Raw genomic sequence first — 288,358 nt, forward strand, 5'->3', positions numbered from 1 at the left:
AGTATGGTTCTCAAATCAGGGACAACGATAAACAGCTGCCTCTGATTGAGAACCATACCAGGCCAAACACAGAAATACCAAATCATAGAAAAAAGAACAGACTGCCCACCCAACTCACGCCCTGACCACACTAAAACAAAAACATCACAAAGGAACTAAGGTCAGAACGTGACAACAATGTATAAAAAACTGTGACAAAATTCTTATTTTTCAAATGGAAGTAAATCCAAACAGTCCATAGCTCAAGACAAAGGTATAGATTCCCTGTACAAACAGTGGGCAGAGGATGATAGCCCATCTAGATTATCAGGGCAGTGGGGTGCAGTGTGTGTGTGCCTATGTGTGTGTCTGTCTGTCGGGAGGGAGGGAGGGATTGTACTGTGTGTGTGCAAGTGTCTGTTCACACAGCCAGTATAGAGGAGCACAGAAGGGGGGAGAAATTAGATGAGCCGGGGGAAGATCATACCTTATAGTTAATCTGACGCTATTAGGTCTTAGACACTTCTCGCGTTTGAATGCACACTTGTACACACACTTGCGTAAACATATTCACACACACACACACACCCCTCTACCCCCTTCCAAATCCCACCAATCTGTTAACACTTTGAGAGCAGACTGAGTGAGATTACCAATCTTCTTAATCATAGATGGAGATGGGATGAGGAGATTATGATGGTGTGTGCCAGTCAGTATCAGTGTGTGAGGGGTGTTTAAACTGTATTGATTTTTTGAATACCGCACATCCTTATAGAGGCATCGTTTTGATATGGTACAACACGATAGCGTGTCAATAAAGCCTGCTAAAGTTTATATTCCTGGCTGTGTTGTCAAAATTGCACTCTTGCCAGCTTTGCAAGGAAAGTTTACAAGCTGAACCAAACACAATATTGTTTAACACATGACCACTGAAGAGTGGTCATCAACCTTGTAGCAACATTTCCATCTATTTGTCCTGATCATTTTTTTGTTACCAGAGTTATATAGTTACATACTTTTGTGTTCTAATTAATTCTGTGACCATATGCACATATCGAGCCCTCATTCCCCTCTTCCCCTCCCCTCCCTGCACCTCTTCCCCTTTCTGGACAAAACAAGGTCTGCATCCCAAATGGCTCTCTATTCCCTACAGTGCCTATGGGCCCGGGTCAAAAGTAGTGCACCATAGGAAATATTGGGTTCCATTTGGGACGCAGGCCAGGACATGATGGTGGAGGTGGAACCCCACTTGGCATAATTAATTCGACTTAAACAAGAAGTCGCCTGCTTAAAAATGAGCTGTTGATTTTGCCAACACGCAAGGCAGGGGGTGGGGTCTGGGGCCCTGTGGGGCGGGTTATTACCCATCCAACCATGCTGTATAAATCCACAACTCAACGCAATTAACAAGCAACTGGGAGGAGAACTAATTAGTGTTATCGTTATCACCGGCCCCAACCCCTATTCCTCCTAAAGAAAGGAGGTCAAACACACACGCAACGAGCTCAGGAAAACACACCGAAACAAATGAATTAAGCACACATGCACTCGCATAACACACACTGACACACACACACACTAATTCCATCCCAGCAAGTGAAGTAGGGGCTAATTACAAACTTGTTTGCAACTCAATACCAGTATCCTCTCAGACAGGTCGAGTGTCCCCCACCCCCTCCCCACATAGGAGGGTCTCCCAGGCAGCACCATATGCCCAGGGGTCATTCACCAAACAAACAATATATTCACTTCCCCTTCCGCTGTTGTGAGGTGCTATAGGAGGAGAAAGAGCAAAGTCTCTAGCCTCAATTGGCCCAGGGTGAGCACAGAGGATTGAGATAGCAGTCACTGTGGAGGCAAATATTTGTGGTGGATTGAAAGACGAGGAGTGAATCCCCGTCTAAATTTTAGCACAGTCAGAAAGACCCCCACAAAGCTCTTATTTTAACCAGCATCTACCACGTATTATTAACAACATAACTGTTTTTGTTGTTTGAATTATACTCAATCTCGGTTTACTGTTTTTAAGCGAGGTACAGTATATGGCAGGATTATACATTGCCTTTACGATCCCTTTGACTTTTCCCACATTTTATTAAGTTACAGCCTTATTCTAAAACTTGTATTTGGGGAGTTTCTCCCATTCTTCTCTGCAGATCCTCTCCACCTCTGTCAGGTTGGATGGGGAGTGTTGTGCACAGCTATTTTCAGGTCTCTTCAGAGATGTTCAGGCTCTGGCTGGGCTACTCAATGACATTCAATGACATTGTTTGTAGACTGATGAGAAAAAACAAACAATTTAATCGATTTTAGAATAAGGCTGTAACGTAACAAAATGTGGAAAAAGTCAAGGGGTCTGAACACTTTCCGAATGCACTATAGATGGGATATCATCACCCAGAATAACATGCTGTACCCCCTCATTCTCTAGATGGCACATCATCAGCCTATCAATTGATTCTGAATTATTCATGATTTGTAGAAGGTTGTTCTCTAGGTTCAAGTCTCCATTCTCATGACCTTTGTATAGAGAGAGTCTGGCACTCCAATACGATGGGGAGACTTGTGTTAGTAAAAATTCTAAATTCAATTGTGTTATCTGTGTGTGTGTGTCCAACCTGTGTGTGTGTGTGTGTGTGTGTGTGTGTACTCTGAGTCTCTTGTCTCTCGACGTGTATGTCTCTCTGCCTGTGTCCAACCCCAGGGCTATCTGATAGCGAACCACCTCCCCAAGGAGGACCTGTTTGACGTCTCTCTCTACTGCCAGCACTACTGTCTCCTCCCCCTGGATGGGTTTTTTTCAGGTTCAGTTAACAAACCTCCTAACATAGTCCCAGACGGCACTCCACCACAGAATGTGGTCTTGGATGGGGATGCCTGCTCTAGTATTTCTATAGCTCCACCTAAGGAAGGGATCACCGTTGCTGTGTGTGAAGATGAGCTTACACAAGGAGATCTCCTTTTGATGACTTATCAACCAACCAACAATGCTGTCTAATTTATGCTCTATGCACTAGAAAATAGACTTGAGGATGGATGGGTGGATCACTCTCAGGGTTTGTTTGCTGGGCTGGTCGTTGGCCCTTGTGCTTATGATTACTGTGATTTGTGACTAGCAGCAATGGCTGCTAGTGGTCATGGTGGTGATGTAAGGGGTTAGAACAATAGGAGGGCCAATGTCCTGTCTGTCTGTCTGTCTGTCTGTCTGTCTGTCTGGCTGGCTGGCTTCACTGCCATGACATTATAGCCTAGAGAACTCAGAGACGAGACGCTTAGAGAAGAGAACAGAGAATCTTAGAAGCTCTCTGTGTCAAAGAAAGAACACTGTCCACTTCTGGATTCTGTCTGTAACTCAATAGGCACCTCTGTCAAATGTTGGTTTGTGGTCAAAATGTTATGACTCAAATTGCTATTGAGTTATATTTTATTTCTACCAATTGTAGTCAAATTGAATATCATACTCACAGAAATTGTGCTTAACTTTTTAATTGACATTGTCTTTCAAGTCTCTTTACTTCCATGCCTGTGAACTCACAGAGAACTATCTGCTTACCAGTTTGGCCATCATGTCTTAGGTGACTTAATAGGAGAAAAATAATTGAATTCTCACACCACGCAGCCTCGCTGCGATTCCTTGATATAACAGGTGTTATTGGAGTTGTTTAGGAATGCTAAAGGGCTTAAAAGGTAGGACTTATTCTCACCTAATACTTTAATACTCATTAATTCCTGATTCAGTGACTTACCTCTATTGAGCCCCCCCTTCCCCCCTCCCTGTCCCACCCTGCCCCACCTGCCTGCCCCAGCCCAGCCACTCTGCAGCTGCGCCAAATTACCCCCCGGGAGGGACAGGTGGATAAAGTGAGGGCTGGGGGAGGGATGAAGGGATGGAGGGTAGAGGATGGTTATTTAAGAGTGCTTAAAGGCTCAGTAAAGTTTGTTTGTTGTGTGCTAATTTTGTCTGCCTTCATGTCACCTAGATGTACTGATAGGAGTGCACTACATACACACTGACCTGAGCTTGTACATACTCTTTAGAGCACTGAATAGACTTTAATGATTGACTGATTGATAGTTGCCCATAGAGAGACACACATTCTGAGACATTGTTTGCAGCATGGTTATTATTAATGTATTGCAAGAAATGGAGAATAAGTGGAAATAAGCCACGGCAAAAATCAAAAACAACTTCTAAAACTATCTCCTCTGCTTTTTCTTATGAGAAAATACATGTTGTATATCGCTGTATGTACTGTGTACTGTACCAGAACTATGGATAAGCTCCTCTCCTCTGAGATTTAATGCCGATCCTGGGAGCCAAACTGTGAGGGCCCAGGGAATGTGCAGCCAGTCTACAAACACAGTACAATAGGCCAATTGCATCATGCCATCCTTCATCTGTTACTAAATTATTGTGATAGAGGAGCTTGCATTAGCTCATTGATCGAGGAGACAGATTTAACTTATCTCTATGTGGCTAGTGTCAGTGTCTGGTCAGTGGGTTCCCGACTCCAAGGTTCTGGTTCCTTGTTGTGTGTGTGTGTGTGTGTGTGTGTGTGTGTGTGTGTGTGTGTGTGTGTGTGTGTGTGTGTGTGTGTGTGTGTGCAACTCTGTGTGTTTGTGTATGTGTGTGACAGTGTGTGCGCGACTGTGTCAGAGGGGGATGCCCTGTCCAGCCTGCCCCCGTCTGTTTGTTCTCTCCTGGTGAATTCCGGCAACAGTGGGTAGGAGGAGTATACAAGCAAGGCACTGGGGAGGATAAAAGAGGACGGTGGGAGAAGGAGGAGGAGGCTATAAGCAAGGCGCTGGTGAGGCTCAGTGAGAGGGATTACCTAGATCCATTAGGCCTGATTTTTCTTCTCCCCCCCGGGCGGTGTCACGTCCTATTAGAACTGCAACCGCTAGCTGAGTACCACGGTGGTGGAGGCGTATTTAGCGGGATACGTTTAAAGCGCAGGTAGCCAGGGCGTCCAAGAACACTCGACTTAACTGGCCATGAGTGATCTGGATGCGTGCATCGGTGGGAGCTTGTTCCGTAAGCAGACAGGTCGCCTGCTCCTAAAGCTGGCATTGGTGACTGATAAGCTCACACTCGTTTAAGTGAAACGGATGTTTCAGCTCACTTCTGTCCAGGCTGCTCTGCCTGGTGTTAAGTGTTACCAGAGGTGACCTGTTCCTGTTCCTCTCGCCCCTGAGACACAAACAAGTCTCATCTTTTCACTTGAAATGGATTTTGGTTTCTACTTTTCACATTGCTTTGCATCTTTTTTTATTGAAGAGTTGCTTGTAGAGTTCACATAAATGTTTTATTTTATAAGTATTTCATTTCATAAGTAGTTAAGTTGTAACATGTTGATCGTCATGACCTGACCTCATAGTGGAATCCAGGTGAACTCATCAGACATGTAACACTCAACAACTAGTTCTTGTTGGACAGTATAGGGCAGTCATACTCAATAGGCAGACTCCAAATCAAGAACGGGGTCAATACGGACCGCGGGTCCTGACTTTAAACAGGATTTCTTTTTTTGGGGGGGGGGGGGGGCGACTCAGTCTGGCTGTGAACTTTCTGCTGTTGGGAGTTGTAATAGTGCATTGGCAGTTTTCCTATTTTTATCACATTCACTTACAGCCATTTATAACTGGTCAAATAATATAAATCAAATAATATAATTCAAAAATGTCCAGTTGATCAACTTGCCCATGTTAGCTAAGTAGGTAAGCTAGGCTAACCCCATGGCAAAATGTGTAGATTTTGCAGGAAATTTGCTTTCCAGCTGCGAACTGTTATCTCCGCCAACAAGAGGCGTGTGAACAGTTTGGGGTCGCATGGGTAGCGAAGTGGGGTTTCTTACTACGCGGATAAATTCAAATATCTACCCGGACCTTTGCCACCTAGGAAATTTGTGTGACCGGACCTTCTCAAATATTATTTGAATATTGTGTACCGACATTTTTGGGGGAAATGTTCAATGTGTTTCCATCACATTTTCAACTCTACTGATAGTTTTGTCACAGAAACTGTTGCGTTAAATAGCAAAAATGTTCCTACTCTGGTCTTGGCATGTACTCTCTAGCCAACAGCTGGCAGATACAGTGCGGGTAGATGAAAAAAATGATGTTGAACTTCACAGGGTGGTGAAAGTGCACGGTATGAGCTTGAGGCTCCTTTCCAATAAATTCCGCCGGTCTGATTCTTTTTCTTCGAGTACATGAAGTAACAGAAGTTGTCATCAAGCACTGATTTCTATCTGCAACATATCCTTTTGGTGGAGACCCATCACTGGTGGAAAAATTCACAAACGTTTACGTATGCATACAAATCTGATGTAAACCTAACTTGTCCTGACTCGTTTGTTACAGAGTACTATAGTTCAAGTAAACCCAACATACAGAGACGCGTTTGAAGTCAATTCGATACAACTTTCTCTCCTCAGGGGCAATCAATTAAGAAAGGCATTGATTTCCAGTCAAGTGCTTTCCAATGGTCAATCAACAGGGGAAGCCGTCATTAGCGCACAGTAAGGTCCTAATGCTGAACATTTTCAATGACTGTCTGTTTAACATGCTGTGGCAATAGACAAAAGGTAATTCAGCTCTTTATACTTTGTCTGTGGGTGCACCCCAAATGGCATCCTATTTAGTGCACCATACAAAAGGGAATTGGTGACATTTGGGACGCAGCCGGTCTCTCCAGTCCTCCGAAGTTTTGGGGTCACTGCTACCTCACTGCAATTCTCATCCATGAAGTGACCCGCAAAAAAAGCCCCCCTCAAAAGCCCCACTAGGCCGAAGGCTCCAGCATGTCTGGTCTTCCCTCGGTACACATACACCCCTCCTCTGCCTCCTCTTCTCCTTGTACACAGCCAATCTAGTGGTAGGCCTCCTGCTATCTCCACACAGAGGCCAGCCCTAATTGCTCTTGTCGTAAAGCTCCCTGACCCTAATAAGCTGCAGCTCCCCAAAGCTGTCGAGATAAACCCCACTTTACCTCACCAAACCTGCTTAATGCCACTCCTTATCCGTACAACCCCCCCCTCCCTCCCTTCCCCCCTCTGCCTTCTGCCACTCAAACACCATGGACGGGACGGTGACGTACTGAGGAAGAGTGAAAAATAGGAGCAGAGGGAAAGCGCAAGAGAAAAATAAACAACGTAGTCCGAGTTATTGGTCTGGTGAGATGAAGAGAGGCACAAAAACAAGAACGCCCTACGATGAGAATGTTGACAAAGAAAATCTGCTAATATGGTTGAAGGTAGAGTTGTTGGAGTGAGAGAGCAGGGACGAGATGTGTATCTGCTTAGATAGATCACTGGTGTGATAAGTTAAAGTGTTCGGATGATGAACCAAGTGCCCAGCAGCAGTGATTACGTGTTATTCCCTTCCGTGTCTCACCACCAAGTTCAATAAATGAGATCACAGGGCTTTGTGGAGTTCACTTCAAAACAGGTTGTGTTAATTACTAAAAAAGATAGGATGTTAGGTCGAATCACCTTTTAACCCAGGCGTCAGCTTCTATTGGTTTAGTTAGTGACATCTTTTAAACACTGAGACATGTTGTGTCCTCACAAGTTGTGAGCAACATCACATTACATACAGTGGGGAGAACAAGTATTTGATTCACTGCCGATTTTGCAGGTTTTCCTACTTACAAAGCCTGTAATTTTTTTTATCATAGGTACACTTCAACTGTGAGAGACGGAATCTAAAACAAAAATGCAGAAAATCACATTGTATGATTTTTAAGTAATTAATTTGCATTTTATTGCATGACATAAGTATTTGATCACCTACCAACCAGTAAGAATTCCGGCTCTCACGGACCTGTTTGTTTTTCTTTAAGAAGCCCTCCTGTTCTCCACTCATTACCTGTATTAACTGCACCTGTTTGAACTTGTTACCTGTATAAAAGACACCTGTCCTGTTCTCCCCACTGTATATGGTTTCCTCTAAAAGAAAGATAAAAGTTAATTTGTCAATTCAAAAATGTAAAATTGCCCATTGTTTTATTTGTGGATTTTTCACTTTTTCACATTGAAAACTGAGGGAAATTGAAATCATGAATAAAAAAAACTGCCCTATTTAATTAGTTTTTTTCAACTTGTTAATTACATTTCTTAAATTGACAACTAAATTCACCCCGAACCTGATATGCAACCCCTATCTGAGGGAAATTGAGATCTTGAATAAAAAAACTGCCCTATTTAATTAGTTTTTTTTCAACTTGTTAATTACATTTCTTAAATTGACAACTAAATTCACCCCGAACCTGATATGCAACCCCGATCACCAAAATATTAGTGAAATGTAGAGAGAAATCTGTTGATTTCCTTCCCAATCATCATAGAAGTAAATTGGTTAGCATGAAAATCTACTAGATTGACGTACTCAGGAACTTGATTTAGACTCAACAGAATAAGAACTGCGATCCAACACGACAAGTCTTATTACCATAGGTAACCTTACTCCATTGCCTCCTACTTGGTTGAGTCGCTACTACACACAATTATACAGTGCCTTGCGAAAGTATTCGGCCCCCTTGAACTTTGCGACCTTTTGCCATATTTCAGGCTTCAAACATAAAGATATAAAACTGTATTTTTTGGTGAAGAATCAACAACAAGTGGGACACAATCATGAAGTGGAACGACATTTATTGGATATTTCAAACTTTTTTAACAAATCAAAAACTGAAAAATTGGGCGTGCAAAATTATTCAGCCCCTTTACTTTCAGTGCAGCAAACTCTCTCCAGAAGTTCAGTGAGGATCTCTGAATGATCCAATGTTGACCTAAATGACTAATGATGATAAATACAATCCACCTGTGTGTAATCAAGTCTCCGTATAAATGCACCTGCACTGTGATAGTCTCAGAGGTCCGTTAAAAGCGCAGAGAGCATCATGAAGAACAAGGAACACACCAGGCAGGTCCGAGATACTGTTGTGAAGAAGTTTAAAGCCGGATTTGGATACAAAAATATTTCCCAAGCTTTAAACATCCCAAGGAGCACTGTGCAAGCAATAATATTGAAATGGAAGGAGTATCAGACCACTGCAAATCTACCAAGACCTGGCCGTCCCTCTAAACTTTCAGCTCATACAAGGAGAAGACTGATCAGAGATGCAGCCAAGAGGCCCATGATCACTCTGGATGAACTGCAGAGATCTACAGCTGAGGTGGGAGAATCTGTCCATAGGACAACAATCAGTCGTATATTGCACAAATCTGGCCTTTATGGAAGAGTGGCAAGAAGAAAGCAATTTCTTAAAGATATCCATAAAAAGTGTCGTTTAAAGTTTGCCACAAGCCACCTGGGAGACACACCAAACATGTGGAAGAAGGTGCTCTGGTCAGATAAAACCAAAATTGAACTTTTTGGCAACAATGCAAAACGTTATGTTTGGCGTAAAAGCAACACAGCTGAACACACCATCCCCACTGTCAAACATGGTGGTGGCAGCATCATGGTTTGGGCCTGCTTTTCTTCAGCAGGGACAGGGAAGATGGTTAAAATTGATGGGAAGATGGATGGAGCCAAATACAGGACCATTCTGGAAGAAAACCTGATGGAGTCTGCAAAAGACCTGAGACTGGGACGGAGATTTGTCTTCCAACAAGACAATGATCCAAAACATAAAGCAAAATCTACAATGGAATGGTTCAAAAATAAACATATCCAGGTGTTAGAATGGCCAAGTCAAAGTCCAGACCTGAATCCAATCGAGAATCTGTGGAAAGAACTGAAAACTGCTGTTCACAAATGCTCTCCATCCAACCTCACTGAGCTCGAGCTGCTTTGCAAGGAGGAATGGGAAAAAATGTCAGTCTCTCGATGTGCAAAACTGATAGAGACATACCCCTAGCGACTTACAGCTGTAATCGCAGCAAAAGGTGGCGCTACAAAGTATTAACTTAAGGGGGCTGAATAATTTTGCACGCCCAATTTTTCAGTTTTTGATTTGTTAAAAAAGTTTGAAATATCCAATAAATGTCGTTCCACTTCATGATTGTGTCCCACTTGTTGTTGATTCTTCACAAAAAAATACAGTTTTATATCTTTATGTTTGAAGCCTGAAATGTGGCAAAAGGTCGCAAAGTTCAAGGGGGCCGAATACTTTCGCAAGGCACTGATTCTGCCAAAAGCATTTCATAGTAACGCCAACTGAAATTATCAAAACATTTTACTTTAAAAAAAATTGGTAATAACATAGGACAGTCAATTAATTTTCCCCAAAAATACAACATGTAATGAAAAGTAATTTCAGAAACATGTTGTAGTTTTTGTTGTATTTTAATATTTGAAAAATATCACAATGAATATGTAAACTTCCAACAACAAATCTTTTTTTTCACTCCCAAATAACTAAAGAATATTATTTATTAGTGGTTGGAGAACAGAGTTCTGGCTATTCTGTGCTACATTTAGTCCTTCACAGGGCTAACAAGTCAGTGACCACCGCTATGCAAAATAGTAATACTGTACCATATATTCACAATGCAAAATAACCAGGATGAATACTATGGATACATCCTAAATGGCACCCCATTGTTCCGCAAGTAGTCTATAGGGAATAGGGTGCCATTTGGACGTGCCTAGGGGATCATACGGGACCTCTGTCGACATCCCTACTAAAGAGAACAACATACAGTTGAAGTCAGAAGTTTACATACACTTAGGTTGGAGTCATTAAAACTCGTTTTTCAACCACTCCACAAATTTCTTGTTAACAAACTATAGTTTTGGCAAGTTGGTTAGGGCATCTACTTTGTGCATGACACAAGTAATTTGCCAACAATTGTTTACAGACAGATTATTTCACTTATAATTCACTGTATCACAATTCCAGTGTGTCAGAAGTTTACGTACACTAAGTTAACTGTGCCTTTAAACAGCTTGTAAATTTTCAGAAAATGATATCATGGCTTTAGAGGCTTCTGATAGGCTAATTGACATAATTTGAGTCAATTGGAGGTGTACCTGTGGATGTATTTCAAGGCCTACCTTCAAACTCAGTGTCTCTTTGCTTGACATCATTGGAAAATCAAAAGAAATCAGCCATGACCTCAGAAAAAAAAGGTTCATCCTTGGGAGCAATTTCCAAATGCCTGAAGGTACCACAATCATCTGTACAAACAATAGTACGCAAGTATAAACACCATGGGACGACGCAGCCGTCATACCACTCAGGAAGGAGACGCGTTCTGTCTCCTAGAGATGAACGTACTTTGGTGCAAAAAGTGCAAATCAATCCCAGAACAACAGCAAAGGACCCTGTGAAGATGCTGGAGGAAACAGGTACAAAAGTATCTATATCCACAGTAAAACGAGTCCTATATCAACATAACCTGAAAGGCCGCTCAGCAAGGAAGAAGCCACTGCTCCAAAACCGCCATAAAAAAGCCAGACGACGGTTTGCAACTGCACATGGGGATAGAGATCGTACTTTCTGGAGAAATGTCCTCTGGACTGATGAAACAAAATAGAACTGTTTGGCCATAATGACCATCGTTATGTTTGGAGGAAAAAGGGGGAGGCTTGCAAGCCGAAGAACACCATCCTAACCGTGAAGCATCATGGTGTGGGTGTGCTTTGCTGCAGGAGGGACTGGTGCACCTCACAAAATAGATGGCTTCATGAGGAAGGAAAATTATGTGAATATTTTGAAGCAACCTCTCAAGATTAGTCAGGAAGTTAAAGCTTGGTCGCAAATGGGTGTTCCAAATGGAAAATGACACCAAGCATACTTCCAAAGTTGTGGCAAAAAGGCTTAAGGACAACAAAGTTAAGGTATGGAGTGGCCATCACAAAGCCTTGACCTCAATCCCATAGAACATTTGTGGGCAGAACTGAAAAAGCGTGTGTGAGCAAGGAGCCCTACAAACCTGACTCAGTTACAGCAGCACGGTCAGGAGGAATGGGCCAAAATTCACCCAACTTATTGTGGGAAGCTTGTGGAAGGCTACCCGAAACGTTTGAACGAAGTTAAACAATTTAAAGGCAATGCTACCAAATACTAATTGAGTGTATGCAAACTTCTGACCCACAGGGAATGTGATGAATGAAATACAAGCTGAAATAAATCATTCACTCTACTATTAATCTGACATTTCACATTATCAAAATAAAGTGGTGATCCTAACTGACCTAAAACAGAATTTTTACTAGGATTAAATGTCAAGAATTGTGAAAAACTGAGATTACATGTATTTGGCTAAGGTGTATGTAAACTTCCGACTTCAACTGTATGTGTTCATAATATTAACTATTTGTACTTCAAACAAATGCAAACCATACAACTCCAATCCTTGAATAAATAAGTAACCATTTACATTAAATAGACATTTAATTTCTCTAAACATTCAACAGTGTTTTGTTATACCTGCAGGTAAACGCAACTAACTCTTTCCAGTTAACACACTGGTATCACAGCAGTGTTAGACTCAAAACACCTGTCACTCTTTCCCACTACATCTCTCTATGGGAGTGTCAACCAAACCCAGCTTCTATAGAACAATGAGTCTATTTACAAAAACAATTGTGGTCTTCAGTAGGCACTAGAAATGACAGGCCCACCCTCACTGTCAATGCATAGGTAATGCTGATTATGATGATGATGTGAAAACCTTACAGTCAAGTGTCTACTATTGCCATCTAGTGGTTGACCGACTTGGACAAATGAGCAGAAATTCAGGGACCAGTGATCATTTCATGTTTATGTTGTAGTGCAGTTGGTAATTTGTTGATTTCTTGATGGACAGAAGTCTTGTGAACTCATAGGAATGCTGAACTCCAAATCAACACCTAGCCCGTACTTAGGGAGAAGTGATCCAACGCTGATTCACACTATAGGGCCAAACCGTACTGTTCTGGCTTGGATATCTTCCTCTCACATGGTCCTACCCAGCAACAAAGATGGATGCGTAACCAGGCCAACCCCTAGTTTAACCCTATAGTGTCAATCAGGCACCAGTGTTCTCAACTTGTCTCCTCAGCAGCGTTGAGGGGAGGAGGGGTACTTGGTCTTCAGGCCCTCCTTGAAGCTGCGGAACAGGAGGCGGCTCCTTCGGTTCTCCTCATCCTTCCTGCTGTGGAACTCGCCATGAACTTTGAACCCTTTGTGCACCACGAAGGCAGAGTTGAGGACAGAGAATCCGTAGCCCGTCACGTGGAGCTTACAGGCCTGGGGAGGGAAGAGGAGGAGGTAAGGGGGACAACATGAAATGGTGAAAACTTTTAATTGAATGAAGTGTCAGGACAAAGTATTTATTTATATTCTATTTGTATAATGTATGTTTTACTGCTGTGCAAGAATCTCTGCAGTGTCCTTTGTCTGTTGATAATGTAATGTAGTCCTAACTGTTTTCAACCATACACACACACACACACACAGTTTTTCTCAGAGTTTCCATTTTTCTTGCCAGAGCTCCGGAAAAGCTCAGAGTATCCGTAGCGCTGCTGCTTACCGTGCAGTTTCGATAGAAAGGAGAGGAAAAATCAGTTGCAAGACTGCTACCATTACCAGAGCAACACTTTAAACACGGAACATTCCTTATAGTAATGTATTCCCGGGCACTGCATGTACACCACACACAGCAAAAATCATTTAGCAACATGCCCCAGGTAGGTATAAAATTGACCACTGCTAGGTGGCTAAGTAGTTACACGGAGCTCATTTCGGAATTTATTTATGGGGGCTCTCCTCGACTGTCTCGTGCAGTTGACATCTCGCAGTGCTGCCGTAGGATTCGATAAGATTTTCAGTAGTGAAATCATTGCACGGGCCTCCTTCATATTTGATGATATGTATTTTTGTCAATCTCATAGCATTAAAAAACACATTTGGAGAATGGTGAGAATTTATACATTGTATAAATAGACGGGGTTTATGACTTTGTGGCTGTGGTAACTAGTGACGACCTTGTGGAGCACGACTACGCTTTTCTACCACAAACCCTAGTATAGAAGGGCACGTCGCTAGCTACTGCCCTTGTGGACCATTTATTGTGTTCGTAGCAAACAACTGCATGTTCAAATATGCTATTTGGTTTGCTTGCACTTTTATGAAAATGCTCTCTCGAATAACATAACCCAAATAAATTCATGACAGTAGTTATGGGGTGTGATAAGTTAAGCTAATGATGTGACTCAGAGGACGAGGTGGCCGAGTGGTTAAGGCGATGGACTGCTAATCCATTGTGCTCTGCACGCGTGGGTTCGAATCCCATCCTCGTCGACAAATCTTTGTTTATGTATATTAAACCGCTGTGGAAGAATCTCTGCAGTGTCTGTTGATAATGTAATGTAGTCCTAACTGTTTTCAACCATACACACACACACACCTGTCGCGTACTGTGAGTAACTGGCTACTTTTATCCATACAATACATACCTGGCTGATGCGGTTAAAGCCATACTGCCTGAAGCCGTAGTACAGGGGCACGGTGCGGGGCCCAATGTAGAAGGGCTCCCAGGGGTCCACCCAGGATAATGTATAGATCACGTCCAGGGGCCCCAAGCCTTGGCTATCTATGTCTGTTCACCCACTAGGAGTAGTTGGTGGGGGCCTGGCACTGTGGGTATGGCACCTCATAGAAGGGCTGCACCTCTCCCACCTGGTACAGCTGTGCCAGCTCCGACTTGTTGGCAGGCATCTTGTGTACATGGCAGATCTCAAAGGCATGCAGGACGATGACCTCGTCTGTGGCAGGTTCACGTCTCATGACCAGCGACAGGAACTGCTGGTGGAGGTCGGCACTGGAGCCACACTGGTGCCATGTCGTTGGCTGATGTAGTTGGCTTCCATGACGCAGCTGGCAAAGTTCTAAAGAAGATTGTTTGGATAGGAGGCATTACCCCCGATGGCATAGTTCTGGTATTTTGTCTCGGTGCGTCTCCAGCCTGGCGATCACCGCGGCACAATCCTCCAGACCTGTACCCGTTCCTGCTCAGGGAAACTCGCCATCTTCCCGGAGTGGCATACCATGTGGAAGTACACTGAGGGCAGAAGATGCTGAGGGCTGTGGCAAATGTGGCATCTTGCGAAAATGGCCACAGAGAGGGTTCTGCCAACATTCCACCAAAGAGTCCTGGGGATGCAAGTTGTTGATGGATGTGTGCGTTGCTAAGGCCAATTGGTGCGAGCATCCGTTCCATTCTTCTGATTGGTGGAGAAATGGCTGTTGACCAAGTTATTGTACACACGGTATTTCCCGCTGGCATCAAACATATCCCCGTGGACAGCGAGTACCTGAGACACTCTAACCGTGAGTTTTTCTCCGAGTGGCCATTTTTCTTGCCAGAGCTCCGGAAAAGCTCCGAGTATCGGTAGCGCTGCTGCTTCAGTTGCAAGACTGCTACCATTACCAGAGCAACACCTTAAATACAGAACATTCCTTAGAGAGTAATGTATTCCCGGGCACTGCATGTACACCACACACAGCAAAATCCTTTAGCAACATGCCCCAGGTAATTGACCACTGCTAGGTGGCTAAGTAGTTTCACGGAGCTCATTTCGGAATTTATGTATGGGGGGCTCTCCTCGACTGTCTCGTGCAGTTGACATCACGCAGTGCTGCCGTAGGATTCGATAAGATTTTCAGTCGTGAAATCATTGCACGGGCCTCCTTCATATTTGATGATATGCGGTTTTGTCAATCTCATAGCATTAAAAAACACACTTGGAGAATTGTGGGGTTTCCACTAGATAGCACATCCACAAAGTTGTCTATATCGTAAAAATTAATGAAAACAAGAACTTGCTTTTTGGTCATAAGTTATTTTGATGTTAAAGTTAGTCATAAGGTACGCAGTGTGGTTGTGGTTCAGTTTAAAATCAGATTTTAAGCAGATACATTGTATAAATAGACGGCGTTTATGACTTTGTGTCTGTGGTAACTAGTGACAACCTTGTGGCGCACGTCTCCGCTTTCCTACCACAAACCCTAGTATAGAAGGGCACGTAGCTAGCTAGTTCGACGTAAAATTGACCATTTATTGTGTTCGTAGCAAACAACTGCATGTTCAAATATGCTATTTGGTTTGCTAGCACATTGAAATAACATAACCCAAATACCCCCCTAAATTTAAGATAAATAGGGGTTTTGGCTTATGGTGTGACTCAGAGGACGAGGTGGCCGAGTGGTTAAGGCGATGGACTGCTAATCCATTGTGCTCTGCACGCGTGGGTTCGAATCCCATCCTCGTCGACAAATCTTTTCCTATCTCAGGAATAGAAGTTAGTGTGTGTAGAAAATGATATTGGTCAAAACTCAAACCCCGCCCAATAACCACATCAAATTGACACCTTCTTGCTCGAATACAAGGAAGAAACAAAAACGTTCAAACCATATTTATTGTCCAGTCGTGCCCCACACGATACACTATCGCGTGCTGTTTTTTGGGTACTCTATAGCTTACTGCTCCAGAGGATGGCATGCCATAGCACTGTCATTTATGACAGATGGTAGGAAGGTCCTTTGTTGAGACCAGTGCATCGGAAGACGTCATCCAGGTAGGTTTCATGTTGTCTTCACCCATTAAATGGTCCCCACAGTATAAGACTGCTGACAGGCCAGCTCATAAATGCCTAAAACAGTGACTAGCAAACCATATGGACTGAATAATATATTACTTATGTATTATTTAAATTATTATTTGTATTCCTAACATGAAAATATATATATATTCACAAAACTACACGGTGAAAGTTAATTTAGGCTAGGACAGTGTACTTCAGATCCTTTGGGGGCACTTAAGACTAGTACTGTATCAGACTGGAAGTCTGTCCCAAATGGCACCGTATCCTCTCAAAATTAGTGCACTATGTAGGAAATAGGGTGCCATTTGGGACTTGCATTTATGTTATCCATCTAAAACCGATGCTCAGAACAAGGTTTCTTTCCAAAACAGATCAAAATGATGCGGTGAACAGTGCTTTCCCAATCATATTGGCATTCCTTTTGCGTGTGTTGTTCTATGGCATGCCAGAGACAAACCTCTCAAAGACAAAACACCAACAATACAATCAATACCAACAGTACATTGAAATATGACAGTATTAATAAACATCAAATAAATGTGACAGACAATATACGGTCATCAAGAAGGCATGTTGTTTAATACAACTATCATCCCGTAAGATTTTGATGAAACACTGCCTCGAGTAAAAGGCGAAAGGCTTGTTCATGTCTGAAGAGAAAATAAACCAGAGTAAGTAAATTGTTGGCTTAAGTTTTGTTTAACTATAGGTGAAAAGGATTCAATAACACACGGCTTCATTTATCTCAATTGAATGGTCTTGAGAATCTGGCCCTTGTAACATTGGTTTATAACCGTCATGCAAGACATACGTAAAACTCGGGCCCTTGAAATGCCTTTCAGGGTCTGTGCTGACTCGATGCTTGATGGCATTCTGCACAATTTCCTATTTTACTAAAGCCTTTTCACAAAGCTACGAAACTAGAACGCCGGCACCGCCTTTAGACGCGCTCCCTTCGCCCCCATTGGAGGACGCTGCAGATTTGCCCTGGCCTTCCTCCCCTTCTCCCACCAATCGGATGTTGTATTTTTCCCGGTACTCTGTGAGCTCCCGGCCTTTCGACTGCATCTGTGTGTTGAGGGATTCTACAATCTTTGAGATCTGTAAGGAAATGAGAGAGGGGAAAGCAGATCGTTAATCATAATGTCTGACCAGTAGTGATTTAGTTGTATAGGATAGTACTGCAACAACCTACAGTCTTGGTACCATAGCCTCGCACCATAACGAACATCAGTATTTTGCAGTAGATTACCTGCTGGGTGTCGACGAACGGTAACGATTCAACATGTAGAAGAATCATTAAGAAATGAAAAGAAAATGACTCCCGATATTCTGGTCAGAGGCGATAGGACGTTCACTTGCTGTAGAAGTACACTCGGCCGTTAGTTGCTCAAGTCTGTTTCCTCTATTAAAAAACTTCCAAGCGAGTTTACCTCACCAGTCGGACTACATACAGCCAATGGCCACCACATCGCATACATATTGACATATTCATGGCATCTTACCATTAATCACAATTATTTTGGAATTCCGATTTTACACCAGCACTTTTCACAAAGTGTTTTACAGTAACCTGAATTATACCCAAAAGAGCAAGCCAGAATAAAAATGTTACCTGTTCTTTATTGCTTTCCAGAGCTGGTAAGACTTCCTTAACTGTCCTCTCCACAAGCACCCCACCCACCAGCCGGAAGCACTTCCTTGTTGGGTCTACGTCTTTTAGGGTCTCAATGACTAGGCTGAGAAAAGAGGGAATTTGTAAAAGGAAAGTAACAAGGGTGAATCTTATCCTCTTTCTCAATACACATGGGAAGAGAAGATAAGGTTCCTCCCCTCATACCTTCTCCTCCAATGTATGTTGCGAGGGAGATGAGAAGAGAGGACTCCAGGGAAGACTTGAGATTCACCCCAAGTCTCAGAATCTCATCTCTAACACCTTAGACTGAACAATGATTATTCCTCTTTTTGGTTAAGTCCACTAAGGTGAACAGTGAGTGAATTGGTAGTGGTAATAGTAAAATGTCTGAAGCAAGCATAGCCGCGGGAAGTAGGGATATGCTGCAGCAACCCCGGAAAAATCTGAATAAAGTATATTTTATTTTTGAAATAAGATTTTTGCACTGAAGTAGCGCACTGGGCCTTAAGTAAACTCAGCAAAAAAAGAAACCCTGAGGACCCTGTCTTTCAAAGATAATTCATAAAAATCCAAATAACTTCACAGATCTTCATTGTAAATGGTTTAAACACTGTTTCCCATGCTTGTTCAATGAACCATAAACAATTAATGAACATACACCTGTGGAACGGTCGTTAAGACACTAACAGCTTACAGACGGTAGGCAATTAAGGTCACAGTTATGAAAACTCAGGACACTAATGAGACCTTTCTACTGACTCTGGGGAGGAAAAAAAAGATGCCCAAGGTCCCTGTTCATCTGCGTGAACGTGTCTTAGGCATGCTGCAAGGAGGTATGAGGACTGCAGATGTGGCCAGGGCAATAAATTGTAATGTCTATACTGTGAGACTCCTAAGACAGTGCTACAGGGAGACAGGACGGACAGCTGATCGTTCTCACAGTGGCAGACCACGTGTAACAACACCTGCACAGGATTGGTACAGCACACCTGCGGGACAAGTACAGGATGGCAACAACAACTGCCCGAGTTACACCAGGAATGCACAATCCCTCCATCAGTGCTCAAACTGTCCACAATAGGCTGAGAGACTGGACTGAGGGCTTGTAGGCCTGTTGTAAGGCAGGTTCTCACCAGACATCACCGGCAACAACGTCGCCTATTGGCACAAACACACCGTCGCTGGACCAGACAGGACTGGCAAAAAGTGCTCTTCACTGACGAGTTGCGTTTTTGTCTCACCAGAGGTGATGGTCGGATTCGCGTTTATCGTTGAAGGAATGAGCGTTACACCGAGGCCTGTAGCGGGATCGATTTGGAGGTGGAGGGTCCATCATGGTCTGTGGCGGTGTGTCACAGCATCATCAGACTGAGCTTGTTGTCATTGCAGGCAATCTCAACGCTGTGCGTTACAGGGAAGACATCCTCCCTCATGTGGTACCCTTCCTGCAGGCTCATCGTGACATGACCTTCCAGCATGACAATGCCACCAGCCAAAGTGCTATTTCTGTGAGAGATTTCCTGCAAGACAGGAATGTCAATGTTCTGCCATGGCTAGCGAAGAGCCCGGATCTCAATCCCATTGAGCACGTCTGGGACCTGTTGGATCAGAGGGTGAGGGCTAGGGCCATTCCCCCAAGAAATGTCCGGGAACTTGGTGGAAGAGTGGGGTAACATCTCACAGCAAGAACTGGCAAATCTGGTGCAGTCCACGAGGAGGAGATGCACTGCAGTACTTAATGCAGCTGGTGGCCACACCAGATACTGACTGTTACTTTTATAGACCTCTGTAGCAGGAACCACTGTACACCTGGCGACAGTGTCAGCATGCATGCGCCCAGCCCGCCACAGGAGTCACTAGAGTGCGATGGGACAAGGACATCCCTGCCGGCCAAACCCTCCCCTAACCCGGACGACGTTGGGTCAATTATGCGCTGCCCAATGGGCCTCCCGTTCACGGTCAGCTGCCAAAGCCTGGACTCGAACCAGAGTCCAGAATTAACAAAAATAATTAACAAAACCCTGTCCACAAACATTTACATCAAAATATGCAAAGTTATGGGCAAAGACAAAACATCCACATCAAATAACAAGGAAAACAACCACTTTTTGTGCAGTATGACATTTACCATCCTTACAAACCACTTAAGTGTAAATGTACATTACTGTATTGTACATAGGTTGGTCATCTAGGAAGAAAAACAATGCACAATACAGTAATTGAGCACATTGCTACAGAGGTCTACAGTGGTTTGTGATGCTGTGGCTCAGTTGGTAGAGCATGGCGTTTACAATGCTAGGGTTGTGGGTTGGATTCCCATGGGGGCACAAGTATGAAAACATATGCAAGGTGCTCTGGATAAGAGCATCTACTAAAATGGAAATTGAATGAATACACCATTTCAGTTCACATAGAAATAAGTTGTATTTGCAAAGTATTTCACAAATCTAGAAAACATATCAAGAAAGTATTTTTATATTCCACAAGTATTATCAGATTAACTGTTTTGTAAATAAGTTATATATTTTTTTCTTTTTTAAACACTAAAGTAGTGCACTGGGCCTTTACTAGTCCTGTATTAGGACCAATATAGATGTCTTAAGCGCAGGAATTTTTGTTTGTTCGTAGCCCCCCCACTACTACTTCCCGTGCCTATGGAAGTAAGAGAAAGAATTCAAATTGAGTATCTACTGAAGCAGGTCACACTAACTAGAGCTAGTTACCTATGCTCATTGATCTCCATCTCCAACTCTGCAGCCTTGGAGGCCATGCTGCGCTGCTCTGAGCGCATCCTCTGGAATGCAGCCACGACCTGTCAGACACATCGAATACATAAAATCAAACATTCACTCATAATAATAATAAGAAGAATAAAATGCCATTAAGCAGACAATTTAGTCAAATGACTTCAATTTTATTTGGTGACCTACGGTTAAGAGCATTGGGGCTAGTAACCGAAAGGTCGCTGGTTTGAATCTGAGCCGACTAGGTGAAAAATCTGTCCATCTGCCCTTCAGCAAGGCACTTAACATTAATTGCTCTGGATAACAGCGTTTGCTAAATGACAAAATAAACAAATGGAAGGCAACAAGTTTAGTCAGTGTAAAAACCCTCTTACAGTAGTGCACGCATACATTTTTGTAGGGGGGTCCCTAGTTGGAATCGAACCCACAACCCTAGCCTTGCAAGCACCATGCTCTACCAGCCACAATACACAGATTTCTCAACTTACATTAGATTGAACAAATTTGCAAAGAGCCTCGTTATATAGGCCTACGTGGACTATGAAATATCATTAGACCATGTGTTGATTTGTTATGAGTAAATGCAATAGCTAGTAGTTTTTGTAATTGAAAAAAAAACTGACTGCATTAGTTACTAATGCTGTTTTGTGTCTGACACGGCAGGACTCCAGACTGCAACCATTTAGTCGCATTAAGTGACCCTTGTACTTAGCTGTGCGAATAAAACATTTAACTGGTCACATCGGTGCGAGCTGCACATTTTACATGGTCACCTCACTCAAAACCACCCATTTTTTAGGAGGCTAAAACCATGACTTGGGTCAAACTGTAAAAGTACATTATACTCATGACTCCTGTAATGAAAGTGTCTGCCTACCCAGGTGCCTGTATCACTGGGGCCCTGCTGCGGTGTAGAGCGAGCCACTTAAAGTGTTCTGATTGTATGACATTTTAAAATGTGTGGGGAAAAACACACTTGTTGTCACACTTAAAAGAGAGAAGGTTCTCAGCTTTCTGTAGGTCTTATTTCTAAACTCTAAATGTAATCTTAAAAATTACTCTCTCCAGAAATAAGTCTCACTGTTGCCGCCTGCTGCCGACCCCCCTCAGCTCCCAGCTGTGCCCTGGACACCATTTGTGAATTGATCGCCCCCCATCTAGCTTCAGAGTTCGTTCTGTTAGGTGACCTAAACTGGGATATGCTTAACACCCCGGCAGTCCTACAATCTAAGTTAGATGCCCTCAATCTCACACAAATCATCAAGGAACCCACCAGGTACAACCCTAAATCTGTAAACAAGGGCACCCTCATAGACGTCATCCTGACCAACTGGCCCTCCAAATACACCTCCACTGTCTTCAACCAGGATCTCAGCGATCACTGCCTCATTGCCTGTACCCGCTACGGAGCCGCAGTCAAACGACCACCCCTCATCACTGTCAAACGCTCCCTAAAACACTTCTGTGAGCAGGCCTTTCTAATCGACCTGGCCCGGGTATCCTGGAAGGACATTGACCTCATCCCGTCAGTTGAGGATGCCTGGTCATTCTTTAAAAGTAACTTTCTCACCGTTGTAGATAAGCATGCTCCGTTCAAAAAATGCAGAACTAAGAACAGATATAGCCCTTGGTTCACTCCAGACCTGACTGCCCTCGACCAGCACAAAAACATCCTGTGGCGGACTGCAATAGCATCGAATAGTCCCCGCGATATGCAACTGTTCAGGGAAGTCAGGAACCAATACACGCAGTCAGTCAGGAAAGCTAAGGCCAGCTTCTTCAGGCAGAAATTTGCATCCTGTAGCTCCAACTCCAAAAAGTTCTGGGACACTGTAAAGTCCATGGAGAACAAGAGCACCTCCTCCCAGCTGCCCACTGCACTGAGGCGAGGTAACACGGTCACCACCGATAAATTCATGATTATCGAAAACTTCAACAAGCATTTCTCAACGGCTGGCCATGCCTTCCGCCTGGCTACTCCAACCTCGGCCAACAGCTCCGCCCCCGCCCCCCCCCCCCCCCCCCCCCAGCAGCTACTCGCCCAAGCCTCTCCAGGTTCTCCTTTACCCAAATCCAGATAGCAGATGTTCTGAAAGAGCTGCAAAATCTGGACCCGTACAAATCAGCTGGGCTTGACAATCTGGACCCTCTATTTCTGAAACTATCGGCCGCCATTGTCGCAACCCCCATTACCAGCCTGTTCAACCTCTCTTTCATATTGTCTGAGATCCCCAAGGATTGGAAAGCTGCCGCAGTCATCCCCCTCTTCAAAGGGGGAGACACCCTGGACCCAAACTGTTACAGACCTATATCCATCCTGCCCTGCCCTGCCCATCCTGCCCTGCCTATCTAAGGTCTTTGAAAGCCAAGTCAAACAGGTGTATATATATATATATATATATATTTTTTTTTTAAATCGGCCGATTAATCGGTATCGTCTTTTTTGGTCCTCCAATAATCGGCATCGGCGTTGAAAAATCATAATCCGTCGACCTCTATTTTGGACATCACAATTTACAGTTAGATTAATACATGGCTACTAGCAGTGTGTTTTATATTGAGAGTTAGTGCTCTACACTGCCTTCAGAAAGTATTCATACCCCTTGACTTAACCCACATTGTTGTTAGCCTGAATTCAAAATGGATTACATATTTAAAAAAAATAATAATAATTATCACCCTGGCCACACACAATACCCCATAATGACAAAGTAAAAACGTGTTTTTATAAATGTTAACTCATTTATTGAAAATGAAATGCAGTAATTTCCTTTACATGACAGTATTCATACATGTTAGCATCACCTTTGGCAGTGATTACAGCTGTGAGTCTTGCTGGGTCTCTAAGAGCCTTGCACATCTGGATTGTACAATATTGGCAATATACACTGCTCAAAAAAATAAAGGGAACACTTAAACAACACAATGTAACTCAGAGTCAATCACACTTCTGTAAAATCAAACTGTCCACTTAGGAAGAAACACTGATTGACAATACATTTCACATGCTGTTGTGCAAATGGAATAGACAACAGGTGGAAATTATAGGCAATTAGCAAGACACCCCCAATAAAGGAGTGGTTCTGCAGGTGGTGACCACAGACCACTTCTCAGTTCCTATGCTTCCTGGCTGATGTTTTGGTCACTTTTGAATGCTGGCGGTACTTTCACTCTAGTGGTAGCATGAGACGGAGTCTACAACCCACACAAGTGGCTCAGGTAGTGCAGCTCATCCAGGATGGGACATCAATGCGAGCTGTGGCAATAAGGTTTGCTGTGTCTTTCAGCGTAGTGTCCAGAGCATGGAGGCGCTACCAGGAGACAGGCCAGTACATCAGGAGACGTGGAGGAGGCCGTAGGAGGGCAACAACCCAGCAGCAGGACCGCTACCTCCGCCTTTGTGCAAGGAGGAGCAGGAGGAGCACTGCCAGAGCCCTGCAAAATGACCTCCAGCAGGCTACAAATGTGCATGTGTCTGCTCAAACAGTCAGAAACAGACTCCATGAGGGTGGTATGAGGGCCCGACGTGCACAGGTGGGGGTTGTGCTTACAGCCCAACACCGTGCAGGACGTTTGGCATTTGCCAGAGAACACCAAGAGTGGCAAATTCGCCACTGGCGCACCCTGTGCTCTTCACAGATGAAAGCAGGTTCACACGATGTGACAGACGTGACAGAGTGGCGACGCCGTGGAGAACGTTCTGCTGCCTGCAACATCCTCCGGCATGACCGGTTTGCCGGTGGGTCAGTCATGGTGTGGGGTGGCATTTCTTTGGGTGGCCGCACAGCCCTCCATGTGCTCGCCAGAGGTAGCCTGACTGCCATTAGGTACCGAGATGAGATCCTCAGACCCCTTGTGAGACCATATGCTGGTGCGGTTGGCCCTGGGTTCCTCCTAATGCAAGACAATGCTAGACCTCATGTGGCTGGAGTGTCAGCAGTTCCTGCAAGAAGAAGGCATTGATGCTATGGACTGGCCCGCCTGTTCCCCAGACCTGAATCCAATTGAGCACATCTGGGACATCACGTCTCGCTCCATCCACCAACACCATGTTGCACCACAGACTGTCCAGGAGTTGGCGGATGCTTTAGTCCAGGTCTGGGAGGAGATCCCTCAGGAGACCATCCGCCACCTCATCAGGAGCATGCCCAGGCGTTGTAGGGAGGTCATACAGGCACGTGGAGGCTACACACACTACTGAGCCTCATTTTGACTTGTTTTAAGGACATTACATCAAAGTTGGATCAGCCTGTAGTGTGGTTTTCCACTTTAATTTTGAGTGTGACTCCAAATCCAGACCTCCATGGGTTGATACATTTGATTTCCATTGATCATTTTTGTGTGATTTTGTTGTCAGCACATTCAACTATGTAAAGAAAAAAGTATTTAATTAGAATATTTCATTAATTCAGATCTAGGATGTCTTATTTTAGTGTTCCCTTTATTCTTTTGAGCAGTGTATATTTTTATTTAATTCTTCAAGCTCTGTCAAGTTGGTTGTTGATCACTGCTAGACAGCCATTTTCAATTCTTGCCAAAGATTTTCAAGTAGATTTAAGTCAAAACTGTAATGGTTCTCGAAGTTTTAGTAAGCAACTCCAGTGTAGATTTGGCCATATGTTTTAGGTTATTGTCCTGCTGAAAGGTGAATTTGTCTCCAAGTGTCTGGTGGAAAGCAGACTGAACCAGGTTTTCCTCTGATTTTACATGTGCTTTCCTTAGCGAAAACCTCCCTGGTATTTGTGGTTGAATCTGTGTTTGAAATTCACTGACCTTACAGATCATTTTATGTGTGGGGTACAGAGATTAGGTAGTCACACTATTATTGCACAGGAAGTCCATGCAATTTAAGCACATTTTTACTCCTGAATTATTTAGGCTTGCAAAAACAAAGGGATTGAACATTTAGACTCAAGACATTTCAGATTCATTTTTTGTTAATTCATAAAAATTTAGAGAAACTTAATTCTAAAGGAGGCCTCCTGAGGTCAATTTAATTTATGTTTATTTATAATTAGATTTGCATACATTCCTACAAACCTGTTTTTGCTTTGTCATTATGGGGTATTGTGTGTAGATTTTTTAAATCCATTTTAGAATAAAGCTGTAACGTAAAAAAGGTAATGGAATTCATTATGCTACTTGCTATGGGCATCACAACGAGCATTTGGACCAGCAATGTCAGCCCCATGAGTATGCCGAGTCTGACAGCACAGTGGGTCGAAGAGGATTTCGTACTGAGGAAAGCCAGATTACATGCTCAAGAATGTGCTGGTTCTCATACCGCTGCTGCCAACTCAATGACAATTGGGAACATGTTTGAAACCTGGAAACATGAACACACTCCTAGCTCCATTCGAAAACTGACTCGAGAAATGAGCTCAAGAAATGAGCTCAACTGCGTCTGCAGAAGACGTGATACCCTCTGTCATGGCTTTGGAATGCCTGCCACGGACAGACCGAGCTGAAACTTCACTGCTTGACATGTACGATGAAATCCTGGTTGAGAATGAAACGACTGAGCAAACGAAACAGCACAGCAAGTAAGTCAAAGAAATAGGTTTTGATGATGTTTTACTGGTAATTGGGACATATGTAAATGCCAACAAAATACATTTTTGGTCGGTGGTGTGTGTGTAACCTTTATTTAACTAGGCAAGTCAGTTAATAAATTATTATTTACAATGACGGCCTACCCCGGCAACACTGGGCCAATTGTGCGCCGCCCAATGGGACTCCCAATCATGGCCGGATTTGATGCAGCCTGGATTCGAACCAGGGACTGTAGTAATGCCTCTTGCACTGAGATGCAGTGCCTTACACCGCTGCGTCCGTGTGTGTGTTTGTGTTAGCTATTTAACTGTACTAGAATGCTTAAATGGCAGCTAAAATGTAAAAATATCGCTATTGTTTTTTTTTTTGCAAGGAAAATAATTGGATATTGTATCGGCCAAATCTATAGTATTGGTGCACCCGTATACACTATTTACACACAAAAGTATGTGGACACCCCTTCAAATGAGTATATTCGGTTATTTCAGTAACACCCGTTGCTGACAGGTGTATAAAAATCGAGCACACAGCCATGAAATCTCCATAGACAAACAATGGCAGTAGAATGGCCTTACTGAGGAGCTCAGTGACTTTGAACGTAGCACCGTCATAGGAAGCCACCTTTCCAACAAGTCAGTGAGTCAAATATCTGCCCTGCTAGAGCTGCCCCGGTCAACTGTAAGTGCTGTTACTGTGAAGTGGAAACTAGGAGCAACAACAGAGGTCCATACAGAAAGCAAGGTCCATACAGATATAGTTTGTTGAGATCAGCGTGGAAGAACTTGACTAGCCTACACAGAGACCTGACCTCAACCTTTGGGATGAATTGGAACGTCGACTGCGAGCCAGGCCTGATCAGTGCCAGACCTCTGATGATTTAAATAAATAAATAAATAATAATTCCCGTCTGTCAAAATTAGCAAAATATAGTCCTCTATCCATCGTTGTTGGAATTTTCCATTCTCCCCGACTGTCTAGTGATTATTAGTGAGGTGGACAGTAAAGAAACTCTGAAAATAGGTCCATTATAATTTCAGGCCTTGCAGGCTGGAACCCTCCCACGGGCTGTATGTTTGAAGTTTACCCCATTGTATTTGGTACGTGACAAATATAAATGTGTTTGATGTGGTGGGCGCAACATTTAGTAATCGCAATCCTCAGACAATATTGAAATCATTGGCTGGTGCCACCAACTAAAAAAATGTGGCACCTGGGGAAAATGTTAGTCTGGAGCCATACACTGGTAGACAAGGTAGAGGGACGCACTAACAGTGACAGGCAGAAATAGCATCTTATCTGCTCGAAGAGCACAACCATTCCCTTTTTCAGACGTTTCCCCTGAAGTTCGTATGGCTAAGCTAAATCCAGAGAAACATAGTCAGACTGACAGATTGCAGTTAGCTAACATTATTATTAACCCAATGTCAAGAGATATTGTTGTGAATCAATACGACCTATAACGTCACCATATTTTCTTCTAAATTATGAAACCTCAGTTGAGGAACACGCGAGTAGGAAGCAGACCATGGTGAGGGAGCGAGGTAACGTTCGCTAACGTTACTGTTAGCGTTAACTAGTTGGATGCGTGACTGACAAATCCGGGTTTGTATCTCAGTCCACAACGATTAAAAAGCATTTGCTAACAAATCATGAATATTCTGATACGGAGTGACGATACCTGCTCGGCCGACGGCCCTGATGGTTTCCCCCCGGTACTGTTGCTGGGTTTGCTAACCGTGCTGCTACTGTTGGCTGCCATCTTGGAAAGGTGCCGCTGCTAGTGGCTGAGGGCCCAAACTCGTCACTAGTTACCACAGCCACAAATGGATAAACCCCGCCTATTTCTAAAATGACTCTTCTTAAATCAGATTTTAAATCTAACCCTAACCTTCACCACACTGTTAACCTTATACCAAATCCTAACCTTAAATGAAGTGAAATGAAATAAATGAAAAAATATAATTTTGTTTTCATACATTTTTACGATATATCCTATTTCAACTTTGTGGCTGTAATAGCTAGTGACATCCAAGTTGACCAAATTGAGCTGTCTAATGTGATTGCCTGTTAGGAATGAGGAAAAGGTAGCGGAAGCAGACGCTTCTTCTTCAATGGGGTTTAACGGTGGTTGGCATCCAATAAATGTTGCATTACTGCCACATACTTGACTGGAGTATAACTCCCTTATACATCGCTTTAAAAAAAAAGTTTTACAAAAAAAGAAAATTCAACAAATACCCTACCATCTTACACTACACTCACAAAAAAAGATAATAAATACCATACTCCACTATTTAAATGAATTTAGTTATACTTCAGGCCAACAGCCTGAATGAATGGGACACCGCCACTTAACACACCCTGTAACTCTTCTGATGTCAAGTCTCGCACACCCAAATACCTCTCTGAAGCTGCCACCACAACCTCGATTTTCTGCGACTTGCGTTCTATCCCTGCTGTACAGTTGATAACCATTACTATAAATGCTAAAATCCAATCTTACTGAAACATATATCACTTGTTGGTTTATCCCTCTGTATTGGTACAGATCTACTACTCACACCACTCCTCTCAGGATCCCTCCCCCTTGATCCATTTCCTCTACTTTCTTCACTGCCTCAGCATATGACAACTTCTGCACTACTCTAACCCTGGAAACCTCAACCTGCCTCTCTCGCACGGGACATTTCTGATCCCCAGCCCCATGGTCATCCCTACAATTAACACATATCCCTACTTTCCCCAATGCTACACATTCCTTTGTCTCATGCCTTTTGTTGGTCAATTCCGTCAACAGATGATCAATTCTATATAATTATCAAACGTATATATATATATATATTGGTAGTAGAAAGGAAACAGACTCTTTGTTTAAGTATTACAATTCTCCTTTAGTAATACAAGTGTAGGCAGAAGTTGGTACAGAGTACAGTATACGATAGCTCTCCCAAGGTTCAGCGAAGTGTCTAAGACATCCTGTAACTTACATAGCCTCCCCAGTTCCCCTTGCGTGACTTTCCCTGGCAACTACATTATAATAAATCTAACCTCCCCTGACAGCAGCATCTTATCAGCAATTAAAATCTCAGAAGTGGGTTTGACCGAAACTTGACCTTTCATCACAAGTATAGGGTCATAACAAGGTGAACTGTTTTCATCAGGCCTGCAGCAGCCTTGTGTTCTCAGAAAGCCAGTCGTATTTTCAGAATCTCAGACAGCCACGGTGGGGCCCAGATAGGAGGAGTATGAGCGTAGGCGGTTTCAGCCTTCTGATAGTGTCTGAAGGGCACAACACTCAAAACAGGTGTAAACACACACACAGATGTCTCCTAAGAGGAGACCTTAAGGTTTATCATAACACAATTTATTAACCTTTTAGAAGGTATGAGGCCTTTGTTTAACCCCTTCACCTTCTGCACACTTCTCACACTTAGGAACCTCCCTCCTACACACTGCTGCCACATGCCCATAAGCTTGGTACCTGTAACAACGTAATGTAGTCGGCATAAAAGATCATACAGGATAACTTATATATCCTAACATCACTTTGTTGGGCAAAGACAACATCAAAACAAAAAAGAATAAACAAGGACTCTTCTGTTCCTCCACTCACACCAACCTGTCTGCGTCGCACCAAACAACGTGCATCACAAACAGCAGAAATCTTCCCCTTCATTTTGTCAGCTTTCACATTTACCGCTACCTATGTAATCACCCCTTTCAATGGTGCCCTTTTCTTGAGAGCAAAACAATATTTTGCCCCCATCCGTTTAACACGGAGAGCCTGCTCCCTCTGACCAGCAGAAACACATACAATTATCACAAGACCACTTTAGGTTCCCCTCACCAATTCCACAGCACCCAACTCTATTTTCACCCACCCATTTGAGGTTTCAGGATCAGCCAAAAGGCAAGGGTCCACTTTTTCAAAAACCTTCACTCCTACTGTCACAGACTCATCTTTATCCTGACCACACCTACCACCTCCGATACTTTGCCCTCATTCACTTCTATTCCTCCTCCTGTCTTCAATTCTCTCTGCTTACACTTTCTACCATTCTTCTTTAACAAACCATCTCCTTTTTCCACCATTTATAACTGACTCAAACTCACTCTCTTCCTCCCGCTCTCTCTTAGACCTCCTCTGCCTCTCTTTTTCCCTCCATTCCTCCTCCGTATTCCAAGTATAACTCTCCTTATGATAATGCTGCACTTCTCCTGACATGCATCTTGTTCTTGTCTTGTCAAGGGACGCCATTTAACTGACTGTCACAATCTCCGTACCATCAGCGCAAACTATTGTAAAAAATCCGGCAGCGGACGCTAATGTGGAGCGTGAATATAAAGGCGGGGTAAAGTAGCATACATTGATGAGAATGTCCTTTCCTTTATTTGAATTTCCCTTCTTATCCAATGCAGTGTGATCATTGTAACGCTTTTGGACATGTTTCAAGTACTTGCAGAAGGGAGAATCTGAGATGTTCAAGTTGTGGAAAAGATCATATCATGTGTTTTAATAGTGGTGAAAATGTGTCATGTTGCAATTGTGGTGGGAATCATAAAGCCCCATCTTTGGAATGCCCAACAAGGGTGAAAGACAATGAGGTGGCCAAAGTCAGGGCTGTCCAGAGCATTTCATGTGCAGCGGCTGTAAGGCTTGAGGGTTCGAATGGTGGTCCTGAAGAGTCCATGGATGTGGATAGGCCTGCAGGGGTTGCCGTTCAACAGCAGGACCCAGATACAGTGAATTCGGAAAGTATTTAGACCCCTCGCCCTTTTCCACATGTTGTTACCTTACAGCCTAATTCTAAAATGGATCAAATAAAGACATTTTTCTCATCCATTTACACACAATACAAAGCAAAACCCCGTTTTTTAGAATTTTCTGGGATAATTTATATTTAAAAAAAAGAAAAAAGAAGAATATTATTATTTAAGTAATCCCTTTGATATGAGACTCGAAATTGAGCCTTTTTCCATTGATCATCCTTCAGATGTTTCTACATCTTGATTGAAGTCCACCTGTTGTAAATTCAATTGACTGGACATGATTTGGAATGGCACACACCTGTCTGTATACAATGGCTTGCAAAAGTATTCACCCCCCTTGGAATTTCTTATTTTGTTGCCTTACAACCTGGAATTAAAATAGATTTTGGGGGGGGGTTGTCATTTGATTTACACAACATGCCTACCACTTTGAAGATGCAAAATAATTTTCATTTTGAACCAGACAAGAAATAAAACAAAAAAAATGAAAACTTGAGCATGCATAACTAAGGTCCCACATTCTATACTCTTGCAAAGCACTGTAAGGTCCCACAGTTGACAGTGCATGTCAGAGCAAAAACCAAGCCATGAGGACGAAGGAATTGTCTGCAGAGCTCCGAGACAGGATTGTGTCGATGCACAGATCTGGGGAAGGGTACCAAAAAATGTCTGCAGCATTGAAGGTCCCCAAGGACACAGTGGCCTCCATCATTCTTAAATGGAAAAAGTTTGGAACCACCAGGACTCCACCAAACTGAGCAAATGGGGGAGAAAGGTCTTGGTCAAGGAGGTGACCAAGAACCCGATGGTCACTCTGACAGAGCTCCAGAGTTCCTCTGTGGAGATGGGAGAATCTTCCAGAAGGACAACCATCTCTGCACTACTCCACCAATCAGGCCTTTATGGTAGAGTGGCCAGACGGAAGCCACTCCTCATTAAAAGGCAAATTACATCCCACTTGGAGTTTTCCAAAAGGTATCTAAATGACTCTCAGACCATGAGAAACAAGATTCTCTGGTCTGATGAAACCAAGATTGAACTATTTGGACTGAATGCCAAGCATCACATCTGGAGGAAACCAGGCACTTCTCATCACCTGCCAATACCATCCTTATGGTGAACAAGATTCTGGTGGGAGCATCATGCTGTGGGGATGTTTTTCAAAGGCAGGGACTGGGAGACTAGTCAGGATCGAGGGAAAAACTAACAGAGCAAAATACATAGAAATCCTTGCTGAAAATCTGTTCCAAAGTGCTCATGACCTCAGACTGGGGCAAAGATTCACCTTCCAACAGAACAATGACCCTAAGAACACAGCCAAGACAACACAGGAGTGGCTTTGGGACAAGTCTCTGAATGTCCTTCAGTGGCCCAGCCAGAGCCCAGACTTTAACTCGATCAAACTTCTCTGTAGAGGCTTGAAAATAGCTGTGCAGGTGACGCTGCCAATCCAACCTGACAGAGCTTGAGAAGATCTGCAGAGAAGAACTCCCCAAATACAAGTGTGCCAAGCTTGTAGCCTCATACCTAAGAAGACTAGAGGCTCTACTTGCTGCCAAAGGTGCTTCAAAAAAGTACTGAGTAAAGGATCTGAATAGTTATGTAAATGTGGTATTTCAGTTTTTATTTGTAATACATTTGCAAAAAAAATTACAAACCTGCTTTTGCTTTGTCATTATGTGATATTGTGTGTTGATTTATGAGGAAAACAAACAGTTTTATCAATTTTAGATAAGGCTGTAATGTAACAAAATGTGGAAAAAGTCAAGGGGTCTGAATACTTTCCAAATGCAATGTAACCAAATTCATGTAGCCACCCAGATGAAAGGCACACGGACACCCACACTTCAGGTTGACTTGTTTTTTTTTATCTGCAATAAAAGTTATCAAACAGTGACGGCAGGCATTGACAGGACCGTCACAGCCACACATTCACTTCCCTCAGAATATCTCTCTCAAATAGGGGAGAAGCGCTCAAAAACCCCACTAGCTGTTCTTTCAAGGAAAAGAATACAAAAAAGGTAAGTCTGAAGACTTTTCGTATTGTCAGCCTTACTACAATGGCAGTCAATTGTTTTATGAATTCAATAACACATAATGATAGGTGACTTTATTGATATCACACCCTATTCTGAAGTGAATGGTTTCTCTACTCTGCCTTCGAATAGCGGTATTCTTCGATGTTGCATTGCTCACAGCTTGAGTGAGGTTGATGGAAGCTACATTTTCCCTTTGCACAGAAACACACCACTAACTGGGTTTCCATACAATTGGATTTTCATGCTGAATATTCAACAATCCGCATTAAAAACAAAATTCACATTTTTCCCAACAGACATGTTTCCATCAAATGTAATTATTGCGGATAAAAGTCGGTGCAAAATTAAGGCTGTTTTTTTTTTCTACAATTTTAAAAACATTACAATACATTCACAGATTTCCCAACACACTGTGTGCCCTCAGGCCCCGACTCCACGCCTCCCACATATCTATAGTACAAAATCCATGTGTACGTGTGTGTAGTGCATATATTATAGTGTGTATATGCATGTGTTTGTGGCTGTTTGTGTTGCTTCAAAGTGCCCGCTGTTCCATAAGGTGTATTTTTATCTGCTTGCATCAGTTACTTGATGTGGAATAGAGTTCCATGTTGTCATGGCTCTAGTACTGTGCACCTCCCATAGTTGGTTCTGGATTTGGAGACTGTGAAGAGACCTCATGTTGCATGTCTTGTGGGGTATGCATGGACTGCATTCAACATGTCAATACTTCTCATAAATACAAGTAGTGATGAAGTCAATCTCTCCACTTTGAGCCAGGAGAGATTGACATGTATATTATTAATATTAGCTCTCTGTGTACATCCAAGAGCCAGCCGTGCTGCCTTTTTCTGAGCCAATTGCAATTTGCCTAAGTAACCTGTTAGACAGGTTACTCTTTATCCACAATATAGCAGGGGGTGTAAAGACATAACACATACGTTTTTCCAGCAGAAGACTATGATTGATAATGTCAAAAGCCGCTCTGAAGTCTAACAAAACAGCTCCCACAATATTTTTATGGACAATTTCTCTCAGGCAATCAGTCATTTGTGTAAGCGCTGTGCTTGTTGAATGTCCTTCCCTGAATGTTTGTTGTCAATTTGTTTACTGTAAAATAGCATTGTATCTGGTCAAACACCATTTTTTCCAAAAGATTAACTAAGGGTTGGTAACATGCTGACTGGTCTGCTATTTGAGCCAGTAAAGGGGGCTTTACTATTCTTAGGTAGCGAATGACATTTGCTTCACTCCAAGCGTGGGGGCACACACTTTCTAGTAGGCTTAAATTGAAAATATGGCAAATAGGAGTGGCAATATCTTCCGCTATTATCCTCAGTAATTTTCCCTCCAAGTTGTCAGACCACAGTGGCTCTTCCACAATCAGTTTATGGAAATCAAAATTACAATGCTTGTCTTTCATAATTTGGTCAGATATACTTGGATGTGTAGTGTTAGCGTTTGTTGCTGGCATGTCATGCCTAAATTTGCTAATCTTGCCGTTGAAAAAAAGCAATAAGTAGTTGGCAATATCAGTTGGTTGTGTGATGAATGATCAATCTTATTTCAATGAATGATGGTGTCAGGTTGTGCGCTACTGGTAAGAAGTCAGGTGCAGGAGAGCGGAGTTGTGATCAAGCGCATACTTTAATTAGCAGAAGTAACAGACGGATGCAACTGTGTCAAAAACCTCCAGCCAAATGGCAAAAGTGCAAAGCGCGACAACAGTCACAATAATTAAAACAATTAAACACACTCTGGTACACAGTACCTGGGGAAACCCAGCCTGGCGCATAACACGAAACATGTAACAAAAACAATTCCACACAAAGACATGGGGGGGGAACAGAGGGAATATATATGTAGTGTGATTAGGGAATGTAAACCAGGTGTGCGGGGAAACAAGACAAAACAAATGGAACAATGAACAGTGGAGCGGCGTTTGCCTTTTTTCCTAGAATTTCATTAAAGTTGCTCCAAAGCTTTTTACTGTAACGGGATTCTGTTGAAGGAGAGGCAGACCAAAATGCAGCGTGGTTATTTTTGTACATCTTTAATGAAGATGATAAATTAACAACATACAAAACAAGAAATGTGAAAAACAACCCTATTTTAGAAAAAAATATTTTTTATACCATTCATTCTTTACAACTCATAATTCTCATTCATACTTCAATAATGGTATTTTAATTTACCTAAACAAAAACCCCAAACAAAACCTCAGGGGAGCATCTTCCCTCCCCGTCATCCTACAAACTACCTTTCCCTATCTCCCCGTCCCTAATCTATCCCCTTACAAATCTAAATGACACCCAGCCCTAAACCCCCCTTCCACCTCTCCCGGGCAGCATGCTGCCCCCACTTCCTCTCCTCCCTCTTCATCCTCCCCCTCAAATCTCCTTCCACCCTCCTCACTATCCCTTCCACCCCCCCAATCTCTCCCTGTCTTCACCATGTTCTGCCTGGCTTCCCACAGCCCCCGTTTAAAGAGACTCATGAGAAGCCAGAGCAGAAACCTGTCCCTATCCGTCCCTCTCCCTACACCTCTCTCTAACCTGGCCCACGTCAATACGAAATCCCCCCTTACCAAACCTAACAACACCCGTGCCCTAGCCCATACTACTCTGGCAAAGGCACAGTCCCAAAATACATGGTGCACAGTCTGCCACAAGAGGATCTTGGACAGGTGGGGGATTGCACCAAACTATACCGGTACATGATGGAACGTACCGGCAAGCACTTATGGAGGCTCAACCAATTCAGGTCCTTGAGCCTGTTGTCCAGACCCCGCGCCTGCACTCCCTTCTAGACCACTTCCGAGATGCCCACTACAGGCGCCGGACTCCCTGCCTTTCTGACCTTGTACAGGTGCCTGTGATCTAAACCTACTCGGGCAACTTCAACCTCAGGGTGCACATGCAGCCACTTGGCGTCATGCCACGGCAGCTTATGCCGCCCGAGGACCCATGTTAGACCACATCATTACGCTTCTCGCCTGATATGAGAAGAACACCCGCAGGAGGTAACCGGACAGGTGTATCACTGGATGAGCAAGCTCCGTTAACAAGAAAGAAACAAAAATTGCGTCGGGCTTGAGGGGGAAATGTGGTACCCCCCTACCTCCCTCCCCGATGGGACAGAGCATGCGTGCCCTGGCGACCCACTCGCACCTGCCACTCCACATGAACTGAAACACAAGCCTCACTAGAGGCCTCCTCAGACAAGCCGGCAATGGGTAGATGTACACCAAATACAAAAGAGACGGCAACACATCCACCTTTAGGACCAGGACTTTGCCCATAAAATACAAATACCTAGCCTTCCACATTGCTAGCTTCCTCTGTACCACTGCGATACGCATGTTCCAGTTTAGCGTCGCTGAGCCGGAGGTCTCAAAATGGACCCCGAGAATCCTCAGGGCCCCCTCACAGAGAGATAACCCCCCGGGCACATCCGTTCTACCGCGCCATCTTCCGAAAAACTTGATGGAAGACTTTGCATGGTTCAGAACTGCTCCCGACGCTCGGGTGAAATCCCCAAAGATAGCAAGGGACCTTGTCAGGCACGAGTCCTTGCACAGCAGCAAGGAAGTGTCGTCGGCGTACTGCGTCATCTTAACACGCAGCCCACCACTTCCAGGGATCAACAAGCCTTCCACCCCTGTGTCTGCCCTAATGGCAGCCCCCAGAGGCTCCATGTACAGAACGAAGAGGAGAGCCGAGAGTGGGCACCCCTGCCTGACCCCAGACGAGAGGTAAAAAACGTCACCCAAGTGACTATTTACACTAACTCGGCACCCCGCTCCGACATATAATGTACGAATCCAGCCTATGAACTTCTCCCCAAATCCTAATCGACCTAACACTCTGAATAAAAAGGATCTATTCACGCGATCAAAGGCTTTCGCCTGATCTCGCGCTGCTACCATTAAAGGCAGTCCTCTATCTTCAACCCAAGCGATGGAGTCCCTGATTAACTGTAGGTTCCATCTAATAGAGCGACCATCTACCCCACACGTCTGGTCCTCATGGACGACGTAGGGAAGGGCTGTGCGCAACCGGTCTGCTAAAACCTTTGCAAGTAGCTTGTAATCTACACACAGCATGGTCAACGGCCGCCAGTTGCCACGGTCTGTTACTTCCCCCTTCTTATATAAAAGTGACAGCACACCAACAGCCATTGATCCCCCCAGGACACCCCGTCTCAAGGATGGCCTTCAAGACTTCGAGGACCACTGGTCCAAGCATACCCCGAAACTTGAGATAAAGCTCAGCCGGCAGCCCATCCATCCCAGGCACCTTCCCTTTTCCCATCCTCCTAAGAGCGCTCTCAACCTCTTCTAGTGAAATCTGGGCCTCCATCACTTCTCTAATGTCCTCCGGCAACCGCCTGGACAAGTGTTCTAAAAACACATTTCCCTGCTCTACATCTATTTCCCAGTTGTCAGTTGTCAGTTGTCACCCTGACCATATCCTCTGGTTCTCTAACTATACTACCATTTTCTTCCCTAACTCCATGCATTACCTTCCTACTCTGTCTGGCCCTAACCGACTTAAAGAACATACCAGAACAAGTCTCATTGTGTTCTAGAAAGCCACTATGCGCACGCTCCAGGAAAGCTCGAGCCTTCCGCTCCTGCAACTCCCTGAGCTACGCCTTTAGGGTTGCGGATCTCTCCCAGTCAAACGACCCGCCGAGGTTGCCTGCCTCGTACTCGAGTTCAATTAACCGTTGGATACGATCCACCTCCCTCCTCTCCTCCCTTTTTTCCCTCTTGCAATACCCTATTATAAAAGCCCTAATCCTCACCTTAACTAATTCCCACCACTCTAACACCCCCTCGCACATGGACCAGAGGCCTTCAAGCCTCCAAAAGAAACCAAAAAACCCATCAACAAAAGCCTGCTCCTCCAGCACATCCCGATCTAACTTCCAGTACCCCCTACCAAATAGGCAGACTGGCGACCCCACCTGCAGGAGCACCCCGTCGTGATCCGAAAAGAAAACAGGCAACAGCCGCCCAGACAACTTACCCAAAGACCTGGGTACAAAAATATAGTCGAGCCTCCGCACAACCCCCCTGGAATTGCACCATGTAGGACCAGCCATTTTCAGAGTAGTGTGCAGGCCACCAGCAACCAGACCATGGCAAGCCATTAGCCCGGTGATGGCGCCTGCACTGCTATCCCCCCCTATTCCTAAATCTGTATTAAAATCCCCCCCTATCACTAATTTCCTATTTGTGACACACAGGGGCGCCAGACAGTCCACCATCTCCCTCCTGTCTGCCACCACCTGTGGCCCATACACCACCACTAATCTAAATTTACAATCCCTTATCGTGACATCCACCCCTATAACCCTCCCCTGCATCACCACAAAAGAACCCTCCACTTTTACCTCCCTGTGCCCACACAAAATCCCTACCCCCGATGAGTGCACACCCCCAATACAAACTCCCCTTTGTCCCACTCCTTCTTAAACCTACTAACATCCCCTCCATCCCTCAGGTGAACCTCCTGTAAAAAAAAAAAAAAAAAAATCAAACCCCACATCCTCCAAATAACTTAAAACCGCCCTCCTCTTAACATAATCCCTTAAACTCCTTACATTTAAACTAACAAAAGTAAAATTAGACCCCATGAAAGAATAAAATAAAAACATGTAATACACTCAAATACTAAACACAGACAGAAAAAAACAAAAACAGGAGACTCACCCGATGCTCCCCTGCTCCATATCTACCGGTGATAACACCATCCGTACTCCCTACGTCCCCCCCTCTTCCTCCATCTCACCAACCCAGGATGCAGGAATAGTGTTTGGCTCCAGGGTGTCCTGCACCCATACAGCGCCTGCAAAATGGGGGCTGACGTGCATAAAACAACGTCCCCCTGTCAGCCCCCAGGGAGAACATAGCAGGAGGATGGAGGTAACCACCATGTCCCTTTGGGTCCTCCCTGATGGGGGCCTGGAAGCCTCTCCTCCCATTCCAAAACCCAAGGGAGTCTTTGAGGTGCCTTGCTGAGGAGACCATTATCCATGTATCTCCCCAGAAAGGCCCTCACCTCTTCGTCCTTAACGTATGGGTTGTAAATGTTGACAGTTAACACCCTAAAGTTGTTCCTCGCCAGGCTTGTTATTTCATAGTGGCACATCGGCCTCTCACCTCCCACTGCTCTTGCTCTTCTCAGGATATCATCGTGTTTCTCCTCTGTATGTAGTGCCACGTCGTATGCTCCCTCCAACGAGTTGCCTTGGAAGCAAAACTGTCAGCTTTAGAATCCCCATCAAAATTGTCCTTCCAAAAGTTTCCCGTCCTAAAGGCTCCAACTCCTTTTCCTTCCAAGCAAACCAAATCGTGTTGGCCAGCCCAATCCCAGGGACCGACCGTGTTGATGTATTTTGCACCATCTCCGCAAGGAGAATGGCGCACCCGGCTCACGTTCTCTTCTCTTCTCTTCTCTTCTCTTCTCTTCTCTTCTCTTCTCTTCTCTTCTCTTCTCTTCTCTTCTCTTCTCTTCTCTTCCAAAACAAGGAAAATAGAAAAACCAAAGTGACTGAGCCTTATCTGGTGCAAACAAACACAGAGACAGGAACAATCACCCACAAACCCCAACACCAAACAGGCTACCTAAATATGGTTCCCAATCAGAGGCAATGACTAACACCTGCCTCTGATTGAGAACCATATCAGGCCAAACACAGAAACAGACAAACTAGACACACAACATAGAATGCCCACTCAGATCACACCCTGACCAAACAAAACATAGAAACATACAAAACAAACTATGGTCAGGGTGTGACATTTACTATCATTCTCTATGTCATTTATCTTCGTTTCATAGTGTAGTTTCTTATTTTTATTCAGTTTAGTCAAACAATTTCTCAATTTGCAATACGTTTGTCAATTGGTTGTGCAGCCAGACTTATTTGCCATTGCTTTTGCCTCATCCCTCTCAACCATACAATTTTTCAATTCCTCATCTATCCACAGGGATTTAATTGTTTTTACAGTAATTTTCTTAATGGGTGCATGCTTAGTAACTGGAATAAGCCATTTCATAAATGTGTCAAATGCAGCGTTTGCTCCTAATTACACACCACGGACCAACAAATATTCTTTACATCAACAACATAGGAATCACTAGAAAACGTATTGTATGACCTCTTATACACTATATAAGGCCCAGCTTTGGTTTGGTTATATGGCTAATATATTGTGATCACTACATCCGATGAATCTGGATACTGCTTTCAAGCAAATTTCTGCAGCATTAGTAAAGATGTGATCAATACATGTTGATGATTTCATTTCTGTGCTGTTTGTAACTACCCTGGTAGGTAGACTGACCAGGTTGCAGGCACTGCTTACAGTTTGAAGCTTTTTCTTGAGTGGGCAGCTTGATCAAAGCCAGTCAATATTTAAATCACCCAGAAAATATACCTCTCTGTTGATATCACATACATTATCAAGCATTTCACATAAACGCATTTCGCATTTCACATAAACGTCCTCTCACTGTCAACTGCGTTTATTTTCAGCAAACTTAACATGTGTAAATATTTGTATGAACATAACAAGATTCAACAATTGTGACAAACTGAACAAGTTCCACAGACATGTGACTAACATAAATGGAATAATGTGTCCCTGAACAAAGGGGGGTCAAAATCAAAAGTAAGTCAGTATCTGGTGTGGCCACCAGCTGCATTAAGTACTACAGTGCATCTCCTCCTCATGGACTGCACCAGATTTGCCAGTTCTTGCTGTGAGATGTTACCCCACTCTTCCACCAAGGTGCAAGTTCCCGGACATTTCTGGGGGGGGAATGGCCCTAGCCCTCACCCTCCGGTCCAACAGGTCCCAGATGTGCTCAATGGGATTGAGATCCGGGCTCTTCGCTGACCATGGCGGAACACTGACATTCTTGCCTTGTAGAACGAGCAGTATGGCTGGCATTGTCATGCTGGAGGGTCATGTCACGATGAGCCTGCAGGAAGGGTACCACATGAGGGAGGATGTCTTCCCTGTAACGCACAGCGTTGAGATTACCTGCAATGACAACAAGCTCAGTCTGATGATGCTGTGACACACCGCCACAGACCCTCCACCTCCAAATCGATCCCGCTCCAAAGTACAGGCCTCAGTGTAACGCTCATTCCTTCAACGATAAATGCAAATCCGACCATCACCCCTGGTGAGACAAAACCGCGACTCATCAGTGAAGAGCACTTTTTGCCAGTCCTGTCTGGTCCAGCGATGGTGGGTTTGTAAGCAACGTTGTTGCCGGTGATGTCTGGTGAGGACCTGCCTTACAACAGGCCTACAAGCCCCCAGTCCAGCCTCTCTCAGCCTATTGGGGACAATCTGAGCACTGATGGAGGGATTGTGCGTTCCTGGTGTAACTCGGGCAGTTGTTGTTACCATCCTGTACCTTCCCCGCAGGTGTGCTGTTCGGATGTACCGATCCTGTGCAGGTGTTGTTACACGTGGTCTGCCACTGCGAGGGCGATCAGCTGTCCGTCCTGTCTCCCTGTAGCGCTGTCTTAGGCATCTCACTGCACGATCATTGCAATTTATTGCCCTGGCCCACATCTGCAGTCCTCATGCCTCCTTGCAGCATGCCTAACACTGAACCCAAACCGGCTGCGCGCGTGCGCCATCGTGCGCTATCGTACATACATTTATTTTGCCCCCCCACACCAAATGCGATCACGACATGCAGTTTAAAATATCGAAACAATTACATTAATTTGGGGATAGGTCGAAAAGCATTAAACATGTATGGCAATTTAGCTAGTTAGCTTGCACCTGCTAGCTAAAGTTAATTTGTCCTATTTAGCTAGCTTGCTGTTGCTAGCTAATTTGTCCTGGGATATAAGTATTGAGTTGAGAGGCAGGACTTGCAGCGCGATCTGCGTCAGAAATAGGAATGAGTTCCATTTTAGCCCTTGGCTTCACAGACGCTCCCTGGCGCGCGCGAGCAGTGTGGGTGCAATAATTGAATAACATGGATTTCTAAATTTATTTTGCAACGCTCTGTCCGGTCTGGTCAGCTTGTGAGACACGTTCATGCAGATGAGCAGGGACCTTGGGTGTCTTTCTTTTGGTGTTTTTCAGAGTCAGTAAAAAGGCCTCTTTAGTGTCCTAAGTTTTCATAACTGTGACCTTAATTGCCTACCGCATGGGAAACAGTGTTTAAACCCTTTACACTGAAGATCTATGAAGTTATTTGGATTTTTATGAATTATCTTTGAAAGACAGGGCCCTGAAAAAGGGATGTTTATTTTTTTGCTGAGTTCATGTTGTACAGATATTGACTGTTAGCACTTGATGGTTGATAGCAGCTTCCCACTAGAATGGGTTTTAGGTGAGACAGATGAACCTTTTCCCATATTACTTCAACAGTATTTAACATGAGATGCTTTATAATGACATAGGGCACATAAACATAAAAAATATGAGTTAAATGGGTTTCCATCGCGTTTTCAACTCTACTAATGGTTCTCTTACAAAAAAAAAATGTTGCATTCTTTATGAGCCCACTCTGGTATTGGCACGTGCGCTCTAGCCAAGAGTTTGCAGATACAGTGTGGGTATAGCCAACATGATGAGATTATTATGGAAAAATTAGCGGCAGCCAAGCATCGATGATCATGATACCAGAATAAGACTCGATATATATTGGAAAGGAGCATCAGCTCATCACCTTGCACTTTCACCCCCCTGTGAAGTTTATCATAATTTATTCCATCCGTAGCCAAATAAACTGCATGGTTTTGACGACTCATAGTGGGAGGAACACACAACACGCGCAGCATGTCATCGCGTATCTCCAAGTTTACTTTGACCTGATATTATATCAATACTTGCGCACAAAGGGTTTCCACCTACATTTCTGCAATAATTAATTTTACCGACACAAAACGATCCCACCTTGTATAGCGTTTTGTCGACATTTCGAATGTTAACCTACACATGTTCTGTTCCCATCTGGCCTGTCACGACATGTTTTATCCAACACGTAGGCAATTTAATGCGTATTATAAGGTTGGATGTAAACCTGGTGGTAGCTTGGTTTCCATCCGATTGGCACATATTTTCATGCGAATATTCTAGAGAAAATATGCGCATTTTCCCACCATTAGTATGTTTCCACCAAATGTATTTATTGCAGATGAAATGCAGTGCCTGATGACATAGTGCACACAAAATGTTTTCTACTTTTTCGTTTAGATTCTCATGTAGTCTACCGAATGAAAATCTAAAGTTCAATGTGTTTCCATCGCATGTTCAACTCTATGGATAGTTTTGTCAAAAAAAATGTTGCATTAAATAGCAAATGTGCCTACTCTGGTTTTGTCTCCAGCGCTCTAACCAACAGTTTGCACATACAATGCGTGCAGGCTGTGCGCCTTGTCCAGTCTACATAATGAGATTATTATGGATAAGAGCGTGAATATTTTTATTTGTCCAACGGCAGTCAAGCATCGATCATCATGTCACCAGTATAAAACGCTCTATATTGGAAAGCTGCATCAAACTCATCACCATGCACTTTCACCACCATGTGAAGTTCATAATTTATTTAATCTGTAGGCTAGCCTAATAAACTATATGGTTTCCCGAGTTGTAGTGGGAGGACGACACACCATATCGCGTGACTCCAAATTTACTTCGATACGATGGTTATTATATCAATTTTTGCGCATAAAGGCGTTTCCATCACCATTTCCCGCATAATACATTTAACCGACACAAAAGATCCCACCATGTCGAACAAAATAATTATTTATAAAATTACACCGAAACTTCCTGTTTCCATTACAGCGGTGTGATTATTAAAAAATATGTATTATATGACTTTACTCGCATAAAAACTGTATGGAAACTTGGTTACTGGTAAGGAAAATATATTTTCTTTATTCAGATTTTAGAATATTCGCATGAAAATCTGTAGCCAATTGGATGGAAAGCTAGCTACTGATCCACGTTGAATGTGTTTCAGATTTCCTTCTCACTCTTCAAATAAAATAAAATGTATTTTCTAACCATACTCCAGTGTTAGCCATGATGATGATCCAGGAAGGACAAGAACATTCATGGATAACAACAGTGCCAAAACCTAATGCATTAGTTTTTTTCTAGAGTCAACAAGTAGTCCATGGAAAAAATATACTTTATTAATCCCCGAGGGAGTGTTTAATTTGTACTTGTATGTTCAGCAAACGCGTCGTATTATGGATGAGGACATGAATAAAAGATAATCGTTTAATAATTTTATATAATAGTATTATATATGGCAAAAAAAATGCACTCTTATTATTGCCAATCCAATTTCAAGGAGGCTAATTTTGGCTACTTCTAATTTATAATGTTTTATTGCACGTTATTAAAATAAAAAATATTTTCTATCCAGGCTCCTTGCCCCCATTTCGCGCTCCTTACGGCTGCGATGGGGTGGGAGATCAAGAAACCGGAAGTAAACGTCATTGACACAGGAATGGGACAGAAAAAAACCCATCATGGGGAGAATGTCAAATATATTTTTGTAAAAACGCAACGTTTCTACTCAAGAAAATGATGATTCGTTTTGTCCGGGGTGGAATAGCGGCATCGAAAAGGTATGTGATGTTGCTGGTGCACAACGTTTGATGGTAAAGTTAATATTTTACCCACCAAGGCCTCCATCGTATCTATGTACATTTTTTTTTATCTGAACACAGGTGCTCATCTCGTCATGCTTGCTGGACGGTAGGTGATCATTTTCACCAGTATGTTGCACATATTCAGCGCGTGGTGCATTTGTAGTGGTCAGTTATGCGTACAACAACAACATCGCTTTGTGAAATTCATCATGTCAAATGGTGTAGTAGTTGCATCAAAATCGAATCAGGCCAACTAACGTTAACTGACATTTTAAAAAGGAGCACTCGAGCCCCTGTCAGTCGTAGTTGGCTAACTAGCTACTAGCTTATTAGCTAAATTCTAGTCGCCATATTACACTACAAGACACGCATCCTTTATCCACCGTACTTATTTGTGGTTGTAACTAGCTGGCTGCATTTTGTATGTGTTAAATGTAGGATGGTGTCAGCTGTAACGTTCGTTGTATCATCCAGAAACCCCTAGCTACTGCCCTAGCTAGCTAGCAACAATGTCATGGCACCATGATACATCAGAAAGGCGCGTGACAGGCAGTGGAAATGTTCCTTTTCATGTTTGTTTAGTGGTCTTTCACCTTACACAGTAAAAGGGGAGATGCATATAGTTTGTATTGCATGCAGATTTTATGGCATAGATGTATATGAACATATTGCATAGTGTGATATGTATTTTCTCTTCAATACATGTACCCATTACATAGTCCTATGTATCACGTGACTATTACCGTATCATAACCATCTGAGTGGCTTGTGTGAGCTGTGATTTATACATCAAATATGTTGTTGGGGTGAATGGGGCGTACATTGGGGTTTTATATGAGCAACAGGAAAGGACCACAGGTCTTACAATTGCTTTTGGTTGAAAATTAGCTTTTTTTTAGGGTAACTCAGTGAGTGGTCTAGTTTATGCTCAAATTAATTTTCTCCGTGCAGCTACATATCAAGGCAAAGAGAGAGAGAGAGGCAAAGAGAGAGAGAGAAAGGCAAAGAGAGAGAGAGAAAGGCAAAGAGAGAGAGAGAAAGGCAAAGAGAGAGAGAGAAAGGCAAAGAGAGAGAGAGAAAGGCAAAGAGAGAGAGAGAAAGGCAAAGAGAGAGAGAGAGAAAGGCAAAGAGAGAGAGAGAAAGGCAAAGAGAGAGAGAGAGAAAGGCAAAGAGAGAGAGAGAGAAAGGCAAAGAGAGAGAGAGAGAAAGGCAAAGAGAGAGAGAGAGAAAGGCAAAGAGAGAGAGAGAAAGGCAAAGAGAGAGAGAGAAAGGCAAAGAGAGAGAGAGAAAGGCAAAGAGAGAGAGAGAAAGGCAAAGAGAGAGAGAGAGAAAGGCAAAGAGAGAGAGAGAGGGGCAAAGAGAGAGAGAGAGGGGCAAAGAGAGAGAGAGAGGGGCAAAGAGAGAGAGAGAGGGGCAAAGAGAGAGAGAGAGGGGCAAAGAGAGAGAGAGAAAGGCAAAGAGAGAGAGAGGCAAAGAGAGAGAGAGAGGCAAAGAGAGAGAGAGAGGCAAAGAGAGAGAGAGAGAGGCAAAGAGAGAGAGAGAGAGGCAAAGAGAGAGGCAAAGAGAGAGAGAGAGAGGCAAAGAGAGAGGGAGAGAGGCAAAGAGAGAGGGAGAAAGGCAAAGAGAGAGAGAGAAAGGCAAAGAGAGAGGCAGAGAGAGAGAGAAAGGCAAAGAGAGAGAGGCAAAGAGAGAGAGAGAGGTAAAGAGAGAGAGGCGGAGAGAGAGGCAAAGAGAGAGAGAGAGAGAGAGGCAAAGGGAGAGAGAGAGAGAGGCAAAGAGAGAGAGAGGCAAAGAGAGAGAGAGAGAGGCAAAGAGAGAGAGAGAGAGGCAAAGAGAGAGAGAGAGAGAGAGGCAAAGAGAGAGAGAGAGAGAGGCAAAGAGAGAGAGAGAGAGGCAAAGAGAGAGAGAGAGAGGCAAAGAGAGAGAGAGAGAGGCAAAGAGAGAGAGAGAGAGGCAAAGAGAGAGAGAGAGAGGCAAAGAGAGAGAGAGAGAGGCAAAGAGAGAGAGAGAGAGAGGCAAAGAGAGAGAGAGGCAAAGAGAGAGAGAGAGAGAGGCAAAGAGAGAGAGAGAGAGAGAGGCAAAGAGAGAGAGAGAGAGAGGCAAAGAGAGAGAGAGAGAGGCAAAGAGAGAGAGAGAGAGGCAAAGAGAGAGAGAGAGAGGCAAAGAGAGAGAGAGAGAGGCAAAGAGAGAGAGAGAGAGGCAAAGAGAGAGAGAGAGAGGCAAAGAGAGAGAGAGAGAGGCAAAGAGAGAGAGAGAGAGAGGCAAAGAGAGAGAGAGGCAAAGAGAGAGAGAGAGAGAGAGGCAAAGAGAGAGAGAGGCAAAGAGAGAGAGAGAGGCAAAGAGAGAGAGAGGCAAAGAGAGGGAGAGAGGCAAAGAGAGAGAGAGAGGCAAAGAGAGAGAGAGAGGCAAAGAGAGAGAGAGAGGCAAAGAGAGAGAGAGAGGCAAAGAGAGAGAGAGAGAGAGGCAAAGAGAGAGAGAGAGAGGCAAAGAGTGGCAAAGAGAGAGAGTGGCAAAGAGAGAGAGAGGCAAAGAGAGAGAGAGAGGCAAAGAGAGAGAGAGAGGCAAAGAGAGAGAGAGAGAGGCAGAGAGAGAGAGAGGCAAAGAGAGAGAGAGAGAGAGGCAAAGAGAGAGAGGCGGAGAGAGAGGCAAAGAGAGAGAGAGGGAGAGAGAGAGGCAAAGAGAGAGAGGCGGAGAGAGAGGCAAAGAGAGAGAGAGGGAGAGAGAGAGGCAAAGAGAGAGAGAGAGAGAGGCAGAGAGAGGCAAAGAGCGAGAGAGAGAGAGAGAGGCAAAGAGAGAGAGAGAGAGGCAAAGAGAGAGAGGCAAAGAGCGAGAGAGAGAGAGAGAGGCAAAGAGAGAGAGAGAGAGAAGCAAAGAGAGAGGGAGAAAGGCAAAGAGAGAGAGGCAAAGAGAGAGAGAGGCTGAGAGAGAGAGAGAGAGAGGCAAAGAGAGAGAGAGAGAGAGAGAGGCAAAGAAAGAGAGAGAGAGAGGCAAAGAAGGGGAGAGAGGGGGAGGCAGGAGGAGGAGGAGAAGGAGGCAGGGAGAGGGATGGAGGCAGAAAGAGTGATGGAGGCAGAGAGAGAGAGAGAGGGAGGAAAAGAGAGAGATGGAGGGGGAGGCAGAGAGCGAGAGGCAGGCAGAGAGCAAGAGAGAGGGAGGCAGAGAGAGAGGGAGGCAGAGAGGGGGAGGCAGAGGGAGGAGGAGAGGGAAGGAGGCAGATGGAGGGAGAGAGAGAGAGAGAGAGAGAGAGAGAGAGAGAGAGGCAGAGAGAGAGAGAGGCAGAGAGCGAGAGAGAGAGGCAGAGAGCGAGCGAGGCAGGCAGAGAGCGAGCGAGAGAGGCAGGCATAGAGCGAGCGAGCGAGGCAGGCAGAGAGCGAGCGAGAGAGGCAGGCATAGAGCGAGCGGGAGAGGCAGGCAGAGAGCGAGCGAGCGGGAGAGGCAGGCAGAGAGCGGGAGAGGCAGGCAGAGAGTGAGCGGGAGAGGCAGGCAGAGAGCGAGCGAAGAGAGAAAAGAGAGAGAGAGGCAAAGAGAGAGGCAAAGAGAGAGGCAAAGAGAGAGGCAAAGAGAGAGAGAGGCAAAGAGAGAGAGAGGCAAAGAGAGAGAGAGGCAAAGAGAGAGAGAGAGAGGCAAAGAGAGAGAGAGGCAAAGAGAGAGAGAGGCAAAGAGAGAGGGAGAAAGGCAAAGAGAGAGGCAAAGAGAGAGAGAGGCAAAGAGAGAGAGAGGCAAAGAGAGAGAGAGAGAGAGGCAAAGAGAGAGAGAGAGAGGCAAAGAGAGAGAGAGAGGGAGGCAAAGAGAGAGAGAGGCAAAGAGAGAGAGAGAGGCAAAGAGAGAGGCGGAGAGAGAGGCAAAGAGAGAGAGAGGCAAAGAGAGAGAGAGGCAAAGAGAGAGAGAGGCAAAGAGAGAGAGAGAGAGAGAGAGAGAGGCAAAGAGAGAGAGAGAGGCAAAGAGAGAGAAAGGCAAAGAGAGAGAGAGAAAGGCAAAGAGAGAGAGAGAGAGAGGCAAAGATAGAGAGAGAGAGAGGGGCAAAGAGAGAGAGAGAGAGAGAGAGAGAGAGAGGCAAAGAGAGAGAGAGAGGCAAAGAGAGAGAGAGAGGCAAAGAGAGAGAGAGGCAAAGAGAGAGGCAAAGAGCGAGAGAGAGAGAGAGAGAGAGGCAAAGAGAGCGAGAGAGAGAGAGAGAGGCAAAGAGAGAGAGAGAGAGAGAGAGAGAAGCAAAGAGAGAGGGAGAAAGGCAAAGAGAGAGAGGCAAAGAGAGAGAGAGAGAGGCTGAGAGAGAGAGAGAGAGAGAGAGAAGCAAAGAGAGAGGGAGAAAGGCAAAGAGAGAGAGGCAAAGAGAGAGAGAGAGAGGCAAAGAAAGAGAGAGAGAGAGAGGCAAAGAGAGAGAGAGAGAGAGGCAAAGAAGGGGAGAGAGGGGGAGGCAGGAGGAGGAGGAGAAGGAGGCAGTGAGAGGGATGGAGGCAGAAAGAGTGATGGAGGCAGAGAGAGAGAGAGAGGGAGGAAAAGAGAGAGATGGAGGGGGAGGCAGAGAGCGAGAGGCAGGCAGAGAGCAAGAGAGAGGGAGGCAGAGAGAGAGGGAGGCAGAGAGGGGGAGGCAGAGGGAGGAGGAGAGGGAAGGAGGCAGATGGAGGAGGAGAGAGAGAGAGAGGGAGGCAGAGAGCGAGCGAGGCAGGCAGAGAGCGAGCGAGAGAGGCAGGCATAGAGCGAGCGGGAGAGGCAGGCAGAGAGCGAGCGAGCGGGAGAGGCAGGCAGAGAGCAGGAGAGGCAGGCAGAGAGTGAGCGGGAGAGGCAGGCAGAGAGCGAGCGAGCGGGAGAGGCAGGCAGAGAGCGAGCGAGCGGGAGAGGCACGCAGAGAGCGAGCGAGCGGGAGAGGCACGCAGAGAGCGAGCGAGCGGGAGAGGCACGCAGAGAGCGAGCGAGCGGGAGAGGCACGCAGAGAGCGAGCGAGCGGGAGAGGCACGCAGAGAGCGAGCGAGCGGGAGAGGCACGCAGAGAGCGAGCGAGCGGGAGAGGCACGCAGAGAGCGAGCGAGCGGGAGAGGCAGGCAGAGAGCGAGCGGGAGAGGCAGGCATAGAGCGAGCGAGCGGGAGAGGCAGGCAGAGAGCGAGCGAGCGGGAGAGGCAGGCAGAGAGCGGGAGAGGCAGGCAGAGAGTGAGCGGGAGAGGCAGGCAGAGAGCGAGCGAGCGGGAGAGGCACGCAGAGAGCGAGCGAGCGGGAGAGGCACGCAGAGAGCGAGCGAGCGGGAGAGGCACGCAGAGAGCGAGCGAGCGGGAGAGGCACGCAGAGAGCGAGCGAGCGGGAGAGGCACGCAGAGAGCGAGCGAGCGGGAGAGGCAGGCAGAGAGCGAGCGGGAGAGGCAGGCAGAGAGCGAGCGAGCGAGCGGGAGAGGCAGGCAGAGAGCGAGCGAGCGGGAGAGGCAGGCAGAGAGCGAGCGAGCGGGAGAGGCAGGCAGAGAGCGAGCGGGAGAGGCAGGCAGAGAGCGAGCGAGCGAGCGGGAGATGCAGGCAGAGAGCGAGCGAGCGAGAGAGGCAGGCAGGGAGAGAGCGAGCGAGGCAGGCAGAGAGAGAGGTGGAGTGAGGCAGGCAGAGTAGGGAGGCAGAAAGGAGGAGGCAGATGGAGATGCAGAGAGAGAGGCAGAAGGAGGAGGAGAAGGAGGCAGAAAGAAAGAGGGATGGAGGCAGAGAGCGAGAGAGGCAGGCAGAGAGCGAGAAGAGGGATCGAGAGAGAGAGAGAGAGAGGAGGAGAGAGAGGGAGGGAGGGAGGCAGAGAGAGAGAGGGAGGGAGGGAGGGAGGCAGAGAGAGAGAGGGAGGGAGGGAGGCAGAGAGAGAGAGAGGGAGGGAGGCAGAGAGAGAGAGAGAGGGAGGCGGAGGGAGGGAGGCAGAGAGAGGGAGGGAGGCAGAGAGAGGGAGGGAGGCAGAGAGAGAGGGAGGCAGAGAGAGAGAGGGAGTGCGGCAGAGAGAGAGAGGGAGTGCAGCAGAGAGGAGAGGGAGGGGGGGAGGGAGGGAGGACGAGAGAGAGGCAGGCAGAGAGCGAGAAGAGGGATCGAGAGAGAGAGAGGAGGAGGAGGGAGGCAGAGAGGGAGGAGTGGGAGGGAGGGAGGCAGAGAGAGGGAGGGAGGCAGAGAGAGAGAGTGAGTGAGTGAGGCAGAGAGAGAGAGAGTGAGTGAGGCAGAGAGAGAGAGAGGGAGGGAGGCAGAGAGCGAGAGAGAGGCAGGGAGAGAGGCAGAGAGGGAGAGAGGCAGAGAGAGAGAGGGGGAGAGGCAGAGGGAGTGCGGCAGAGAGAGAGAGGGAGTGCGGCAGAGAGAGAGAGGGAGTGCGGCAGAGAGAGGGGGAGGCAGAGAGAGAGAGAGAGAGGGAGGCAGGAGGAGGAGGAGAAGGAGGCAGGGAGAGGGATGGAGGCAGAAAGAGGGATGGAGGCAGAGAGAGGGAGGAAAAGAGAGAGATGGAGGGGGAGGCAGAGAGCGAGACTCAAGCAGAGAGCAAGAGAGAGGTAGGCAGAGAGAGAGGGGGCGGGAGGCAGGCAGAGAGAGGGGGAGGCAGAGAGAAGGGGAGAGAGGGGGAGGCAGAGGGAGGGAGGCAGATGGAGGAGGAGGGAGGCAGAGAGAGAGAGAGTGAGGCAGAGAGAGAGAGAGAGTGAGGCAGAGAGAGAGAGAGAGGGAGTGAGAGGCAGAAGGAGGGAGGGAGGGAGAGAGAGAGGGTGAGAGAGGGGAGGGGCGAGAGGGAGAGGGGCAGAGGAAGAGAGCAAGGCAGAGGGAGAGAGGTAGAGCGAGATAGGCACAGGCAGAGAGAGAGAGAGAGAGGTAGAGCGGCAGAGGCAGGCAGAGAGAGAGGTAGGGGGAGAGGGGCAGAGAGGGAAAGGGAGAGAGAAAGAGGGAGGGAGAGAGAAAGAGGGGCAGAGAGAGAGAGGTTGTCCTGTTTTCATACTTTCGCTTTGGCCACCATGTGATCTGAATATAACACGCCAGTAGAAGGTGACCCAACTTTGTGACTCAATTGCAGTAATTCCTTTTGGTGAAAGAATTACAAGTTTTAATCACTTAATAATTCATAAACAAAAATCTTTATCAGTAAATACACTAACTAATTGGTAGGTCTACCTTTACCTGATACTTCTGTGAATGTTCATTTTCCTCCCTCATGAGGGAGAGAATATCAGGCCTCAGGCTAAGACCCAGAGGCAGACACAGGAGGCAGATAGTACGAGTCAGAGTTTATTATAGTTCAAGGGGCAGGCAAAATGTAAGTCAAGGCAGTCCAAGGGTCGCAATCCAAATCAGTCAGACAGGTACAGGACGGCGGGCAGGATCAGGACAGGCAGAATGGTCAGAACTGGTTAGACTTAAGAAAAACTAGAGCACAGGGAACACGCTGGTAGGACAAGACAAACTGCCAACAGACAAATAGAAAACGCAGGTATAAATACATATGAGATAATGCAGACAAATGGTAGACACCTGGTGGGGGGTGGAGACAAGCACAAGACCCGGTGAATCAGATCAGAGTGTGACCGAGAAATTAGGAAATGACAAGGCACATGGCAATGTTTCTTAAACTTACAGAAGGCAAATAATTCCTCAAACTAAATATAAGTGTTGATATACCTTTTAAGACTTTTTTTCTGGTAGAGGTTCTCTAAGACTCCGTTCCCATCTGTTTGACCAGAAATCAAAGCCATTACCTATGCCTCATTTTTAAGATGAGAAAATGGTTGGAAAATATATATATATATATATATATATGCGTTAATTTCCCTAAAATATATACTCTTAGCTTTCTCACCCGAGACTCTTTTTATTATTTAGGTGCAAGGCATTTATTCATAGTATTTTAGGGACAATATTAATATCCATATTCTGTGTTCCATCTGTGACAGTGCTGACCTCTTATTCAATAATCTTATTTTTTTCCCCCTCTTACTTCTACAATGTCACAACACAAGTTCCTGCCATTTTTCTTATCAATGGCACTGGTCTGGTATATTTCTCAAGACTTGTCTGACATTTTTTTTTTTTTGCTTGGTCAGCTCTCAAAGTAAGCTCTTCCTCTGGTCTGACTCCTAAAATGTGCAGCATTAATGCAAGCTTAGAGAGCTTGAAAACAGTTTTTGTTTGAGGTTTTTCACAACTTTCAGTTGAACGTTATTGCATTACTACACCCTAGGAAATTGCTTATGACAGTAGGTAGGATTGGGGGTCGATGTAGTTGAGGTGTATAAGTGGCGGAGGTAATGTAAAAAGCAACTGTAATTGGAAAAAAAGAGTTTTGGAGGTGTGTCGACCTGTATTGTTGGCAGTGGTGAGGCTGCCTTACAGGAGGTGTGATCATATCACTGAGGGGCGGGCAAAACGCTGAGTCATATCCCAGCAACAGTTTCCCCTGGCAACATCTAGGTCCTTGACTACTGAAAGAAGAGGCCCACTCTCTCGCCTGCTTTATAAGTTGTGGGTCCAGGACGATACCAGTATTGTGATACTCGTAAGTACCGTGGCAAGGAAACAAAACACGAAGCCGATTGAACTTCTTTAGGAAAACAGCCCTAATGTTGGAAACAAACATCATTATGTTGTCATCCAGAGTCACATTTGTTTATTTCCCAAGTGAAAGCACACAATATTTTTGACATACAGCAGGTTTTAAAGGACCGCAGAGTTTGACCTGCTTCGTGTTTTCATTTTTGTCATGGGAAAAATATTGCGATACTGATATCGTCCCGGCTCTAATAAGTTGTGTAACTGTCACTGCCAGGCCCGGCTCGTTTTGGCACCTCAGATAGCGCTTTCCCATCATTCAAACACATCTATTCTCATCCATATTCTCAAATGTCAGGGTGAAAAATGATAGGGATCATGTATCCTTCATAGGAGCTGTTTTCTAAAGTAATATTCCTCTCAAATTCAGCCTGTTTGTATCGTTCCTCATCGAAACCGTAGCCTTGCTTTGCAGTAAGCAACTTCATGTATCGGATATCTGTTGCATGTGAGTCTATGACAATGCTTAGCTTATTTAAGATGGATCATTTCACACCCTTTCGGTCGGTCACGTCAGGCTGGTTCTGAGACTAAATGAACCCACTTTCTCCTCGTCTGTGCTGAAGCCTGATGGTCGTGTAGTTTTACCAAAATGTTCACGGCTTCACCTCAACCTTGTGGAGAAGAAGTGAGAAGAACAGAGGAACAGAGTAGACACTTCTCCAGACTGGGTAGGAACAGACAGTTCAGACTCCTGCAGTGTTATTCTGTAAATGTCAAAGATCTTTCCTTCAAATAGCCTACCATTTCTTTGTTCCACAATTCAGGGAATACAACATTCTAATTGCGATTTTTGTTAAATTTTCACTCGGAATGACCTAGGTCATCTTAAGTTTTTGTCTTCTTGAGAGTTGAAACTCCTGCTGAGCGTGTTCACAGCTTGGTGGGCACTGGGCCTAGCAAGCTCATGACCACAGTAACTGGTGCCAAGATGGAGGTTGAAAAAGGCTCACACTTGTTAACCAAGAACAAGAGCGCTCTTGGACTTGTTGGCATTCCTCCTAAAAACAAACAGAATAGAATTTCCTGCTTTAATTGAATGCAGCACAAAGGGATTTCCTGATTCAAGGTGAGAGGGGAAGTTGTTAGGCTAGTGGTCCAGTCTGTTGGTCTATGTCATGAAGAGTTAGTTACTGTATGTAAAGCTATGAGACCAGGCTTGTGAAATGTAAGCGCTCTAGTCTCTGGTGTGTTGTCTCCTCCATAGACACCTAGGGATGTGCTGTTTAGGATTGGGGGGGAAATATGAGAACATTATGAGTGTCTGTCTCACATTGTAGTCATCACAGAGTTTATATATTTGTATTTAACCTTTATTTAACTAGGGAAGCTAGTTAAGAACAAATTCTTATTTACAATGACTGCCTACCCCGGCAAAACCCTAAACCGGACGGCGTTGGGTCAATTGTGCTACAGCCTGGAATCGAACCCGGGGTCTGTAGTGACGCCTCTGAGAGGCAGTGCCTTAGACCGCTGTGCCATTCGGGAGCCCTGCAAGATTCCTATACTTGAATGGAACATAAGCTGTAGTGACATCAGTGACACTATCATCTCCTTTTGCTTTTGAACGTTGATGAGTGTAAATGAAACGGGAGGAAGCCTAGAAGGATTTTGACTCTTTATTTCTTCCTGTCATAATGAGCTCATGACTTGTGGGACTTCCATTTCTCTGTCGAGAGAGGATACTTATACTACACTATCCATGGACTCTGGGAGAATTCATAATCTCCCCATAAGAGTCAGTGATACCACTGCCAGTTTTCAGAGCAGTAAATTCAATCGAGGATACGGCCTACAGTCAGTTACTCTAAAGTAAAGGAGTATATCAAACAATATCCCTGTATAATGGGTTTAAGCTCTCTGGCTGTAAGTTGGCGACTCATATATAGATGAAATCATTTGCTGCCTGCCATTTGATTTAGTACTGTTCACTTTAGGATTCATTTAGTTCTCGTCGCTCTGGGTCTGGATAGTATGATGATGACGATACACGGTTATATTAAGTTACTCTACGTGATTCAGACATATCATTAGCTCAACCTGCTTCCATTTCATCTCATAGGCCTACCTTTTTTTTATCACGTAGAAAAAGATCACCTCTTGCTAGGTAAGGCCAGAAACCATTCGTAGAAGAATCCTTAACCCACTTATTCACAGTCACATTGGCTAGCTAGTAGCTAGCAGGGAGTTTTCTGCCATTGAAATCCTCGGATGGGCCACCTAAGCGTTTGCCTACAGTTGAAGTCGGAAGTTTACATACACTTAGGTTGGAGTCATTAAAAGGAGGGACTGGTGCACTTCACAAAATAGATGGCTTCATGAGGGAGGAAAATTATGTGGATATATAGAAGCAACATCTCAAGACATCAGTCAGGAAGTTAAAGCTTGGTCGCAAATGGGTCTTCCAAATGGACAATGACCCCAAGCATACTTCCAAAGGTGTGGCAAAATGGCTTAAGGACAACAAAGTCAAGATAATCCTATAGAAAGTTTGTGGGCAGAACTGAAAAAGCGTGTGTGAGCAAGGAGGCCTACAAACCTGACTCGGTTACACCAGCTCTGTCAGGAGGAATGGGCCAAAATTCACCCAACTTATTGTGGGAAGCTTGTGGAAGGCTACCTGAAACGTTTGACCCAAGTTAAACAATTTAATGGCAATGCTACCAAATACTAATTCAGTGAATGTAAACTTCTGACCCACTGGGAATGTGATGAAAGAAATACAAGCTGAAATAAATCTTTCTCTCTACTATTAATCTGACATTTCACATTCTTAAAATAAAGTGGTGACGTTAACTGACCTAAAACAGGGCATTTTTACTAGGATTAAATGTCAGGAATTGTGAAAAACTGAGTGTAAATATATTGGCTAAGGTGTATGTAAACTTCGAAATACATTTTCTGGATGTAGAAATGCTTTTAGTTTATATTTGGTTTTAATAGTTTAAGTTAACACTATGTAGAAAAGATCATGGACCTATATATTTTCAAATAATATAATCTTTGAGAATTCTCAATCACCAAAATTAAAGCTGTCAAGGAGAATTGAAAATTCCAAAAGCAATGAATTTAGCAGTATATATTTTGTTACTATGTTTGAGCAAAATAACACAGCATCAGCAATGGCAAAATGCATAGAATTGCAAGAGATTGGCATTAAAACAGCTAAATGTTTACTCCGCTGCATGGCAAAATGTGTAGAATTGCAGGAATTTTACTTTAAAATTGCAAGAAAATATCTCTGGTCCATGGAGAAATTTGTAGAATTGCAGGAAATTGGCTTAAAAAGGCAAAAATGTGTCTACACCACCAAAATGGGGGCCTCTAAATTTCAGCTGCTCCCCCCCCGCCACGCCCGCCACGCCCACCACCTAAGCCCCCTTTTGATCCAGAGGAAACCCTGAGCTAGCCTATCTTTCATGATCTAGCAAAGGTTTTGGTGTATCCTCCTTCCTCTATGGTTCTGGACTAGGTTTTGTTTGCCCCTGCTTCCACTAGGGGGGAAATAGTGAGGTTAGTGTGCTCTACTATTTCGTTCTAAATCAGCATCACTCTGTTCATCCTAATCCCCAAACTAAAAATAGACATAAACACTACTGGCTGGTTCTTCCCACACATAAATGGTTTGTATTTATGTAATTCCTCAAAACGGATGCAGTAAAAATGTCCCATATTCCTGATGGACTGGAGAGGTAAACAAAATGATTTCCAATAGGAATCAAAATCTCCTCCTGAGTGGGCACCAAACAGTCCAATTCCAAATTCAGACAGAGGTGTTGTGCAGGGTACAGGTTTATGATTCCAATCTAGCACACACTCTCAGACAACCAGACAGACAGAGGTAATGATATACATTTTTCACAGTATTGTTCGCCACCAGGGTCCTCCATCATCACAGTCCTCCATGCTGACAGAAGCAACACAGCTGATGAGTTTACTGCTACTTCTCTGTCACCTCCGTCTTCCTCTTTAGTGAAGTCTCTGGGTCTGACATCTCACACTCATCATGTGTCCTAATGACCCTCCTTCCTTTCCTATCCCTTCTTCCGCCCTTCTTTCCATCCTCTATCACCAACCAGAAACGACACTGCCGCAAGGCTGGTAACGAGGTTCGGGAATCAGAACGAATCTGAAACGGAAACCTTACCCACACTTAATTCCGCCTTCTGGTTACAGCCAGGCTGAGCTGTGGACTTTCCTGTCTGCCTGAGTGTATGTGCCTGTGTCTGTTTTCCAGCAGCTCAAGTTCAACAGGGGATACCACAGAAACAGCTACAACAGCATCTCCAGTGCCCAGCCCTGTGATCTGAGAGTGTGTTTGTGTTCCCACGCAGGGCACTGCCTGCGTAGCACGTAGCTAAATGGAGTCGGAGCAGCTCTTCAACAGGAAGGGCTACTACAGGAACAGCTACAACAGCATTACCAGTGCCAGCAGCGACGAGGAGCTACTGGATGGCGCCGGAGTCGTCATGGACTTCCACACCTCTGAGGACGACAACCTTCTGGACGGAGATGCCACCTCCCCAGGTAGGCCCACTGCTAATTGCTGCCGACTACGCCACCAGACACCCACTATCACCCCCCATAGTGCCGGGCTGTTGACCCCAGGGGAGAGAGGCTCTGGCTGGGCTATTTTGGTCAGATGAAAAGGGTCTGGTCCAGGCCGGAAGCTGTGGGTCTATCCATGGATGGATATTGTGAGCTGTGTTATTGTGAGCTTCCTATCCTGGCCGCCTTGCCAAATTTGCTGCATTGCTGATCAACCCACTCAATGCTGCCTCACCCACTTGGCCCCCTTGCTACCCTGTGATTTGCAGTTTTACCCTTGCTTTTGTGAGCCCTACTGTTGATGCTCTCTGCTGCTTCTGCCCCTGACACGTACCCATCAACCCTCCATCTATCCATGACACCCCATCCCAAACCACACCCTCCATCAGATGTCACCTGCCTGCCACCTCTTGACTTTAGTTCCGCTACCATTCATACCCTTTCACTTCCATCCATAACCGTGATTGGTTGGGTTCCCCTCCCGGCTGGCTGCCGCCATCTTGTTTTTGTGTTTGTTTTGTGCTTGCAGCCTCATTCATACTAGCCCGGTCCCAGATCAACCAGCATGTTTTTGTATGACAACAGCCATAGGAGCTGGCAAATACAGCACAAAGAAACAGATATGGGACCAGACTATGTCCATTCCTGTAACCTTGTTTTATTTTCTTATTTTCCCTGCCATCACCATCCATGTACCTTATTCACTTCTCCATTCATGGTGCTTCAGTTCCTGTTTAGTTTGTGGTCGTGACTTGTGGCTTTACTTCTTGCAGGTTTTGTGGTTGTGCTACTTTTGGCCTTTGCTGCTTTTCTAGGTGTGGCTTGTACCATGCGGCTTTGTGATTGGACACTTGAACTGCACACATTGTGCTTTGTGGGTGTCGATTTGACTATTTACTGCTTTTTTTAGTTGTGTATTGTAATATGCAGCTTTGTGATTGAACCCGTGCTTTGTAGGTGTGTTGCTGATGATATTCCACTCATCACTATAATGTAGACATAAAGGCATCCTTTCACATTGTTCCTGTGCCAACCGATGCTCCCTGTCTTTCAGTCCTGTACCAATCACCTGTTCCTGTCGCACCCCCTCCTGCTTCCCTGGCCCAGTGTACTCTGCTCTGTAATAGCAGGTGTCCCATGTCTACTACTGCCACATCCTGCTTGTTTCCTGTTGCTGCCTGCTGGCCTGATGCTTGTGCTGCTGATTCATGTCTTGTAACCATAGTTACGCTGGCTTCTGCAGGCTCCTCTAGCTTGGCCTTCTTGTAGCTGTTCAAAAGAGAACCAGCTCCCTCATAGCTGATATGTTGTTTAATATGGCTAGTCATTGTTGGCTGCAGCGACTGTGAATAGTAAATAGGGAAGCTTGCCGTATCTGAAGGTCTTTTTGAAATGCTACTTAATCGAAACCTACTTAATACATGTATTTGTGTGTGTGGCAGAAACTCGCTCATGCTGAGGAAGAACTTTGTGCTTAACTCTTTGACACTTTTAAGTGAGTTTGAACTTATGTAATGCGTGTTTGTACGTGCGTTGGTTTGAGAGAACATTTACAAACGGATTGCCAGTACTAAAGTACATTTGTCAAACCATGGATGTAAGCAGAGCCCAAGGAAAGCCAAATAAAGAGAGTCTTTTGTCTGATTGAGTCTGATGGGACATAATAACATTCTAAAGTAGAGTTGTTCTTTTTCATTACCAGAGCTTACTTTAAGTTGTGCTTAAGGGTGCCAAGGGAGTTCTTGACATTTTTACTCTCTGCTGCACAATCCTCTCCTTATCATCCTCGTCTCTGGAGTGTTGTAAACAAGCACAGAGCTCCTCGTGTGTGTGCACCCCTGTGAATGCAGTACTATGAGTTTCTGAGTACAGGGCAAATTGTCTTCTGTTAGGCTCATCTACTTTAAGGATTTTTTTCATTGGCAAGATTAGCAAATTTAGGCATGACATGCCAGCAACAAACGCTGACACTACACAGCCAAGTATAACTGATCAAATTATGAAAGACAAGCGTTGTAATTTTGGTTTCCATAAAGTGAGTGTGGAAGAGGTGAACAAATTATTGTTGTCTATTAACAATGACAAGCCACTGTGGTCTGACAACTTGGATGGAAAATTACTGACGATAATAGCTGACGATATTGCCACTCCTATTTGCCATATCTTTAGTCTAAGCCTACTAGAACGTGTGTGCCCCCAGGCTTGGAGGGAAGCAAAAGTAATTCCGCTACCCAAGAATAGTAAAGCCCCCTTTTACTGGCTCAAATAGCCGACCAATTAGCTTGTTACCAACCCTTTGTAAACTTCTGGAAAAAATTGTGTTTGACCAGATACAATGCTATTTTACTGTAAACAAATGAACAGATTTTCAGCACGCTTATGGAAGGACATTTAACCTCTTTGGGATAGGCGGGATGCAAATGTCTCAACTGGCCAATTGCCAGGGAAAATGCAGAGCGCCAGATTCAAATAAAATACTATAAAATTCAAACTTTCATTAAATCACACATGTAAGATACCAAATTAAAACTACACTTATTGTGAATCCAGCCAGCGTGTCAGATTTTAAAAATACTTTTAATGAGTTTTAATGACTCCAACAATAGTGTACGTAAACTTCCGACTGTGGCTGTTGAATGCGGAAATGGCTGGTAAACCAGGAGAGTGAATCTAAATATTGTGTCATGTAGGCCTAGTGTAAAAGGCTCATAATGTTCTCATGCTGCATTGATTCAGCCTTAGGGCAGTTTTAGAGTACATTAGTTCTTGGCAGGATTCCTCACACCAAGCAATATGTATCTAGGAATGTTAAGGTTGAAATTCTCCACCATGCTCTGTGCTCTTACCTATCATAACTTTACTTTGGAATATGCTGTGTCGTGTAAGTGCTGTGTGTCCTACACTTAAGGAGACCAGACAGAGGCAGAGCAGACCCGACATATTAATAATTAATGACCCAGTGAAGGCTGGCTGTATAGTAGCGCTCCAGTGAGGGTGACCAGGCTTTGTTCAGTAGGACACAGAGAAGCGGGCCATTGTGTGGTGTGTGTGTGTGTGTGTGCGTTTTGGCCGGTATTGGGTTACACACAAGGTTACTCTCAGTAATCTCTGTTCAATCAGTGGCCTCTAAGGTTGGGAGGTAACCAAATTTTCATATCGTCATACTGTCCTTCTCTCATCCCGGGATTTACGGTATTACTGGTATTACTGTTTTTTTGCAAAAAAAAGCACATTAGGTGTCTATTACCAAAATGCTAACAAAATAAGCACAAGTACTAGTGGATTTTTATAGAAGCTTCTAGCTAAATATGCTAACGAGCACAAACGAAAATAAACGAATTGCAAAGACATGAAAACCCGTCACAAGTTATACATAGAGTGCCCTCAAAGTTTTCACACACCTTGACTTTTTCCACTTTTTGTTGTGTTACAGCCTTAATTTAAAATGTATTAAGTTTAGATTATTTGTCACAGGCCTACACACAATACCCCATAATGTCAAAGTGTAATTATGTTTTTAGAAATGTTTACTAATGAATTAAAATGAAAAGCTGAAATGTCTTGAGTCAAGTATTCAATCCCTTTGCCTAAATAAGTTCAGGAGTAAAAATGTGCTTAACAAGTCACATAATTATCAGGTATCAAGGTAAGACCCAGATGCAGACCGTGTCGAAGTAACAATGTTTATTACAGCAATGGGACAGGACGGCAGGCAGGCTCAGGCAAAAGTTGGTAATCCAGAGGAGGGGGGGGCAAAGGTACAGGACGGCAGGCAGGCAGAGTGGTCAGGCGGATGGGTACAGGGTCAGGACAGGCAAGGGTCAAAAACCAGGAGGATGAGATAAGAGAGACTGGTGAAAAGCAGGAGCTGACACAAAATGCTGGTTGGCATGACAAGACGAACTGGCAACAGACAAACAGAGAACACAGGTATAAATACACATGGGATAATGGGGAAAATGGGCGACACCTGGAGGGGGGTGGAGACAATCGCAAAGACAGTTGAAACAGATCAGGGTGTGACAATAATAAGTTGCATGGACTCACTGTGTGCAATAATAGTGTTTTAACATGATTTTTGAACAACTACCTCATCTCTGTACCCCACACATACAACTGTCTGTAAGGTCCCTCAGTCGAGCAGTAAATTTCAAACACAGATTCAACCACAAAGACCAAGGAGGTTTTCAAATGCCTCGCAAAGAAGTGCACCTATTGGTAGATGGGTAAAAAAAACAGACATGAAATATCCTTTTGAGCATTGCTAAGTTATTAATTACACTTGGGATGGTATATCAATACATCCAGTCACTACAAAGATACAGGCGTCCTTCCTAAATCAGTTGCCGGAAAGGAAGTAAACCGCTTAGGGATTTCACCATAAGGCCAATAGTGACTTTAAAACAGTTGCAGAGTTTAATGGCTGTGATAGGAGAAAATGAGGATGGATCAACAACATTATAGTTACTCCACAACACTAACCTAATTGACATATAGAAAAGAAGGAAGGCTGTACAGAATAAAATATTCTAAAACATGCATCCTGTTTACAATTAGGCACTAAAGCAAAACTGCAAAAATGTGGCAAAGAAATTAACTTTGTCCTGAATACAAACAATTATGTTTGGGGCAAATCCAACACGTCACTGCATCATGTTATGGGCATGGTTATCATCAAGAACTGTGGAGTTTGTTTATGATAAAAATACATTGAAAGGAGCAAATCACCTGGTTCAGTCTCCTTTCCAACGAACACTGGGAGACAAATTCACCTTTCAGCAAGACAATAACCTCAAACACAAGGCCAAATATACTCAGGAGTTGCTTATCAAGACGACATTGAATGCTCCTGAGTGGCCTAGTTACAGTTTTTATTTAAATAGGCTTGAAAATCTATGGCAAGTCTTGAAAATGGCTGTCAAAAAATGATGAATCACCAACTTCACAGCTTAAAGAATTAAAAACATTATAATGTGCAAATATATGACAACCCAGGTGTGCAAAGCTATTATAGCAGGGGTGTCAAACTCATTCCATGGAGAGCCTAGTGTCTTCAGGTTTTTGTTTTTTCCTTTCAATTAAGCCTTAGACAACAAGGTGTGGGGAGTTCTTTACCACACTGAACAAAATATAAAAGCAACATGCAACAATTTCAAAGTTTTTAGTGATTTACAGTTCATTTAAGGAAATCAGTCAATTGAAATAAATAAATTGGGCCCTAATCTATGGATTTCACATGACTGGGAATAAAGATATGCATCTGTTGGTCACAGATACCTATAAAACAAAGGGTAGGGGCGTGGATCAGAAAACCAGTCAGCATATGGTTTGACCATCATTTGCCTCATGTAGCGGGACACAGTTCCTTCGCATAGAGTTGTTCAGGCTGTTGATTGTGGCCTGTGGAATGTTGTCCCACTCCTCTTCAATGGCTGTTTCGAAGTTGCTGGATATTTGCGGGAACTGGAACGCACTGTCGACACGTCAATCCAGAGCATCCCAAATAAACTCAATTGGTGACATGTCTGGTGAGTATGCAGGCCATGGAAGAACTAGGACATTTTGATCTTCCAGGAATTGTGTAAAGATTCTTGTGACATGGGGACTTGCATTATCATGCTGAAACATGAGGTGATGGCGGTGGATGAATGGCACGACAATGGGCCTCAGGATCTCGTCACGGTATCTCTGTGCATTGAAATTGCCATGGATAAAATACAATTGTGTTCAATTGTGGCTTATGCCTGCCCATACCCTAACCCCACCGCCACCTTGGGGCACTCTGTTCACAATGTTGATATCAGCAAACCTTTTGCCCACACATTGCCATACACGCTGTCTGCCATATGCCAGGTACAGTTGAAACCATGATTCATCCGTGAAGGGCACACTTCTTCAGCATGCCAGTGGCCATCAAAGGTTCACATTTGCCTACTGAAAACTGTTACGACTCCAAACTGCAGTCAGGTCAAGACCCTGGTGAGGATGACGAGCACGCAGATAAGCTTCCCTAAGACGGTTTCTGACAGTTTGTGCAGAAATTATTTGGTTGTTCAAACCCACAGTTTAATCAGCTGACTGGGTGACTGGTCTCAGACGATCCAGCAGGTGAAGAAGCCAGATATTGAGGTCCTGTGCTGGTGTGGTTACACATGGTCTGCGGTTGTACGGCCAGATGGACGTACTGCTAAATTCTCAAAGAAAAACGTTGGAGGTGGCTTATGATAGCAAAATGAACATTCAAATTATCTGATAACAGCTCTGGTGAACATTCCTGCAGTCAGCATGCCAATGGCTCGCTCCCTCAAAACTTGAGACGCCTGTGACATTGTGTTGTGTGACAAAACTGTACACTTTAGAGTGGCCTCAGCACAAGGTGCACCTGTGTAAGGACAATGCTGTTTAATCAACTTCTTGATATGCCACACCTGTCAGGTAGATGGATTGTCTTGGCAAAAGAGAAAGGCTCACTAACAGAGATGTAAACATTTGTGCACAACATTTTCGATAAATAAGCTTTTTGCGAGTATGGAACATTTCTGGGATCTTTTATTTCAGCTCATGATACATGGGACCAACACTTTACATGTTGCGTTTATATTTTATGTTCAGTATAATTAGTGACCTTAATTCATCAATCAAGTATAAAGGGAGGAGTGAAAACCCACTGTATTTCATTTTCAATAAATTAGAAAACAATTCTAAAAACATGTTTTCACTTTGTCATTGTGGGGTATTTTGTGTAGATGGGTGAAAGAAAAACATAATCTATTGAATTCATTTTGGAATTCAGGCTGTAACACAACACAATGTGGAATAAATGAAGGGGTAACAGGGCTGCTCCTTGCATTTCTGCTGCTTTAGGCAAGCCCAAAAAGCGGCAGCCACAGTGAAACTAGAATAGTCCCAGTAAGCAAAAGGATGTTTAAAAGATGTCTAAAATACGTATTTTTCAGACGTTGATGTTAGGTTAAATTTAGGTTCTGATTGAATGGTGAAAATATCTATTTTCCGGAAGTTTAAAATACATTTTTCAGGACGTTGAAATCAGATTCATTTTCGGTAATGAATGACAGTTGAAAATGCTTATTTACCAGACGTTGAAATTATGTATTTTCCGAACGTCGAAATCAGGTTTAATTTTTGGTTCTGAATGAATGTTGAAAATACGTAATTTATAGATGACTATGTTTGGCTGGTCTAGATCTGACCAATTCTGAACCAAACATAGACGCACGTCTATGATAGGTTCAGATTTAGACCATGTCCGTGGGCCAGATTTGGTTCGTCCAAACGGCGTCAGCGTTGGTCCTACTTCCTGAGGTATATCCTATAGTGTTGCCTGAAATTGTATTTTATGAATGCCCAACTGTGGTAAGCCTACCATTTGTAAAACACCAAATAAAGACGTCGGCTCATGCTTACTTGGGTGTAGCCTACCATGTCAACCAGCAATGGAATTGTATGAATGCCCATCCGTATGGTAGGCCCATCATTTTTAAAACAAGATGTTGCATTGGCTTTGTGACGAATCAGTTTAGCTATTTAAGCCCTGAATTTCAGCTACCCAACTTTTTAGGAGTTATTATGAGTTTATTTGCATTGTGTTTACTTTACACAGCAGGAAATGCAGAACTATTAGTTTGTTTGTTGCTATGATCAGATTGATATCACTGATCATTAAAATGGGGTGAAACTCCTGGACAACAGTTGTGATAGTCCATTCCACATTGTCCATTTTACTTTGACGTGACCTGTTTTTAGGATATGTTGTTTGCTAACGTGACAGTGCATTTTTTGTTGTTGATTGGGCACCATTTAGTTAGGCTATTTGATCGGAGAAACCTGCATGATGTAAAAAGTGTCTGCCAATACATTGTCATACATTTAATCTCCAGCCTGTAGGCTACAGTAAAGGCAACATGCTATTTTTACTATATCCTGTATCTGCTACATGATTTATGTTAGATATTTTTTGGGACGGAATGTTGATGGATCGCTGCAGCACCCTGGAGAGGATCGCTGCAGCACCCTGGAGAGGAGCGCTGGGAATGGACAAGAAATATATTTTGCGCCCCTGCCTTTGACAAAGTGGTCACAGGGCGGCATCAGCGCTCACCCTAAAAAACCCATATGCCACTTTTTGAGTGTCACAGTTTTGGGGCAGAATTATGTTAGGTTTTATATGTTGTTGGAGGTATGTCTTGGTCAGTTTAGTGTAGAAAATGCCGCCCTTGTCAATTTCCCGTCATAGGCGGCCGCCTAACAGCCTGTGTACACTAGCAGGCTGTACATTTAATCGTGCATCTTCGGGCGCCCAGAGTGGCTCCCTTGTGGTGCTGGCAGCATATAGCAGCAGTTCGGTTGTGCATCAAGGATTCAGTATAGTCCATCAAGAATTCAGCATTTTGTATAAGGTCTGGTTATTAAATGGGTAAATGGTTTAATCCATTCTACATTTCATTTATTTATTCACAGATAAATAGTAATATGCTCTAAACCGCTCTGGTGACAAACTTTGCTGCCCTGTTTCCAATCGTCAACATGGCTGGGAGAACCTATTGAAGTAAGTAAATACATTTTGAAAATGTAAAAATAATGATGTATTCTTAGCTAACAAGCTACAGTGGAGGCTAACTCAGATGAGCTGCTAACGTAGCTAGCTAGCTAGCAACTTTACATACGGTACAGCTAGTTAGCTAAGTTAATTAAATATCACCAGCTACCTAACTTCATATTAGCTAGCTAATGTGATGTATTTATCATGGTAAAAAAAAAAAATAATCAAATGCATTTGTAGGAAGCTAGCTAAGGATAGCAGCTCCAACTGAATAGGGCAGGTACTTTGGTGTAGTTCCAGTCTCTAGAAAGGAGTGAGGACAGAGATGATAGTAGCACCATAATATTCAGTGCTGTCTAATTGGAGTATAAGGAAGTCTGGTTTTTGTGATGTTTTCTGTCCTCAGCTACAGAGAGCTGTGAACGCCTGTTGTATGCAGATGAAGAGCGGTGGTTCTCAGTCTAGGTCCTGGGGACTCAAAAGGGGTGCACATTTTTGTTTTTTCTTTAGCACTACACAGCTGATTCAAATGATCAACTCATCATCAAGCTTCAAACAGTATTTATGTATTCATTTTTGATGCCATCCTTGATATGAACCTTCTGTTGTCACATTCTACACATGCATCTATCTATATTCTATGTTATCATTATTTGTTATAAGATATATTATACTTTCAGTAATTCACAATGACCTGATGATGTAAAAGTCTAATAATGACATTATCTTCCATATTCCTACAGATACCTTGCAACTGGAGATTCCTCCTAAACAATTCCCTACAGTTACCGTGTAGGGCACGTCACGATTGGGTGCCAGGGCCACCTGGGAATGCCTCGTGGGGAAATTCAGGCATGTGTGAAGGCTACCTGTGTCCTGCATAACTTCATGAGGATGGACACGAGGACCAGGAGGGGACCTGCAGCTTGCCGCCGTGTGCCAGAGGAGAGGTCTGCTGCTCTGCAGGATGTTGCAAGGATGGGGGCCAACAATGCAGCACTGGAGGCAATCCGTGTGGGAAGGCCTTTACCTCCTACTTCCCTGGCAACACCATATACCACACTATGCATAACCAAAGGCTCTTTTAAGAGCCACCCACCTTGCAATAAGAGTATTCTTCCATTTACTTAGGTATGTCAACTGTAGTTATTCAATTTCCAGTTTCTCTCCCTTTGATTTATACTTCTTAAGTGAGGGTGCCGTTTAGGTAAAATTATATATATAAAAAAAATGTTTACCTTATTTAACGGTGCTGTTCAGGTAAGGGTGATGTCTGTACATAAACAAAGAGTCACCCATATTGAAAAAAATGTGAACAATAAGACACCCAACAACCCACACCTACATTGTTGTGTATCAAGTGTATAGGCTCAGGTGTATAACTGGCTCCTTCCACCTTCAAAGAATAGGCAAGAGGACCAACCATGGAGAATAGTAAGGCACGCCACTATTTATATTTAAGTAAGTACTTTATATAGTTTGTCCTCGTGTGTCTGTGCATGTTTTTCAGTATAAAGTACTCTGCAGCCACACACACAGATTCCTGTTGAACACTGTCTCTTTAACTACCTTGTTTTCTCAATAACAACCCCTTCTCCCTAAATCCTCTAGGTTAGATCACCTGTGTCGGTGAACCCCTCCCGCTTCCGAACTGCCTGACACATAGAGGGCACAGCATGATCAGAGGTGAGAGGTCACTTGGTCGGGTCAACAGGCAGTGTTATTAAAGAGACGCTTTGCATTGAAATACAGATGGAGATGTAGTAGTCCCAGAGTTAATGATCCAAGGTCAGTTTTGCATTTCACCTGATTATTAGGATGACTGACAGTGTTAGAATTGGAAAAAAACACAAGGCTTAATCATGCTATCTCTCTCCATCTGTCTCTCTTCTGCAGGTATGTTTTGGTGTGGGAGAGGATGCCAACCCCCAGCCCTGTCATCGCCACCTCACCGACTCTAAAATAACCCTCTGGCCAACTGGGCCCAAGAATGGTTAGGAGACATTGTTAGAGACACTTATGTAATTGTGATGACCTGAGAGAATGTGTAGTTTAGTAGCACTGGAATTCATTAATCCTATGCTGTCTTCCCTGCTCCTCTGGTCTTATCTCTTTCCCTTTGTCTATTACACTTTCTCTCACGCCTTTCTCCCCACCTCATCTTTCTTCCTCTGTTTTTAGAATGCCCACCAGATGTGCATTGAAGTACAGATTGAACTTATATTTATAATATTACGTATTTATAACTTGGATAATGAACTTCTTCAATAAAGCTTTTCACATTCTCTACTGGTTGAAATTAAATCTCTCATTTGATGAAATACTACACCTATCCTGTGTCCTCATATCAGTGCAGATGAAGGAAATTAGATATTGATATGAACCTCAGAGTATTTGCATGATGCATAGGAAGTGTAGTGTACTGTACTGTTTTTTAAATTCTGGTTCTGTATATATGACTGTGCTGGCCACTCCATTATAGACAGAATACCAGCTGACTGCTTCTTCCCTAAATATTTCTTGCATAGTTTTGAGCTGTGCTTTGGATCATTGTCCTGTTGTAAGAGGAAATTGGCTCCAATTAAGCACCTTCCATAGGGTATGGCATGGCGTTGCAAAATAGAGTGATTGCCATCCTTCTTCAAGATCCCTTTTACCCTGTACAAATCTCCCACTTTACCACCACCAAAGCACCCCCAAACTATCACATTGCCTCCACCATGCTTGACAGATGGCATCAAGCACTCTTCCAGCATCTTTTCATTTATTCTGCGCCTCCCGAATGTTCTTCTTTGTGATCCGAACACCTCAAACTTAGATTTGTCTGTCCATAACACTTTTTCCAATCTTCCTCTGTCCAGTGTCTGTGTTCTTTTGCCCATCTTAATAAAAAAAAATGTATTGCCCAGTCCGAGATCTACCGTTTTCTTTGCAACTCTGCCTAGAATGCCAGCATCTCGGAGTCGCCTCTTCACTGTTGATGTTGAGACTGGCATTTTGAAGGTACTCTTTAAAGGAAGCTGCCAGTTGAGGACTTGTGAGGCGTCTGTTTCTCAAACTAGACACTCTAATGTACTTATCCTCTTGCTCAGTTGTACACCGGGGCCTCCCACTCTATTTTGGTTAGAGACAGTTTGCGGTGTTCTGTGAAGGGAGTAGTACACAGCGTTGTACGAGATCTTCAGTTTCTTGGCAATTTCTTGCATGGAATAGCCTTCATTTCTCAGAACAAGAATAGACTGACAAGTTTCAGAAGAAAGTTATTTGTTTCTGGCCATTTTGAGCCTGTAATCGAACCCACAAATGCTGACACTCCGGTTACTCAACTAGTCTAAAGGCCAGTTTTAGTGCTTCTTTAATCAGGACACCAATTTTCAGCTGTGCTAACATAATTGCAAAATGGTTTTCCAATGATCAATTAGCCTTTTAAACTGATAAACTTGGACGAGCTAACGCAACGTGCCATTGGAACACAGGAGTGATGGTTACTGATAATGGGCCTCTGTACGCCTATGTAGATATTCCATTAAAAATCTGCCGTTTCCAGCTACAATAGTCATTTACAACATTAACAATGTCTACACTGTATTTCTGATCAATTTGATGTTATTTTAATGGACTATTTTGTTTTTGCTTTTCTTTCAAAAACAAGGACATTTCTAAGTGACCCCAAACTTTTGAACAGTAGTGTATGGACTGGCATCCTTGGCATAATTAGGTTATATTAAATTCTACTCAACCCAAAGGCTTTATTGTTGCCATTCAGACTGTCTTGAAGTCGATATAACCGGCTATGATAACTGAGGTTCATAGCTAGGTTCATACACTACGGCCCCACTCTGTGAGCTTGTGTGGCCTACCACTTTGTTGCTGAGCCGTAGTTTCTCCTAGACATTTCCACTTCACAATAACAGCACTTACATTGACCGGGGCAGCTCTAGCAGGGCAGAAATTTGACTAAATAACTTGTTGGAAAGGTGGCATCCTACGACGGTGCCACATTGAAAGTCACTGAGCTCTTCAGTAAGGTCATTCTACTACCAGTATTTGTCTATGGAGATTGTATGGCTCTGTGCTCAATTTTATACACCTGTCAGCAATAGGTGTGGCTGAAATAGCCGAATCCACTAATTTGAAGGGGTGTCCACGTACTTTTGTATAAAAAGTGTATTTACAAACAAATACGTGACTAGCTCAACTGTTCTGGGGAACTACTGTAAGCTTCATAATATAAAATAATATGATAGGTGAACGTATTCCACGAGGTCATTGCATGCATTTATTTAAAAGGTAGCTACAAATATACTTAAATGTTTTGAAAAACTTTAAAATAAATAGTTTCAACGGTATTGGCGGTTTTGAAAAACCATCCCGTTGTCAGGGATCAAGGTAAGGCTTAAGTGCAGACTGTGTGAAGTAACAATGTTTATTGTAACAACAGGGGCAAGCAAACGACAAGTCTAGGCAGGCAGGGGTTGATAGTCCACAGGTGGAGCATGCAGGGTCAGGGGTGCCGGTGATGAGGGCCGGGTCCAAGATGTCTTTAGCGGGAACTCGGCACCTCTCCTCTGGGCCATAACCCTCCCAGTCAACCAGGTACTGGAAACCCCTGCCCCGTGGTCGAACCCTCAGGAGGCGTCTCACCGTGTGCGCTGGCTGGCCATGGATGGCACGGGCGGAGGGATGGGCCTAGACACAGAAGACAAGGGGCAGTCAGACATGGTTTTGACTCTAGACACAGAATAAGTAGGAAAAATACGAAGGGTACGGGGCAACAGAGGGCGAACGGCAAAGGAGCTAATGATCTTGGAACGGGGGTGAAGGTCTCTGCTTCCGGGTGTGTAGCCACGGCACAATAGCAGCGTGCCAGAGCCTCAGGCTTGACCTTCTTGGATACCGGTCGGTACTGCGGAAGCGAAGTGGCACGGGCCTTACTGAACCCCTCCCAGTGGTCCTGGTACTCTGCGGAGCTGGCGGAGGGGTCCGGGGCAATTTCCAAGCCCCCAGGAAGACGCCCCGGTGCAGGCAGAGCTGACTTCAGGCAAAGAGTGTTGCAGTACGGGCTCCAGCCCACGATGACACCAGTAGCCCAGTCAATGGAGGGATTGTGTCGCTGGAGCCAAGAGAATACCAATACCACAGGAAGCTGCAGAGATTCATCCAGCAGGAATTGGATCGTCTCACTGTGGTTCCCCGACACTCGTAGGTTGACGATGGTGGTCTGGTGGGTGACCCAGCCTATATAGAGCGCCCGTCCAGCGCTCTAACACCCATGGGAATGGAGAGGGGTTGAGTGGGGATGCCCAGCTCGGACACCAGGTTAACGTCCATGAGACTCACTTCGGCCCCCGAGTCGATAAGTACCTGGAAAGACTTGGACTGGTCACCCCACAGCAGGGTGGCATGGAGAGGGGAGCGAGTAGGGGGAGAAGAACAATTATCTTTAAGACCCACCAGTGTACTCACTCCAACAAATGAGCTAGGTCTCTTGAAGATACTGTAGACACAAAATTACTGGCAGTACCGCAATACAGACAATTCTGAGTCTCAAGTCTGCGTACGTGAATCGGCAGTCTCCTGAGGCTCTTGGAGAGACTCGGGTAAGCTTGAATCGTCTCGGGGACGTAGACACCGGGGATTTACGGAGTTCATCAGCTGCAAGGTGGGATCCCTGAGTGAGCGATTGGGACCGCAATCGGACCTCTTCTCCCTCCCACGTTCCCGTAGACGACCATCGATCCGGATGGTTAAAGCTTTGAGAGAGTCAAGATCTATTGGTAGTTCTCGGGCTGCCAGTTCATCCTTTACCTCTTACAATAATCCATGCAGGAATGTGTCAAACAGTGCTTCCGGGTTCCAGGTATCCCCCGCTGGTAGCGTGCGGAACTCCACCGCATAGTCTGCCACACTGAAGGTGTCCTGCCGAAGCTGGAGTAACTTCCGGGCAGCCTCTTCTGGACATCGGAGCCTCAAACTTCCCAGCTCCACCACGAAAACCTCCAGACTGAGGCAGACGGCGGATTGTTGCTCCCACACTGCAGTGGCCCAGGCGAGTGCCCTCCCAGACATCAGCTTAATAATGTACGCTATCTTCAAGCGGTCCGAGGGGAATGAAGAAGGCTGCAGCTCGAAAACAAGGGAGCTGGGAGAGAAAGGCCCGGCAGGTTCTGGAATCTCCATCGTAGTGCTCCGGGGGAGGTAAAGGGGGTTCCCAGGAAACCAGGGTGATGGTGCTGCTACCAGCTGGGTTACAGAGGGGCCGGGAGGTTACCGTCGTGGTAGGCTGCCTAGTAGGCAACCCCCGGAATTGCTCTCGCAATGCCTTCCATCAGACCGCGAAGCAAATCCTTGTGCCTACCAATGGTGGCTCCTTGGGAGGAGATGGCATTATGGAGCTGGTCCAAGTCTGCTGGGTCAGTCATGGCCAGTTCGTGCTATCAGGTATCAAGGCAAGACCCAAGTGTAGACTGTGTGAAGTAACAATGTTTATTGTAACAACAGGGGCAGGCAACCTACAGGTCAAGGCAGGCAGGGGTCGATAATCCAGAATAGGAGTAAAGGTACAGGACGGCAGGCAGGCTCTGGGTCAGGGAAGGCAGAGTGGTCAGGTGGGCGGGTACAGGGTTAGGACAGGCAAGAAAAGAGAGGCTGGGAAAAAACAGGAGCTGACAGGACAAACGCTGGTAAACTTGACAAACAAGACGAACTGGTACAGACAGACAGAAAACACTTGCAATAGCCCATTCCGCTGTGATTCATATACATACGGCTGCCTACATGTTAATTAGGAACTGGGCGAAGACATGCCCAGTTGAGTGAAGGGACAAATTCCCATGAACCAGTTTGGCAGCTTGGTGTCCAATAAATACCTGTATCTGTCAGTATCCCTCCCGTAGAATTGTCTTTACACTACAGTACACAGTGTTTGCATGTTAGCCTGACTGTCTGTCTGCCTGTCCGTTACTCTGCTTGGTGCTATTTATATGCACTGTGCTTTGGGGCTGGTGGTGGCGTACTATGTCAGGCAGCTGTGGGAATGTTCTGTAGTGGCACAGAATGGAACTGCCTGAACCAGGCTTAGAATAGAGGATTGGGACATATTGGAAATTGGAATTAAAAACTGTGGAATTAAAGCATCACTGGTTCTAGTTCTAGATTTCTAGAACCCTGGTGCTATGTTAATTGGGTACTCTGTTGAACAGTCTGCTGGATTTACTTCCAAGCTCCAGATGGGTGACATCATCACCTGTGCCATCGTCGCCTAGCAACAGGAGCAGTGCTGAAAGCCAGGTAGGGGCTTCGTTGGTTGGTTTGATGGTGCCAACACCAAAGGATACTTCGGGATTTTGGCAATGAGGCCCTTTATCATCTTCCCCAGAGTCAGATGAACTCATTGATACCATTTGTATGTATGCAGTATGAAGGAAGTTGGAGGTAGTTTTGTGAACCAATGCTAGTTAGCATTAGCACAATGACTGGAAGTATGGGTATCTGCTAGCATGCTACCACAATGGCTTGAAGACTATGGGTATCTGATACCCATATAATTCCAGTCATTGCAGCAGATACCCATAGTCTTCCAGTCATTGCAGCAGATACCCATAGAATTCCAGTCATTGCAGCGGATACTCATAATTTTCCAGTCATTGTGCTAATGCTAGTTAGCATCTTCCTTCAAACTGCACGCAGAGACAAAAATGCTATCCATGAGTTCATCTGACTCTAGTGAAGTAGATGAAGGGCCTCATTGCCAAGATCCCGAAGTATCCCTTTAATAATAACAAGTGATAGTGTGAATACACATTTCATGTGCAGAGCTCTAGTGACCAAATTGATACAGTTGTTGCATTATTGAAGTGTGACAGTTTCACACACGTGTATGCCAGTGGCGGTCAGTGTCGTTTATGATGAGGGAGGACGATTTTTTTTCATGAGCATGGCCTTATTTCTATTACAGCATTCACCCAGTTCAATGTAACATTTATGGTTTAGGCTACTACATGATAGTTGAATTTTCCCTATACCCATCATGAGGTTGCTTCAAATCAAATCAAATTTGATTTGTCACATGCGCCGAATACAAAAGGTGAAATGTCCTCACCTTACAGTGAAATGCTTACTTACAAGCCCTTAACCAACAATGCACTTCACAAGAAATAGAGTTAAGAAAATATTTACTAAATACATTTGTGAAAATGAATAAATAAAATCATGAAGTATCAAGAAAATTAGATAACAATAACGAAGTCGGAAGTTTACATACACTTAGGGTGGAGTCATTAAAACTCGTTTTTCAACCACTCCACAAATTTCTTGTTAACAAACTATAGTTTTGGCAAGTCGGTTAGGACATCTACTTTGTGCATGACACAAGTCATTTTTCCAACAATTGTTTACAGACAGATTATTTCACTTGTAATTCACTGTATCACAATTCCAGTGGGTCAGAAATGTACATACACTAAGTTGACTGTTTCTTTAAACAGCTTGGAAATTTTCAGAAAATGATGTCATGGCTTTAGAAGCTTCTGATGGGCTAATTGGCATAATTTTAGTCAATTAGAGGTGTACCTGTGGATGTATTTCAAGGCCTTCCTTCAAACTCAGTGCCTCTTTGCTTGACATCATGGGAAAATCAAAAGAAATCAGCCACGACCTCAGAAAAAAATGGTTCACCCTTGGGAGCAATTTCCAAACGCCTGAAGGTACCACAATCATCTGTACAAACAATAGTATGCAAGTATAAACACCATGGGACAACGTAGCCGTCATACCGCTCAGGAAGGAGACGCGTTCTGTCTCCTAGAGATGAACGTACTTTGGTGTGAAAAGTGCAAATCAATCCCAGAACAACTGCAAAGGACCTTGTGAATATGCTGGAGGAAACAGGTACAAAAGTATCTATATCCACAGTAAAAACGAGTCCTATATCGACATAACCTGAAAGGCCGCTCAGCAAGGAGAAGCCAGTGCTCCAAAACCGCCATGAAAAAGCCAGACGACGGTTTGCAACTGCACATGGGGACAGAGATCGTACTTTTTGGAGAAATCGTTATGTTTGGAAGAAAAAGGGGGAGTCTTGCAAGCCGAAGAACACCATCCTATCCGTGAAGCACGGGGTGGCAGCATCATGTTGTGGGGGTGCTTTGCTGCAGGAGGGACTGGTGCACTTCACAAAATAGATGGCTTCATGAGGAAGGAAAATTATGTGGACATATTGAAGCAACGTCTCAAGACATCAGTCTGGAAGTTAAAGCTTGGTCGCAAATGGGTCTTCCAAATGGACAATGACCCCAAGCATTCTTCCAATGTTGTGGCAAAATGGCTTAAGGACAGCAAAGTCTAGGTATTGGAGTGGCCATCACAAAGCCTTGACCTCAATCCCATGGAACATTTGTGGGCAGAAATTAAAAAGCGTGTGCGAGCAAGGAGGCCTACAAACCTGACTCAGTTACACCAGCTCTGTCAGGAGGAATGGGCCAAAATTCACCCAACTTATTGTGGGAAGCTTGTGGAAGGCTACCCAAAATGTTTGGCCCAAGTTAAATAATTTAAAGGCAATGCTACCAAATACTAATTTAGTGTATGTAAACTTCTGACCCAAAGGGATTGTGATGAATGAAATACATGCTGAAATAAATCATTCAACTATTAATCTGACATTTCACATTTTTAAAATAACGTGGTGATCATAGCTGACCTAAGACAGGGAATTTTTACTAGGATTAAATGTCGGGAATTGTGAAAAACTGAGTTTAAATGTATTTGGCTAAGGTGTATGTAAACCTCTGACTTCAACTGTAGGTATTCCTTTTGTCCAGGTGGGTAAGGTCAGTGTGGATTGCGTTTGAGATTGCGTCATCTGTGGATCCTTTGGAGCGGTATGTGAATTGTTGTGGTTCTAGCGTTTCTGGCATGATGGTGTTGATGTTAGCCATGCCCAGCCTTTCAAAGCGCTTCATGGCTACCGGCGTGAGGGTGGTAATCATTTAGGCAGGTTACCTTTGCTTTCTTGGGCACAGGGACTATGGTGGTCTGAAACATGTAGGTATTACAGACTCGGTCAGGGAGAGGTTGAAAATGTCAGTGAAGACACTTGCCAGTTGGTCCGTGCATGCTTTGAGCATACGTTCTGGTAATCCGTCTTGCCCTGTGGCTTTGTGAATATTGACCTGTCTGGTAGGCTTGCGTCACTGGGCAGCTCGCAGCTGGGTTTCCCTTTGTAGTCCGTAATATTTGTCAAGCCTTGCCACATCCGACGGGCATCAGAGCTGGTGTAGTAGGATTCTGCATTGGTTTGTGGTGTAAAATTGACGGCTATGAATAATATAGATGAGAACTCTCTTGGGAGATAGTGTGGTCTACAGCTTATCATGAGGTATTCTACCTCAGGCGAGCAATACCTCGAGACTTCTTTGATATTAGACATCGCGCATCAGCAGTTATTGACAAATAGACACACACCCCTGCCCCTCGTCTTACCAGACTTAGCTGCCCTTTCCTGCCGATGCACCGAGAAGCCAGCCAGATCTATATTATCCGTGTCGTCATTCAGCCACGTCTCGGTGAAACATAAGATATTGCAGTTTTTAATGTCCCATTGGTAGGATAGGCTAGGTTTATTAAGACTATGAATTAAAGTTTAGGTCGAAAGAAACATTTGAGATGACAGACAGTGACACATGGACAAACAGTGACACATTCAATACTGCCTTGCACATTCTTGCCTGCATCTAACTTATCTAGAGAATAATCATTAGTCAAACAGTTGCAAATGAGAGTTTCTATTGGACAAATTCAGGTATTTTTAACCCCGTTTCGTTTGGTTCTGTTTAAGAAAAGTTTTTCAACAGAGTCGGCGGATTGAATACACCCCTGATCAACATAAACACAGTTCACTTTCATAGCAGCCACGCTGTATTCCTTCTTTCATCTATGCACTATTCTCTTCTCACCTTTTCCCTTTGTTTGTGGATTTCAATGAACAACACATCAGCTGTTGTTAGCTAAAGTAACTTCCTAGTCAACATAGCTTATAGAACTAATGTGTTAGTTAATCATGCAGTAACATTACAGTGTATAGTCAGTTACACCGGCAGTTACACCAGTGGGATCCGGGGCAGTAAATTAATAAAAACCTAAATCTTACCTAGACTTGGAAGAGTTACAGTGTTGTGTTGGATAGTCATAGCCAGCTAGCTAACATAGCATCACTCTGTTTGAGTAACTAAACTAGCCAGCTGCATTTTGCTAGTTATGTAAGTAAGTGAAAGTGAGAAAAAAATGACAATCTCTCTCTCTTGCTTCTCCTTCATTTTTGAAAAACTGTGTTTAACAATTGTCCTTCTCTTTTTGAGTCAACTACTCATCACATTTTATGCACTGCAGTGCTAGCTAGCTGTAGCTTATGCATCCAGTATTAGATTCATTCTCTGATCCTTTGATTGGGTGGACAACATGTTGCAAGAGCTCTGATAGTTTGGAGGACATCCTCTGGAAGTTGCCATAATTAATTGGCATAATTACTGTGCAAGTCTATGGAACGGGGTGAGAACCAAGAGCCTCCTAGGTTTTGTATGTAAATCAATGTACCAAGAGGAGGACGGAAGCTAGCTGTCCTCCGGCTACACCATGGTGCTACCCTCCAGAGTGCTGTTGAGACTACTGTAGACCTTCATTGCAAAACAGTGTGTTTTAATCAATTATTTGGTGACATGAATATATTTAGTATAGTTTTATCTAAAAAGGACAATTTTTTAAATGTTTTACCATTTGTATTTTTATGAGGAGCTTCCACTCGTGTACTGCTACATGATACATAGCTATGAACCCTCAGATGAAATCTCACAAATGGTTTCATATCCTGTCTGGGAGAGAGAAAGAGGGAGAAAGTGTTTGTGGAAAGAGAAAGAAGAGAGAGTCAGTCTCAGTACTGGTTTCACTGACATGTTTATGGTGGTTGCTAATGCCATGTTCTGGCTTTTTCTCTCTCCCCTGCTGTGGCTTTTGCTTTCACAACATTTGATTTTAGTAGTACTTCAGTGTGGTGTATGTCTGTACAAACGCTGTTCTTTTTCTATGCTAGATTGGGTTTTCCTCAACTCATTTGTTGATGATTGTGCACTAACACCTATATTAATTAGTTATGCATGGTAAGCAGCAAATTAATAGAATCATTTACTGTATAGCGTTCAATACAGATCAATATTGGCGTAGCACTACAGTACTGATATGCTACTGTATACCACAGCCTTTTATTCTTCGTTCATGAATACATATTAGGCCGAGTACTAATATTATGCATCAGACCGACCGGCACACCTTTCAACAGGCTCTGCCAGCCTGGCCTGATCACTCTGCATTCTTACGCATTATCGCTCCTCCCTCTGCCCCCCCAATCGTCTCCCCTAGCAACCAACCAACCAGGCTTGCTATTCGTCATGCGATGACATCACCGGCTCCTTAGCAGTCAGCTGCTGCAGTGGAGAGGGAGGGGTAGAGAGCGAGAAAGAGAGGGAATTAGGGAGGGAGGAGAAAAGACAGAGGGAGCTCAGCTTGTCTCACACACAGCAAGTCTCTCCGAGGCTGTTCGAAACACGGAGGCTGCTCCCGGATAAGCAGTTAGGCTAGCGACGAGGAGCTAACACTTGGTGAGACAGCTAAATTAGTTTAGCGACCGACTGTCAGTCAACCATGGATGATATCTCAACCGATGCCGACCCCTATCTACCCTACGACGGGGGAGGGGATACCATCGCACTGCAGGAGCTGCCTAAAAGAGGTACGCCATGATCCCCCTCCCCTTCCTTTGAATGGAGTTTGTAGGTTCGGTCTGTTTGTCCATCTGGCTACAGTTACAGTCATGGCGCTGGATAATCTAATGCTGTAGCGCCCTACTGTTGTTATAATAGATTAAAATGGTGTGGAGTTGATGACTTAGTCAGACGGGAGGACTGTCATGGTGAACGTGTTATCTAGCTAGCTGCCATTCTGCGACCATTCACCTGCTCGTCGATGATTAACCTTGACACCCACAATCAATGTGTCTGTCTCTCTCTCTGTGTGTGTGTGTGTGTGTGTCATATCTGCGTGGTGAATTAGCAGGGTGTGTATTCTCCGGGTTTAGCTGAGCTCGTAGAATCAATAAATGGCCGAGGAGGAGCAATGTGTACTGCCTCCATCTTTATTCTCTTAGAATAAGCTGTTTGATGTGTGTGTGTGCGCGTGTGCGTAGGAACACCTCTACAACAGCTTCCAGATGTTACTCAGCGTGGTGCTGATCCATTTAACATGCAACAGTGTTTCAGTGACAGGGAGGAGGACCTGTTGGGTTGATCTGTGTTGTTCTCTGCCAGATCTCACCAGTCAGTACACCTCCTTCTGCACTGTCACGCACGCACACACACTTAACATCTATAAAAGCATCTGCTATCCTTCTCATTGCCTCTACAAAACCTATACATTTTCAACAGGATTCAATTATTTATTCAGTGTTATGTGGCTACATCCTGGGTCCTTCTTTCACAGTTAGCTAATATGTTGTGTAATCGTCCCTAAGGCCTAAGGTATTCATGGCCCCGCACTGAATAATATGCTTTCCTTTAACATAACCTACCACGTCACATGGTTGACTGATTTGATTCGGCTCTAAAGAGAAGAAAACGAGCAAACATCAGTCCTATTCCATCCACTTTCAGTTTGCGGTTGAGCTCCTTCGTGTGTGTACATTTCCCTCTCTTTCTTATCTTTATTTTTTTTCTTCCGAATGGATTTGGAAGTTTGGTTATGTCTGTCCTTCTGGCTACAGTTACAGTCATGGCACTGGATAACCCGAATGCTGTAGCTCCCTGCTGTTGTTATAATAGACTAAAATGGTGTGGAGCTTATGACTTAGGTCAGACGGGAGGGCTGTCATGGTGAACGTGTGTTCGTGGACGACAATGTTATCTAGCTGGCTGCCATTCTGCGACCATTCACCTGCTCGTCGATGATTAACCTTGGCACCCACTATCAGTGTGTGTGTGTGTCTTATCTGCATGGTGAATTAGCAGGGTGTGTATTCTCTGGGTTTAGCTGAGCTCGTAGAATCAATAAATGGCAGAGGAGGAGCAGTGTGTACTGCCTCCATCTTTATTCTCTTAGAATAAGCTGTTAAGTGTGTGTGTGTATGTGTGTGTGTGTAGGAACACCACTATAACAGCTTCCAGATGTTACTCAGCGTGGGGTGCTGATCCATTTAACATGCAACAGTGTTTCGGTGACAGGGAGGAGGACCTGTTGGACAGATCGATAGTGATGTCTCACTAGTCCATACATCTCATTCTGCACAGTCACACATGCATATGAACACACAAACTATAACATCTATAAAGCATCTGCTATCCTCATTACCTGTACAAAACCTATACATTTTCAACAGGATTCAGTGTAATGTGGATATATCCTGGGTCCTTCTTTCACATTTAGCTAATATGTTGTGTAATCGTCCCTAAGGCCTAAGCTATTCATGGCCCCAGCACTGAATAATATGCTTTCCTTTAGCATAACCTAGCACGTCACATGGTTGACTGATTTGATTCAGCTAAAAAGACAAGAAAACGTTCTAACATCAGTCCTATTCCATCCACTTTCAGTTTACGTTTGAGTTTCTTAGTGTGTGTGTGTGTATGTTAGTTAGGGTACATCCCTGTCTGTAAATCTGAGATAATGGTGTGTGCGCGCGCGTATTCCTCTTGTTAGATTCCCATGTTAAATGACCAGACACAAAAGACACTGCCAAAGGATCCCCTCTCTCTCTCCTCTCGTGCTTGCTCGCTCTCTCTGCTCTCTTCTTGCTCTCCTCTCGCTCTCTCTGCTCTCCTCTCGCTCGCTCTCTCTGCTCTCCTCTCGCTCGCTCTCTCTGCTCTCCTCTCGCTCGCTCTCTTTGCTCTCCTCTCGTTCTCTCCTCTCGTTCTCTGCTCTCTCCCTCTCCTCTTGCTCTCCCTCTCCTCTTGCTCTCCCTCTCCTCTTGCTCGCCCTCTCCGCTTGCTCGCCCTCTCTTCTCGCTCTCTCTCTCGCCCTCTCCTCTCTTGCTCTCTCTCCTCTCGCTCGCTCTCTTCTGTTGTATTGTGTAATCTGTGGTCAATACATTTAATCAAATAAAAATATGGTTATAAAAAAGAATGGCTAATAAATATAAATACACTATGTATTACAGTCAGTTATATACAATGTAAATACTTCAGGAATTAATGGTCATGGGATGGCAATCATATACATATCTGGCAGAAATATTTACGGTTTCTCCCTCACCCAGAATAATTCTCAGCTTTATGTTATTTTTAAATGCACAGAATTTGGGAATTGATTGAGATATTGTCTTGAAAAAAATATTCTGTTATTTGGGAGTATTTCTCACAGTAGAGGAAAATTGCATCTCTGTCTCCACTTCCTCTGTTGTGCAGTGACCACACAGATGCTCCTCTTTGAGTAGCCATCTCTTTTTGTCTCTCCCTGTTTCTATAGCCAATTGGTGGTCGCTGTATTTGTTCAGGATCTGTCTCTGTTTTGTATCCCTGACAGAATAGAGAGATTCTGCCAATTTGTATTCTCTGTTGAGGGCCAAATAGCAATTTAGTTTGTTCAGAGTTTTAATTTTTATATGAGGATTTAATTTCTGTAACAATGTAATTGATGTCCCTGTGTATTTTGGATAATAAGGTTGTTTAGTGTTTTTAACAGCTGACGGGAATCTTTTCAGGGTTCAGCTCTTGGATTTCCAGTGCTTTGAATTCTAAGAATGTTTTGGGGCATAATTTCAAATGATCTCAAAAAGTTTGTTCTTTTCTTTATATTTACAATTAAAGGGAATCGTCCGAGTTCCGCTCTGCATGCATTATTTGGTACTTTCTTTTGGATATTTAGGATAATTCTACGGAATTCTGTATATAGATTTTCTCCCAATGCTTATAATCGTAATTATAGGTTGAAACCCAAACCTCGCTTCCATCTTGTGGTAAAATTACACTTGAATATTTTGCACGATATTTGGATGGGAATATTTACTTTTTATGGAGTAGTGCATTCACTGCCAGACCAAATCCACCAGAGACACAATTATTTTTTTTGTCCCAGGTAGTTGTACCATGTTCAGCCATGGTATTTCCTAATTTGAAGGAGTGTCGACTGCTCTGACTCTTGGCATTTTTTCCCCCTTTATCTCTCTTCTCTCGCTCTCTCTCTACTCTCCTGCTATTCTCTCTCTGCACTCTCTCTCTGCTCTCTCACTTTTCTCTCTCCCTCTCAACCTGCCTTTCGGCCACATGATATTCCCTTAGCAGCACAGGTGCAGGCCAGGGTTAGTGTTGGCTTACTGGTCTCCAGCCCCAGTCAGTCCTGTTGCTAAGCTCAAGCGCCTTGATCTGATTTACAGGACTGTAGTGCTGGAGTAGCCTGATACTGCATTAATGCACAGGAAGCTCCTGTGTGTACTAAGCCCTCGCACTGAATGGTCACACTTTATCGGCATGTGGTACCTGAACACACAAGGTGTGTGCGCATGTGTGTGTCATGAACTCGTTGATCCATGTTGTGGTTGAATCAGTCCCTGCAGGCTTCTGTTTCCACAGTGTCATCATTCAGCTGGATGCTGTGTGTCAGCCTACTGTGTGACAATCTACAGTAAAACCATCCACTCCTCCACATAATGAAGCAATTGATATACATTATGTGTCTGTCTGTGTCTATAATTTTACCATCAAGAGGAGCAACCTGTTATTACGGTCCCAAAAAACAATTCACTGTCCGCCTCTATCTAATTCAGACCTCACCCTCACCCACACTACGCACCTACCTGGCTACCCCAGTACCAGCTCTACGCACTGTGGCTAGAAACCCCACCTCCACATAGAGTCCAGTCATCATTTCTGACTCATCATCAAATCAAATTGTATTAGTCACATGTGCCGAATACAACCTTAGAGTGAAATGCTTACTTACGAGCCCCTAACCGACAGTGCAGTTTCAACAAATACGGAGAAGAATAAGAGAAAAGTAACAAGTAATTAAAGAGGAGCAATAAAACATAACAATAAATACAGGGGGGGTGCCGGTACAGAGTCAATGTGTGGGGGCACTGGTTAGTTGAGGTAGCATGTACATGTAGGTAGAGTGAATGAAAGTGACTATGCATAGATGATAATAGAGAGTGGCAGTGGTGTGGAGGGGAGTGAATAGTCTGCATTTGACTAGATGTTCAAGAGTTTTATGGCTTGGGGGTAGAAGCTGTTTAGAAGCCTCTTGGACATAGACTTGGTGCTCCAGTACCGCTTGACGTGTGGTAGCAGAGAGAAGTCTCTGACTAGGGTGGCTGGAGTCTTTGACAATTTTCAGGGCCTTCTTCTGACACCGCCTGGTATAGAGGTCCTGGATGGCAGGAAGCTTGGCCCCAGTGATGTACTTACTGGGCCATTCGCAATAGAGGTCGACCGATTAATCGGAATGACCGATTTAATTAGGGCAGATTTAAAGTTTTCATAACAATCGGAAATCTGTATTTTTTTTAGACCTTTATTTAACCTTTTATTTAACTAGGCAAGTCAGTTAAGAACACATTCTTATTTTCAATGACGGGCTAGGAACGGTGGGTTAACTGCCTTGTTCAGGTGCAAAACGACAGATTTTTACCTTGTCGGGGGATTCAATCTTGCAACCTTACAGTTAACTAGTCCAACGATCTAACCACCTGCTTTACATTGCACTCCACGAGGAACCTGCCTGTTACACGAATGCAGTAAGAAGCCAAGGTAAGTTGATAGCTAGCATTAAACTTATCTTATAAAAAACAATCAATCAATCAATCATAGTCACTAGTTAACTACACATGGTTGATGATATTACTAGTTTATCTAGCGTGTCCTGCGTTGCATATAATCGATTCGGTGCGTATTTGCGAAAAAGGACTGTCATTGCTCCAATGTGTACCTAACCATAAACATCAATGCCTTTCTTAAAATCAATACACAAGTATTTATTTTTAAACCTGCATATTTAGTTAATATTGCCCGCTAAAATGACTCGTTGCGAACTGTGTGACCTGGCTCGTTGCGAACTGTGTGAAGACTATTTCTTCCTAACAAAGACAGCCAACTTCGCCAAACGGGGGATGATTTAACATTTGCGAAAAAAGCACAATCGTTGCACGACTGTACCTAACCATAAACATCAATGCCTTTCTTAAAATCAATACACAGAAGTATATATTTTTTAAACCTGCATATTTAGCTAAAATAAATCCAGGTTAGCAGGTGAAATTGTCACTTATCTTGCGTTCATTGCACGCAGTCAGTGTATATGCAACAGTTTGGGCCGCCTAATTTGCCAGAATTTTACTTAATTATGACATAACATTGAAGGTTATACAACGTAACAGGAATATTTAGACATATGGATGCCACCCGTTAGATCAAATACGGAACGGTTCCGTATTTCACTGAAAGAATAAACGTTTTGTTTTTGAGATGATAGTTTCCGGATTCGACTATATTAATGACCTAAGGCTCGTATTTCTGTGTGTTATTCTGTTGTAACTAAGTCTATGATTTGATAGAGCAGTCTGACTGAGCGATGGTAGGCACCAGCAGGCTCGCAAACAGTCATTCAAACAGCACTTTCGTGCGTTTGACAGCAGCTCTTCGCAACGCTTCAAGCATTGAGCTGTTTATGACTTCAAGCCTATCAACTCCCGAGATTAGGCTGGTGTAACCGATGTAAAGTGGCTAGCTAGTTAGCGGGGTGCGCGCTAATAGCGTTTCAAACGTCACTCGCTCTGAGACTTGAAGTGGTTTTTTCCCCTTGCTCCGCATGGGTAACGCTGCTTCGAGGGTGGCTGTTGTCGATGTGTTGCTGGTTTGAGCCCAGGTAGGGGCGAGGAGAGGGACGGAAGCTATACTGTTACACTGGCAATACTAAAGTGCCTATAAGAACATCCAATAGTCAAAGATATATGAAATACAAATCGTATAGAGAAATAGTCCTATAATTCCTATATAACCTAAAACTTCTTACTTGGGAATATTGAAGACTCGTGAAAAGGAACCACCAGATTTCATATGTTCTCATGTTCTGAGCAAGGAACTTCATCGTAAAAAAGCTAACATGGCACATATTGCATATTTTACTTTCTTCTCCAACACTTTTTTTTTTTTTGCATTATTTAAACCAAATTGAACATGTTTCATTATTTATTTGAGGCTAAATTGAATTTATTAATGTATTATATTAAGTTAAAATAAGTGTTCATTCAGTATTGTTGTAATTGTCATTATTACAAATAAATGTAAAAAATAAAATAAAATCGTCTGGTTAAACGGTATCGGCTTTTTATGGTCCTCCAATAATCGTATCGGTATCGGCGTTGAAAAATCATAATTGGTCAACCACTAGTTCGCACTACCCCTTGAAGTACCTTGCGGTCAGAGACCGAGCAGTTGCCATACCAGGCAGTGATGCAACCATGCTCTCGATGGTGCAGTTGTAGAACCTTTTTGAGGATCTGAGGACCCATGCCAAATCTTTTCAGTCTCCTGAGGGGGAATAGGTTTTGTCGTGCCCGCTTCATGACTGTCATGGTGTGCTTGGACCATTTTAGTTTGCTGGTGATGTGGACACCAAGGAACTTGAAGTTCTCAACCTGCTCCACTGCAGCCCTGTCGATAAGAATGTGGGCGTGCTCGGTCCTCTCCTCCTCCTTCCCCGGATTCCCCCTCCTCCGCCTCCGCTGCCTCCTCCTCTCCCCCTGCCAGCACAGACTGGGTCACTCACAAATCAGGTTGGTTGGACGGTTACAATATCGAACTGGCTGACTGCTTCTTGCTGGGTGAGACTGTGGTTGTGTCCCAAATGGCACCCTATTCCCTACAACAGTGCACTACTTTTGACAAGAGCCCTGTCAAAAATAGTGCAGTATATAGGGAAGTACGGTGCCATTTGGGATACAACCACAGTCTCACCCAACCAGAAGCGAAAAAAGCACAACTGGCAGTCAGCCAGTTCGATGTTGTCACCTTCCAACCAACCTGATTTGTGAGTTGCGTTTGGGGCTGCGTTTTTAGCTGACTCTACAAGAACAAATGATTTCCCATTGGTCTTCCTCAGGAAGGGAAACTCTGCCAGATGAAAGCCATTCACCTACTGTAGCTCTCCCTGCTCAATGGGAGCCTGCCTAGACCTACTTCTCCCCTACACGTATAGGTCCACATCAAAGGACTTTATATAGCCCAATGCTTTCATATTTCAAAGGCTTGGCTCGGGCCTTTTGAAACAAGGCTTTAAAGCATGGAACACCGAGAATCTCATCGCTGATAGTCTGCCGATATGTACTTATCACAGTGGGGAGGCCGTTCCTTCTCTTGCTAGAACAAAAGCGGTACCTGCTGCGTGCCAACCCGGTAGTGACGAACCTACCGATTTGTACTTGTGGAATTGCAATGCCTATCAGTGGCCAACATCTTGACTATGAGCCAATCAGCGAGCAGGAACCAACACATTTTTGTTGTTGAAAAGAGGGCATTTTCTCTGTACAAGTCAGTCACACTTCATATGCACTGTAAGCTATGCGACGTTAGCTAGATACTTGCACAGACGCAACGCACACAACAGTAAATACTTCCTCCAAGCTAGCTAACAACTAATTAAATCACAATGAATTAGCTAGTGTCCATGAAACCGCTGCCGAGCTACTGGCAGCTACTGAGTTAGTGCAGTGACCAAGATAGCCATGTTGTGCTAGCTAGGTAATGTGCTAACATTAGCTAAATTGCTAAACATTTGGCTATGGGCTGGCACAGGCAGTATGGGATTATGAATTATTAATTAAATAGTTTCTTCTAGACTTGAGCGGTATCCTGGTTTTCATATTGTCATACCGTACGGTATAGCACACAAGTTGGCTTTAAATATGAAGAGAAAAGCCCATTGGGCCTCTATTACCAGAATGCTAACAAACTAATAGTGAAATCACATAGACGCTGTTAACTAAATGCTAACGAGCAAAAACTAAACTCATTTCAAGACAGGCAAATCCAGCTCATAAAGTTAAACAAGCATAGCTAGCAGTTACCGAATGTCATTTTCTGTGAGTGTGAACATTTACAAGCGAAAGTGAACAAGATAAATTGTGCAAATGAACAAAGTTGTGAAGCATGTTTTTCTGAAGGAAGAGCACGAATCAATTTTGGGAACTCATCCAGAGTTCTTTGACTTCTGGCAGAAAGCCATTATAAGATACACTACATGACCAAAAGTATGTGGACACCTGCTCGTCGAACATCTCATTCCAAAATCATGAGCATTAATAGGGAGTTGATCCCCCTTTGCTTATATAACAGCCTCCACTCTTCTGGGATGATGTTGGAACATTGCTGTGGAGACTTGCTTCCATTCAGCCACGAGAGCATTAGTGAGGTCGGTCACTGATGTTGGGCGATTAGGCCCGGCTCGCAGTCGCTGTTCCGATTCATCCCAATGGTGTTTGATGGGGTTGAGGTCAGGGCTCTGTGCAGGCCAGTCAAGTTATTTCACACCAATCTCGACAAACCATTTCTGTATGGACCTCGCTTTGTGCACGGGCGCATTGTCATGCTGAAACAGGAAAGGGCCTTCCCCAAACTGTTGCCACAAAGTTGGAAGCACAGAATCGTCTAGAATGTCATTGTATGCTGTAGCGTTAAGATTTCCCTTCACTGGAACTAAGGGGCCAAGCCCAAACTATGAATCTCAGCCCCAGACCATTATTCCTCCTCCACCAAACTTTACAGTTGGCGCTATGCATTCGGGCAGGTAGTGTTTTCCTGGCATCTGCCAACCCCAGATTCGTCCATCGGCCTGCCAGATGGTGAAGCATGATTAATCACTCCAGAGAACGCGTTTCCACTGTTACAGAGTCCAATGGCGGCAAGCTTTACACCACTCCAGCCAACGCTTGGCATTGCGCGTGGTGATCTTAGGCTTGTGTGGGGTTGCTCGGCCATGGAAACCTGTTTTAATGAAGCTCCCGACTAACAGTTCTTGTGCTGACGTTGCTTCCAGAGGCAGTTTGGAACTCGGTAGTGAGTGATGCAAAGGTGGCATCCTATGACGGTGCCACGTTGAAAGTGAGTATGGCAATTCTACTGCCAATGTCTATGGAGATCGCGTGGCTCTGTGCTTGATTTTATACACCTGTCAGCAACGGGTGTGGCTGAAATGGTCAAATCCACTAATTTGAAGGCGTGTCCACATACTTTTGCCTATATATAGTGTGTCTGATGGTAACCATTTAGTAATGAATTTCATGAAGTGTAACTTCACCTCATGTGCGTGTTGCACAACAGAGACTTGTCGATTAGATATAGATCGCTATGGACTCATCAGCTCGCTTTGTCCCTTTGCAAACAAACACTTGACTGGCTATTTGCAAACAAACACTTGACTGGCTCAAATGTTCTGGGGAACTACGGTAAGCTTAATATTTGAAAATAATGTGACAGGTGAAATGAAGAACGCAATCTGCTTTATCTCCTAAGGTATTGCACAAGTTGACTGCAGGTAATAACTCAAAGTAGCTACAAATATTCAAATGTATTGAAAAACTTCAAAGAAATAGCTTTGACAGTATTGAAAACCCATCCTGTGGCTTTTTTCAAATACCCCGGTATACGGTATTCCGCTTAAGCCTACTTTCTTCATCTTGCTAGATAGTTATCTAGCTGTGGCCATCTGGTTAGTATCGACAAGGGCTTTCACAAAATAACAACATTAGCACAGATCGCTTGGAATCTAGACCATAAGAAATATGCATTGCCAAACAACGCTACTGCCACCGTCTGGTTTGGAGTATTTTAACAAGGCTGAGTGGCTGATGACTTCCAAGGTCTTTTCTGTGTGAACACGAGAGACTGCCGACACTATTCAGAGGTACTAAGTACTGTCGGCAGGCAAACATTTGACAATCCTACCGGTGTCTGAGTTTTAACCGGTACGGAGGTGTCTAAGATTCCTCACAAATTTTTCTACCCCTGTGTAGGGAAAATAAAAATGGGTTGAAGTCAGAAGTTTACATACACATTAGCCAAATATATTTAAACTCAGTTTTTCACAATTCCTGACATTTAATCATAGTAAAATTCCCTGTCTTAGGTCAGTTAGGATCACCACTTTATTTTAAGAATGTGAAATGTCAGAATAATAGTAGAGTGATTTATTTCAGCTTTTATTTCTTTCATCACATTCCCAGTGGGTCAGAAGTTTATTATACACTCAATTAGTATTTGGTAGCATTGCCTTTAAATTATTTAACTTGGGTCAAACGTTTCAGGTAGCCTTCCACAAGCTTCCCACAATAAGTTGGGGGAATTTTGGCCCATTCCTCCTGACAGAGCTGGTGTAACTGAGTCAGGTTTGTAGGCCTCCTTGCTCGCACACGCTTTTTCAGTTCTGCCCACAAATGTTCTATAGAATTGAGGTCAGGGCTTTGTGATGGCCACTCCAATACCTTGACTTTGTTGTCCTCAAGCCATTTTGCAACAACTTTGGAAGTATGCTTGGGGTCATTGTCCATTTGGAAGATCCATTTGCGACCAAGCTTAAACTTCCTGACTGTCTTGAGACGTTGCTTCAATATGTCCACATAATTTTCCTTCCTCATGAAGCCATCTATTTTGTGAAGTGCACCAGTCCCTCCTGCAGCAAAGCACCCCCCACAACATGGTGCTGCCACCCCCGTGCTTCACGGTTGGGATAGTGTTCTTCGGCTTGCAAGCCGCCCCCTTTTTCCTCCAAACATAACAATGGTCATTATGGCCAAACAGTTCTATTTTTGTCTCATTTTACTGTGGATATAGATACTTTTGTACCTGTTTGCTCCAGCATCTTCACAAAGTCCTTTGCTGTTGTTCTGGGATTGATTTGCACTTTTCGCACCAAAGTACTTTTATCTCTAGGAGACAGAACTTCCTGAGCGGTATGACGGCTGTATGGTCCCATGGTGTTTATACTTGCGTACTATTGTTTGTACAGAAGAACATGGTACCTTCAGGCGTTTGGAAATTGCTCCCAAGTATGAACCAGATTTGTGGAGGTCTAACCATTTTTTTCTGAGGTCTTGGCTGATTTCTTTTGATTTTCCCATGATGTCAAGCAAAGAGGCACTGAGTTTGAAGGTAGGCCTTGAAATACATCCACAGGTACACCTCCAATTGACTCAAATGATGTCAATTAGTCTATCAGAAACTTCTAAAGCCATGACATCATTTTCTGGAATTTCCAAGCTGTTTAAAGGCACAGTCAACTTAGTGTATGTAAACTTCTAACCCACTGGAATTGTTTACAGACAGATTATTTCACTGTATCACATTTGTTTGAAAAATTACTTGTCATGCACAAAGTAGATGTCCTAACCGACTTGCCAAAACTATAGTTTGTTAACAAGAAATTTGTGGAGTAAACTTTCGACTTAAACGGTATGTTACCGGCTAGCCTATTAGTTCACTCACTTGTTTGCTCATCCCTGTGTCCACCCTTCCTCTAGAGCCACATCAGATGTGACTAATCATACCCCAGTGTTTGAGCTTTGATCACGTTCCCACTTCCCACAGATCACACCAGGTAAAATCAGTCCCAGGTTCCTGGTATTTCATGTTAGCTTAGCAGTTAGCACCTTGTCTCCTAGCACTTGTAATGATATCCTTAGTTGACATAGCAGTTAGCACCAACTGGCTCTCCTAGGTACTGTTATAGGCTAACCCTAGGCTTCATTAAAAACAGCTTTATTGCATCCTGTCATTCTGCCAACTGTGCCAAGCCACACACTGTTAGCCCCTGGATAACATGGTCATAACATGGTTGTGTGAAACAGTCCTTGTGAGTAGATGCCATCCTCACTAACAGACCCCAGCACGATATCACACATTGCTGGCAAGTTCAGCAAATACACACAAGCGGTGTGTCCCTGACCGCATGCCAAATAGAGAACGGTTATGATGGTCACCAAACCATGGATCATCATCATAACTGAACTAGCTTAGCCTCTACCTTCTGCTGATTTTTCTTCTTCTTTTCTCTTCAGTTAATAATGGTTATGTATTTACCTGCCGTGGGGCGGCATGTAGCCTAGTGGTTAGAGCGTTGGACCAGTAACCGAAAGGTTGTTAGTTCGAATCCCCGAGTCGTTCTGCCCCTGAACAAGGCAGTTAACCCACCGTTCCTAGGCCGTCATTGTAAATAAGAATGTGTTCTGAACTGACTTGCCTAGCTAAATAAAACATTTAATATGTTAGTTTAGTCATCTATGTACTAGTACGTTCTATTGGACAATGGACTTTCTACTACACTATAAGCCAGTGATGGGTAACTTTGATGGTGGTGGGGGCCACAAAAAATCTGAACTCATCATGATTGGCTGCTGTGGCTGTCTGGTCACATCCATTACAGCGCTTGCCGTCAGAGCCGTCCCTAGGTTTTTTAGTGTCCCTAAGTGAAATTTTGTTGCCCTCCCCCCCACATTGCGATCATAACATTTTAGCGGCCTACCTCTTGACAGCGGAGAGGAAACATTGACAGTTTAGATTTCATTTCCTGCAATTTTAAACATTTTGACATGGGGCATAGATAAAATGTTGCCGTTTTTAAAGCGGAGAGAAGATTATTCAATTTTATAACTAATTTCATGCAATTCTAACTCATTTTGCCATGGGGTGGAGAGAGACATTTCCAGTTTTCCAGCTAATTTCCTGTAATTCTACACATTTTGCCATAGGGTGGAGAGAGACATTTCCAGTTTTCCAGCTAATTTCCTGTAATTCTACACATTTTGCCATAGGGTGGAGAGAGACATTTCCAGTTTTCCAGCTAATTTCCTGTAATTCTACACATTTTTCCATAGGGTGGAGAGAGACATTTCCAGTTTTCCAGCTAATTTCCTGTAATTCTACACATTTTGCCATAGGGTGGAGAGAAATGTTTGCATTTCTCTTTCTCAGGCAAAATATCGCCCTGGAAAAATACACAATACACTGTACTGTGTGTCAGTGAGCAGAATTTTAGAATTTGCACAACAAAGAATGGCTCTAATTTCATGCATGCCCCCCAATTATTTACCACATACTTGAGACAAAAGCATTCTTTTTTACTTTGTTTTTGGACACAATAGTGACTTTGTTTTTTCTTGGATGAATTCCCACACCCTTGTACAGTTGTCAGAGTTTCATGACATGAGATTTCCCTCTTTCCCCCCCCCCCTTTTTTGGCAGAGTTGTGTGGAAAGATTACATGAATGTAGACCTGTCTCTGTGTAATTCCTGTCACTCTGAGAATACTGTGAAGCAATGTTCGATAAAGCACGTACTTTTTAAAGACCCATCTTCTTGACGACTGTGTGCTGTTTTTCAGTGCTACGTCGCCGACCACGTATTTTAACGGTGTCATTGTTTATTTCCCTCACATCACATCCACAGCAGAGATGACCTTTTTCAAAATGGCAGTTGGCTGCCCATTTGAGTTAGTGCTGTAGCGGATGAATGGAGATGGAGCAGGGGTGGCCTAAGGGCTCTTCTCAATCTCTGCTTCTGTCTGTCTGTGACGTGTGCGCGAGTCAGCCAGCTAGTAGAAGCTATTTAACTGTCTCTTTTAGATGCTGTGTGGCGCTGCTTCTAACCAGCACAGCCTGACCTGACTGGATTTCGGACATCGGGCATTGATCGTTCTTGATTATCGTTACGATCTGAATGAATTAATGTAATCATGAAATGTGTTTTTTTTATAATAAAAAAATAAAAAAACATTTGTTTTTATACATACAACCGTTTTTTTCCCCTATCAGTCATCTTTGGCAGTTGAAACATAGTTTGCCAATTTTTGTATTCGAATGCAATATTGCTACTTGTTCTGTGCTTTTGTAAAGATCAACTGATCACGCTTAAAGGGTGACCAAAGTTGTGTGGTTCAATCCCTTATTTTGGTGAACTGGAAATCTGTTAAACATTTACTGAAAGAGCACAGTTGGCGGCAGGCTATACTGTGTTATACTCTAGGTGTGGCGTAGTCTACTTTATGCACAGTGTCTGACGTCTATCCGTGTAGGACCTACATCCTGTAATGCCTACATCCAAGACACACAAAAAATGGCAGACTGGTGCACTGCAGTCAGTGTTTGTAATCCTTGACCAGCGTTCACTTCACAGTCACACCACTACTGTGCCTCTGTTACCCCTGTCACAGTCTTACTACGACACAACCTGTAGTGTACACAGAACCATGTGACCGTAGGAAGACCCGCGTGTCCTTGCGCCTATTTTTATGGGGAACCGTTATCAGAGATTGTGAAACGAGTTTCGAGGAAGAGAACCTCACAGACTTGGAAGTAAACATTCTCCTTCACAGTTTAAACCAGAACGGCCCTTTTTGGAAGGACATCTTTTAGAACCTGAATGAACTACTGTTTTGAGTCTAACCTCCATGACCAGTGAGTGATTAGTTGAAAGGAACTCAAGAGACCTGGATAAGCCTCGGTTTCTACCTTGTGTGTTCAATCTGCCATCAAGTCTGAAACCACCTCCATTTGGCTCCAGAGTGCCTGGGGGTGAGGGAGTAACTGATTAGGATATCTGATTATAACAGGTGGTGTGTGTGTGTGTGTGTGTGTGTGTATGTACAGCAGTTAGTCTCTCTCCACCATGTCTGGCTCTAGTTTTGAGATGCAGCAGCCAACAGATGGATGGACGGAGTTTCCACCCAATGTTCATTCTCATTAGTTTTCGTAAGCCAGCGGCGTGTGCCGTGCTTCGCAGTGTCTTCCTAATGGGTCCGATAATGGAGCAGATATTTAGTGCTTCCGGGCTGACGCACACAGTGTTAAAAAAAAAGATGGAGCTGGGGTTTGGCGTAATTTGATTTAAGGGATGACTATCATGTGAGGAGAAAAGACAACACCACACTGTTCAGTCCTCTGCTGGTCGGTTTTGATGTACGGTAGCAGCGTTTTGACTGCGGTTGGTCTTCGTTCAGGGGGCGGGGGGAATCATCTCTCTTGTCTGATGTGACTGCATTAGTCAAAGATTGGGAGGTTTTCTCTGACGCTGTTACTGTTCCCTTTTTTTTTTTTCACCTGGGTTTCTCAGTGCAAATTGACCGGGAAGATTGTTACATCGCTGTCTGACCCAGATGGCTTCTTCGTAGCAGGACTTGTCCCATCCAGACTCCTAGAAATTTGTCAGTGAGCTTGTACTCCACCGTTTGCCAGTCTTTCACAATAACTTTCTCACTGACTTGCGCTCGCTCTCTCTCCTGTAGGATCTAACTACGTCATGTCTAACGGGGGCGGGGTGATGAGTAGCACCACCCACCTGCTGGACTTCCTGGAGGAGCCCATCCCGGGGGTCGGCACCTATGATGACTTCCACACCATCGACTGGGTCCGGGAGAAGTGCAAGGACCGGGAACGCCACCGCAAGGTGAGGACAACATTTACATTTAAGAAACTAGGCTGCTTTAAGAAAAGAAAGGCTGCAGAACCTGTGGCTCTGATGCAATGCATTTTATAGATGGATAATATTTTAGTCATTTAGCATAACGGTGTATTCAACTAAGGTAGGTTAAACAATCACAAGGGTGTCCCCCAGGGCTCTGTGCTGGGCCCCTTAAATGGTGCCCTAGCCTAGACAGAAGTGTTCCCTACTTTCTCTGTGGTGGCTCTGTGTGCATGGCTTGTAAACACCACAAGGAAACCATTTCGTCTTTTGCTATATCTGAGTGGTTCCTAGAAATGTCATAACCTCACTCATTTGAATTTTGTCTGGATGTTTTTACATTTTTAATTGTTCGATTTTTTTTTTTTTATACCTGCCAAACGGGAACAGTAATAGTTGCTGTCAATATGACACACTGCAGTAGCAGCACAAGTTTATGGGTAGTTAGGCCACTCATTATGAGTGGTAATAAATTATCAATATTTTGTTAATAGTTACTCTAAAAAGGGGGAGAACTGTGTGTGTGTTTCTAACCCTGCTCTGTGTGTGTGTGTGTGTGTGTGTGTGTGTGTGCGCGTGTGTGTGCGTGCTCGCAGATCAATGCTAAGAAGAAGGAATCAGCTTGGGAGTTTACCAAGAGCCTGTATGATGCCTGGTCTGGGTGGCTGGTGGTGACACTGACAGGGCTGGCCTCAGGTAACACACACACGCAGTCACCTGAGCTCACCTGTACTTATAGCCAGTTACGGGTAATTACAGTAAATGTAGGCTCATCATCGACAACATGTATGTTTTTCGTCTTGCTTTTGATGAAAGTCAACGTGGCACAGGCTTAAACTATCGTTTCCTTCTTCTCTTCCCTGTCCTCTTCTTCATCCTCTCTTCATCCCCTTCATCCTCTCTTCCTCCCCTTCCTCCTTGTCTAATCAGGTGCTCTGGCTGGTCTAATCGACATCGCTGCTGATTGGCTGAACGACATCAAGGAGGGGGTGTGTCTGAATGCCATGTGGTTCAACCATGAGCAATGCTGCTGGGGCTCCAACGAGACCACGTTCGCTGAGCGGGACAAGTGTCCTCAGTGGAAGAGCTGGGCGGGGCTCATCCTGGGCCAGGAAGAGGTAAGAAGGATTTCATTGACGTAGGTGTTACAGGTTTGAAATAGCTGTTATAAGCACCTTATGTGCTGTAATATAGCAACTTATCGGTGTTATAAGCTAGCGGTTACCAGAGTAGAGAGGGACAAGTCAGGCAGAGGTGAGAGAGGTATAAAGTGTCTTCACCACCGTTTAGACTGACTCCATGTTGTTATAGATGACACCAGGAGTTGATTTGGTCGTTCTATATGTGTTCTCCTGATGCAGACACATTTATGAATCTAACCTCAGAACAAATGTCCTTATACCCTGTGTCAGTGTATTAACAGTTAATAATATGCTCTTCCTCCTCCTCCTCCTCTGTCCCAGGGCCCTGGTTCCTACATCATGAACTACTTCATGTACATCTACTGGGCTTTGTCCTTCGCCTTCCTGGCTGTGTTACTGGTCAAGGTGTTCGCCCCTTACGCCTGTGGCTCCGGTATACCTGAGGTGAAGTCGTACACACGCACACGTACACATGGATGCACGCACACTATATATACAGTATATATTGTGATTCAGAAAGAGCGCGAGATGAGGATTAGCCACGGGGAGCAGTTGGAAATGTTTTGTTCGTCTTGTAAATTCTTAGTCTGAAGCCGTTTGGGATATGTTTGGACATTTACCTTTTTAGTTTATTTTGTTGAATTTAAAGGGATAGTTTCTTCAACTTAGATATTTCCCTTACTTAGACATTTAATAAAAAAGGGAACTCCAGCACACCAGTGAGCTTAATGCGTCCTTAACGTTTTCAATAGACTCTACGAACACCTCCCTTCTCTCTCCCAGAGAACAAAGGACATTTACATTGGCCATGTCGCAAGTACCTCTCCTTCCTCCCAAAGTGTGCACTTGTTCACTTCCCTTCACTGAGTTGTAAGGAAATTACCAGTGGAAGAAGTATGGTGGAAACTCCCACTAGCACATGCCTCCACCAATCCAATGCTTTTAGGTTTGTGGGAAGTAGTGAACGAGGGCACACTTCAGGAGGAGGGAGATATTAATGGGAAACGCATATCTTACTACTTTCCTCCCCCCACGTCTCTGTCTCCCCAGATAAAGACCATTCTGAGTGGGTTCATCATCCGGGGTTACCTGGGGAAGTGGACCCTGCTGATCAAAACCGTGACCCTGGTGCTGGCTGTAGCGTCTGGGCTGAGCCTGGGGAAGGAGGGACCCTTGGTCCACGTGGCCTGCTGCTGCGGAAACATTTTCTCATACCTCTTCCCCAAGTACAGCAAGAACGAGGCCAAGAAGCGAGAGGTGCGTGCGATTATGTGATCTACGGTTCTGTTAGGCGCGGTCAAATACAGTACCCTGCAACTTTTATTGTCCAAGTACGTCAAAGAACGAGCCTAAGGAGAGAGCGGATATGGTTTGTGTCTGTATCTGTTGTATTACATGACCGTGTGGAGTTTTGTCTTCAGCCCTTTTCTGTGTCACCACATAGTAGGATATACGACTGTGTTTTAGGTCAATTCCTGTCGGTGTTTCCGCTGACTCGGCCTGTGTTTCTTTTGTTTTTGTCTTCTCTGCGCAGGTCCTATCTGCAGCGTCAGCGGCCGGGGTGTCCGTGGCTTTCGGTGCTCCCATAGGAGGAGTACTCTTCAGCTTGGAGGAGGTACGTTTTATACTGAGTGTGCGTGCATGTGCCTGACTGTGTGTCTGTTCATTGAATCACACTCTATAATTTCCTTGCTCCCCTGCACCTGTCTGCCCCCCCCCCCCCCCCCCCCCCAGGTGAGCTACTACTTCCCTCTGAAGACCCTGTGGCGCTCCTTCTTCGCTGCATTGGTGGCAGCCTTCATCCTCCGCTCCATCAACCCGTTTGGCAACAGCCGTCTGGTCCTATTCTATGTGGAGTACCACACCCCCTGGTACCTGTTTGAGCTTATCCCCTTCATCCTGCTGGGGGTGTTTGGAGGCCTCTGGGGGGCCTTCTTCATCAAGGCCAACATCGCCTGGTGCCGAAGGAGGAAGTCTACCCGCTTCGGGAAGTACCCCATCCTGGAGGTGATCTTCGTGGCGGCCATTACCGCGGTCGTGGCGTTCCCCAACCCGTACACGCGGCAGAACACCAGCGAGCTGATTAAAGAGTTGTTTACCGACTGCGGACCCTTGGAGTCGTCCCAGCTGTGCCAGTACAGGAGTCAGATGAACGGGAGCAAGGCGTTTGTGGACGCGTCTCCCAACAAGCCGGCTGGACCCGGGGTGTACGCAGCCATTTGGCAGCTGTGCCTGGCGCTCATCTTCAAGATCATCATGACCATCTTCACCTTCGGACTTAAGGTGAGGAACGGCAGGTGGGGGGCAGGTGGAGTGCTGTCTAGTTAATGTGGTTGTATTGGGGAAATTATCAGATCGTGGCCTAATGCAGATCTTCGATTGTAGTCAACACTCCCAAGTAATGCTGATCAGGTTTGGGGTTGAAAGGCATTGAGCAGAATTGGGATTTTAGTTCAGGATATTTTTCAACGGGAAATGTTCAGAAATAGCTGGAGTGGTTCTTTGAGCTGTGGTTCCTATCCCCAGGTTCCTGCTGGCCTGTTCATCCCCAGTATGGCCATCGGGGCGATCGCCGGGCGTATCGTTGGCATCGCCGTGGAGCAGCTGGCGTACTACCACCACGACTGGTTAGTGTTCAGGGAGTGGTGCGAGGTAGGCACCGACTGCATCACCCCGGGACTCTATGCCATGGTGGGGGCCGCCGCATGTCTGGGTGAGTTAAAAAATCCACGTTTATCGGTCGCATACAAAGATCTGCAGATTTTATTGCAGGTGCAGCGAAATCCTTATGTTTATATCTCCAACAGTGCAGTAATATCTAGCAACACAATAAAAATACACACATAATCCAAAAAGTATAAAACAAGTGAAGAATGCGCAATATCTTGGGCTGTGATGATCATGGAATTTTGCATGATGGTTATTGGCCAGCCAAATGACTACCGTCTCCGTAATACCATTCGAATAGCATTTTTTATTTTTTGTGTGTTGTTTATAGGGCCCTATGAAATCCCCCCCCTTTTTAAAAAAAAATTTTAAATCGCCCAAATTAAGTTTTGTTATCTTGGTTTCTTTGTTTTTATTCAGGTTTTCACTCAAATTTTTTACAATTACAACACAACACAATTGTATGTTCTAAGTCCACAACACTGCTATGTTAAGTCCCCCATATCAGGAAATTTAAGCGTTTTTTTTGACCGGTTCCGACTGCCATTTTGGTGTACAAAGCGCTCTGTGAACGCCTTAGGGTCCCGTGCCTTATAATGCCAGAAATCTGTCTGCTCTCCGCTACCATTTTCTCAGCGGAGCTGACTTGGAAGTGTCAGGTTTCACACCTACATTTGCGTAGGGATTGACGTGTCACATTTTCTGGCCTATCCAGACAAAGAATTGATTTACTCTTCCCCTGAGCGAGTCAGCCCAGCCTGTGAGACGGCATATGAACGAACGGTGACAGTCTTATCGGATCCAGCCTGTGTAGTTTAATCCTGCTGTGATATTCTCAAACGGATTTAGAGCTCTCAACGTGAATAAATATTGCATTTCATAGAATTGAAACTATACCGCTTTCTCTTGGTCATAGACGGACAAAATCATTTCGTCCTTAAAGCTGATGAGTATGAACACATTTGAATGGTGTTTCTGCGCCACTCAGGGGACGTTTAGAAGGAAATTCTCTGTCGGCAGTTATATGACATAGTGCCAATATTGTACTGTCATTAAGTATGATCATATTTATTTTGCAGTTATAAGAAATGTTAAATCTTATAGCAAGTCGTTTATAGTTGGATTGTTATTATATTTCGAAAGCATTTCAATCATTTCAAGATCTCTTTCCCCACCTCTGTTGAATAGTGAAAAAAATCATAGGATTTTTAACAATATTTGTACTATGTATTTGAGCTTCTGTCTTCAAAAGTGAGTACACTTCAGCAATTTCTAACTATTTTTACCAGAAAGGGGAGTTCAAGATCTTTCGAGAACTATCCAACTTTACCAGTTTATGGCCATTTCCATGAAAAAGATTTACGTTTGGGTATGTCTATTTAGGGTAAACTTTTGATTCCCACCTATCATTCAACTGTTCAGGAGAACCCCTTTGAGGTCTGGGAATTTTTTTTTTGGAGGGTGTAGTTCCCCTTTAATTCAACTGCATAGCAAGAGAGCGTTGGGGCAAGCTGTGTTTCTGTCAGCTTTCTGTACTGCACGTGTGATTGCAGAGTTTGGAAAATAAATGTGCACCTGATTGGTACAAATCATCATGTCAGGTAGGCCTACTTTGCAGTCAACATTTAATTGTTGTTTTTCTGAAAAGAACTTTCGAAATGACTGTTTCAGCATGCTTCCCCATTGCAGATTTTATAGGGCGCACTATACTGTATCTTCCCTTAAGTGTTTACTTCAGGCTGACTACTAGCATCAAACCAACTTAAAGTATCTACAAAATGAGTTTTGCAACGACACAATTCAAAAGGAAGGATACAGCAAAAAAAATTCCTTTAACTGTTCGAGATTCACAAATTAATATTTTGATTCCTGCGATTCCATTTACCGCGATTGAACCGAACCCCAACTGCTACAATGGCGAAGCGAATCATTCAATTTGTGAAAAATAATCATTCAAAAGAATCGATTCATATTAATTAAAGGAAGATCATATTAATTAAAGGAATCAGTATTTTTCTTATATTGGGGCATTCGTTATACAGTAAATGAATTGTATTTTATTTCCATGATGGCCTTCATCCATAAACGTTGGTTACATGGTTATATGGTAATTGTGCCAGTCTAGCGTTATCAGAAAGAGCAATGTCAGAGTCCGGAATATAAATATAAATGGTGTGTATAGACAGTATATGAAAAGGTGTGTACAGCAGTAGTTATATAGGATGAGCCATGCTTAGAATACAGTAATAATGTATATAGTGGGTCAAACGGTATGTAAACATTATTAAAGTGACCTGTTTTCAATGCCTTAATATACATGGGAGCACCAGTCTCTAAGGTGCCTGGCAGAGTACCGGCGGTGGCCGGTTAGTGATGGCTGTTCAGCAGTCTGATGGCCTGGAGATAGAAGCTGTTTATCAGTTTCTCGGTCCCGGCTTTGATGCACCTGTGCTGTTTCCGTCTGCGAGATGGTAGCAGGGTGAACAGACCATGGTTTGGATGGCTGAGGTCCTTGATTACACTGAAGGACTTCACTGGCTGTGGGTCTGTCTGTGTTTTTATGGTTCTGTCTGTTCTTACTCAGTGTCAGTTTCCCCTTGTGGTACATTGCTATATGGACTGTGTTGGTCGATTTTTTTCAAATGTAATCTATGTTGCTGTAATAAGGCTTTGGTCCTCTCCGATGCAACTCTTCCCTTGTCTCCGGGTTGTAAAAGATGATGCTCTCACTTCTCAGTCAACTTACCTGGTAAAATGAACGGGGAATAATACGTGAATCATTGTGTTGCGTTCCAGGTGGTGTAACGCGGATGACCGTGTCTCTCGTGGTCATCGTGTTTGAGCTGACGGGCGGCCTGGAGTACATCGTGCCCCTCATGGCTGCCGTCATGACCAGCAAGTGGGTGGGCGACGCCTTCGGGCGCGAGGGCATCTACGAGTCACACATCCGCCTGAACGGGTACCCCTTCCTCGACGCCAAGGAGGAGTTCACACACACCACGCTGGCGCGGGAGGTGATTATATCCACACACATATACATACACATCCACACACATATATCAAAACAAACTTCACAAAAATGATTCACAAGTAGATACATGATGTTCTTCCATTCCTGTGTGACTTCAGGTGATGCGGCCACGGCGTAGTGATCCGCCGTTAGCGGTGCTGACGCAGGACGACCTGACAGTGGAGGAACTACAGGGGATCATCAACGAGACCAGCTACAATGGCTTCCCTGTCATCGTCTCCAAGGAGTCCCAGAGACTGGTTGGCTTCGCTCTGCGCAGAGACATCACCATCGCTATAGGTGAGGAGAGATGGCAGGGTGTGTGGGGGGGTGCAATTAATTTATTGAGCTAACCTAGCGCCAATGAAAGCAATGGAATTGTGCCAAAAGTGTAAACCCTCCCTATCTGGCACTAGAGCTCTGCTACCCGACCCAAGCCCGGCGGGCCCCTACATTATGCATCGGGTTAGGCTCGGGGAGGGCCTGTTTTTTGTTTTGTTTTTCAACAATAACAAGGGTACGGGCAGGGCTCGGTAGCACTAACATTTTGAACCTGAGCCGTTTGCTCAAAGACATATCTGACTAAGATCATAACATGGTGTCAGAAGTGCTTCAACCTCGTCAAATGTAAGACAGGAGACATTATTTCACAAAAAATAATAATGTTCCTTGTGTTTGTCGGGAGTTTAGAGTGACTCAAGTAGCAGCTAACTGCTCTCTCATGCCTCGTCATTGAGCAGAGCAGCCCAAGCAGAGTCGTTGCTATGGATACTCCCAGAGCACATGCAGAGCGAGCAGCGGGCAGGAAGTGAGTGACAGACTGAGAGGAGCAGCTAATGGATATACTAACAGAGAAAGTTATTTTGGGTTTCAGGCAGGGCCGGGCCTTACATTTTACATTTGGCACAAAAATTGGTCCTGGGGAGGGTATGACCTAAACATCGCATGGGTATGGCTCGGGTACCCCCCGACTTAGAAACAAACCAAATCTCATTTCTCGTTCTCCACCCACCCACTCCCTCTCTCCCTCCCAACTGTCAACAGAGAACGCACGGCGGAAGCAGGAGGGTATCCTGCTGACTTCGCGGGTCTATTTCACGCAGCACGCCCCTACGCTGCCCGCCGACAGCCCGCGGCCCCTCAAGCTGCGCTCCATCCTGGACATGAGCCCCTTCACCGTGACCGACCACACGCCCATGGAGATCGTGGTGGACATCTTCCGCAAGCTGGGCCTCCGCCAGTGTCTGGTGACACACAACGGGTGAGATGAGATGAGGGGTAGGGTGGCATGGGAAGGGGTGATGCCTGGGGGGGATCGGAGGGTTGGGAGTTTGTCCAAGCTGGGCCTCCGACAATGTCTGGTGATGCATAAAGAGTGAAACGAGAGGGTGGGGGGGTGTGTGTGTGTGCTGGTGGTGGGGGAGGGGTAATCGCTAGGGTGGCATGGGAAATAGGGGAGGGGGGAGAAGAAATTGGGGGGAATGGAAAAGGGATGAGGGAATCACAGCTTCAAAATGGGGGGGGGGTGTGAAAGACAAGGAGGGAACACTGGGGGAAAGAGTCTTCCTAAGTCCTCCTTACCTCAGCCTCTGTGTTGGCAACCTGAACTAACACCTCAACAGGCAACACCGAGTTCCCTCAACACAAACCAGACAACACACTCTCAAGGTCTGTTCCAATATACACACACTACTGGAATTGTACATCATGCATTTGAAGTGATATGCTAGTCTGGATAATGGGATGTACTAGCCATGCATCGCCACACTGTAGAGCGATGCATGGACACTGGGAGCCGTGGTGTTATAACCTGTTATAACCTGTAGGCTGTAACCTGCATGGCCTTTCAGCTAAATGCTAGCTGCGCTACTCTTACCAATATAACTACTGAAATACCACTTAACAAATACCAGACTCACCAATATGCTACCACCATTACTGTAGAACAGGTATCATACAGAGAGGAAACCTATCTAGCTTTATTCAGTAGCATGACTAAGAAGCTCTTAAGGATTGCAGTGTGTTCATTGAAAAATAGTGAGTGTAAATCATAGATTTGAAAAATTCCCGTCATGCAAGCTCGAGACAGAAAATTGTTGTTATCCAGTTTCCTTTGGAGGGACTCGTGTGTCTTGTTTTAGAAGTTGGTGGCCTTCAATTGTACTGTACAAGCTCACTCGTTGAATATGACTCTGAAGGGACACCTGGTGGTTAAAATAGGAATTGCAGGACAGACAGTTTGCATCCAATGATGTATGAACAAAAATATAAACGCAACATGTAAGGTGTTGGTCCCATGTTTCATGAACTGAAATAAAAATCCCTGAAATTTGTCGCACAAAAAGCTTATTTCTCTCATATTTTGTGCACAGATTTGTTTATATCCCTGTTAGTGAGCATTTCACCTTTGCCAAAATAATCCATTCCACCTGACAGGTGTGGCATATCAAGAAGCTGATTAAGCAGCATGATCATTACACAGGTGCACCTTGTGCTGGGGGCAATAAAAGGCCACTTTTTAAAATGTGCCGTTTTGCACAACACAATGCTACAGATGTGAGGGAGTGTGCCATTGGCACGCTGACTGCAGGAATGTCCACCAGAGCTGTTTCCAGAGAAGTGTAGAAACCCTCATTCTGTGCGTCATTACCCGGCAGTCATATACTTAGACTATGTTTAAAGATGGATGTTTAGACACAGTCAGGAGAGGCAGAGTGACTGAGATCACAGATGACGGCAGTCCTTTTGTTTTATACACTTCTTTTTGTCATAATTGTTTCATTTTCTATTGTTTGATGCCACCTTTGGTCTCAATGAATGTGTCATTCAGTAGCTATACATTTAGGCTAAAACGTAGAAACATCAGACATACTATATCCTAGGTTATTTATCTACAATACTTGATTCCGTTACTACTCACAAGGTTAGAATCCATTACAAGTGAACAAGGAAGTTATTGAAACCGACACAAAGATGAATCATATGCACGAATAACACTAGTTAGCATCCAGTTGACGCATGCTGATATAAAATCACCATCTGTAGGAGTAGTATATTTATTGACCATTCTTTTAAAGCAACACTATTAGGATTTGTTTGGTACTTTATGTTATGATTTGACACTGTTATGTCATTTATGTTATGTTTATTTATGTTTCTATAAGTTATTTTGTGTTTTGTATGCTTTGTGCTGCTGTCTCTCTATCTCTCTCTCTCTCTCTCTGTCTTTCTCTGTGTTTGCGCGACGGGCAGTCTCCTGAGTAACAGGTGTGTGTTTGTACAGGATTGTATTGGGCATCATCACTAAGAAGAATATATTAGCGCATCTGGAGGAGCTCAAGGAACACACGGAGCCCCTGGTGACTAGCCCCGCCCCCTGTCCCCTCCCATTCCACTGACCTCTCCCCCTTCCCCATTTCTGCCCACCTACCTAGGCGCGACGCATGAAAGTGTAACTGACAGTTCCCGTTTCCAATAGCAACCCACTCGTCTTACTGTGTCATATTTTCAACTCACTCACAAATGCACTCTTTTTTTGTGGGGGGGGGGGGGGGGGGGGGGGTGCATCCACTTTCTCCTCACTGGATACCCTATCATTCACAAACACAAGTGCCACTCTGTCACTCTCTGGTCTCCCTATTCATTCACTACTAGTCATTAACAACAGTTAGAAAGATGTATATATATTTTTAAAGATCTACTCTAAATGAGTGGTGTTGTTATGGGTCCTTTTAATGTTGGACTTTGATGGGAACTGTCATTTGAAGCTTGATTAGTTAGATCCTCGTCACGTACTATTGCTCCACCGCCATTTCCATCAACGACATGCCACTAAGCTATTAGTCCCTTCATCAGTAGTAGGGGCTGCTTCATCTGCTATAAGAAGTTATTATAGAATATAGATAGAAGCATGAATATACTGATTGTATATTGATCTCGTCCCCCCCGTCCCTGTCCCAATAACTTGCGTACAGCCATGTAGCCATGCCTATTTTTTGTGTGTGTATCACTCGGCCCATCAAAAACCTTCACACGCAAACATTACATAATTTAAAGGCATCCCAAATGGCACCCTATATCCTGTGTAATGCACTTCTCGTTCAAAAGCAGTGCACTGTGAAGGGAGTAGGGTGCCATTTTGGATGCAGTACAGTTTGACTCCAATTAATTACTGCTTCTTCCTGTTTTGTTTTCTTTTTTTTGTCTTTCTTTTTACCTCTCCCTCTCGCTCCCCCCTCCCCCCCCCCCCCAACTGGGTCACCGTCCGTCCGTCTGTCTGGCGGACCAACAGATCGACGACATCTGACCCGACAGCTCGTAGCTCCGCCGGCGTCCCCTTAACCGATTGGCGAGTAACCGGCCGCTACGTGGGAGCGGACCGTTGGTTTTTCTGGGAGGGGGAGATTTAGCATCTAGTGTCCCTGCCGTAGGCCTAGTAGAACCCTCCTCCTGAGAGAGTGAACTCTATGGTGGTGAAGTGATGGTGGTGTGATGGTGGTAGTAGCCGTGTTGTGGTAGCTAATACCTATAGTATAGGTAGCCAGCTAAGACAAGCAACACACATCCAACACCCACCCTGATCCTAAACAGTACCCACCTCATTCAACCCCCTCTCACCTGAACTCAACCCCCGTGCCTCACCCGCTGCCTCCCACCTCAACCTCCCTCACTTCAGATCTGGTCCCCTCCACTTCCTACATGTGCCCCGCCTTCAACAGGCCTGTTCTGTAGATCAGGGACCATATTCATGAAGCGTCAAAGAGTAGGAGTGCTGATCTAGGATCAGTCCTTATAATCATATTCGTTAGGATCTTAAAGGCTAAACTGATCCTAGATTAGCACTCCTACTCTATGACGCTTTGAAAGACAGCCTCTCATCACTCTCTCAGCTCAACGTCTGTCTCTCTCGCTCTCCAGTGTCTGCAGATGTTTCTCACGAAATCTCAGTTCAAGAGCACAAGTGTTTGTAGTTATAACAACAACAACAAAAAAGGCAATTCTAGGAATCAGGATGTCCTAATGGACATCTAATTATTATCCGTTTGCACAATGGTTGCAAACGGTAATTGACCCTCTGTGTTTTATATGACATTTCAACCAATTGCGACCTGGCTCTCAGAAAGGAGTAACCTTTTTAAAGGGAGCCGGTAGTAATGAGCCTGAAGACGCTTGACTGGGTGTTCCAGAATGTTTATCCCTGAGGACTGTGAAGGTTTGGTAAGGCAAGGTGTTCAGTCTTGCTCTTCCTAGTGTGTTCAGTTCATTTCCTCCCTCCAGGCTTCTAACGAGAATCACTCACCCACCATTCTCCCTTGGTTACTCACCTCCTCCTCTCCACCTCGTATCCTTCCTTGGCACCAGTGGGACTCGTGTTTTTGTTGGCATGGTTGCAGTGACACTGACTGTCACGGTTGACTGAGTGGTTACTGTATTCCCTGTTACTGTATTCCCTTGGCCTAAAATGCAGATACAGTTTGGAAGAAATGGAGCATTTGCTTCTCTAGACTGTAGAATTCATCATTATTATTTAGTCATTTTTTTTATTTTTTATATAAATCAACTTAAGTGTCAGGCCCCAAAATAATATAAATCCCCAAACGAAGGCCCCAAACGAATTGCCACAATTTTGTCAGTTAACAGAGCCCATTATTTTGGTTAGATAACAACATGATCTAACCAAATAAATAATATTATCATTCTCTCTCGATTGATTCCACCTTTGTATCCCCGGCCAAAACGACCACCACCACCGACCGTCCAACCAACCGCACTAGCCAACAAAAACACGATACAATTCTCTCCCACGCCAACCAGACTGTGCTCCCTGCCAGCTCATCACTGACTAACTCTCTTTTTTTCTCTCTCTCTCTCTATCCCTCTCAATCTTTGTTTCACTCCCCCCGATCTCTCTCACTCGTTCTGTCTCTCACACACACACTCTCTCTCCCCCTGCAGGCGTCTCCTTGGTATTATCACAAAAAAAGATATCCTTCGTCATATGGCCCAGATGGCCAACCAAGACCCCGACAACATAATGTTCAACTAGTCACCGCCTTCCCGGGTCGTCAAGCTGACGAGGAGGAAAGCGAGGAGGAGGTGGTAAACCTACTGGACGGCCACGGCTCCACCCTATGACGCACAGCCCAACCCCCCCCACCCCTGGGACACACCACCCCAAATCCACCTCAATACTAAACCAGAGCCCTCTAGAGGCCACAGGAAGGAAGAGAAGAACAGACTCTAAAAGGACTTTAAAAATGGCTGCTGTGAGGGACGTTTTGGCCCCTAGGTAGCAGCTACTACAGGCTGGGGCATATATACACAAGGAATGCAATTTAAACACACACCTCCATTTACATACAGAAACATACATACATGAGATCAGACTCACTCATACACAGATGCCACACAAGCATGCCACTAGCCGAATTGCACCTCTTTCAAACACACTCTTCATGCTCCTTCGTCCTTGTCCTGTTTCTATTGGTTCACGCTGGCGGACATTGCTGTGAGCCTGAAGCCTGGCTACTGAGGTAAGAGGTCAGAATGATCCGCTAGGACGCGAGGAGCGACCTTCAGACACCTCGACTGCTGATTGGCTGTCAGCCCTGCCAGGCTCCACCCCCACTGTGTCCCTCCCTCCCCACACCCCGTCCGTCCTCGAAAGCATTGTTTACCTGTGAACTCTCTTTGAGCGAGAGAATGCATGTGTGCGTTTCACCTCCACGTTCCAATCAGGTTGTCATAGTAACCCGAAACTACAAACTCCCACCCTCCCCGCTAAAGGCATCCTCCTGATATTAGACTGGGCGTTGCTCCAAGGTGTAAGTGTGGGTGAGAGAGTGTGTGTGTGTGTGAGAGAGAGAGGAAGGAAGATCAAGGGTACAAGCAGGATGTACTGGAGTAGTTAGTTCATGTCTGAGTGTTGTAGTTCAAGAACAAAATGTCTATTTCTGATGTATGTGAAAACATTCTGTACAGAAGAGTCCGATACTCATCGGTTACATACCCCCTGTTGAAGTAAAGGGTGGAAAACTGTGTGTGGTGGGTGGGTGTGCGCGTGTGCAATTACCTTTTGATCTGAGCCAGGTAGGCAATATGCCATAGAGGTGTGTGTGTGTGTGTGTGTGCACGCGCATAAGTATCAGATGAGAAAAGACTTGTCCGTTTCTCCGACAGTGAAGGTGAGCAGTGTGTATATCAAAATAAATAGGAACACTAACTCAAGGTGAAGTTCTGTTACTGGAGGAGAAAAAAAAAGATCATTTTTTTCTTTTCAAACTATTACTAATGCAACTACTTTTAGAGTATTGATATATACATAATCAAGTAACTTTTTACGGCTTGTAATGAAACAAAGTCAAGACTGGAAAACCACTTCTTTTTTTTTTTTCAAGTGAACAAAATAAATGGATGATTGAGGATGTTGACGGTAATACTGCACAGTAACCATGTCTTAGATCTTTTACTTTGCTTTAATTAAGCTGCCTCATGGTGTGAGAAATGTGTCTTGTATTTTCCACTGGAGCTTAATCTTTTCTTGCATCTCTCCTCCTCTGCCTCGTCGTCAAGTACAACAATTCAACAGGAAATCTTCTTCGCATTTGTAGATTTAAAATCATGAATTGAAAGGACTGAAATAGGAGGTGCATTTCACACAACACTCAATTGACCATACCATGTTTTTTGGGGGAGGTGTGCCAGTAACTCCTTTTAAACTTCAATAAAGTCTCTTTTTGACTTGGGGATATGTAGAAGCACACAGTACACAAAAGGAAATAGTTTTGAACCCTCCATGTGTCAACCTAGACTCATGAAAAAAATAATATAGGATCGTATATCTGATTCACCCTTTAATGTGTGGTTCACCACAGGAAGCAGTGACCTCGATGCGTGCGCCAGTCAGGAGTCCTCTCTCTCTCTCTGGCTTTGTTTCAATGACAAGGTGCATAGAGTAGCACCTTAGCTGCTGAGTGAAGGCTATGGGTTGTGTCCCAAATGGCACCCTTTCTCTATATAGTGCACTTTTTAGGGAAAAGGGTGCCATTTGAGGCACACGTTAAAGCGTGTGGAGGCAGGTGGTGACTTCATGTTTCTCTCTATTACATTGATAGTCTTAGGTCATATTCATTAGGCACCAAACATAATAAAACAAACAGGGAGGGACTTGTCCAATAAGAAACGGATATTTTCCGTTGCCAAATGTTTTTAAAACGTTTTCCGTTGCGTGCCCTAATGCAGGGTTTCCTGGGTCCTCGGTGCACATTGTTTTTTTGCCCTAGCACTACACAGCTGTTTCAAATAACCAACTCATCAAGCTTTGATTATTTTGAATCACCTGTGTAGAGCGAGGGCAAAAACTAAATGTGCACCCAGGGTGGGCCTCTGGACTGAGTTTGGGAAACACCTCTCTGATGGATTCAACCCTGCTGTTGGTTGACGAGCGCATCGTCCTTGTTAACCCATGTGGTGTCACCAAACACTGTTCTTTTCATAACTTCATACTGACTTTTATTTATGGTAGATAGTTGTACATTAATTGTATGATTACATTGATGGTTTGATTGTACATTTAAAACAATGTGTAAAAGTTAATTGTTTTAAATTAAAATTAGAAAATTGCAAAAATGTGTCTGAGTGGGTTCTTAATTCTATTTTAGACATTAACAGGATTCTAATAGTATTGAGTATGTGACGCTTTTCTCAGTGAACAAGATGAATTTGGTGGTACAGTACAATAACACTGATAGAATCCCCTCAGATCAGAAGCTGCTCTGTGGCCACGGAGGAGGAGCACTGGTGTAGAGAAGCGGGAGGGGGAACACTAGTGTAGAGGAATGAGGAGGAGGAACACTGGGTCAAAGAACAGAAGGGAAAGAAATTCTGTGCCACCCAGACTTCCAAAACAAACCAGTCTTTGTAAGCCTCTTTTCCTGTTAAGAGTTGGGAGCGGAAGGAAGACAGCTTCTAATGCCAGTCAGGTTCTCTCACACCGAAGTCTCCTGATACAGTACAGGGATCTGGCCTAGGCCTGGCTTCCCATTCACATGCAGCTCTGCATGCCTTTGTACCTGTTAGGCTCCTTTTAAAATCCACTAGGCTATTTCTATGGGAGAGCTGTGTGCAGACTTCATAGAAGCGGGCTTCTAGTGTGTGTGTACACAATCACCGCCTGTATGCGTCACATTACGCATACTTAGGTTAATGCTTTGCTTCCACTGAACGCTCCTTCCGGTGAAGACTAGTGAGCTTAAACAAGTGTTCACTTGCGCGCTACTCATCTAGAATGACCGCTGTAACTATGGTTACAAAAACAAGATGGCTGCCTTTTCTCATGTACATTGGGAGTGAGTGAGGCTGATCGGAGGAATGCATCAGGTGATGAAGTGTCATGGTCCTTTGAGAGGGAGAGAGACCTACAGTAGAATGGCACAAAGCTTTGTTAATGCACGATTAAAACAAACTGGAGGAAACCATGGTAACACAGCAGATAGATTTTATTTTCACTACAAAAAAAAACAAAAAGCCATCAAGAGCATCATTTTAAAGCAGAGCAACATCGAACCCCCCTCCCTCCCCCAACTATTAAGCAGAAGGAAAGCATTTTTAGTCCGGATAAAGACTAACCCAAATACATCGCTTTCATTTCACATGTAGCCTCTTATTAAAGCATGTACGGAAGAGGGTTGGGGTTTGAGACCCATTCAAAACTTAAACATTCAAAAAATAAAATGGGAAGGAGGGGGGGGGTATTGCATACTAGGAAACATAATGGGGACCATAAAGGCAAAATGGTCAAACATCTAGCATGTAGGAAGTTGTGCATGATCCAATCACCACGGTGGGTCATAATAACAATAATTATAACAATGTCTAATGCAATGTTTCAGAAATGTTTCAATGAACCACTTACTAGAAAGGCTATAGTGGTCATGTGATTAATTAATTAAAAGGATCGCAGACCAGAAGGCCTGAAACAACTAGTCTTCAATCATCCACAAAATGTTAGTCATGATCCAATTATTGTCGTTAATATATGAGTTTAATGCATTTGAACTTAACATGATACTGAAGTTGCAGGTCCAGGTTGGTTGTAACAGTGGTAGGATAATGTGCAATATTTTGAAGTTGAATTATTTTGTCTTTTTTTAAAAAAGCCTTTGTGGTCTGCTTAGTAACAGTGATTGCACGACGTCAGCTTGGAGCTAATTTATGAATTGATCATGAAACAGAATACTGCAACAAAATTAAAGCATAATCGTCAAGTCACTTTCCTGAAAAATCGATTTTCGAGAATGCTTGAATCGAATAACAAACAGCTCTTTTTTCCCCCTCTGCTCACTAATACGAAACAAATTAAATGGCCCTATACATTGCTTTATACTTACATATATCAAATATTGATTATCCTCTCCTCTCCCACAATACATTCAACATGTAGATCCATAAGCATGAGGGATGATACGCAATGTCTTATCAAGTAGATTTATTGTAATCCAGACTAGGTTATTATAATACAATCCAGAGACAGACCTACATACGTAGCTAGGTTCAAGTTTTAAGCTAGTTCCGTTGAAAAGTGAAATAAAATGACCTTTTCTTGACATATTCTATGTTTTTGAGGGTGGGGTTGGGAAATGCATAGGACAGGATCACTCATCCCTCCTCGGGAGCGTTTGTTGTTTTTTCTCTCCTGTTTACACATGGCTTTCATAGATCACCTGACCAGGCTGTAGCTTAGTAGTAACCTCTGGCTCCACCTCTGCCTCCAACCCCACCTCCTCTACTGGCTCCTGCTCGGAACCCTGCTCCTCTTGCTGCTGCTCCTCCTCCTCCTCCTCCTCCTCCTCCAGGTGAAGGGGAGCCAACGGCGGAGGAGACAAGGGAGTGGGCGTGGCCTCAGCCAGAGCCGGGGCCTCCATGGGCAGCGGGGGGTGGATGGACACCTGGATGGCGATGTGCTGAGGCTGCTCGTGCAACGACGCGTCGTCGGAATCCGCTGCAGGGGATCCGGAACGCTCCCTCTCTCTCTCCCGGAGGACGGTGAAGACATCGCCGGGCCCCACCCCGACCAGGGCCCCCTGCACCAGGGCCGCCCGGCATCCCGATGCCCCATCCAGGTGGTGCCCCTCTGGAGCCTGTCGGAGGAACGTGTGCCTCATCTCCTCAACCCCCACCACCTCCAGGATATCCTCCATGAAAGTGCGGCAGTTCATGATGAGGGGGGGCAGCGGGATGCTGCGGGCCAGCTCCTCGATGTAACGGGCAAACTCCATGGTTTTGAACTGGGTCACCTTGGCCAGCTCCAGGGTCTTGGCTGACGTGATGATGGGGATGCGCTTGGCGATCTCAAACGCCTTCTGGAGCTTTAGAGTGGAAGAGAATATGGAATATAACCTCATTGGACATTTAAATATAGGATAGAAAATATTTCACCATTCAAGAATGATTAAAAACATCACATACCCCAGTTACAAACACACACCCCAAAGGCACTCTATCTGCGTAAGGTCCTCACAAGTATAGTAAGACAGGACACAAACCTTCTCGGCGCCTTCTGTGCGGAAGAAGTCGTTAATGGCCTTCTCGGTCTTCTTCAGGTGGCTGCTCATCATGCAGAGGCGAGTGATGTTGAGGATCATGATGATGGTGAAGGTGACGAGGCACACGACCACGTAGTAGGCCCCCAGGTCCCCGTTGTGCAGGACCACCCGCATGGTCACCGTGCAGTTGGCGCTGCCGTGCACGTTGGACGCCATGCACGTGTACTTGCCACGGTCGGCGAACCTGATGTCGGTAATGTTGAGGATGCCATCGTCCGTCAGCAGCCACTTGCCACCTGAGAACGAGAGAGAGCGCGTCGCTGAAACCAACTTTTCCATATCATGCCAGCCTCATATTTCCTACTCAGGGCCAGTAGTCCAGTCAGGTAGTAAATGGACAACTCCTGACCAGAGTTATCGTAATAATCTACAGGTCATGAACAATGGTAAAGGATAGACCTAACCAGAAAATATTATGGAACATAGCTATAAAAAAAAACATTGCACCATAGAAACGGGGGCCATTTCCCTTTTAAGAACTGTTTGTGGTTCCTTCACATGCATTTCCAGGTTGCAGAGACAGCAGTAGCCAGGCTAAGGGGATCTGCTACAGTTTGTCATGACGGTCACGGGTAAGAGCTTTTTATAGCTAGAAGCCCAGGCCATCCTTTCTGCGAAGGCCTTGCATTTTACACTGCATATACAGTGGGGCAAAAAAGTATTTAGTCAGCCACCAATTGTGCAAGTTCTCCCACGTAAAAAGATGAGAGAGGCCTGTAATTTTCATCATAGCTACACTTCCACTATGACAGACAAAATGAGAGAAAAAAATCCAGAAAATCACATTGTAGGATTTTTTATGAATTTATTTGCAAATTATGGTGGAAATAAGTATTTGGTCACCTACAAACAAGCAAGATTTCTGGCTCTCACAGACCTTTAAGAGGCTCCTCTGTCCTCTACTCTTTACCTGTATCAATGGCACCTGTTTCAACTTGTTATCAGTATAAAAACACTTGTGATCATTTTGACCCCATGGGGTGAGATCTTGCGTGGAGCCCCAGATCGAGGGAGATTATCAGTGGTCTTGTATGTCTTCCATTTCCTAATAATTGCTCCCACAGTTGATTTCTTCAAACCAAGCTGCTTACCTATTGCAGATTCAGTCTTTCCAGCCTGGTGCAGGTCTACAATTTTGTTTCTGGTGTCCTTTGACAGCTCTTTGTTCTTGGCCATAGTGGAGTTTGGAGTGTGACTGTTTGAGGTTGTGGACAGGTGTCTTTTACACTGATAACAAGTTCAAACAGGTGCCATTAATACAGGTAAAGAGTGGAGGACAGAGGAGCCTCTTAAAGAAGAAGTTACAGGTCTGTGAGAGACAGAAATCTTGCATGTTTGTAGGTGACCAAATACTTATTTTCCACCATAATTTGCAAATAAATTCATTAAAAATCCTACAATGTGATTTTCTTCTCTCATTTTGTCTGTCATAGTTGAAGTGTACCTATGATGAAAATTACAGGCCTCATCTTTTTAAGTGGGAGAACTTGCACAATTGGTGGCTGACTAAATACTTTTTTTGCCCCACTGTATAGACTGGATTGGTAATTCCCATTTATGTCAACCTATTCCCCCCCCCCCCTGTTCTGATCATTCCATTTATATTATTCTACTGTAGGCCTAGTTCTGATCATTCCGTTTATATTATTCCACTGTAGGCCTAGTTCTGATCATTCTATTTCTATTCTTCCACTGTAGGCCTAGTTCTGATCATTCTATTTCTATTCTTCCACTGTAGGCCTAGTTCTGATCATTCTATTTCTATTCTTCCACTGTAGGCCTAGTTCTGATCATTCTATTTATATTATTCCACTGTAGGCCTAGTTCTGATCATTCTATTTCTATTCTTCCACTGTAGGCCTAGTTCTGGGGCCAGAAACCACTTTATAGCTCCCTCACCTTACCTCTGGAATCAGGCTAGACCTTGGCGGATTTAGGTATGGGCGACATGGGGTGCCCGCACAATGTTGTTGTAATGGTGACATTTGCGCGATCGATTTTCTATCACTCTTTTGCACGTCACATCAATGATATCATGTCACCTTGTGGGTCAGTTAAACTTGTCGGAGTGGGCGCCCTGATTCTAGTTTGTGAGCTAGGCAGGCTACTGCCTGGGAAGGTCTCCCTCTCAGAAGTATGCGATGGGGCGGGGGTAGGTTGACCTAAGGTCTCCCCACTGGAAACCCGAGGTAGGGGGAGCGGGGGAATCAAATTAGTGCACCTCGAACGTTGTACAGTACTAATGCAATTAGTAAAATCAGTCGCACTACGAAATGCTACCAAATAAACCACAATTCATTCATAACACTGTAGCTATATAGTTTCACAGACATATTGTTGCATTCTTTTTCTGGTTTGTGCAAAATGGTTAAGAATGATATAAAACCAGTCTGCACACCACCAAGGTGAATTGGTTTAGTCCTGACTCTTGGTTGACAGTGTTGGGGGATGGGTAATGTATTGATGCTCAAGTGCCAAATCAACACAAATGGATAAGAAAAGGTCTAAACCATCAGGTGCCCAGTTTAGGAAAAAGAGGAAAGAGAAACACGCAAAATATAAAAAAGGTATGCAGCTATGTCATCTCTTTATGAGTATAATATTAAGCATGTAATGAAATAGGCTAGTAGAACACCTGTTAGCCTGTTGCTTGCTATGCTATTACACCTAGGGCGACAATATTCAGTTTTCTGCCCAACTAGCTTACATAACATTGGATATCATTTCACAGTTTCATCATGATAATGTGTGTAGCCTGCTGCGAAATGACTACAACTTAACTAGCACATTATTGATTTGGTTAACTTTCATTGAGGTGACAAAGGTTTTCTGTGATTGTATTGACTAGGTCCTGAGCTCAGTTAGGGACATTTCCAATGCTGTGGGGGAACTTAAAATCATATCTAATTGTATTTGTCACATGGAGGGCAGTTTGTCCGGTGAGCAGATGTTAATGCGAGTGTAGCGAAATGCTTGTGCTTCTAGTTCCGACAATGCAGTAATAACCAACGAGTAATCTAACAATTCCACAACTACTACCTTATACACACAAGTGTAAAGGGATAAAGAATATGTACATAAAGATATATGAATGAGTGATGGTACAGAACGGCATAGGCAAGATGCAGTAGAAGGTTGAGTACAGTATATACATATGAGATGAGTAATGTAAGGTATGTAAACATTATATTAAGTGGCATTGTTTAAAGTGGCTAGTGATACACTTTTTACATAAATGTCCATTATTAAAGTGGCTAGAGTTGAGTCAGTATGTTGGCAGCAGCCACTCAATATTAGTGATGTCTGTTTAACAGTCTGATGACCTTGAGATAGAAGCTGTTTTTCAGTCTCTCGGTCCCTGCTTTGATGCACCTGTACTGACCTCGCCTTCTGGATGATAGCGGGGTGAACAGGCAGTGGCTCGGGTGGTTGTTGTCCTTGATGATCTTTATGGCCTTCCTGTGACATCGGGTGGTGTAGGTGTCCTGGAGGGCAGGTAGTTTGCCCCTGGTGATGCGTTGTGCAGACCTCACTACCTTCTGGAGAGCCTTACGGTTGTGGGCGGACCAGTTGCCGTTCCAGGCGGTGATACAGCCCGACAGGATGCTCTCGATTGTGCATCTGTAGAAGTTTGAGTGCTTTTGGTGACAAGCCAAATTTCTTCACCCCCCTGAGCCTTCTTCACAACGCTGTCTGTGTCGGTGGACCAATTCAGTTTGTCTGTGATGTGTACGCCGAGGAACTTAAAACTTACTACCCTCTCCACTGCGGTCCCGTTGATGTGGATAGGGGGGTGCTCCCTCTGCTGTCTCCTGAAGCCCACAATCATCTCCTTTGTTTTGTTGACATGAGTGGGAGGTTATTTTCCTGACACCACACTCCGAGGGCCCTCACCTCCTCCCTGTAGGCCGTCTCGTTGTTGTTGGTAATCAAGCCTACCACTGTAGTGTCGTCCGCAAACTTGATGATTGAGTTGGAGGCGTGCATGGCCATGCAGTCGTGGGTGAACAGGGAGTACAGGAGAGGGCTCAGAACGCACCCTTGTGGGGCGTTTCTTGGGAACAGGAACAATGGCCCTCTTGAAGCATGTGGGAACAGCAGACTGGGATAAGGATTGATTGAATATGTCCGTAAACACACCAGTCAGCTGGTCTGCGCATGCTCTGAGGACGCGGCTGGGGATGCTGTCTGGGCCTGCAGCCTTGCGAGGGTTAACACGTTTAAATGTCCACAGGTGGGGGTCCACAGGTGGGGGTTGTGCTTACAGCCCAACACCGTGCAGGAAGTTTGGCATTTGCCAGAGAACAAGACTGGCAAATTCGCCACTGGCGCCCTGTGCTCTTCACAGATGAAAGCAGGTTCACACTGAGCACATGTGACAGACGTGACAGAGTCTGGAGACGCCGTGGAGAACGTTCTGCTGCCTGCAACATCCTCCAGCATGACCGGTTTGGCGATGGGTCAGTCATGGTGTGGGGTGGCATTTCTTTGGGGGGCCGCACAGCCCTCCATGTGCTCGCCAGAGGTAGCCTGACTGCCATTAGGTACCGAGATGAGATCCTCAGACCCCTTGTGAGACCATATGCTGGTGCGGTTGGCCCTGGGTTCCTCCTAATGCAAGACAATGCTAGACCTCATGTGGCTGGAGTGTGTCAGTAGTTCCTGCAAGAGGAAGGCATTGATGCTATGGACTGGCCCGCCCGTTCCCCAGACCTGAATCCAATTGAGCACATCTGATACATCATGTCTTGCTCCATCCACCAACGCCACGTTACACCACAGACTGTCCAGGAGTTGGCGGATGCTTTAGTCCAGGTCTAGGAGGAGATCCCTCAGGAGACCATCCGCCAGCTCATCAGGAGCATGCCCAGGCATTGTAGGGAAGTCATACAGGCACATGGAGGCCACACACACTACTGAGCCTCATTTTGACTTGTTTTAAGGACATTACATCAAAGTTGGATCAGCCTGTAGTGTGGTTTTCCAATTTAATTGTGAGTGTGACTCCAAATCCAGACCTCCATGGGTTGATAAATTTGATTACAATTGATAATTTGTGTGTGATTTTGTTGTCAGCACATTCAACTATGTAAAGAAAAAAGTATTTAATAAGAATATTTCATTCATTCAGATCTAGGATGTGTTATTTTAGTGTTCCCTTTATTTTTTTGAGCAGTGTATTTAGTCTTTTGGGGTGTCTTATGCCTAGAATTAGCCATGGCGATTGTATTGTTCATTTGGTTCCGATTCTGAAAGTTTGATAAATTGTGCATATTGACAAGCCATACAAGCTACAACCGCCACTGAGGCTACTAATGGACTAACTGCATGCCTTGTTGTTTTTGGCACAGAGCTCAATTCATTCAATATTTCAAGCAATCTAGGCCTATAAAATACTTGCTCAATCAATTAACTGTAACAAACTGCAATTCATTAATCCATTGTGGTTTTCATTTTGAGTCATAATATGATTCCTATTGAATCAATATTATTTCTTCCTGCAGGACTGTCCTTGAGGCCGCAATCCAGGAACCAGCTATTTGGCACTTGAAATCCATGTTTTATCCTGGAACCCTCTGCAGTGGACCAGTGTTTATGACCTTCCTCTAATTACTGATATTATTTTCTTGATGAGTTCGAGCTGAACGAATAGGCGGGCAGAGAGGTGCCACTAACTTGTTTATTCCATGGCTGGGTCCCAAATGGCAGTGCACTCAGTCAGGGCCCAAAGGGGCTCTGGTCAAAAGTAGTGGGTCGTGATCAAAAGTAGTGCACTAAATAGGGAGCCATTTGGGACACAGCCCATTTGTTCAATATTTAAATAGAGGGTGGGGCTGAGGGACAATGGAATCCGTCTGGAAAAATACCACGTGGTGCTTGTTGGTTAACAACAGGGAGACAAACAAGTCGTGGAACCACAAGCAAGTAGCCAGCCAAACATTAAATCATGTTACAACATCTGTTGACTATTAGAATTGGTTCTTCTTTGTCTACTACTACATTGATGTGTGAACTTCTCACTAAACTAATCTTGGTATATCCAATGTATTAAGAAGCTCTGTTATATCGGGGCAAAATAAATGTCATCCAGGCTATATTTCACCATGGGTCTACATTGACCACTATTCTCCTATCATTGGATGAAGTGTTATCTACCATTACAACAACTACGTAGGCATGTTATTAGACTGTGGCTGGATGGATGATTTCATGTTCCTACATATTTTGAAAGCTCATCCTGAGTGGGTTGCTGACACTCACACAGAGAGAGACAGAAACCGATTCTAGAGCCCGAATAGTGTTGGGCTTGAGACGGAGAATGAATAGCGCAGTGCACACACACACACACACACACACACTTAATCCATCAATCCTCCAGCCGGTCTGTTGTGTCTCTAGAAAACCTGAATGGGTACAGGAAATGTATTCAGACACCGGACATACATTTCAATGAGAAGGACTTCTAAATTTATACCCCCATGTAAAGTGTTCCCAGGCTCACTTCGAACGCGTGTGTGGAATCAAGAGCTAACAAACAGCGGCAAAAGCCGTGAAAGCAAAGGAAAGTCATGTTCAACAGGGAAGAAGCGACTCCTATTCATGGGTTGCACATTGCGTCACAATATTGTTTCGAACAAAGTATCAAGTATCTACAGACAGCCTAAGTAGTGGCAATGACCACCAATCTGCATCCATATAGGCTAGAGTAGATAGACTACAACTGAATGAGAGAACCACGACAACATCATATTAAAAGCCATTACCATGTAATGTATCAAGTATCTACAGTTAAGCAGTGGCCGTGACTTTTGAACTCCAACTTTTTGGAAAAAGAGCCAACTGGCCAGCTTGTTTGATTTGTTGTCCCTCCCTCTCTCTGTTGTCCACAGTTGGACTTAAAATAACCTTTAGCCTGACAGTTCAAGTTGGTTTGAGAAAAATGTATGTAGAACAGCTGCTGATTGTGAGGCCAGAGCAACATCAGGACATTCTTTATGATTCAACGAACTTGACTTACTTGTCTCGGTGTCTAGCAGGTCTCCGTGCGAGTTGAACCACTGTACACTCGGGTCAGGGTCTCCAGTGACGTTGCAATCAATCAGCGCGCAGTTGCCCTCACGGGCGATAATCTGGTTTACTTTCGAGAACACGAGGGGGACAAATCCACCATCTGCCACCGTACCGTTTTCCGTGCTGTTCCCATCTGAAACCGCCGATAAGGCCGCGGTGGCGTGGAGGCTAATAACGGTCAGTAGAAAGAAGCCTAAAGCGTAGCTGCTTGCCCGATGCATTTTTTTGTCTTCCTGACGGTCGCCTTCACCAGATAAGAGTTTGTCATGCCACTCGCATCTTTATGCTCAATATACTGACAAACTCCTGATGGTGGTAATGAATGGCAATTTGGTATTCTGCTACGAATCTTGAACCATTCCACTGAAAAGAGAAAAGACAAAGCAACCATGAACATTGTGAACAGTCGGTTTGTTTATTAAACATCATTTTGGTTCAGCAGAGAGATCACCTATTAAGACCAGTGCCCAACGTCTTTGACATTTCTGGTTTATAATTAACACCCTCGACCAAATAGTCTATGACTCTGACAACAACAAAAAAACAGGGTTTGACTACCAAGCTAACAATGTGACATTGACATTGTTGTTGCAGCAGACTATACTAGTGCTGCTGGAACAGTGCATTTTGTTACAACATAACTAGAGCTGCAATGTAACTTAACAGACATGACATGCCTGTATTTGTATTAGGCCCTAGCTACGTTAGTAGTATTGTTGTCTAAAATCAGTTACGAGTTTGATAACAATATTACTTAGTATACATCAATAGAAGTATTGACAAGCACCACTGCTAGTCAGTTGACAATTTACATGCAACATAGTAGCTAACCTAGTTAGCTAACAAGTCTAGCTATTTGGGATGTTTTTGCACACTAGCAGCTAACGTAACTGGAGGCAAAATTGCGGGGTTTAGCTATAAAACTAACGCTAACGGGTTGTAAAACTAGCTAGCTTATCTGATATCATTTATAGACGGCACTATATAAACGGTGAAGTAGCTCACATAAGATAGTTAGCTCCATGTAAGGTTGGCTAACAGAGAGAAAAAAAAACTAAGATTAGTCCACTAATGTAAGCAATCATAGCTCGCTCGCTAGTTCACTCGCAATAACCTTATCTTGCCGAATAACGTTTTCCAATAACATCTGATAGCATACTTACAATTTCATTTAGCTTACAGGCGTTTAATCGTAAAGAAGGAGAGATCACCGTGTGTCTTTCGGCCTTTGCTGCATTCCGCTATGTCTTCGACGTCCTCATCGCTCTTCGGTTCTCTCTTGCTCAGCTGGCCGCGTGACACAACATTCGGGTCGCTGCAGCATTCGGCCTGCCTAGAATCCCTACCCGAGTCAAATTACCAACAGGCAGCAAGAAAAAACTAGGTCAGTCATTGGCCACGCAACAACTTTATGTGATCGTATTAAAAGGGATCCACATGCCCAAAGAAACATGATTGGATTAACTAGAATAGTACAGTACAGTCTCCTACGTGAATGGTAATCATGACTGTGTCATCAGTGGAATTAGATGTAGATAGAAATGTAGGCCATATTTCATCCACCCCCCCAAAATATATATATATATTTGCAATTAATGAAAACATCACTTATTGTTCCAAAAAACTGTTCCAAAATTGTTCCAAAAAACTATTTTACATGAATGAAGTCCATTCATGCACTGGGCTGTATAGACTACTTTTAGGACGTTCTGCTTTGTCTGCCCTTTCTATTGAGTCTTCGACTACAGTTCTTCAAGCCCTTAACAGAGGCCAGTGTCTCACTCTGTCTCAGATCCAGGCCGTTTGCCATCATCAACCACTGCATTGTTCGATCTGACAGACAGAACTACAGCACTTAAGACTCATGAAGAGCCCCAAATGCCAGGGCACTTAATTTTGTGGTTCTATTGAATCCTTTGACTTCACTTTGTATATAAAAATGACTGATGAGATGAGTATTAATCAGAAAATAACTAGTTTACAAACATTAAATCAAGACAATTAGTAACTACTCCACTCCCTCCCCACACCAACAAACAGACAGACAAACAGCCATACTGTTGTGGTCAAAATAATGCATAAAGCTCAGGAGAAGAGAAAAAAAACTGTTTTGCTTAACCCAAGTTTGTCATTTTTGCCTTCCGGAGTGGATTATTGACCGACATTGTCACTGCTTTAAAAGCACAAATCAAACTCTGAAATGGACACAGGCTATTAAAAGACTCAATCCATTGATCCCATTCATCAATAATACTAGCTATCTCACATTGGCAAGTGTTGATATTGAGGAAAGTGTGTCATTGACCCAATAGATATCCAGAACACAACACAGCAGAGTTTCAAGGAACTGGAAGTTCAGTTCGAAGCAGGAGTGAGACAGGGGGTTTAAAACTGTACACAAACACTCCGTGTGTCTGGCCTCCACAGCTCTTAAAGCCGCTACATGCTGGAGCAGTGAAAACGTTCTAAGTCACGTGAAGTCACAATTTTAAAAGGAATCCTAACGCCCTGGTGGTAGAAAATGGTAACACGCGAGCACACACACACACTGTAAGAAAATCTTTTAATTTACTTTCCCTCACCAAAATCATGACAATATAACAGTGCATGGATCAATCAACTGTTACATTTTCTCTAATCTTTACAAATGTATACTGAACAAAAATATAAACGTAACATGTAAAGTGTTGGTACCATGTTTCATGAGCTGAAATAAAAGATCCCAGAAATGTTCCATTCGTACAAAAAGCTTATTTTTCTCAAATTTTGTGCACAAATGTGTTTATATCCCCGTTAGGGAGCATTTGTCTTTTATCAAGATAATCCATCTACCTGACAGGTGTTGCATATCAAGAAGCTGATTAAACAGCATGATCATTACACAGGTGCACCTTAAAATGTGCAGTTTTGTGACCCAACACAATTCTACAGATGTTTCAAGTTTTGAGGGAGCGTGCAATTGGCATGCTGACTGCGGAAATGTCAACCAGAGCTGTTGCTAGAGAATTGAATGTTAATTTATCTGCCATAAGCCGCCTTCAACGTCTTTTTAGAGAATTTGGCAGTGCGTTCAACCGGCCTCACAACCGCAGACCACGTGTATGGCGTTGTGTGGGTGAGCGGTTTGCTGATGTCAACGTTGTGAACAGAATGCCCCATGGTGGCGGTGGGGTTATGGTATGGGCAGGCATAAGCTACAGACAATGAACACAATTGCATTTTATCGATGGCAATTTGAATGCACAGATATATCGTAACAAGATCCTGAGGCCCATTGTCATGCCGTTCATCCGCCGCCATCACCTCATGTTTTATGATAATTCACAGCCCCATGACGCAAGGATCTGTACACAATTCCTAGAAGCTGAAAATGTCCCAGTTCTTCCATGGACTGCATACTAACCAGACATGTCACCCACCCATTGAGCATGTTTGGGATGCTCTGGATCGATATGTACGACAGTGTGTTTCAGTTCCCGCCAGTATGCAGAAACTTTGCACTGCCATTGAAGAGGAGTGGGACAATTCCCAGTCATGTGAAATCCATAGATTAGGGCCTAATGAATTTAATTAAATCGACTGATTTCCTTATATGAATTGTAACTCACTCAAATCTTTGAATTTGTTGCATGTTGCATTTATATTTTTGTTCAGCGTACATACTGTCTAACATTTCAGTTAAAAACTATGAACGTTTTGGTGTTCAGAAATGCTCGGCTCACGTAATGCCGATTTAGTTGTAGAGTTGTAAATAGTGTGGACACAGTGTTAGCTACCAAGCTAGACCAAGGACTGCAAAACGGTGATTACATTCACAGTCATCTCCAAGGCAACATGCGTATCTTGTCTGACGTAAATTTGTATCTTTGTGATTGCAGGTGATTCAAGTGTGTGGCATTGATTGCTGACTTCAGGAAGCAGAGGGAACATGCCCCGATCCACATCAACGGGACTGCAGTAGAGTCAGCTGGTTTTAAGTTCCTCAGCGTCCACATCACTGTGGACTTGACGTGGACCAACACCACCACCACTCTTGTCAAGAGGAAGCAACAGAGTCGCTACTTCCTAAGGCGGCTGAAGAAATTCTGCATGAGACCTGGGTCCTCTCCAAATACTATCGCTGCACCATTGAGAGCGCCCTGACTGGTTGCATCACGGCCTGGTACGGGAATTGCTCTGTCCACAACCTTAAGGCCCTCCAGCAGGTGGTGAAGACGGCCCAGTACATCACTGGCACTGTGCTCCCACCCATCCAGGGCATCTACTCAAAGCGGTGCCGGAGGAAGGCGGTATCAGAGCGCACACACACACACACACATATACATACCAAAGTCTTATTATGATTGGTAAATACTATAGACTATAAATTGTGCCTTCCTGTATTAAACTTATGCTAAAATGTTTCTTCTATTCTACTGAGCCATTAATGTTCGTATTCTTTATATTTTATTATTTCTTATTGTTGTTGCATTGAAGCGAAGGACCCTGCAAGTAAGCATTTCGCCGGGCGGTGTATCCCGTACATGCGACTAATAAAAGCTAGTGAATTTGTAAAAATAAAAATAAAAATCTCTGCCAATGAAAATAGTTTGTCGTCCAGTTCGTATCTGATGTGCTCCTCACAAAGATTCCTTGATGAGTGCAGAGAGCCTCTTGAAAGCCTGTGGAGAAAGAAAGAGAAGGTACATTTATTACTCATTTATTGCCTTCAAGTGTGTGTGTGTGTGTGTGTGTGTGTGTGTGTGTGTGTGTGTGTGTGGCTGCATTTACATGTGTGTGTGTTTCTTTACCTCGTCGATCTGTTCTGGTGTGGAGAGGGAGAAGGCCGCTCTGACATAAGGACACGGGTCTGAGCTGTTGATCATGAATACTCCTCCAGGGACAAGCAGCACCTACAGCAGGACAACAGAAAATGTTTAACCAACCAGCACCTACAACCAAATATGGACACTAAGACAAAAGGGGACAAAACTGTACTGCTGCGGTTGGTGGCTGTAGACCCTATGAGCTTCTGTCATAGTTAATTTGCTCACTCCCTCTCTCTCTCACACACACACACACACACACACACACACACATCTTGAAGCTCTGAATTATGTATCATAAAACTGCTGCTTGTACAGTAGATTCTGTGTGCTGATATTAAATTAGCTATTACTTTTACCATTTCCCAGACCCACTATGTACATAACCAGCCTTCTATAATCTACTGCAATTGGCTTCAATTGTTTGGGGCAGTGTGAAGAAAATACCCAAATGTTAGATTTTAAAAAGCACCGATTGTGTTTCCTGTTCTTTCCACATAGAAGCAGACCAATCAGCGTGGATTTGGAGTGTTCTTATGTGGGCGGGGGAAACCGTGGGATTTTAAATCCATTTGCCTTCTTGGATAATGGCAGCTTCACATACTATCCAACATCCTATTTCTGACAAGCACTAGCCCGGGCCCTGAGTAAAAATCTCCTGCTGCTCATCCTGCATACATGAGTAGGACATTAACGCCAGACAACAAAACAGTAGGGTTACCTGTAGCCGAATTGTTGTTAAAGGAGAAGTTCACTTAATTTGAACCAAATCTCTATTTTCATTGTAAATGGCATGGTATAAAAGTGCCAATAAACACTTTTTTGGTGGATCTCACTTGCTTTCGAGAAACTTACCACACCAGTAATATACTTCCTTATGCTTGTTCTGCAGTTGTAGGGGCACAGAAAAACCTGAGCAAAAGCTCCAAAACCACACCGACGCTCTCAGTATGCAGATCCTTCGCTGTTGTACACACGAAACTGTGTCGCGCCGAACTTCATCCGCAACGTTGTATTCCACATTGTGCGACTCGAGTGATACTTCTCGATGTTGCCCACAATCCTTTCCCGTGTGCTCTACATGGAGATGCAGCACGGCTGGATAGAGGAAACGCCTCAAATGGAATATAACGTCGCGAATAAAGTTCGGAATGATACAATTTCACGTGTACAACATCTAAAAGACCTGCATCACTATACTGAGAGCATCGCGGTTTCGAAAAGGAGGTATTTGAGTGATTTTGGAGCCTTTGTTCATGTTTTTCCTGTGCCCCTACAACTGCAGATAAAACGTAAGAAAGTATATTGCTGGTGTGGTAAGTTTCTCTAAAACAAGTGAGATCACAAAAAAAGTGTCTGGGCCCTTCTATAACATACCTAGCATCGAAAATAGAGGTTTGGTTCAAATAAAGTAAACTTCTTCTTTGAAGTATCGAAAATATAGAGATATTATAAAATGACAGGAACCTCCCAGAGATACAGGACTTCAATGTAAGTGGACTATTTTAAAAACACCAAACATAATCTCATTCAGTCAAACAGGTTGTATTAGTTTAGTCAGTGTATGTGTGAGCTGTGGTGGAGCCCAGAGAACAGGTGGGCCTGTAGGGTAGAGTATAGACTGTGTGTGTGTACCTACCTCCTTCTCCATAGCCTTCTCCATGATCAGCTTCTGGGTGTCTGCGACGCCCTTCACCTTGATCCACAGGAACATGCCTGCAGCTGGGGTGTGCCACTCTGCCACATCTACACACACACACACACACATAAGAGGGAAACAGAAGGGTTAGGTCTAGGTATTGTTTGGTGCAGGAGCAGGGATTTTCTTTCTTATTACCCCTTTGGCAAAGCACTACTTCCTCTGATGCTTTGTGATTTTAACAAGGCACTAGCACTGTGTGAGGTGCTGGCTTCATGAGTGTTTTTTTTATGTTAGGCTTCAACGGACACAACCATGCGAATGTGAGTGAAACACAAACCTTTGAGCCACTTGTCTGCAGAGGTGAGCATGGCATCTCTCTGTGTTCTGTAAAACTCAATCACTCTGAAAGAGATATACTGTAGAGTGCTGACCTGCTCATATTGTAATCAATACACCCCCCCCCCCCCCCCCCCCACCCCAAAATAATAATTGCACAACACATAACACAAACAACTCATATCTCTAGCTATATTGACACCATATATGCGTGTTGTTTATACAGCTGCCAGTGGTACGACCTTTGACCTACCCATCTACGTGGTTGAGGAAGCCTTCTTGACCCCAGCCATGCAGCAGCTGGGACACCATGAGCTGGAGAGGGAGAGATTGAGAGAAGGAGAGAAGGAGAAATGGAGAGAAGGTGGAGTAGTCAACACTGCATCTGTTGCATGTTCCAGTGCATTGTGTTGCAAATGGAAGTTAACTCTTTCTGAATTCCATATTGTCTAGAACATTCCATAGGTTATATATACCTAATCCTAACTTCCTTCCGTATGCGTGGAAATAACCCACAGATGTTACGATAACATGATATTCGTCAACAAAGAGCAGGCAGCGAGTGGGCGTGACTGTCTCGTTCTGCCACCTCAAGAAAAGTGAATTAGTGTTGCATTAAAAGGAAAAATCCAGCATCATGTTGATGTGGCCGGTGACACTTTGCTTCTTGAAAGTCCAATTATCTTGAAAACTTGCCTGCTGACATGCAAAAAAACTATGTTGGGACTGCATCAACCATGGACTAATGAAAAAAAATACCTAAATATTGTTTTTGAGTGGATTTTTTCATTAACCTCTGTGATGACACGGATTAAACCACTAACACTCTCTGTCTACTCTCATCTCTATGGGAGAACACATACAATTATGCCACTAATCTATACTGAGAATGGTACAGTACATTCACAGAATTAAATAGAACACAATATAGTAATCTCTCTCTCGATGGCTGCATTTGTCTTGTTGTTGCTATGGTAACTACTCACATTAAAAATGCTGCCAACTGTCTCTTCCGGCAAATTAACTTTAAAAAAAAATACAAATAATAATCAAGGTCGTATTCACAAGCAACCAAATGGAAAGAAGGCAGGCCAAAACGTGGAGGGACTACCTGAAATGTTAACCACCTTGTTTTACCTTGGAATCTTTTTTTGTTTTCTGTTGGGAGAACGTGTTGCTACTTCGTGCACTACTGAAAACGCAGTTTCATGTTTTGCTGTGATTACAGTCACAGGAAAGAAGCCTCATATGGGATTTAAACAATGACTATAGAGACTAGGAAGCAAAGTAGAAAATGCAACCAAACATCACATGAAAGTAAATATGCCTGAACATATTTATTACTACGTACCATTCATTTTAAAGAGGATGGTACGGCAGTTTAATAAGACATGCATTCTATATTACTTATTTACATGTGTTTCAAAGTGAATGGTGGGGTAGTTTACTACTAGGTCTACTTTTAAAGGGGAAGGTGATGCAATTTTGAAGGGTGTGATGGGGTTAGAAGTAGAGGTTAATTAACCTGTGGGAAGGTGCTGGTATGCATTGTAGAAGCCTGGATATGTAGTACCACTCTGTCCACCAGCGGCTTGGGCCCAGTCACAAAGCCTATCCTCAGCCTGCAAAGATAGACACAGAGGGTCATACAGTGCCTTGCGAAAGTATTCGGCTCTCTTGAACTTTGCGACCTTTTGCCACATTTCAGGCTTCAAACATAAAGATATAAAACTGTATTTTTTTGTGAAGAATCAACAACAAGTGGGACACAATCATGAAGTGGAATGACATTTATTGCATATTTCAAACTTTTTTAACAAATCAAAAACTGAAAAATTGGGCGTGCAAAATTATTCAGCCCCTTTACTTTCAGTGCAGCAAACTCTCTCCAGAAGTTCAGTGAGGATCTCTGAATGATCCAATGTTGACCTAAATGACTAATGATGATAAATACAATCCACCTGTGTGTAATCAAGTCTCCGTATAAATGCACCTGCACTGTGATAGTCTCAGAGGTCCGTTAAAAGCGCAGAGGGCATCATGAAGAACAAGGAACAGACCAGGCAGGTCCGAGATACTGTTGTGAAGAAGTTTAAAGCCGGATTTGGATACAAAAAGATTTCCCAAGCTTTAAACATCCCAAGGAGCACTGTGCAAGCGATAATATTGAAATGGAAGGAGTATCAGACCACTGCAAATCTACCAAGACCTGGCCGTCCCTCTAAACTTTCAGCTCATACAAGGAGAAGACTGATCAGAGATGCAGCCAAGAGGCCCATGATCACTCTGGATGAACTGCAGAGATCTACAGCTGAGGTGGGAGACTCTGTCCATAGGACAACAATCAGTCGTATATTGCACAAATCTGGCCTTTATGGAAGAGTGGCAAGAAAGCCATTTCTTAAAGATATCCATAAAAAGTGTCGTTTAAAGTTTGCCACAAGCCACCTGGGAGACACACCAAACATGTGGAAGAAGGTGCTCTGGTCAGATGAAACCAAAATTGAACTTTTTGGCAACAATGCAAAACGTTATGTTTGGCATAAAAGCAACACACCATCCCCACTGTCAAACATGGTGGTGGCAGCATCATGGTTTGGGCCTGCTTTTCTTCAGCAGGGACAGGGAAGATGGTTAAAATTGATGGGAAGATGGATGGAGTCAAATACAGGACCATTCTGGAAGAAAACCTGATGGAGTCTGCAAAAGACCTGAGACTGGGACGGAGATTTGTCTTCCAACAAGACAATGATCCAAAACATAAAGCAAAATCTACAATGGAATGGTTCAAAAATAAACATATCCAGGTGTTAGAATGGCCAAGTCAAAGTCCAGACCTGAATCCAATCGAGAATCTGTGGAAAGAACTGAAAACTGCTGTTCACAAATGCTCTCCATCCAACCTCACTGAGCTCGAGCTGTTTTGCAAGGAGGAATGGGAAAACATTTCAGTCTCTCGATGTGCAAAACTGATAGAGACATACCCCAAGCGACTTACAGCTGTAATCGCAGCAAAAGGTGGCGCTACAAAGTATTAACTTAAGGGGGCTGAATAATTTTGCACGCCCAATTTTTCAGTTTTTGATTTGTTAAAAAAGTTTGAAATATCCAAAAAATGTCGTTCCACTTCATGATTGTGTCCCACTTGTTGATTCTTCACAAAAAAATACAGTTTTATATCTTTATGTTTGAAGCCTGAAATGTGGCAAAAGGTCGCAAAGTTCAAGGGGGCCGAATACTTTCGCAAGGCACTGTACCTGCAGAGACACACACACACACACGGGAAAGGCAGACAGGGGCCGTTTCACTGGTGAAGGAACATCACAACAACAACGAGCAGTGTGTCCTCTGTCTTTGTAGGCACAGCAGTGCTGCATCCTGTGTGTGTATGTGTGTGTGTGTGTGTGTGTGTGTGTGTGTGGACCAGAGGTCCCCACAAGAATAGTAAACAAACATTTGACTAACTGGGGACTTTTTGTTACTCCCCACAAGGTCAAATGCTATTTCTAGGGGGTTTAGAGTTAAGGTTAGAATTACATTAGGGTTTAGAGTTAGGAGCTAGAATTAGTTTCAGGGTTAAGGTTAGGTTTTTGGGTTAAGGTGAGGGTAAGAGTATGCGTTAGGGTTAGGGGTTTGGGAAAATAGGATTTTGAAAGGGACTGAATTGTGTGTCCCCACAAGGTTGGCTGTACAACACTGTGTGTGTGTGTAATACCTACTGGGAATAGCACAAGGTAATTAAATTGTCCACATGAACTGGAAAAACAAGGACTCAATAACCCACTGAGTACACAGCTTCTGACAGTCTCTTGGTAAACAAGTTCTGACAACCACATAGTGAGACAGACTACAAAATCACACTAAATTAGCTGGTAATAGTGTAACAACAAACTGAACAGGTCTTTTTTTTAAACTATATTTTTTAAAGTCTTTGTATGTTTATTGGATATAGAGATAGAGAGGTGAAAGGTAGGTCAGAGACTGCTGAAAGAGTAGTGGGCCGGATTCGAACCCATGCTGGCAGTGGTACATCGTACATGTGCCCCAGAGACAGCGGCTTAGACTGCTAGACCACCCTAGGATACTGAACAGGTCTCTCTTGGCAAAGAGAAGGTTCTCAATTAGACAAACCTGCATAAATGAAAAGGTAAATTAATACAGTGACTGTACTTCCTTCTTCCTCCCTGACCTCTGACCTTAAAACCCACATAGTTGCCTTGGTGATCTGACAGTCTGCCTCACCCTGACGACAGGATCTTTGAGAAGGAGTCTGTCCTGATGATTCTCCCGTCAACGTCCATGGAGAGAAACGTGGGAGCCCAAGGCTGCAGAGAGTTAGAGAAAGAAGCTTGAGCAGCCTGTTCTATTATATACAGTAGGGGTGATGCCAGTGCAATGTGTCCCAATAAAACATACAAAGTCATAATACATTAAACAATTAAACTAGTTTTACCTTGTCAAACTGTAGGAAGTAATAGGGGTCGTCCTCAATAATAAGGAGGTCATACTGCCTGGCAAGCTGTCAAAACAACAACAAAATCTTGATTCATTCTGTGAAGTAGACCTTTAGGGAAATCAATATTTTACAGAGGCCTGAATTGAACTAGCACAATAATTTCAGAAAGAAACCCTCCCTTTCCCTTCGCTCCCATATCCATGAGTCAGTGACCTGACCAGGACCATGTCAAACTCTGGCCCTATTTGAAAAAGAATGTTAAGGAAATCATTAATAAGAACTAGAACAATGGATTCAGATTGGGTCCCTCCCAATTTCCTTCCCGAATGTCAGTTGGCCTGGTCCAGATCTGTTTGTGCTGTCTTGCTAACTCAGAGACAGCACAGCACAAACAAATCTGGGACAAGGCTATAGACACTATGGTTCAGGCTATAGACACTATGTGTCATTGTGGCTGCAATATACACTATGGCTTTGTACTCTGCAGTCTGTATTCTATTCAAATTGGTTGCCTCCCTTCCCTTTCCCTTCCCCTTCCTATCCAATAGAACTCAAGAGAATATTTTTCAATAGAAGCATCTCTAACATCAGATATGTACAGTGTGGTATCCCTCAGGGCAGTTGCCTTGGGCCGTTACTCTTCTCTATTTTTACATATGATTTGCCACTTGTCTTACAAGAAGCTAAAATTACTATTTAAGCTGATGATTGCACATTAAACACATCAGCACCTACAGCCAGTGAGCTCACTCAGTCTCTCAGCAAGGAGTAACAGTCAGTGTCAGAATAGGTAAAAAAACAATCAACTGTTCTTAAATACATCTAAAACCAAAAGCATTGTATTTGGTTCAAAGCATTCTCTTAGACCTTAACCTCAACTGGAGTTGTGCATAAAGGGTGTGACCATTGAACAAGTTGAAGAAGCTGAACTCCTAGGAGCAACATTGGATGGTCAGTTATCATGGTCAAGTCACATTGACAAAGTTGTTGTGAAGATGGGGAGAGGCATGTCTGTTATATAAATATGTTATGCGTTTTTGACAAAAAGATCAACTATACTAGTTGTTCAGGCTCTGATCTTGTCCCATCTTGATGCCTGTCCAGTAATGTGTTCAGGTGCAGAAAAGACACACCTAGCTAAGATGGAACTGGCTCAAAACCAAGCAGCACGCCTTGCCCTTAACTGCACACACAGAACTGGCATCAACAACATGCATCATAGTCTTTCCTGGCTGAGGAGAAATGGACTACTTCTCATCTAGTCTTTTTAAGAAACATTTGTCTGTTGAAAATGCCTAACCACTTGTCTAATCTATTTTCATACACTTCAAACAGACATACATACCCCACCAGCCATACCACTGTGTGTTTCTTCACGGTAACCAATAAAAAAAACTGATTTAATATGCCGCTCAGTTATGTGTAGAACCATGTCATCATGGAATGCTCTGCCACCAGGCAACAAAAAAAAAAGCTGTATCAGAATGCCTCTCCTCTTTCTAAAGATCTAATTGAACTGTACATAGGAATATGAAGATGTACTGTAGATATGAATAATGTGTACATAGTATTGTTGTTGTCATCTCTTGGTGTCTTTCCAATATATAACTCCTATGTTTATTTTGAATGTAATATAATTTTGAATGTAATATAATATCTTATGTTGTTATTGTCTATATCTGTTCTGTACTTTGTCATGTATTTGTACGTTTTATGCGGACCCCAGGAAGAGTAGCTGCTGCATGTGCCGTAGCTAATGGGGATCTGTTTGAATACTTCCTTGAGGTTTCCATGAGGTAAGCACTGATCTAAAATAATTTGGAGAGGTGAGAGCAAGGTTAACAACCTGTTACTTTACCGATTCAACTAATTCAGATCTGAGACTACTTCAAGGAAAGTAGGAAGGAAGGATGCATTTCTGAACAATTTGAATAGGGCCTATGGGTCTGCAGACTCTACCGTACCTCGTAGATATCCCTCTTCCTCTGGGTGATCATGGAGGCCCCGGTGGGGTTTCCTCCATTGGGGATTGTGTAGAGGACCCTGGGTACGGTGCTGTGTGGCTTGTGGACATCTGCCGGGTCCCAGCGGGACAGCACCTCCTTCAGCCCATCGGGGATCATACCGTGCTGATCACTGGGCACATTGATCAGGTTACATCCCAATGGCTGGAGCTTGGGACAGAAAACACAGTGCGTGTGTGTGAGAGTAAATGTGAGAGTGAGTTTTTATAACTATTATTATTAACATTATGTTGTTGTTGTTGATATCATTATCCGTCACATTTTGATTTATCAACAGTGGCCTTGCCATTCGTGCTAATAACGCTTGTCTGAGTGAGTGAGTGCGCGACAGAGAGAGAAAGTGATTATGTGTGTGTGTGTGTGTGTGTGTGTGTGTGTGTGTGTATCTGTGGTTGTGAGTAGAGGTTCTTACTGCAGCGAGAGTTCCAGAATATGTGGGCGCGTCCAGGAGAACGTTATCTCCGGGATTTACAAGCATTTCAAACACCTGCCAAAAAAACACAGAGAAAAGTAGTAGAGGGGAGGGCAAGAATAGGACAGGCTCGCCGGATCATTAGTGGCCGTCACACCTAACTTACCTTCCTTGCACTTTTATTTTCTGCTTTATTAAGGTACCTTTAACTTACTGCGACTGTGATATGCGCTTGTCGGAGCGAGCCATTTTAAAATGAATACACCAACAGTAAGTCGTTCTTGATAAGCGTCTGCTATATGACTAAAATGGAAATGTAATACCTTGCAGAGACCCTCTTGGCTGCCTGTAGTAACACACATGTCCATCTGGCCCTTCTCAGCGCTGTTGGCTGTAGGAGGGTTGTGAAGGTACTTCTGAAGGGCCTTCATCCAAGTCAACAGCTCCGGGATTCTATATGTGGTAGACAGAGGCCTACATTTAAAAAACGTACCATTCATAGAGGTCGAATCCTAACTTTAGTTGAACTTTCAAACTGATGTCCATGTGAGACTAAGTGAACATATTGACTTCGGTGGAAATTCAGATTCGCCTCATCATGAATAACCTGCAGTGACAAGTCACCTTATCTTAACCCTACGTTATCTCACCTTAACCTCATCGTATTTCCTTGGAAAATTGTATTTTTTAAGCAAGAAATAGAGCTAATCATTAATAATAAAACTCGAATAGCAGCCAGGGTATGTCGTAATAAAATGTTCGGTTTTGACATCCCGGGAAACGTTAATTCTAGTGTGCATGATAGGGTGCTTTTTAGGATAGCAGCCTTGGCTTTATCGTCCTGTTCACTCTTATCAGAAGTGATTAAACCAACGCTGTGGAAAGCAAAGCAAAGCAGCGGTTGAGAGCACACGCACGCACACAGGTTGAGAGCTCTACCGACCAATATGAGTCACTATTTACTATTTAGACTGTTGTAAAGGTAGATAAGAAGCTGTTAAGAGATAACCTTCTGCCACCGCCATTAACTAGCATAGGCGTGATGCTGTCCTAACCGTTTCAAGGAACAGCGTTGACCAGTTCGAACGCGTAATAAAACTTGTTTCAAACCATTCATGTCCGCAGGATTCTACAGGCTAAACTCCTGACCGTGCGTAGAGCTAGTCATGTACATTACTCCGTTGGTGTTGAAGCGCTTTCAAAGGCTATGTCCTTGTTGACTCTTTCCTATTGCGCTCTGAAGAAGCTTCCGCAGACTTTTGAAAGATTTCTGTGGGCTAAGAGATGCTACTTAACAATACACAACGAGTGTGTCCAAGATAGCACCGATTCCCTATAAAAGTAGCGCACTACACGGAGTGTACAAAACATCTTTCCATGACATAGCTTTCACCTGGTCTGTCTATGATCCCTTACTGATGTCACTTGTTAAATCGACTTCAAATCAGTGCAGATGAAGGGGAGGAGACAGGTTAAAGAAGGATTTGTAAGCCTTGAGCCACGGGTTGTGTATGTACGCCATTCAGAGGATAAATGGGCAAGACAAAATAGTTAAGTGCCTTTGAACAGTGTATGGTAGTAGCTGCCAGGCGCACTGGTTTGAGTGTGCAATGCTGCTGTGTTTTTCACGCGCAACAGTTTCCCGTGTGTATCAAGAATGGTCCATCATCCAAAGGACACCCAGCCAACTTGACACAACTGTGGGAAGCATTGGAGTCAATATGGGCCAGCATCGCTGTGGAACACTTTCAACACCTTGTAGAGTCCATGCCCTGAAGAATTAAAGCTATTCCGAGGGCAAAAGGGGGATCAACTCAATATTAGGAAGGTGTTCCTAAGGTTTTGTACACTCAGTGCATGTACAGTGCATTCGGAAAGTATTCAGACCCCTTGACCTTTTCCACATTTTGTTATGTTACAGCATTATTTTTAAATTAATTTGTAAAAAAAATGGTTTCTTCATTAATCAATAAAACAGGGTTTTAGACATTTTTTTCTAATTTAAAAAAAAATAAATTAAAAAGCTACCTTATTTACATAAGCATTCAGACCCTCAGATGCATCCTGTTTCCATTGATCATCATTGAGCTGTTTCTACAACTTGAGTGGAGTCCACCTGTGGTACATTCAATTGATTGGACATGATTTGGAAAGGTGCACACCAGTCTATATAAGGTCCCACAGTCAGAGAAAAAACCAAGCCATGGGGTCAAAAGAATTATCCATAGTGCTCCAAAACAGGATTGTGTCGAGGCAGAGATCTTGGCCTCCATCATTCTTAAATGGAAGAAGTTTGGCACCACCAAGACTCTTCCTAGAGCTGGCCGGCCGGCCGACCAAACGGGGAAGAAGGGCCTTAGTCAGGGAGGTGACCAAAAACCCGATGGTCACTTTGACAGAGCTCCAGAGTTCCTCTGTGGAGATGGGAGAACCTTCCAGAAAGACAACCATCTCTGCAGCACTCTACCAATCACGCGTTTATAGTAGAGTGGCCAGACAGAAGCCACTCCTCAGTAAAAGGCACATGACAGCCGGTTTGGAGTTTGCCATAAGGCACCTAAAGACTCTCAAACCATGAGAAACAAGATTCTCTGGTCTGATGAAACAAAGATTGAACTCTTTGGCTTGAATGGCAAGCGTCACGTCTGAAGGAAACCTGGCACCATCCCTACGGTGAAGAATGGTGGTGGCAGCATCATGCTGTGGGGATGTTTTTCAGCTGCAGGGACTGGGAGACTAGTAAAGATCGAGGGAGATGAACGGAGCAAAGTACAGAGAAATCCTTGATGAAATCTTGCTCCAGAGCGCTCAGGACCTCAGCCTGGGGCGAAGGTTCACCTTCCAACAGAACAAAGACTAAGCACACAGCTAAGACAAGGAAGGAGTGGCTTCGGGACAAGTCTCTGAACGTCCTTGAGTGGCCCAGCCAGAGCCCGGAATTGAACCTGATCGAACATCTCTGGAGACCTGAAAATAGCTGTGCAGCAATGCTCCTCATTCAACCTGACAGAGAGGATCTGCAGAGATGAATGGGAGAAACTCCCCAAATACAGGTGTGTCAAGCTAGTAATGTCATACCCAAGAAGACTCGAGGCTGTAATCACTGCCAAAGGTGCTTCAACAAAGTACTGAGTAAAGGGTTTGAATACTTATGTAAATGTGATATTTCCGTTTTTATTTTTAGTACATTTGCAAAAATGTCAAAACTGTTTTTGCTTTATCGTTATGGGGTATTGTTTGTAGATTGATGAAGGGGAAAAACGATTTAATCCATTTTAGAATAAGGCTGTAATGTAACAAAATGTGGAAAAGGTCAAGGGGTCTTGAACTTTCCAGAATGCACTGTATATACAAAATAGGGTGCCATTTTGGGCAGACCCAATATCTTCTCAGTCACTGACTCACCCGCTGGAGGCAGAGTACTGCAGAGCCCTCTTCATCATGGTCTCGTCGAAGGTGATCATATCCCCGTTCTTCACCTGGAAGGAGCAGGAATGGAAGGGGAAGGTGTTGGGGTTGGGAGCCCCTGCGGCCAAGGAGATCATGGATGGGGGTGACCTTTGCTGGATGTCAGCTTTGGGATGGAGGGGGGTGAGACAGATAGGATACAAAGGTACCAATGAAATAAAAAATATCTGAAAACTGACAAAGAAAAAAAATACAAAAGAGAAATTCTACATGGCAAAATACAGAATATAGAAATACGGAAAAGAGCTCTACAACCATGACGACTTACTTAATATTCGGATAGGTGAGGGCTTCCGAGCTGCACTAACAGCTGTCAAAAACCGAGCGTAGTTCATGGCTCCTGTAAAATCACCTTCTAACAATCAGCACTGACAGAGCAAGCTTGCCTGTGGTGTGTCAACCGCACCTCCTGGGGAGGAGGTGTGCATGATGATGACACATGGATTCACTTGTGTTCACTTGACTACTAAATACTAATGCAATGTTGATTGTTGGGTCAAGTTACAAAACATGAGTGTGATATCGTTGGCACTTACTATGCAGCCCCAAGGTCCACCAGAGGACGCTATTATTCCATACGTCGTTTGATTTAAAGACGTCAGGAATAATGGCGCCCTCTGCAAAACCTTTGGGCTAGCTACTATGTTGTTTTGCTTTTGCCGTATGGCAGCACTGAAGTGGATTATCGTGCACTAAAGGCGGAACAAATATAGGAACAAGTAGCAACATATGCACGGAGTTAGACTGAAATTCATTGCACCAAAATCTTAACACAGGAATAAACTTCAGAAGATCAACAACCGAGTAATATTTACAACCACGTTTGTTTCATAACTGACCTTGAATAATATTGTGCTTAATCGTAGTGGCCGCCGCTGGATAATGTATTTTTCCACTAGCAATAGTTCACACAAGTGACCGGTGTGTGGACTACATTACCCAGGTGTCAAAATAGTCTAATTTTGAGATTACTGTACAGTAATTGTGTAAATCAACTAACTACATAATTATAAACATGTATAATTGCCCCCATGTCCCCAATAATAAAATCGTAACAAACGATCTTAGACAATTTAGGAATGAATCGAATCAGTGGAACAGTCGAGTACTTTCATGACAGCAGCGTATCCGAATCCACATTCATAGTCGTATTCGAAGCTGCAAGGAAAAGTCTACGTTGCTGCTAGCGTAACTACCTAGCTAGCTGTTAGTTTTGATTTCATTGTCTTGTGTATTTTCAAATGACTCTGCATTACTGTCATGTTTATACAAACAACGGGGAAATGCGTTGAGGGAAAGCAGCTTCATCCTTACCTTGATTCGTGAGCAACTAGCGTTCATTTATCTAAAAGGCAGCCAGCTAACTCTAGTTAATTATTACAGCTAACGCTAGCCAGCTAAGTTAGCTAACTTTAGTCAGTTGTATTTTGTCAAGCGACAACACATGTTGGGCTTGCAAATGCTTCATCAAAGTAGACTATTTGCTACTTATCACGCTATCAAAGCACATGACAACTCTTGAGTAGGTTTGGTCGTCCCGTGATCGCATTGAGTAGCTAGATAGTTACAGTAAACATTTGGTTTACCTAGCGAACAGTTGCTGACGACTCTTCCGTAGATTGCTGACGACTCTTCCGTAGATCGAGCAAGGCCAACTTGGTAGGATGTAGACTGGCAGAACCTGTTTTCTGGTTTCAATGGGGAAAAGGAAAGACATGATCCACCCAAGGTTTATTTTAGGTGAGTTGTTTGTTTACTGTTAATGTTATGCGCCCATGTCTCAAGCATGGTTTTGAATTGGAACATTTTACACCATCATATTGACTACCAGACATATAACATATTATGAAGTGTCCAGAAGCCACTAACGTTAGCCATTCTTCTGAGACATACATGGCAACATAATGATAATGATAATACATGTCATTTAGCAGACACTTTTATCCAAAGCGGCTAACAGTCAGCCATGCATGCAGGTTGGGACGGCAGGTAGCCTAGTTAGAGCTTTGGGCCAGTAACTGAAAGGTTGCTGGATCGAATCCCCGAGCTGACAAGGTCTAAATCTGTCGTTCTGCCCTTAAACAAGGCAGTTAACCCACTGTACTCCGGTAGGCCGTGATTCTAAATAAGAATTTGTTCTTAACTCACTTGCCTAGTTAAATAAATAAATTGCGGGAACCAAGCGCTACCAACTGAGCCCATAACAACACTATACACTACCAAATAGGCCTGACTTTGTTTATATATCTTGTCTACATCTCTATTTGTTGTCTGTACTACACCTGTCCAAGGTGATGGAGGCCACGTGGGCTTACAAAGCCTGCATAGGCGGAAACACAAAAAACACAAGAAGAAGCATCACCGCGACAACGGACACAGCTCCTACTCCGAGGCCCTGGAGTCAGACTCCGGGATTGTGTTCAAGCCCCCCACACAGCTCAGACTCAAGATCAAACTGGGAGGCCAAACGCTTGGGACAAAAAGGTGAGACCTCGCTGCCATTTTAATAGTCTCACTTGAGACTCTTTTTTTTTTTTGCACAACAATTTAAGTCAATAAGTAATTGTTTTAGTTAAAGTATGATATAATATTTGGACTCGAAGTGACAAATCCGAATTGCCCACTTCGTGCAAATCCGCATGAATGCGTTGTCTTTTCCTTTGATATGACATACAAATTATTTTCAGCCTACGTTTTATTTCAGGGCTGGGTTTTATTTGAATGATACCACCCATTAGCATGGCATTGTTTATTAATCAGAAACAGCTGCAAAGTTCTTCCTCTTCATGACTGAAATCAGCCTTGTCTCTTTAGCCATGGAGCAAACAACCATAGGGGGTGTACATTTGTTTTTTTCACCACCACTTTTTACATCTTAGCAGAAAAGTAACATAATCCATTGGATAATTAGTCAATTTTAAATGTTTTGTTAGTCTGGATTTAAAAACCGATACCTGACAATTTTATAAATGGTATAATTGCGTTATATGATAGAATTTTGCAAACCCTCTCCCCCCATTGCCGCAAGATGAATGACTTTGACCACTGAAGTGTATCTTCGTCACACGCTCCACTGCGTTAGCTAGAAACCACAAGTGTCTATCCAGATCATGAAAAGGCACCCGCGAAAGAAATTCAAGGGACTTATAGTTTACTTGTCATTTGCGGCATGCATGAGCAAAGTCATTGTAGCCTATCATTTCACTTCCTTATGAGAACCATGAGCACAGGCTGACTTGGTGTGCTGTACCGCATCCAAAGCCTGCCAGCAGCCTACCAAAAGTTGCACCGTGTCCATTACAATGTAACAAAAAAAAATATTATAATAATTGTTGATATTCAATCTTTCAATAGTTATCCATATTACCAGAGTTTCGTCTTGCTCTAACATTTTTTAATTTTTTTATTTGACCCTTATTTTTTTATCAGGTAAGTTGACTGAGAACACATTCTCATTTACAGCAACAACCTGGGGAATAGTTACATGGAAGAAGCGGGGGGATGAATGAGCCAATTGGAAGCTGGGGATGATTATGTGGCCGTGATGGTACGAGGGCCAAATTGGGAATTTATCCAGGATACTGGGGTTAAAACCTCTACTCTTACGATAAGTGCCACGATTTTTAGTGACCACAGAGAGTTAAGACACCTGTTTAACATACCAACCCGAAAGATGGCACCCTACACAGGGCAATATCCTCCATTTTTCTATGGGAGTTTCGCAGCTGCAATAAAGGGAAGATGCCAAAATTTTGGAGATAACAATAGAGATTGGCAGCATCTAATGGGGATCCATAATAAATACAAATAGGCCAGTGGTTTCCATCTGTGGTGAAGTTTTCCCTAAATCCAGCTGGCTAATCTTTTGAATACGGTGGAGTTAAAACAAAATTTAAACAGCAACAACATTAGCTAGCTAGATTAGGTTAGCAAGATAGCTAGCTACACTGACAGTTGTCAGTGTCCTAATTGTTGATGTATATATATCAACTCCACATGGAAATTCCCAATTCGTGACTATGTACAGTACAGTACCGCCATTCTTCGGAGGTGAAACCTAAACGTGCATTTCTTCTGTATGACAGGAAATGACGTCAAAATAGTGGCAGCAACTTCATCTGGGGGGGGTCCCTTTAAACGTATGGTTTGTTGTTCTCTCTCTCCTTCTTTTCTCATGAACCAGTGTGCCAACGTTCACTGTGGTCCCTGGTGTAGCCCATTCCCAGTGTCCTCTGATGATCGTGGACGACGATGACGACTCTGATGATGATAAACCTTCTGAGGGTGTTCCACTTGAGCAGTACCGGGCCTGGCTTGGTGAGTGCAAAGGTCTGTCTCTTACACTCATCATATCCACTCATGTTCAATATAGAAGTAATGATGTGCTTAATGTGATTTATTTACTATATATACACTCCATATACAGTGCATTCTGTATAAACTGAAATTACATTTGCGTAAGTATTCAGACCCTTAACTCAGAAGCTTTGGCAGTGATTACAGCCTCGAGTCTTCTTGGGTATAACGCTACAAGCTTGGCACACCTATATTTGAGGAGTTTCTCCCATTCTTCTCTGCAGATCCTCTCATGCTCTGTCAGGTTGGACGGGGAACGTCGCTACACAGCTATTTTCAGGTCTCTCCAGAGATGTTCAATCGGGTTCAAGTCCGGGCTCTGGCTGGGCCACTCAAGGACGTTCAGAGACTTGTCCTGAAGCCACTCCTGCGCTGTCTTGGCTGTGTGCTTAGGGTTGTTGTCCTGTTGGAAAGTGAACCTTCGCCCCAGTCGGAGGTCCTGAGTGCTCTGGGGCAGGTTTTTATCAAGAATCTCTGTACTTTGCTCTGTTCAGCTTTTCCTCGATCCTGACTAGTCTCCCAGTCCCTGCCGCTGAAAAACATCCCCACAGCATGATGCTGCCACCACCATGCTTCACCGTAGAGATGGTGCCAGGTTTCCTCCAGACGTGATGTTTGGCATTCAGGCCAAAGAGTTCAATCTTGGTTTCATCAGACCAGATAATCTTGTTTCTCATGGTCTGAGAGTCTTTAGTTGCCTTTTGGCAAACTCCAAGCCGGCTGTCATGTTCCTTTTACTAAGGAGTGGCTTCTGTCCGGCCACTCTACCATAAAGGCCTGCTTAGTGGAGTGCTGCAGAGACGGTTGACCTTCTGGAAGGTTCTCCCATATCCACAGAGGAACTGTGGAGCTCTGTCAGAGTGACAATTGGGTTCTTGGTCACCTCCCTGACCAAGGCCCTTCTCCCCCGATTGCTCAGTTTTGCCGGGCGGCCAGCTCTAGGAAGTCTTGGTGACTCCAATTTTTTTACATTTCACAATGACGGAGACCACTGTGAAACTTTCAACTCTAGAAATGGTTTAATACCCTTCCCCAAATATATGCCTAGTTTGAGAAATAGACGCCTCACAAGTCCTCAACTGGGAGCTTCATTAAATAGTACCCGCAAAACACCAGTATCAACGTCAACAGTGAAGAGGCGACTCTGGGATGCTGGCCTTCTAGGCAGAGTTGCAAAGAAAAAGCAATATCTCAGACTGGCCAATAAAAGATTAAGATGGGCAAAAGAACATAGACACTGGACAGAGGAACTCTGCCTAGAAGACCAGAATCCCGGAGTCGCCTCTTCACTGTTGGCGTTGAGACTGGTCTTTTGCGGGTAGTATTTAATGAAGCTACCAGTTGAGGTCTGTTTCTCAAACTAGACACTCTAATGTACTTACTTGTCCTCTTGCTCAGTTGTGCACCGGGGCCTCCCACTCCTCTTTCTACTTTGGTTAGAGCCAGTTTGCTCTGTTCTGTGAATGGAGTAGTTCACAGCATTGTACAAGATCTTCAATTTCTTGGCAGTTTCTCGCATGGAATAGCCTTAATTTCTCAGACCAAGAATAGACTGACTAGTTTCAGAAGAAAGTTATTTGTTTCTGGCCATTTTGAGCCTGTAATCGAACCCACAAATACTTAAGCTCCAGATACTCAACTAGTCTAAAGAAGGCCAGTTTTATTGCTTCTTTAATTAGAACAACAGTCTTCAGCTTTTCTAACATAATTGCAAAAGGGGTTTCTAATGATCAATTAGCCTTTTAAACTGATAAACTTGGATTAGCTAACACAACGTGCCATTGGAACACAGGAGTGATGGTTGCTGATTTTTTTCTATAAAAAATATGCCATTTCCAGCTACAATAGTAATTTACAACATTAACAATGTCTATACTGTATTTCTGAACAAATTATGTTATTTTAATGGACAAAATATGTGCTTTTCTTAGTGACCCCAAACTTTTGAACGGCAGTGTATGTATTCACAACCCTTTATGACACTCCAAATTGAGCTCAGGTGCATCCAATTTCCTCTGATCTGTATTTATTTGCATACATTTCTAAAAAACATGTTTTCACTTTGTCATTATGGGGTATTGTGTGTAGATGGGTGGGAAACAAATCAATTTTGAATTTAGGCTTTATCGCAACAAAATGTGGAATAAGTCAAGGGGTATGAATACTTTCTGAAGGCACTGAATAAATAAGTTCACTGCACAAGGCAAATGTTTAATGTAATTTCAGTGAGCCTGTTTCTGTCTTTGCCAAACATCAAGTGTTTGAATGAAATGGCATGCTAATCCCTATATAGTGCACTACTTTTGACCCTGGTAGTGCACTATATACAGAATAGTGTGCCATTTTGGATCATAGCCTTGTCTTTTTAATATCATAACCATGCACTTGTTTTCTTTCTGTTCCCTGCCTCTAGATGAGGACAGTAACCTGGACCCGTCTCCTCTGCCAGACATGGACTCAGACTCCCTGGGTAAGCCGGTGGACGAGGAGGAGAAGTGGCTGGACGCCCTGGAGAAAGGAGAGCTGGACGACAACGGAGAGTTGAAGAAGGAGATCGATGAGTCCCTGCTCACAGCCAGACAGGTAATGTAACAAGAGAGCAGGCCCCAGACCAGTCTGTCATATCAAAGTAGGGATGACTTTCACTTGACCACGTGGCTTGATTCAGGGAATTTTGCCAGGTCACAATATGATCTGAGAAACGGGAAAATTCCAGCCAAAAACGTTATTTTGGTATTTGTTTCATTAGTCCATTGTTGATATAGTCCCTAAATGTTTTGCATGGCAGCAATCACGTTAAGATATTTCTGTATTTTGAAAGTTATGTATCTTGACTTGATTGCTGACATGCAAAACATTTAGGGACTATATCAACAATGGACTAATGAAACAAATATCCAAAGTTTTTGTGTGGTGTTTTCCTTTAAAAATTTTAAAGATTAAAAGATTACAGAAAACCTTGAAATATTTATGTAAAGCTTTAGGTCTACATCCTACTGACCCTGAATGGTTGTGTGTGCGTCTGCCTTACAGAAAGCCCTCCTGCACAAGCAACAGAACCAGCCTCTCCTGGAGCTGCCCATGGGCTACAAGGAGAAGGAGATGACCACCGAGATGATGCAGAAGAGAGAGGAGTGTGCCCGCAAGAGGCGCCTGCAGGCGGCCAAGAAGGCAGAGGAGGACAAGAACCAGACCATTGAGAGGCTCACCAAGACCTCCAAGGCCAAGATCAAGAGTATGAGGGAGCGTAAGTCCAAGCAGGCCCAGTGTCCCATGGTCCGCTACTATGACTCAGCCCAGGGAATGGAGATTTCGTTCCCAACAGGGGTGCTTGCCCCGACCCCTGCTTCCCTGTGCCCCCCTCCCCTGGCACCGGTAGGCTGCGGGATAAACGGGTGCAGTAATCTGAAGAGGTACTCGTGCTCCAAGACTGGGATCCCTCTCTGTAGTCTGGACTGCTACAAGAAGAATCTGGTCCTTGTTGTGGAGAGTGCTGCTTGAATTTGACCGTTTTCAAATGTTTTGGCTTGCTGGCAGTTTAGACTCTTGGGCTAAATGGACAATGTGTCATTTTTTTTGTATTTTGAGAGATTATGAAAAGGCTTTTTTTTTTTTCTCTCTCTTTGTGTGATGTATACTATCAAAAGAGTTCCAACCAATGCATCAGTCAGTCAATTTAGTCCTGATACTAGGATGACATAAGGTAGGCTACAGCCACACCAGGCCCTATCAAACAGCAAGCATTTATTTCTAGATCCTTAGTTTGTGGAAGTCCACATAATGTAGATTGAATAAGACTTTAAGAAGGCAAGCTTATTTTTGTAACAGCAGGACAGAAATAACAGCGCTGTTTGCCTGATGATCATGAAGGACTTTCATTTGTATAAATATATGAATGGTTTCGTATTAATTTTGGCAAGCATAACAGCAGTAACATGTTTGATAAATTGAGAAAATGACCCAGAGGAAACCAAAATATGTTTTTCTTTTAATTGTCACAAATGTGCATTTGTATCACAAATTATTACATTTCCATACAAAATACTGTACATCTTAAATAAAATATCATAACACTTATCTTCCTCCAAAACAGCCACATGAATAGAACTCTACCTAAGGCAGTGTTGCCATGCCAATGTGGAAAGGATAGCAGGCAAGAACAGTCATATTATTTGGTCAGTGCTGTTTGGGATCCTTGGGACGTTCTGAACCCTTACCGTTTTACATTTCACCCGCAATGGCGTGACGTAAGAGTTGGTATGTCCCAAGAATGCTGTTTAGACTTTTCCCATATTATTTGGTCTGGCACACTTTAGCTAACAGGAATGTCAGAACCACGGAACTAGAATGAGACTTGCTATGGCCAGAACAGCAGAACAACGCTTTCCCTTTAAATCTACCCTTTAAAAAAATAAAATCCAGCATGTTTTCTGAGGTATTATTACTCAGTTTTTAGTTAATCTATTCATTACATAGGGAGCCATTTTGGACACAACATAGCATCTGATAAACCCAGGGTATATTTTTATTTTTTAATTAACTAGGCAAGTCAGTTAAGAACAAATTCTTATTTACAATGACAGCCTACCAGGGGAACAGTGGGTTAACTGCCTTGTTTAGGGGCAGAACGACAGATTTTTACCTTGTCAGCTCGGGGATTCAATCCAGCAACCTTTCGGTTACTGGCCCAACGCTCTAACCACTAGGCTACCTGCCGCCCCCAAAACCTGTTTAGTAGGCAAGCGTAGTGGGATGTTACAGATAGAAATGCCATGAATAGAGCTGACGCGCTTCCTTTTACCTCATGTTTGTTCCACAAAACATATTTCTATCTGGATGCAGTCCTGGAGCTGATCCAAGGCTAACAGAGAACAACCTTGGTCTGTGAGGTTTCCTGTTACCTGCCATCAGGTGATCAAGGCACAAGAGGGAGTCTTAGATCCCAGAATATCTCTGACCGACTGCAAGCAGGCGTTGACGTCAACTGTGAAACCTTTAAGACCAAGGTTGTGTTCATTAGGGAAAACCGTAGCAAAATATTTTGTGATAGAAAACGTGAACAAGCATTTTCTTATTGGAGTTTATGTACTCCCCCGTCTGTCTGTTTTCTTCCGTTTGGTGCCTAATGAACAGGGTTGTGCTCTGGGGTTGTCTGTCTGCCGATAGGTAGTAGTGTTACCAGAGTTCATAAGAGACTGTTGGCAGACGGCTCGTCACAAGGCCAGGCCGAAAGACAGGCGGAAGGCCATCTCCACGGGAACCTCTGCCACAGAGTCATGGAAACACACGTAGAATTCCTGAGGGACGGGTTCGAGAAGCATCCGGCTGGAACACAGAGGGAAATGGCAGTGTGTTTCAAGCTGGAGTATAGGCAGGACGTATAAAAAAAACTAAATCAAAACAAAAAGCACTAGATGTCCAGAGAGTAGACAATACCGCAGCAGCACCTTGATAAATGGACATCTCTATGCCCAATATATCTATGTCTGAAATTCACTGTAAGCCAGAGCCCAACTGTTACATGTTGGTCTGCTATTCTCAGCCTCTCACTCAAAAGTTAACTGGTTTACTTCACATTTCTTAACATTACCACCCAGACAGACCTCTCTCTCACCGAGGGCACACACACCTCTGAAACGCAGAAGCACGTCCAAAAGCAACAGTCGAGACATCCCAAAGTGCCATCAGTCATTACTACAAGGACAGCCACCATCCCTACCCTACATTCACCCCCCCCCCCAAAGAAAACACAATATAGAATTCATAACACTGACCCTATATAGCAACAGAGGCAAGATAAATATCATTCTTAGGACACTCAATCATGTACAGTGGCGCTCCCACTATGTAAGGCAAGCACAGACATAGTTGACTTGGTTGTCTCTCAAATGGCAACCTACTCTCCTTAGTACATTGACCAGAGCACTAAATAATGCACTATATAGAGAATAGTGTGCCATTTGAGATTCACACTGAAACACGGTGTCCTCTGACGTACCCTAATCCCTAATATAAGCGCACTACTTTTATCCAGAGTTCTAAATAGTGCACTACAAAAGGAACAGGGTAGCATTTAGTTTTTTATTCTGTCACGTACCCTATAACCCAGTAGGTCATGGTGGGGGCTGGCTTCCTCTGGTCGGTCCAGTTCTCAGGTTTACACTGGAACAGAACTCCGTGTTCCTTCACTGGGCCCAGCCCATGGGTCCCCTGGGGTCTGTCTGTACCTGGCCTGCCCTACTCACACAAAGAGAGGTCTAAGAGATTAAACATAAACACACACCACCTTTTTTATTACAACATAGACATTCTTACATACAGTGTGTTTGCAGTAGCGAACCATCACGTTGGTCCCATGTTTCAAGGGCGGAAATAAAATTAATAAAGCCGTAAACAAACATGGTATCTTTCTTAAAGTAAGGCAGCTCCAAAATGAAGGTGTTTCAGCCTAGCTCTGTGTTTTCTGTGGTGGAGGGGTAGCCAGCAAAAATACAGAGTGTAGGCGTTGGTAATCTTACCTAATTGCGCCGAGATTTGCTCAGCGTTCTGTCTGCTTATATGCCCCCGTTATTTATCCTACGGTTTTGACTTGGTGTACAGGGAGAATACTGAACGAACAGCCCATGTTCTAAATTCTGTAGCTGTACATTTCACACGTACTGAACAAATAGTTATATCGACTATGTCCATCTTAGCTCGCTCATTAATCCTGAAGAGTCTATTGACGCACCCATGTGTAAGTAACAAAATTCAAAAATCTGTCAGTTTAAGCTGGAGATGTCATTTTTTTGTGTGTGGGCTGCGTCTCTATCCACCGCATCCACGTATGCAAATCATTTTTTACTATCTATTTTTACATTTAGGAATGTTATTTATCAAATCATTTAAAACGATTTTAGGGGGGGATACCTAAAGGGGTCCTAAAATTCAAAATCCAATAGCTAAATGATACATTATTTAAAAAAAAATAAACATCCTCTCCACTGTCAATGGTGTTATTCTTCAGCAAACTTAACATGTGTAAATATTTGTATGAACATAAGATTCAGCAACTGAAACATAAACGGAACAAGTTCCACAGACATGTGACTAACAGAAATGGAATATTGTGCCCTTGAACAAAGGGGGGGGGGGGGGGTCCAAATAAAATGTAAGAGTCAGTATTTGGAGTAGCCACCAGCTGCATTAAGTCATGCGGTACATCTCCTCCTCATGGGCGGCACCAGATTTGCCAGTTCTTGCTGTGAGATGTTACTCCACTCTTCCACCAAGGCACCTGCAAGTTCCCAGACTTTTCTGAGGGGGGAATGGCTCTAGCCCTCACCCTCTGATCCAACAGGTCCCAGACGTGCTCAATGGGATTGAGATCCGGGCTCTTCGCTGGCCATGGCAGAACACTGACATTCCTGTCTTGCAGGAAATCACGCACAGAACGAGCAGTATGGCTGGTGGCATTGCCATGCTGGAGGGTTATGTCAGGATGAGCCTGCAGGAAGGGTACCATATGAAAGAGGAGGATGTCTTCCCTGTAACGCACAGCGTTGAGATTGTCTGCAATGACAACATGCTCAGTCTGGTGATGCTGTGACACACCGCCACAGACTATGATGGACCCTCCACCTCCAAATCGATCCCGCTCCAGAGAACAGGCCTCGGTGTAACGCTCATTGCTTCAAGCGAATCTGACATCACCCCTGGTGAGACAAAACCGCGACTCGTCAGTGAAGAGCACTTTTTGCCAGTCCTGTCTGGTCGAGAGACGGTGGGTTTGTGCCCATAGGCGACATTGTTGCCGGTGATGTCCTCAGTCCAGCCTCTCTCAGCCTATTGCGGACAGTCTGAGCACTGATGGAGGGATTGTGCGTTCCTGGTGTAACTCGGGGAGTTGTTGTTGCCATCCTGTACCTGTTCCGCAAGTGTGATGTTTGGATGCAATCCTGTGCAGGTGTTGTTACACGTGGTCTGCCACTGCGAGGACGATCAGTTGTCCGTCCTGTCTCCCTGTAGCGCTGTCTTAGGCGTCTCACAGTACGGACATTGCAATTTATTGCCCTGGCCACATCTGCAGTCCTCATGCCTCCTTGCAGCATGCCCAAGGCACGTTCACGCAGATGAGCAGGGACCCTGGGGCATCTTTCTTTTGGTGTTTTTCAGAGTCAGTAGAAAGGCCTCTTTAGTGTCCTAAGTTTTTATAACTGGGACCTTAATTGCCTACCGTCTGTAAGCTGTTAGTGTCTTAACGACCGTTCCACAGGTGCATGTTCATTAACTGTTATTTGGATTTTTGAAAGACAGGGTCCTGAAAAAGGGACGTTTCTTTTTTTGCTGAGTTTATTACCATCTTAAAACAATTCCATATACTAGCTTAGTACCCCCCCCCCCCCCCTCCAACGGCTTAAACTTTTATAGGTTAATGTCTTAATTGAAATTACGGCTTGCCTCTTATCCGCTCATCGCTCCCTTATGCCATAGTTTGTACATCTCCATTGCTATTTTGCTTATATAGGTCTATTCCATTTGTATCTTATTCGTCATTGTAGGAAATGTTGGAATGATTTCATTGTTTTGTTACTTTGTGTATTGTAACTAGCTCGTGTGCTTTTCGTCACGTGGGAGGGGACACTATATCATGTTGTTGGGTCTGTAACCATGTATGCCAGTGACAGTCTCTTCTCATTCAAATATTGGTTTTCAATAAAAAAAAGTTCAGTAATAGACCGATGTAAATCCAGTTGATATTGAGAGGGTTGTCTTGTTTGCGCATTGCGCCGCCTGTGCGTCTGTATATTGTCTATAAAGTGGATCCTCGTGATTGTATTTTCCTTCCCTTTTAGACCACGTAGGCCTAATAAAATACTTCAAATGGTAAGCTAACCGTCTCTCTCTCTCTCTCTCTCTCTCTCTCGCTCGCGCCATCTCTGTCTGTGTGGTGACTTAAAGAAGAGTAAAGTTAAATTCAGCAAGATGTTGAGGCCTTATCTGAACTAACATTCATCTGAACTTCTGTCGCTGTCCATCTTGAAAGTGCTGAATAAATAGGCCTACCTCGTCGCAGCTCGTTCTCTTGCACGTGCTTATACTTACAGCTAAGTGTTGATAACATAAGAATAAACATGATGAATTTAATGAACATTAAATGTAGTAATGCTTGTGTATGGTTCAAAAGTCTAAACTCGTGTCGACATTCGTTATTATTGAAGGAGAATGTGGTTCTTATTGAGTTACACAAATACACAAGGAGTCAGTAGAAACCATATTTATTTAAGCAAGTCAGCTATATCAGCTAGGGTTTTTAAAAAGGCAGTAAACGAGGCTGAATGAACAGTTTCGCTGCCAGACGAGTCTCCGCTGATAGCCATGGTGCTGAAAGGAAAGCTCTGCTGTTGGGACAGCTTTATGTAGGCCTTAACAGTTTGCGGGCACCGTTTGTCACCGTTATAGTGCAATTAACGTGTTGTTTAGTGTTGTGTAGTGGCTTTGCTGGCATGCAACTAAAAGAAAAAGTGGGTAGGTTTGCCCCACCAAGATGCACATGCTAAAATCGCCACGGTGTGTGTGAGAGAGAGTCTGTGTGTGTGTTCCGTTCTGTATCTTACCCTGGGCGGCAGGCTCCGCTGGAAGGCAGCCCGTATGGAGAGGCAGCAGTGGTGGAAGTTGCGAATGAGCTGAGGGTGGATGGAGCCGCTGAGCTGGGCCAGTTCCCTGTGTGTAGGAGCGATGAAGATACCCTGCACCTTCTCCATCAGCACATAGTGGAACAGAGTGTTCTCTGCCCCAGACGTCAACCTGGCCAACACAGAACAGAGAGAGATTGGAATGGAATGGGATGGCATAGAACAGAATAGAAGAGAATGGGGTGGAATAGAATGAGATGGAATACAATTTGAATAGTGTGATATGGAATAGAATAGGATGGACTGAAAGGATAGGACCACAGCAGAGAGGAGATTTATGGCATTATTACAACGGGGAAGGATAAACTAACTTCTAACACTGCTGGCCTGTTTCACTCACCTCATAGTGTTGTACTTCTCCCCTGTCTCTCTCTCAGTCAGACTCTTCTTCAGGGTGCCCAGGTAGAATGGGTTAGGATGCTTCATCCTGGGAATCTAAGGGGGGGAGGGGGAAACAACATTGGTATTTGACAAAACCCAGTGTATCACTAAATATCGTGCTCTCCTAGCAGTGTGTGTGTGCACTTTACTGTCTGTATGTCTGTCTGTAATTTAATAAAGTGTGCCGTGGAACATAACTTTTTATAGATATAAGGATGAGAGACGCAATGGGGGAAGGAAGGTTAAGACCCTACCTTGAAAATGCTCCCACTGCCTCGACTCCCATCAGATCCTCCAGAACCCAGCGAGTCTCTCTGGCCGACCAGCTTCCGGGCCGAGTCCGGGGTGGAGTGCGGACTGAGTCCGGTCGGCCTTCTTACACCCCCGTCCGACTGTCCCTCGCTCCCGCTGTCGGACTGACTCCTCTTGGAGCTAGGTCTCCGAGCGCCTCGTCCAAACAGGCTCCGGCCCACCACCTTTCCTCCTCCCTGGTCCAAGGAGGGCGGCTTCACGCCCCCGGCCAGCTTGCTGAGGACAGGAGACGAGGCAGCCAGGGTGTCTAACCTCAATGGAAACTCTTTGTGTTATCCTCAATTTTATCTATGCACTTATTTATACACAATTATTTTACTTCTACACGTTGAATTTTTTGTTTTTAAAATTGTCAAACTAAAAACAACCTGTCACGGACGAACGAGGGGAGGAACCAGTCAGCACAAGAAAGGCAGGGGGCAGGCGGGGCGGCCAGGCGTTCCTCCATCCCTAAGTCCAGCTCCTCCAGCTGTAGGAGGGTAGCCTTGACCTGGTCCACGTACACACAGTCGGGCCCTGGGGCCCCCGTGGCAGGGGCTGCACAGCCACTCGCCTCCAGGAGCACACACTGCATGAAATGCCTCTGGGGGAGAGGGAGCGGTAGAAAGAGAGAAGGAGAGAGAGAGAGAGAATGTATGGGATAACAGATGTCTGTGTGTAGTTGGTATCCTGGAACACAAAACTAGGGTCAAATGTTGGATGTCTGTCTGAGAGACAGCTAGAGGGGAAAGAGAAAGAGGAGAGAAAGAAAGGTAGAGAAAAAGAGCAAGAAATGACACAAAAACAAAAAGGTGACGCTCATTAGAGTAACTGACGGAACATAGAATCCCAGCATTCTCAATGAAGACCCTATATGTCATCGTATATGTACAGTACCAGACAAACGTTGGGACACACCTACTCATTCAAGGGTGTTTGGTTATTTTTACTATTTTCTACATTGTGGAACGTGTAAAGCTGTCATCAAGGCAACGGGTGGCTACTTTGAAGAATCACAAACATAAAATACATTTGGATTTTGTTTCAACACTTTTTGTGGTTGTTACTACAGGACTCCATATGTGTCACTTTATCGTTTTGATGTCTTCACTATTATTCTACAAATGTCGAAAAATATTCCAAATAAAGACAAAAACCATGGAATGAGTAGGTGGGTCCAAAAGTTTGACTGGTACTGTATGTACCTATGGTCTTACCAGTCCCACTATGAGTAGGAAGTAGCGTCCCTGGGGCTGGCAGTAGCCAGGCATGGTACAGTGGTTGTTAATGGTCTTGGTCTGGTGGATCTGTGAGCGGTGGCGAGGGAACACCTCCCTCCAGACAACCAGCTGGCCCACGCGCTGCTCTGAGGCCAGGGGGAGGAGACAGTAGTGCTGGCAGTAGAGAGAGACGTCAAGCAGGTCCTCCTTGGGGAGGTGGTTTGCTATCAGATAGCCCTGGGGTTGGACACAGGCAGAGAGACATACACGTCGAGAGACAAGAGACACAGAGTACACACGCACACAGGTTGGACACACACACACAGAAAACACAATTGAATTTAGAATTTTTACTAACACAAGTCGCCCCATCGTATTAGAGTGCCAGACTCTTTCTATACAAAGGTCATGAGAATGGAGACTTGAACCTAGAGAACAACCTTCTACAAATCATGAATAATTCAGCATCAATTGATAGGCTGATGTGCCATCCAGAGAATGAGGGGGTACAGCATGTTATTCTGGGTGATGATATCCCATCTACAGTGCATTCGGAAAGTATTCAGACCCCTTAATTTCTTCCACATTTTGTCGCGTTACAGCCTTATTCTAAGATGGATCAAATATTTTTCCCTCCTTATCAATATACACACAATAACCCTTAACAACAGAGCAGTTTTACCCAATTTATACAAAATTAAAAACTGAAATATGACATTTACATAAGTATTCAGACCATTTACTCAGTACTCTGTTGAAGAACCTGGCAGCGATTACAGCCTCAAGTAATATTGGGTATGACGCAACAATCTTGGCACACCTGTATTTGGGGAGTTTCTCCCATTCTTCTCTGCAGATCCTCACAAGTTCTGTCAGGTTGGATGGGGAGCGTCGCTGCACAGCTATTTTCAGGTCTCTCCAGAGATATTCGTTTGGGTTCAAGTCTGGGCTCTGGCTGGGCCACTCAAGGACATTCAGAGACTTGTCTCGAAGCCACTGCTGCGTTGTCTAGGCTGTGTGCTTAGGGTCACTGTCCTGTTGGAAGGTGAACCTTCGCCCCAGTCTGAGGTCCTGAGCACTCTGGAGTGTGTTTTCTTCAAGGATCTCTCTATACTTTGCTCCATTCATCTTTACCTCCTCGATCCTGACTAGTCTCCCAGTCCCTGCCGCTGAAAAACACCCCCACAGCATGATGCCGCCACCACCATGCTTCACTGTAGGGATGGTGCCAGGTTTCCTTCAGACGTGATGCTTGGCATTCAGGCCAAATAGTTCAATCTTGGTTTCATCAGACCAGAGAATCTTGTTCCTCATGGTCTGAGAGTCTTTAGGTTGTGCCAAGCAGGCTGTCATGTGCCTTTTACGGAGGAGTGGCTTCCGTCTGGCCACTCTACCATAAAGACCTGATTGGTGGAGTGCTGCAGAGATGGTTGTCCTTCTGGAAGGTTCTCCCATCTCCACAAAGGAACTCTGGAGCTCTGTCAGAGTGGCCATCGGGTTCTTGGTCACCACCCTGACCAAGGCCCTTCTTCCCCAATTGACTCAGTTTGGCCGGGCGGCCAGCTCTAAGAAGAGTCTTGGTGGTTCCAAACTTCTTCCATTTAAGAATGATGGAGGCCACTGTGTTCTTGGGGATCTTCAACCCTGCTGACATTTTTTGGTACCCTTCCCCAGATCTGTGCCTTGACACAATCCTGTCTTGGAGCTCTACGGACAATTCTTTCAACCTCATGTCCTGGCTTTTGCTCTGACATGCACTGTCAACTGTGGGACCTTATATAGACAGGTCTGTGCCTTTCCAAATCATGTCCAATCAATTGAATTTACCACAGTGTCACGGTCTTCCTCCTCTTCATCTGAAGAGGAGAGGCGAGAAGGATCAGAGGACCAAAATGCGGCGTGGTATGTGTTCATAGTGAATATTAATAAAGAGAACACTGAACACTGCAACATTATACAAAAGAGTAACAAAAACAATAAACCAATGACGACCGTGAAGCTATAATGAGACCTGTGCTGAAACAAGCCACTAACATAGACAATCACCCACAAACAAACAGTGCAACCCAGGCTACCTAAGTATGATTCTCAATCAGAGACAACTAATGACACCTGCCTGTCAGGTGAGTGTGTGTGTGTGTGTGTGTGTGTGTGTGTGTGTGTGTGTGTGTGTGTGTGTGTGTGTGTGTGTGTGTGTGTGTGTGTGTGTGTGTGTGTGTGTGACACGACACTCAACCTTGTAGAACAGACAGGAACCCAGTGTCACGTAGAGACGCCTCATGCCATAGAAGTCCTCTGACTGCCAGAGAGAGAGAGAGAGAGAGAGAGCGAGATGTTGAGAGAGAGATGTTCAGAGAGAGATGTTGAGAGAGAGATGTTGAGAGAGAGATGTTGAGAGAAAAAATAATTAACAGTTTTAGAAGGATTAAGTAGTGGATCTACTTCCTGCCGGTCTACCCCCCCCCCCCCCCCCCCTCTCTCCAGCACCCCTCCCTCCCAGCCCTGCTTCATTTAATCAGCTAGAAGATGCAGGTATAAAGAAGACGTAATCCTGCATTACATGAAATATACACAGGCCAGTCCAGAAATACTCACTACTAGACCCTACACAGGGGAGGAGACAGCTGGTGGCTCCGTTTTAATGGGAATGGGGATGAGCATGACACCTTGTCTACTTCCCAAATGGCACCCTATTCCCTACACATTCCCTATGTCATGATTTGACTTACCATTTCTCCGAAATCTGACGATTCAAAGTCTGAGAGAACAGTGTCCACCTCCATCTGTGGACAGACAGATAATCAGAGACCATAGAAGTAGAATTCAGATGCCGCATGACGTATTTCTGCATTCACAAAGGCTGCAGTCAGACATGCTCTGGAACTAGACATGGAAAAATTGCCTGACTAGTCGGCAGGAGCACATGTCCTTTTTTACCGCCAGACAGCAGAGGGCAGCAAAGACAATACATAAATCCAACAGGGTGGGGGGGGAGGAAAGCCCATTAAATATATTATAGCAAGAGCAAATTGCTTAAACGTATCACTGACTTGACAGCCTAAAACATCCTGTGCCCTAAAACATTTCAGAAGACGTAACAAGCGAGGCGCAAACAGCAAATGGTGAAGACATCAATGAAGAAGAAGACATCTTAAAAGTGGCCCATCACAACCGTGGCCCAAAGTGGTGGCCCATCCCCAGACCTTTATCTCAGGGGGCAGAGGGAGCCACCGCACCGCTGGCAGTCCGTCCAGGAAGAGAGTCCCCGATAGGTCAGTGGGCGTGGACCCAGAGCTGTCACTCAACCTGGAAGGCTGGATGAGCTGCTGGAAGAACAGGCAGAAGAAATGGTCCAGCCTGGGGGCGTGGTCCGCCTGGCAGAATGCACTGTGGGGGAGCGGAAAGAGCGATGGAGACAAGACGGAGGGGGAGGAGGGGGAGAAAGGGAGGGATGGAGAGAGGGATGGTGTGGTGGATGGAGAGATGAGATGAAGGGGTGGAGGAGAGAGGGAGGGAGGAAGCAAGGGGAGAGAGGGGGACAGAAGGAGGTAGAGAAAGAAGTGGTTAGTTTAAAGAAGCCAACAACCTGTTCAGGTTTGATGTAACAGTATAAATGACCTTGCTTCAAATGAGAAGCCAGAAAGACTGGGACCGCTTGAACCAGGAAATCTAACCGGTGTCCAAAATGGCACCATATTCCCTATACAGTGCACTACTTTTGGTCAAATTCAGGATGCATCCCTGCTGTCAGCACAACAGACCTGTCCAGAGAGCCGTGCATCACCTTGAGAGTCCTCACTGCGCCTCCCACTACCGCCTGCAGATACAACAGAGGAACCCTGGGGAAGAATACGAGGGGAAAAACACAGTCACATCCACGAGGAGTAGGCCAGAAAAACACAGTCACATCCACGAGGAGTAGGCCAGAAAAACACAGTCACATCCACGAGGAGTAGGCCAGAAAAACACTCCGAACCTCAGCTACTTACCGACCATTTTATTGATCAAATATTCTGGAAGGGATACAGCATTTAGTTGACATATGGGATTGGCTGAGACAGGGTATTGAATATGGAAGCATGCATTGGATGACTTTGCCGTGTCGGTACCTCTCAGCAGGCAGGGCGATCACCAGCAGGTTGTTGCTCTCCTTCCAGTAGCCCACATGGACCAGCTGTTTATTGAGCAGAAGAGAGGAGCTGAGGAGAGGGGGAGGGGGGAGACGGGAGAGGGGTAGAAGGCAGAGAAAAAAGGAGGGAGTGGGAGGAGGAACAGGTGCAGGGGAAAAGACCGAGGAGAAATACAATCACGGCATGAATGAATGGAATTTCTACATTTCGGACTTTGGTAGATCTCAGAGCCGCTTGAAGTGGGTCTGACTGGTGATAGGTAGAGATCAGTCAGGTGGGTGGGGAATTTCCTACACTACCTGACTATCTGTCCCCCGGTGACATTCTCCAGCATGTCAGACAGAGTGAGAAAGATCCCTCGGACTCCTTTCAGCTGACTGGACGCCTCAGACACTGGGTACTGGTACAGGATCTCCTGCTGAGGGGACATGGAGGTACACACACACACACACACGCACACAGTCCGTTAGAGAAGGATCTTTGTCATTAGTATTCTCCACACCATGCTGTCTGCTATGAAGGGTGTGGAGCGGACCACTTCAGAGAGAGCCGGGAGGGAGTAGGGCCTCATAGCCATGGAAACAAGGACAAAAGCTCTGATAATTCTTACAATGCCAGACATTCCCCTCTGGGTCACCAACACACTAGCCTCGTGGAGAACCAGGTCACCCTAAACAGAAAGCCTGGGGAAGTCCATGGCACAAAATCAGCTAAAAAAAAAGTTGGGTGGGCACACAGTGAAAAACTAGTTACATGTCAAACCAGTCAAATGCCTTGCTTGGGTGGAGGTGCTCACGACATTATTATTGTTGTAGGTGCAACAGTGAGTGAGGATGGCTGTGAAATCGCCGATTAAAAATCCTGTTAAAGTATGCTGATGTATGCCGTGTTTGTGGTGAACCGTACGCCTGGAACCGGAACAAACATCATCTTTTGCAAGGTAAATGGTCTTTATTGCGACCGGACTACACACGGGCTTTAGAAGAGATAACGGAGCCTGTCACACATTGCCTTTCCTGTGTCATTTGTTGTGTGACAGCCAAAGTGTACCAATGCGGTCACAATTCACGGTGATCTATGAGACACGCCCCCATTCTCATCCAATGGGGCTGCAGTGGAGCGGGTTGAGAGGTTCAAGGTCCCTAGCGTTCACGGCACCAACAAACTATCATGGTCCAAGCACACCAAGACAGTCGTGAAGAGGGCACGACAAAGCCTTCTCCCCCTCAGGAGAGTGAAAAGATTTGCCGTGGGTCCTCAGATCCTCAAAAGGTTCTACAGCTGCAAAATCGAGAGCATCCTGACGGGTTGCATCACCGCCTGGTATGGCAACTGCTCAGACTCCGACCGCAAGGCACTACAGAGGGTAGTGCGAACGGCCTAGTACATCACTGGGGCCAAGCTTCCTGCCATCCAGGACCTCTATACCAGGCAGTGTCAGAGGTAGGCCCTAAAAATGTTCAAAGACCCCAGCCACCCTAGTCATAGACTGTTCTCTCTGCTACCGCACGGCAAGTGGTACCGGAGCGCCAAGTCTAGGTCCAAGAGGATTCTAAACAGCTTCTACCCCCAAGTCATTAGACTCCTGAACATCTAATCAAATGGCTACCCAGACTATTAGCACCCCCCCCTCCTCTCAAGCTCTGTCAGGTTGGATGGGGAACGTCGCTGCACAGCTATTTTCTTAAAACCTGTTATTGCTTTGTCATTATGGGGTATTGTGTTAAGATTAATAAGGAAAAACATTTATTGAATTCATTTTAGTATAAGGCTGTAATGTCACAAGATGTGGGGAAAAATCAAGGGGTCTGAATACATATCAAAATATAAATTCACAAATAATCTCAATAATCCTAAAACTAAATAGGACAATAGCAAAAATCCCCCTGCCTGCACACATTTAAAGGTTTGGTATCGCATTTTAGGCTTGAAAGAGACATATCTTTAAATCATTTTAATCACAGCAAATGTGTTGCCGAGGTTGTAAGAATATCAGATAGCATTCTGTTTTGAAAAATAAATATTTTTTAGATAGGGTATGGACTCTATGCCATGACATTCACACATCTCGTAATGCTCCCAGTGTACCAAGTAAACCACGTTGACTGAGGTATGACGGTACAGTGTAGTCACGGTATTAGTGTAGTTCAACTGTCATTGTAAGATTCAGGGCTCACTTGCAAAAAGAGACCTTGGTCTCAATGGGACTCCCTGCTAAAAGAAAGGTCTCAATTAGACTCCCTGCTAAAAGAAAGGTCTCAATGGGACTCCCTGCTAAAAGAAAGGTCTCAATGGGACTCCCTGCTAAAAGAAAGGTCAAACCCCAAAAAAATAGGGTGTCATTTCGGATACACCGCGAGACAGAGCGGAAAAGGACAACGCCAACTCTGTATTTAGGAGCCACCACAGAGAAGAGGCCTAAATCACAGGGCAGAGAGAGGAGAGAGAGCATGTCTGAGATGAGGGTGTAGCTGCTAGCAATGTTCCCTCCAATTTTTTTCCAGCACTGAGCAAATTTCAGGTTTGCTGAGCGCAAACTTGAACAGTGTGACAATTCTGTGCAACTTCCGTGGCCCGTTTGCTGTGAACACTGAGGCTGTACCCGCTTTAAGTTACAGTTTTAACTGTGACCAAGTAGCCTACTGTGGCTATTTGATCGTAATGTAGGCCTACCAGAGTGGCCCACCGTCAAAAGCAATGGCCGAAAATGCACCCCATAACATTTTAACATGGAAGTAGATGTTCTATCATACAGCCTACAGTAGCAGCCAATGTGTGGTGTTCAATCTAGGCCTACATTCCATGAGAAAAAGAAAAAAAACAGGCAGGGCTTGACATTAACCTGTTTATCCACCTGTCTTTCAGACAAGGAGGTGACTGAAAATGTTGTGTTTGACGCAAGAAATCACTTTACAAAATAAAATGCATTATTATCCCCATCTCATTATTACAGAGAATAAGACAAATTATGCTACCCTCTGCCTATTGGCTACTTATCTTATTCAAGATGTCTCAAAATACAACACTGCCGCTTTAAGACATAAAAAAAAAGCTCTTTACCCGACTCGCTTTTCAAAGATGGCTAGAAATGCACACATTTTGTGCGCTTGTTGGAAGCAACCACTGTTGACTAGAAATGAGCTATAACTGGGCTAATAACTCATTTACTAGCAAAGAACATGAACAAATGTGCACGTGTGGCTACATGCATATCTCGCTTTGATCTCAAAACAAGCGCATCTACTCGGGACCGCACATACTGTAGCCCAAACAATCCAGTCAAAAATGAACGGCACAGATCCATATATGGCTATGGCTATTTGCATATAGGCCTGCCGCAGCTCTGACTGGTTATGTAGAGTACGGCCTGAGGCATGCCGGTCAATGCAATAGAATCCTACTCCAATGCGCTCTGCCTACAAGAAAATATCTTGCAAAGTTAGTTTTGCATACGCATAGTGCGTTTTGTTATGGTACGTTACATTGAAAGTGGCTAATATTGCGTTGACTCGATCACAATCCTCACAGTAAAACGAAATGTTGATAGTATTAGCTAAAGGGGAAAACTCTAGAAAGTTGAGTGAAGTACAGTCTAGTGCTTCTCTGCGTAGGCTGATATTTCTTCTGTGCAGAATTGCGATGGGAGCTGCACGTGCAGGAACACTGGCTACTAGTCTACCTCCCCACAGAGCAAGAAAACAGGAGACGTGGATCAGCACTTCACTACAAAATCCTCTGACCTCGGTGCTCTGTTCCACCGTGTTTGACTTCCACAAGTGCCAGTTTCCCCGGATACAGATGAAGCACTCCCCTGGTCTAAACAGCATGATCAGTATAGAATCTCCATTGAAAGAGATTTTTAAGTCCAACAATAAACCTGAACAGTGTCTGGGAAATGATGCTGCTTTTGTTGGTGTTATTTATCTGATTACTAGCATGGTTAACTTATTGCTGCAAGGTTAACCTAGGCTGGGTAACCTGTTGGAGCTAGTAACATAAGCATTTTGCTGCACCTGCTATAAACACCTGCAAATCTTTGTATGCTACTAACAATCTTTGATTTATGTATCGTCAAAGGATAGCATCAGGAAGCTTACCCGCTCTGGTAGGCTTCCAGATCCAACAGCAACCATAATACACACACACACACACACACACACAGCATTCGGAATGTATTCAGACGCCTTGACTTTGTCCACATTTTGTTACAGCCTTATTCTGAAAAGGATTGAATTATTTTTCCCCCCTCATCAATCTACACACAATACCCCATAATGACAAAGCGAAAACAAGTTTTTAGAAATTTTAGCAAATGTATAAAAAATATAAGAATAAATATCTTATTTACATCAGTATTCAGACCCTTTGCTATGAGACTCGAAATTGAGCTCAGGTGCATCCTGTTTCCCTTAATAATCCTTGAGATGTTTCTACAACTTGATTGGAGTCCACCTGTGATAAATTCAATTGATCAACATGATTTGGAAAGGTACTCACCTGTCTATATAATGTCACACAGCTGACAGTGCATGTCAGAGAAAAAAACAAGCCATGAGGTCGAGGGAATTGTCCGTAGAGCTCCGAGACAGGATTGTTTCGAGGCACAGATGTGGGGAAGGGTACCAAAATATTTATGCAAGGTTGAAGATCCCCAAGAACACAGTGGCCTCCATCATACTTAAAAGGAAGAAGTTTGGACCATCAAGACTCTTCCTAGAACTGGCTGCCCGGTCAAACTGATCGGGGGAGGTGACTAAGAACCCGATAGTCACTCTGACAGAGCTGTAGAGTTCCAAATGGGAGAACCTTCCAGAAGGACAACCCTCTCTGCAGCACTCCACCAATCAGGTCTTTATGGTAGAGGCCAGACGGAAGCCACTCCCCAGTAAAAGGCACATGACAGCTGCTTGGAGTTCGCCAAAAGGCACCTAAAGGACTCTCAGACCATGATAAACAAAATTCTCTGGTCTGATGAAACCAAGATTGAACTCTTTGGCCTGAATGCCAAGCATCACGTCTGGAGGAAACCTGGGGACCATCCCTACGGTAGGGATTAGGAGACTAGTCAGGATTGAGGGAAAGATGAACGGAGGAAAGTACAGAGAGATCATTGATGAAAACCTGCTCCAGAGACCCCAGGACCTCAGACCAGGGTGAAGGTTCCCCTTCCAACAGAACAACAACCATAAGCACACAGCCAAGACAACGCAGGAGGGGTTTCGGGACAATTCTCTGAATGTCCTTGAGTGGCCCAGCCAGAGCCCGGACTTGAACCCGGTCGAACATCTTTGGAGAGACCTGAAAATAGCTGTGTAGCAACGCTCCCCATCCAACCTGACAGAACTTGAGAGGATCTGCAGAGAAGAATGGGAGAAACTCCCCAAATATAGGTGTGCCAAGCTTGTAGCGTCATACCCAAGAAGACTCGATGCTGTAATCGCTGCCAAAGGTGCTTATATAAATGTAATATTAGTTGTTTATTTTTTATATATTTTCAAACAATTGTAAAAACCTGTTTTTGCTTTGTCAATATGGGGTTTTGTGTGTAGAAAAACAATTGAATCAATTTTAGAATAAGGCTGTAATGTAACCAAATGTGGAAAAAGTCAAGGGGCCTGAATACTTTCCAAATGCACTGCACACACACACACACACACACACACACACACACACACACACACACACACACACACACACACACACACACACACACACACACACACACACACAGAGAGAGAGAGGAACTGACCTTGTTCTTCTACTCCTACTTCTGTTTCTCCACTGTGTGTGTGTGTGTGTGTGTGTGTGTGTGTGTGTGTGTGTGTGTGTGTGTGTGTGCGCTTTTGGATCTGGAAGCCTACCAGAGAGGTAGTTCTGTTCTCTAAAGCTTCTGCTTTTGTCAGAAATAGGGGTATTTTCTGACTGTTCGAATACTCACATGATTTATATTTTTGTACTCGAGTACTCAATGAAAAAATAATAACAAATTTAACACAAGGCCCACACTGGAAAACAATATGTGTGCATTTGTCTATATGCCAACCGTGCGCAACAATGCTCAATTTATCAAAACTATTACAGATATCAAATCCTAACTGCTATATAGCCCCATATACAGTATTTTCAGTCAATAAAAAAGCAAGTGCAATTTAAGATTCATTTATTGAAACCGTAATATCAACTGGTTAAATTATATCGTGGAACACAATCTTCAAAAAGGCAGTAACCTCAGCAGTGGCCCTTGCTTGTGGAAGCCTATGGCTGTGCAATGGCATAGAACAGAATTTTTTTCCAAATGAAAAAAAAAAGATGCCAGTGCGAAGTGATGCGTTATCCTCAAAGAGGGATCATTTGAAACGGGGCTCAATTTGGCCATTTTAAAGAATAGAAATCGGAGTTACAAACCAAAATATGTCTTATTTTCTCTATACAGATATTCGATTGAGGTTATTCTGCCGGTTGTTTGGAATTTTCTAAATGAATTAACACGGCATGGTGATGAATTACGGCCACGGCATCTGTTTTGTGCTTAATGATTCTGATGAAAATACTCCGTCTTTACCAAAGTTGTATATTTTCAATTGAACCGGACTATGCTTTGTGGGGTTATAGCCTAGGATAACCTATTCTAAAATGGCACAAAAGTTCGCAAAGTAGCCTAAGCAGAAAATAGACTGGGCGAAATTATTCCAAAACTGCAGCTCGCTGTTGGAACACATATTTTCCTACTTCAATCAACCAGTCCATTTTTGAATTTGTTATAAAATTGTTATCATTTGGCAGTGAATGTAACTAGTGTATTTCCCATCAGTTAGATACGTAATTATAGGCATTTCTATAGGCCTAACGGGAGCTTGCGTGCGCTCTCGGCACAAGTGTGTGGAGGGAACGGTCGGAAAGCAATTGAGTGAATGAGACACGCGAGGAGGAAAGGGAATTTAAGGAGAAGAACTGTGTGATGCTTGGCTTGATTTCTTTCTTTTTTTTACAAATGGAACACTAGAGTCAAAGCAAAATAATGTTGTCTTCCAAGGCACATTTTTCATTTGCCTGTTCGTGCAGCCACAAAGCACCAAATAGTTTGACAGTATTAATTTGTATTTATTTTTAAGTGATCTCTGGTTAAAGATCGAACTTTGATGTCCGTTTGAGTGTTCTAGTACTCACGCCCATCCCTAGTCAGAAAACACAGACTGTATACCACCAAAATAGGTTGGTTGTTCTAAGTCCACAACGATGCTTTAACCACATCAGGAGACCCCTTTGAGGTCTGGGGGAGAAAGAAAAAAACATCGAAGAAATTTTGATTTTGGGGTATAGTTACCCTTAATTCAAGTGCGCCCCAGCCAGAGATCATTGTTCAGTTAGTGATGTTTCTGTAGCGCTTATGTGATTTCAGAGTTTGCAAAACAAATGGCCCCTGGGTTGATGCAAATAGTCATTCTGCCAGGTAGGCATAGGCTACATTGCTACAACATTTAATTGAAGACGCATATCTGATGATGCTAATGGCTACACAAAGTGTAGACGTGTGTGCGCACGCACGCACGCACCACACACGCACGCACGCACGCACCACACACACACACACACACACACACACACACACACACACACTGGGGAATTCCTGTGCCTTTAACTTGATTTCTTACTAAGTTCAATAAATCTTTTAATATCGTCAAATTCCGTGATTCCATCCGCATTCTCCACAACACAGAACTCAAATGAAGGATGGGAAAACAAAACTAACAGATTGCGCCTTTACCATAGACTTGTGCTGTGAATGTAAAAAAAGATCAAGGTAGAGGTTACTTTTAACCAGACCTTGGATCAGATGACCCTACCCCCAGTCCTACACTTTTATCTATGGCCTCTGGTCTTTAGTAGTGCACTACCTAGGGTATAGGGTACATTTCGGACAAAGTCCAACTGAACTAACCTCTTCTAGTGGGGAGTCTGAGTCCAGTTTGAGTGACAGGTACATGACAATGTGAGGGATGTGTCCTATAGACATCTGGAGCTCCACCGTGTCCTCGCCCCACAGCAGACGCACCAGCTGGCTAACCGAAGGAGAGGGCCTGAGCCTGGGAGCAGAAGACATGTCCACACCTCCCTCCCCTGGTCCTCCTGGACTGGCTGTCTCCAGGGTCAGCTTCACCTGGGAGGGAGGAGAGGGGAAAGAGAAAGCAGGAGAGAGAAACTAAGACCTAAAGACATCATCATCGGTATCTTTTCACCACATTCTAAAAACGGCCAGTCCGAGTTTTCCCTTTTCAAACACTGTAAAAAAAGGCGGTAGGCTGTGGGTTTGGCTACAAAACAAAAGCCGGCAGTGACTTTGTACGACTCTGGAGAATCACAGTCGGACAGAATCGGCAGGGGGAACTACACTGTGATCATAATAAGAACATTAACAACATTTAATCCAGTCCATTAGGGCTTCCGCGTCATTTATTTGGCCTAGCGCTACAGGAAAGCAGGAAGGGTTCACGAAGACAAAGCTCAGGAAAAGAGGAAGTAGATGTGATTCATTCAGGAAAAGAGGAAGTAGATGTGATTCGTTCAGGAATAGAGGAAGTAGATGTGATTCGTCCAGGAAAAGAGGAAGTAAATGTGATTCATCCAGGAAAAGAGGAAGTAGATGTAACTCGTTCAGGAAAAGAGGAAGTAGATGTGATTCATTCAGGAAAAGAGGAAGCAGAGTAGGGAGACAGGTAGCCTAGTGTTGGACTAGTAACCGAAAGGTTGCAAGATCGAACCCCCGAGCTGACACGGTACAAATCTGTCATTCTGCCCCTGAACAAGGCAGTTAACCCACTGTTCCTAGATCGCCATTGAAAATAAGAATTTGTTCTTAACGGACTTGCCTAGTTACATAAAGGTCAAATAATATTAAATAGAAGAATGGTGATTGATGGAGAGAGAAATGGATTATATTCCTGATCACTGAAAGAGAAGCAGCATGGATGTGTGTGAGAATCAGAAACAGATCCTGCTGCATGGCCCAGAAGAGCGCAGCTCTGTCATCCTCAGAGCTTTTTGCATGACACACCACCATTCACACAAAGCTAAGCAAGCACACTAAGGACCGCACATGGAAACTCGTAACAGTATGGTGTATGGTGCATGCTACCATTTACAGATGGCTTATGTCTGTGCACTCTTGTATTTCAAAAGGCAATTATATTAGTGCATGCTACCATTTACAGATGGCTTATGTCTGTGCACTCTTGTATTTCAAAAGGCAATTATATTAGTCCTTAGCAGGCCTCTTTAGTCCTTAGCAGGCCTCTTTAGTGCTGACAGGTTATTGCCCAATTGCATACATGTGCACACTAATATAATACTGTAGCCTACACACACAGACTTAAACAAACTGGAATACAAATGTGAAAAAGAACTGTGTACACGCGCACACACACACAGTGCTGGCTCTGGGCAGTAACCTGTCAGCACTAAAGAGGCCTGCTAAGGACTTATGGTTGACGTTAATTGAGACGAATCAGAACCAGGTGTTTGTGTGTGTGCGTGGTACGCGCGCAGGACTGTGACACTGGAAATGGTCTGACTCTCTACCTCCCCGAGAAGTGTTCACACTCCTAATGGAGTTCAAAGGACTGGAGTCAGAAATGTGGTAGAAAGTTCATGCTTACACCAGTCCAATGCTTTCAAAACTTTGAAGGGTTCGTGAGCAAGTCCTTTACAAAGACTAAGCATTTATTCATTGCATTTTCACTCCCTGTGTTTTGAATTCATCCATAACTCTAGGGCGAGGGCCAGAACATCTCCAGACACTGTCACCAGAAACCCACAAACCGTTGAGCAGCACCAGGGAAGGCGCCAGGCCTGGGCCGGATGCCATGTTGGCTCTGCAGGGAACAGTAGCCTGTTATTAGGAGAAGGGCCTAACGGTGATGAGTGAGTCCTTCTGACACTATTCTGCACACACACACAAAAATGTCAAATGTCATAGAACAAATTCATTTTACAATGAATAGAATAGTATAATAGACACTGCCAGACCGGCTGAAGGGCTGCGGCACTACGTTCTCTCATGATAAATAATGGGGATGTGGTTAGGTTGGAGGGTGCTCTCGGTAGATTCCTGCCTGCTGATGTCAGTGATCCAGATAGACAGAGAGAGAGAGAGACAAAGGGGCATAGGGAGAGAAATAGAGTGAGAAAGAGGGAAGAGAGAGAGAGCGAGAGAGAGGGGAAAAGAGAGACAAAGAGAGAGACAGGGGTAAAGAGAGAGAGAGAGAGAGAGAGAAAAGAGATTGAGAAAAGAGAGAGAGAGAGCGAGAGCGAGAGTTAGAGAGAAACAGCTAGAGACAATTGACATATATATAGAAAGAGAGAAAGGGGAGACAGAGCAGAAAAAGGGGAGAGCGAGAGAGAGAAAAAGAGAAGAGAGAGAAAAGAGAGAGAGAGTTGGGAAAGAGAGAGAGAGGGGCAGGGAAAGAGAGAGCGCGCACGCGAGAGAGAGAGAGAAAGTACTACTGACGATACTATACTATGAGGTCAGGCAGAGGGCATGGTGGTCCAACCTCAATACAAACTGCTGCTCCGCCCATATAATTGCTACTGTCTACCACGCTTTACCTGGGAGGGCCATTCACACACATGACCACATACATACAGCCAGCCAGACGCTCACGTGCGCACACACACACACACACCACCGAAGTTTCCACTGACTATGTCAGTAGAGCTCCGTCCGACGAGTGGCCTTGTTGTTTTTTCACCTCTCTCTCTCTCCTCCTCTCTTCTCTTCCTCTCTACAGTGTAATTTACTATCTGGCTTTCCGCGTATTCTAATCAGCTGTGCTTTCAGTGGCTGCAGCATAATGGTCGTTTTCCTGTGTTTTCTCAAACAACTCCCGCCGCAGTCTGGCCTCTCTCCTCTCTCTCCTCTCTCTCTCTGTCGGCAAACGCCATCACTCCCGCCGACACTGTAATTTACAAATTCCTCCTTCTTGAGGCCCTGTTTTGACCGTGTGAGGAGACGGATTTGGAAAAAGCTTGAGCGGTTTTCTGAATGGCGATCAAGGCGTCATTTCCCCGACTTGGACAGTTTTCCTCATGTAGATAGGTGGTGATTGTTTCCTACTATATACGTTTTGACAGCCGAGTGAAGCCAGATGGCAATGGAAAAATATTTCTATATTCGGCGGCGAGCGGCATTCATACTTCACCATACATTCTACAATGGATTTACATAAACTTAAATGCCACTTTCTGGATGCAGGGAGAAAATTAAACGTGAAGGAACATCATCTTCCCAAAGCTCGGTTGGAAGAGCAATTGAACAGACACTTATTGAGATTAGCTGGGGGGGTTTTAGGGGGTGGGGGGTTGGCTGGGTTTTGTTAATTGATTCATTGTCCAAAGCAAGATAAGCAGCCGGTTTTCTGACCTGAGATCCACACACTTATCTTGACATTTTATGCACGCTACACGTCTCACATTGACGTCAACGAATGATTCACGTGGAAGTTCGAGTTGCACCCTTTTTTTTATTCATCTCTACTGAATCGGGACACCTCAGGGCATTCTAGCCTCGTGAATCTGTCCAGAGCCAAAACATCCATGTGGTTTCTAATAACACATTCCAGTGACCTCCAAGACCTCTCTTTGAACATGTGGGACAGTGGAGAGCTCTTGACTAACAGTCTCGGTCTGCCTTTGTGCGTGTGTTCGTGTGCGTGTGCGTGTGTGTGTGTGTGTGTGTGTGTGTGTGTGTGTGTGTGTATGTGTGTGTCTGCCTTGCGTGTTAGTGTGTGTGCTTTGCATGTGTGTGTCTGCCATGAGTGCGTAGACCCCAGATTGTAACACTTCTAAGCAGAGCAGATGTGTTGGTTCGGGGGGGGGGGGGTTTGTCTGTAAATTGAGTTCTTTCATTGGCTGCCGTTTCTGTTTCAGAGGCTGTGTCCGAAACGCTGCAGCATGCATCGTTAATAATGTGACTGGGGCTCATAATACAACAACATCAACAACAACGAAGTTCTGTCGGCGGTCTTTCGCATACTTTCATATTTGCAGCGTTTCAATTTTGTAATACACTTAACTTCAGAAACACACCACAAAGCGGAGCATAATTCTATCTAACTACTGTTGGTTTAATATGGCAGTAAGGAGTTGTGTGGGTGGGCTTGGAACACACACATACACATACTAGAGCTGGGCGATAGGGACAGAAATCCATATCGATAAATGGACTAAATTAATAGGATAACGATATATAGAACAATACATTTATGACGTTGCTAGTCCCATGTGGCTCGGTTGGTAGAGCATGGCACGTGCAACGCTGGGGTTATGGGTTCGATTCCCATGGGGAACCAGTTCAAATATGTATGCACTCACTACTGTAAGTCAATCTGGACTAAAATGTAAACCATGTTTTTTTTATTTTTTTTTATTACCCTTTAAACTATTTAACTAGTTTGAATGTTGTAGCTATAAATTGACCCTTCGCTAAAACTCGCCCCAGAATTTTTGCCAACCAATCACAGCGCTGCAATGGATAGCAACTGTGGTCTAGTGCAGACACCTCGGTCGAGCACACGTTTCAAACACATGAAAGCCAATGACGGCAGTGGGAAAACCTCACAGTTTTATTTTCAAAAAAGTATTGTTTAAATTGTTAAATAATTGATCAGTACGCCAGTGGTACTTGGTACTGTGATTCCTGAAATGCATGTTGATTAGGAGTATTTTTCAAATCTGAAATGATACTTTTGTTACATTGTTTGCTAGCTCAGCTGGTTAGCTAGAGCTCAGTCTCATTGACCACCTAATGTAGCTAGCCATGTTATTAATAAATTCCATCTGCTGTCGACATCAGGACACGATTTGAGAACACTAGTTAGCTTCAAAAGTGGTTATTAGCTTTGACTGCATGCTGACAGTAAATTCAGAATCCTTCGGTAGCAACACTACAAACACCATTTTTACCAGGTTCCCGTGAAGCAATTGTAATGACAGTCCACCTCAACAGACCCAAGAGTTTCCTGTTTAGCAAGAGGTAGTCTGTGAGTCATTTCACTGTGCATTAAAAACACAGTTTGAGATCATTGTGAGGGGATTTTGCCAGTGGTGAGGAGGAATTGGTCTTCCTGGGAATATATTGTCTGAGATTGCAACAGTAACCAAGGGGGGCGGGGCTTAGTGAAGGGTCAATTGCCCCATTAACAGTCACCCATATTATTTTTGGTTTATCGTCCAATACAACACACACACACACACACACACACCCACACACACTAACCTGGGTAGGACCAGGAATGCAGGACAGAACCCTCTCAATGTTCTCTGTGGTAACATCCACATCGTCTACTGCGACCAGGTTGTCACCTGGGACGAAGAAGAAAGTCTCACTCCCAGCATCATGTTACATATAGACAACTTAGACTAAAGGGGAATAGTGACATTCCTGTAAAAGTACTTTGCGCCACATTGTGTAACCTGTTCAGAAATAGTATAGTTTTGTTGAGGAGCACAGTGTTTGGCATGACAAGGAGGGGCAACTCGTATACAAAACAGACCGGTATCCAGTCAAGAGACACAGTCCACAGATCTAGGAACAGCCAGATGTCCTGTTGTTTCTTTTTGTAAAACAACGAGTTTCACCTGCCTCTGTGCAGACTCGTGTCCGTTCCAATCAACCCTAACACAGATTCCACCTTAGTTATTTCAGTTAGTTAACTAGTCTAATTGCTTTAGCATGGACTGGTAGGCTACATGAAAGTCATGGCTTTAAACACTAACTCATGTGGAAAGTCTTTAGTATTCAGCAGTTTTGTTTTTTGCATTCCTTGGGCTGCCCAGAACGACCGTGCCCAGCCTCTGCAAACATCAAAACTATCTACTGTAAAACACAACGTTATAAGTCTAACTTTATTTAATATAAAAGGTGTCAATAAATTAATTTATTGCATTCTATACAATTTGTATACGACTGATCCCAGTGGCTGTGTCTGAAATGGCAAAAGTAGTGCATTACATAAAGAGAAACGGGTGCCATTTGGGACGTACCCAGAGTGATGGTTTTGTACACTCACCTATCAGTATCTGTGCACACTTGACGGCCGGGCTGTTGGGCACCAGGCCGTGGACAGTGATCCTCTCCTCCCTCCTCCCTGCGGGGTCTCCCTGGCCCCTGCCCCAGGACGGGCGATGCACCACCCCCAGAAGGGCCTCCAGTAGACCCCCTCTCTCCGGGGGAGGAGGGGAGCAGCTCCCCAGGCGTTTGGGGTTCAGGTAGAGAAACACTTCCTTCAGCTGCTGGACCATCACCCCCACCCTCTGCCCCGCCTGGTTTTTCAAGATGGATACTGGACGAGATGACGAGTCTTCGCCTCCTCCATCGGGCCCTCTGCTCTGGGATGGTCGCCGCTTCCTCCGAAGGATCCTGGCCAGTCTTTTTAGCTTGGGCTCTGCTTTGGTTGGAGCACCATCAGGAAGCTTCCTGGACTCGTCGCTGATGATCTCCGCTTCCTTCTCGCTGAAGCGGACGTGATTGGTGGAGAGGCCGTAATTGGTGGCTACCTGAGCCAATGCTGCCGCTTCCTCTCCCTCGCTCAGTTCCAGGTAGAAGAGCTCGCCGTTCTTCTGGACGTCGTCCAGCCATTCTGGCTCTAGGTCGCTGGGAGTGAACCGACAGAGCATAGAGTGAGTGAAACTGTGTGAGCAGAGCCAAAAAGGGTGGATTGTCTGTCCAGGGACTGCTTCAGACAAGGAGTATCAGGTTATTTGAGCATGAACAAGAAACACAACTCTGGCTTGCGGATTAAAAGTATGTCCTAATTATGCTGAACAAAAATATAAATGCAACATATAAAGTGTTGTTCCCATGTTTCGTGAGCTGAAATAAAAGATCTCAGAAATGCTCCATATGCACAAAAAGCTTATTTCGCTCAAATGTTGTCCATAAATTTGTTTACATACCTGTTAGTGAGCATTTCTCCGTTGCCAAGATGATCCATCCACCTGAGCCAGGTGTGGCATATCAAAAAGCTGATTAAACAGCATGATCATTACGCAGGTGCACCTTGTTCGGGGGACAATAAAAGGCCACTAAAATGTGCAGTTTTTTCACACAACACAATGCCACAGACGTCTCAAGTTGAGGGAGCATGCTGACTGCAGGAATGACCACCACTATTACCAGATATTTTTTATTTATTTTTACCCCGTTTTCTCCCCAATTTCGTAGTATCCAATTGTTCATCGCTACAACTCCCGTACGGGCTCGGGAGAGACGAAGGTTGAAAGTCATATCTTGTCTCATCGCTACAACTCCCGTACGGGCTCGGGAGAGACGAAGGTTGAAAGTCATGCGTCCTCCGATACACAACCAACCAAGCCACTGCTGCTTCTTTAACACAGCGCACATCCAACCCGGAAGCCAGCTGCACCAGGACTGCTTCAGACAAGGAGTATCAGGTTATTTGAGCATGAACAAGAAACACAACTCTGGCTTGCGGATTAAAAGTATGTCCTAATTATGCTGAACAAAAATATAAATGCAACATATAAAGTGTTGTTCCCATGTTTCGTGAGCTGAAATAAAAGATCTCAGAAATGCTCCATATGCACAAAAAGCTTATTTCGCTCAAATGTTGTCCATAAATTTGTTTACATACCTGTTAGTGAGCATTTCTCCGTTGCCAAGATGATCCATCCACCTGAGCCAGGTGTGGCATATCAAAAAGCTGATTAAACAGCATGATCATTACGCAGGTGCACCTTGTTCGGGGGACAATAAAAGGCCACTAAAATGTGCAGTTTTTTCACACAACACAATGCCACAGACGTCTCAAGTTGAGGGAGCATGCTGACTGCAGGAATGACCACCACTATTACCAGATATTTTTTATTTATTTTTACCCCGTTTTCTCCCCAATTTCGTAGTATCCAATTGTTCATCGCTACAACTCCCGTACGGGCTCGGGAGAGACGAAGGTTGAAAGTCATATCTTGTCTCATCGCTACAACTCCCGTACGGGCTCGGGAGAGACGAAGGTTGAAAGTCATGCGTCCTCCGATACACAACCAACCAAGCCACTGCTGCTTCTTTAACACAGCGCACATCCAACCCGGAAGCCAGCTGCACCAATGCGCCGGAGGAAACACCGTGCACCTGGCCACCTTGGTTAGCGCACACTGCGCCCAGCCCGCCACAGGAGTCGCTGGTGCGCGATAACCGGTCGCGGCCGGTTACGACAGAGCCTGGGCGCGAACCCAGGGACTCTGATGGCACAGCTGGCGCTGCAGTACAGCGCCCTTAACCACTGCGCCACCCGGGAGGCCCCTATTACCAGATAATTTAATGTCTCTACCATAAGCCGCCTCCAACAATGTTTTAGAGAATTGGGCAGTACGTCCAACTGGCCTCACAACCACGTGTAACCATGCCAGCCCTGGAACACCACAACTGGCTTCTTCACCAGCGGGATCATCTAAGACCAGTTACGAGGACAGCTGGTGAAACTGTGGGTTTGCACAACTGAAGAATTTCTGCACAAACTATCAGAAAGCGTCTCAGGGAAGCGCATCTGCGTGCTCGTCGTCCTCACCAGGGTCTTGATCTGAGTGCAGTACAGCGTCATAACCAACTTCAGGTGGACAAATGCTCACCTTAGACAGCCATTGGCACGCTGGAGAAGTGTGCTCTTTACGGATGAATCCCGGGTTTCAACTGTACCGGGCAGATGGCAGACAGTGTGTATGGTGTCGTGTGGGCGAGCGGATTACTGATGTCAATGTTGTAAACAGAGTGCCCCATGGTGGCGTGGGGTTATGGTATGGGGAGGCATAAGCTACCGACAGAGAACACAATTAAATTTCATCGACGGCAATTTGAATGCACAGATACCGTGACGAGATCCTGAGGACCATTGTCATGCCATTCATCCGCCACAATCACCTCATGTTTCAGTATGATAATGCAAGGCCCCATGTCGCAAGGATCTTCACACAATTCCTGGAAGCTGAAAATGTCCCAGTTCTCCCATGGCCTGCATACTCACCAGATATGCCTCATGCAGCGTGTTTGGAATATTCTGGATCGACGTGTACGACAGCGTGTTCCAGTTCACGCCAATATCAAGCAACATAGCCATTGTAGTGAAGTGGGACAACATTCCACAATCAACAGCCTGATAAACACTATGCAAAGGAGATGCGTTGCGCTGCATGAGGCAAATGTTGGTCACACCAGATACTGACTGGTTTTCTGATCCATGCCCCTACCTTTAAAAAAAAAAAGGTATCTGTGACCAACAGATGCATATCTGTATTCCCAGTCATGTGAAATACATAGATTAGGGCCTAATGAATTTATAGCAATTGACTGATTTCCTTATATGAACTGTAACTCCGTAAAACATTCGAAATTGTTGCGCGTCACGTTTATATTTTTGTTCCGTGTCATTTAGAGCATATTAGCCGTCATCATAATATGACAGATTAGTCTTTCTCATTTCCCCATTTCAATTCCCGTGTAAAAAATGAGTCTCGCATGATAGATGCTATTCAAACGGGTTAGTAACACAATTATACTATACAACTACTGAACCTCTGTTAAACAGCCAAAAAAGTATGATAGTCCATCTTTTGCATTCTGTTCTGGATCAGCGTTTAACCACAGTCAAGGGAGAGTGGTGACTGAAAAGCGCATTTTTAAGAGGACAACGATCATGTACAGGTGTAAAGGTTTATAACATATAATTTAATTATAATTATAATTATTTAATTATTATAATTCTTATAATTTGATAATACTGGAAAACCGCTCCATTTGCATGGCGTTTTATTATCCCTATAAGCGTCTCTGGTACTCATCCTCAGTACATTTCTGTTCCAATTCATCATGTGGCATTTGGGGGAAGAAAGAAAACAACAAGACTGGAGAAAGACTGGATATTGTTTGTTTTTTAGTCAACCAGAGAAGAAAGAGGACAACCCACACCGCCACCCCCACCCTAAGAGAGAAAATGCCCCCAACTCAGAGAAAAAAAGAATAACTGAAAAAATTCAACCAGGCATTTTTTTCAGTCGGTCAGTCTCCCTCTAAATTAAGCTGTGTCGCCTCTGTGGTAGGCTCTTGGAAACCACATCCATAAATTCACGAAGGATGGTGAATAGCATATCATTATTTAGGAAGGTTAAGTTTCCAAATTGGAAACAGAAATTTCCCAAACTTTAAAAGAAAAAAAAGAAGAGTCGATTTAATAGGCCAAGAATAGTGCTACAGTGACTGTTCCTTTTGCTTAATCCATATTTTCTCTTTCAATACCCTCTGCATCCCAAATGGGGTTCCACAGGCCACAATCAATAGCCTGATCAACTCTTTGCGAATTGGATGTGTCGCGCTGCATGAGGCAAAAAACAGATACTGACTGGTTTTCTGATCCACGCCCCTACCTTATTTTTTAAAGTATCTGTGACCAACAGATGCACATTCCCAGTCATGTGAAATCCATGGGTCTAATGAATTTATTTCAATTGGCAAACTTCCTTATATGAACTGAAACTCAGTAAAAATCTTTGAAATCGTTGCATGTTGCATTGATATTTTTGTTCAGTATAATTAAGGTTTAGTGTGGCAGGTAGCCTCGTGGTTAGAGCGTTGGGCCAGTAACCAAAATGTTGCTGGATTAAATCCCACAGTTGACAAGGTAAAGAATAATCTGTCGTTCTGCCCCTGAAGGAGGCAGTTAGGCTGTTCCAGGTAGGCCTTCATTGTAAATAAGAAATGGTTCTTAACTGACTTCCCTAGTTAAATAAAGGTTACACATCAGAATGAATGCATGCATGAATGAGCCTCTATAGCTTCATGAGAGTATATTAAAAAGTGTTTGGATGTTATTAAACAGATGGGATACAGCAAACCCAAAATCATGCATTAACCAAGACTACTCTTCCCCTGTGTGTGGACGGTGGTTAATGCATTATTTTGGCGGAAAGCTCGAGATACATGCAGATGCGCGCGAGTCCCCGAGACAGCAGGGCGACGACAGGGAGAATGTGCATGGCAAAATGAGCGATAGTGAATCAACAGACAGTCAGTCCGAGTACTCCGAGTAAGAAAAACATGTATATTATTGCTTTTTGCTTTAGAAGAGACAGAAAGAAAAAACATTGGGCTCTGCCCAATACCATGTTAGCTAGCTAGTCATCTTCCATCAGCTGCCAGTTCCACCTCAACTTCATAACTTGACAACCGAGGCAGATCACTGGAAGCGACTAGGTTGCACACTCACTGTAAAGTGGTGTAGTGGTAGCCGAATGCCTGTTGATTCACTATCGCTCATTTTGCCATGCACATTCTCCCTTGTCGTCACCCTGCTGTCTCGGGGGCTCGCGCGCATCTGCATGCATCTCGAGCGTTCCGCCAGACTTTTTAGTAGCCATTATTCAATTTATTAAATGTGTTCGACAACACGATACAAGTTACTCTAAACTTCAAGTAAATCAGTTCGAGCTAGTTGAATGAGCATTGGCAGTCTTTCGCCATGTTGTCTGCATACGTGAACTTCAACTTTGCCACGTGACAAAAATTGTCTCGGTGTGGTTGGCTGATCTTCACGTTGCCCTGACAACGTGGACGCTTTCCGTTTGCTGGATAGAAAAAAGACGAGGGGCACAGAATCACCCATGCCCCATCTAGACACAAATGTACGTGCAATAAAAAGAGGTTGACTGAATGCATGTTTCAATGCAACAACTTTGATAGTAACAAAAAAATGCACTACCTCTTATTGACTAAGCCTAAACTAAGCAAACAACATAACATTTGTAGGATAAACTCTGCTAAATGTGATACAAATGTATCTCATATTTGCAGAGTATCTAATGAAATCACAAAGGTTGCAAAATCTAAATAGTGTACATTTTAGCAAGCTATCTCCCTATGAATAAGATGGGCATGGGTTGAGCACTTCTGTTTCCCCCGCCCCCTCCCCACGAACTGCACGAGGCCTTTAAATCCTCTATGGCATTCACAGTGCTTTAAACAAAGCAACAATAGTCAATGCGAGAAGAAACACAAAAAAAGTCTAAATAGTTTACCAAAACGTCTACATAACATTTTCATATAAACTCCCCTCATCGTTGCCATAGCATGCATAAATATACTGACCTGTATAGAAGCACACTGCGTATGGAATCAAAGTCTTCTAAATTCTTAGAAAATGGTGTGGACGTTTCTCCATCTGTAGCAATGTTAAACATTATTTATATTTCATATTTTCACGGACAGGATGAGTTTAACATTGAAAGCCTTGCTAATCTAACTACACTTTTCTATTCCAGACAAAAGTTCAGATGGTTTAAAATGAAAAGTGCCGTTTAGGACCGGTTGTCTGCCAGCAGTCTTCTTCTACATATTTAAATACATTTTAAAATGTTTAAATCCCCAGTCGTGGTCCGGTATTGAAGGTAGAATCCGTGCACTAGTCAGAATGAATAACCTGGTCTAATGCTGCTGTCGATCCAAAAAAACAGAATAAACTTTCCTCACGTCAATCACTGACACAAGTGCACGCAGTTCCTCCCCGATGCTTTTGAAGACGAGAAGAAAGCGGTCCTGAATACTTCTCCAGACTCCATCCAGTATGTTCAGCAAGCTCAGTAGCACATGTACGAGTTGAGCCGTTTCTTGTCGAGCGGGTGTACTTGGCAGGTGGCGTAAAACGCCGCCTCTTTTGCTCAGTAGATGTAACTATGAATTCAGAAGCTATACAAGCCTTTGTTGTAGCACTTCATATCTACTTTGTTAATATGTATTTGTTTGTATGGTACAATTGTAACAATCACGAAAAACACGTATTACACTCTTCCTGAATAATGTCGAATTTATGTACAGAAAAATGTATACTTCTGTTGTTTATTTTATTTGTCGCTTGTGCAGTATGTCAAAGGTGGGGTGCGGTCACAATTATTAAACAAATTATCAAGATTGAGATCTATGTTACCAACTTTTATTAATGAATAACGTTCACAAGTACGTAATGCACTCTGATTATACTCCCTTCCTCCAAATTCCCAGGGGAAGCAAGGAACGGTCATCAAAAGCAGAGATCAAAAGAGTAAACTCTTCAATCTCTACCCGCTTCGCACTCAGAAAGGAGTACTAAATCTCAACATCGTGGATAGCGAGACAAAACACTTTAGAAACACATTTCTCAAGTCAAGAACTATAGAAATTATCCCTGAAAGTATAGTCCTGCTTTTCATTGCGCTATGCTCCAGTTCTTGTAACACGAGCATACTATTTTCAGTCATGGTGAGAACACCAAATCTAAATTGTACAGATAGAAGAAAACGCCGACAAAACGTTTTTGTTATTCTTGTTCCGAAAAAACATAACAATTACTCACTAAATGAAAGATACAAGTCAGATACTAAATAACCACAATGCTATCTGGTGTCACAGTCAACGCATCATATAGTTCATTGGCTGAGTAATGTTGACAGTGAGAGTAGTCAACGTGGTAGCTCCTTGTGGGCGTGAAGCCAACTATGGCTCGGATGAAAATCTAGCATCAGAGTTGAATGACTTTGTGTTCGGGATTAGTCATAGTGGCTGTATACTGACATTCAAAACATTACAAATAATATCCTTATCAAGAGTACTTTTTTTTAAAGAGATGGGAAGAAATTATTTTGAAGTTTGTTAACAAGCAAGCGCTCAAACAAGTGTATGAATATTAAATGTGTCCGGCTAGAAATAGGAGATTTTCAGAGTACTCTGTCAAAATTGTCCGACTGCCACATAACGACCATCTAGCAAGTCAAATGTGCTCAACGTTGAATGTTTTAAAAAGGTATCATTCATTTTGCATACGATTTAAAACTTTCTAACCAGTCAAAATCATTTTTCATTAAATTTGATGATATTTGAATGAAACTAGATCAAGTAGTATGACCAAAGTATGAACAATGACTGTTGCTTCTACACTGCTAAAGTGTGATCAAAAAATTACTGAGCCCTCCCCCTTGTCAAGCACATGGATTCAGGAGGTGGGATGGAGGTGGGATCATCAATTCCATGACAAAGGTCCTTCTCCCCAGATTACTCAATTTGGCTGGGCAGCCAGCTCTAGGAAGATTCTTGGTAACTCCTAACTTCTTCCATTTAAGAATGATGGAGACCACTGTGTCCTTGGGGACCTTCAAAGCTGCTGACACTTTTTTGTAATCTAAAAAAGATACATTTCAAGGAAAACGTTTTTATATAATTTGTTAAATGTTTAGCTAACATAATATAATGTAAAAGTATGCATTACGGTTTCTGTAAAATAATAAACGTGGCATCAGAAGATAACATAATATCCCGTGAGGTGTTGAGGGAAAGACATTACCTATAGATTGGACATAATCATAGAGATAAAAGGCTACATCGGAATGTTGGCATGCACAGGAAAAACTGTACATTTCTAACATTTAATTAAATCAAATCAAATGTCACATACGCCAAATACAACAGGTGTAGGTAGACCTTCCCGTGAAATGCTTACTTAGACCTTAACCAACAATGCAGTTCAAGAAATAAGAGTTAAGAAAATATTTACTAAAGAAACTAAAGTAAAAAATAAAAAGTAACACAAAATAGCCCATTTGATTAATTGTTCAGCCGTCTTATGGCTTGGGGGTAGAAGCTGTTAAGGAGCCTTTTGGACCTAGACTTGGCGCTTCAGTACCACTTGAGTGCGGTAGCAGAGAAAACGGTCTATGACTTGGGTGACTGGAGTCTGCCAATTTTTTGGGTCTTCCTCTGACACTTAGTATATAGCGCCTTACGTCGGATCCCGAGTAGTTGCCATACCAGGCGGTGAGGTGATGCAACCGGTCAGGATGCTCTCAATGGTGCAGCTGTAGAACTTTTTGAGGATCTAGGAACCCATGCCAAATCTTTTCAGTCTCCTGAGGGGGAAAAGGCGTTGTCGTGCCCTCTTCACGACTGTCTTGGTGTGCTTGGACCATGATAGTCTGTTGGTGATGTGGACACCAAGGAACTTGAATCTCTCGACCCTCTCCATTACAGCCCAGTCGATGTGAGTGGAGGCGTGTTCGGTGATGAACATTGTGGGCACTATGGTGTTGAACGCTGAGCTGTAGTCAATTGAACAGCATTCTCACACGTTCAATGAACAGCATTTACGGTTGAGATTTAATGATGTTAGTAAGGAATCGATATCATGTCAGTCAGAAGTTCAATGGTAGGCGACAGCCACATGGTGGTACTGTTGCCTAGGCACCCCCCATACCTCTTGCCTACAGCTATAGTTATGGAATTGTTTGTGTGACAGGGTCCGCGTCTCGCCCGAGGCCAGATGCTTCCACGACGCCGCCCTCTTCTGGCTCATGTCATTTCATCAGCCCCTTTCAAAGAATAGACATTTCTTTCCACTGTTCGATTGTCATGTTCTGTGTCCTTTTGATGCATTTAAATCAAATACTTTGCCAGTAGTCATTTTGATGAAATTACCAAATCTACTGGCAAACTATTCCATTTTGACTCTGTACCTGCACCCCCCAGTATATATTGTTATTTTTTTACTGCTCCTCTTTAAATTACTTGTTACTTTTCTCTCTTATTCTTATCCATATTTTTTGAAACTGCGCTGTCGGTTAGGGGCTCGTAAGTAAGCATTTCACTGTTAGGTCTACACCTGTTCTATTCGATGCATGTGACTAATACAATTTGATTTGATTAGGAAGGGCAGTTGTTGCCACTGCACTTAACGAGAATGCCACCCAAATCGTCCACAAGATGGAAGCAGATTGTCCATTTGTATTTACCTGCTGGACAGACATTTCAGACAGCTGGAGGGTGCATCCCAAATGGCACCCTATTCCCTATAGAGTGCACTACATTTGACCAAAGCAGCTTTATAGGGAATAGAGTGAAAATTGAGATGCACAGAGAGAAATAACCTCTAAATCCCAGAGGTTTGTTTGAGTTATGTTCTACTGCAATCTTACATGCTTGAGGTATAGAAGTTAAGTTTCCCCGGACCACGGCTACAGGATCAGATGATCATTTCCCTAACCTTAACCATCAAGAGGTGGGAGATATATCTGACCCTGTATCAGTGGTTATCATGCAGATCCTACTCCTGCAAAAGGGTGGTTGGACCCGTCTACTCATTGGGGTTTATGTGTAAAGATGATAATGTTGTGTAAAATTGAATTTTTTTAAATAAATCAATCAATACATAGAGTGATGGATGAAAGTAGTTTCATGTTTGTTTTATATCCCAGTAAATCTTATTTGGTTTACGTGTTGTAAACCTTGTCAATCATACACACCTCAATGTCAACGCTAATATATAAGAGGGACAGAGACTTGATGAAATCTTAGGAAAAAAACACTTGCAAGTTTATTGATTCACGTAATTATTTGGGGGATTTATTTTATACAACATAGCAGAAAGTATTGATACCCCTTGACTTATTCCACATTTTGTTACAGCCTGAATTCAAAATGGATGAAATATTTTTTTTTCTCCTCACACAAAATCCCCATAATGACAAAGTGAAAACAAAATACAGAAATATCTAATTTACATAAGTATTCACACCCCTGAGTCAATACTTTGTAGAAGCACCTTTTGGCAGCAATTACAGCTTTGAGTCATCTAGGGTATGTCTGCATCAGCTTTGCATATATCTTCTTCATCAAATTTCAATTCAGGCTGTAACACAACAAAATGTGAAATACGTCAAGAGTTATGAATACATTTTGAAGGCGCTAGATTGCACATTAACTCATCATTGTGTAGTGTAGGGGCTCCCGAGTCGCGCAGCAGTCTAAGGCACTGCATCTCAGTGCTAGAGGCGTCATTACAGACCCTGGTTTGATTCCAGGCTGTATCACTGCCATAGGGCAGTGCACAATTGGTATCAGAGTGTCGTCCGGGTTAGGGTTTGGCCGGGGTAGGCCGTCATTGTAAATAAGAATTTGTTCTTAACTGACTTGCCTAGTTAAATAAAAAATAAATAAAGTAGTCTTGCCAAAGTGAGGTTGCAGGAATGGACTCCATCCCCGTCGCTATTCTTACTTTCTTCGGCATTAATCAAACCTGTATAGCCTGAAAAGACTGATAAGATAAACATTTACTTGTACAGAGTGGCTACGACCTGTGTTTGCCCTTTTTCCGTGCAATAAACAATCTTACGCTCTGTGGCATGTGTTACTTTATGCAGCTGCTGCTGCCACTCCTCAGCAGCTGCTGCTCTCACACCTCACTTATCTCTGCTTTGAACGTTCCAAAGATATTAAGACATTATCTACGTGGTTTGTACATGTTGTCTAGGGTTAATCTAAGGATATTAAAGTCAACAAGTAGTAATAACAAGTAGTAATAACTGGGTAATAATAATATTACTGTTTGGAACAGTAGTAGTAACCAGAAAATGCCCTATTTATGCAGTACCAGTCAACATGGTTGTAAGCGGTGCGTAACTGGCAGCAGGGAAGTCAGGCGCAGGAGAGCAGAAATGGGCAACAGCCGGAGCACTTTAATGATACAAACACAAACGGAACCCAGAACAGCAAAATACGGGTTGAAACAACCTGTTGCCAACCAGTCAGAAATGCACAAAACACTTACAAGAAACAATTCTACACACAGAAGTGGGGGGAACAGAGGGTTATCTACACGTCAAATAATTAGGGAATGTAAACCAGGTGTGCGGGATAACAAGACAAAACAAATAGAAAATGAAAAGTGGATCGGTGATGGCTAGAAAACCGGTGACGTCGACCGCCAAACGCCACTCGAACAAGGAGAGGAACCGACTTCGGCGGAAGTAGTGACAGTACCCCCCCCCCCCCCCCCCCCCATGATGCGCGGCTCCAGCAGCACGCCGACCCTGGCCTCGGGGCCGACCCGGAGGGCGAGGTGCAGGGCAATCCGGACGGAGACGGTGGAACTCCCGCAGCATTGAAGGGTCCAACACGTCCTCCACCGGAACCCAGCATCTCTCCTCCGGACCGTACCCCACTCACTCCACGAGGGACTGAAGGCCCCTCGCCCGACTCCTCCAATCCAGTATGGAGCGAACGGCGTACGCAGGGGCCCCCTCGATGTCCAGAGGGGCGGGGAGAGCTGAAACCTGTCCTCAGGACTTTGAATGGCCCCACAAACCGAACACCCAGCTTCCGGCAGGGCAGGCGGAGGAGCAGGTTTCGGGTCGAGAGCCAGACCCGGTCCCACGGTGCGAACTCCAGGGCCTCGCTGCTGTGACGGTCTGCTCTGGCTTTCTGCCGCAGCACGGCGCCACTGAAGGTGAACATGGGCATCGTCCCATGTCTCCTCCGCTCGCCGGAACAAGTCGTCCACCGCAGGAGCCTCGGTCTGACTCTGATGCCAAGGAGCCAGAACCGGCTGATACCCCAGTACTCACTGGAAGGGGGAGAGGTTAGTGGAGGAGTGGCAAAGTGAATTCTGGGCTCTCTCTGCCCAAGGCACGAACGCCGCCACTCCACCGGCCGGTCCTGGCAATAAGACCGCAGAAAACTACCCACATCCTGGTTAACTCTCTCCACCTGCCCATTACTCTCGGGATGAAACCTGAGGTAAGGCTGATCGAGACGCTCTATGAACGCTCTCCAGACCCTCGACGTGAACTGGGGACCTCGGTCAGACACTATCCTCAGGCACCCCGCAGTGTCGGAAGACGTGAGTGAACAAGCCCTCTACAGTCTGTAAGGCTGTAGGGAGACCGGGCAGAGGAAAGAGACGGCAGGACTTGGAGAAATGATCCACAACGACCAGGATTGTGGTGTTACCCTGTGAGGGAGGGAGATCTGTGAGAAAATCTATCGACAGGTGAGACCATGGCCGTTGTGGAACGGGTAAGGGGTGTAACTTACCTCTGGGCAGGTGCCTAGGAGCCTTACACTGGGCGCACACCGAGCCGGAGGAAACATAAATCCTCACGTCCTTGGCCAAGGTGGGCCCCAGTACTTCCCACTCAAACAGAGCACTGTACGACCAATACCTGGATGACCAGAAGAGGGTGACGTGTGAGCCCAATAGATCAATACCCTCCTTCTTCTTCACAAAAAATAAACTCGAGGAGGCGGGTGAAGTGGAGGACCGAATGTACCCCTGACGCAGGGATTCGGAGACATATGTTTCCATAGCTGCCGTCTCCGCCTGTGACAGAGGATACACGTGACTCCTGGGAAGTGCAGCGTCTACCAGGAGATTTATCACACAATCCCCCCGACGATGGGGTGGTAATTGAATCGCCTTCTTTTTGGAGAAGGTGAGAGCCAAATCGGAATATTCGGGGGGAATACCTGGAGACCTGGTCTGGACTAACCAGGCAAGCTAACCAGGGTAGGCCTAGCACCACGTGAAATGCAGGGGAGTCAATGAGGAAGAGACTGATTCTCTCCTTGTGATCCCCCTGCGTCACCATGCCCAGGGGAGCGGTGGCCTCCCTAATGGTCGACTGTCTAAGGCGTGAACTGGGAAGGGCATAGCCACTGGAACAATGGGGATCCCTAGACTATGGGTGAATTATCAGTCTATAAAATTGCCAGACGCGCCTGAATCGACGAGCACCTTATGCTGGGAATGCGGGGAAAACTCAGGAAAAGTAACATACAAACACGTGTGCAACAGAGGGCTCTGGGTGAGAATGGTGCCGGCTCACCTGAGGTGACGCCAGAGTGCCCCCTGCTGCCTCGACCCCCAGAGGAACCAAGCCGGCACCGACCGGCAGTGTGACCTCTGCGGCCACAGATGGTGCACGAGATGGAACCTCCTCCGGTCTCCCTGAGTGCAGCACGTCCCAGCTCCATGGGCATCGGAGCGGTGGTGCTGGGGGATGGAACCGACCGACCCCGCTCTGGACGTCCTCGGGTAGCCTGCAGGTTATCCAGCCGAATGGACAGGTCCATCAGCTGGTCGAAGGTCAGGGTGGTGTCCCTGCAGGCCAACTCCCGACGGACGCCCTCACGCAAACTGCAGCGATAGTGGTCGATCAGGGCCCTGTCGTTCCATCCCGCGCCGGCGGCCAGGGTCCGAAAGTCCATCGCGAACTCCTGGGCGCTCCTTGTCCCCTGCCGCAGATGGAAGAGACATTCACCCGCCACTCTACCCTCGGGCGGGTGGTCGTAGACTGCCCGGAAGCGGCGGGTGAAATCTTCGAAATGTTCCAGCGCCACATCTCCTTCTCCCCACACGGCGTTGGCCCACTCCAGGGCTTTCCTCGAGAGGCACGAGATGAGGGTGGTTACCCTCTCACGGCCCGAAGGAGCCGGGTGTACGGTTGCCAGGTATAGTTCCAGCTGCAACAGGAAACCCTGGCAGCGTGCAGCCATACCATCGTACTCCTGGGGAAGGGCGAGAAGAATCCCACTGGGATCGGGGGCAGGGGGGGGCGAGTAGTGGAGACCCCAGTTGTGCTGGTGGAGGCGCTGGAGGAACTCCCTGTCTCTCACAGCGGTCCATGGTTTGGACGATGCGGTCCATAGCGGCGGCGAGATGGTGGAGCATTGTCGCGTGCTCCCAGACGCTCTCCTCGACCCCTATACCAGGGGCACCTGCTCCTGCTGACTCCATATTCGGGTGTGGAATTCTGTAAGCGGTACGTAACTGGAAGCAGGGAAGTCAGGTGCAGGAGAGCAGAAATGGGTAACAGCCGGAGCACTTTAATGATGCCAACACAAACGGCACCCAGACACAAACAATTCCAAACACAGACATGGGGGGAACAGAGGGTTATATACACGTCAAATAAATGAGGGAATGTAAATCAGGTGTGTGGAAAAACAAGACATAATAAATAGAAAATGAAAGGTGGATCGGCGATGGCTAGAAAACCGGTGACGCCGAACGCCGCCCGAACAAGGAGAGGAACCGACTTTGGCGGTGCTTACCTACAGAACAGCAAGAGGAACTGCCCCTCCCTACCTTCAGGCTATGATCAAACCCTACTCCCCAACCAAGCACTCCATTCTGCCACCTCAAGTCTCTAGGCCCTCCCACCCCTACAGAGGGCAGCTCCCGTTCATCCCAGTCCAAGCTCTTCTCTGTCTTGGCACCCCAATGATGGAACTGTCTCATGAGGACTGCCACAGGAATGGAAGACCCAAAGTTACCTCTGCTGCAGAGGATAAGTTCATTAGAGTTACCAGCCCCAGAAATTGCAGCACAAATAAATGTGTCACAGAGTTCAAGTAACAGACACATCTCAACATCAACTATACAGAGGAGACTGCGTGAATCAGGCCTTCATGGCCAAATTGCTGCGAAGAAACCACTACTAAAGGACACCAATAAGAAGAAGAGACTTGCTTGGGTCAAGAAACATGAGTAATAGACATTAGACCGGTGGAAATCTGTCCATTGGTGTGATGAGTCCAAATTTGAAATGTTTGGTTCCAACCGCCGTGGCTTTGTGAGACGCAGAGAAGGTGAACGGATGATCTCCACATGTGTGGTTCCCACCGTGAAGCACTGAGGAGGAGGAGGTGGATAGTGCTTTGCTGGTGATTTATTTGGAATTCAAGGCACACTTAACAAGCATGGCTACCACAGCATTCTGCAACGACACGCCATCCCATCTGGTTTGCACATTTGATTTTCAACAGGACAATGACCCAAAACACACCTCCAGGCTGTGTAAGGACTATTTGATCAAGAAGGAGACTGATGGAGTGCTGCATCAGATGACCTGGCCTCTATGGATGTTGTAGAGCATGAACCTGAAGAAGCGGGTCACTATTTTGATGTTTGCAAAGAACTACAGGGTGTTGTCCAGGGTCACGCCAAGGTTTCTTTGCACTCTGGGAGGGTGACACTTTGGAGTTGTCAACTGTGATGAGAGGTCTTTGAGAGGGCAGGCCTTCCCTGGGAAGAAGAGCAGTTCCGTCTTGTCGAGGTTGAGCTTGAGGTGGTGGGCCGACATCCAAGTTGAGATATCTGCCAGTCGTCACCGGGGAAGGAGAAATTAGTTGAGCGTCATACGCATAGCAATGATAGGAGAGACCATGTGAGGATATGACAGCGCCGGGTGACTTGGTATACAGAGAGAAGAGGAGAGGGTCTAGAACCGAGCCCTGGGGGACACCAGTAGCGAGAGTAAGTGGTGCAGACACAGATTCTCTTCATGTCACCTGGTAGGATGCAATCCAAGAGTGTGCATAACATGAGATGCCCAGCCCTGAGTGGGTGGAGAGGCGGATCTGATGGTTCATGGTGTCAAAGGCAGAGGACAGATCTAGGAGGATGACTTCATAGGAGAGAGTCAGCTTTGGCAGTGCAGAGAGCCTCCGTGACGCAGAGAGCCTCCCTGACACAGAGAAGAGCAGTCTCGGTTGAGTGACCCGTCTTGAAGGTTAAGGGTCAAGAAGATTGTTCTGAGAGAGATAACAAGAGAGTTGATGAGAGACAGCACGCTCAAGTGTTTTGGAAAGAAAAGAAAGGAGGGATACCGGTCTATTGTTTTTCAGATGAGTCGAGTGTTGGTTTCTTGAGGAGGGGAGTAACTCGGGTCATTTTGAAGTCAGAGGGGACGCAGCCAGTGGTCAGGAATGAGTTGATGAGGGAAGTGAGGAATCTCCAAAGATGGTCTGGAGAAGGGAGGAGGGGATGGGGTTGAGCAGGTAGGTTGTTGGGTGGCCTAGTCTCAGGATTTCATCTGGACAGAGAGGGGAGAAAGGGGTCAAGGCGTAGGGTAGTTCTGTGTGAGTGAGACCAGTGGACTCAATAGGCTGAGTGAATGATTAGCGGATGTCGCCAACCTTTTTTTCAAAGTGGTTGACAAAGTCGTCAGCAGAGAAGGAGGGAGGGAGGGGGTGGATGATTAAGGAGGTAGGGGAACGTGGGGAAAAAAACGATGCTCAGCTGCTTTCTCCTCTAACAACTCGACAGATAGAATTAAAACACTTGTGATTATTGCATTGTTTGCTCTATAACCCATTCTTTCATACGCCACTGTGATATACAATAAGGCCATGAAAACAAACAAAAAAGTCACACAGTGGCAGAATAAATTCAACTCCACATATCTTTGTTTCATCACAAAACCGGAGAGGACATCTGTCCAGTGAAGTTCACAAAGTAAATATTGCATGTAACAAAGAGTTGAATAATATGCAGCATGGTCAAGCAAGTTCATGTTTGACAGTTTACTAAACAACCATTAGAACTGATTTAGAACCACAGAGTTACAGCAAATCTGCACAAAGACAATGAGCACTGCCTCTGCTATTCCAGCACCATTTTATCTTAAACATTTAAACATAATCAAATCAACGAGGCTATATATGCTTTGTTTAATACACTGAAAACAAAAGATACCCCCCCCCCCCCAAAAAAAACGATTTGGTCCAATCAATGTTGCTAAATATCACAAACTGGGACAGAGGGGCGCTGTTTCCCTCGCTCGGCTGCCTTCTCGGGTTAGATTCAGCCACTTTCGATTTGAAGGGAAGATCATAAAATCACAGAGAGGAAAGATAAATAATGTATCATTTTTATTGGTCTGGCTTCCCTTGGCATCCATAAATGCACACCACTGATAATATAGCCAGGTATGTTAATTATCTAGCTACATAGCCATGCTATTAGTATATTCATTAGCTGATTGATTTATACCTTAAACAGCATTGAGAAGTGTAACGTTAAGGTCCAGATTTTAGCCAACCAGGTTAAAGTTTTCACCCACACTTTCTCTCTCTCCCCACTCTCCCTGATTGTCAGTTTACAGCACTGAACTACAATAATCCCGAGAAAGAGGAGAACCTGTGCCAAGGTTCACAACTTAATTTAGCCAGTGTAATTTAACTAAGTCAGCCATGCACATGCTGTCCACCGTCTTTCTCTCTGGCATGTGTGTAGAGCAGACACTAGCCATTTGATTTGTCTCTAACATTACAGCTGTGCAGTTCACAAGTTGTCTTGTTTTGTCCCCAAGACCCATGTCTTCCATTCTCAGATTTACAGCAGTTGATTATCTTTACAGAAGCCTATAGTCAGTCATTCAGTACAGCCACATTTTATTGCCTTCTCTCAGTCTCTTTCTCTCGCTCTGATAGTCTTTACCATCTTAGAGCTGTCACCAACCCTATTCTCACTGCCTAGACCTGACGCTTCCTCTCTATGAGTGAGGAAATCTCCTCGAAACATGTAAGTCCTCCTAAACTAATGGTTTCCAACTGCTAGGAGTAAGCTTGATGTAGTTGCAAGGGATAAGGGACCAAATTTGAACTTTTGGACAACTCTACACTATAAGTGAATTTGTTCAAATACTAGCCTATGTCTTGTGATTTCATCAAATGGAGACACCAGACAAAGTATTTTTATGCTTAATGTTAAAACAAATGAAAATGAAAATAACCTCATAAAAGATTATATTCTCTACTGTCACCTCATATTCACCACTTGATCTCAAATCCAAAATGCTGGAGTATAAATCCCTAATTAAAATGGTAGCTTCATTGCCCAAACACATACTGTACTGTGTGGTGAGGAGTCGATGTTGTCGGCTTCATTTCTTGCCTGAGATGTTTTCATTCGTAATAACAGGACGTTTTCTTTTTATGCTTGATTATTTAAATTTGTTATCAGCATAATTTGTTTTTTCGCCTCTCCTGAACTCTTTCCAAGGCAGATTTTACCGCCTTTGGTCCACAGACGGCAACACTTGTTTGAGGTCAGCGTCTTTGAAAAAAAACATTTTTGAGAAGAAATCAAGGATTTATTTTCCAATGACTCCCATCGTTTTTGTCCAGGTGAGATGTGTGTTGAAATTGTGAGTGGGTGGGTCTTCCCAAATTGGCTTTCTTGAGGGGAGGCATATCTTTAGTGGGTTGAAGAGGTCCTTGTGGAGTGGGGCATTGTAGACATTGTAGACTTTTTCAATCATTTTGTGGGTTATTTCAAGTCTCTTGTAAGTTATTGCGAGTCTCCAGATATGTGATGTTTGCCAGGACAGGGAGGAAGGGAAATGAGGCGGATCGTAGTGTGCCAGACAGTGATGATTTTCATGGTTAAAGTTCATTGAATTGCCGTGTTGTGTTGCAGTATTAACGGCCTGTTTGCAAACAGAATGGATGATTTGGATTGGATTTTAAAAACGCAGGCTTCCTTCTTTTCACTTTTTCATAAAGCCCAGTAATGTGGGGTGAATGGAACGTTGTTGACCCTCTTTTTATATTGTGGTGCCAGCATCATGTTATGTGTATCCTAACGGTAGCTACAGCTTAAGCCCCTCTTACCTCAAGAGTAAGTAACATAACAGACCATGATGGTGGCGAGTTTCATAAACCATCATGTGTAACTTAAACTTAGCCATTCATGCACATGCTGTCTCCGGTCTCGCTCCATGTCTGGTGTTCAGACCAGACGCTACACATTTTGTTGTCCTCTCTCGGTCTCTCGCTCTCTTCCTCTCTGATAGTCTTGACCATCTCAGAGCGGTGCCAAGGCCTGCGACTCTCCTCTCCTTTAGAGCGAGTTCCTAATATTGACAACTTGAGGTTGTTATGCAGTTGCTTCTCGCCTAAGTAACATTCACAAGTTGTGTTTTTCTCCCTCCTAGTCTTGAACATCTGTGCTGTTACTTCTCCTTCCAATTGTTTGAGATGAGTTTTTTACAACTTTGCATGAAAAACAAATGTCTTTCATAACTCTTCAACAAGCTGAAAGCATCCTTTTTAGTTAAGAAATGAATAGGAATACAGCACCAGTGTCTAACTTGACTCGGAGGGCACGTTTAGACTTAGATGGGCAACTTGGGACACATTAGGGATGAACATAGAATTTCCACCTCCAGAAATTAGTCTAATAACATTTGGGAAAATGATTTGTTTAAATAATTGTTTACATATTTTTAACAGATTAATGATCAGGTATGCTATTAGCAATGAGCATTATTACCTTTAGCCCAACTAATGCAGCAAAGTATATTATGTATAAATAAATAGGCTGAAGCATGGGGTTGCCTATCTGTAATTACCCTATTAGACTTATCGATAACACTTTACTTGACACAGTGTCATAACCATGTCATAACATGGTCGTAACACTGTCATGACCCATATATTTACACCTGTCGTGACATATATTGTGCTATTTTATGGCTGGTTATGACACCTACATAAGATTGTCAAAAAAAAACACATTTATTCAAATGAGTTTTTTCCTTTCCAAGAAGTTTCCTTTCATGTGAAAGTTTGTTTCTTAAACCCTTTGTTGTTGTAATGAATTATTTTACAGTCATGTTTTTTCCCCATCATATTGTAAACAACTTATGGTAAATACACGTTAAGCATTATGACCATCATAATCATATTAGCCAGATGGGCATGTACTGTACGTGATAGGCCTTTATATCAGTCATCAGTCAAAAAGAGGGTGTCTTGTCCTGCTCCTGAAATCTGCTCCTGCATTCATCCCAGTCATCAGCAACAGAACATTGGGTTAGGTGCATGTCTAACATGAATGTGTGCACAATTACAATGATAATTTAATATGGTCAATTAAAAATATATAAATAGATGTCACAACAGGTCTAAATATGTCATGACAGTGTTATAACCTGTTATAAAAAGGTCATGACAAGTTATGTCAGCTGTTATGACATATACAAGAGTATGTGGACACCTCTTCAAATGAGTAGATTTGGCTATTTCAGCCACACCCGCTGCTGACAGGTATATGAAAATCAAGCACACAGCCATGCAATCTCCAGAGACAAACATTGGCAGTAGAATGGCCTTACTGAAGAGCTCAGTGACTTTCAACGTGGCACCGTCATAGGATGCCAACTTTCCAACAAGTCCGTTTGTCAAATTTCTGCCCTGCTAAAGCCAGTCAACTGTAAGTGCTGTTATTGTGAGGTGGAAATGGCTAGGAGCAACGGCTCAGCCACAAAGTGGTAGGCCACACAAGCTCACAGAACGGGACCAACGAGTGCTGAAACGCTTAAAAATCATCTGTCCTCAGTTGCAACACTCACTACTAAAGTTCCAAACTGCTTCTTGAAGCAACATCAGCAGAAATGAAATGAAATGAAAATGGCTTTCCATGGCCGAGCAGCCACACACAAGCCTAAGATCACCATGTGCAATGCCAAGTGTTGGCTGGAGTGGTGTAAAGCTCGCCGCCATTGGACTCTGGAGCAGTGGAAACGCATTTCTGGAGTGATGAATCATGCTTTACCATCTGGCAGTCCGACTGACAAATCTGGGTTTGGCGGATGCCATGAGAACCTGCCCCAATACGCAATGCTAAATGTAAAGTTTGGTGGAGGAGGAATAATGGTCTGGGGCTGTTTTTCATGGTTCGGGCTAGGCCCCTTAGTTCCAGTGAAGGGAAATCTTAACGCTACAGCATATTATGACATACTAGATATGATTCTGTGCTTCCAACTTTGTGACAACAGTTTGGGGAAGGCCCTTTCGTGTATCAGCATGACAATGCCCCTGTGCGCAAGGCGAGGTCCATACAGAAATGACTTAGAAGAGCTTGACTGGCCTGCACAGAGCCCTGACCTCAACTCCATCGAACACCTTTGGGATGAATTGGAAAGCCGAGTGCGAGCCAGGCCTAATCAACCAACATCAGTGCCCCACCTCACTAATGCTCTTGTGGCTGAATGGAAGCAAGTCCCTGCAGCAACATTCCAACATTATATATATATATATATATATATATATATATATATATATATATATATATATATATATATATATATATATATATTTCACCTTTATTTAACCAGGTAGGCCAGTTGAGAAGAAGTTCTCATTTACAACTGCGACCTGACCAAGATAAAGCAAAGCAATGCGACAAAAACAACAAAACAAACGTACAGTCAATAACACAATAGAAAAATCTATGTACAGTGTGTGCAAATGTAGAAGAGTAGGGAGGTAAGGCAATAAATAGGACTTAGGAGGTGAAATAATTACACTTTAGCATCAACACTGGAGTGATAGATGTGCAGAAGATGATGTGCAAGTAGAGATACTGTGGTGCAAAAGAGCAAGAGGGTAAGTAATAATATGGGGATGAGGTAGTTGGGTGTGCCATTTACAGATTGGCTGTGTACAGGTGCAGTGATTGGTAAGATGCTCTGACAGCTGATGCTTAAAGTTAGAGAGGGAGATATAAGTCTCCAGCTTCAGTGATTTTTGTTCCAGTCATTGGCAGCAGAGAACTGGAAGGAGAGGCGGCCAAAGGAAGTGTTGGGTGTTGGCTTTGGGGATGACCAGTGAAATATACTTGCTGGAGCGTGTGCTATGGGTGGGTGTTGCTATGGTGACCAGTGAGCTGAGATAAGGCGGGGCTTTACCTAGCAAAGACTTATAGATAACCTGGAGCCAGTGGGTTTGGCGACAAATATGTAGTCAGGGCCAGCCAACGAGAGCATACAGGTCGCAGTGGTGGGTAGTATATGGGACTTCTGGTGACAAAACGGATGGCACTGTGATAGACTGCATCCAGTTTGCTGAGTAGAGTGTTGGAGGCTATTTTGTAAATGGCATTGCCAAAGTCAAGGATCGGTAGGATAGTCAGTTTTACGAGGGTATGTTTGCTAGCATGAGTGAAGGAGGCTTTGTTGCGAAATAGGAAGCCAATTCTAGATTTAATTTTGGAATGGTGATGCTTAATGTGAGTCTGGAAGGAGAGTTTAGTCTAACCAGACACCTAGGTATTTGTAGTTGTCCACATATTCTAAGTCAGAACCGTGCAGAGTAGGGATGCTAGTCGGGCGGGAGGGTGCGGGCAGCAATCGGTTGAAGAGCCTGCACTTAGTTTTACTAGCATTTAAAAGCAGTTGGAGGCCACGGAAGGAGTGTTGTGTGGCGTTGAAGCTCGTTTGGAGGTTTGTTAGCAGTGTCCAGAGAAGAGAACAGAACAAACAGAACATTGTTTTTGAGGATCGCCTGCTGAAGTTGTTCGAGAGATGTTCAGTTTGCAACGGAACATGCAACATAGAGAATACCAGCAAGGGGACCCTCAGCATCACACAGACATGCCTTCGCTGTGAGCATTCCTATAAAAGGTGATGATTAATTCAAAACACCCATATGCGACCCCCTCCCCCCAAAAAAAACGGAATAATAATTATGATTGTGTAGATGTTCCAAACATGCTCATCAGTGGCTTGTATGCAGCTTGTATGAAGCTTGTATGCCTGAAGATGCTAAACTTGTGTATGTTCATTAACGGTCAATTACCATGAGACCGGCAGTCTTTTGCGTGACAATATCCGGCTAACATTTCATGAACGCCACATCCCTAATCTGACGTGAAATAGAAAGGTGAATGCAGCGATCTGGTTGGTTCCACCATGCTAATCATTATAACCATTGATCATGTAATTAGTGCTCTGTGTGTGTGTGTGTTTGACCGACCAGTATCTTTGATGAGGGGCCAGAAGTTGACCTACGCTGTCATGCCCATCAAATGGGGCGCTGGCAAAGACCTTACCTCCAGCCTCACCTCTTGCCTGCTCACCAAAGGTCATCGATGCGGAGACCAGAATTAGGTAAGTTAAGTCTGGCCTGTTCAAACTTCAACATAGTATATGTTTGTCAGATATCACCTATCCTAACTGCCATTGGTAATAAATCAGTGACCGTATGCGTTCACAGATTCATCTATGGATCCAGCACACGGAGGCTTGTAAAATGATGTGATGGAGTCATGACCGACAGACAGGCTGGATACTGAGGTCTCTGAATGGAGAGAGACCTGGCTCTCAACACATCCACAATTTGGGACTGAAGGTGATAACTAATAATATATTACAACAGAAATGTCCAGCATTTGCAACACCCTTTTCATTCCATGTGTCACTGATGAACTCTGCCTCAACCTTGTCTGTTTCTAAAGACGGAGAGGGATGTAGATGCTTTTGCCAGTCGCTCCTTGGTCGTTCGATGGGGAGACAATAATTGGGTAGGTTTTGTCTGACCTGTTCAAACTTCAACATAGGTAATATCTGACACACAGGTATTATCCTAACTGCCATTGGTCATAGAACAGTGACTGTGTGTGCATGTGTTCACACAAACAAGTATGTAGCCAGCACATGGAGACTTGTGGAGATCAAGTCATGAAGTCCAGACGTGTTTGATATGGATGTCACATCTGAGTGCTGCAGCAGGTGCTTTGCGCCTCTTGACCAATCAGATTCAAGGAAATTGCAAGTCATGCAGGATGGACACAAAGCTCAAGGCGCGACCTTCTCTGTCCTCTGGTATGTATTTAGCACACATGATAACACATCACTCCTGACAGACAAAAGCAAAAACTCTTACATAAAAGTAGCAGCCTCTACATCAGCAATCTGACATGCTGCATTGCAGAGGTTCCCAAACTTTTTTTTACTCAGGAAGGGGGTTCCAGCATTGGGGAACACACCTTCAAAAACTCAGTGCCTCTTTGCTTGATATCATGGGAAAAATCAGAAGATATCAGCCAAGATGTCAGAAACAAAATTGGAGACCTCCACAAGTCTGGTTCATCCTTGGGAGCAATTTCCAAACACCTGAAGGTACCACGTTCATCTGTACAAACAATAGTACGCGAGCATAAACACCATGGGACAACGCAACCGTCGTACCGCTCAGGAAGGAGACGCGTACTGTGAAAATAAATCCCAGAGCAACAGCAAAAGGACCTTGTGAAGATGCTGGAGGAAACAGGTACAAAAGTATCTAAATTCACAGTAAAACGAGTCCTATATTGACATAACCTGAAAGGCCGCTCAGCATGGATGAAGCCACTAATCCAAAACTACGGTTTGCAACTGCACATGGGGACAAAGATCGTACTTTTTGGAGAAATGTCCTCTGGTTTGATGAAACAACAATAGAGCTGTTTGGCCATAATGACCATCATAATGTTCGGAGGAAAAAGGGGGATGCTGGCAAGATGAAGAACACCATCCCAACCGTGAAGCACGGGGGTGGCAGCATCATGTTGTAGCGGTGCTTTGTTACAGGAGGGACTGGCACACCTTACAAAATATAAGGCATCATGAGGAAGGAAAATTATGTGGATATATTGAAGCAACATCTCAAGACATCAGTCAGGAAGTTAATGCTTGGTCGCAAATGGGTCTTCCAAATGGACAATGACCCCAAGCATACTTCCAAAGTTGTGGCAAAATGGCGTAAGGACAACAAAGTCAAGGTATTCGAGTGACCATCACAAAGCCTTGACCTCAATCCTATAGAACATTTGTGGGCAGAACTGAAAAAGTGTGTGCGAGCAAGGAGGCCTACAAACCTGATTCAGTTACACCAGCTCTGTCAGAAGGAATGGCCAAAATTCACCCAACTTATTGTGGGAAGCTTGTGGAAGGCTACCTGAGACGTTTGACCCAAGTTTCAATTGTTTAAGGCAATGCTACCAAATACTAATTGAGTGTATGTAAACTTCTGACCCACTAGGAATGTGATGAAAGAAATAAAAGCTGAAATAAACAATTCTCTCTACTATTATTGTGACATTTCACATTCTTAAAATAAAGTGGTGATCCTAACTGACCTAAGACATGGAATTTTTACTAGGATTAAATGTCAGAAATTGTGAATAACTGAGTTTAATGTATTTGGTAAGGTGTATGTAAACTTCCAACTTCAACTGTACAACTCCCTACTACATCGCACAGTTCAGGCTGGATCTGATTTACCTTTAGAGAAACTGTGCTATGTGCGCATTGAGCTCACAGAAAGAAAGAAACTCAGCAAAAAAATAAACATCCTCACTGTCAACTGTATTTATTTTCAGCAAACTTAACGTGTAAATATTTGTATGAACATAACAAGATCCAACAACTGAGACATAAACTGAACAAGTTCCACAGACATGTGACTAACAGAAATGGAATGATGCGTCCCTGAACAAAGGGGGGGGGGGGGGGGGGGGGGGGTCAAAATCAGTATTTGGTAAGCCACCAGTTGTATTAGGTCATGCAGTACATCTCCTCCTCATGGACGGCACCAGATTTGCCAGTTCTTGCTGTGAGATGTTACTCCACTCTTCCACCAAGGCACCTGCAAGTTCCCAGACATTTCTGTGGGGCATGGTCCTAGCCCTCACCCTCCGATCCAACAGGTCCCAAACATGCTCAATTGGATTGAGATCTGGGCTCTTTGCTGGCCATGGCAGAACACTGACATTCCTGTCTTGCAGGAAATTACACACAGAATGAGCAGTATAGCTGGTGGCATTGTCATGCTGGAGGGTCATGTCAGGATGAGCCTGCAGGAAGGGTACCACATGAGGGAGGAGGATGTCTTCCCTGTAACGCACAGCGTTGAGATTGCCTGCAATGACAACGAGCTCAGTCCGATGATGCTGTGACACACCGCCCCAGACCATGACGGACCCTCCACATCCAAATCGATCCTGCTCCAGACTACAGGCCTCGGTGTAACGCTCATTCCTTCGACAATAAACACAAATCCGACCATCACCCCTGGCGAGACAAAACCGCGACTCGTCAGTGAAGATAACTTTTTGCCAGTCCTGTCTGGTCCAGCGACAGTTGATTTGTGCCCATAGGCGACGTTGTTGTCGGTGATGTCTGATGAGGACCTGCCTTACAACAGGCCTACAAGCCATCAGTCCAGCCTCTCTCAGACTATTGCGGACAGTCTGAGCACTGATGGAGGGATTGTGCGTTTAGGATGTAACTCGAGCAGTTGTTGTTGCCATCCTGTACCTGTCCCGTAGGTGTGATGTTCGGATGTACCGATCCTGTGCAGGTGTTGTTACACGTGGTCTGCTACTGTGAGTGCGATCAGCTGTCCGTCCTGTCTCCCTGTAGCACTGTCTTAGGCGTCTCACAGTACGGACATTGCAATTTATTGCCCTGGTCACATCTGCAGTCCATGCCTCCTTGCAGCATGCCTAAGGCAGATGAGCAGGGACCTTGGGCATCTTTCTTTTGGTGTTTTTCAGTCAGTAGAAAGGGCTCTTTAGTGTCCTAAGTTTTCATAACTGTGACCTTAATTGCCTACCGTCTGTAAGCTGTTAGTGTGGTGTTGGAGGGCCAGTAGGAGGCACTCTTTCCTCTGGTCTAAAAAACTTTCCAAATGCCCCAGGGCAGTGATTGGGGACACTGCCCTGTGTAGGGTGCCGTCTTTCGGATGGGACGTTAAACGGGTGTCCTGACTCTCTGAGGTAATTAACGATCCAATGGCACTTATCGTAAGAGTAGGGGTGTTAACCCCGGTGTTCTGGCTAAATTCCCAATCTGGCCCTCAAACCATCACGGTCACCTAATAATCCCCAGTTTACAATTGGCTCATTCACCCCCCCACCTCTCCCCTGTAACTATTCCCCAGGTCGTTGCTGCAAATGAGAACGTGTTCTCAGTCAATTTACCTGGTAAAATAACGGAAAAATAAAACAAGTGTCTTAACGACCGTTCCACAGGTGTATGTTCATTAATTGTTTGTGTTTTATTGAACAAGCATGTTTCCGGAAACCGTGTTTAAACCCTTTACAATGAAGATCTGTGAAGTTATTTGGAATTTTACTAATCATCTTTGAAAGACAGGGTCCTGACAGGGTCCTGAAAAAGGAACATTTCTTTTTTTTGCTGAGTTTATATCCTAAATGGAATTCAAAATCATTTAACCGATGTCGGTCAATTAGTTGTTTAAAACAGAAAAATCACCAGTATTTTGGTTAAATCGCTGAGCACTACTCTATGGTAGTGACAAGAGGAAAACTGAAGCACTACCCAATTTCGAAATTGCACCTTGTGCATTCTACCACTACAACTTTCAAGAGTAAATTGAAAGCCAGACGGAGTTCCTTAAAAAAAATAAGAACAAATTATGCCGACCCCACAGTTTGGAACCACTGCTGTATTGCATGGAAACTTGACTATTTTTCAGTCTGATCAACTGTAGGGTACCAACAACAGCAGCTGCATAGTCCAGCCTACTATGCGCCGTGTCCCTCCGACCAGGGTAAATTATTTATATTTAAATTTGGGCTGACTAGGCTACATAAACCTTTTCAACCCCAAATGATTAACTGGAATGAATAAACCCAATATCTGACATAGACTGTGAGTACATTTTTAATTCGGCACAACAGTTGCATAGGGCAAGAGTGGACTACACGATGCAAACAAGCAGAAAGCAAGCTCAGCCCTGTGAGTTTTATTGACCAATCATGTTGCTTCTCTATGTCTGTTTATAGAATCCCTAGTCCTTCTTTTAAACATAATTCATATGAACAAGTACAGGGTTGCTGCAGTTTGACAGAGTTTTCATCCTCCCCAAGGTAAGGAGTTTTTCCAGGAGGTTAAAAAAATAAATAATTGCCCACCTGATTAGAAAAACTCTGGTCCCATCATGGCCCATTTTAAATATTTTTACAACAAATTCATCATGTCATACCTTATAAGGTCCGGAGTTTTTCCTGGTTACTAGATCAGGAAAAACTACAGGCCCAGGAATTTTCTTTCCGCTACATCTCTCTGGGACCTGTGGTGCCACTTCTGGTCCTAATTAATAAAAAATAAATCAAGAAATCTGTAATAAATGTTGACGTTTTTGCCCATCTTAGTCAAATTTGACATCTGACTAAGATGTTTGATGCAGTATTTCTCAAGTGAAATAATGTGCATGAAAACAAGTATTCTCTCGTTGAATAACAACAGACAGGTCATTGAATAATCCTGTCCATAGTTCCAACTCCTACTAGCAGTAGTACTATTGACCAATCACAGACGAAGGGCGTAGACTTTGGCTACCAAACATCGACTTACCTCAAGAAAAAAATTTGCGCGAACACTTGTAAATAAACCTTCTGAACCCCAAAATGACTGGGAAGCATGGAACAGGCTGTAATGGCCAAATTCTGTTTGCCTTTTTTGTTAAACACATAAATAAATATTGAAATTAAAACAGCCATGTGTATAAACACAATGGTTTCATGTGAGTGGCCCTGGAAATGTTTACAGAGGCAAAGATAATAAACACATATGCCAGTGAAAAAGCCATATTACAACCAATAATTAACAAAAATATAAAACGCAACATGAAACAATTTTTACGACTTTACTGAGTTACAGTTCATATAATATAATACAATTATATAATTAAATAATATATATAATTAAATCAATTCATTAGGCCCTAATCTTTTCACATGGTACTGGGCTGGGGCACAGTCATGGGTGGGCATAGCTCACCCACTTGGGAGACTGGCACACCCACTGGGGAGCAAGGCCCAGCCAATAATAATTTGTTTTTCCCCATAAAAGGGCTTTATTACAGACAGAAATACTCCTCAGCACCCCCCCACCACCTCATGAGCTTAAATAAAAGGTCCCAGAAATTTTCCATACGAACAAAAACGTTATTTCTCTCAAATGATGTGCACAAATTTGTTTACATCCCTAATAGTAGGCATTTCTCCTTTTCCAAGATATACCACACCTGTCAGGTGAATGGATTATCAAGAAGCTGATTAAACAGTATGATCATTACACAGGTGCACCTTGTGCGAGGACAAAAAAAGGACACTCTAAAATATGCAGTTTTGTCACACAACACAATGTGTCAAGTTTGAGGGAGCGTGCAATTGGCATGGTGACTGCAGGAATGTTCACCAGAGCTGTTGCCAGAAAATGTAATGTTCATTTCTATAACATAAGCCACCTCCAATGTTGTTTTAGAGAATTAGGCAGTACATCCAACTGGCCTTACAACCGCAGACCATGTGTAACCACACCAGCCCAGGACTTCCACATCATTCTGATTGGCTGGGCCTGGCTCCCAAGTTGTTGTTTTTTACCAGGTAAGTTAACTGAGAACACATTCTCATATACAGCAACAACCTGGGGAATAGTTACAGGGAAGAGGAGGGGGATGAATGAGCCATTTGTAAGCAGCGGATGATTAGGCGACCATGATGTGATGAGGGACATCTTGGGAATTTAGCCAGGACACCAGGGTTAACACCCCTACTCTTACAATAAGTGCCATGGGATCTTTAGTGACCTCAGAGAGTCAGGACACCAGTTTAATGTCCCATCCGAAAGACAGCACCCTACACAGGGCAGTGTCATTGCCCTGGGGCATTGGGCTATTTTTTGGACCAGAGGCAAGAGTGCCTCCTACTGGCCCTCCAACACCACTTCCAGCATCTGGTCTCCCATCCAGGGACTGACCAGGACCAACCCTGCTTAGCTTCAGAAGCAAGCCAGCAGTGGGATGCAGGGTGGTATGCTGCTGGCAGTGGGTGAGCCTATGCCCTCCCAGGCCCACCCATGGCTACGCCCCTGCCTAGTCATGTGAAATCCATAAATTAGGGCCTAATTCATTTATTTATTTCCTTATTTGAACTGTAACTCGGTAAAATCGTTGAAATTGTTGCATGTTGCGTTTATATTTTTGTTCAGTGTAGTAATTTGAAATAAGGTTGACTCACAACTTTTGCTTGGAGGGATGATTGCAGAACAGAACTACAGAGGACAAAGAAATGACTCTGCTTAATCTATAGATTCATCCTTTCTGTGACTGCCTCTCGACGACGAAGCGAGCAAGCTTCTTCACCCAGCCAGAGTGAGAGTTCAGGCAGATCTTCTCTCCACTCACCAGACCAGCACTGGAAAACAAGACACAGTCACTGTGGCTGTACAGACAGCTCCAAGACACATCCACTGTTTATACAGACACTTCAAGACACATCCACTGTTACAGACAGGGGTATGTCAGCTCATCATTACTCTCCAGATTATATTACAGATGCTTTGTCAGGCTCATTTGCATCAAATGTCAGACTTTTTGGAAATGAGGTGAATCCATTTCTTTGGAAGTTGGAGTAATATTTTGGGATGTTCACACTGTTTTCACTCTAAAAACAGACAGGAGATTGGGGTCATTGAGTTTGATACACGTGCGAGTAACTTCATGGGAAATGTGTTCCACGCTTCTGTCTGGAGGAATTGCAAACAAATGAAGCCCCTACTCCCTATGAACGTGGGTAGACCTGAGGGGATTGGATAGGTGAAAGCAATATGGCAACATTTCACCTGGCCAATCAGAGGTCCAGATGGATATACCACCATATTGTTTACACCCGTCCAGTCCTCTCCGATCTCCACAATTGCCTAGAGGGGCTAGCAGCCGGTCTCAAATCAATACCTAACCCTCACCCTTGGCCCCAACCCTTGGATTCTGCAGATCTGTCAGATCTAAGCAATGTGGTGGAAGCTCCACCACTGCACTACTTATACCTACCCAGACCCGACAGATCTGCAAACATCAAGGGGTTAGGGCCAAGAGGGAGGCGTAGGGAGCTACAAGAGTTGCCTCGTTAATGCGCTCTCTCTCTCACAAGAACGAGATTTCTATAATCTCACTCCCTTTCTCTGCTCTGATAGACATCTCTCCAGTGTTGCACGGCGTCATTTATTTCCTTATAGAATCATAGGGTTCTAGAGGAGCTGCAGCACCCTGGATACATTTAACTCAATGTGGGGGGGGGGGGGGGGGGGGAATGAGAGTTAGACTACTGCTGTCTGTTCGGAAATTAATGTAATAATTCAGAATAGTGTAACACACCTGTAAGGCCACCGAAACTCGCACATTGTTTGTTGACTAGCGTAAACAGTTTAGGACACTGATCTCCCACGGTATAATCAAGTTGATAGTGCACCCCAGCAATGACCAGCCGCAAGCAACGCCTTCCCAAAAACTCTTCCTCAGCATGCCTCCCGCATCCTCACATTCAGCAACTCATTTGCATAACATTGTGTGATAGGCTGAGAGACTTTTAAATGTGTAAAACATTATACCATGAGAAAGCCTATAATTTTGCCCCAGAGGTTCAATATCTTATTTTATTATTGCGTAGCAGTAGAGTGTATCCCAAAAACAAGGCATAGCTTACAGTTGGGAATACACTGCAAATACAGTGGGGAGAACAAGTATTTGATAACCTGCAAAATCGGCAGTGTTTCCTACTTACAAAGAATGTAGAGGTCTGTCATTTTTATCATAGGTACACTTCAACTGTGAGAGACAGGATCTAAAACAAAAATCCAGAAAATCACATGGTATGATTTTTATGTAATTCATTTGCATTTTATTGTATGACATAAGTATTTGATCACCTACCAACCAGTAAGAATTCCGGCTCTCACAGACCTGTTAGTTTTTCTTTAAGAAGCCCTCCTGTTCTCCACTCATTACCTGTATTAACTGCACCTGTTTGAACTTGTTACCTGTATAAAAGACACCTGTCCACACACTCAGTCAAACAGACTCCAACCTCTCCAAAATGGCCAAGACCAGAGAGCTGTGTAAGGACATCAGGGTTAAATTGTAGACCTGCACAAGGCTGGGATGGGCTATAGGACAATAGGCAAGCAGCTTGGTGAGAAGGCAACAACTGTTGGCGCAGTTATTAGAAAATGGAAGAAGTTCAAGATGATGGTCAATCACCCTCGGTCTGGGGCTCCATGCAAGATCTCACCTTGTGGGGCATCAATGATCATGAGGAAGGTGAGGGATCAGCCCAGAACTACACGGCAGGACCTGGTCAATGACCTGAAGAGAGCTGGGACCACAGTCTCAAAGAAAACCATTAGTAACACACTACGCCGTCATGGATTAAAATCCTGCAGCGTACACAAGGTCCCCCTGCTCAAGCCAGCGCATGTCTAGGCCCGTCTGAAGTTTGCCAATGACCATCTGGATGATCCAGAGGAGGAATGGGAGAAGGTCATGTGGTCTAATTAGACAAAAATAGAGCTTTTTGGTCTAAACTCCACTCACCGTGTTTGGAGGAAGAAGAAGGATGAGTACAACCCCAAGAACACCATCCCAACTGTGAAGCATGGAGGTGGAAACATCATTCTATGGGGATGCTTTTCTGCAAAGTGGACAGGACAAGATCGCGAGATCTTGGCCAACAACCTCCTTCCCTCAGTAAGAGCATTGAAGATGGGTCGTGGCTGGGTCTTCCAGCATGACAACGACCCGAAACACACAGCCAGGGCAACTAAGGAGTGACTCCATAAGAAGCATCTCAAGATCCTGGAGTGGCCTAGCCAGTTTCCAGACCTGAACCCAATAGAAAATATTTTGAGGGAGCTGTGTTGGACTAGTAACCGACAGCCCCGAAACCTGAAGGATCTGGAGAAGGTCTGTATGGAGGAGTGAGCCAAAATCCTTGCTGCAGTGTGTGCAAACCTGGTCAAGAACTACAGAAAACGTATGAACTCTAATTGCAAACAAAGGTTTCTGTACCAAATATTAAGTACTGCTTTTCTGATGTGTCAAATACTTATGTCATACAACAAAATGCTAATTAATTACTTAATCATACAATGTGATTTTCTGGACTTTTGTTTTAGATTACGTCTCTCACAGTTGAAGTGTACCCATGATAAAAATTACAGACCTCTACATGCTTTGTAAGTAGGAAAACCTGCTAAATCGGCAGTGTATCAAATACTTGTTCTCCCCACTGTATGTCAATGAACAAACAGCAGGCAGACAAAAACAGCCCTTTAACAATATTTCAAATACAATCTCGGGAAAACACAGATTGAAAAGCAATTGGCTCTTGTTGAAATAGAGAACATTCTAAAATCGGGCTGCTGTCGGCTACCAAAATATTTGATCAAGTTCCAAATATTGTTTTACAAAGTAAAACCAGAGAGAAAAAGAGCCTTTGAGCTGTGCATCGTTGGGTGAGTCAGTGAAACTGGATATCACTTCTAGGACTATAATTTACTCCTCATATTGTACAATGTGTGTCTCCACACACCTAGGTCTAGGCTATTGATGGATTCAAGACAATGTCGGTTTATCTACCTCAGATCCTCAGTTTGTCAGTTTCAAAGATGCCTGTCATTTCGATAATTTGCGTGGTACTATGGTGCTTTCAGGACAACTGGGAACTCTGGGGAAATCATTACGTCAGAACGTTTGAGCTCTAAAAAGAGGCTTGAGTTCCAGTCTTGGAATTCCGAGTTGGATGACCGTTCAAAATGAATTTGCCCAGTCGGTTTTAGTATTTTTTCGGAGTTCCCAATTGTCTAAAATGCACTGGTAAGAAGTAGGAGATTTCAGAATTCCGAGTTCCCAGTTGTTTTGAACGCAGCATTAAAGATTATGCCAAGGTCTTCAGTCATTCAGTCAGGGCGGCAGGGTAGCCTAGTGGTTAGAGTGTTGGACTAGTAACCGAAAGGTTGACAAGGTACAAATCTGAGCTGACAAGGTACAAATCTGTCGTTTTAAATGTTAAAGGATGTAGAATTGCATAAAATGCATTCATAAAAAGACAAATATTTTCCCGGACCCTAGGCCACATTTTCCCCATGTGTGCAATTTCTGTAATGCCTCTACTCTACTGCTCTATGCAAATGTGATGATATGCATGCAATGTTTTATTATAAAGGTCATTTAATTTTTCTCATCCGGTACCTCCGAGCTCCCCAGGTTACCCCCCTCTTGTGCTCACTTTTTGTTCTGGCACCTCCCGATACACAAATGAAGCACTGCTTTCCAGGCTTTATAAGATCTGGCATGTGTCCCCAATGTTGTCAGGCAGAAATTTGACCGTAGAGTCACTCACATGACCTCTCTGGTCTTGCAGTGTGGCCCTCTGGGAAGGATCTCGACGCTCTGTCTGGACTCCAGCTGATTGCACAGGCATTGTCTGTTGTAATCCCTCCCGATTGGGTGCACACCAAGAACAATTAATCAATCTTTTAGTTCATACAATCCAAAGAGATTTTGTTAAAATATGTTTTCATTATTTTGTTTTGTGTATTGGATAGAAACAGAGTCCAGTATTGCAACACAAAAGTGTTTGCTCTCTACAGTTCCTCATTCACATAAACACACACACACTCACACACAGACAGTTGGAGAGACATCTAAGAAGCTGGCCCAATAAAAGTTAACTTTAAGGTCCAGTGTTTACTGATGATATTCAGTTGTAAACTGTCAAATGTTCTGTACTTTTGTACTTTTCTTAAACAACAGCTGTAGACTAACAGTGAAATGGTTACTTACAGGCCTTTTCCAACAATCCAGAGTTAAAGATAGAACAAAACAGAAATAGTGACACGAGGAATAAATCACAGTGAATAATGAGTTGATGTGCAGGGGTACGAGGTAATTGAGGTAGCTAGCTATATGTACATATTGGTAGGTATAAAGTGACTATGCAAAGGGATAATTGACAGTAGCCACAGTGAGTGAATGTGTGTGGCGTCAGTACACCTGTGCGCGTGTTGTGTGGGCATATGTTGTGTGTGTTGGGGTGTCAGTATGAGTGGGTGGGTAGAGTCCAGTGTGTGTATAGAGTCAGTGAGAGGGAGTTAGTGCAGAAATGGGTCAATACAGGTAGTACGGGAAGCCATTTCATTAGCTACTTAGCAAGTCTTGTTCAGCAGTCTTATGACTTGGGGGTAGAACCGGTAGAGGTTGTTGACTTGAAAAATTGAGGATCATGGGAGACCCACGTTATAGGCGAGTAAACGCACGGAGACGACAAAGTGCGTTTCGAAAATCGCCAAAGACTAATTATTTTAACCTAAAGCATTTAATAAAGACATTTATGGGGAATGGGAATGAGAGGGCTACTTACACTGTGTTGGAAAGGGATCACAGCAGTGAATGAATGAGGGTATGAGGCATGAGTTGAGGTGTTCAGAGGCTTGAGTTCAGTGCAGGGCAGGATTTGACTGGGAAGACAAAAAACAATAACACAACACACTACGCAGTTAAGACAAAAGAGCTAAGAATGAGTTAGTCCAAGCAAGGAGTAAAATCATTCATGTGTAACAATGGGATTGTGTATGTGATTGACTCGACATACAGGAATGAGAGAAAATGTAGAGGTGTACTCACAGTGCTTGGAGGGGAAGCATTCAATGTGCCAGTGGAAGAGCGGGCACATGAGACATGGCTTCAGTTCATGTCAGGAGAAAGTTGACAAAGGAAGTGGAGTTGAGTAGTCATCACCTTGTAAATATAAATAGACGATTACATTCCATTACAGCTGCGCCATCGTAGGTTTGGACAACGAGTTTGTCTATAACTTAAACTCAGACATCTCAAAATGCATAAAGTCAAACAAAGACTGCGCATCTCACCCACTTGACACATCAAAGTATCTCAAGAAACGTCCCTGAATAAAGCCCTGATCATCCACATACCTGACGACAACTGCAAGCAGACTGGTGGCACAGTAGGTCCCAGAGCGGTGAGGCAATTTTTACACCCTGGGGCTTGGAGTTTTTCCTTATATGTTAACCTAACTAGGAAAAAGGTATGACAGTGATTAATCAGTCGTAAAAAGGTTTTATATGGGCTATGATTGGACCAGATTTTCCTAATCAGATCACATGATTTTTCCTCCTGAAAAAAAACTCCTGAAAAAAAAAATCCTGGCCCTGGGGGGCCCTGAAAACCCTGTCAAACTGCATCTACCTTATACTTGTTCCTATACATTATATTTAAACTAGATTTGGAGGGTGATTTCCTCTACCCAGACACATAGACAACAACTGATAGACAATAACTGATAGACAATAGAACTCACAGGGCTGAGCTAGCTTTATGCATGTTTACATCATGCAGGCCTATGCAGCTGTAGGCCTTACAAAACATTTACTCACATCTGTCGCCACTATTATGTTGATTCATTAATTCCAGTTAATCATTATGGATTAAAAACGTATATGCAGCCTAGCCAGCCCAATTTTGAATATAAACTCAATTTGAGCACATTCACGTTTTTTCCTGACACACAAACGGACTATAAATACATAACGTTACCAATGAGTTGACCCTGACCAGATTGGACGGTGGGCATAGGCTGTATGCAGCTAGCCTACAGTTGATGAGACTGAAAAATAATCAAGTTTTCATCCCATACAGCATGTCAGATTTCTAATGTTTAGGTGTAGTTTAGGCTGCTGCAACATTTATATCATGCGTTTTTGAGTGTCTGTTCCAGGTGAGTATGTGTTATCATCTTTGCTAAATAAATACCAGAGGAAAGTGGAAAGCCTACTTGAGCACACGCGAAAGAATGCGCAGCGTCAATCTCTTTAATATTTTAATGGATGATGTGCTGGAATCATTCGGAATTGTTTTCGACATCGCAAAAAAAAGAGTTGAAAGCTCGATAAGTTCAGCAAGTAAAGCATAGTAACGTGCAATTACCTCTGCAAGCTCCTTGTAGTTGCCCATGCACAAAAACGCAGGCAAGGCGTGCAGTACAGACGGCTTGATGAAAGGCTCCCTGTTAACAATCTATACTTTTGATCAGCTGGTATTTTAACTCGCACCTTTTCCGTGTACCCCAGAGAATGAAAGGGGTTCTTCGACAAAAAGTCCACAACATTTTCAGCAGCGTTGCCTATTATACCATTCTGGCGCATAAAACTGCACACTCGCGCTGGTACAGTTGGTAGCTAGCCATTTAAATTGACAATATATTTAAATTTGCTAAAACCAAGAATTTGTTATACCTCCTCAGTATCCTGTAATTTGAAAAAACTCATTTGAATTTAATACAATCCCAAAAATGCTTCAGGATCACTTTTCACTCTTAAAACAATGTCACCAAGCTTCTCAACACATAGAAACCCCATAACGCTCAGTGGCACAATCCCAATACAACTCAATAGGTTAGTTCTCTGATGCTAATTCTATGATTGGATGGACAATATGTCAGTTCTTCCTGCTAAAGATTTAATTGGTTGGAGGACGTACTTCAGAGTGGTCATAATTACCATGTACACTACTGTTTGGGGTCACTTAGAAATGCCCTTGTTTTTGAAAGAAAAACTATTTTTTGTCCATTAAAATAACATCAAATTGATCAGAAATACAGTGTCGACATTGTTAATGTTGTAAATGCCTATTGTAGCTGGAAACAGCAGTTTTTTTATGGAAAATTGACATAGGCGTACAGAGGCCCATTATCAGCAACCATCACTCCTGTGTTCCAATGGCACGTTGTGTTAGCTAATCCAAGTTTATAATTTTAAAAGGATAATTGATCATTAGAAAACCATTTTGCAATTATGTTAGTACAGCTGAAAACTGTTTCTCATTAAAGAAGCAATAAAACTGTCCTCCTTTAGACTGGTTGAGTATCTGGAGCATCAGCATTTGTGGGTTCGATTACAGGCTCAAAATGGCCAAAAACAAAGCACTTTCTTCTGAAACTTGTCAGTCTATTCTTGTTCTGAGATATGAAGGCTATTCCATGCGAGAACTTGCCAAGAAACTGAACAGAACAGTGCAAACTGTCTCTAACCAGAATAGAAAGTGGAGTGGGAGGCCCCAGTGCACAACTGAGCAAGATGACAAGTACATTAGAGTGTCTAGTTTGAGAAACAAACGCCTCACAAGTCCTCAACTGTCAGCTTCATTAAATAGTACCCGTAAAACACCAGTCTCAACATCAACAGTGAAGAGGCGAGTTCCTCTGTTCAGTGTCTGTGTTCTTTTGCTCATCTTAATCTTTTATTTTTATTGGCTGGTCTGAGATATAGCTTTTTCTTTGCAATTCTGCTTAGATGGCATGTCTGTCTTCAAATAAATCCAGAGTGAGTGCAAGAGACAGTGAGAGTGAGAGACAGCAAGAGAGCGAGAGTGTGAGTCAGCGGGAGAGCGTGAGAAAGTGGTTTTGGGTTGACATGAAACAGCCTGCATTGAATTCCAAGCTCAAGCAGACAGATGGGCAGCTCTTCTTCTATTTGCTAAACCACTTGATTAGCAAAAAGACCGCCACACGCTCATCCCACAACAGAATCATCCTTAGAGACCATTAGAGACCTACAGTAAAGCTGTCCTCCACGGGGTTGCATGTAAACGTATATCACCATGAACACCGCAAGCATAACCATCATTCTGCTCACACTTCTGTCCATCTTCTCAACAACTGAAGGTAAATAATCATTCATTCATCACTTAATATTGTATAATTAATTATGTCTTTTATTATTTTACTGCATTTGTAAGCTGGGTACTTTCATTTGAAGTTTTAGCAACTAATCAACATTCCAGTAGTGTTGGCGACTCTTTACATGACAGTGTTCTTATTACTGGGTTATTATCCATGTTTATACAAATGAATAACTAATGTAACTACTACTCATTGTTATACTGTGTTTACAGCAGCAACCCTTACCCTAACTCTAGCCCTAACCCGTAACCATAGATATGCAAGAAAAACACTGAAATTGAACCAAGAGATTTAAGACAAAGCCATTGTGCTTTCCACCCTACTTCTCTATAGGGATAAAGCAACCACGGGTTCTACGCTGCCTTTGCCCCAAAGTGCAGGCTGGTCTTATTCCGTTCAGTGATTTGAAGAGTGTGTGGCACCTCTCTCCTCGCCCACACTGTTCAAAGACTGAAGTCATGTGAGTGTATCCCTCCCTCTAATGATAAATCAACATAACTGAGCATTTATAATCAGTAACCGGTATGATTATTAATACATTTTGACAATGATCTTCTCCTCAGAATAAGTAAAAATGTTGTTGTCCCTCAAATGATAAATCGACACCTTGATAGTTTATCATCAGGTTAATTGTTTTGAGAGTGATCTTCAGACTAAGTGTTAAAAACATGAAAAGTAACTTATGATTTAAATAAAGTTCAAGAATTTGCTCAAAGGGTACTGGTGCACATTTTGAAGTGAATTAAAAGGGATAGTTTGTAATTCCTGACCTTGAAAGTAGTCTTTGGATCATCTATGAACTATGCCTTTAATTATTTTCAGTGTCACACTCAAAAGGGGAGGTCAACTCTGCCTGGACCCAAAGAAACGTTTGGTGAAGATTCTGGTGGAGAGATCAACCAAAAGGTAATAACAATCCTTAACTGAATAACATAGTCCATGGCAGTGCATTGCTGCCATTGTCTTGTATTAGTGAAATCATAGTCTGGTCATACCCAAATCTAACTGCCAGTAGCGCAGGACCTGAAGCAAGGATATGCATTTTCTTGATACCATTTGAAAGGAAACACTTTGAAGTTTGTGGAAATGCAAAATGAATGTAGGAGAAAGTAGCACATTAGATTTGGTTAAAAAGATAACAAAGAAAAACATGTTTTTTTTTGTACCATCATCAATTTAGATGTTGGCCACTAGATTGCAGCAGTGTATGTGCAAAGTTTTAGACAGATCCAATGAACCATTGTATATCTGTTCAAAATGTTGTATCAAGACTGCCCAAACGTGCCTAATTGGTTTATTAATACATTTTCAAGTTCATAATTATGCACTCCCCTCAAATCAATAGCATGGTATTCTTTCACTGTAATAGCTACGGTAAATTGGACAGTGCAGTTAGATTAACAAGAATTTAAGCTTTCTGCCCATATCAGATGTCTACGTCGTGGGAATCTTTTTTGTTACTTACAACCTCATGCCAATCACATTAGTCTATGTTAGGGGGGGGAACACCGATCCCATAGAGGTTTTTAAAAAAGCAATGTCCTTGGCTAGTTTGACTTGTTTGTCTTCTATTTTGCAGAATGCAGGAAAGCAAACGTTCTAAAGAGGTTGGAAGCGTCACTCCTGCCCTGTTACACTTGTCAACCAAATGATGGACGTGATTCAACTGGACTGCCTTCCCAGTGACCAATTCTGAAGCACCCACTAGAATACTATGAATCCGATTGGGATATTGCACTGGGAAATAATTATCTTGAGTGGAAGGGTAAATTGTGGCATTGTGTGCCCATTTTCTCTATCCACGCACGACTTCATTGCCGTCTCATATATCACACCCAAATATATCATCTTATATGAATTATATGTCCCTTCACTGTTTTGGTATGTTTATTACATATAATTTTTTTTACTACTACTTATATGTTAATTATATCTTCACCTGTGAAAAACACAGGTAGGGTCAGAAGGAGGAGTCCTTAAGAAGAGAGCTGCATATAGGTAACTGAAAATAGTCCTTTATAACAGGACTTAAAGACAGTGTCTGTCTATTGATGCTTTCATTTTCTAACTTGTCCAAGCAGGCAAATAAAAACAACATATTCATATCTGCTGACTGTCTCTGTATAACGTTCCACTTTCAGTCAAGCTTTTGGTTTCCAGACAAAAAAAAAGCTCTATAGCAAAGACAATGGCAGAGATGTTGGCAAACTAATGTCGTTCCCTATGTCCCACAATTTCTTATATAGCGCACTACTTTTGAACAGAGCCCTATGGGCCCTTGTCAAACATAGTGCTCTATATAGAGAACAGGGTTCCATTTGGGATGCAGCCAGTGTGTTTTGATGCCTTGGCCTGTGATGACAATGTCTCACACAGTGCCTGCAGAAGCTGCAGCATGTGACTTACTGTTGAAGGTTATTACTAAAGACAACATGGACAAGTCATTGCATCTTCTTTTGTACCCTGGCCAAAACCCTCATTTACCAAAACACAGAGGTCTTGGTATGGTGCCAATACTTTAAGAAAAAGACTAATTGTGAGAACATGGAAATAGAATGAGCCCGGATTATTTGCATTAGTTTTGTGGGAAGCACATGCAGAGAACAACATTTGGAGCCAGTTTCTTAGACACAGATACATCAAGCCTAGTCCTGGACTAAAAGTATTTTTAAATTGAGATTCTCCATTAATTTGAGCATGCTTTTTTAGCCCCGAGCTAAGTTTAGACTGAATCTGTGTCTGGGAAACCAGCCCTGTGTGACAAATGACAGCAGTTTTAAGACGAATAGGTTCAACTTTTGTTCATATATTTTTTTCTTAGAGTATTTCTGAGTTTAATGTCTTAGTAGAATACATACAGTGGGGAGAACAAGTCATGTATGGCAAGATCTTGGCCAACAACCTCCTTCCCTCAGTAAGAGCATTGAAAATGGGTTGTGGCTGGGTCTTCCAGCATGACAACGACCCGAAACACACAGCCAGGGCAACTAAAGAGTGGCTCTGTAAGAAGCATCTCAAGGTCCTGGAGTGGCCTAGCCAGTCTCCAGACCTGAACCCAATAGAAAATCTTTGGAGGGAGCTGAAAGTCCATATTGCCCAGCGATAGCCCCGAAACCTGAAGGATCTGGAGAAGGTCTGTATGGAGGAGTGGGCCAAAATCCCTGCTGCAGTGTGTGCAAACCTGGTCAAGAACTACAGGAAACGTATGAACTCTGTAATTGCAAACAAAGGTTTCTGTACCAAATATTAAGTACTGCTCTTCTGATGTGTCAAATACTTATGTCATGCAATAAAATGATAATTAATTACTTAAAAATCATACAATGTGATTTTCTGGATTTTGTTTAGATTCTGTCTCTCACAGTTGAAGTGTACCTATGATAAAAATTACAGACCTCTACATGCTTTTTAAGTTGGAAAACCTGCAAAATCGGCAGTGTATCAAATACTTGTTCTCCCCACTGTATCTTCACATCAGTTTATGTGATCAGACACACAGTATTTACCTTGTGTATGACTCCCTAAGTTGTTTAGGTGTCCTGTGTTTTTCTGCATCTTTTATAGGCTTACACTGCTAAGTGTCTCCAACCCTAGATGGCCCCTGCTCTTTTCCAGACCTCTCTGCCTTGCAGGCACACGAGACAGACCAGCTCATGACTACCTTTTGGTAAACATGGTGTGAACACACACACACAAACACACACTTGCGGTAGGGACATTCCTGAAGAAATCTCCATCTGTTATTGTTGAGGGAGCTACAGCAGATGCCTTTAGAAACCATCACATCATCACCCGCCTGCCCATCAGCACTAGACAGGTTAACATTTTATTTAATTCTATTTCTTTAACTTTGATATAACCCCAGGAAGTCCCATCAAGGTTACAAGGCCTCTTTACCACCTCTTTATCATGAAGCTGTGTCTCCTGCTGGCTCTAGTGGGCAACTACTATATATTCTTTGCCAACGGTTAGACCCAAATATAGAAACATTCTATATAGAAATGTTATTTAGAACTAGTATGCCTCTCTGACATGTGGAATAAGGAATCACCTTTGCTCTATTTGTGACATTTCTACAAAACCCACAATGTTTTCCTAACTGTGTTGGTCAGCATTTGTTTCTATCTTCATCAACATTATTGTATAGTTTTGTTTATGTACTATAATGTGTAGAGCGAGATGGCGTTAATGGCTTCTATGCTCATCATAGTTAAACAAGTTAACATGTAGAGGATCATCCTATGTATATACACAATAATACAGTCTGTCTAATACCAAGTCTGGAACTAACAGGACCCGGAATAGCTTCTACCAGTGGATGCTCCTCAGACGAGGAAGGGGAGGACCATCCTCCTCAGTGAAATTTCATAAAAGTAAAAATAGTGAAACATTTAAAAAGTTATCCTTTTTAGATAAAACAATATTAAATATATTCATATGTCACCAAATAATTGATTAAATAAAAAATAGGATATGTTGCAATGAAGGTCTACAGTAACTTCAACAGCACTGTCTGGGGTAGCACCTTGGTGCAGCCAGAGGACAGCAAGCTTCCATCCTACTCTGGCAACATTGACTTCAATACAATACCTAGGAGGCTCGTAGGTCTCACCCCTTCCATAGACATACATGGTAATTATGACCACTTCCGGAGGACGTCCTCCAACCAATCAAAGCTTTTGCAGGAAGAACTGACATGCTGTCCATCCAATCATCTGATTAGGATCAGAGAATTAACCTATTGATTTGTATTGGAATTGTGCCACAGAGCGCAATGGGGATTCTATCTGTTGAGAAGCTTGGTGACATCATTGGATAGGGATTAAGAGTGAAAATTGATAGTTCAGCATTTTGTGGATATTATTCAATTCAAATGAGTTTTTTCAAATGACACGAGTCTGAGGAGGAATATTATAAATTGTTTTCTTACTTTAAGAACTTCATTTTTGCGTCCAGTAAAGGCAATTTATTTCAATTTGCCTTGCTAACTTAAATGGCTAGCTAGCTACTGTACCAGCGCAATTGTGCAGTTTTCTGCGCCAGAATGGTAGATTGGCCAATGCCGCTGAAAATGTTGGTTCCTTGTGGACTTTTTGTCGAAGAACTCTGGGGTACACGGAAAAAGTGTGAATTAAAAGCGAGGGTCGACCTCTGGCTGAGATCAGTTTCATGAAGAAGAACGAAAAGGTGAGGGTGTTCAATACCACCTGATCAAAAGTATAGATTGTTAAAACCTCTTACACGGAACCCAAAACGGCTGCGCGCGTTCGCTATCCTATCGTACAGAAATGTATGTTGATCGCGTGTTGTGTAGACCAAGCGCGGTCACGACATGTAGGTTAAAATATCAAAACAAAATCGAAACCAATGACATTAATTTGGGAACAGGTCGAAAAGTATTAAACATGTATGGCAATTTATATAGTTAGCTTGCACTTGCTAGCTAATTTGTCCTGGGATATAAACATTGAGTTGTTATTTTACCTGAAATGCGCAAGGTCCTCTACTCCGCCAATTAATCCACACATAAAATGGTCAACAGAATCGTTTCTAGTCATCTCTCTTACTTCCAGGCTTTTTCATCTTTGAATTTATATAGTGATCGGCATCTATACTTTCATAGTATTACCACGACAACCGGCAAAACATTTAATCTTTCAATCACCCAAGTGGGTATAACCAATGAGGAGATGGCACGTGGGTACCTGCTTCTATAAACCAATGAGGAGATGGGAGAGGCAGGACTTGCAGCGCAATCTGCGTCAGAAATAGGAATGATTTCTACTTGAGCCCTTTGCAACGCAGACTCTCGTTGGCGCGCGCGAGCAGTGTGGGTGCAATAATTGAACAACATGGATTTCTAAATTTATTTTGCAACGCACGCGACGTGGCTGGTCTGGTCAGCATGTTAGGGATCGCGGACTGCTAGCGGTCCACCTGCGACAACATCTGATGAAATTGCAGAGCGCCAAAATCGAAATAAGAAAATCGAAGTATTAAACATTCATGAACATACAAGTGTCTTGCATTATTTAAAAGCTTAACTTCTTGTTAATCCAACCGCGTTGTCAGATTTCAAAAAGGCTTCACCACGAAAGCATACCATGCGATTATCTGGAGGACAGCGCCCCACATCAAAATACTTTTTCAACCAGCACCGGCTTCACAAAAATCACAAATAGTGATAAAATCACTTACCTTTTGATGATCTTCCTCTGTTTGCAATCCCAAGAGTCCCAGCTACACAACAAATGTTTGTTTTGTTCGATAAAGTCCTTCTTTATATCCAAAAAAGTCAGTTTAGTTGGCATCATTGATTTCAGCAATCCACTCCTTCAACATGCATACAAAGGAATCCAAAAAGCTACCGGTAAACTTCGTCCAAACAAGTCAAACAATGTTTCTAATCAATCCTCAGGTACCCTAATATGTAAATAAACGATAATATTTCAGATGGAAAGAACGGTGTTCAATAGAAAAGGAAACTAACGAAGAGTGTGCCCTCATTTACACGCTCCAAAAGTCTACCTGTACAGATGAGAACACCTTGGATAAACTACAACTACTTGTTCAAGAAACAAGCCTGAAACCCTTTCTAAAGACTGTTGACACCTAGTGAAAGCCATAGGAACTGCAACCTGGGTCCAATTTATTTGTATATCCCATAGGCTAGCATTGAAAAGGCCTGTGACCTCAAAATAAAACATTTTTCCTTGGGTTTTCGCCTGCCATATTAGTTCCGTTATACTCACAGACATTATTTAATCAGGTTTTAGAAACTTCAGAGTGTTTTTTATCCAATTATATGCATCTATTAGCTTCTGGGCCTGAGTAACAGGCAGTTTACTTTGGGAACGTCAGTCATCCGGAAATTTGGGATACTGCCCCCCTAGCCTTAAGAAGGAAGCCTTTCATCAAGCCGCCTGTATTGCTCGTCTTGCCTGCGTTTTTGGGCATGCAATAATTTGCATTTAGAGGATACGACGAGATATAAAGTTCCGCCGACAAGGGCAACTATAAGGAGCTTGCAGAGGTAATTGCACGTTACGATGCTTTACTTGCTGAACTTATCGAACTTTCGACTCTTTTTTGGGATGTCGAAAACAATTCCGAATGATTCCAGCACATCATCCATTAAAAGATTAAAGAGAGTGACGCAGCGCATTCTTTTGCGTGTGCTCAAGTAGGCTTTCCACTTTCCTCTGGTATTTATTTAGCAAAGATGATAACACAATGACTCCGGACAGACAAAGCAAAAACTCATGATATAAATGTTGCAGCAGCCTAAACTACACCTAAACATTAGAAATCTGACATGCTGTATGGGATGAAAACGAGATTATTTTTCAGTCTCATCAACTGTAGGCTAGCTGCATACAGCCTATGCGCACTGTCCATCTGGTCAGGGTCAACTCATTGGTAACGTTATGTATTTATAGTCCGTTTGTGTGTCAGGAAAAAACGTGAATGTGCTCAAATTGAGTTTATATTCCAAATTGGGCTGGCTAGGCTGCATATACGTTTTTAATCCATAATGATTAACTGGAATTAATGAATCAACATAATAGTGACGACAGATGTGAGTAAATGTTTTGTAAGGCCTACAGCTGCATAGGCCTGCATGATGTAAACATGCATAAAGCTAGCTCAGCCCTGTGAGTTCTATTGTCTATGTGAGGGTGTTGGCAGTTTACAGTTTACTCAAAAATGAAGAAGAATATTCCAACATGGAAAACACAAATATCCAAAGCACAAGAACACAAACCCACATGACAAACAATAAAGCACAAAACAGAGAGGGAAGCCAGAGGGTTAAATAAGGAACATAATTATTGTAATAGAAATCAGGTGTGTATAATGAAGACAAAACCAAACGAAAAGGAAACATGGATCGGTAGCGACTAGAAAGCCGGTGACGTCGACCACCGAACGCTGCCCGAACTTCGTCGGAAGTCATAATAGTACCGCCCCCCCCCCCCCCCCCCCCCCCCCCCTTGGAGGACGAGGAGCAGGGCGATCCAGATGGAGGCGGTGAAATTCCTGCAGTAATGATGGATCTAGGATGTCCTCCACCGGCACCCAACATCTCTCCTCCGGACCGTAACCCTCCCACTCCACGAGGTACTGAAGGCTTCTTGCCCTGAGTCCATAATGGCTTGCACAGTATACGCCGGGGCCCCCTCGATGTCCAGAGGGGGCGGAGGAACCTCCCGCACCTCAGCCTGCTGGAGCGGACCAGCCACCACCGGCCTGAGGAGAGACACATGGAACGAGGGGTTAATCAGGGAGAAGTTGTAATCTAAGTTGTAATCTATAACAAACAAAGTCCTCAGGACTTTAAAATGGCCCCACAAACCGCGGACCCAGCTTCCAGCAGGGCAGGCGAAGGGGCAGGTTTCGGGTCGAGAGCCAGCCCCCGTCATGCACCGGGCCTCACTAGGGTGGCGGTCGGCACTCGCCTTCTGCCGCCTGATGGCCCGTTGTAGACGCACGTGGGCAGCGTCCCATGTCGCCTCCAAGTGCCGAAACCATTCATCCACCGCAGGAGCCTCGATCTGGCTCTGATGCCACGGTGCCAGGACCGGCTGATAACCTAACACACACTAGAAAGGGGATAGGTTAGTGGAAGAGTAGCTAAGGGAGTTTGACCATCTCCGCCCAGGGGATGAAAACCGACCACTCCCCCGGCCGGTCCTGGCAATAGGACCGCAGAAACCTACCCACATCCTGGTTGACTCTCTCCACCTGCCCGTTACTCGGGGTGAAAACCTGATGTGAGGCTGACCAAGACCCCAGGCGTTCCATAAACGCCCTCCATACTTTAGACGTGAATTGGGGACCACGATCAGAAACTATATCCCCAGGCACCCCGTAGTGCCGGAATACATGGGTGAACAGGGCCTCCGCAGTCTGTAGAGCCGTAGGGAGACCGGGCAAAGAAAGAAGGCGGCAGGACTTAGAAAACCGATCCACAACGACCAGGCTCGTGGTATTACCCCTCGACGGGGGTCAAAATCCACCGATAGGTGTGACACGGTCGTTGTGGAACAGGAAGAGGCAGTAATTTCCCTCTGGGCAGGTGTCTAGGTGCCTTGCACTGTGCCCACACCGAGCAGGAGGAAACATAAACCCTCACGTCCTTAGCTAAAGTGGGCCACCAGTACTTCCCAGCAAGACAGCGCACTGTCCGACCGATGCCAGGATGACCTGAGAAGGGTGACGTATGGGCCCTACAGATCAAACGATCACGGACATCAAACGGAACGTACAGACTCCCAACTGGACACTGTGGGGCAGTGGGGTCCTTACGTGACGCCCGCTCGATGTCCGCTTCCACCTCCCATACCACGGTGCCACCAGGCAAGAAGCTGGAATTATGGGAGTGGGATCCGCGGACCTCTCCTCCGTGTCATACATCCGGGACAGTGCGTCTGCCTTAACGTTCTGGGAACCTGGTCTGTAGGATAGAGTGAAAACAAAGCGGGTGAAAAACATGGCCCACCTCGCCTAGCGAGGATTCAGTCTCCTAGCTGCCCGAATGTACTCCAGATTGCAGTGGTCAGTCCAAATGAAAAAAGGGTGTCTAGCCCCCTCAAGCCAAGCAGGTTAAGGATGGCGTCCCTGCAGGCTAGCTCCCTACGACCGTCCTCGTGTAAACTACACCTGTAGTGGTCGATCAGGGCCCGCTCATTCCATTCCACGCAGGCGGCCAGAGTTCTAAAGTCCAGAGCGAACTCTTGAGAGCTCCTCATCCCCTCCGCTCTCCTGGTTGGTAGGTGATCAAATACTTATGTCATGCAATAAAATGCTAATGAATTACTTAAAAATCATACAATGTCATTTTCTGGATTTTTGTTTTAGATTCCGTCTCTCACAGTTGAAGTGTACCTATGATAAATATTACAGACCTCTACATGCTTTGTAAGTAGGAAAACCTGCAAAATCGTCAGTGTATCAAATACTTGTTCTCCCCACCGTATAAGGAAAAACTCCAGGCCCCAGTGGATAAAAATTGCCCCACTGTTCTGGGACCTATGGTGCCACCAGTCTGCTTGCAGTTATCGTCAGGTATGTGGATGATCAGGGCTTTATTCAGGGACGTTTCTTGAGATACTTTGATGTGTCAAGTGGGCGAGATGCGCAGTCTGTGTTTGACTTTATGAATTCTGAGATGTCTGAGTTTAAGTTATAGACAAACTCGTTGTCCAAATCTACGATGGCGCAGCTATAATGGAATGTACTGTATCTCCAATTTGTATTTACAGCTAAGTTTTTGTCTTCCCGGTCAAATCCTGTCCTGGTCAAGGCTCTGAACATCTCAGCTCATGCCTCATACCCTCATTCATTCACTGCTGTGATCCCTTTCCAACACAGTGTAAGTAGCCCTCTCATTCCCATTCCCCATAACATGGTACTATAAATGTCTTTCTTAAATGCTTTAGGTTAAAATAATTAGTCTTTGAAACACACTTTCTCTGTGGGTTACGTGCCTATACTGTGGGTCTCCCATCCTGTTTCATGTCACCAGCTTCCACTGATTACAGTATATACACTGAGTATACAAAACATTAAGAACATCCACTCTTTTCATTAAATAGACTGACCAGGCAAATCCAGGTGAAAGATGTGATCCATTATTGATGTCCACTTAAATCCACTTCAGTGAGTGTAGGTGAAGGGGAGGAGACTGGTTAAAGAAGGATTTTTAAGCATTTAGACATTTGAGTATGTGCCATTCAGAGGGTGAATGGGCAACAAAAGATTCAAGTGCTTTTGAACACACGGTATGGTAGTAAGTGCCAGGCGCACCGGTTTGTGTCAAGAACTGCAAAGCTGTCGGATTTTTCCACACACAACAGTTTCCCGCGTGTATCAAGAACAGTCAACCACCCAAAGGTCACCCAGCCAACTTGACACAACTGTGAGGAGCATTGGAGTCAACATGTGCTAATATTTCAGTGGAACACTTTCCACACCTTTTGGAGTCCAAGCCCTGACAAATTGAGGCTGTTCAGGGGGGTTCCTAATGTTTGGTATACTCACTGTAATAGTGTTGCCCTCACTGTTGTATTGTCAGAGATGAGGACTTGTGTTGTTTAAATTGTAGGTTTTCCCAAATCCTGCAAGTATTTCCTGAACAATTGGGGTCTGTTGTCCGTCACCAAACTGTTAGAAGATGGCATAGCATATACACCCCCCTTCATATTTATTTGGACAGTAAAGCTACATATTTTCATTTGGCTCTATACTCCAGAATTTGGGATTTGAGATCAAATCACATTTTATTATGTCACATGCGCCGAATACAACAGTTGTAGACTTTACAGTGAAATGTTTACTTACTGGAGCGTTCCCAAAAATGCAGAGTTGAAAAGTAAGACAAATATTTGCTAAGTAAAAAAGGACATAGTAACACAAAAACAATAATGATGCTATATACAAGGAGTACTGGTACTGAGTCCATGCTTCAAATGTTTCATATGAGGCAACAGTACAGAAGGTCACTTTTTATTTAAGGGCATTTCATATCTGTTTTACCGTTTAGAAATGTATCTTCCCTCATTTGAAGGCGTGATAAGTACTGTATTTGGAGAAATTCACTTAGTGTATTTAAGTTTTTGGGGGCGGCAGGTAGCCTAGTGGTTAGAGCATTGGGCCAGTAACCAAAAGTTTGCTGGATCGAATCCCCGAGCTGACAAGGTAAAAATCTGTCATTCTGCCCCTGAACAAGGCAGTTCCCCGGTAGGCAGTCATTGTAAATTCAAATTTGTTCTTAACTGCCTTGTAAATTTTAAAAAATGTTCTTAAAAGTTTAATATTTGCTCCCATATTCCTAGCACAAAAATTACTACATCAAGCTTGTTTTTTTAAACATTTATATTTTATTTCACCTTTATTTAAACAGGTAGGCTAGTTGAGAACAAGTTCTCATTGACAACTGCGAACTGGCCAAGATAAAGCAAAGCAGTTCAACACATACAACAACACAGAGTTGCACATGGAATAAACAAAACATACAGTCAATAATACAGTAGAAAAAGTATATATACAGTGTGTGCAATTGAGGTAGGATAAGGGAGGTAAGGCAATAAAATAAATACAATATGAGGATGAGGTAGTTGGACGGGCTATTTACAGATGGGCTATGTACAAGTGCAGTGATCTATGAGCTGCTCTGACAGCCGGTGCTTAAAGCTAGTGAGGGAGATATGAGTCTCCAGCTTCAGTGATTTTTGCAGTTCGTTCCAGTCATTGGCAGCAGAGAACTGTAAGGAAAGGCGGCCAAAGGAAGAATTGGCTTTGGGGGTGACCAGTGAGATATACCTGCTGGAGCGTGTGCTACGGGTGGGTGCTGCTATGGTGACCAGTGAGCTGAGATAAGGCAGGGCTTTACCTAGCAGAGACTTGTAGATGACCTGGAGCCAGTGGGTTTGGCAACAAGTATGAAGCGAGGGCCAGCCAACGAGAGCGTACAGGTTGCAGTGGTGGAAAGTATATGGGGCTTTGGTGACAAAACGGATGGCACTGTGATAAACTGCATCCAATTTGTTGAGTAGAGTGTTGGAGGCTATTTTGTAAATGGCATCGCAGAAGTTGAGGATCGCTAGGATGGTCAGTTTTACGAGGGTGTTTGGCAGCATGAGTGAAGGATGTTTTGTTGCAAAATAGGAAGCTGATTCTAGATTTAATTTTGGATTGGAGATGTTTAATGTGAGTCTGGAAGGAGAGTTTACAGTCTAACCAGACACCTAGATATTTGTAGTTGTCCACATATTCTAAGTCAGAACCGTCCATAGTAGTGATGCTGGACGGGCGGGCTGGTGCGGGCCGCGATCGGTTGAAGAGCATGAAGAGTTTTACTTGCATTTAAGAGCAGTTGGAGGCCACGGAAGGAGAGTTGTATGCTATTGAAGCTCGTCTGGAGGTTAGTTAACACAGTGTCCAAAGAGGAGCCAGAGGTATACAGAAGGATTTTGTCTGCGTAGAGGTGGATCAGAGAATCACCAGCAGCAAGAGCGACATGATTGATGTATACAGAGAAGAGAGTCGGCCCAAGAATTGAACCCTGTGTCACCCCCATAGAGACTGCCAGAGGTCCGGACAATATGCCCACCGATTTGACACACTGAACTCCATCAGAGAAGTAGTTGGTGAACCAGGCGAGGCAATCATTTGAGAAACCAAGGCTGTTGAGTCTGCCGATAAGAATGTGGTGATTGACAGAGTCGAAAGCCTTGGCCAGGTCGATGAATACGGCTGCACAGTAATGTCTCTTTTCGATGGCGGTTATGATATCGTTTAGGACCTTGCACCCATGACCACCTCTGAAACCAGATTGCATAGCGGAGAAGGTACGGTGGGATTCGAAATGGTCGGTAATCTGTTTGCTAACTTGGCTTTCGAAGACCTTAGAAAGGCAGGGTATGATAGATATAGGTCTGTAGCAGTTTGGGTCTAGAATGTCTCCCTCTTTGAAGAGGGGACTCAACAAACTTGTGACTCAACAAACATGGATACATTTGCAGTTTGTTTTGGTTGTGTTTCAGATTATGTTGTGCCCAATGAAAATTAATGGTAAATAATGTATTGTGTAATTTTAGAGTCACTTATCTTAAGTAAGATAATATGTTTCTGAACACTCCTACATTAATGTGGATGCTACAGTGATTCAACATAGCCTTGCGGCATCACCGTCCATTTCCATTTTTTCCCAAGAAACATAAATAAGAACCAGTCCTGTGACTCTTCAGCCACAGGGATGCTATAGAAAGCATTACTGAAAAACTAGCATGTACAGCATTCTTTACTATTCCAAGGTCTTGCACAAAACGATAATCACCAGATGGTTTCCTAAAGTGTAAATTGATGTGTTACAAGGTGAATTCGGGCAGGGAACCATTGCGCCTCTTTCAACTAACGCGCTATGAATGGGAATGATACCCCTTTCGGCTCCTTTGCTAAGAGGGTACTGAGCTTTGTAAGGTCTGTGGGTGCTTTTCAGAATTACCACAACCTTTCATGCGTCCAATATTGGTCTTTGATTTAGCCCACAGTTCTTCAGGTATATATTTTAGCCAATCAATGTGTGAATTATCTTGTAATACCACAGGCATGGTTTCAACGGGAATTGGTTATTCTTTTGGTGTTGTTTCATTTTCCTTCAACGGTCTTTCCCCATGTGTGTTATTTGGCTTCACATAAGACAGTGGTTTTGTTTCCCATGCAATAAAATGTGTAGTTACAGCTGTCTTCAGATCTTGTCTCAGGCCTGTCACCAGAGCATGGCACTGGAAATAAAGGCTGCTGCATGAGTCTTGGTCAAGTGTCAGGCCTTAGTGTTGGAGGTCGACCCTGTTTGGTGGAATGGATTTTCTGCCCATGTGCATTTGGGGAAAGCAGCATTTACATGCTGTAAAAACTGCATCCAGCTTTTCACCACGATCAGCAACTGGTACATTGCGGTCCCAAATATGTTTATAGTCCTTCCATTTAAATTTCAAGCAGCAGCGGGGTATTTCTTCAATTTCTCTGGTGGTGGGGTTGTACATGGAGATTTCTTTGACATCTTCCTCAAACCTCACAGCATCCTTTGCTGGGTCAATGACATCGCCCACTATTGCTTTTATTTCGTCAACATCCACGGTTTCTCCATTTCCAGCATCGCACCTACATTATGGTTGGGTTAGCGAATTATTGGAAACATTCCCTCAAGCTTCTGCTTATCATCTCTTCCTTCGTTGGTGTCCTCGCTGCTGCTCCTTTTATCTTCATCTTGGCTACTTCCCTGACGTCATTCTTCCTGCTTGCACTCCTGAATTTGCTTGTTTCTCTACTGCCTTCTCTTCACTTACATTTCTCCAGTTCATTTCTTAGCTCTTCTAGCTCCTCTCCTTCACTCTCCCTCTCGTTTGCTCTGGCCCTTTTTTTTGCTGTTAGCTTTCTATCTTTAGCTCCAGCACCTTCTGCAGCTCCTCCAACAGCTCCTTATGCTACAGCTCCTCCACCTGGCACAGTCCCAGCCCCAACTGTGTTCTGAGAGGGTGGGAGGCCACCATCTCCGTCTGCTGGTGGAGGATTTGGCAGCGGCGGATACAAGGGGGTCTTCATGATATCCTCTTACAGCTTTATCCTTTGCCTTTTCTGCTTCTCTCACTTTCTGAAATCGTCCCACTTCACTTGAACTTTGTGTTTTCTTTCAAGTTGGCCTCTCGCAGATACCAGTCTTTCTGTACCCTGTTTCCCATCAACAGGGAAATGTCCATTCTGTTCAGCCTTCTGTTTGGTTCAGTACCCCCCCTAACAGTTTTTTTGCCATTACACTACACGGTCCTTTTGGTTCCCAGCACGGATCCTCCATCCTACTCTTACTATTTCCCTTTCCCGTAATAAATCCGTTTGTTAAACTCTTAAAAATAAATGATCTTAACACGTCATTACACAACTCTCACACTGGGGCTAAACCCCTGTTCAGTTAATTAGTCAAGCAGACAGTACTCTCATCCACATTCACTTAGTACTATTCCCAAACACACTCAGTAATCTCCCTTATTACTTGTCGTTACCTCCTATGCATGCATATGTATCTTCTGCGGTTCCTCTATATTCTCCATAGTCGCCATAGTCTCTACAGTATCTATACTCTCTACAGTATCTATAGTCTCGCTTATCTATAGTTGCTCAGTGTCTGTAGTCTATGTAGTCAATAGTCTACAGCAGGTATTCCCAAACTGGGGCTATGCGCAATTCCGTCAGGGGTGCGCCAAATAAAAATGTGATTCACAATTACAGTGGGGCAAAAAAGTATTGTCAGCCACCAATTGTGCAAGTTCTCCCACTTAAAAAGATGAGAGAGACTTGTAATTTTCATCATAGGTACACTTCAGCTATGACAGACAAAATTAGATTTTTTTTACGGAAAATCACATTGTAGGATTTTTTATGAATTTATTTGCAAATTATGGTGAAAAATAAGTATTTGGTCAATAACAAAAGTTTCTCAATAATTTGTTATATATCCTTTGTTGGCAATGACAGAGGTCAAATGTTTTCTGTAAGTCTTCACAAGGTTTTCACACACGGTTGCTGGTATTTTGGCCCATTCCTCCATGCAGATCTCCTCTAGAGCAGTGATGTTTTGGGGCTGTTGCGGGGCAACACGGACTTTCAACTCCCTCCAAAGATGTTCTATGGGGTTGAGATCTGGAGACTGGCTAGGCCACTCCAGGACCTTGAAATGCTTCTTACGAAGCCACTCCTTCGTTGCCCGGGCGGTGTGTTTGAGATCATTGCCATGCTGAAAGACCCAGCCACGTTTCATCTTCAATGCCCTTGCTAATGGAAGGAGGTTTTCACTCAAAATCTCACGATACATGGCCCCATTCATTCTTTCCTTTACACGGATCAGTCGTCCTGGTCCCTTTGCAGAAAAACAGCCCCAAAGCATGATGTTTCCACCCCCATGCTTCACAGTAGGTATGGTGTTCTTTGGATACAACTCAGCATTCTTTGTCCTCCAAACACGACGAGTTGAGTTTTTACCAAAAAGTTATATTTTGGTTTCATCTGACCATATGACATTCTCCCAATCTTCTTCTGGATCATCCAAATGCTCTCTAGCAAACTTCAGACGGGCCTGGACATGTACTGGCGTAAGCAGGGGGACACGTCTGGCACTGCAGGATTTGAGTCCCTGGCAGCGTAGTGTGTTACTGATGGTTGGGTTTGTTACTTTGGTCCCAGCTCTCTGCAGGTCATTCACTAGGTCCCCCCGTGTGGTTCTGGGATTTTTGCTCACCGTTCTTGTGATCATTTTGACCCCACGGGGTGAGATCTTGCGTGGAGCCCCAAATCGAGGGAGATTATCAGTGGTCTTGTATGTCTTCCATTTCCTAATAATTGCTCCCACAGTTGATTTCTTCAAACCAAGCTGCTTACCTATTGCAGATTCAGTCTTCCCAGCCTGGTGCAGGTCTACAATTTAGTTTCTGGTGTCCTTTGACAGCTCTTTGGTCTTGGCCATAGTGGAGTTTGGAGTGTGACTGTTTGAGGTTGTGGACAGGTGTCTTTTATACTGATAACAAGTTCAAACAGGTGCCATTAATACAGGTAACGAGTGGAGGACAGAGGAGCCTATTAAAGAAGTTACAGGTCTGTGAGAGCCAGAAATCTTGCTTGTTTGTAGGTGACCAAATACTTATTTTCCACCATAATTTGCAAATAAATTCATTAAAAATCCTACAAGTTGAAGTGTACCTATGATGAAAATGACAGGCCTTTCATCTTTTTAAGTGGGAGAACTTGCACAATTGGTGGCTGACTAAATACTTTTTTGCCCCACTGTATATTTTCTGCACTATGCAATGATATGGGCAGCGACCATGTAACACCTTTACAACATACAGAAGTGCGCCGTTATCAAGGGGCAAAGTATTGACGCATTTTTTTTTTAAATTGAGAGACTAGCTTAAAAAGTTCTTTACTGACCATCATTTTCACTTGTCTGACTGCTTGTATGATGACGAGTTTCTCACACAACTGGCCTATCTGGGGGATGTTTATTCTCACCTGAATGATCTGAATCTAGGAGTACAGGGACTCTCCACAACTATATTCAATGTGCAGGACAAAATCGAGGCTATGGTTAAGAAGTTGGAGGTATTCTCTGTCTGCATTAACAAGGACAACACACAGATCTTTCCATCGTTGTATGATTTTTTTAATCAACTCAAGCTTACGGACAATGTCAAATGTGATATAGCGAAGCACCTGAGTGAGTTGGGTGTGCAATTACGCAGGTACTTTACCGAAACAGATGACACACACAACTGGATTCGTTATCCCTTTCATGCCCTGCCTCCAGTCCACTTACCGCTATAGAAATTGCAACAAGCGGTTCTGTGAAAATTGTATTTAATCAGAAGTCACTGCCAAATTTCTGGATTGGGCTGTGCTCAGAGTATCCTGCCTTGTCAAATCGTGCTGTTAAGACACTGATGCCCTTTGCAACCACGTACCTATGTGAGAGTGAATTCTCGGCCCTCACTAGCATGAAAACTAAACTGCACACACAGACTGTGTGTGGAAAATGATTTAAGACTGAGACTCTCTCCAATAGAACCCAACATTGCAGAGTTATGTTCCTTGCGAGTTATTCACAATTTTCGATGAACAAATACGTTTTTATATGTAAGATGGTTAAATAAAGAGCAAAATTAGTGATTATTATATTATTATTTGTGCCCTGGTCCTATAAGAGCTCTTTTTCACTTCCCACGCGCCTGGGTGTGACAAACTCACACTCATTCTTATGTTTAATACATGTATCGTATTGTGTGTGTGTGTGGCAGGCTTACAATGATGGCAAAAAACAACATTTGAGAGTGCGCTGACCCTGGTACTAGAGGGTGTACGCAGCTGGAGGTTGAATGTTTGAAGGGGTACGGGACTAAAAAAAGTTTGGGAATCACTGCTCTACAGTATCTATACTTTCTACAGTATCTATTGTCTCACGTCTCTATAGTCTCATTAGTTTATGTAGTCATAAATGCTATAGACTATAGTCTTGCCGCTTCCCATACATATAGAATAGCACCTTGTGCACTTTATGCTATTCCCAGTGGTACCCCGACCACATAGACACTTCTCATAACTGCCTAAAATAACACCTTGTGCTATTATCAGTGGTTCTCAAACCTCGTAGACACTTCTCATATAAATGCCTACAGACAATTGTCAATGGGGCCTCTCCTGCCCTCACTCTAGCCTCTTCCTAAGACTAGCTCTAGCCTTCTTTTAAGACTAGTGGTACCCTTCTTCTACCTCTTTATGTTCAGTTTTATCCTTTTTATTTAAAAAAATGCATAAAAATACATTTTAATTGACTTACTGAAATTCAGTAGACGTGTCCCTCAGAGGTTTGCGGATCAGGCATCTTCCCCCGGGCAGCTCACAGTAAATGTCTGGTCTGGGTGGGTCCACATCGTCTTTGGTCATACGGGAATTTCCCTTGCACGCCTTCACTTAGAATGTGCCATCGGTGTTCCCTCGCAGACCTTCAGGGACACCTGAAGTCAATCTTAAATGAATCACTCTTTGTTATCAGCAAGCTGGAGAGGTAACAAACTCTGCACACCGTACAGGTCTATCAGAAGTTCCGCTGTGGCTGTCCCAGCAGTTGTCTTATATACGGCTACGGTAATGATTTAATTATGCATAATTAAATCATTACCGGTGGCTCGCACATGTGACTGACCAATACCTCACGAGGCTTTCTCTCTCGAAGTTGAGACCTTTGAACTGAGATACCTTGGTTGTTCCCATAGCAATATTCTGGGCATACTGCCAAGGGCATACCATTTCCCTCACACTAACATGATTATGGATAATCATGAATTAATCTTGAATAATGATGTGCGAGAAAGTTGAGGCATAAATATCATACCCCCAAAAATATGCTAACCTCCCGTTATTGGTAATTGTGAGAGGTTAGCATGTTTTGGGGTAAGATCTTTGTTGGAATACAGAGCCAAATGAAAAGATTTAGCTTCACTGTCCAAATAAGTACATAGGGGAGTAAGTGTATAGTATAGTGATGTCCAGTAGAGTATGGTACACTACATGACCAAAAGTTTGTGGACAAGATATGGAGTTGGTCCCACCTTTGCTGCTAGAACAGCCTCAACTCTTCTTGAAAGGTTTTCCACTAGATGTTTGAACATTGCTGCGGGGACTTGCTTCCATTCAGCCACAAGAGCATTAGTGAGGTCGGGCACTGATATTGGGCGATTAGGCCTGGCTCGCAGTCAGTGTCCCAATTCATCCCAAAGGTGTTCGATGGAGTTGAGGTCAGGGCTCTGTACAGGCCAGTCAAGTTCTTCCACACCGATCTCGACAAGTCATTTCTGTATGGACTTTGTGGCTTTGTGCATGGGGGAATTGTCATGCTGAAAAAGGAAAGGGCTTTCCCCAAACTGTTGCCACAAAGTTGGAAGCACAGAATCGTCTAGAATGTCATTGTATGCTGTAGCGTTAAGATTTCCCTTCAATGGAACTAAGGGGACTAGCCCAAACCATGATTATCAGCCCTAGACCATTATTCCTCCTCCCCCAAACTTTACAGTCGGCACTATGCATTCGGGCAGGTAGCGTTCTCCTGGCATCCGCCAAACCAGATTCATCCGTCAGACTGCCAGATGGTGAAGCATAATTCATGACTTGAGAGAACATGTTTCCACTGCTCCAGAGTGCAATGGTGGCGAGCATTACACCACTCCAGCAGACACTTGGCATTGTGCATGGTGATTTTAGGCTTGTGTGCGGCTACTCGGCCATGGAAACCTATTTCATGAAGCTCCCGACTAGCAATTATTTTGCTGACATTGCTTCCAGAGGTAGTTCGGAACTCATTAGTGAGTGTTTGCAACCGAGGACAGATGATTTTTAGGCTCTACGCGCTTCAGCACTTGGCGGTCCCCTTCTGTGAGCTTGTGTGGCCTACCACAGTTGCGCCGTGATTGGCTGAGTGTTCTGTCGCTCATGGGGGCCCTACATCACTGCAGAATCTGCAGGGAGAGCTAGGCAGTTCAAGCCCCTTTGGGTGCAGCCATAGATTTACATTAGAAGTGCCCGCCCACGAAGGCTCAAGGTCATTGGCTACAGAAAACAAATGACATCAAATGACGTTATAACTTTGATCATGTCAACATCATATTTTCAAAATCTTAGCTAGCAAAATAGCTAGCTAGACAAGCAATCATAATGAATCACATCAAGTATCTTCTAGCAAATCCTTTTCAATCCTTGTCATATGAAGATAGATTATAGATCAAATACATCGGTGTTCAGGCATATCAGCTATGGTTTTTAAAAAGGCTGAATGAACTGTTTTTAGCTGCCAGACGAGACTCCACTGATCGACAGGTGTAGCGGTGGTAAGGATTCACTCCATGGGGTTGAAAAGAAAGCTCTGCTGTTGGGACAGCTTTATGTAGGCCATAACAATTTGTGGACACCGTTTACCACCATTATAGTGAAATTCCTGTATTGTTTAGTGTTGTGTAGTGGCTTTGCTGGCATGCAACCCCCCCAAAAATAGAGTTTTCTCCACCAAGATTTACATGCTAACATCGCCACTGAATACCGTACAAAAGCACATCCCAGGATGCCCCAATATCTAAAAGGTACACACACACACATATACAGTGCCTTGCGAAAGTATTCGGCCCCCTTGAACTTTGCGACCTTTTGCCACATTTCAGGCTTCAAACATAAAGATATAAAACTGTCTTTTTTTGTGAAGAATCAACAACAAGTGGGACACAATCATGAAGTGGAACGACATTTATTGCATATTTCAAACTTTTTTAACAAATCAAAAACTGAAAAATTGGGCGTGCAAAATTATTCAGCCCCTTTACTTTCAGTGCAGCAAACTCTCTCCAAAAGTTCAGTGAGGATCTCTGAATGATCCAATGTTGACCTAAATGACTAATGATGATAAATACAATCCACCTGTGTGTAATCAAGTCTCCGTATAAATGCACCTGCACTGTGATAGTCTCAGAGGTCTGTTAAAAGCGCAGAGAGCATCATGAAGAACAAGGAACACACCAGGCAGGTCCGAGATACTGTTGTGAAGAAGTTTAAAGCCGGATTTGGATACAAAAAGATTTCCCAAGCTTTAAACATCCCAAGGAGCACTGCGCAAGCGATAATATTGAAATGGAAGGAGTATCAGACCACTGCAAATCTACCAAGACGTGGCCGTCCCTCCAAACTTTCAGCTTATACAAGGAGAAGACTGATCAGAGATGCAGCCAAGAGGCCCATGATCACTCTGGATGAACTGCAGAGATCTACAGCTGAGGTGGGAGACTCTGTCCATAGGACAACAATCAGTCGTATATTGCACAAATCTGGCCTTTATGGAAGAGTGGCAAGAAGAAAGCAATTTCTTAAAGATATCCATAAAAAGTGTTGTTTAAAGTTTGCCACAAGCCACCTGGGAGACACACCAAACATGTGGAAGAAGGTGCTCTGGTCAGATGAAACCAAAATTGAACTTTTTGGCAACAATGCAAGACGTTATGTTTGGCGTAAAAGCAACACAGCTCATCACCTTGAACACACCATCCCCACTCCCACTGGTGGTGGCAGCATCATGGTTTGGGCCTGCTTTTCTTCAGCAGGGACAGGGAAGATGGTTAAAATTGATGGGAAGATGGATGGAGCCAAATACAGGACCATTCTGGAAGAAAACCTGATGGAGTCTGCAAAAGACCTGAGACTGGGACGGAGATTTGTCTTCCAACAAGACAATGATCCAAAACATAAAGCAAAATCTACAATGGAATGGTTCAAAAATAAACATATACAGGTGTTAGAATGGCCAAGTCAAAGTCCAGACCTGAATCCAATCGAGAATCTGTGGAAAGAACTGAAAACTGCTGTTCACAAATGCTCTCCATCCAACCTCACTGAGCTCGAGCTGTTTTGCAAGGAGGAATGGGAAAAAATGTCAGTCTTTCGATGTGCAAAACTGATAGAGACATACCCCAAGCGACTTACAGCTGTAATCGCAGCAAAAGGTGGCGCTGCAAAGTATTAACTTACGGGGGCTGAATAATTTTGCACGCCCAATTTTTCAGTTTTGATTTGTTAAAAAAGTTTGAAATATCCAATAAATGTCGTTCCACTTCATGATTGTGTCCCACTTGTTGTTGATTCTTCACAAAAAAATGCAGTTTTATATCTTTATGTTTGACGCCTGAAATGTGGCAAAAGGTCGCAAAGTTCAAGGGGGCCGAATACTTTCGCAAGGCACTGTATAATCGTGGCTGAATGATGACAGATAATATTCAGTTGGCTTGGTTTTCCGTGCATCAGCAGGACAGAACAGCTACAGGGTGGGTGTGTGTGTCTATTTGTCAATAACAGCTGGTGCACAATGTCTAATATTAAGGAGGTCTCGAGGTATTGCTCGCCTGAGGTAGAGTATCTCCTGATAAACTTTAGACCACACAATCTACCAAGAGAGTTTTCATCTATATTTTTCATAGCCGTCTATTTACCACCGCAAACCGATGCTGGCACTAAGACCACACTCAACACACTGTATAAGGCCATAAGCAAACAAGGAAACGCTCATCCAGAAGCGGCACTCCTAGGGACTTTAATGCAGCCAAACTTAAATCCGTTTTACCTAACTTCTACCAGCATCTCACATGTGCAAAAAAACAGACCACCTTTCCTCCACTCCTAGAGATGCATACATTGCTCTCCCTCGCCCTCCATTTGACTAATCTGACCATAATTCTATCCTCCTGATTTCAAGCTAAAACTAAAAGCAGGAAGTACCAGTGACTCGCTCAATATGGAAGTGGTCAGATGACGTGGATGCTACGCTACAGGACTGTTTTGCTAGGTGCAGATTGGAAAATGTTCCGGGATTCATCCAATGGCATTGAGGAGTATACCACCTCAGTCACCGGCTTCATCAATAAGTGCATTGATGACGTTGTCCCCACAGTGACCGTACGTACATATCCCAACCAGAAGCCATGGATTGCAGGCATCCGATAATAGCACCATTGTCCTTGTGCCCAAAAAAGCGAAGGTAACCTTCCTAAATGACTACCGCCGAGTAGCACGCATGGCTGTAGCCTTGAAGTGCTTTGAAAGGTTGGTAATGTCTCACATTAACACCATCATTCCAGAAACCCTAGACGCACTCCAATTCGCAAACCGCCCCAACAGATCCACAGATAACACAATCTCAATTACACTCCACACTGCCCTTTCTCACCTGGACAAAAGGGACACCTATGCGAGAATGCTGTTCATTGACTACAACTCAGCGTTCACCACAGTGCCCACAAAGCTCATCACTAAGCTAAGGACCCTGGGACTAAACACTTCCCTCTGCAACTGGATCCTGGACTTCCTGAAGGGCTGCACCCAGGTGATAAGGGTAGGCAACAACACATCTGCCACGCTGATCCTCAACACGGGGGCCGATCAGGGGTGAGTGCTTAGTCCCCTCCTGTACTCCCTGTTCACCCACGACAGCGTGGCCAAGCACGACTCCAACACATCATTAAGTTCTGATGATACAACCGGAAGTAGGCCTGATCACTGACAACGACGAAGACAGCCTATAGGGCGGAGGTCAGAGACCTGGCATTGTGGTGCCAGGACAACTACCTCTCCCTCACCATGTGCAAGACAAGGGAGATTATCGTGGACTACAGGAAAAGGAGGGCCGAACATGCCCCCATTCACATTGATAGGGCTGTAATGGAGTGGACCAACAGTTTAAAGTTCCTTGGTCTCGAAATCACCAACAAACTATCATGGTCCAAATACACCAAGACAGTTGTGAAGAGGGCATGACAACACATTATCCCCCTCAAGTCATAGACTATTCTCTCAGCTACCACACGGCAAGTGGTACCGGAGCTCCAAGTATAGGTCCAAAAGGCTCCTTAACAACTTCTACCCCAAAATTCATCAAATGGCCACCCGGACAATTTACATTGACTTTAGCCCTGCCTACAAATTACCTCGACTAACTTGTACCCTCTTCACATTGACTCGGTATCGGTACCCCCTGTATATAGCCTCGGTATTGATATGTTATTGTGTTACTTTTTTTATTTCTTTTTTACTTTAGTTTATTCAGTAAATATTTTCTTAACTCTATTTCTTGAACTGCATTGTTGGTTAAGGGCTTGTAATAGGCTAATTGACATAATTTGAGTCAATTGGAGGTGTACCTGTGGATGTATTTCAAGTCCTACCTTCAAACTCAGTGCCTATTTGCTTGACATCATGGGAAATCAAAAGAAAGTCTGATTCATCCTTGGGAGCTATTTCCAAACGCCTGAAGGTACCACGTTCATCTGTACAAACAGTAGTACGCAAGTATAAACACCATGGGACCAAGCAGCAAAACAAAAATAGAACTGTTTGACCATAATGACCATTGTTATGTTTGGAGGAAAATGGAGGAGGCTTGCAAGCCGAAAAACACCATCCCAACCATGAAGCACGGGAGTGGCAGCATCATGTTGTGGGGGTGCTTTGCTGCAGGAGGGACTTGTGCACTTCACAAAATAGATGGTATCATGAGAAGGAAAATGTTGTGGATATATTGAAGCAACATCTCAAGACATCAGTCAGGAAGTTAAAGCTTGGTTGCAAATGGGTCTTCCAAATGGACAATGACCCCAAGAAAACTTCCATAGTTGTGCCAAAATGGCTTAAGGACAACAAAGTCAAGGTATTGGAGTGGCCATCACAAAGCTCTGACCTCAATCCCATAGAACATTTCTGGGCAGAACTGAAAAGGAGTTTGGGAGCAAGGAGCCTTACAAACCTGACTCGGATACACCAGCTCTGTCAGGAGGAATGGGCCAAAATTCCCCCAATTTATTGTGGGAAGCTTGTGAAAGGCTACCCGAAACATTTGACCCACATGAAACAATTTAAAGACAATACTACCAAATACTAATTGAGTGTATGTAAACTTCTGACCCACTGGGAATGTGATGAAAGAAATAAAAGCTGAAATAAATCATTCTCTACTATTATTCTGACATTTCACATTCTTAAAATAAAAAGTGGTGATCCTAATCCTAACTGACCTAAAACAGGGAATATTTACTAGGATTAAATGTCAGGAATTGTGAAAAACTGAGTTTAAATATATTTGGCTACGGTATATGTAAACTTCCGACGTCAACTGTAGATACATCTGTCCATAACACTTTTTTCCAATCTTCCTCTATCCTCTGTCTGTGTTCTTTTGCCCATCTTAATTGTTTTCTTTTTATTGGCCAGTCTGAGATATGGCTTTTTCTTTGCAACTCTGCATAGAAGGCCAGCATCCCAGAGTCGCCTCTTCACTGTGTTTTGCGGGTACTATTTAATGAAGCTGCCAGTTGAGGACTCGTGAGGCATCTGTTTCTCAAACTAGACACTAATGTACTTGTCCTCTTGCTCAGTTGTGCACTGGGCCTCCCACTCCTCTTTCTACTTTGGTTAGGGCCAGTTTGCGCTGTTCTGTGAATGGAGTAATACACAGCGTTGTACGAGATCTTCAGTTTCTTGGCAATTTCTTGCATGGAATAGCCATCATATCTCAGAATAAGAATAGACTGATGAGTTTCAGAAGAAAGTGCTTTGTTTCTGGCCATTGTGAGTCTGTAATCGAACCCACAAATGCTGATGCTCCAGATACTCAACTAGTCTAAAGGCCAGTTTTATTGCTTATTTAATCAGAACAACAGTTTTCAGCTATACTAACATAATTGCAAAAGGGTTTTCTAATGATCAATTAGCCTTTTAAAATGATAAACTTGGATTAGCTAACACAACGTGCCATTGGAACACAGGAGTGATGGTTGCTGATAATGGGCCTCTGTACACCCATGTAGATATTCCATTAGAAATCAGCCGTTTCCAGCTACAATAGTCCTTTACAACATGAAAAATGTCTACACTATATTTCTGATCAATTTTATGTTATTTTAATGTACAGAAAAATGTGCTTTTCTTTAAAAAACAAGGAAATGTCTAAGAGGCCCCAACCTTTTGAGTGATAGTGTACAATAAAAATAATTACATATTTCTGCAGGGTCAAGTGGAAACAACCAACCCAGTTACACATGGACAATCCATTGGCTGTCCCTGTGACTGAATAAATAGCAACGCATTACAATGAAGAGAACAGCTTCTTGTACTGCCTTCCCAGACACATTTTTGAATGAATTGGCACTGTTTATTTTCTTTTATGATGTTATTTTTCAACTCAAAAGCTACTACTAAATGATCTTCCCTCCATCAACAAGTCCTTATATACTGGAAGTTATTGTACAAACAACTTCATACCACATAACAGAATATATCTGTTGTTTCTCAACATACCAATTTGGAACAAGTGTTTATATTTTAGTGCCTGGATGGAAAGGAAGGTATTGTCTGTTGTTCACTTGTTAGATAGGAATGGGAATATTATACTGTATGAGGATTTCTGTGTAAATTCGACTTTCAGTGCAATCGCCAACTATTTGGTGAAGTTATTTAGAGTATCCCAAAGTATTTTGCGCTGATGGTTAGAAACACAGTACCTCATATGGTCGACATCCCTCATTTGTCATCATTACTGATTGATGGGCATAATTTCACAAGTGATAAATTGCCTAACAAAGAAACAATTTATCTCCTATGCAATTCAGCAGAAATTCCACATCTCAAATGTATACTAAGCCTATTATTAGGACATTTCGTACTAATTACTTGTATTTTCATATACCATCTATAGCGAAGGAATTGTACTTTAAAATATTTTAAAATAACTTTCCTTAGGCATAGAATCACAATAACAGTGTATTTTGTGACTCAGAAATTGAAAACAGACCATTTGTTTTTCCTTTGTGGTTACATTACTACATTTTGGAGTGACATGTATGACTGGTTAGAATCAGAAATCTTTCCAATAACCCAGTTTACTAAAGATAATATAACTTTCGGTATAATAATGGAAGATAAGAACATAGAAATTCTATTGAATGTTCTATTTATTTTGGGTACATTTTATATTCATAAAAGTAAATGCATAAAAACACAGCTTTTGCTTATTGCTTTTCAGAAAGAATTGTAGATTACTTTTTTTATTGAAATGTATGAGTGGAAAAAAAGTTGGCAAAAGGACTCCTGAAATTGATTAATGAATTAGAGTTATAAGAAGACCCCATTGCTTATTTGTAGCCTATATTTTATTTTCGTATTATTTATTTTTGGTTTGTTTATTTAGTTATGTTGTACCTCCTGTGCGCTCTGTTTCCCACTTGAATGTATGTTATGGTGTTTTATGGGGAACAGGTGAGAGCAGTGCGTTTATTCCCTTGTTTACATTTGCTTTTCTGCTCGAAAAAAACAATGCTTGACTTCCTTTAGATACGTTTAGTAACGTTTGGGAAGGTTGGGTATGGTGTGGCTATTATTAAGCTTTGGCTACTGAAGGCCTATGATATGAAGGCAGTGGGCCCCAGTGCTCCGACAGGTGAACTTGTGGTGAGGAAGTCTGCTTCAGGCCTACCAGAGTTACTCCTATGATCTAACAATTATAATGCTTACCTTTGTACAATATTCTGATAGAAAATTAACAAATTAAACTCCTTCTGTAGTTTATACCTGTATAGCAGATGCAGTAGCCATCTGATATAATGAAATGCATGTCTGTGCCATGGCATGCCGCCGGCATATCTCTATATCTCTCTCTCTGTGGTTAGGACTATGCTTCTCTTCCTTTTATATAGGCTATACAGTACCAGTCAAAAGTTTGGACACACCTACTCCTTCCAGGGTTTTTCATTATTTGAACTATTATCTACATTGTAGAATAATAGTGAAGACATCACAACTATGAAATAACACATATAGGATCATGTAGTAACCAAAAAAAGTATTAAACAAATCAAAATATATTTGATATGCCTTGATGACAGCTTTGCACACTCTTGGCATTCTCTCAACCAGCTTCATGAGGTAGTCACCTGGAATGCATTTCAATTAACAGGTGTGTCTTGTTAAAAGTTAATATGTGGAATTTCTTTCCTTCTTAATGAGTTTGAGCCATATCAGTTGTGTTGTGTCAAGGTACGGGTGGTATCCAGAAGATAGCCCTATTTGATAAAAGGCCAAGTCCATATTATGGCAAGAACAACTCAAATAAGCAAAGACAAATGACAGTCCATCATTACTTTAAGACATGAAGGTCAGTCAATACGGAAAATTTCCTGAACTTTGAAAGTTTCAAGTGCAGTAGCAAAAACCATCAAGTGCTATGTTGAAACTGGCTCTCATGAGGACCGCCACAGGAAAGAAAGACCCAAAGTTACCTCTGCTGCAGGGGATAAGTTCATAAATTCTTCACAGAGTTCAAGTAACAAACACATCTCAACATCAACTGTTCAGAGGAGACTGTGTGAATCAGGCCTTTATGGTCATATTGCTGCAAAGAAACCACTACTAAAGGATACCAATAAGAAGAAGAGACTTGCTTTGCCCAAGAAACACGAGCAATGGACATTAGACCGGTGGAAATCTGTAATTTGATCTGATGAGTCCAAATTTGAAACTTTTAGTTCCAACCGCCGTGGCTTTGTGAGACGCAGAGTAGGTGAAAGGATGATCTCTGCATGTGTTGTTCCCACTGTGAAGCATGGAGGAGGTGGTGTGAGGATGCTTTGCTGGTGACACTGTCAATTAGTTATTTAGAAATCAAGCCACACTTAACCAGTATGGTTACCACAGCATTCTGCAGCGATACGCCATCTCAACTGGCTTGCGCTTAGTGGGACTATAATTTGTTTTTCAATAGGACAATAATCCAAAACACACCTCCAGGCTGTGTAAGGGCTATTTGACCAAGAAGGAGAGTGATGGAGTGCTGCATCAAATGACCTGGCCTCCACAATCACCCAACCTGATCCCAATTGAGATGGTTTGGGATGAGTTGGACCACAGAGTGAAGATAAAGCAGCCAACAAGTGCTCAGCATATGTGGGAACTCCTTCAAGACTGCTGGAAAAGCATTCCTCATGGAGCTGGTTGAAAGAATACCAAGAGTGTGCAATGCTGTCATCAATGCAAAGGGTGGCTACTTTGAAGAATCTAAAATATATTTTGATTCGTTTAACACTTTTTCGTTTACTACATGTGTATATGTACATGTGCACATTGGTGTTATTTCATAGTTTTGATGTCTTCAATATTATTCTACAATGTAGAAAATTGTCAAAATCAAGAGAAACACTTGAATGAGTTGGTGTGTCCAAACTTTTGGCCGGTACTGTATACAGTGCATTCGGAAAGTATTCAGACCCATTGACTTTTTCCACGTTTTGTTACATTAAAGCGGTATTCTAAAATATACATTTTTTTCATTTTACACCCAATACCACTGAATGACACATTTTTTTGAATTTTTTGCAAATGTATTAAAAACTGAAATACGTTATTTAAATGAGTATTCAGACCCTTTGCAATGAGACACGGAATTGAGCTCAGGTGCATTCTGTTTCCATTGATCATCTTTGAGATGTTTCTACAACTTGATTGGAGTCCACCTGTAGTACATTCAATTGATTGGACATGATTTTGAAAGGCACACACCTGTCTATAAAAAAGGTCCCACAGCAATTTGGGGAGAAGGGCCTTGGTCAGGAAGGGGACCAAGAACCCGATGGTGACTGACAGAGCTCCAGAGTTCCTCTGTGGAGATGGGAGAACTCTCCAGAAGGACAACCATCTCTGCAGCACTCTACCAATCAGGTTTATCAGACGGAAGACACTCCTCAGTAAAAGGCCATGACAGCTCACTTGGAGTTTGCCAAAATGCACCTAAAGGACTCTCAGACCATGCAAAACAAGATTCTCTGGTCTAATGAAACCAAGATTGAACTCTTTGGCCTGAATTCCAAGCGTCACGTCTGGAGGAAACCTGGCACCATCCCTACGGGGAAGCATGGAAGTGGCAGCATCAGAGCCCGGACTTGAACCCAATCGAACATCTCTGGAGAAACCTAAAAATAGCTGTACAGCGACACTCCTCATTCAACCCAACTGAGCTTTAGCGGATCTGCAAAGAAGAATGGGAGAAACTCGCTAAATACAGGTGTGCCAAGCTTGTAACGTCATATCCAAGAAGACTCAAGGTTGTAATCGCTGCCATAGGTGCTTCAATAAAGTACTGAGTAAAGGGTCTGAATACTTATGTAAATGTGATATTTCCATTTTTAATAGTTTTTGCAAAATGTTCTGAACCTGTTTTTGCTATGTCATTATTAGGTATTGTGTGTAGATTGATGAGGGGGGAAACAATTTAATCCATTTTAGAATAAGGCTGTTATGTAACAAAATGTGGAAAAATTCAGGGGGTCTGAATACTTTCTGAATGCACTGTATATCTAATTTGTTTTAATGACATAAAATCAATCCAAACTGTGCAGCGGCCAATTGTGAGTTGAAAAGAGACATCTGTTACCAAACACAAACATTTAATGACATTCAGAGATTGTCAATCCAAGCCTTTGATACTGGGTAAGCCTACAAGGTAGGGAGAAATGTATTTTCTGTTTGTCAAGATTGACATAGTCTATTTATTGTGGTGTTGAAAATGCAAACCATGATATGGAGGTGCCCCTAGTCTGTATGATTTTTTTTCATTGGTTGCGTGGTACATTGTCACAGAAACCTGATGGTGGAAAAGTTGTTTACATATTGTCCCCAGCACACTCCCTCAAAACTTCTGTGGCATTGTGTTGTGTTACAAAACTGCACATTTCAGAGTGGTCTATTATTGTCTCCAGCACAAGGTGCACCTGTGTAATGATCATGCTGTTTAATCAGCTTCTTGGTATGCCACACCTGTCAGGAGGATGGGTTATCTTGGCAAAGGAGAAATGCTCACTAACAGGGATGTAAACAAATTGGTGCACAGAATTGGAGAGAACAAAAATGTAAATGCAACATGTAAAGTGTTAGTCATGTTTTATGAGCTGAAATAAAAGATCCCAGAAATGTTCCATATGCGCAAAAAAACGTTTTTCTCTCCAATTTTGTGCACCAATTTGTTTACATCCCTGTTAGTTTTCCAAGATAATCCATCCACTTGACAGGTGTAGAATATCAAGAAGCGGATTAAACAGCATGACCATTACACAGGTGCACCTTGTGCTGGGGACAATAAAAGGCCATTCGAAAATGCAACAGAAGTTTTGATGGAGCGTGCAATTGGCATGCTGACTGCAGGAATGTCCACCAGAGCTGTTGCCAGATAATTAAATGTTAATTTCTCTACCATAAGCCACCTCCAATGTAATTTTAGAGAATTTGGCAGTACATTCAACCGACACAACACAGACCACGTGTATGGCATCGTGTGGGCGGGCGGTTTGCTGATATCAATGTTGTGAACAGAGTGCCCCATGGTAGCCATGGGGTTAGGGTATGGGCAGGCATAAACTACGGACATGCACAGAGATACTGTGACGAGATCCTGAGGCCCATTGTCATGCCATTCATCCGCCGCCATCTCCTCATGTTTCAGCATGATAATGCACAGCCCCATGTTGCAAGGATCTGTACAAAATTCCTGGAAGCTGAAAATGTGCCAGTTCTTCCATGGCCTGCATACTCCCCAGACAAGTCACCCATTTAGCATGTTTGGGATGCTCTGGATCGACATGTACGACAGTGTTCCAGTTCCCGCCAATATCCAGTAATTTCGCACAGCCATTGAAGAGCAGCGGGCCAACATTCCACAAGCCACAATCAACAGCCTGATCAACTCTATGCGAAGATGATGTGTCGCGCTGCATTAGGCAAATGGTGTTCAGACCAGATGCTGACTGGTTTTGTGGTCCATGACCCTACTTCTTTTAAATGTATCTGTGAACAACTGATGCATATCTGTATTCCCAGTCATGTGAAATCCAAGGATTTGGGGCCAAATTTACTTCTTTAAATTGACGGATTTGTCTTTTTTACTGTAACTCAGTAAAATCTTTGAAATTGTTGCATGTTGCGTTTATATTTTTGTTCAATGTAATTATAAATATGGCATCAAAATGTTGCAAATCTGATTTCCCCCTAGCTGATCATTGTCTGCAGCCTTCCTCTGATCGTAGTGTAATGAAACAGGCAGACAGAGTGAGCGAGCTTGTCCTGTGGTGTTAGGTGAATCCCCAACCTTCATGCCTGTAGCCCTGAGTGGCATCAATTGTGCCACCAAAGCATGCTGAAGTGGCTACAGTTGTTAGTTTTGGTCAAACATTATTTTGAGTTAATTCTATGAGGGGGGAGCATTTTAAATTTTTCTGACACTGCAAAGGGAGAGTGTCTTGTGAGGGGGGGGGGGGTGCATAATGTTTTTAGGACAGCTTGAGTTGGGGATCAGCCCCTCCCCTCCAGTTAATTTCAATCAGTCCCTAAATTATTCAAATGTAAATCTGTGTGTGTGCAGAGATACACACGTGTTCCTCTCAGATGGTCCTGGTGAAATCTGGTCCTTATTCCAGTAATCTGATGACATCTATTGGCCTATTTGGGAATTGAACAAGTGTACTGTACTTATTCTAAACTGCCTATGGAGGGAGCCAAGGACCAGAGAGCAATATGAGGCAATCAGGCAGACTGAAGGAACACTTTACCAAACAGAACACCGACCCAGGTAGAACATTGAGATGATGGAAGTAACACTGAATTAAAGTAGAATAATGTAGACTGACAAAAGGCTAAATTCAGACTAGGTTAACTTATTTTTTTTTCACCAGTTTGCTGTAATAATTTGTTTTTAAAAATGCATACCTGAATGGATAGATGTAAACATGCAATACTTTACTGATAAATAACAAGTATTTCAGTGTCACACAGCAGAATAGCCTATGGTAGAAAAATATGACAAAATATAAAATAAAGTGACAAAACTGATCCAAGTTTCCTGTAATAATTGATAACATTATTTTGTCAAGCTTCAACGAGTTTTTTTCTGAACAGCTTGTTGACTTTTCCCTGAGCTTGTTGTGTGCAGCTAGTACATCTTTCTGAACACTGTACTTATTATTTGTGAAACGCTTCACCCCTATGAACGCACCTCTAGAGTAAACCCTCTCAAGTACCCCCAGTGCTTAGTAATTTTCCGGTAAACTGCATTGATAACGCCAACCGTATAACTGAGGTACTGTAGCTTAGCAGCCTACTGGTTAAAGTGCATGGTGTCCTATTCTTGGTGGGTTTGGAATATGAAGGGCTCTGTCCGGACTTGTTGTGCATGCTCTCCTCACTGAATACTGTATCCCGGTGGTTATCAATATTGTGATATTTCTCATTAAGGCTGCTATCCTACTTGAATTGTTTTATTTTTATGGATGAAAGCATTTGGCCACAACATTCTAACCGGCGACACCGTCTCTAATCCTGCCTCAACTCGCAAGTCTCACAGCTAATACACGCGGAGAAAATTATTCATTTTTTGGCTCTGGGGAAGAGGCGTTCGATTCGGTCGCTCAGCCTCCTTCATTACACACAAACAAGTTCTGGTCAGGGTGATGGCTCTTCACCAAAAAAATTGTCTGTTTCTCTCACGAACTGGTAGAATTGAACTTGGGCGCGAGGTCCTTCCGCACAATCATGTCCAGCAGGGCTCGTTTCTGGTAGGACTTAGCTTTGTTGTTCACCTCACTCTATGCGGGGTGATAAGAGACTTTATAAAACCTCGACAACTGTACCACGGTGTGGCTGCCTTTACACAGGACCCAAACAGGCTGCGCGCGTGCGCCATCGTGCATAAATGTATTTTGTCCCCCCACACCAAACGCGATCACAACACGCAGTTTAAAATATCAAAACAAACTCTGAACCAATTACATTAATTTGGGGACAGGTCTAAAAGTATTAAACATGTATGGCAATTTAGCTAGTTAGCTTGCACTTGCTAGCTAATTTGTCCTATTTAGCTAGCTTGCTGTTGCTAGGTCATTTGTCCTGGGATATAAACATTGAGTTGTTATTTTACCGGAAATGCAGAAGTTGCTCTACTCCGCCAATTAATCCACACATAAAATGGTCAACTGAATCGTTTCTAGTCATCCCTCTTCCTTCCAGGCTTTTTCTTCTCTTGACTTTATATTGTGATTGGCAACTTTCATAAATTAGGTGCATTACTGCCACTGATCTCGGTTGTCTTTCAGTCACCCAGGTGAGTATAACCAATGAGTAGATGGCACGTGGGTACCTGCTTCTATAAACCAATGAGGAGACGGGAGAGGCAGGACTTGCAGCGTGATCTGCGTCAGAAATAGAACTGATTTCTATTTTAGCCCTTGGCAACACAGACGCTTGTTGGCGCATGGAGCAGTGTGGGTGCAATAATTGAATAACATATTTCTACGTTTATTTTGCAATGCTCGCGCATGGTGTAGTCAGCCTGTTACTAATGTCTGCGTCGAGTGTTAATTAAAGTCATAATGTGCATAGTTTACATTAATTAAATCTCAACCATAAATGTTAGAAACGTACAATTTTTCCCGTGCAAGCAGACATTCCGACGTACCCACATTTAACTATAATGTAGCCCACGCTTGTGTATTTCCTGTTATCGCTAAGGGCCTAGAAAACATGATGTCCAATCTATAGTTAATCTGTCTTTCCCTCAACACCTCACGGTATGTTATTTTATCTCGCTGTATACAGAGCTAAACGTTGTTAGCCAATCACATACTGTGTTGTTACCAGTTCCCAGTTGCCAAAATCAGACAACCAATAATTGTTGCGTCCACTGCTTTCAGTCGAATAGAGGTGCTATTCGGGCTCCTTAGGATGTCCCTTCAGTCGAATAGAGCAGTTCATAGACTTTCCCAGAGGGTCTGTGCTATTCAGGGTCCTTGGGATGTTCCTACCTCTATCAAGTGTAAATGTAAAATGGTTAGGTTTAGTGTTAGTTTAAGGTAAGGACGTCCCAAGGAATCCGGATAGCAGTGACCGTTCATAGAGTGAGAGACTGGCAGGATATTTGAGAGCTCGGCAGCAACACAGACATTATTTTGTTAGATTTTTTTTTTTTACAGCCGGCAGAAGTGATTTCCTTGATCCAACTTGTCCTTGATCCAACTGAGTAGTAAGTAGGCTATACTTAAGTTGTGATTATCGTTAGGAAAATGTAGGCCTACTGTGTTTATAAGTCCAATTTGATTTATCAGAAAAAAATAATGTTTTTGTTGATAACGTATTGTCGAAAGCACGTAGGCAATATTATTTACGGTGTCGATAGGGGAGTAGGCTAGTGTACATTTGACTTGTAAAAGACAAACACAATCTAATCAAAGTAATCAAAGATAAAGTATTGCTCCTATTGAAATGTAATGTGCTTTTAGTGTGTATTCTGTTGCATAAATTTTTTTTAACTTTTGCCTATTAGATCAATTTCAGTGCGCGCATGTCTGATTTGACTTAATCCATGTTCAGGTGAGGCCATTCCATGTCTTTATCGCTTTGTATGAGAAGGCAGTTTGGTAGAAGGTGGTAGACCGTTTGAGGACGCTACAATCACCCCTGGAGGAGGTTCTTGGGACACTGCTATTTAAGTCTGAGCAGAGGTTGACGAAAACATTCAACGGTGGTGATGCTTATATTGCGTTTTATTTTGAAAACCAGGCAGATGTTGGAGTAGAACTGAACAGGTTGAACTTGTTGAGTACACTCTTAGAAAAAGCGGTTCCAAATGCTTATACGGCAGTCCCCATAGAAGTACCGCTTTTGGTTTGAGTAGCAACCCTTTTGGTTTCCATGTAGAACCATCTGTGGAATGGAACACAAAAGGGTTCTACCTAGGCACCAAAGGGGTTCTACCTGGAAACAAAAAGGGTTCTCCTATGGGGACAGCGGAAGAATCCTTTTAGGGTCTAGATGGCACCTTTTTTCCTGAGCGTAGGCCTACATTACCGTGGTTTTCTATAAAAAGTAAATGCAACAGGCCCTGTGCTTCTCTGGAGGATCACCAACTCAGTATGACTAAAATGAGCAGTTCTAATTTGCACCGTTATGCAATTATTACGAGACTGGATACAAGTAGCTAATTCTGGCAACATATGTTCTAGCATTCATTTATTGAGGCAAGCAGATCAGAGATGTCAAGGTGGTACACAAGAGTTTGCTACAGTATGTGTATAGTGTACATAACCACTACCAATATACCTTTTTAAAATAAGCATTTAGTCAATCAAATAATTACTCTGTAAAACACGGAATGCAGTTACTCTATTGAACTAGTAGGATGAAAGAATTTACACTCAGACAATTACAGTGTACATTAAATACATTATACATTACGGAAAACACAGAGTATATGACTATCACCAATAGGTTAAAACAACGTGGTAACACGTGTCTTCAGTTCAGAATAGTCTCTAAGTGAAAATATGTGTGTCTAACACACATGAGCTTGGTAGCAAGTTCTCGAAGTAAGACCAAATTCACTGTTCTTTTAACCAAATTCAAGCAGAAATTCACACCGAACCCGAAATCAACATTTATTTGCACTTTGCTAGTTATTACAAAAGACAGGAAAACACAGCCAGATTCAAATCTAATCAACTCAATGTAAATGATAGGAGCAAATCCTTCTGTTGCTCCCTCTTTGAACTATCAGCTGCCTGACAAACAAAATAACACTCCGTGTAACAACAAATCCATAGCACTTACAGTACAATAAAATATACAGTTAAATTGGCTGTGGCTATAGATACTTTTGTACCGGTTTCCTCCAGCATCTTCACAAGGTCCTTTTCTGTTGTTCTGGGATTGATTTGCACTTTTCGCACCAAAGTACTTTCATCTCCAGGAGACAGAACATGTCTCCTTCCTGAGTGGTACGCCGGCTGCGTGGTGTTTATACTTGCGTACTATTGTTTGTACAGATGAACGTGGTACCTTCAGGCGTTTGGACATTTCTCCCGAAGATTAACCAATTTGTTTTCTGAGGTCTTGGTTGATTTCTTCTGATTTTCCCATGATGTCAAGCAAAGAGGCACTTAGTTTGAAGGCAGGCCTTGAAATACATCCACAGGTACGCCTCAAATGATGTCAATTAGCCTATCAGAAGCTTCTAAAGTCATGACATCATTTTCTGGAATTTTCCAAGCTGTTCAAAGGCACAGTCAATTTAGTGTATGTAAATTTCTGCCCCACTGGAATTGTGATACAGTGAATTGTAAGTGAAATAATCTGTGTGTAAACAAATGTTGGAAAAATTACTTGTCGTGCACAAAGTAGATTTCCTAAACGACTTACCAAAACTATAGTTCGTTAACAAGAAATTTGTGGAGTGGTTGAAAAGCGAGTTTTAATGACTCCAATCTAAGTGTATGTAAACTTCCGACTTCAATTGTATACAAATTCATATCTCTTCACGAACTCTTGAACAATCCAAACATGACAATTTAATTCACACCTCTCCTGGCGTCAGTGACCCCCGGACTTCCATGGGAACGCCAGCAAGTATTATCACCTTCTCATCCTTCCACTACAGTGGTCATTTATGGAAAACAATTGAAAAATCATGCCAAATAGTGTCCCCCTGCAAGAACGGTTTTGGGGTTTCCAGGACTGCCGAAACATTGAAAAAAGAACACTGTCCAAAGATGCTTTTCTTTTTCAGGCCCCAGAGCCTGTAGGATGGGCGTTGGCAGTTTGTTAATTATTTGGCCTGATATAAAGCCAGAGCAGTGGGTGGCGACATGCGCTTGTGACATTTGTTTGCAGACCGCCATAGTATCAAAGAAGAAGACCTCGTATGCCCCACTGGCGCCGACAGAGATGGCCGCCTCGCTTCGCGTTCCTAGGAAACTATGCAGTTTTTTGTTTTTTTACGTGTTATTTCTTACATTAGTACCCCAGGTCATCTTAGGTTTCATTACATACAGTCGAGAAGAACTACTGAATATAAGATCAGCGTCAACTCACCATCAGTACGACCAAGAATATGTTTTTCGCGACGCGGATCCTGTGTTCTGCCTTACAAACAGGACAACGGAGTGGATCCTATGCAGCGACCCAAAAAAACGACTCCGAAAGAGAGGGAAACGAGGCGGTCTTCTGGTCAGACTCCGGAGACGGGCACACCGTGCACCACTCCCTAGCATTCTTCTTGCCAATGTCCAGTCTCTTGACAACAAGGTTGATGAAATCCGAGCAAGGGTAGCATTCCAGAGGGACATCAGAGACTGTAACGTCCTTTGCTTCACTGAAACATGGCTCACTGGAGAGACTCTATCCGAAGCGGTGCAGCCAACGGGTTTCTCCACGCATCGCGCTGACAGAAACAAACCTCTTTCTGGTAAGAAGAGGGGCGGGGGCGTATGCCTCATGGCCAACGTGACATGGTGTGATGAAAGAAACATACAGGAACTCAAATCCTTCTGTTCACCTGATTTAGAATTCCTCACAATCAAATGTAGACCGCATTATCTACCAAGAGAATTCTCTTCGATTATAATCACAGCCGTATATATCCCCCCCCAAGCAGACACATTGATGGCTCTGAACGAACTTTATTTAACTCTCTGCAAACTGGAAACGATTTATCCGGAGGCTGCATTCATTGTAGCTGGGGATTTTAACAAGGCTAATCTGAAAACAAGACTCCCTAAATTTTATCAGCATATCGATTGCGCAACCAGGGGTGGAAAGACCTTGGATCATTGTTACTCTAACTTCCGCGACGCATATAAGGCCCTGCCCCGCCCCCCTTTCGGAAAAGCTGACCACGACTCCATTTTGTTGATCCCTGCCTACAGACAGAAACTAAAACAAGAGGCTCCCACGCTGAGGTCTGTCCAACGCTGGTCCGACCAAGCTGACTCCACACTCCAAGACTGCTTCCATCACGTGGACTGGGAGATGTTTCGTATTGCGTCAGATAACAACATTGACGAATACGCTGATTCGGTGTGCGAGTTCATTAGAACGTGCGTTGAAGATGTCGTTCCCATAGCAACGATTAAAACATTCCCTAACCAGAAACCGTGGATTGATGGCAGCATTCGTGTGAAACTGAAAGTGCGAACCACTGCTTTTAATCAGGGCAAGGTGTCTGGTAACATGACCGAATACAAACAGTGCAGCTATTCCCTCCGCAAGGCTATCAAACAAGCTAAGCGCCAGTACAGAGACAAAGTAGAATCTCAATTCAACGGCTCAGACACAAGAGGCATGTGGCAGGGTCTACAGTCAATCACGGACTACACGAAGAAATCCAGCCCAGTCACGGACCAGGATGTCTTGCTCCCAGGCAGACTAAATAACTTTTTTGCCCGCTTTGAGGACAATACAGTGCCACTGACACGGCCTGCAACGAAAACATGCGGTCTCTCCTTCACTGCAGCCGAGGTGAGTAAGACATTTAAACGTGTTAACCCTCGCAAGGCTGCAGGCCCAGACGGCATCCCCAGCCGCGCCCTCAGAGCATGCGCAGACCAGCTGGCCGGTGTGTTTACGGACATATTCAATCAATCCCTATACCAGTCTGCTGTTCCCACATGCTTCAAGAGGGCCACCATTGTTCCTGTTCCCAAGAAAGCGAAGGTAACTGAGCTAAACGACTACCGCCCCGTAGCACTCACATCCGTCATCATGAAGTGCTTTGAGAGACTAGTCAAGGACCATATCACCTCCACCCTACCTGACACCCTAGACCCACTCCAATTTGCTTACCGCCCAAATAGGTCCACAGACGATGCAATCTCAACCACACTGCACACTGCCCTAACCCATCTGGACAAGAGGAATACCTATGTGAGAATGCTGTTCATCGACTACAGCTCGGCATTCAACACCATAGTACCCTCCAAGCTCGTCATCAAGCTCGAGACCCTGGGTCTCGACCCCGCCCTGTGCAACTGGGTACTGGACTTCCTGACGGGCCGCCCCCAGGTGGTGAGGGTAGGCAACAACATCTCCTCCCCGCTGATCCTCAACACTGGGGACCCACAAGGGTGCGTTCTGAGCCCTCTCCTGTACTCCCTGTTCACCCACGACTGCGTGGCCACGCACGCCTCCAACTCAATCATCAAGTTTGCGGACGACACAACAGTGGTAGGCTTGATTACCAACAACGACGAGATGGCCTACAGGGAGGAGGTGAGGGCCCTCGGAGTGTGGTGTCAGGAAAATAACCTCACACTCAACGTCAACAAAACTAAGGAGATGATTGTGGACTTCAGGAAACAGCAGAGGGAACACCCCCCTATCCACATCGATGGAACAGTAGTGGAGAGGGTAGCAAGTTTTAAGTTCCTCGGCATACACTTCACAGACAAACTGAATTGGTCCACTCACACAGACAGCATCGTGAAGAAGGCGCAGCAGCGCCTCTTCAACCTCAGGAGGCTGAAGAAATTCGGCTTGTCACAAAAAGCACTCACAAACTTCTACAGATGCACAATCGAGAGCATCCTGTCGGGCTGTATCACCGCCTGGTATGGCAACTGCACCGCCCTCAACCGTAAGGCTCTCCAGAGGGTAGTGAGGTCTGCACAACGCATCACCGGGGGCAAACTACCTGCCCTCCAGGACACCTACACCACCCGATGTCACAGGAAGGCCATAAAGATCATCAAGGACATCAACCACCCGAGCCACTGCCTGTTCACCCCGCTATCATCCAGAAGGCGAGGTCAGTACAGGTGCATCAAAGCTGGGACCGAGAGACTGAAAAACAGCTTCTATCTCAAGGCCATCAGACTGTTAAACAGCCACCACTAACACTGAGTAGCTGCTGCCAACACACTGACACTGACTCAACTCCAGCCACTTTAATAATGGGAATTGATGGGAAATGATGTAAATATATCACTAGCCACTTTAAACAATGCTACCTTATATAATGTTACTTACCCTACATTATTCATCTCATATGCATACGTATATACTGTACTCTATATCATCGACTGTATCCTTATGTAATACATGTATCACTAGCCACTTTAAACTATTCCACTTTGTTTACATACTCATCTCATTTGTACATACTGTACTCGATACCATCTACTGTATCTTGCCTATGCTGCTCTGTACCATCACTCATTCATATATCCTTATGTACATATTCTTTATCCCCTTACACTGTGTACAAGACAGTAGTTTTGGAATTGTTAGTTAGATTACTTGTTATTACTGCATTGTCGGAACTAGAAGCACAAGCATTTCGCTACACTCGCATTAACATCTGCTAACCATGTGTATGTGACAAATAAAATTTGATTTGATTTTATTTGATGTAGTCTAACAAACGTTAGAAGAAGATGGCGAGTGTTTATTTTTCTTTACCATATATTTGTCTTTATATAACAGCATATTGTTAAATAGGGATAAATAATTGAAGATGTTTTTGGATTTAAATTGATAGCTACGTTACTTTTTTACTTACATCAGCCTAGCTAACGTTAGCCAGACAGTTTTGTTTAACCAACGTTAGCTAGCAAATTGTTTTTGTTGCTTTCAGTTTGTATGTAACGTTAGCTTGCACTTAAATGGCATCCCTCGAGGAGGTCTTATTTAATTTTTCCAACCAGGCGAAGTACTATGGCACCACTGATCTCGACAAGAGGCGCAACAATCGTAGAGGGCAGAAATGCACTATTCAGGGTAGAGGTAGACCGATTAATCGGAATGGCTGATTAATTAGGGCCGATTTCAAGTTTTCATAACAATCGGAAATCGGTATTTTTGGGCGCAGATTTAGCCAACTTTTATTTATTTATTTTCTTTCTCTTCACCTTTCTGCATGGGTAACGCTTCGATGTGGTGGCTGTTGTCGTGTTGCTGGTTCGAGCTCAGGGAGGAGCGAGGAGAGGGACGGAAGCTATATACTGTTACACTGGCAATACTAAAGTGCCTATAAGAACATCCAATAGTCAAAGGTTAATGAAATACAAATGGTTTCGAGGGAAATAGTCCTATAATAACTACAACCTAAAACTTCTTACCTGGGAATATTGAAGACTCATGTTAAAAGGAACCACCAGCTTTCATAGGTTCTCATGTTCTGAGCAAGGAACTGAAACGTTAGCTTTCTTACATGGCACATATTGCACTTTTACGTTCTTCTCCAACACTTTGTTTTTGCATTATTTAAACCAAATTGAACATGTTTCATTATCTACTTGAGGCTAAATTGATTTTATTGATGTATGATATTAAGTTAAAATAAGTGTTAATTCAGTATTGTTGTAATTGTCATTATTACAAATACATGTTTTATTTATTTTTAAATCGGCCGATTAATCGGTATTGGCTTTTTTTGGTCCTCCATTAATCTGTATCGGTATCTGCGTTGAAAAATCCTAATCGGTCGACCTCTAATTCAGGGTAACATTAAGCAGTTCGCTTCTATTACATAACTGGAAGGATTTAGCTATGAACAGCCATTTTCCATCTAGGTAGTTGATCATCCAGAAGTTGCTAGTTATACATTTAGTTATATGACTGTCATATTGAGTTGTCTAGTTATAAGTTAACTCTGATCAATCAAATGGATAGGTCTAAGCAATTATGGTCATTCCAACTGCCCTTAACTTGGTGTCTTTGCTAGACAGACACACAGACAAAGAGAGAGTAGGGAGAAATAAAGGGTGAGAATGAAAGAGAGGTGGGAAAAGAGTGAAAGACGGAGAGAAAGTCGGTTGTGCAAAATGACTTAGACTTGAGTACTACAACAACTCTTGTCTTCAAACTTGTTAGGCAATCACATGTACCTACGGGGGAAGGATGGCCAGCCACACAGGTGGGTGATTTTCACTGAGGAGAAGGAACCCATGCTGTCCGAGATGCATGTTGGCCATTTCTGAGTGAAGCGCATGATTGCCAAAATCAACATACACTTTTTGCAAAGGATTGTCAAGGATGTGGACAGCTGGGCATGTGTAATAACAGTTTGTTCATCGATCACATTCTATTATATCTCAAATGTGTTATGATTTCAATGAATGTCATATCAGAGAGAACAGAATGTTTCAATTTGTCACCTTCTGCTTAAGTGAGTACCAGTCTAGCCTGATGGCGACCGATTATTTTACCAAGTGGGTGGAGGCAATACCCATTAAGGTCTGTAAAGGAAGAGAATATACTTAACTCTACATTCCCTTCTGTAACCCATTTAAAAAGGCTGCTTGGAACCCAAAATGTATTTTCTTTTGTATGATACCCATCAAGGACCAGACTGGCGAGGCCACCTCCAAGGCGATGATGTGTTCAACACCCATGGTTCTCCTGAGGTCATCTTGTGTGACCGAGGTCGTGTACTCTGGAACAAGGTACGGATGTTATAGGTTATATCATGTCACCAATGGTTTGTTGTATTTTTTTTTTTTTTACAATTTGATTTTGTTTTTCCCATGGTACATAACCAGACATTTCAATATATTCCATTGTCAGTAGATATCCCTTTCCTACCCCCTCCTCCAGGTTTGGATGAACGGACCAACCACACCCTCAAGACTGCCATGGGCAAGGCCTTGACGGGTTCCTAGGAATGGTGGCAGAACAACCTGAAGGTAATTATCTTTGCACCCGTTAGCGTCCAGGCCTCCAGAGTACTCAACCTTTTGCCTACTGTATGGACGGGATCCATAGCTGTTTACTGAGGTAAACAATACATTTGTATATAAAAGTATTGCCTATACTGTAGTATAAAAAATGTGTGATTGACTTAGTGTTTTTCTATTGCTTTTTGTGTAACGTACTTTTGAGATCACTGATACTCAACCTGATGTGGAGGAAGTTGTCGAACCAGATCAGAACTCCTTCAAGGACCACCTTCAGGGACGGACTGAGAAGGATGTGGAGGTTTTTGACCAGGTCAAAATTATTGTCCGCTGTTAATTTATTTTCTGGCCTTCCAAGAGCTATATAAGAGATGCATTTGTAATAAAATGAAATATAATTGCATTTATTTCTATTATCAGTCAAGGTGAGACTGAACATGGACAAGGCATATGAGAAAAAGGAGAGCCACTGGAGGAGAATCAAGGGGACCAAGTGCTTCGACATCCGGGCAAATTACTTGGCTTGGAAGAAGGACGAAAGGAAGGCGAGACCTGGGAAAGCTTGGTGCTCTTTCGCTCCTAGCTGGGCTCACCATCCGTTAAGGTGAATATAACATTTCAGATGATAACTATTTCCAATTGCCTTCTCGTGGTGGGTGGCATCACCATGCTGTCAGTAGTACCAACACTGGCCCAGTGGTTTCTCCAAATAGTAAATCTCAAGGTTAACCACTGGGTCACGCTAAGTAACCACCACTTCCAGGTACGTACCGTTAAGGTGGTCATGACACCACCCTGGAGTTTCTCACAACTCATCTCTCTATCTTTCCAGGGACCATCCCTTACCAACCCCACTGACATCAAAAATGAGACCGGTATCCTTTCTTTTCTGTCTGCCATTAACATTATTGCATGTCTAATCAAACATATAGTCAACCACAAGGGGGTACTAATGAGCTATATTTTTTTTTAAATCATAGAGGACTATTTTTTTTTTTCAAGTGTAGATAAGGCAATGCCTGTTTAAAATGAAAACATGCCAGCCAGACAAGCCACTGTATGAATCAAATGTATTTACATATGAATAGGGTGGAAATTAGCTGACTTTGTGATCTGTAAGGTAAGTAACAATGTGGTAATTGGTAAGATATATGAAGTGGGGAAAAGTCAGGATCCTAGTCAGGCTTTTGTTTGTCAAATCCTGATTAAATATATTTCATGTTTTTTAAATGTTTTATTTAACCTTTCTTTAAATGTCTATCAAATCTGTAAGCAATTGTGGCCTTAAATCAATGACAAACAGCTGAAATGTTCAGGATCTGTGATCAAAACAGGCTGGGGTGTTTTTGGTTCCGTTTAGTCTAAGGATATGCAGTAAGAATGCAACTGCACTGAATTGAATAGCCTGATTCAATGGGATTCTCCTGAATAATACATGTTTTTATCTGTTATGCTGTTTTGTCTATGTTGATTTTCAAGAGCTTCTGTATCATGTTTTCTATTTGTATGGCAAACATGATAGCTGTTTTGACATTGTTTTATTAGGTCATCGAGCTTGTTGCTAGTGATGTAGTCCTCAATGGTACGTTTGATATTTTCCCCTCTTGTGAACAGCACCATGGTGTGGTCCCAAACTCCACATGGTGTGGTCCCAAAAAACATGTTCTTCTCCAATTTTGTGCACAAATTTGTTTACATCCTTGTTAGTAAGCATTGCTCCGTTGCCAGGGTAATCCATCCACCTGACAGATGTGGCATAACAAGAAGCTGATTAAACAGCATGATCATTACACAGGTGCACCTTGTGCTGGAGACAATAATAGACCACTCTGAAATGTGCAGTTTTGTAACACAGCACAATGCCACAGAAGTTTTGAGGGAGTGTGCAATTGGCATGCTGACTGTAGGAATGTCCACCAGAGCTGTTGCCAGATAATTAAATGTTAATTTCTCTACTATAAGCCGCCTCCAGCGTTGTTTTAGAGAATTTGGCAGTGCATCCAACCGCAGACCATGTGTAACCACACCAGACCAGGACCTCCACATCCGGCTTCTTCACCTGTGTGATTATCTGAGACGAGCCACCCAGACAGCTGATGAAACTGAGGAGTATTTCTGCCTGTAATGAAGACCTTTTGTGGGGAAAAGGGTGGGCCTGGGAGGTGGGTGGGCCTATTCCCTCCCAGACCCACCCATGACTGCGCCCCTGCACAATCATGTAAAATTGACTGATTTCCTTATATGAACTGTGACTCAGTAAAATTGTTGCATGTTGTGTTTATATTTTTGTTCAGTACAGAAGGATGACGTGAGGTCCAGGGATAAATAAGCTTTGCACACAATGTACAGTTTCCTCTTTTATATGATTGTCACTATTTAAATGTCTAAAGGAGCCTGGTGTGCAAAGCAATGTGATGTGCCAACTACGATCTATCCTCACATGTCTTTTAAAATGATGCCCACCGTGTAAGCTTAGTTCGTCCTAGGATGATGTTTCCAACTGAATTCTTTCCATAACCTCCAATCAGAACAAGTTTTGTGTCTTTTATGATGACATCTGACAGAGAAATAGCATCATTAATGGACAGAATACAGAATACAAAGATCCCTTAGTTATATGAATAAAGCTCTGCAACAAAATCAGTAGATACTCACCCTCATCTGTGGTTAAGATGCCTTCAAGCAAAGGAATTGTTTCCCTCAATGGAGGCTGCTGAGGGGAGGACGGCTCATAATAATGTCTGGAATGGAGTGAATGGAATGGGATCAAACACATGGAAATAGATTCCTTAGTTATATGATTTAGTATAAAGCTCTCCAACAGAATCAGGAGATACTCAGAAGATACTCACCCGCCTCCCCAGTTGCAGCGATGGGACAAGCCTGTAACTACAAATTGGATATCACGAAATTAGGGAGAAAAAGGTGTAAAAATACATTTAATTATGAAGATACCTGTGGTTAAGATGCCTTCAAGCAATGGAATTATTTCACTCAATGGAGGCTGCTGAGGGGAGGACGGCTCATAATAAAGTCTGGAATGGAGTAAATGGAATGGCATTAAGATACCATTCCACTGACTCTGCTCTAGCCATTACCACGAGCCCGTTCTCCCCAGTTAAGGTGCCACCAACCTCTTGTGGTTTCACTATCTACAATGGAAAGGATATACAGAAGTTTTGTAAGATAAAGTGTAAAGATGAAATTCATATTGAATAAACTACAATACCTGCTACATATTTTAGTTGTGTTAAGTTTTATCAAATACTTTTCTGGTATTTATTGCAGTAAACACAGTGTATGGTTGGTTTAACTGATACAGTACATGTCTGCTTTCTATAATAACAAAATGGATTGGCTGTATTTGATCTCATAAATGTTTTTGTAATAATCGGCATCATTGCAATAGAAGTCAGATCTAGTTTAAGTAGAAGCAAAGTGTCACCGGCCTGATAATGTGGCCAGTGACACTTTGCATCTTGAAAGTCCAACATTGTGAAAACTTGACTGCTGACATGCAAAACATTTTGGACTGTAACAACACTGGACTTGATGTAAAAAAAATACCAACATTTCGTTTTTGAGTGGATTTAACCCTTTAAGGTGAATGCTCTACCCTGTATCCCATGCTGATTAAGAGTTTCTGATAAATTACTCAAATATAAATAGCTCCAGGATTTATTTCGGAATGCAGATAATTATCTCTTTACAATTAACAATGACACATACTGGCCCTCTGTACACTCAAGTTTTACAACTGATGTACCACATATTTGACACAAATGTTATGATAAAGTAGAACAGATATTTTGGAGTAGTTGGTCTGCACAGAAATGTCTGCATGTATTTTTTTTCTCTATTTTTTTTTTATAGCTCATTTTCCTACTGGGTTCGGGTGACCATTGTTTGGGAATTGTGTAAATCACAGAAATAGAATAACATTATTTATGTTGGATGTGCATAGATTTGAGAGAAATCCATATTTCTTGCTGAATGTTGGACTTATATGGCGGAAGTCTTCCTTATGAGCCTTTCTCCTGGGATCTTATTGCGCTTATTTATATCATTCGTAACTATATTTTCTTTCACAAAATTGCGTCAAACTATTTCTAAGTAAATATAATCCACAAAACAACACAGACTCCATTTTGAAGTCTTTCTATCATCTCAATGTGTTCACAAAGAAACAGAACAACACACTCACCTTGTCACACGGAAGCCATTTTCTCCAAATCACAGACGAGGAGCTCATTATGTTTTCAGCATTGTGATGAAGTATCCCACTCTCTAATCTCTAATCTACATTTGTGTCTTGTCGCTGCAACTTCAGGTTATGATTTTCTGACTTAAAAAAAGGAACAGAAGGACACGCACACAGTTATAGGCACACACGTACAAAGTACACACACACACACACACTTCTCCCCAATCACATGACTTCATATCAATCCCTACACTTTGTGGTTTCTATCATCATGAACACCAAAGGTGCCTGTAAAGGATTTTCACTCTCACTTCGCCTCTGATCATAAACCTATGCGCTATGATAAATTACTTTGTTGTTTTAATTTGTAGACAATTGTTTTATAAGTAGAAGTAGTGTACTATTCCTTTTCTTTAATTTGATATCATTGTTTTCTTGAACAGTGTGCACCCTGCATGTACAGTGCATTCGGAAAGTATTCAGACCCCTTGACCTTTTCCACATTTTGTTACATTACAGCCTTATTCTAAAATGGATTAAATAATTGTTTCCCTCATCAATCTACACACCATACCACATAATGACAAAACAGAAATACCTTATTTACATAAGTATTCAGACCCTTTGCTATGAGACTCGACATTGAGCTCAGGTGCATCCTGTTTCCATGAGATGTTTCTACAACTTGATTGGAGTCCACCTGTGGTAAATTCAATTGATTGGACATGATGTGTAAAGGCACACGCCTATCTATATAAGGTCCAACAGTTGACAGTGCATGTCAGAGCAAAACCCAAGCCATGAGGTCGAAGGAATTGTCCGTAGAGTTCAGAGACAGGATTATGTCGAGGCACAGATCTGGGGAAAGGTACCCAAATATTTCTGCAGCATTGAAGGTCCCCAAGAACACAGTGGCCTCCGTCATTCTTAAATGGAAGAAGTTTGGAACCACCAAGACTCTTCCTAGAGCTGGCCGCCCGGCCAAACTGAGCAATCGGGGGAGAAGGGCCTTGGTCAGGGAGGTGACCAAGACCTGATGGTCACTCTGACAGAGCTCCAGAGTTCTCTGTGGAGATGGGAAAACTCTCCAGAAGGACAACCATCTCTGCTGTACTCCACCGATCAGGCCTTGTCATCCTGTGGATGTATTTCAAGGCCTACCTTGAAACTCAGTTCCTCTTTGCTTGACATCATGGGAAAATCCAAAGAAGTCAGCCAAGACCTCAGAAAAATTTTGTAGACCTCCACAAGTCTGGTCCATCCTTGGGAGCAATTTCCAAATGCCTGAAGATACCACGTTCATCTGTACAAACAATAGCACGCAAGTATAAACACCATGGAACCATGAACTGTTTGGCCATAATGACCATTGTTATGTTTGGAGGAAAAAGGGGGAGGCTTGCAAGCCGAAGAACACCATCCCAACCGTGAAGCACGGGGGTGGAAGCATCATGCTGTGGGGGTGCTTTGCTGCAGGAGGTACTGGTGTACTTCACAAAATAGATGTCATCGTGAGGTATGAAAATGATGTGGATATATTGAAGCAACATCTCAAGACATCAGTCAGGAAGTTAAAGCTTGGTCTCAAATGTGTCTTCCAAATGGACAATGACCCCAAGCATACTTCCATAGTTGTGGGAAAATGGCTTAAGGACAACAAAGTCAAGGTATTGGAGTGGCCATCACAAAGCCCTGACCTCAATCCCATAGAACATCTTCTGAAAAAGAGTGTGGGAGCAAGGAGGCTTACAAACCTGATACAGTTACACCAGGTCTGTCAGGAGAAATGGGCCAAAATTCACCCAACTTATTATGGGAAGCTTGTGGAAGGCTACCTGAAACGTTTGACCCAAGTAAAACAATTTAAAGGCAATGCTACCAAATACTAATTGAGTGTGTGTAAACTTCTGACCCACTGGGAATGTGATGAAAGAAGTAAAAGCTGTAATAAATAATTCTCTCTACTATTATTCTGACATTTCACATTCTTAAAGTAAAGTGGGGATCCTAACTGACGACAGGGGATTTTTACTAGGATTAAATGTCAAGAATTGTGAAAAACTGAGTTTAAATGTATTAGGCTAATGTGTATGTAAACTTCCCACTACAACTGTTTGATTCAGAGACCGTTGTATGAGGCTGTGCTGCTTGTGTTAGTAAGTAACTACACTTTCAATTTGAGCCTCTGAGTTTCATCATGCTCTATGTCCTACATATAAAATAAATACTCTTGTATTTCTGGCTCATTTTTAAATTATGGTTTTATAGATTTAAGTCTGGCAAAATAGAGATTGTAGTATGATATCAGGTATTATCATGGTGGCCTTTGCTGGACACGCATTTGAACTGTTGAACAGAGTTGGTCTCAGCGTGTAAAAGAGGATACTGTTCTTAAATAGTTTTGTTAAAATAATTGCTTGAAACATTTCATGTTTACACAGGCAGCTCATTTCTGATCTTTTGACACTTATTTGGTATATCTGATACATATCTGATCTTTTCCCAATGTGTAAACAGAAAGAAAACACATGGAATCTGGTCTTTTGAGTTCTGATTCATACCATAGACGTGTTTGTACATGTAGTATATATTTTTGGCACATGACCTGCCACCACCAAGACTACCACACCAAATTTGGATAGGAACAGTGAAAGAAAATGAGCATTGCATCTGCGTGCTATTTCAGAGAATACCTCAGTGTGAATGCGCTGATCTGATATGGGTGTCAGAACAGTACAGGGGGAAAAAATTGTACATGAAGTAAAAACCTTAGGATGGCTGTGTAAACACAGCCTATGAAAGAAACCCCTAGACTTGTGCGGAGGTGAACGAAGCACAGGGTGCTCAAGTCACTTACTCACTCATCCCTGTCGCGCATAGGGCAAGGTCCACAACTTCAACCTTCGAACTGGGTGCTCGAAGAACTCTAATTTTGACAGCATGCATGTAGGCCGATAGGATACGCTCAATATTTGACTTCAAAAGATCTTATCTGGACATTTCAAAACCAAAGTATATTGCCATAAAAACACAATAATTGATAACATATTCATGTTCATCTTTTTAATTTGGGTTACTTAAGTATTTCTCTTGCATAGAGGTCAAAACAGAAAAGAAAAGGAAACAGGGATATTTAACTTTTCATCAGTTTCAATAAACGTTGCATCTTGTGGTTAGAAAATGTTGCATCTCTTGTGAAGATAGATTGAACCATGTATGAGGCCTAACATTCAAGCCCAATCTCTAATCTGATGTTAGCTGGGCTGTATTAGCGATGATGTAGTTGTGTTTTCCTTGTATAGGAATGAAAACAAATAGATTGAACTACACCAAATGTTGCATAGTTTAAAAAAAACATTGCCTCTTTTGTGAAATGACATGATCCACCCAAGAAGAAGAAGAAGAAGAAACGAATATCTTAATTGTTGCTTGCTGGGCTGTAACTGAGCTGCAAATAGGCTGTCTAGCTGTGCTATAGATGTCTTGTATAGCTGTGCCATCTCCCTTGTGCTGCTCAGGGCTTGACGGTCAGCTGGGCCTGACCGTACACCTGCCTGAGTGCAGCACAGTCCAGACTGGCCATCAGCTTGGTGGGTCCCTCCCTTCGCGGGGTAAAACTCTCTGTCCACGTCATGGACGAGCCAGCCAGGATCAGACTGGAATACACACATATACACACATGAGTATGCACACACACACACACACACACACAAAACACACACACACACATACAGGTATCACTCTGCTCACCTGTAATGTTTATACTTGGGTGGCATGACTCCTGGCCCCTCCACGCGAATGTACACATCCTCCAGGTTGAACTTGAACGGGTTGGTGAACTCCACAGTCACAAACATCTCCTCACTCACCTTAGCCAGACCAGACACCTACAGAGAGGGGATGAGAGTTGGTCCTGGTCCTGTCTGTGAAGACCCAGCAAGGATCGATAAACTGAGCATATTTGGAAAATACTTTGCATTCTATACCAGGGATGTCAAACTCATTTAGCACAATTCAGTCTTTATTCGGTCTTCAACACGGTTCGGAGGGCTGCACTGAAACTTGGTTATATTTCCTCGCAGTCAAAACTAGCCCAAAATAGTGCTCTATGAGTTTTTCAGTGCACTGTCTAGCTGTCATTTAGCTGATTATTAGCAACGCTGAACACAGTCAAGATACTATATATACGCAGGTCCGTTATAATTTCCCCACAACCCCCACCCCAAAACAAAACAGAACAAATGTGCCAGATTGGACCCCTTGCGGGGGGGGGGGGGGGCGTATGTTTGACACCCCTGCTCTATAGAGTACAAATTGATTTGTTTCAGGCTGTGTGCATATTACCACTCCTAAAAACATGACCTCTGACCTGGACAGAGAGTTTGGGGTTGTGAAGAGTGACGACCCTCATGGCGGTGACAATCTGACCCGTCTCCTTGACCTTCCCAGTGGCAATGAAGTGGAGGTTGGCCTGCTCCACCAGCTTTCTCATGTAGTCCTGGGAACGCACCTGGATCACCTTCTTCTCAGCTGTGGACACACAGAGAGGACTTTCTTAGGATATGCTTTGTCTCCTTGAGTTTTACTTTCATTTGCATGTATTTTGTCGGGTCTTGCTTTAGAAATATTGGAGAGCAACTGGCTTGCCACTAGTAACTAGAATATTGATCTTACAAGAACCCACCAACCAACACACACCACCCCTCCAACCCCCACCTGCCCACCTTTCATGGGATCCAATGTCACTTTAGGGGTCTTGAAGAGGAACTCAGAGCTGGTGACTCCTGTGTAATACACCACGTTGCCACTGACATACATCTCCCCGGTGCGAGACTGGCCACTCTTGTTGTTGAACTCCAGCTTCAGCTCGAAGTCATCCCCCACCCTCACCTCGATCAGGGGCATGTTCAGCTCCACGTCAGCCTCTGGAAGGGTGACCTTCTCACGCTGACAACCGTACTCCTCTGCCTTCTCCAGAACCGTGCGCTCCTCGGGGCTACCTGTGGATGTGGGAGACCACAGACGACAGGGAAAGATTATATGGTTTGCTTCAGAAGTAGTCCCCATTTAGAATCTGGGTTTTTCGAGTGGTACCTTGTTCACACAGAGACAAAACCCTTCTTTTAACATTTAAATCAAATCCAATGTTATTTGTCACATGAGCCGAATACAACAGATGTAGTAGACCTCACAGTGAAACGCTGAATACAACAGATGTAGTAGACCTCACAGTGAAACGCTGAATACAACAGGTGTAGTAGACCTCACAGTGAAACGCTGAATACAACAGGTGTAGTAGACCTCACAGTGAAACGCTGAATACAACAGATGTAGTAGACCTCACAGTGAAACGCTGAATACAACAGATGTAGTAGACCTCACAGTGAAACGCTGAATACAACAGGTGTAGTAGACCTCACAGTGAAACGCTGAATACAACAGATGTAGTAGACCTCACAGTGAAACGCTGAATACAACAGATGTAGTAGACCTCACAGTGAAACGCTGAATACAACAGGTGTAGTAGACCTCACAGTGAAACGCTGAATACAACAGGTGTAGTAGACCTCACAGTGAAACGCTGAATACAACAGGTGTAGTAGACCTCACAGTGAAACGCTGAATACAACAGGTGTAGTAGACCTCACAGTGAAACGCTGAATACAACAGGTGTAGTAGACCTCACAGTGAAACGCTGAATACAACAGATGTAGTAGACCTCACAGTGAAACGCTGAATACAACAGATGTAGTAGACCTCACAGTGAAACGCTGAATACAACAGATGTAGTAGACCTCACAGTGAAACGCTGAATACAACAGGTGTAGTAGACCTCACAGTGAAACGCTGAATACAACAGATGTAGTAGACCTCACAGTGAAACGCTGAATACAACAGGTGTAGTAGACCTCACAGTGAAACGCTGAATACAACAGATGTAGTAGACCTCACAGTGAAACGCTGAATACAACAGGTGTAGTAGACCTCACAGTGAAACGCTGAATACAACAGGTGTAGTAGACCTCACAGTGAAACGCTGAATACAACAGGTGTAGTAGACCTCACAGTGAAACGCTGAATACAACAGGTGTAGTAGACCTCACAGTGAAACGCTGAATACAACAGATGTAGTAGACCTCACAGTGAAACGCTGAATACAACAGATGTAGTAGACCTCACAGTGAAACGCTGAATACAACAGGTGTAGTAGACCTCACAGTGAAACGCTGAATACAACAGGTGTAGTAGACCTCACAGTGAAACGCTGAATACAACAGGTGTAGTAGACCTCACAGTGAAACGCTGAATACAACAGATGTAGTAGACCTCACAGTGAAACGCTGAATACAACAGATGTAGTAGACCTCACAGTGAAACGCTGAATACAACAGATGTAGTAGACCTCACAGTGAAACGCTGAATACAACAGGTGTAGTAGACCTCACAGTGAAACGCTGAATACAACAGGTGTAGTAGACCTCACAGTGAAACGCTGAATACAACAGATGTAGTAGACCTCACAGTGAAACGCTTACTTTACAAGCCCTTAATCAACAACGCAGTTTTAATGCAGTTTAAATTCACATGTAAATTTGAGTTATAGATCCGTCATTCTCACTGAAAGCAAGTCCAAGAAATGTTAGATTTGTTCTGTGCACTATTTATCTGCTACCCGTGCTGAAGTTTCATCTTTGGGTCGTTTACTTTCAGTTCTGTACACCAGCTTCAAACAGCTGAAAATGTCGCTGTTTAGATGGTACAATGACTCTGCAAGATACTTGCTTGTTTTGTCACGTACACTGAAATTAGGCGAACTATTAGAATTTTAGCCAGCAGGAAATGGTGGAGTGATTTCTGCATAGGTCATTTTTAATCTGTGTCTGGGAAAGTGTCCCTTTAGGCTTTTTGCTCTGTGACGCTCCCTCCTCCCTCTTCTCTTACCTTCGGGGAACTTGTACTGGTCAGTGATGTCACGCCGGGTGTCCTGACCGGGAGCTTTGGTCACCACCATCCTACCAACATGGCTGCTGTTGACTTTGACCGGCTCCAGGGTCCCGTCTCGGGGGTTCCGCGAGTAGAACACCACATCACTGTTCACCTATAGGGAAAAAAATGGGACACATTCATCATGTAAAATTCCAGTAACTATCTATTGATATGTTTAGTCATATATAAGTCATATATACTAGTAATACCAAAACACATGTGCTGCTACCGTATGTTCACGACTACAATTGAGCTCACTGATTCAAACTGATGCAAACAAAAATGGACTGTCTTGGAAAGTGACCAATAAGGGGTTATAACATTTTGTATACTGTCCTGTGCAGTTGGTGTTTTGCGCCACTAGGATGGCTCATTGTTGCCGTATTTACCTCAGCAAACACGAAAGGTGCGTCGAACGGGAAGCAGATCTGGCCATGTTTGATGGCCTGGACGGACGCAGGGCCACACCTGTACATCCCTGGATACAATGAAAGACACATTAGGACTTAGTAATATCCCAAATAATGATATAATATAGTAACTACACAGCATGTACATTTCATAACATGGTTATGTAAAAAATTCTAACAAGGTCAGTTAAATTGTGTGTTTGTGTGTGTGTGTTTTTGTGTGTGTGTGTTTGTTTCGGCGTATGTGTGTGTGTTTCTGTGTCTGTTTGCGTGTTGCTGCGTATGTGTGCACGTGTGTGAGCGCTTGTGCATGTTTCTACAGTATATGTGTGTGTGTGTGTGTGTGTGTGTGCGTGCGTGCGTACATGCTTGTGTATATGAACACCTCACCATCACTGGTCTCTTGGGGCGTAGCATCCACAGCCTGCCAGCCCCCAAACCCTTGAGGAAGGTCTGGCCTGCTCATGTAGCACTCGTTCCAGCAATGGTAGTTCCTACGGCCAAACACATCCATTCCATTATTTGACATTACCATAAAGCATTCTAAATGCAGTCTCTCCACTCATGAATTGTATTTTTAAATGCTCAAATCAAATCAAATCAGAAAGTGATTTGTCTGTCACTGGAACAATTGTACCAGATTGAGTCCTTGGTGCGTTGCTTGTCAATTCTGCCGTTCTCATCCAGGATGATGTCAGTTTTCAGGTTGCCGTCGTTGTCGTGGGAAGAGAAGAAGTTGGTGACAACCCTGGCGGGGATCCCCAGACAGCGCAAGACTGCAGAGGGGGAAGGAATGAAACTGTATCATCAGCAACAACAAAAAATGTTCAGACTTTTTGGGGGGAATTCTGCACATCAAATAGTAGGAAATTAATTTGAGTGATTAATTATGAAATCCTCCCAAATATTTCACTCATTAGCATTGTAAAAATCCCAAAACTTTGCCTCAATGATTTTTGGGAGATCCTAGTTAAACATTTCTGGAATCATTAAAGATTTCAGAAAAAAATTGAATTTTCTGAAAGTTTGGGGAATATTGTAGCCTTATGCAGGTCTCACAGGTGTTAAAGACGGCAGCGTAGACCCAGCACTGGGCATAGCAGACGGGCATCTTGCTGCTGGAGTAGTTGAGGAGGATCTCAGTACTTCCAGTCCAGGAGGTGGGTGCCACTCCGTAGGTGTAGTCACCACTCCAGCTCCCCACCAGCACCCCGTCATCGTCACGAGAGTTCAGCTGGGAGAGAGAGGCAAACATACGAGTTGTCTGCATCAAAAATGGCACCCTATTTCCTTTACAGTGCACTTCTTTTGAAAAGAGCCTTATGGGCCCTGGTCAAATGTAGTGCATTATATAGGGAATACCCTGGTCAAAAGTAATGCATTATATAGGGAATACCCGGGACAAAAGTAGTGCATTATATAGGAAATACCTTGGTTAAAAGTAATGCATTATATAGGGAATACCCTGGTCAAAAGTAATGCATTATATAGGGAATACCTGGGACAAAAGTAGTGCATTATATAGGAAATGCCTTGGTTAAAAGTAATGCATTATATAGGGAATACCCTGGTCAAAAGTAATGCATTATATAGGGAATACCTTGGACAAAAGTAGTGCATTATATAGGAAATACCTTGGTTAAAAGTAATGCATTATATAAGGAATACCCTGGTCAAAGGTAATGCATTATATGTGAAATAGAGTGCCATTTTGGATGCAAATAGCCTGTTACAAGCTTATGAGTTGTAAGTACAAATCTCTCTTCTGTACAAATGAAGAAGAGGGCACGACAAAACCTATTCACCCTTAGGAGACTGAAAAGATTTGGCATGGGTCCTCAGATCCTCAAAAGGTTCTACAGCTGCACCATCGAGAGCATCCTGACTGCTTGCATCACTGCCTGGTTTGGCAACTGCTCCGCCTCCGACCGCAAGGCACTACAGAGGGTAGTGTGAACAGCCCTGTACATCACTGGGGCCAAGCTTCCTGCCATCCAGGACCTCTATACCAGGCGGTGTCAGAGTAAGGCCCTAAAAATTGTCAAAGACTCCAGCCACCTTAGTCATAGACTGTTCTCTCTGTTACCGCACGGCAAGCGGTACCAGAGCGCCAGACTACTTGCAAATGCCCCCCCCCCCCCCCCCCTCTCTTCCTCTTTTACACCGCTGCTACTCTCTGTTGTTATCATCTATGCATAGCCACTTTAATAACTCTACCTACATGTACATATTACCTCGACTAACCGGTGCCCCCGCACATTGACTCTATACCAGTACCCCCCATGTATAGTCTCGTTATTGATATTTTAATGCTGATCTTTAATTTTACTGCTGATATTTTTTTTAACTGCATTGTTGGTTAGGGGCTCGGAAGTAAGCCCCCCCCTGTAAATCTACTGTATGAAACGGTTGCACTGTAAGAATGTTGCGATCTTAATGGGTTCTCTGTATGGACCGGTGGTAACCCCGTAACCCTCACCATGGCTGAGGCCTTCCGGGCTACTTTGATGGGGTCCCCCCTGTTGGTGATGGGCATGGCAGCTTTATCCATGATGAACAGACACGCATCCAGCACCCCGTAGTCAAACTGCAACAAGCAAAGTTCAGTTAAGTGTGCACTGAACTTCTTTGACGATCACATAGAGAATCAGACGGTGTCTTAAAGCCAAAACAAAAAGATGACAGACAGGTAATGTGTATGGACTAAGAAACAACCGTCCTGCTATTTGACGTATAATGACTTACATGCACAGTAGTTATAAATTAATTCTGCATGGTACAGATAACGTATCACCACACCAAAAACCAATCATTGCGTAGCTAGTAGTGGTGCACTGGGTTTCTCTGTACCTGGCCAAAGTTCCAGGGCCGCTCAGACACGTCGTCAAACGCCCCGTGGTAGATGACCCCCACCTCGTTGAGAACACACTCCTCCCTCTCATTGCCGTCATCCAGGAACACAGAATCAGCTGGTGGAAGGAAGCCAGAACAATAGAATGGAATCTATTATCGGAATGTAGATGAATAGACGAATGAGATTAATAGAGCTAAATCAATCAATCAATCAGCACAAACAACTGTTGTGGGAACAGGCTAGTGTGATTGCTGTCATCAGTGAGTGTCACAGACCTGCCGCCCAGGGGTTGAACAGGATATAGACGTCTCGATTCTCGTCCTGCCTTGTCCTGCGGATTCCGTATGGCGTCACCACCGCCACGTACGTGCGCCACTTTCCCACAATGCAGTCTGGCGCTGGGGTGATCCCCACCGTGACCACGTTGTCTGCGCTGTCCACCACCCGGCCGGCCCACGGGCTCTGGCGGTCACTGGCCACAGACACAGGGATGTAGGTGCCCTTACTAAACTGGGGACTGCCCCCTGGTGGATAGGAGGAATAGGGGAATGACATGTCAGGGCAGGGGTATACCTAGCTCTGGTCTTTGGCTCCGGGGTGCAGTTTCTTCTAGGTACAGATCTAGGATCAACTTCCCATCCCCCAAACCTAACCTTTACCATTAGTGGAGAAAATGTAAAACAGACCAAAGATCAGGGTCTAGGGGCAACTTCACCCTACACCAAGGCTTACTAACACCCTGGACTAGAGCTATGGTAGACCTATGGTAGACCTAACCACTGATACAGGGAAGAAAGATAAATACCTGCACATATTCTTCCTTAGTTTTATTATGTTTCAAGTGGCGGTTATAATTAAGTGCGGGGAACATTCAATGAAAAAAGATACAATGAATGTTCCCGCACTTAATGTAACCGCCACTTGAAACATAATAAAACTATATTTTTTCCTTTACCTTTGGTACCCTGCATCTGGATGCAAGTTTCTAGATGTACGTACAGTAAACTACTTCTTAACCAGTAACCACTGATACAGAGTTAGACCTTTTTTTTTAGCTTAGGAAACTTTTTTAGGTGTTTCAGTTTTATCTCACCGATGACGAACTCCACAGCGAACTGGTCGTCGGAGGGCTTGTAGGGACGGTCGAAGGTCACCTTCAGCTGGAACTCCTGTCCCCTTCGAACGATGAGGTTGTCAGTGGCATACAGGTGGGTGGTGTGCTGCCGCTTATTGACCTCGTCTGGCTTCCGCAGCATGTTCACGTCCCAGATGTCCAAGAACTCTGATAGGATAGTAGGAAGAGAACGAGGAAGAGAGAGATGAGGAGAGAGGAATAGAAAATGGAAGAAAGAGAGATGCAGACTTGTCATCGTAACTTGGGCCCTGATATTTTTCCATGTGACCGTGAGCAGTTATTCCAATACACCTCTGTTTCAGCAAAAAAAGCTGAGGGATGGGCCTGGAGAAATGTAACGTCTCTCAAATTCATAGACAGAGCTATGGATGCAGAGGTAGGTCCTAAAAATGGTCAAAGGCTCCAGCCACCCAAGTCATAGACTGTTATCTCTGCTACCGCACGGCAAGCCGTACCGGGGCGCCAAGTCTGGGACCAAAAGGCTTCTAAACAGCTTCTACCCCCAAGCCAATAGACTCCTGAACATCTAGTCAAATGGCCAACCAGACTGTTTGCATTGACCCTCCCCCTCCCCTCCCTCACCCCCTCTCACCCCCTCTCATGCCCTCTTTACACCACTGCTACTCTCTGTTGTCATCTATGCATAGTCACATTAATAACTACATGTACATACTACCTCACATAACCGGTGCCCCCGCACATTGACTCTGTATCAGTACCCCCCTGTATATAGTCCCTGTATATTGTCATTTCACTGCTGCTCTTTAATGACTTGTTACTTTTATCTCTAATTCTTATCTGTATTTTCTTGAAACTGCATTGTTGGTTAGGTGCACATAAGTAAGCATTTCACAGCATTTCACTACACCTGTTGTATTCGGCGCATGTGACTGATACATTTCGATTTGAAGGACTGAACATCCATGATATCTAAATTATTGTTTTAACCAGATTTTGAGGCATTTACATTGTTTACATTTATATTGTTTACAAACATGGTTTGTTTTGGGTTCTGATGAGGTACGACAGTTGAACTTAATCATGAGGCATTTATAAGTTGCCTTCTTCAAGAATCAGTGTGTATATATCATTCATTTATAAGTCCAAAAATGGACGTAGCAACTAACGATTCTATCTTCAACATAACGTAACGTATGGAATCCTGCAAGTTCAAATGTATGAAGAGTGGTAGAGACATTCTGAAGGCCGATTACGTTGCGTGTTCAACTTTGGGAACCTTCTCATCTTAGGGTAGACAGACAGCTTTGTCTGTAGACTGTGGTGACGTATAGTAAAAATTATGAACTGTAGTTGAAGATCAACAACGTGGTTGTTGTTGGTTGTTCTTTTTGGGAAACTCGCTACAAGATATTATTTAGATGGCTATGACTGTCACACCCTGATCTGTTTCACCTGTTTTGTGCTTGTATCCACCCCCCGCCCAGGTGTCGCTCATCTGCCCCATTATCCCCTGTGTATTTATACCTGTGTTCTCTGTTTGTCTGTTTCCAGTTTGTCTTGTCTCAACACGCCTACCAGCATTTTTCCCGTATTCCTGTTTTCGCTCTAGTCCCTGTTTTCTAGTTTTCCCAGTTTTGACCATTCTGCCTGCCCTGACCCTGAGCCTGCCTGCCGTTCTGTGCCTTTCGGACTCTGCTCTGGATTACTGACCTCTGCCTGCCCTTGACCTGTCGTTTGCCTGCCCCCTGATTTTGTAATAAACTTTTTTTTACTTTGAACTTTACTTTGAATGACCTATCACGAGGGGACAAGCTGAAGTCGCTTCCAGTCTGTTATAGGTTCTATATTCCAGTCAGTCCATTCTTATTCAGAACCCTGCCTTGTGTTTCTAGGCCTGCCTTGTGTTTCTAGGCCTGCCTTGTGTTCTAGTGAGATAATGCTGAGGAAAGGAGAACAGTGACGAGGCTGGTAGACTCAGGATGTGTCTGAAGGCGTGTGTTAAGATAACTGAACGGAATGCCATTCATTTGTCAGCCAGCATCCTAAATCTACAGGAAACGTGTTGTTGTAGGGTCTCTTATCGTTTGTGACCAAGGCACATACTGACTCACAAACCAACACTCTGACATACAAACACACTTCTGTCTCTCTCTGTCGCACACCACACACACACACTCAAACACACACACACACACGTGCACGCACCCACACACACTCACACACAGGCTCCTTCTCCTCCTCACCCTGGAGTGGAGGGGGTCCTCGGGGCATCAGGCCGAAGGGCTCGAACTCAGGCACCTCTTCCCCATCTGCATTGGAGGTGGCGATGGGGGCGGCACTGCGTCCGCGGTGTGACACCTGGGGTTGTGGCTTGGCGGCGGGCTCTGAGTCAGACATGGTACCAGCGCTGAAACGTCACCTTACGGGCCTGGGACAGACAAATGGACGAACAGAGAGAGACAGAGACAGAGAGTCAAACAGACAAGCAGACAATTCCTAGGTATGGTATCATATCACATGACGAGTCCATTCATATTCAGCTAGCCCTTGGGGAGGACACTCCCAGTTGTACTGCAGATGCTAAGAGATGAACTGTTCCCACAAACCACCTGTTTCACAGGTAGGGCAGCAATAGCGAACTTGAGTACTGACCTGGATGAGGTGCACGTAAACTTTAACACAAACCACATGTCAAAACAATTCTATATATTACATTCGACATTTTCGTCATTTAGCTGACGCTCGTATCCAGAGCGACTTTACAATTAGTGCATTCATCTTAAGTTGGCTAGGTGAGACAACACACATCACAATCGTATCAAGTACGTTTTCCCTCAACAAAGTACTTATCAGCGGAGTCCGTGCTAGTAGGACTTTGGGAACCACTTCTATGTGTGTATTAGTGTGCATTATTGTAGTGACTAGGTCAGAAAACATAGGTTTGAAATGCTTGGTGGTTTCACCGAGTAGAGCCTGTGCCTATTATTTCTTCCATTGTTTATTTCCGTGCTGTATAAAGAGGAGCCTACTGAGGGTGTGATTCCAGAAAAGCAGTTGGCAAGGTCAGACATTTTGGGGTGTTTGGTTGTTTGTTTTGGCATGTTGTGTTATTCTCCGTCCCTTGTGGTCAGTGTGTCATCCGACTGTGCCGTTAATCTTAAAATTAGAGAGAGAAAACGGGTCGTAAATGACAAGGGAAACTTTAGTGTCAGTGTGTGGGGGACACAACCATGTCATCAGAGTCCTTTGCTTAGAATCAATGTGTATTTAGTTGTTGTTGTAATATTTATAATTTTCACAACGAGTAGTGTACCAGTCAAATGATGCCAGTATCTGTGGTAAAACTAACAAATTACCTTGCACATTTACAATTAGTTAGGTAATAATATACATTAACAAACTATAAGTAAGTCCAAACTTAGCGGTCCATAAAATGACAAGCTATTAGACCCCATCATATAGTACAAGCAGTGGTGCAACATTACTAATAGTGGGTTAAATGTAAATAAAAATCTCGAGACATACCGTAAGTCAATGAAGCAGCACTGAAAAAGGAATTACCTCAACCAACCATCCCCTGGGGGTCTCTTCTTTTAAAGCCTATTTTATTTGAGGTTAGGAGAGAGGGGGTGTTTTTTTAATGGAAATTATTATGTAAGTATGGTAATGCTGTTTTAGTCATTAAATACACAATGGTTGTTTTGATGAAAATGTAAGTATGGCACAATATACATCATGCAGCTTTGTGGCACAAACAACTATTTAAGAATTGAGTTATGTAATGGGCGTGTGCTGTGCTGTGCTGGTTGAGGAGACAGGTTTGGGGTGTGGGATGTTCTCCTGCCAGTGTTGGAAAGGTGAGTCATGGACCTGCACAGTGAAAGCACTGTTTCACCATGGCAAACACACACACACACACCAGGCACACACACACACACACACACACACACACACACACACACACACCAGGCACACACACACGCTCACATCGTGCCGTCACCCCCTTCAGCTGAACATTAGCTGGTCAATACTGATTGTGGAGAAACAACATCACCACAGGTTTTTATCGATGTTTTCTGGGACAGTGCTGTGCCTTTTTGTGGTGGAAATGCTGCAAGTTATTACTATTTTTAGCTATTAGTCAATGGATGATGCCATATAATACTGTTTGTATAGGGTAACATGTTCATAGGGCAAAAGAAATGATTGTGCAAAGTGCAAAAAATACCGCAAACCTTATTATAATATGCAGAAATCCTCCCTGTATGATGCAATGTGCATCATATGATGCAGAACACAGCATCGTACGATGCAAAATGCATCACAGAGGGACGATTTCTGTCTTTTGAAAGTTATATATCTTGAAATCTCGATTGCTGACGAGCTAAATGTTTTGGGGCTATGTCAACAATGTACTGATGAAACAAAAACCAGAAGATAGTTTTTGGGTGGAGTTTTCCTTTAATTCCATTTTTTTTTCTTGAACAATGTGTGTTACAAAGAGGTGACTATTTAAATAGCGTTTCGTAAACGGAGCAATGTGTCAACTGTGTTCTCTTTATGACGCACATTGTTGAAGAGTATGTTCTAATTTCGTCATGCTACCAGATTATAATTCGGTTTTTAATATTTTTTTGCACTTTGCACAGTGCTCCTGCGCGACGGAAATGACCCCCATATACACCGTTTTATGTAGTGTGTACTTAGACACGGAAGCATTGTGCAAAGAACAAATGTGACTCCTGAAAGGTAAAAATGATCCATAGTTTAACAGCATTTTACAACAACGTGTGGATGTAAAGGAAAAGAAAAAAACAAAGAAGCAAATATCCCTGATTCTGAACCAGATTACATGATGTGGAATAAAGAACCATTCAAACCAGCACTCAGTTCTCACTCTGGTACTGTAACATTAGCTTCCATTTAGGACTCTCATTAGCCCACAGCCCCCCCTCCACCCCACCCCATAATAAACTCTGCTTTTACCAGCATTTGGACGTTTCCTAGAGGGAAAAATGGAGTACTATTATACAGCAAAACGACAAAGAGTACTGCAACTACATTTAGAGTACTGCAAATGATGCATTCTATGAGGCATCGCATTACTTTTCATCAAAGCATTGTCAAATACATGCAGTATCAAAAAAAAATTAGATTGGAGACAGTAAACATTGCTTGACCAGTGACCACCGAAGAGTAAACTCACCTCTGTAGAAGTTGAAGAAGCTGCAGTTGTCTGATAGAGTCGATCCTCAGGGGCTGAGTGTCTGTCTCTCTCACACACAAAGACAGGCTGCTGCTGGGGTCCCTCTGAATCCATTTATATACAGGAAAGGGAAGGGCCCTCTCCATGGCAGAGATAGGCCGTGTGTGTGTGTGTGTGTGTGTGTGTGTGTGTGTGTGTGTGTGTGTGTGTGTGTGTGTGTGTGTGTGTGTGTGTGTGTGTGTGTGTGTGTGTGTATTTGCAAGCGAGTCAGCCCCAGGGTGAGTGGTTGCTGGGATGGGCTTGTGAGTGTGTGTGTGTGTCAAATCAAATCAAATTGTATTGGCCACATACACATGGTTAGCAGATGTTATTGTGAGTGTAGCGAAATGCTTGTGCAAAGTTTCCTAAGGACTAGAAGCGAGGTGTGTGTGTGTGTGTGTGTGTGCTTGTGTGTGTGTGTGTGTGTGTGTGTGTGTGTGTGTGTGTGTGTGTGTGTGTGTGTGCGTGTGTGTGTGTGAGAACCAGTCCCAGCATTAGTTGTAGGAGGGGTTGAGGTTGGAAAGGACAGGATTAGGCCCTTGGGTGGCGGTTTGGCCAACTTGAGAAAAGGGTGGGGAATTGTCATCTCTGTTTGCCAGACAGTGAAAGACAGGCCAGCACTGGGGACCAGCCATGCTCAGTCACAATCTGTGTGAATGTCTCTCTAAAGATTTGTTTTGATACTACTAGAGATCAAATTGAACAACGTAAACCTAACACACTTTTACACTGTAGCCTCCGAATACACAATTGCTACATTATCTTGTCAGTGGTAATGGGTCACAGTGTTCTTCAGGAAATAGACAACAGACAGTCTTTAAGATAAATACAGTTTTGTCACACATTCGCACTAGTTGATTTTGTTTATGAGTGACAAATCAAAGATTTCAATTTGTTATATGTTATGTGTCAAATCGATGTATATTATAATAAATAAATAAATAAAACAACTCTCCAAAACCAAAAACAACAGTCTGGTTGTCTTAGCCCCACTAGTGACGCCAGTGGCAAATATGAATCATAGCAGTGAGCTAAGCTAGCGATGGTGTGCTGCTGTGCTGTCTGGAACTGAGCTAGGAGAACAAACTGTACCCTATCGTGACAGCCAGGACCACAACAGAACCAAGGTGCAAAGAAAAGTCTGTGTAACCCAATGTAAACGGTTATAGTGTGGACACTATACATAATTACTTTTGAATGTGTATGCATACTTACCTGCAGTATAGTAGTATCACTATTCATATATGCATTGCCGTTGTCATTGGCATTGACCGAGTTACCACAGACATGTTAGCAGCTGCAACCTATGAAAGCCAGGACCACAACTGAACCAATGTGTAAAAAAAAAAGAAGTCTGTGAAGCCCAACAGATGTGCGAGAAAGCAGACCAAGCAGGGGCGTCATGCCCATTGGAACAGAGACATTTCAATAGGCGGAGAATGGGGATCCTGCATGTGCATGCCCCTTCAATTTAATCAATATTTAAGAAAATGGTCTGTCAGATAGTTTCTCAATTTCAGTATTGCGCATCCACCTCAAGTTGATGATGTTGTCAAGAAAAAACATGGTGACAAAATCCATTTTATGCTTGTTTTAATAAAGTCATTTACATGACCATGAAAGTTTTATAAACTCTTGATAACAATAAATGAAGATATTGACCATTTACAAAGGCATTTTCCATAAAGAAGAATTTAAACATCAGATCACAATAGGTCTTATTTACAGAATGTTTTAGGTCGTCAGGACTATTACTTCTCCCCATAATTGACGGTAAACCATTTACAAACAGAGCAATAAAACAGTTGAAACAAGGACAATGACCCAACAGGACAATGACCCAAAACAAACCTCCAGGCTGTGTAAGGGCTATTTAACCAAGAAGGAGAATGATGGAGTGCTGCATCAGATGACCTAGTCTCTACAATCATCCGACCTCAACCCAATTGAGATGGTTTGGGATGAGTTGGACCGCAGAGTAAAGGAAAAGCAGCAAACAAGTGCTCAGCATATGTCAGAATTCCTTCAAGACTGTTGGAAAAGCATTCCAGGTGACTACCTCATGAAGCTGGTTGAGAGAATGCCAAGAATGTGCAAAGCTGTCATCAAGGCGAAGGTTGGCTACTTTGAAGAATCTCAAATATATCATATATTTTGATTTGTTTAACAGTTTTTTGATTACTACATGATTCCATATATGCTATTTCATAGTTTTGTTGGCTTCCTTATTATTCTACAATGTGGAAAATAGTAAAAATAAAGAAAAACCCTGTCAATTTATAGATATACCAGTCCAATATATAAATGCCTTTGCCTGCTTCACATACTATCTACAGTGCCTTCAGAAAGCATTCATAGCCCTTGACTTTTTCCACATTTTGTTTTTGAATTTAAAATTACATTTAGATTTCGTGTCACTGATCTACGCACAATACCCCATAATGTCAAAGCAAAATTATGTTTTTAGATATTTTTACAAATTAATAAAAAAATGAAAAGCTGAAATGTCTTGAGTAAATAACCTCAGGAGTATAAATATGCATACCAAGTCAGAGAATAAGTTGCACGGACTAACTATGTGTGCAAAATGGTGTTTAACATGGTTTTTGAATCACTACCCCATCTCTGTACCCCACACAAACAATTATCTGTAAGGTTCCTCAGTTGAGCAGTGAATTTCAAGCATATATTCAACCACAAAGACCAGGGAGGTTTTCCAATGCCTCGCAAAGAAGGCGACCCATTGGTAGATGGGTCAAATTGAAAAAAGCAGACATTGAATATCGCCTTGAGCATGGTGAAGTTATTACTGTAATTACACTTTGGATGGTGTATCAATAATACACCCAGTCACTACAATTCCGAGACAGCCTACAGGGAGGAGGGGAGGGCTCTGGGAGTGTGGTGCCTGGAAAACAACCTCTCACTCAACGTCAACAAAAACAAAGGAGATGATCGTGGACTTCAGGAAACAGCAGAGGGTGCACCCCCCTATCTACATTGACGGGACCACAGTGGAGAAGGTGGAAAGCTTCAAGATCCTTGGCATACACATCACTGACAATCTGAAATCGACCACCCACACAGACTGTGTGGTGAAGATGGCGCAACAGAGCCTCAGGAGGCTAAGGAAATCTGTCTTGTCACCTAAAACCCTCACAAACTTTTACAGATGCACAATTGAGAGCATCCTGTCGGGCTGTATCAACTGCATCGCCTGAAACCGTAGTGCTCTCCAGAGGGTGGTCCAACGCATCACCAGGGGCACACTGCCTGCCCTCCAGGACACGTACAGCACCGGAAGGAAGGCCATAAATATATTTTTTAAAGTCTGATGGCCTTGAGATAGAAGTTGTTTTTCCCAGCTTTGATGCACCTGTACTGACCTTGACTTCTGGATGATAGCAGGGTGAACAGGCAGTGGCTCGGGTTGTTGATGTCCTTTATGATCTTTTTGGCCTTCCTGTGACATCGGGTGCTGTAGGTGTCCTGGAGGGTAGGCAGTGTGCCCCTGGTGATGTGTTGGGTAGACCGCACCACCATCTGGAGAGCACTACGGTTGCAGGCGATGCAGTTGCCGTACCAGGCGGTGATACAGCCTGACAGGATGCTCTCAATTGTGCATCTGTAAAAGTTTGTGAGGGTCTTAGGGCCAATTTCTTCAGCCTCCTGAGGTTGAAGAGGTGCTGTTGCACCTTCTTCACCACACTGTCTGTGTGGGTGGACCATTTCAGATTGTCAGTGATGTGTACGCCGATGAACTTGAACCTTTCCTACAATAAAGAAAGTTTGACTAAATAAAATCGACCCCTGTCGAATGGATAAAAATGTTGTCGATCTTTAAAAATAAAAATCCTATATCTGCCGTTTCCATTGCACATGTCACAATCACATTTTTTGTTGACATTACTTTTGTCGAATACAACTGGGTCAATGGAAACCTGCCTACTGTCTGTGTTCTTAGGGCACATGGGGTGTATTCATTCCGCCGATTCTGTTGCAAAACGTTTCTTAAATGGAAACAAACGGAATGAACTGGAGAGGGACTTACCCAAATTTGTCTAATAGAAACTCTTGTTTTAGTTGCAAAACGAAACTGTTTGGACTAATGATTACACCCCAGTTAACAGAATTCTCTCCATACAGTCCTTGTTCATTCAAGTACAAATAATTATACAGTGACGTCAAAAAGAATGTAGTTTTGAAACCCCGTAGAGGGTACAATTAAACCAAAATGCTAATACAGGGCAGTGTGAGCTACAGAGGAGCACAGCATCACTTACCACAAAGCACTGTTTCTCTATCTCGCCACCCAGCTCTAAATGTGGTCTGACTTCACAAGAAGGCAAACATCCCCTGCTCTCTACTTCCTGTGTTGTAGAATGAGCGTGCTTCAAAAAAACCACAGGTGGGTCATGTGACTTGAAAGTTCCACATTCTGTGTTCCGCTATGTTCTGTGTCTTGTACATTGTCATTCAACCGGCTCTGTGTGATGCCTTTAGAAAATGATTATGACTCTGCATTGTTGACCGAGACTGAAGGAGTAGCTCTTTGCTCATGAATAAAGCCTTCCTATAAAAGAGAGGCTGCAACCAAAGAAAAGAGCAAGAGGAACGAGAGAAAGAAGAGAGAGAGAGAAAGAAAGAAAGAAAAGAGATGGAGTCACAGGGCGAAGGGTACCCTCCCTTTTCGGTCTCAACTGGTGGTGGTAAGTTCTTTATGAAACTACTGTAGATGGTACATGATTACTTTGACTAGAGCTTGAATCTGTTTGATTTAGGCGCTAAAAAAACATAAATATTTGAAAAGTCATCAGTAAACGACTAAATAACTGATGTCACAGCAGGCACAGTTCTGCATTCTGTCACTCAATTTATGGTCACACTATGGAAGTACAATACAATTCTCTCTCTTTCTTTACAGATGAGAGTATGCAAGGTGTTATGCAGAGAGAGGTGAACCCCTCAACTAGTGCTCCCCCTCTTCCAGAACTTAGGCTAGTCCTGCTGGGAAGGAAAGGAACAGGGAAGAGCTCTGCAGCCAATACCATCCTGGGAGGAATAGGGGGGTTTGAGAGCGGCAGACCAACCGAGGAGTGCTCGAAAAAGCGAGCCGATCTAACCAGGAGACGAGTCACCGTGGTAGACACCCCTGGCTGGGAATGGTACTACCCGCTCAACAGCACCCCCGACTGGGTCCGGAGAGAGACGTTGCGCAGCATGTCCCTCTGCTCCCCTGGACCTCACGTTATCCTGCTAGTGATACGTTCCTGCGCCTCGGTAACCGAGTCCTACAGGAAGCAAATAGAGGAGCACCTGGAGTCTCTGGGGGAAGGGGTGTTGGACCATACCATGTTGCTGTTCACCAGGGGGGACGAGCTGGGTGTGGTGCCCATGGAGCAGAGGATCCTGACGGGTGGGGCTGCCTTCCAGCAGCTGCTACGGAGGTGTGGGAACAGGTATGAAATTAAAATATTGGCATTTTTTGCTTGATATTGTTATCTTGGAGGAGTGTACATTCACTTTTTATTACCACATTTAATCTGCAACGGACTTTAACATACAAGTAATTTAGTTTAGCAGACGCTCTTATCGACTATGAAAAGCCAAATGACATTTATTCCTGAGGTGCTGACATTTTGCGACCTCTATAACCACTGTGATTATTATTTGACCCTGCTGAAATCTATGAACGTTTGAACAGCTTGAAGAACAATCTGGCCTTAATGGCCATGTACTCTTATAATCTCCACCCGGCACAGCCAGAAGATGACTGGCCACCCCTCAGACCCTGGTTCCTCTCTAGGTTTCTTCCTAGGTTCCTACCTGTCCAGGGAGTTTTTCTTAGCCACCGTGCTTCTACATCTGCATTGCTTGCTCTCTGGGGTTTTAGGCTCGGTTTCTGTATAAGCACTTTGTCACAAGTGCTGATGCAAAAAAGGGCTTTATCAATATATTTGATAGCTTGATGCACTGATGATCAATCATTCAAAGGAAGGTACTGTAGGCAAAACATCCACATATCACAACATATATCCCAAGTAAAATTGTCTACGTAAAAAAAAGCTATCTGAGTGCAAGACAGGCAAGAACAAGAACAAGGTTTTTATTTCTGTTTTGTTGTCTTCCAGGTACCATGTCCTGGACAATAGGAGCCGGGGAGATGGAACTCAGGTAAGGGAGCTACTGAGGAAGATGGTGGAGATGGTGGAGAACCAGGGAGGACATTTTGGGGCAGATCCTGCCCTCCTGAGGTTGGAGGCAGACGGGAGGAGGAGAGCGAGGGAACGGAGGAAGAGGCAGAGACAGATGGAGGCCCAGACTCAGAGGGGTACCATCCGAGCTGTGCTTATGAGTGAGTTCCTTAAAAGTGTCTATGTAAACTCAGTAAAGAAAGATACGTCGTTTCACTGTCAACTGCGTTTATTTTCAGCAAACTTGACGTGTAAATATTTGAATGAACATAACAAGATTCAACAACTGAGACATAAACTGAACAGGTTCCACAGACATGTGACAAACAGAAATGGAATAATGTGTCCCTGAACAAAAAGTAACAGTTAGTATCTGGTGTGGCCACCAGCTACATTAAGAACTGCAGTGCATCTCCTCCTCATGGACTGCACCAGATTTGCCAGTTCTTGCTGTGAGATGTTACACCACTCTTCCACCAAGGCACCTTCAAGTTCCCAGACATTTCTGGGGGGCATGGCCCTAGCGCTCACCCTCCGATCCAACAGGTCCCAGAGGTGCTCAATGGGATTGAGATCCGGGCTCTTCGCTGGCCATGGCGGAACACTGACATTCCTGTCTTGCAGGAAATCACGCACAGAACGAGCAGTATGGCTGGTGGCATTGTCATGCTGGAGGGTCATGTCAGGATGAGCCTTCAGGAAGGGTACCACATGGGGAAGGAGGATGTCTTCCCTGTAACGCACAGCGTTGAGATTGCCTGCAATGACCTCAAGCTCAGTCCAATGATGCTGTGACACACCGCCCCAGACCATGACGGATGCTCCACCTCCAAATCGATTCCGCTCCAGAGTACAGGCCCCGGTGTAGCGCTCATTCCTTCGACAACAATAAATGCGAATCCGACCATCACTCCTGGTGAGACAAAATCGCAACTCATCAGTGAAGAGCACTTTTTGCCAGTCCTGTCTGGTCCAGCAACAGTGGGTTTGTGCCCATAGGCGACATTCTTGCCGGTGATGTCTGGTAAGGACCTGCCTTACAACAGGCCCACAAGCCCTCAGTCCAGCCTCTCTCAGCATATTGCGGACAGTCTGAGCACTGATGGAGGGATTGTGCGTTCCTGGTGTAACTCGGGCAGTTTTTGTTGCCATCCTGTACCTGTCCTGCAGGTGTGATGTCCGATCCTGTGCAGGTGTTGTTACATGTGGTCTGCAACTGCGAGGATGATCAGCTGTCCGGTTTCCCTGTAGCCCTGTCTTAGGCGTCTCACAATTTATTGCCCTGGCCACATTTAAAAAAAATATATATTTCTCACCTTTATTTAACCAGGTAAGCTAGTTGGGAGCAAGTTCTCATTTACAACTGGGACCTGGCCAAGATAAAGCAAAGCAGTGCGACACAAACAACAGCACAAAGTTACACATGGAATAAACAACTGTACAGTCAATAACACAATAGAAAAAAAGAAAGTCTACATACAGTGTGTGCAAATGGCGTGAGGAATTAAGGCAATAAATAGGCCATAGTAGCGAAGTAATTACAATTTAGCAAATTAACACTGGAGTGATAGATGAGCAGATGGTGATGTGCAAGAAGAAATACTGGTGTGTAAAAGAGCAGAAAAGTAAATAAAAACAATATGGGGATGAGGAAGGTAGATTGGGTGTGCTATTTACAGATAGGCGATGTACAACTGCAGCGATCAGTTAGCTGCTCAGATAGCTGATGTTTAAAGTTAGTGAGGGATTATATAAGTCTCCAGCTTCTGTAATTTTTGCAATTCATTCCAGTCATTGGCATTAGAGAATTGGAAAGAAAGGCAGCCAAAGGAGGTGTTGTCTTTGGGGATGACCAGTGAGATATACCTGCTGGAGCGCGTGCTATGGGTGGGGATTGTTATCGTGACCAGTGAGCTGAGATAAGGCAGAGCTTTACCTAGCATAGACTTATAGATGACCAGGAGCCAGTGGGTCTGGCGGTGAATATGTAGCAAGGGCCAGCCGACTAGAGCATACAGGTCACAGTGTTGGGTGGTAAAAGGGGCTTTGGTGACAAAACGGATGGCACTGTGATGGACTGCATTCAGTTTGCTGAGTAGAGTATTGGAAGCTATTTTGTAAGTGACATAACTGAGGATCAGTAGGATAGTCAGTTTTACGAGGGTATGTTTGGCAGCATGAGTGAAGCAGGCGTTGTTGCGAAATAGGAAGCCAATTCTAGATTTAATTTTGGATTGGAGATGTTGGAGGAGAGTTTGCAGTCTAGCCAGACACCTGGGTATTTGTAGCTAGTCAGGTGGGTGGGTGCGGGCAGCAAACGGTTGAAAAGCATGCATTTTGTTTTACTGGCATTTAAGAGTTGTTGGAGGCCACGGAAGGAGTGTTGTATGGAACTGAAGCTTGTTTGGAGGTTAGTTAACACAGTGTACAAAGAAGGGCCAGATGCTTACAGAATAGTGTCATCTGGGTAGAGGTGGATCAGGGAATCACCCTCATCAAGAGCGACATCGTTGATATTTTCAGAGAATTGAACCCTGTAGTACCCCCATAGAGACTGCCAGAGGTCCGGACAACAGGCACTCCAATTTGACACACCGAACTCTGTCTGAGAAGTAGTTGGTGAACCTGGCAAGGCAAGTCATTTGAGAAACCAAGGCTGTTGAGTCTGCCGATAAGAATATGGTGATTGACAGAGTTGAACGCCTTGGCCAGGTTGATGAAGACAGCTGCACAGTACTGTCTTTTATCGATGGCGGTTATGATATCGATTAGTACCTTGAGCGTGGCTGAGGTGCACCAGTGACCAGCTCGAAAACCGGATTGCACAGCGGAGAAGGTACAGTGGGATTCGAAATGGTCAGTGATCTGTTTATTAACTTAGCTTTCAAAGACTTTAGAAAGGCAGGGCAGAATAGATATAGGTCTATAACAGTTTGGGTCTAGAGTGTCACCCCCTTTGAAGAAGGGGATGACCACGGCAGATTTCCGATCTTTATGGATCTCGGACAATACAAAAGAGAGGTTGAACAGACTGGTAATAGAGGTTGCAACAATGGCGGTGGATCATTTTAGAAAGAGAGGGTCCAGATTGTCTAGCCCAGCTGATTTGTACGAGTCCAGGTTTTGCAGCTCTTTCAGAACATCTGCTATCTGGATTTGGGTGAAGGAGAAGATGGGGAGGCTTGGGCAAGTAGCCCCGGGGGGTGCGGAGCTGTTGGCCGGGGTTGGGGTAGCCAGGAGGAAAGCATGGCCAGCCGTAGAGAAATGCTTATTGAAATTCTCAATTATCGTGGATTTATCGGTGGTGACAGTGTTACCCAGCCTCAGGGCAGTGGGCAGCTGGGAGGAGGTGCTCTTATTCTCCATGGACTTTACAGTGTCCCAAAACTTTTTGGAGTTAGAGGATGCAGGATGCAGATTTCTGTTTTAAAAAGCTAGCCTTTGCTTTCCTGACTGACTGAGTGCATTAGTTCTTGACTTCCCTGAAAAGTTGCATATCGCGGGGACTATTCGATGCTAGTCAAATCAAATGAAATCAAATCAAATTTTATTTGTCACATACACATGGTTAGCAGATGTTAATGTGAGTGTAGCGAAATGCTTGTGCTTCTAGTTCCAACAATGCAGTAATATCCAACGAGTAATCTAACCTAACAATTTCACAACAACTACCTTATACACACAAGTGTAAAGGAATTAATAAGAATATGTACATAAAAAAATATATGAATGAGTGATGGTATAGAACGGCATAGGCAAGATGCAGTAGATGGTATAGAGTACAGTATATACATATGAGATGAGTAATGTAGGGTATGTAAACATATAAAAGTGGCATTGTTTAAAGTGGCTAGTGATACATTACATCAAGATGGCAAGATGCAGCAGATGGTATAGAGTACAGTATATACATATGAGATGAGTACTGTAGGGTATGTAGACATTATATAAAGTGGCATTGTTTAAAGTGGCTAGTGATACATTTATTACCTCAATTTTTCCATTATTAAAGTGGCTGGAGTTAAGTCAGTATGTTGGCAGCAGCCACTCAATATTAGTGATGTCTGTTTAACAGTCTGATGGCCTTGAGATAGAAGCTGTTTTTCAGTCCCTGCTTTGATGCACCTGTACTGACTTCGACTTCTGGATGATAGCGGATGATAGGGGTTCCTTGATAATTTGTGTGAGTTTGAGGGCATCTAACTTAGATTGTAGGACTGCCGGGGTGTTAAGCATATCCCAGTTTATGTCACCTAACCGAACAAACTCTGAAAATAGATGGGGGGAAATCAATTCCCATATGGTGTCCAGGGCACAGCTGGGAGCTGAGGGGGGTTTATAACAGGTGGCAACAGTGAGAGACTTATTTCTGGAGAGATTCATTTTTTTAATTAGAAGCTCAAACTGTTTGGTCATAGACCTGGAAAGTATGACAGATCTCTGGAGTAGATTGCAACTCCTCTCCTTTGGCAGTTCTATCTTGATGGAAAATGTTGTAGTTGGGTATGGAAATCTCAGAATTATTGGTGGCCTTCCTAAACCAGGATTCAGACATGGCAAGGACATCAGTGTTGGCGGAGTGTGCTAAAGCAGTGAGTAAAACAAACTTAGGGAGGAGGCTTCTGATGTTAACATGCTTGAAGCCAAGGCTTTTACGGTTACAGAAGTCAACAAATGAGAGTGCCTGGGGACACGCAGGGCCTGGGTTAACATCCACATCACCCGAGGAACAGGGGAGTAGGATGAGGGTATGGCTAAAGGCTATCAAAACTGGTTGCCTAGTGAGTCGGGGACAGAGAATAAAAGGAGCAGATTTCTGGGCGTGGTAGAATAGATTCAGGGCATAATGTACAGACGGGTATGGTGGGGTGCGGGTACAGTGGAGGTAAACCCAGGCACCGAGTGATGATATGAGAGGTTGCATCTCTGGACTGGCTAGTTATGCTGGGTGAGGTCACCACGTGTGTGGGAGGTGGGACGAAGGAGGTATCTGAGGCATGTTGAGTGGGACTAGGGGCTCTGCAGTAAACTAAAACAATGATAACTATCCTGAACAACAGTGTACAAGGCATATTGACATTTGAGAGAGACATAAAGCGAGGCATAAAGCAATCACAGGTGTTGATTGGGAGAGCTATCTAAGACAACAATGGGTAAGACAACAAACGCTAATCAGCTAAGACAACAACAACAGGTAAAATGGTGATGAATGGGCAGAAAGGGTCGGTTAACTACACACAGGGCCTGAGTTCTAGGCTGGGGCTGACAGAGTACCGTGATTAATAAACAGTCCATCAGGCATCAGCTATGGCTTGCGGCTAACTGGTGCTAGCTTCGGGGCAGGGACGTTAGCCACTATAGCCACTTGGTAGCAGCTAGCTAGCAGCGATGATCCGATGCAAAGGTCCAGAGCTTACGGCAAGGATCCAGTGGAGTAGTGGATTCTAGCCGTGTTGGGGTAGAGTCCGGGAGCCATCGGCTGAGTAGCCGAGTGATCACAGAGTAGGCCGGGAGGTGGGCCTGATTCAGGGCTAGCTTCAGGGCTGGGTCACTCGGTGGCAGCTAGCTAGCTGTGATGATCAGGAGTAATGGTCCAGGGTTTACGGCAGGAATCAGGCTTTGTAGTGGAGAAAACAGTCCGATACTGGCTGGTGTCTGTGCAGAAGGCCGCTAGCAGTGGCTAACAATGACTAAATGTTAGTAGCTAATTAGCTGGTTAGCTTCTGACTGCTAGCTTCTGATGGAGGTTCTGGTCTAAACAATAGCGGATCCATGTCACATTGGGTGAGGCAGGTTACCAGAAGTTATATTTAATTTAAAAATGGAAAAGAGATTGAAAATAAATGTAAATATTTACAAAAATATGAAAATTACAAAAAGTAAACGAGAGGACGACAAACCACGCCTGCAGTCCTCATGCCTCCTTGCAGCATGCCTAAGGCACATTCATGCAGATCAGCAGGGACCCTGGGCATCTTTCTTTTGGTGTTTTTCAGAGTCAGTAGAAAGGCCTTTTTAGTGTCCTAAGTTTTCATAACTGTGACCTTAATTGCCTACCGTCTGTAAGCTGTTAGTGTCTTAACGACCATTCCACAGGTGCATGTTCATTAATTGTTTATGGTTCATTGAACAAACATGGGAAACAGAGTTTAAACCCTTTACTATGAAGATCTGTGAAGTTATTTGGATTTTTACGAATTATCTTTGAAAGACAGGGCCCTGAAAAAGGGACGTTTCTATTTTTGCTGTGTTTATTTAGTACGACCCATTTGATTATCTTCTCTGAGTTTGAATATTTCCTCACCAGCGTAACACTGTATCAAAAAACATAAAGCGAAAATGATGTGTGATAAATACGTTGTTGTCTTAAATTCAAAACCTCTGATCATGTTTTTCAATCTATGTCATGTTACTATCCTTATGGAAAATAGGACCTAGGGAGATACATAAGCTTAAACGAATAGGAGTACCTAAACAGATGTGACATACAGTACACTCTGATAACCACTAAATATTCCAACCCTGAAATCTTGTGCCCCCTCTCCCTGACAGCTGACGCTGGATCCCAGGGCTCTGATTGGGATGGGAAAC

General features: G+C 43.8%; 10 protein-coding genes, 3 non-coding genes and 1 pseudogene across 31 annotated transcripts in view; 7 read left to right on the top strand and 7 right to left on the bottom strand.

Moving 5' to 3' along the window:
• Positions 1 to 12,115: 12,115 nt before the first annotated feature.
• LOC118942800 lies at positions 12,116 to 15,439 on the bottom strand (annotated as a pseudogene).
• On the top strand, positions 14,134 to 14,215 carry trnas-gcu. The gene has a single exon. It is a non-coding gene; the product is annotated as a tRNA-Ser (tRNA).
• Positions 15,440 to 16,104: 665 nt separating the features above from the next.
• trnas-gcu lies at positions 16,105 to 16,186 on the top strand. The gene has a single exon. It is a non-coding gene; the product is annotated as a tRNA-Ser (tRNA).
• Positions 16,187 to 17,072: 886 nt separating this feature from the next.
• Positions 17,073 to 28,294, bottom strand: LOC110500451 (prefoldin subunit 2). Its single transcript, XM_021577829.2, has 4 exons — positions 28,130 to 28,294; positions 20,878 to 20,966; positions 18,134 to 18,257; positions 17,073 to 17,619 (listed from the first exon to the last, which is right to left on the bottom strand). Exons 1-4 carry the CDS (start codon positions 28,208 to 28,210, stop codon positions 17,431 to 17,433), a joined length of 483 nt encoding a protein of 160 aa, XP_021433504.2. The 5' UTR covers positions 28,211 to 28,294; the 3' UTR covers positions 17,073 to 17,430.
• Positions 28,295 to 44,736: 16,442 nt separating this feature from the next.
• LOC110500450 (H(+)/Cl(-) exchange transporter 3) lies at positions 44,737 to 110,469 on the top strand. 7 transcript variants are annotated; one of them, XM_036957877.1, is made up of 16 exons: positions 44,737 to 44,891; positions 57,769 to 57,961; positions 94,845 to 95,005; positions 95,617 to 95,716; positions 95,951 to 96,138; positions 96,484 to 96,606; positions 97,213 to 97,419; positions 97,697 to 97,777; positions 97,897 to 98,445; positions 98,689 to 98,875; positions 101,626 to 101,843; positions 101,959 to 102,139; positions 102,884 to 103,100; positions 105,123 to 105,198; positions 106,131 to 106,187; positions 107,795 to 110,469. In XM_036957877.1, the coding sequence occupies exons 2-15, from the start codon at positions 57,796 to 57,798 to the stop codon at positions 106,143 to 106,145; spliced, it is 2,469 nt and encodes an 822-aa protein (XP_036813772.1). In that variant the 5' UTR covers positions 44,737 to 44,891; positions 57,769 to 57,795; the 3' UTR covers positions 106,146 to 106,187; positions 107,795 to 110,469. The 7 variants fall into 7 exon arrangements, with proteins under 7 accessions (XP_036813772.1, XP_036813768.1, XP_036813771.1 ...); XM_036957874.1 differs by lacking the exon at positions 106,131 to 106,187 and adding an exon at positions 44,994 to 45,021 and having other exon boundaries at positions 44,750 to 44,891; XM_036957873.1 differs by lacking the exon at positions 106,131 to 106,187.
• Positions 45,856 to 57,791, top strand: LOC118942801 (trichohyalin-like; the record flags this gene model as incomplete). Its single annotated transcript, XM_036956510.1, has 5 exons — positions 45,856 to 46,080; positions 46,335 to 46,760; positions 47,013 to 47,642; positions 47,689 to 47,742; positions 57,672 to 57,791. Coding segments are annotated over 5 exons (1,455 nt in total), but the record flags the coding sequence as incomplete, so codon positions are not given.
• An 849-nt stretch (positions 110,470 to 111,318) lies between the features above and the next one.
• On the bottom strand, positions 111,319 to 121,903 carry LOC110500453 (microfibrillar-associated protein 3-like). Of its 2 annotated transcripts, none has more exons than XM_036957891.1 (4): positions 121,725 to 121,903; positions 120,461 to 120,876; positions 113,383 to 113,678; positions 111,319 to 113,205 (listed from the first exon to the last, which is right to left on the bottom strand). In XM_036957891.1, exons 2-4 carry the CDS (start codon positions 120,732 to 120,734, stop codon positions 112,537 to 112,539), a joined length of 1,239 nt encoding a protein of 412 aa, XP_036813786.1. In that variant the 5' UTR covers positions 120,735 to 120,876; positions 121,725 to 121,903; the 3' UTR covers positions 111,319 to 112,536. The 2 variants fall into 2 exon arrangements, with proteins under 2 accessions (XP_036813786.1, XP_021433505.2); XM_021577830.2 differs by having other exon boundaries at positions 121,677 to 121,899.
• Positions 121,904 to 123,059: 1,156 nt separating this feature from the next.
• LOC110500455 (kynurenine/alpha-aminoadipate aminotransferase, mitochondrial) lies at positions 123,060 to 139,344 on the bottom strand. 9 transcript variants are annotated; one of them, XM_021577835.2, is made up of 14 exons: positions 139,243 to 139,344; positions 137,925 to 138,065; positions 137,594 to 137,762; positions 134,512 to 134,641; positions 134,189 to 134,263; positions 133,717 to 133,926; positions 131,750 to 131,815; positions 131,539 to 131,621; positions 128,822 to 128,918; positions 127,550 to 127,611; positions 127,298 to 127,362; positions 126,958 to 127,064; positions 125,304 to 125,405; positions 123,060 to 125,174 (listed from the first exon to the last, which is right to left on the bottom strand). In XM_021577835.2, the coding sequence occupies exons 2-14, from the start codon at positions 137,989 to 137,991 to the stop codon at positions 125,133 to 125,135; spliced, it is 1,275 nt and encodes a 424-aa protein (XP_021433510.1). In that variant the 5' UTR covers positions 137,992 to 138,065; positions 139,243 to 139,344; the 3' UTR covers positions 123,060 to 125,132. The 9 variants fall into 9 exon arrangements, with proteins under 9 accessions (XP_021433510.1, XP_021433512.1, XP_021433509.1 ...); XM_021577837.2 differs by having other exon boundaries at positions 137,925 to 137,996; positions 139,243 to 139,338; XM_021577834.2 differs by having other exon boundaries at positions 137,925 to 137,996; positions 138,971 to 139,272.
• Positions 138,909 to 146,089, top strand: LOC110500456 (INO80 complex subunit B). Of its 2 annotated transcripts, none has more exons than XM_021577840.2 (5): positions 138,909 to 139,396; positions 139,948 to 140,140; positions 141,840 to 141,985; positions 144,426 to 144,595; positions 145,046 to 146,089. In XM_021577840.2, exons 1-5 carry the CDS (start codon positions 139,354 to 139,356, stop codon positions 145,511 to 145,513), a joined length of 1,020 nt encoding a protein of 339 aa, XP_021433515.1. In that variant the 5' UTR covers positions 138,909 to 139,353; the 3' UTR covers positions 145,514 to 146,089. The 2 variants fall into 2 exon arrangements, with proteins under 2 accessions (XP_021433515.1, XP_021433516.1); XM_021577841.2 differs by having other exon boundaries at positions 141,840 to 141,973.
• On the bottom strand, positions 145,600 to 178,407 carry LOC110500454 (protein inturned). Of its 3 annotated transcripts, none has more exons than XM_036957871.1 (17): positions 177,855 to 178,407; positions 171,772 to 172,355; positions 170,979 to 171,064; positions 165,648 to 165,866; positions 158,008 to 158,126; positions 157,688 to 157,777; positions 157,340 to 157,417; positions 156,782 to 156,965; positions 156,308 to 156,361; positions 155,815 to 155,877; positions 153,576 to 153,815; positions 152,748 to 152,962; positions 152,322 to 152,631; positions 152,027 to 152,121; positions 151,609 to 151,798; positions 148,110 to 148,249; positions 145,600 to 147,337 (listed from the first exon to the last, which is right to left on the bottom strand). In XM_036957871.1, exons 1-17 carry the CDS (start codon positions 177,944 to 177,946, stop codon positions 147,226 to 147,228), a joined length of 2,871 nt encoding a protein of 956 aa, XP_036813766.1. In that variant the 5' UTR covers positions 177,947 to 178,407; the 3' UTR covers positions 145,600 to 147,225. The 3 variants fall into 3 exon arrangements, with proteins under 3 accessions (XP_036813766.1, XP_036813765.1, XP_036813764.1); XM_036957870.1 differs by having other exon boundaries at positions 152,322 to 152,595; positions 158,008 to 158,123; positions 177,855 to 178,406; XM_036957869.1 differs by having other exon boundaries at positions 152,322 to 152,595; positions 177,855 to 178,406.
• Positions 178,408 to 178,726: 319 nt separating this feature from the next.
• Positions 178,727 to 178,942, bottom strand: LOC118943028. Its single transcript, XR_005038764.1, has one exon. It is a non-coding gene; the product is annotated as a small nucleolar RNA U3 (small nucleolar RNA).
• A 31,651-nt stretch (positions 178,943 to 210,593) lies between these two features.
• cxcl8c (chemokine CXCL8c) lies at positions 210,594 to 212,327 on the top strand. The gene is given in 4 exon segments (NM_001281349.1): positions 210,594 to 210,657; positions 211,009 to 211,135; positions 211,498 to 211,581; positions 212,255 to 212,327. Coding segments are annotated over 4 exon segments (348 nt in total).
• Positions 212,328 to 262,022: 49,695 nt separating this feature from the next.
• On the bottom strand, positions 262,023 to 275,667 carry f13a1b (coagulation factor XIII, A1 polypeptide b). The gene is made up of 15 exons (XM_036957882.1): positions 275,535 to 275,667; positions 272,572 to 272,756; positions 270,326 to 270,514; positions 269,508 to 269,756; positions 269,229 to 269,347; positions 268,858 to 268,965; positions 267,438 to 267,612; positions 267,016 to 267,154; positions 266,769 to 266,872; positions 266,358 to 266,446; positions 265,924 to 266,080; positions 263,706 to 263,981; positions 263,351 to 263,511; positions 262,732 to 262,868; positions 262,023 to 262,637 (listed from the first exon to the last, which is right to left on the bottom strand). The coding sequence occupies exons 2-15, from the start codon at positions 272,723 to 272,725 to the stop codon at positions 262,496 to 262,498; spliced, it is 2,199 nt and encodes a 732-aa protein (XP_036813777.1). The 5' UTR covers positions 272,726 to 272,756; positions 275,535 to 275,667; the 3' UTR covers positions 262,023 to 262,495.
• Positions 275,668 to 280,020: 4,353 nt separating this feature from the next.
• si:dkey-185m8.2 (trichohyalin) overlaps positions 280,021 to 288,358 on the top strand; it is a 15,684-nt gene continuing 7,346 nt past the window's right edge. Inside the window, exons 1-4 of the mRNA XM_021577843.2 lie at positions 280,021 to 280,282; positions 280,498 to 281,032; positions 281,705 to 281,928; positions 288,320 to 288,358. The exon at positions 288,320 to 288,358 is cut by the window's right edge and continues 173 nt beyond it. Of these exons, the coding sequence (XP_021433518.2) occupies positions 280,231 to 280,282; positions 280,498 to 281,032; positions 281,705 to 281,928; positions 288,320 to 288,358 (850 nt within the window). The 5' untranslated portion in view covers positions 280,021 to 280,230. The remainder of the gene's footprint in view (positions 280,283 to 280,497; positions 281,033 to 281,704; positions 281,929 to 288,319) is intronic.

Source organism: Oncorhynchus mykiss, chromosome 21 (genome assembly GCF_013265735.2).
Source record: "Oncorhynchus mykiss isolate Arlee chromosome 21, USDA_OmykA_1.1, whole genome shotgun sequence".
NCBI lineage: Eukaryota > Metazoa > Chordata > Actinopteri > Salmoniformes > Salmonidae > Oncorhynchus > Oncorhynchus mykiss.

Coding starts and splice junctions, on each gene's coding strand:
- LOC110500450 (XM_036957873.1), top strand. CDS start 57,796: ATGGAGTCGGAGCAGCTCTTCAACAGGAAGGGCTACTACAGGAACAGC. Junction 96,139..96,483: donor TCATCCTGGGCCAGGAAGAG/GTAAGAAGGATT, acceptor CCTCTGTCCCAG/GGCCCTGGTTCCTACATCAT. Junction 97,778..97,896: donor TACTCTTCAGCTTGGAGGAG/GTACGTTTTATA, acceptor CCCCCCCCCCAG/GTGAGCTACTACTTCCCTCT.
- LOC110500456 (XM_021577840.2), top strand. CDS start 139,354: ATGGGGAAAAGGAAAGACATGATCCACCCAAGGTTTATTTTAG. Junction 140,141..141,839: donor CAAACGCTTGGGACAAAAAG/GTGAGACCTCGC, acceptor CTCATGAACCAG/TGTGCCAACGTTCACTGTGG. Junction 144,596..145,045: donor CCCTGCTCACAGCCAGACAG/GTAATGTAACAA, acceptor TCTGCCTTACAG/AAAGCCCTCCTGCACAAGCA.
- LOC110500454 (XM_036957871.1), bottom strand. CDS start 177,946: ATGTTTAACATTGCTACAGATGGAGAAACGTCCACACCATTTTCTAAG. Junction 157,418..157,687: donor ATCGCCCTGCCTGCTGAGAG/GTACCGACACGG, acceptor ATTCTTCCCCAG/GGTTCCTCTGTTGTATCTGC. Junction 152,122..152,321: donor GCAGTGGGAGCATTTTCAAG/GTAGGGTCTTAA, acceptor TCCCCCCCTTAG/ATTCCCAGGATGAAGCATCC.
- LOC110500451 (XM_021577829.2), bottom strand. CDS start 28,210: ATGGCAGCCAACAGTAGCAGCACGGTTAGCAAACCCAGCAACAGTACC. Junction 20,967..28,129: donor CAGGGCCGTCGGCCGAGCAG/GTATCGTCACTC, acceptor TGTGTCTGACAG/GTCGTGGCTGCATTCCAGAG. Junction 17,620..18,133: donor TGGAAAGCAATAAAGAACAG/GTAACATTTTTA, acceptor ATTTCCTTACAG/ATCTCAAAGATTGTAGAATC.
- LOC110500453 (XM_036957891.1), bottom strand. CDS start 120,734: ATGCATCGGGCAAGCAGCTACGCTTTAGGCTTCTTTCTACTGACCGTT. Junction 113,679..120,460: donor CCTGCTAGACACCGAGACAA/GTAAGTCAAGTT, acceptor TCTCGTTCTCAG/GTGGCAAGTGGCTGCTGACG. Junction 113,206..113,382: donor GCACAGAAGGCGCCGAGAAG/GTTTGTGTCCTG, acceptor TCCACTCTAAAG/CTCCAGAAGGCGTTTGAGAT.
- f13a1b (XM_036957882.1), bottom strand. CDS start 272,725: ATGTCTGACTCAGAGCCCGCCGCCAAGCCACAACCCCAGGTGTCACAC. Junction 270,515..272,571: donor AGGACCCCCTCCACTCCAGG/GTGAGGAGGAGA, acceptor CTATCCTATCAG/AGTTCTTGGACATCTGGGAC. Junction 269,348..269,507: donor GTTCAACCCCTGGGCGGCAG/GTCTGTGACACT, acceptor TCCTTCCACCAG/CTGATTCTGTGTTCCTGGAT.
- LOC110500455 (XM_021577835.2), bottom strand. CDS start 137,991: ATGAACTACGCTCGGTTTTTGACAGCTGTTAGTGCAGCTCGGAAGCCC. Junction 131,622..131,749: donor ACTTCCTACAGTTTGACAAG/GTAAAACTAGTT, acceptor AACTCTCTGCAG/CCTTGGGCTCCCACGTTTCT. Junction 125,406..126,957: donor AGAAGGCTATGGAGAAGGAG/GTAGGTACACAC, acceptor GTCCTGCTGTAG/GTGCTGCTTGTCCCTGGAGG.